Source organism: Mytilus galloprovincialis, chromosome 13 (assembly GCF_965363235.1).
Source record: "Mytilus galloprovincialis chromosome 13, xbMytGall1.hap1.1, whole genome shotgun sequence".
Classification (NCBI taxonomy): Eukaryota; Metazoa; Mollusca; class Bivalvia; order Mytilida; family Mytilidae; genus Mytilus; species Mytilus galloprovincialis.
The window spans coordinates 4,257,652-4,501,444 of record NC_134850.1 but is presented as its reverse complement, the minus strand read 5'-3'; the positions used below and the strand labels follow the sequence as shown (position 1 = coordinate 4,501,444).

At 32.0% G+C, this 243,793-nt stretch overlaps 1 protein-coding gene and 1 long non-coding RNA gene across 4 annotated transcripts; one reads left to right on the top strand and one right to left on the bottom strand.

The window, feature by feature from the left end:
• Positions 1 to 1,570: 1,570 nt before the first annotated feature.
• LOC143056899 (uncharacterized) lies at positions 1,571 to 220,438 on the top strand. 3 transcript variants are annotated; one of them, XM_076230074.1, is made up of 12 exons: positions 1,571 to 1,696; positions 42,580 to 42,644; positions 53,782 to 53,953; positions 201,469 to 201,774; positions 202,964 to 203,018; positions 203,413 to 203,486; positions 206,112 to 206,165; positions 207,793 to 207,849; positions 210,323 to 210,544; positions 212,839 to 213,418; positions 216,514 to 216,635; positions 220,258 to 220,438. In XM_076230074.1, the coding sequence occupies exons 2-11, from the start codon at positions 42,612 to 42,614 to the stop codon at positions 216,521 to 216,523; spliced, it is 1,563 nt and encodes a 520-aa protein (XP_076086189.1). In that variant the 5' UTR covers positions 1,571 to 1,696; positions 42,580 to 42,611; the 3' UTR covers positions 216,524 to 216,635; positions 220,258 to 220,438. The 3 variants fall into 3 exon arrangements, with proteins under 3 accessions (XP_076086189.1, XP_076086190.1, XP_076086191.1); XM_076230075.1 differs by lacking the exons at positions 201,469 to 201,774; positions 202,964 to 203,018; positions 203,413 to 203,486 and adding exons at positions 55,579 to 55,884; positions 56,699 to 56,753; positions 57,156 to 57,226; XM_076230076.1 differs by lacking the exons at positions 1,571 to 1,696; positions 42,580 to 42,644; positions 53,782 to 53,953 and adding exons at positions 199,386 to 199,454; positions 200,991 to 201,162.
• Positions 154,835 to 159,866, bottom strand: LOC143056269 (uncharacterized). The gene is made up of 3 exons (XR_012972276.1): positions 159,817 to 159,866; positions 156,820 to 156,913; positions 154,835 to 155,437 (listed from the first exon to the last, which is right to left on the bottom strand). It is a non-coding gene; the product is annotated as an uncharacterized LOC143056269 (long non-coding RNA).
• Positions 220,439 to 243,793: the final 23,355 nt, after the last annotated feature.

The window sequence follows — 243,793 nt, the reverse complement described above, 5'->3', positions numbered from 1 at the left end:
ATTGGTGTGGTGATAGTTCGTGTTGTTCCACAAATTTTTGTACCGAAGCTCTTTTTAGCTTACTGTAAACTATTGGTTATGCTCAAACGGTGAACTATGAAACCTCAAGTGTTTGCGCTATAGTTGTTTAATTGGCAATCTCCTTATTTTTATATCGACGTAATATGATTGTTTAGCTTAAATGAATAAAAAAACCTACTCTGAAACCTGTCTCACGTAAAACGTTTATATGTTCAAATAATTTATCAGGTATCAAAGGGAAAAAAGCGACTTTGGATAGTAACACTTGATTACCTGGAAATTAGTGTATACACAATGGCGCGAGGTCTGTAATGATAATTCAGTAACGTTGTGTTTTTATTTCCTTAAAATGAAGTTATATTTTAGATTGTCACTCGATACGTAGTTTTTGTTCTCTATGTGTTAAAACAGACAACAAGAGACATGCTCTAAACAAGTACTCTATCATTCAATTACAAGGAAGGTTTTTTTTCTCATTGCTTCAGCTTCCCCGTCGACTGCTTTCTGCAATTAAATTTATAGTCGGGTAGTAAGTAACGCATTTGAATGTAGAATTTACAAAATATATCATATTGTCATTTTACAAGTTCATATTCACCAAATCGGTTGTTTTGAAATGTTAGCAATGACACAGAAATTAACAACTATAGATCACCGTACTGCGTTAAGGTCTATTCCCTCATCTCCTCTTCGTCCCGTTTCTATATGTACCAGTTTCTTTATGGCATCCCTAAATGTCCTAACTAACGAAACATATTTATTTTGATTTTTTTCTTTCCTAAAAATCAATATCATGTCTTTGTTGTTTAAAGGTATTTAAAAAAAAAATACGATGGAAAGATAATTATCAGATAACACTTACCTATAATTGTTTACTTTTATAAATTGTGACTTGGATGCAGAGTGGTCTCATTGGCACTCATACCAAATATTCCTATATCTACTTATGTTGCTTGTTTTGTTTTTAAAAGTGGTAAGGATTATGATGAAAAACATTTTATTTGGCTCTGACCGTTATTGGTGAGGATTTATCCAGAAAAAGTATGCAATTCATAACGTGTTGATTTCCTTCTTTTAAACAAACAACACATCTACAAAGTACATGTACACATGACTATAATTTTGGTTAGGACTTTACCGCACAATGTCAAGATAACTAGGATCATAAACAGAACCATAAATATGTTCTTTAATGTAAACATGTTTAGAACTGAGACATGTTTAAACCTTAACCTTTGATTATAAATTATTTAGATAAACCTTGTCATCTCTTTTATTTTTAAAGATTAAGTTTATTTTTAACAAACAGAAAAGAACATGTATGTAGTATGTTTGATTATTAATAGTTTTTTTGAATGCGTCAACACATTTGACTCAGCTTTGCATTAGGTTAGTGTTCCTTAGATTTTAAAATATTTTAATGATCATTGTTATCTCTTTATATTTACAAAAGGATATTTAATACTGAATATATTTGTCACTACCCTCGTTCAGGGCTGAAGAAAATATTGATTATCGATATCTCAAGCGAAATGTCTACTATATGTATTCAACGTACGTTTAAACATTATAGAATAAAAGTATGTGAGGAAGGATGATATCTTGTTTTACCTTTTGATATAAAGAAACAAGGATAATTAGCAATGTTATATCTGATATGTGTAAATCGTTTTTGGTATGTATTTTTAAATATTTTATCTTTTAGTTTTCGGTTACACCTTTGTCTATGAATAATCGTAATACAATAATAACTCATTAATAATACCAATAGACACACTTACAGTCATATGATACTTTAAATATAAAAAAAAATTGAATATGTTTAAATGCTTACTTGAATGGCAAAGTTTTACAACACCCCTGATTATTCTTTTAAATTAAATTGGTGTTGAATTGAGCAACTTGTTTCGGCTTTAATAATTACAATTTCTGATATAACATTTCGAAATACAATTACTGTTTTACTATCTTCTAGCTGAAATTGCAAACATTTTGATGATGCTATAAATTTGAATTCGTAAAGATCTTCTTAAGGGAAGATAATGAAACGACTGCTTTTACGAACCACATCGTGACCTTTGAGACAGTCTTTATATCTCCACATATGGCTTACTCAGAATAGGAAAGAAGGCTATAGTTGAAAAGATATTTTGTATTTTGTATTTTTTTAGCTGCGAACATTATTATTTGTCGAAATGCATATATGATGCAGTACAATGTATATCGTCTATGTTGTAAATAGAATACAGAGTAGTCTACCAATTATAATCAACTGAATGAACACACTATACTCATTAACATGTTGGTTTTTTTAGCTCACCTAACCCAAATGTCCAAATGAGCTTTTCTCATCACTTGGAGTCCGTCATCCGTCGTCGTCGTCTGTTAACTTTTACAAAAATCTCCTCCTCTAAAAATACTACGCCAAATTTAACCAAACTTTGCAACAATCATTATTGGGATATCTGGTTTTAAAAATGTGCCCGATGACCCTTTCTGCTAACCAATATGGTCAACAAGGCTTAAACAAAAAACAGGGGTAAAATACAATGTTTGTCTAATTTTTTTTAACTTTATAAATAGATAACAAAATATAACAAGAGCATAAATGTTCAGAATGTTGAGCTCTACCAACTGCCCCATATACTTTAAAACTGTCATACGACTTTCAGAAAACGACATCTGTGACAAACACAAACTTTTAGCTACTTGTTTCAAACAGAGCCAAATACAATGAAAGTCCCAACGATGTACTGGCTTCCAAAACTACACAGAACACCTTCCAAATATAGATTTATTTCATCTTCAAGCCATTGTTCCACTACTAAATTGTCTATTATATTTACTAAAACACTTGGTACAATCAAAAACCTGATAATAAATTATTCAAATAAGGCTTTTGAAAATAGTGGAATTTAATTACTTTCATAATTTGAGTGTCAAAAATTTATTGGAAGTACTTGATAAATTGCATGCATATATTGGTGCTTTTAAATCTGTTCAAAGTTTTGATTTTTCTACCCAATATACCAGTTTGCCTCATATTTTTATTATGAAAAAAAAATGTATTCCTAATTAATTGGCCATTTAAAAAGTGAATGCGAGTATATATGTTCAAACTCTTTTAGGTCATTTGTAGTAGCGACAAACAAAAGAACTATGTCAATTGGACATCTGCGCTTGCATTTTTACTTGATAACATTTTTGTTCGCTTTGAAGATATCGTATAGCGTCAAGTTATTGGAATTCCAATGGGGACTTATTGTGCATCATTTATTGAGGACCTGTTTCTGTATTGTTATGAGTTTTGATACAAATATTTAACAATACTTTAAAATATTTGGATGTTATATTGACTCTCAATAATGACGACTTCAGTATGTATACTAAAGAAATTTATTATGTTGAACTTACTTTAAATAAAGGTAATACCAACAATGACCACTGCCCTTTCCTCGATCTTGATATCTTTATCATTAACGGGAAGCTAAGTACACAAATTCAGGATAAAATATTCTGATGTTGTACTGTTATACCACTGTCCCAGGTTAGGGGGAGGGTTGGGATCCCGCTAACATGTTTAACCCCTCCACATTATGTATGTATGTACCTGTCCCAAGTCAGGAGCCTGTATATTCAGTGGTTGTCGTTTGTGTATGTGTTACATATTTGTTTTTCGTTCATTTTTTTACATAAATCAAGCCGTTAGTTTTCTCATTTGAATTGTTTTACATTGGCTTATTGGGGCCTTTTATAGCTGACTATGCGGTATGGGCTTTGCTCATTGTTGAAGCCGTACGGTGACATATAGTTGTTAATGTCTGTGTCATTTTGGTCTTTTGTCGATAGTTGTCTCATTGGCAATCATACCACATCTTCTTTTTTATATGATTTAATTTCCTATCGTTAATTAAAATTGAGAATGAAAATAAGGAATGAGTCAAAGAGACAGCAACCTGACCATAGAAAAAACAACAGCAGAAGGTCACCAACAGGTCTTCAATGTAGCGAGATTTTCCTGCACCCGAATGCGTCCTTCAGCTGGCCCCTAAACAAATATATACTAGTACAGTGATAATGAACGATTTTTAGATGGTGACGTTCCCCTGTCACCGTCATATGGTGTTTATACATCTCAACTTGCACTATTCGCTCGTGTATTATAGTTTAGCGAGAGAAATTTATGTATTACTGAAAAGTTATTACACCAGGGTTTTCTATATCACAAACTAGTCAAAACATTTACAAAATTTTATCATTGGTACAGATGGGTGCACTCCTAACCTGTACAGCAAGTTAACTTGATAACCAGTCATTTGGACTGGTCAAAGTTAACCTGTGACCGATTATAGGACTGCTCTGACCAGTCCTAGGACCAAAATCTAGTTAACTTGAAAAGCGGACTTGGTCCTAGGACTGTTTTTTGTCTGCCAAAAAGTTAACTTGGAAACAGGTCCGCTATTGATATAAGTTAACTTCGAACCAGTCCTGTCATAAAGTTAACATAAGTTAACTTCGGAACCAGTCCTGTCATAAAGTTAACATAAGTTAACTTGTAAACCGGTCCTGCCACAAAGTTAACTTCTGCTTGGAAAAATCCGATCAAAACCAGACCTGTTCCCAAGTTAACTTTTGACTGGTCTGCTCAACACTAAGTTAACTTGTAACCAGGACCGCTCTTCGTTGATTTAACAAAAAATATTTTTAATATCTTTGTTTCGTAGTATAAACATCGAAAATAAAGTAATTTGAAAATTAATACTTCCGTTTTATGAACAGGATTAAATACAATTTTTTGAAAATAAGTACGCACAGAACGTAACACAAATTTATCTGTGATCTGACAATCTATCTATTATAAAAACGATCTCGGTTACAATGATAACAGGCACTGAATATATATATATATTCCGAGATCAAATCCAATCATATTATGTATATTTTTGAAAAGAAGTATATTTGATGTGAGGTGTATACGTCCTTGTTAGTTATACATCCTTGAACTATGCAGCCACAATCAGCAATAGTTTAATTCATTTAAATAATGACTATAAATTTTTGTTCGCCTAAATTAAGGGTGCAAGCATGTCTTCTTTTTACTCAAAATACTGATAGGTTACAAAATTTCAGTAGTTTTGATGCCTCCAGTTGACTTGTATAACAAAATTATTTGACCGCATCCACCAAAACTGACCATATATGCACTTTAATTTGTAAATCTATATACCCGCATAGTAAATCACCCATATTTTTTATGTCAGGATTCAATGTATAATACAATCATGACAATGGACAGCAAAATTGCAATATAATAACAAAAAATTTTGGTTCGCATAAATGTAAGATACCAGCATGTCCTCATTTTATTCAAAATATTGATACGTAACAAAATTTCAGTAGTTTTGATACCTCCAGCTGACTTGTACAACAAAATTATTTGACCGCATTACCAAAACTGACCATATGTGCACTTTAATTTGTAAATCTATATACCCGCATTGTAAAACAGCCATATTTTTTATGTCAGGATTCAATGTATAATACAATAATGACAATGGACAGCAAAATTGCAATATAATAACAAAAAATTTTGGTTCGCATAAATTTAAGATACCAGCATGTCCTCATTTTATTCAAAATATTGATACGTAACAAAATTTCAGTAGTTTTGATACCTCCAGCTGACTTGTACAACAAAATTATTTGACCGCATTACCAAAACTGACCATATATGCACTTTAATTTGTAAATCTATATACCCGCATAGTAAATCAGCCATATTTTTTATATCAGGATTCAATGTATAATACAATCATGACAATGGACAGCAATATTGCAATACAATAACAACAAATTTTTGTTCACATCAATTTAGGACACCAGCATGTCCTCATTTTATTCAAAATATTGATACGTAACAAAATTTCAGTAGTTTTGATACCTCCAGCTGACTTGTACAACAAAATTATTTGACCGCATCCACCAAAACTGACCATATATGCACTTTAATTTGTAAATTTATATACCCGCATAGTAAATCAGCCATATTTTTTATGTCAGGATTCAATGTATAATACAATCATGACAATGGACAGCAAAATTGCAATATAATAACAAAAAATTTTGGTTCGCATAAATTTAAGATACCAGCATGTCCTCATTTTATTCAAAATATTGATACGTAACAAAATTTCAGTAGTTTTGATACCTCCAGCTGACTTGTACAACAAAATTATTTGACCGCATTACCAAAACTGACCATATATGCACTTTAATTTGTAAATCTATATACCCGCATAGTAAATCAGCCATAATTTTATGTCAGGATTCAATGTATAATACAATCATGACAATGGACAGCAAAATTGCAATATAATAACAAAAAATTTTGGTTCGCATAAATTTAAGATACCAGCATGTCCTCATTTTATTCAAAATATTGATACGTAACAAAATTTCAGTAGTTTTGATACCTCCAGCTGACTTGTACAACAAAACTATTTGACCGCATCCACCAAAACTGACCATATATGCACTTTAATTTGTAAATCTATATACCCGCATAGTAAATCAGCCATATTTTTTATGTCAGGATTCAATGTATAATACAATCATGACAATGGACAGCAAAATTGCAATATAATAACAAAAAATTTTGGTTCGCATAAATTTAAGATACCAGCATGTCCTCATTTTATTCAAAATATTGATACGTAACAAAATTTCAGTAGTTTTGATACCTCCAGCTGACTTGTACAACAAAATTATTTGACCGCATTACCAAAACTGACCATATATGCACTTTAATTTGTAAATCTATATACCCGCATAGTAAATCAGCCATATTTTTTATGTCAGGATTCAATGTATAATACAATCATGACAATGGACAGCAAAATTGAAATATAATAACAAAAAATTTTGGTTCGCATAAATTTAAGATACCAGCATGTCCTCATTTTATTCAAAATATTGATACGTAACAAAATTTCAGTAGTTTTGATACCTCCAGCTGACTTGTACAACAAAATTATTTGACCGCATTACCAAAACTGACCATATATGCACTTTAATTTGTAAATCTATATACCCGCATAGTAAATCAGCCATATTTTTTATGTCAGGATTCAATGTATAATACAATCATGACAATGGACAGCAATATTGCAATATAATAACAACAAATTTTTGTTCACATCAATTAAAGATACCAGCATGTCCTCATTTTATTCAAAATATTGATACGTAACAAAATTTCAGTAGATTTGATACCTCCAGTTGACTTGTACAACAAAATTATTTGACCGCATTACCAAAACTGACCATATATGCACTTTAATTTGTAAATCTATATACCCGCATAGTAAATCAGCCATATTTTTTATGTCAGGATTCAATGTATAATACAATCATGACAATGGACAGCAAAATTGCAATATAATAACAAAAAATTTTGGTTCGCATAAATTTAAGATACCAGCATGTCCTCATTTTATTCAAAATATTGATACGTAACAAAATTTCAGTAGTTTTGATACCTCCAGCTGACTTGTACAACAAAACTATTTGACCGCATTACCAAAACTGACCATATGTGCACTTTAATTTGTAAATCTATATACCCGCATTGTAAAACAGCCATATTTTTTATGTCAGGATTCAATGTATAATACAATAATGACAATGGACAGCAAAATTGCAATATAATAACAAAAAATTTTGGTTCGCATAAATTTAAGATACCAGCATGTCCTCATTTTATTTAAAATATTGATACGTAACAAAATTTCAGTAGTTTTGATACCTCCAGCTGACTTGTACAACAAAATTATTTGACCGCATTACCAAAACTGACCATATATGCACTTTAATTTGTAAATCTATATACCCGCATAGTAAATCAGCCATATTTTTTATATCAGGATTCAATGTATAATACAATCATGACAATGGACAGCAATATTGCAATACAATAACAACAAATTTTTGTTCACATCAATTTAGGACACCAGCATGTCCTCATTTTATTCAAAATATTGATACGTAACAAAATTTCAGTAGTTTTGATACCTCCAGTTGACTTGTACAACAAAATTATTTGACCGCATCCACCAAAACTGACCATATATGCACTTTAATTTGTAAATCTATATACCCACATAGTTAATCAGCCATATTTTTTTATGCCAGAATCAATGTATAAAACAATCATGACAATGGACAGCAAAATTGCAATATAATAACAACAAATTTTTGTTCACATAAATTTAGGATACCAGCATGTCCTCATTTTATTCAAAATATTGATACGTAACAAAATTTCAGTAGTTTTAATACCTCATGCTGACTTGGAAAACAAAACTAGATCATATGTGCACTTTTATTTACAAATCTATATACCCGCATACCATTGTACCGAGCGCCTTCATGTCTTCTCCTGGCGCTCCTGTTCACATTTTAGTAGGACTGTAAATGTACACGCAATCAATAATATTGGAAAACTATTAATGCAAAAAATATTCTGATTAAATTGAGAATGTCAGAATTTCATCTATTTATTCATTATAACAGTCAGATCATATATAGGAGTTCATGATGGTGTACGTGTAAAACAAAACTATTATGCCACATCATCAAAGTACCAACACTGACATGTTTGAATTCATTTTTACTATTTACAATGATTTAATAAAAAAAAGTATACGAGGTTCTCTTCTTGGAATCTATTATGTCGGTTGATTGATTTTGTTTATAGTTAAACGTCAAGTGGAAACTATTTCATTAGAGTGCGCATTGAGTATAATTTTAGGATGTCCCATATAAATATCGGCAATGACAAATCTCTCGATAAATCTGACAAATTTGACGAGATTGTTGATAGTTTTACCACACCGTATGCTTACGGACACTGTACAATTTCTGTTAGAATATTTTGCGGGAAATAGAATAGTAAATCCAATGCAAACAAGTTGAATATCAATGAAATATCCATGCAAGTATAAATTTATGCATAAAGTAAAATTTAGGAAGGGACAGGTAAACAACGGGGAACGAAGTAACGTAGACAATGTTGCCGATATCCCGTGATATAAGAATATTGTTCCAATGCGTTGGATAACCTTTCTATCCGCCTTCTAATAAAACAAACTCTGTGTGATCATGGTGATCGTATAGCCATTTTTATTTATATAAGAATACAAGTATATCAAATAAAAGAGAGCATTTGTATAATATCTAGTAGAGTCTAGCGAGTAAATAATAAATAATATCTGTGGAAAAACAATGCGAACGTTGTTTACATATTTTAATCATGCGGAAAGCTCAAGGCTGATATGAAAACTCTTATAACGATAATCTGTCATAAGCAGACCTGTCCTCAGGTCTGGTCAATAGCAGACTTGTCCACAGGTCTGGTCAAAAGCAGACCTGTCCTCAGGTCTGGTCAGGAGCAGACCTGTCCACAGGTCTGGTCTGAGGCAGACCTGTCCTCAGGACTGGTCAAAAGCAGACTTGTCCACAGGTCTGGTCTGGGGCAGACCTGTCATCAGGACTGGTCAAAAGCAGACTTGTCCACAGGTCTGGTCTGGAGCAGACTTGTCGATAGGTCTGCAGCAGTCCTAAAAAAGCAGACCGTAGGTCTGGTCCACCAACGACGAAGTTAACGTGCTTGACTGCTTAAAAATTCTCAAGTTAACTTAGAAAGCAGTCAACAAGTTAACTCTAAGTTAACTTTTGTCAAGGTTAGGACCGCACCCATCTGTATAAGGAAATAATTCGTAAATATAACTCAATATGCAGACATCTTATACGTTCAGGTATTTCACATTCAATCTGTAATGATAATATTCTTTACAACGCACAAAAATGTCAGTATTCACCTCAAAAGCTAACAATAAATTTAAACAGACTTATTAAAAACGGAGATAGTTACGATGCTGTTGTCGGGTCATTAAAGATTGCATATGTTGGCTTTAATATTGATTCAATTATATGATCTTTGCATCGGAATTAAACTAATTTATTACAAAACCAGTTGTAGGCATGACACGGGTTATGTTCTGCTCATATATTTCATGATGATATAATACTAAACCCCTAACCGGTGGATTGTGCCTGATATTGAGATGATGTATACATGATCATTCAATCAGTGTAATTGAGGTGGGGAAATGGCATGTCAGTAACTGCTAGGAGTCTGTTGTGATTTATATATTATTGTCATTTTGTTTATTTTCTTTTGTTTCATATTCTGACATCGGACTCGAGCTTCTCTTAAATTGAGTTTTACTGAGCGAATTAGTGCGTTTGTTTTTATACATTGGCTAGAGGTATAGGCAGATGTTTACCATTTTTTTGCGTTTTGCCTTCAATGATGATAATTATAATAGATAATTACACCTTTTAATCACAAAAATGACCAGCAAAAAAAAATCTACTGACAAGTCAAATTTTGCCGATATAGGTATGAGAATGTCACTCTTTATAGGAGTGATTGCCTTTAAATGAGGATTCGTTGACACTCTATTGTGTTATGAGCAAAAACAAAAGAAGATAGAGAGAAACTTATCAAACTAAATGACCAACAAAACTTGGATTCTCGTCTGCAATGAGCCTTATTATTGTATGAATCTTAATTTTAGTTCATTCAATGTTTTGTAGTTTAGTATGACGTTCATTTTCACTGAACTAGTGCACATTTTTGTTTAAGGGCCTCTGGGTACGGGATTATCTCGCTTTTTTGAAGACCCACTGGTTGCCTTCGGCTGTTTTTATTCTACATTTTATTATAATATAAAAAAAAATAAACTTAAGTTGAATCATTTTGAGAATGAGTCATAAAAAGATGGTCAAGAAACACAAGCAGAGAGAATATATGTTGATAAAATATGATTTAAAATTAGTGTGAAATGAATTTGTATGTGCATCTCGAACTGATATATTCGAGATTTAACTTCGAAACACTTCGGCTACGTCTTATTCATTTCAGAAGCTTAATTATGTATTCTTCAAACGGCAGTTTCATAAAAGAGTTCATGTATGAACAGTTTTAACATTAGAAAAAAAAACATGACTATATTATGAAGGTAAAGGTCGATCAATAACATCATTTCAAATGCAATTACCCATGTACTACGACAAGGGTTTTTAAATTATTCTATTTTTGCGAGACACATTTTTGGGGGCTTTATTATGCCGTCTGTTGGCACACTAATGATAAATAGTAAAACACAATAGTTGGCCAAGTGACGTGTATAAAATATTATTAATCCTTTCGGTACGTGACTTGATGAAACTCATTTCATGTTAACTTAGAAAATAAGATAAACATTTAAACTAAGTAGACACTATGTTATGGTCTGTATTTATCTTTTATGGATTATATGTTAGACAAATCAATATATAAAATATCTTGGTCGGCCTTCAAATATTCAAAATGGAGGATTGACTAGATGTAACAAATGTTTAAAGATGATAAACATGTTCATTTACAATTTTCTTATGGTTTGTACATACGCATATACAAGAGTCTTATATTAAGTACTCGTTTTTATTAATTCAATACAGTTAAAACATTTTACTTTTAAACACAAATAAACGTATATAGTCAATAGAATCAACTGACATTTCAAAAATAAGTACAGACATACAGGGCATACGATGCAGTTACAGGGGGAGGTAATGACGTTGCTAACGTAAAATGTTATTTTTGCGACGTCAAACTATGACATATCGGGAAAAGATGCATTTTTCAACAGATTTTTATCATTCAAACTGATTTAATTTGAAAACGAGTGCATGAACCCCCATTTTTTAAAACGACATTTTGTTTCATTTTGCAGGGAGAATATATGGACCAAATTTTATAAAACTGTAAATAGTGCAATTTTTTTAATTTTGATAAATAGACAGCAAAATATTCCGTTTTTTTCTCAATTCATGACCATTTAATAAAAATGAGTTATTTCTGAACAAAAAATGCACAATTTTTTAGAATCTAATAAAATACAGAAATTACAAATTATTTAACAAAAAACAATTTGTGTTTATCTTTTATAACAAAAACAATTATGTCTTTCTTTCAAAAGGATAAATACGGCCGCAAATCCGAATTTTGAGCAAATATACAAAATTTCGACCTTATTTAACTCAAAAAGTAGCACATGAAGATACATTTTTTATTACATATTTGATTTAATCAGGTAAAAACTAGCCTATATGCAAATTTTCATCAACTTGTAAATACGGGATCAAAACTGTATCGTATGCCCTTAACAGTACAATTGACTTAAGATAACAATTTTATATTGTACGCAGTTGTGTTACAATTTCAAAAACCAAAGACAAAACGCCAGATTCAATTAGATATCAGTTTATAAAGATTGTACTGATATACGGACAATTTAATGATAAGAGTCGTGAATGTTTATAAAAAGGAAAAGATATAGACAACCGTGTAGTTTATAGCTAATCGGGGAAATTGTTATGGAGTATTGACATCAACTTCAGACGTTTTAATTATTGAATTTTCCGCACATGTGGGTTTGTTAGTGTACACATCCATGTCAATACAGTAACTTCGTTGGAATGTTGATTGTAAGAAGATCGGCCCTGTTTTAAATAACCTCGACCACTACTGAGATTCAAGAATATTCTATTGTCAAAGCATAATTTTTAAATTAGAAAAAAAACCTGATCATTCAGGATAATTTTATCAATAAGTGTCAACAATATTTTATTGATGTTCAATTCTCGTAATGCAATATACAATATACAAAAAGGTAAGATTAACCTAAACGGATTGCATGTATTAAAATGGAAGAAGACTAGTTGTATCGACACGGTAAGCCATTAAAATGATCACAATCAGAAAAGATATGTACACATTTGCCAATCCGTTTACATTTACTTCAGTACATACAAATGTAGCCACCCGCAAGGGTAACTGGGAAAAGAAATACGGTCAATCTCTATTGGTCTTTTCCGGTCTTGCCCGTAGATGGCTCATTGATTTTGAAGAACATGTATATATAAATGAGCTATACTTTATACAATTGGTTAATTGTCACTTAAAAGATTACAAGGTGAGAAGATTTTAGTTGATTTGCATGACATTATAGGACCAAATATTTACCTGTAGCTAAGGCTTGTATAGGTTTTGGACTTAGCCCTTAATATTTAATTTAACTGAACATATTTATAATGCTAATGTTAATCCTTCATAAGTTTGGCCCATCTTGTCTTTTTTTACTACTGTATACCCCTTTTTTAATAGTCAATTGGAGAAGTTTTTTTGCATTTTTATATTTGTAATTGTATACCATGCTGAAATTGGGACTCTTTTGATATATATAGATATAATTTCAAAATCTGCATTAGGAGAGAGTTGGTTTGATAACAAAGACATAGAAATAATGTCAAATATAAGGACCATTTATTGCTAAAAGTAAAGAAAAATTAAATTCAAGTTTTGAATGAAATACATTTGTAGTTTACTATCATAGAAAAACAAATGCCACCTGTTAAAATGGTTAAACTATTGATAAACATTTCCACTGAAACAGAGGATAACTTCATATATAGAATGATGTATGCGTCCTACCTCATTAATAATAAATAATTTCCTACACGTTTGTGTTAATTACTTAATCATTGTAGTACATGAATCACATTGCGTTTTATTCCCCATTCACATTGATGGTGTCTTCTGGCTATTCCTACATTATACTTTTTTACAGTATTTTACTATATTATGGCTTTAACGACATGGAAGATTATGGGAAGAACGTTTAATAGTAGATGTTGTTAGTGCAAAATATATTGTTTAAGTCATAAGTCTAATTAGGTTAAAGGTAACTTCATCTGCGGAATTTAAAGAAAAATCATTATTTAAATGAAATGTATCAACACAAGGTTGCTGGATTTATACGGGTTGATATGTTAGTCTTAATTGCATGATTTTTTCAAATAGTTGTTGTTGGCTTTGAAATTGCTGACAGTAACTGCGAGTACTCTCAGATCTGTAACCCCGCCACATTCTGCATGTGCTTGTCCAAATTCAATTGTTGCCGTTTTGTTGCTCTGTAATATTTTTGTTTTTATTCATTACTATTTGCATAAGTTAGGCCGTTAGTTTTCTCATTTGAATTGTTTTCATTTGTCATTTCTGGACCTTTTTAAGCTGATACATGAATGTTGCTCATTGTTGAAAGATGTACGATGACATAAAGTTATTTATGTCTGTGTCAATTTGTCTCTTTCGGGGAGTTGTCTTGTCTTCAATAATACCACATCTTCCTATTATTATATTCAAACAATGAAAACAAGGTTACAAAATAATTAACTTGCGACAATCTAATATGGAGATGCTGATTTTTTATTAAGACTTTATACTGTCCTGTGAATTTAATTTAGTGCAATTAATTACTGTGTTAATGATCTGTTTTAATGTCAATTTAGCGTACCTGTTGGTGCTTTGTTCAATGAATATGTAGTTTAACTCTAAATTTAGTATATGCAAGTAAATGATATCAATTAAAATATATAAATATATACAAATTGTAGCAATTGTTCTTGGAAACGAAGCACTAAATTTAGAGACAATATATATCAATGTTTTCACCTAAGTAATTTCAATTGCTTGTGAATAATATTTACACAAATTGTACAATGGAATTATTAAATAAAGTATAGTAATAGAAACTATTATGTTTCTTTAATTTTCACAAGATTTACCTGCATGGATTTACCTTAGTTCATTAGTTAAGTGTTGATAGAGATTTCCAATAAACTGACATACGTACCTAACTCGACGTACGCACGTAACGGGACCGGTTATTGCTAACCAATTAATTTTGTTAAATGCGTTACTCAGGTTTTAATTAAGTATTCCTAAACTATGATACCCATCCGTAATACATTTTATCAATATCAAATATTTCTAAGATGATGAAAAACGAAAGAAATCATTTTATGTATCACGTGATTATTGAGTTTCCCGCCTCAACTTCACTGTCATAACACCACGTATATATACGCATCTTTACCTATCATACGATTCATTTGAGTTGTCTTTCATGGTTTTGAACATGACTTTGTTTTTCCGTTATACTTTTGCAAAATTTAATGAACCTTTGATATTTGTATTGCTTTTGTTTGTCGTTATCAGATTAATGTCTCTTCTTCTTTTCGTTTTTTAATGTTTTATAATATTTAACTTCCGTGAGTATTTATTATAAGATCGATTTTTTCTAGCAATTTCAGAAAAAAATGAACTCTAAGTGTTAATCAGAATGCGTCTCTGTTAAAGTTGATAATTGGGATGGCATCATACTTTATTAAGCATCATTTTAAACGCTCGCTTCTTCTGCAGTTAATCTCCTTAATTTACGATCTCTGATTTTTTTTTTCGATAGGGAAAACATACGTCAACGGGAAGTGTATATTTAAAAAAATAATACAGGTCTTGTACTTTTTTAAATTTTAATAGTTGACATACACTTTTCTTTCAAATGAAAGTCAACGAACATTAAAAACAAAGAATATTGTAATTGAAAATAATGTATGTAAATACATGTACATATGTACATCAATTCGTTATATAGATTGTAATTTGGAAGGTGTACTTGATTCGCAACTGATAACTAACGATCCGCATTTAAACATTGACCACTGTGGATAGTAAACTATCAATTTATAGTACATAGTAATTGGCTAAAAAATATCCTGTCCCCAAGTATCTCTGATTAAAAATAAATAAAAATGCCAATTTACATAGTTGTTACATTTTTCAGTCTTTACGGGACTTTTCTTATACTCTAACTTGTCCAAATAGAAGTAGATTTTAAAGCTATTACGTATATTGATTAATTTTGCGGAAATTTTTAGTTTCCATTTTTGTTTCGGTTTTGGGGCAAGTGTGGGGTATATATATAAAAAAAAGTGACAACTATGCCACAGTTCCATGGACAGGATCACCAGTGAAGGTGTTACACGACTAAACAAAACATGGTAGCAGGCTGGCTGGTTTACTCGTAGAAAGACAAGTATGTCTTTATAGTGGTTACGCTCTCTTGTTACCTCAGCATATGAAAATGCGGCTCTAAGTGTTGGGCATGTTTAAAAAGGAATATGCATTTATCATTATCTTTTCATCATCCTTAATATATACTAGTATGTAATATTTGTCGCTGGATAAAAGACATACATAAATATGATCATCCTTATAAGTACTATAGCTTGAGGCTAAATCTCCGTCGTAAGTGCATGTAATATATATATATATATATATATAGCTTGAGGCTTCTTCGTCGTAAGTATTTTAACTTGAGGCTTAATTCCAATCTGAAATTTAAGCCAATTAATGTCGAGAAGTTATTTTACGCATGCATTTATATGCTACATAGCATTATAAATATCAAAGTTAAAGCCAATAGAGATCATACAAGTATGTTTAGCAAATGGTCATGTTACAATTAAAACAGTAAGAAAGGGCCGACTCGTGAGACTGAAACGAAGCATAAAACAGCAATTTCTGGTATTTCCAAATAAACTATGTATTGATCTGATAGTATCCAGAGCTGCTGAACACTATTTTAAAAACAACTACAACTTATAAATACAGAATAATTATCAAGTTTATAATACTGATCAATTATGTCGTACTGTTACAACATTGACCTAGTATGGATGTGCATGTCCCAAGTCAGGAGCCTGTAATTCAGTGCTTATCGTTTGTTGTTGTGTTTTCGTTAAAAAATTTTAACATTAATTTGGCAGTTAGTTTTCTCGTTTTAGGTGTTTTAAATTTGTCATTTTGAGGCTTCTTATAGCTGACGTTGTTGTATGGGCTTTGCTCATTGTTGAAAGCCGTACAGTGGTCTATAGTTGTTAAAAGTTCTGTGTCATTTGGACTCTTGTGAAGAGTTGAATCATTGGCAATCATACTACACCTTGGTTTTTGTACATATCACAGATTAAGTATACAAAATTCATAGACAGTCTAGAAAAGCGAGATCTTTCGTCATGTCAAAAAGCATAGTGTCTGTAGGGCCATTAGTGGTCATATCGTATAGCAGATCATATGTAGTTTCCATGTGTCCAATAGATTACACTTGAGTGTAAGAAGTATTTATCAAAGTCGAACGACAATCGTTTAAGTTTTTTCTTGCAATACAATTTGGGATTATGGCCGGATCCAAGACATTTGAAAGATGTTGTAGTTGTCGATAATTGAATTCATACTGACAAGCGGAGCGATGCGAAAAATAATGTGGACGATTATACGCTAAACATTTGTATATATATTGTGGAAACATGATTTTCCGCGATCGAAAAGGGGGGGGGGGGTACGCTCTCTATCCTGTATCTCAAATGCACGTTAAGGTATACATGGACATAGTACATTTGTATAGGTAAAGACGAAAAAGTACTATTGGTTAAATATATCAATGATATTAATTGCTGTCCACATCAAATTATCTTCAAGTAAATAATAAATAGTTGAGTACACCTTTTACATTCGGGTGTGTTGGAATCTTCTTTAAATGTTAAAACTTGTAAAAACAATCGCTTCGGAATTGATTATTTTAATATTTTCAAGCTAAATTTTGTCTTGGAAAATTTTAAAATTCATAATTGGTGAAGAATTAAAATATGGGTCAAGTGAAATGACAAGAAATGATGGGTGTATTTGATTACAAGTTTCTATCTTACTTATTCCATTATAACATTTGTGTCAATAAAATCGTTCAAAGTTTAATGACAAAATATTTAAAATAAAAAAAATAGTTAGGGTTGTTTTTTCTTAAAATATATTCCAGCAAACAATGCGTGTTCAAAGAGCAAAAAATGCATGCAGTGTATGCTCCCCTCCGTCGTGCTTCAATGCAATAGGACGAAATACGTTGAGTTAGGTCGGTTATGTGGAGTAAAGTCATTTTATTGGAAATCTCTATTACAACATAATCCTACATAAACCTCTAGTTTGCATAAAAATTCGGGGAACTCTATCATAAAATTTTACTATTTTACCCATAAAATTCAAAATGTAGGAATAGTTATCAAATGTACCAGGATTATAATTTAATACGCCAGACGCGCGTTTCGTCTACATAAGACTCATCAGTGACGCTCAGATCAAAACAGTTAAAATGCCAAACAAATACAAAGTTGAAGAGCATTGACGACCCAAAAATTCCTAAAAGTTGTGTCAAATACGGCTACGGTAATCTACTCCTGGGCGTAAGAAAATCCTTAGTTTTTCGAAAAATTAAAAGTTTTGTAAACAGAAAATTTATAGAAATGACCATATAATTGATATTCATGTCAACACCGAAGTGCTGACTACTGGGCTGGTGATACCCTCGGGGACGAAACGTCCACCAGCAGTGGCATCGACCCAGTGGTTTAAATAGTTATCAAATGTACCAGGATTATAATTTAATACGCCAGACGCGCGTTTCGTCTACATAAGACTCATCAGTGACGCTCAGATCAAAACAGTTAAAATGCCAAACAAATACAAAGTTGAAGAGCATTGACGACCCAAAAATTCCTAAAAGTTGTGTCAAATACGGCTACGGTAATCTACTCCTGGGCGTAAGAAAATCCTTAGTTTTTCGAAAAATTAAAAGTTTTGTAAACAGAAAATTTATAGAAATGACCATATAATTGATATTCATGTCAATAGCCAGAATAAACCCACATTGATATATTCTCCCAAGGCAATTCGAAATTATAAATAACACATGTGTGATGAACATTTATAAAATCAATCCTCTCTTTTCATGGTTTTCTCAAGTTGGCATGATACTATCTATGTTCTAGTTTTAGTGTAAATATATAGGTTACTTTCTCATTTGTTTCTCACAGTTTGGATATATGCATTTTACCTGAAATATTATAATAATGAGAAGTAACACCTTGGTCATACTGCATGTAATTTAAAAAAAAACCACACAACTTTATATATACATGTTGATGTATGAATAAATTGAAAATTTTCAACTTTACACATACATAAATATATCCTTATCATTTAAATCAGTAATCAACATGTATATGTAAAGCTGTGTGTTAAATAATATTTGTTTTTTAAATTAATTAATGATCATTATAATATTTCAAAAGATTGTGATCACGTGTATCGTCAATGATGGATGAAAATTCACTATCACTAAATCATCCTGTCAAAAAGACTTGTGAAATCAGGACCCAAGAAAATATCTGTATGATGAAACTGTTTGTAAAAAAATTAATGATTTACAGCTCGAAATTATTTTAAATCTCGATTGTTTTGAACAAAACTTAACTAATCATCTTTAAAAAGTGATATTCTTGTCATGTGTATAAAATCATAGCTTGAGTTTGAACTTATATACATAATTAATTTTGTTAAGTTGTAACGCCTTTAAATAACAAGTATTCAACCTAATTTAAATTACAATCATTAATGCAAACAGTTTATTTAATGAATTTATGTATATTTCAAATTTAGATTGATTTGACAAAACATGGAGTTTTGGCTAAACTACTGATTAAATTTATAAACCTAAGTGCTATCATTGGCTAATCATTGACAATGATACCACATCTTCTTATTTTTATACTGAAATTAATTATCTGTCTTGTTAATCCAATGTATGGCAAATTAATATCTTATTACATCATAAAGTCTGGTCAGATCCTGTAAGAAAACAGAGAACACATGAATAATTGAAAGGCTTTTTTGGCAAAATTTAATTAGGACAATTTATTCAAAAAATCATGATCAAGCAACTAAAATATACAATTTTAATTACAATGATATCTATATTTTATACAGTATAAACCTTTTATATATAAATACATTCTTATTGTTACTATATGATGAAGGTAGAAAAATCCCTTTCTCAAAACTTAAATACTTACTTAGCTAGCTTGCTACATTTATATAATGTGCAAACACCTCATAAATCTAAAATAAACTGACAAAGCCATGGCTAAAAATGAAAAGACAAACAATAGTACACATGACACAACATAGAAAACCAAATAATAAGCAATACGAACCCAACAAAAAACTAGGGGTGATCTCAGGTGCTAGGGTTAGCAGATCTTGCCCTACATGTGGCACCCGTAGTGTTACTCATGTTATAACAAACCCAGTAAATAGTCTAATTCGGTAGGTTACATTCATCATGTTCATGAAAGGGAAGGGTATTGTAGTTACGACGTAAGGAACATATCCGATATCATTTGTGAAACGGTTTATTCCATAACGGTCAACCAACTCGTGATGGCGTCCATAAAATTTACGAAGAGATGATTTCACCTTCACCATTTGGAACTCTTGATTTTATAGCTTCCTTGTGCATGTTGTGAGCAACAACTCCCTCTATCAAGAAAATCATGATAGGAAATGCAAGCACGGGAAAATCGTATCAATTGGGAGATATATACCCCGTATGTAGGTGCTGCTGGGATTATTTATATTCATTTTGACAAACATTTCCACGCCATGAAATTTTTTATACAATATGTTATATTTTTACATCAATAAATTGTTCATTCATACCTTTTATGTCTATACAAGTTTCCATGAAATAAAGTATCAATAAAGTAAATACCGTTAAAGGTTTGTCTCATATACATGTCTGATAAGACAAATCAGTAAATATTTTATGTACATATTGCATTTACTTTTTCTGACATCAAATGGCAACTTATTGTATGTGAATTGAATTCAAAGACTTTACAAGTAGTGTAATATAACTGAATCCAATATTATTCGACTTAAAAAAGAACGAACACTTAGAGATCAGTCAGATTATAAAATAAATAGGGTCAAGTTGGATTTCAACAACCTCCCCCTTCTTATCGAAAAAGAAAATATAGCACCTAACATTAACATATTTTAAGAGATCGTATGAAGACAAACATAAGTTAAGTGATATTGTACTTACATTTGAATGCTCATGATTGTGTATGAGTCTTGTTTCCTGTCAGAAAAATCATAGAATCGTGTCAAGACCTGGGAAAAAGTTGACTCGCAATTGTTTGTTTTGATGCCTTTTCGAGCTTTGAGTGTAAGAATAAATGTGACGCCAACCAATTGAATCGACATCAATGACATCGCACTTAGATTACTGTTAAAAATTGAGGAGGACAGCATCAACATTACTGCGTTGTAGACTCGGATTGCAAGCATGGTTCAAGCTCTGGAACTATGGCTCCCTCAAGCAATGGAAACTGGTTTCCAAGTTGTTATGGTCACAGATTCTAAATGTGGCGTCAAACATGGCATATTTTTCAATTATTCTTCCATAACATTCTCAGTCTACAAAACATTCCTTAAATGCCTACTTCCAAGAAACTGCTATATTGATTTAATATGCGAACTCTGACGTTATTATTATGCAATATAGTTATGAACATCTATTATGATTGGTTGATATTAGCTGATATCTAATGAATAAATGGTTTCCTGCCCACTGTTTTGTGAGCAGATGTTTTTTTGTTTATAAACAGCAGCCATTGTTTTCACTCAATCTAGAATACATAAGAACATTTATAATATGTTACATGTATGCCCATTAAACGTTTATACACAATATGCAAGTTTTTGCATGTGTAAAACTGAAAATAATCAGTAATATTCAAAATTGACATCTGTGGATTGTTTTTTTATATTAAACTCAGTTATTTACTTAGAGCTATTCTAAAATTATTGGAGATAAGGTTGGATGGTTTGGGAAGTTGCATTACCTTATATTTTGTAATAATTAAACGTAAAATTGAAATTTATATTATGGGTTGCTGGTGGTCTAAACAAGTGTCACCGATGCCCTCAAATGTGGAACAGCTCTTAATTAATAACGAAATGTATATGTCTACATTCTTTTAAAAACAAATAAAGAAATAGTTACCATTGCAAACGTTAGAATGCCTCCATACTCGTATGATGTCTTTCTCAAATTCAAGATAGTTGAAGCTTGATAAAGATGGGATGTTCATGTCTGCTCTTTTAACTTTGAAATCTACAACCGATACTCTAAAAACATACTTTACAAATTTGGCAGTTGTTTATATCAGTGACAAGTCCGTGCCTACCTTTATCAATTCAGTAAGGGTCTTTCGTCCCTCTTTTTTTTTACCGATGTTCAATCTCAAAAGTCAGTCATTCTTTCGTAACACGGTTGTGTTTGCTTTAATTGTCTGTATATAAAATGTGAACATTTTCGAATCACTAAGATTTTTTTACCCTTGAATTTTCAATTAGTGGTTTGTAGGGAAACGTTTATCTTATAATTTAAGCATTATTTATCAAACTTTCAACAAAGTATGAGTCAATTGATTGATAACTTAGAAGGCAAAATATTCAGATTATTCGGAAATTGTAAGTACTAGTTGTTCTAACAAAAAAAAAAAACAGCTTTTGAACTAAAGACAAATCAAATTTAAGTTTACTTCTAGTTATAGAAGGTTTCATCAACTTTACTGCAAATTGTTTGGAATAACTGATAATAGTTCAATTTCCACCAATAATTAAGAGATTTTTTAATTGTTATTCTCATTTTTCCACTAATGTGAAAACCTGTCGTTTTATAAAGATTAACATTATAAACAAAGGTAAGCATATGTTTGATGTTTTTGTACACCCCACCCCTACCCCGTCCCAAAAGCAAAGTTTTTTGTGGTACATATACGAAGCAAAATGTTCGTCCGTCCGTCTGTTTGTCTGTAAGTCGATGTGCCTTGGAAGCTTGAATCCTAATCGACTATACGGATATTGATGAATAATACGTGTGTTTGAGAACGTGTAGAATACTATCTGATCAAGCTGATTATGTGCACCGTTCTACTTTTTCAGCTGGTGATGTGCACCGTTTTACCTTTTAGGGTGATGATGTGCACCGTTCTACTTTTTGGGCTGATGATGTGCACCGTTCTACCTTTTAAGCTGATGACGTGCACCGTTCTTCCTTTTAAGCTTGTGATGTGCACCGTTCTTCCTTTTAAGCTGGTGATGTGCACCGTTCTACCTTTTAAGCTGATGATGTGCACCGTTCTACTTTTTAAGCTTATGATGCGCATTAGGTATCATCATTCATAAGTTATCTTACCGTTCTAGTTTGAAGACTGATAATTTGCATTAGGGAACTTCCATTGTGACTTACCTCACCGTTTCAGTTTGAAGGGTGATGGTGGGCATTAGGGAATCTCCTACGTGAGTAGTCTCACCGTCGTAGTTTGAAGGCTGATGGTGTGCATTAGGGAATATCGTTCGCGTGTTCTCTCACCGTTCTACTTTGAAGGCTGATTGTGTGCATTAGGGCATATCATTCGCGTGTTCTCTCACTGTTCGTCTTTGAAGGCTGATTGTGTGCATTAGGGAATATTATTCGTGAGTTCTCTCACCGTTATGGTTTGAAGGCTGATGATGTGCATTAAGGAATATTCTTCGTGAGTTTTCTCACCGTTCTAGATTGAAGGCTGATGGTGTGCATTATGGAATATCATTATCGAGTTCTCTCACCGTTCTTCTTTGAAGGCCGATGGTGTGCATTAGGGAATATCATTTGAGAGTTGTCTCACCGTTCTAGATTTTAGTCTGATTATGTGCATTAGGGACTGTCCTTCGTGTTTTCTCTCACCGTTCTTATTTGAAGGCCGATGGTGTGCGTTAGCAAAAATCATTCGCGTGTTCTTTAAAAAACAAAAAAAATACTGTTTTCAAAAGTATAAATTATTCTTAATAATAAGGATGTTCTTATCTTAGGCAGAACACCCTAATCGTATTGGACATAACTGTTTTGGACTGTTGGTCCTCAGTGCTCTTCATCTTTGTACTTTTTTGGGGCTTTCGAATTTTTATTCATCAGAGCGTTTCTGATTGGTGATTATAATGATTATGGAAAAATAGAAAATTTAAATAAATAGAAGCTACATTTGAATTCATTCTTTTTTTCTCTCAATAACAACCTATTAAAAAAAAACTCTACATCGTTTGTATTTATCTGTCTCCTTTATCATGCCCTTGTAGGACTGCTATTGTTTTTCATAACCCCGTTTATAATGAGCTACAAACGTAAGAATCCTATGGGTCGTCTGGGTAATGGAAATCTTTTTTTTTAATTGAAAATATTTCAAATAAAATAACACAGTATCTTTAAATTATAACTTCCACTCTCCTCCTCTGATTTTAGGCCTAATTTTGGGGGTTTTGTTTTGGTTGTTCACGTGGTTAACACAACGCTTATCACTCTAATATCTACCTGTATGCCATAGACTCAAAATATCGAGCTTTACTGGTCATAGTGGACTCAATAATTTCATTCCCGATTACCAGCAGGGTGTCACGTGAACAGGGAGCTCCATGTTGATGCTCAATTGAAAAGAACGGGGTTCTCACGGGTTGTGTAAAATCAATTTTATCAGGTCTCCTGACTGTGACATTACACTCACTGGAATCTAAGTACCCTCTCTAAGTTGTCAATCTGGAGAGCTGCTTTGTGTATGTGTTCATCGCTCTGTTTTCCTGTTCTTACATGTATATATCAAATGATATTTAATAATAATGATCCAATTTAAACCCGATATTTTAATTTAATCCTACTGCATTATTAATCATTGTTAAATATGGCAGAACATTTGTATATACTGTTAGACAAAAATGTGTGAAGGAATTGCTTCCCTTAGTCAGTGGTAAGAGGTTGAGCTTAGGAAGATCTCCTTTAGCCTGATTAGTTTACATTCTGCCTTATAGAACAGAGGTCCAAGGTTCAAGTTCTGGCGATGACAATTAATTGTGTAATGAAAATCTGTCTCTTCGGTAAACTTGGTAAACTATAGTAGCTGTGTGTACTACTGTCTGTTTGGTAATATGGCTCTCGGGTAAACTACTGTGTGTATTGCTGTGTGTTTGTTTATATCACATTGGCTAGGCTTGAGATCTCACAATACTTGTTTAATCCCAATGCATTCATGCACCTGTCATAAGGCAGGAACCTCTAGCCTTTGTTAGTCGTGTATGTTTATACATGTATCACATTGGCTATGCTTGCGATCTAACAATTCTTATTTAATCCCACTGCATTCATGCACCTGTCCCAAGTCTGGAACCTCTAGCCTTTGTTAGCCGTGTATGTTTTTTTTAAATTTTTATTCATTTATATGTTTATTGCTGCTCTTTTGTTGGGTCTTGTCTCTTTCACGCCAACCCTGTAATCATGGTAACCATTCTTAATTTTATCACAATTTAAATGCTGGAACATGTACATATAGGTCTTCAAATTAAAAACAATCATTTGTGTTCAAATGACAGACAAATAATTGGAAAGAATATTTAAAATTCGATTTTTAATGTTTCAAAATTTACATAAACTATGCCTATTAACATGATTAAAGTGTATGCATCTTAATGATCATGATTATACATACACATTTAAAACTTATTATTTATAGTATAGTATATTAATATACATGATTATCCCATATGTTTCCTTACCTGCTAGTAGGTAGATATCCTTGTTCTTTTTGAGGTGTACACCAAAAGTCTGGTTCTCCCAATATGATTCCTTCTTAAGAGTCCCATTCATTGTGAGAGTTCACATTTTTATCTTTGAATCAGCTAGCTATTAATAGGTTATTAAAGAATATCAACTGAAAAATAATCATTGGTGTTACTTGACTCTTTAAAAAACATTACAGTCCTTCCAGAATTATAGGATGATACATTTTTTACATAATTTAGTATGCATGTAATATAATCACAAACAAAATAGGGTGGATTTTATTTTTCTGCTACAGTGACTTCATTTGTATGTTGCATCTTGTTTGTTTGTTATTGTATATGTTTTTATATTTGTTAAAAAATTCATTAAAGCTTAATGTTTAATATGTTTACCAAATATAATTATAGGCCGAATCAAAAATACAAATGTTTTTACATAATCATCTATAACATCTGTACATGTTTAAAAGTCTAACAATAATATGAGGCAGACATTAACTGCGAATGGGGACGAAGTCTATATGATTTTTTTTTTAAATCAAACATGTTAAAAAGAGAAACGGAAATACTGTCAACGTTTTCGATTTTGATTCTGTTGTTAGGGATTTTAGTTTGACGTTATTGAAGTTATGACGTCATATTCATGTTAACAAAGAAACGCTGTCATCAGGTAACGTTTTTTTTTATAACAAACAATTTTTAAAAATGAATTAGTGTTAATTTCCTTTCTTAGACTGATAAATATACATTTTATTCAAAGTCTCATGCAAACAAGACTGGAAACGGAAGAAGATTTCTGCACAGATCTGGAAATTCAAAAACGCGACAGAAAATTGACAGCTGAAGAATAAGATTGTCATGCATGATTATTTAATCTGTATCTAAATAAAATTAAAAAGCTAGTTTTCAAATAGAGTTATTCCTCTTTGTCCCAATTGTATTTTCTCATTGTGATCAGTTTGTATCGATTAAAAATTAAATGCTTTAAATTAAAAAAAAAAATTTTTCAATTCGTTACAACTTATTTTGATTTGATTAAACATATTAAAGAAATTAATTGAGTTAAAAAGAATATTTTACCATTCGTTAAATTGTACTATTTGGGGGGCTACCGTTTTCTTTTTAGGCAGGTATTTGTAACAATTAATGATTTGCTAACACAATACCCCTTTGCTAATTATTAGGAAAACAAACCTTTGCGTATATATTAACGTGTCAAAAAATATGCTTGAAACTTCTGGAGATCAATCTCTGTAGAAGTACCACATGTTTTTGTTTACAATAGACAATAGACAATAGACAATAGACAATATTTTATTAGCACAAACACATTTACATTAACTGGTTATGGCATACAAAATAAGGACAATAAACTGACAATAGTTAAATTGATAATAATTATATTAGAGTGACAGCGGTATTGACAGCGAAGAAGAAAAAGACTATAAGTATCAACAGTTAAGGGGGTTCGCGGGTCTAAATCATTTATATAGGATTTCTCAATATTTTTTTCTATAAATGAACTTTATCTTATAGTTAATAGAAAAAAAAAATAAAAAAAAATGGGGTCACCGTTCATTTGCGCTCACAATCTGCCTTCGAAAGAAGCATACATCTTTGTAAAAGTGTTTTTTTTCCTGTTGAATTAATAGGAGAAATAAAGGTAATATCGAAATAAAAAAAGATTTTTTTTACAGAAATTGCTCAAATTTTACAATAATTTAGTTTAAGCAAAGCATATATCGAAATTATATTAAGAAATATAGGTCACCGATGAGTTAAAAGAGATATTTCAATTTTAAAGCCAAAACATGGCATTTTTCCACCAAAGGGAGATAATTTGGAACTTTTTAGATGATGTTTACATTTTAAAAGTCATCTGGGGCCAACACGAATTAATTTTTTTGATTTTTTTTTGTACCATATGATAAAGTAACAACTACAAATGGTAATAAATACAATTTGTAATGAAAAATAAATGTATATTTTTTTTCTGAATTTTTTATACCCTCGACCCTCCTTAACACATTATTAATGTTCATGAACAATTAAAAAAAGAACACACACAAAAATTCGGTTGCATATTAAAAGAAATACAAGTAATACAGATGTTCTCAATAGAAAAAATAAATCATTAATATACTTTATGGTGACTTTTATAATGAGTGGTAGACTGCTATTTAAAAGTACAGTCAAATGCTTCAGTGTTATAGTGGACTGCAATTTAATAAAATTAAAATTAAGATTTGTATTAATAGTTTTTATAAAGGTATCCCTCAATGATGTATAGCATGGACAGATTGAGAAGAAATGGTATTCATCCTCTATTTCTTGTCTGTTACAGGATAAGCAAATGCGTTTACTTCTTTCATTGTTGGTATAACGCCCTCTTTCAATTGCTAGGGAACGGGCACTTAGTTTAAATTTACTGAAAACTGATCGGTCAGTTTTGAGTTTACATATATCAATATATGGGGGCCTTTTCTAATTCGTTTAGTATTACAAAAGAAATTTAATTTTTCACATTTATTGATAAAACAATTCATAATTTGATAAGCCTGGTCATAGATTCTTTGTTGGATAGTATTTATGTGATATATTAAATTGATAGTATCACAAGTGAGATGACCAAAACCTAATTTATTTAACCAGTATTTTACAATGTTAACATGGTTAACCCATTGACTTGTTTTTCTCTACATTATTATATATTTTATGGACTAAAGTGTTAGGCGAGTTCACAATGTGGTTTAGAATTTTTATAGCTGAACTCTGAATTTTAAAGAACAAAGGGGTTCTGTGTGACTCAGTTAAACAGGCTACATTTGTTGTTTTGCACTGTACTCCTAAAATTTCTTTAATAACTGAAATATGTAATTGTTCAAATGGATCTGAATCTTTGAACACTTGGCTTACACCCCAAATTTCACTTCCATAAAGAGTTATTGGAACAACTAAAGTATCAAATAATTGTTCAAGCATACTGCAGGAAATATCTAAAGAGACGGGTTTTTTTTCATTTTAAACCAAGCCTTTCTTCCTTTTTCCATAAGATTTTTGTTTAATGACTTAAACTTCCTGAACAATTTATAGTCATTCCAAGGTAACAATAAGATTTAACAGTCTCAAGATATTCGTTTTCTACTTTAAAATAATTATAATGAGATTTTCCATTAGAATTGAATAATATAATTTTTGATTTTTGTTTGTTAACATCAAGTTTCCACAGGGAACACAATTTAGTTAACTCATTAAGTGCATTTTGTAGCCCTTCTTGGGTTTCAGACAATAGAATAATGTCATCTGCATATTATAATGATGTTAGTTTAATATCTCCTATAATAATTGGTTGAGTGTTTGCATGATCAAGGTCATTTACAAGGCCATTTAAATAAATATTAAACTAAGTGGGGCTAAGTACATCCCCTTGATTTACTCCACAATTTGATATAAATTCATGGCTAATACCATTTTGAAATTTAATGCTGCATTTGTTTTCATTATACATTGATTGGATGACATTAACAGGCTTGCCTGGAAGTCTGTTTTGAAGTAGGATGTAGAATAAACCCTCCCTCCAGACAGTATCAAAGGCTTTTCGCAGATCTATAAATGCTGCAAAAACTTTCTTTTTTTTAGTCTTATACAGTTGGTAGCAGACCAAGCATTACATGTAAACGGGCCGAAAAAGTTAATGCGTCGTTTACTAGCGTCAACTTTATGTAAATGCCGCGTTAACTCTGCGTTAACTCCGAAATTTTAGTAGACATAAAAAGTAAACGGGCGTTTACTTTTGCGTTTACCTCCCACGTTAACGCGAAAACGGCGCTTCTTCTAGTTTTGTAAAGAGTAAACGGGCGTTTACTTTCGCGTTTACTTCGCGTTAACGCGAAAAATGCGTGTCTTCTATTTTTGTAAAAAAAGTAAACGCACGTTTACTGTTTGTAGTAAACGCGCGGTAACGCAGATTGTCATCGTATCCTGGATACACTGAACTTACACATAACATGATAAGGTACATCAAAATAACCATCTGTCCATTTTCGATCGACATGTTGACGATTGCAGTTACATGTAATGATAATACACCTCTTTAATTAATTGATCGAAAATTAATCATTGCATATAAAAACAAAATGGATCTTTGTCCTGGAACTGCAAAACCTACAACACTTTCAGTTAACATTCGTGAAAGGAAAGTTGCATGGTATAAACTAGTCCGGCCATCAACAGTCTGCAGCCTTAAATACTAAATAAGAAGATGTGGTATGATTGCAAATAAGACAACTATCAACCAGAGACCAAATAACTTAGAAATTCACCGTACGAACTTCAACAAGAAGAAGAACTTTTAGTTTAGTCTTAGATGCATGATTTTTTTATTAGTTGTTAGTGGCTTTGAACTAGCTGTCAGATAACTGCGAGTACTCTCAGATCTGTTCATTGTGTCTTTTTGTGTCGGGATGTATAAGTACCGAGCCACGTCCACTTGTATTTTTGTCCATCTGATGAGCTAAGCCTTTTTCAACTGATTTTTATAGTTTGATCTTATGTTGTACTGTTATACCACTGTCCCAGGTTAGGGGGAGGGTTGGGATCCCGCTAACATGTTTAACCCCGCCACATTATTTATGTATGTGCCTGTCCAAAGTCAGGAGCCTGTAATTCAGTGCTTGTCGTTTGATTATGTGTTACATATTTGTTTTTCGTTCATTTTTTTTACATAAATAAGGCCGTTAGTTTTCTCGTTTAAATTGTTTTACATTGTCTTATCGGGGCCTATTATAGCTGACTATGCGGTATGGGCTTTGCTCATTGTTGAAGACCGTACGGTGACCTATAGTTGTTAATGTCTGTGTCATTTTGGTCTTTTGTGGATAGTTGTCTCATTGGCAATCATACCACATCTTCTTTTTTATATTAAACTACTACTAGTTATAGTTCAGATGTTAAAGCATAGTAAACGGGGTCGCCCCGATATTTCGACACCCCATTGGTCCGAAATTCCATTAATCCGACACCCCATCGGTCAGACATCCCATTATCCCAAGTATGTCTTTATTCAATCTACTTTTATTGTCCAGTGGCAGTCCAAGTGAATTTGACCTATTTTCAACCCGGATGGTTTATATTACAGGACCTACCTATTGCATTTATTGTTAAATTTCCTCGTCCTGAACATGAATGATATGATATATTCATATAATATTTAAAGAATAACATCATTAAGAATACAATTTTATTATCAAGACTTAAATTACGAAAGCTATTTTAAATCATATAACAACTAAAATATAATCTTTGAGAGTACAATATTATTATAATCATTTATGATATATACATGTAGCTCCTGTATTTTTTTCATATACATATATATACAACAAAAAAGCGGAGAACACTTTGATCAGCTGTATATGCACTCTAAATTAAAATCAGAATATTCTACATTTGTTCTTTGCTCAAAATAGATGTAGGAGATGTGAAAGAGTGCTAATAAAACATTTGATTTGACAATGAAGGAAAAATATTCCTTATCATCTAAAATTTACAAACTTAACACACTCTGTGTTCTCTTTGAATTTTTTTCCTTTACCTAATTCAATTTCCCAGGTATGGTCACTCACACGGAATTTGTACAGTACTAAAGATTTCTTAACTTAGCATTGTTTAGACGCCGATTTTGATTCAGAGACACGGAAACAAAACCTTTCAGTCTTGAGAAGTCTATACAGATGTACGACAGAGGTACACACTCACAGACATTTTAACAGACTTGCTATCGTATTTTCTCATTATATATACAAATCTATATATTAAAATGAGGGTCTGGAGGGGATCCTTCATTACTCTATTGTTTATATTTTTGTCTATTATTCTGTATTGTGTAAACCCAAATCCAAATCCTCATACATGGTTCTCTTGTTTTAATATAAAATATATGAAAAAGAAACATAAATATATAACATTAGTTTATTTTAGCTATGCATGTAAGTATTTTTCGATATCAGTTTGTAGTAGTCAGGCTTTCATGCAAACAAACTTGTCACAAGATGAACATCTGCGTGTTATATTTGTCGCTAAAATATATATGGTAGACCTTCGCAACAAGAAACAGTGTATTTATGTAAACTTTAAATTTTACATGAAATCCAAATGAACCTTCGCTAATGTTCAGGTTTTCTTTTATGGCCTATTTAAATCCTGATTTCATGGTTGTTTTTATTACTGTTTTTCGACTTGCATGTTTGTAGAATGACGGCCATACAAGTGAGAAGTATTCTGTGCATACATAAGTGCATATGACAATACTATTTAACTATATGTGAAAGATAATTGAAAGTAAACTGCTTCAGGTTATGATAGAAAGGAACGGAATGAATAAAATAAAACCGAAAACACAACTTGAATGAGCGTCGTGCATTAATTTGATTACGGGCATTCCACGTATCACGATAATGACCAGTTTTTCAAGAACTATTATGTTTATTTCATTGAAACCATGTTTTTGAAAATTCGCATAATTTCAAAATGCCTAAAGCAAACTCGATTAGTTGTATTATTTCTATGGCAAAGAGTGAAAACCAGTCGTAGTAATACTGCCATTCATTTTAGTGCATTTTTCAGTGTATAAATACTTAATTAAGTTTTCTATAATTTTATAATTAACGAAAACATATAATAAACAATTCAACAACTTAAATAAAACAAAAAATATATTGAAAACAGGAAAATGTTTTATTAAAGGGACATCTCTCTTCTAAACATACACTGTAGAAACCACGCCCCACCGGTCATTAACAGAGAAACCAAGCCCCAACGGTCATTATCAGACGGAAACCACGACCCACCGGTCATTATCGTGTAAAAGTTTGTTAACGACCGGTTTTCTGGTCCGTTTTGTTCTGTTAATGACCGATTGAATTTATTACTGCAGAATAATGACTGCCATGTGGCTCCTTTTTATCCAATAATAGAAGCGTATTCTTAACCAATATGAAATAATTCTACTGAAAAGTTTTTTTTAATGTTGTGGCTTAAAAGACAAAGACGTTAAATATTAAGTCAGTTTAACAAAATAAATAATTGAACAAACACACACGACGATTATTTTATCATAAACACAATTAGTTAACGCGAAAAGTAAACGCGCGTTTACTTTTAAGTGCATGTAAAAATACAATTGAAAAATCTGTAGTAAACGCGCGTTTCTTTTAAGTGCACGTAAAAATAAACTTGTGAAATCTGAAGTAAACGCCCGTTTACTACTGACTAAACCGACATAGAGTAAACGCGCGTTTACTCGAGTAGACATTAGAATTTTCCATTTTGACCGCGTTAACGTGAATGAAGTAAACGGGCGTTTACTAGTAAACGTGCAATTTAAAGTTAACTAACGAAATATGTGCACGCCGCGTTAACTTGCGTTTACTTTGTGTAATGCTTGGTCTGCACCCAACTGTATTTGTCTATAATTGACTTTAATGAGAAGATGTGATCTGCTGTTCTAGCTTTTTCTTTGACGCCAATCTGATTTTCACTTATCAAATTATTGGTGTTAATAAACTTCATAAGTCTAGTGTGTATAATTTTATTGAATAATTTTCCCAAATTAGAAGTCAATGAAATACTTCTATAATTAGAGGGGTCAAATTTATTCCCCTTTTTATGAATTAAAGTAATCAGACTTTTGTTCCATAATTTTGGGAAGCTGCCTTTCATAAATATACTAGGTTGAAAAGTTTTGATAGGAATTCTAATAATACTGGCATACCGCATGTAATCATTTCATTAGAAATTAAGTCCTCAGCTGATGATTTACCATTTTTAAGTGTTTTAACTTCATTTAAGATTTCAACTGGCTGAATTTGTTTATTAAATTCGTTGTCAGAGTTGCATGTATTTAGTGTATTTTTTATGGCTGTTAATTTTTCAATAATTATGTCATGGAATTCATTGTTTTCGATATAAGAAGTACTGTTCATTTTTTTTAAAGTAGTTTATAATAATTCTTGATTAAAATGGTTTTCCTCTTTTATTTCTGATAGAGAACTTAATTGTTAAGTGAATTCCAAAATGTCTTTGGGTCTTTTTTCATATTTAGTGAAATTTGGTCACAAAATTGATTTTTTATAGGATCTATTGTCTGGAAATTGATTTACAAGTAAACAGTATTTTTTAACTGTAGTATAGAGGTCATGATAAGAGTCTGCGAATCATGTTTTTTTATTTTTCTTAATAGGCCTATTCATGATTTTCTTTTGAACAAATTTAGTGGATAAAAGTGCTGTATCACATAAAATAGCGTTACATTTGTTTACAGCTGAATTAGAATCGATCTGCCTATCACTTACAAATTCATCTAGTCTTTGTTTTACATGTGAGTTTTGAATGTTTGTAGTATAGCAATCAATTGCTTTGTTATTCAAAAAAAATGTACCACGGAGAGGATCTAATTTTGTCCCTATATTTTTACATTTTTGAAAGCAAGTAAGTAAAGAACAACTGATGGGACAGTGATCTGATATTGGAGTAAAATCATTAACTTAAAAGTTTCAAATGCATTGTAATATATTAGAAAACACAAGTGTATAGTCTACAAGACTGGAACCAGTACATGTTATACATATGTACATTTGCCCATAGGGTCTCCAATAGTTCTTCCGTTCAGTATTATGAGGCCGGATTCTTTTGCAGATTTTGAATCAGTTTATTTCTTAAAATATGAGAATCAATTGAATACTCATTGTCTTTTGATTTTGGGAATTTTGCTTCATCAGAGATTACAAACTCAGGAAAGGTATTGGTATACATGTATGCATTAAAATAACCTTGAATTAAAATATCTCCGAGTTGACTCTAGTGCTCAATATTCCTTAGCAACTTTGAATAATTTTCATTTATATCTTTTGTACAACCAGAAGAATATTCTGGTGAAAAATATACTGTAGCCATAATAATATCATTCTGAAGATTAAAAAAACGTTTATCTAGTTTAACTCCTACAGCATTATTATGAGTACAAGTTAGTTTGGATATACCTTCATATATAGAACTCCTTAACTTCTTACATTCGACCGGAAGTAAGACAAGAACCTTTAGTGGTTCGCAGTTGGCCAATTAATTTATTTGTTGGTTTTTGGTTTTTGGTTTTTGGTTTTTTTTTGGGGGGAGGGTGCGCGTACCCGCATGTACGCATAGCCAAATATTGACTTCCGTAGCCAACTACGCGTACTGCAACCGATTATATAATTAAATGTCGGTTATTTCCCGACTTTGTGAATTCAGTGAAGATAATGGCAAATAATACTTTTTAATTTGTACATGTTGTATTTAATGTCATGATGAATTAGAAAAATAGAAATTAAATGTAAATGCACATTAACAGAATACAATATACTGAGTTTGAATAAATATATATATGTTAAAAAAAACTAGACGTGAGAAAGTGATTTTCTTATTAAAACCGAAACAGAAACAGAAAATTTAAAATATTTTTAAAAAAAGGACTATAAATAATTTTAAGGGTATATGTATATTTCCATTCATAATTCAAGATTTATTGCTTGCTACTTCAATTTCAGGTCTTCATATTTAGGTTAAAATGAAAATTAAGTGTTATGTATGATGAACTAAAAAGTAAAATCACAAAAATACTGATCTCCGAGGAAAATTCAAAACGGAAAGTCCCTAATCAAGGATTTGTATAGTAATACTATACAAATACTTGCCCTAAACAAATGGCAAAATCAAATGACAAAACACATCAAACGAATGGACAACAACTGTCATATTTCTGACTTGGTAAAGGCATTTTCAAAATCATTGAACCCCGTTTTTTGCCGATCAATGCCTTTGAATGGGGACATATATTTGGACCCCCCCCCCCCCAATTATCCTGGGTTCGGAACCCCCCTTTTTTGAATGGCTTGGTCCGCCCCTGGCACCTGACAACTGCATGGTTTTATAGCGCTAATTTATTTGAATCAATAATGTGTTACATAAATAAATGGACAATATAATTATAATTTATAATTACAGAAAAATATTCAAAAACTAACCAGGATCGTTTCTTCACCATGTATACGAAAGCCTATTTGGGACGTAGTAAAAATAAAATCGTCACATTAAACTTTTTTTGTCAAAGTCGAAATTTTGACATTTCAAATCTTAACTCGCTGTGAATATTTTTTTTTCTCACTTATTGTGAAATTTCAAGATTTTTATCATAAGCTCAGACACATACAATGTACTTGTGTACAAGAGGACATTATATACAAAAATATTAAGATAATACATAGCGAGAAAAGACACACGAAAAACAAATACATAGTATATTATTAAAGACAATTGGCATAATTAGATCAAGTATTTTATGATTTTCTTCACGAACATTAATAATTTCCTTTGAACTTGTACGTTACATATAGACAACGAGCCAGTAAATTTGTTCTTGCTTGGATTCATTACATAGAAATTTGGTATAAACTTTGATCTAAGAGCAGAAACATCAGCATTTACATGGAAACAATATATGAAACTCATCCCCTATTCCCTCATTACATAATGTACATATTCTATTTTCCCTGGCGATCCGCGCCGATCTACCCGTCTCAATAGGTAACTTCAAATTCGAGCATCGAAGTTAAGATATATAATATCTGTGACAGCGTCCTTTGGTAATAATCGCAATAGATACTGTTCAAAACCAAACTCGAGTTTGAATAAAGAAGAGAATTCACCCCTAGATGCATTATGTATCTGCGAGAACCAATGCTGATAGTACTGATCTGTTAATTGCTGTTTAACCATACTATTTAACCAACCAATATTTACAACTAATTGATCGTTTCATATAAAACTAAGACCTGTATCATCAAATATAGATTTAACATATTGAATCCATTTAAATTTGGTAGGATTAGTTACATGTAGTTTAATCATCAGTCTTAGAAGGATATTTGACAGTTTCCTCTCTGTTTTAATAGTTCTGCACCATAATGATGCCATCCTAAGTTTTATAGAGATATCTAACGGAACCCGACCTAATTCCCCGTAAACCATACAATTTGGTGTACTATTCCGAACACCAAGAATATTAGTACAGAATTGCAAATGCATTTTCCCAATACTCTGTTTATTTTTAAACCCCCAAACCTCTGATGAATATAATAATATAGGTGCGATTACAGCATCGAAGAGTTGTAAATAAATATCAATAGGCAATGATATATGTTTTATCTTCCTGTAGAGAGCAAACATTGCTTTTTGTACTTAATCAGACATCCTTTTTCTAGCAGTACAAAAATTACCGTTATAATTAAAAGGTATTCCTAAATAATTGTAAGAATCTACAACTTCTATATATATATATATAGCATTACCATATACAAAGTTGTCTCGTACCTTTTTTTACTAAACACAATATTTTTGGTTTATCTATATTAACTTGGAGTTTCCATATGTTACAGTATTGTTCAAAACATCGAGTGCATGTTGTAGTTCTTCCTTTAAAACTATCAGACATAATAACAGTGTCATATGCGTACAAAATTACAAAGATTTTAACTAATACTTGTAACAACTCTTCACAGTTTTTAGAAATATATTCTAAATCTTTTACATCATTTTCCACAAAAAAGTTCTCTAAATCATTTAAAAACACCTAAAACAAAAACGGTGATAAATTTTCACCCTGTCTAACACCAACACCACAGTTGATGAAAGTTGAACTTCGGTCACCATATCGAGCACATGTCTTTACATTTACCGATAATATATGAATATTAGGCGGGTACACGTAGCCTACAAAGTCCAATTGGCTACGCGTACTCCCATGCGGGTACGCGCAGACATTGCCTTTTTTTTGGCACCTCATCACAAAATGCTAGAAACACAAGATTTTAAAATAATATGAAGATATATGCACGAAACTTTCGATGCTTAACGTGCAGTGGCAAATATAACCATGCTTATGCAGGACGCTAGAGAACAAATCAAGTTAACAACGATATAAAACACATTATATATATAGTTAAACGTAACAGTATTATAACGTAGGATAACGAAACTAGAGATCTCAGGGATATATAGATTGGTAAAGAGGGCTCGCGGGTTTAATTCAATTTTTTTTCCTAATATATATATGATTTCGCTATATTTTTTATAAATGAACTTTATCATATCCTTAATAAAAAAGTGAAATAAAAAAAATGAAATCACCGTTCATTTAAGCTCACAATCTGCCTCCAAAAGAAGCATACTTTTTTGTTTATGTCCTTTTTTTTCTGTTGAACTATATAGGTAACATCGAAATGAAAACAGAACTTAATTACTTTATGTACAGCTTGTTGGAAAACGATAATAAAAAGTATAGGTCATCGATGAGTAAAAAAAGATATTTCAATGTTAAAGGTAAAAAATGGCATTTTTACATCAAAGGGAGATAATTTGGAGCTTTTTCAATAATATAAACATTTTAAAAGTCATCTGGTCCAAACCGAATTGATTCTTCTGGTTGAATATTGTACCATATCATAAAGTAATAACTTATAGTGTAATAAATAAAATTTATCATGAAAACGCAAGAAAAGTTTGTACCCCCGAGACTCCTTAAATTAAAACATAGATTTCGTGATATATACTACGTGATACTACATACATATGTAGTATAACATAGTTCTAAAAGTAAAGCGAAATAAGAGATCTACATTTGTATATCTCAATTAGATTGGTAGAAAAATAAATCCACTATGTTTATCATTTGCTAAATAACGGAAAAGCAAGGACCTAAGATTAATTAATAAGAATGTCCACTGGGGTAGGGGAAACAAATAAAAAACTGTGTTTAATTTTTCTTAATACCCCTCATTACTTTGCTGTCTTGAAAAGGTTCCCACAATTACTACAATTCACTTATAACTTGCACAAAAATTTATAGTATGGATTACTAGTATGTTATGAAACTATTGATACACATATTATATGATAACTTCTACACAACAGATAACTGAACTTGTACACACCATATACACAATACCAATAGTTTCTAACCTTTGGTCTCTGATGAAAACTCGTCTCATTGACAAGCATACATCTTATTTTTTGTATATTAATTAGCGAAGAATGAGAGGACACACCTTAGCTTCCACCTGCATGGGTTTTTTGATGATTACTCTGTCGTTTTTATTGTGATCATTTGATTACCAGTCCAATAATTTCATGATTACTTGATAATCTACGACTGTAGTTTTGATTTTTTTTTATATACAAATAATTAATGATTATGTGATTAAATTTTGCAATCCCGCTGCAATTGTTTGAACCTGTCAGGAATCTGATGTTCAGTGGTTGTCGTCTGTTTATGTGGTTCATAACTATATATATGTGTTTCTCGTTTTTCTTTTTATATATATGTATTAGACCGTTGGTTTTCTTGTTTGAATGCATGGTTTTTACATTAGTAATTTATGGGGCCCTTTATAGCTTGCTTTTTCGGTGTGAGCCAAAGCTCCGTGTTATACCTTGACCTATAATGGTTTACTTTTATAAATTGTGACTTGGATGGAGAGTTGTCTCATTGGCACTCATACCACATCTTCTTACATGTATATCTGTATACAATTTGTGATTACTTAGACATACCCACGAGTAGCTGCCGGAGTAGACAACAATCCTCGAGGTCAACATTTGGCTGTCAAAATGATTTCTGTGCAAAGAATCAACTTTCATTCTATGTAAAACTACGGATCAAAGCCTTAATATTAAAAACTACAAGTGTGAACACAGATCAATGTGGATAGTAATTATTGTCGAGCTTGCGAATTCTGTCACAAAAAGCTCGACATAGTAATAGCGATCTGGAAGCGGCGTTTACAAACTTCTTAAAAGATTAATATTTCAGAAGGTAAAGAACTGAATCTTCCATACTTTGTATACAGCTGCCTTCTATTACAAAGTTTCTGTCTGTCACACGTCTAAACCAAATGTTCATGATTCATTGACTACTAGAAAAAAAAATGTTTTGCATTCTTAATTTCTCTCTTATGAGTAACAGGGTAACATTATTTGGTATATGCAAAAAAAAAAGTTTTGACGTCAGACACACAAATCAATGAATGTGTATGTAGATAGATGTTTTTGTGTTCTGTTAAATTGTTACTTTTATAATTGTTATACGATGATGACTGATGTACCCATATTTTGACTATTTTATCTATTGTGTCTGTTTAGTTAACGTATCAATGTAAATATAACGGAATTTGATGAGACTGTCATCAACGTGAGAGGGTTAGCGCTATAAAACCAGGTTTAACCCACAATTTTCTACATTTGAAAATGCCTCTACAAAGTCAGAAATATGACAGTTCTTGTCCATTCGTTTTTGATGCGTTTTGTTATTTGATTTTGCTATGTGATTATGGACTTTCCGAATTGATTTTCCTCTAAGTTCAGTATGTTTGTGATTTTACTTTTTGCAAAGTCCATAGTGTCCGTTAAACAGTTTGATCTCGACCTCATTTCAAGTCCATATCTCAGATACTATAGCAACAGTATAGCAACAGGTCTACTATATTTGGGTATGGAATGATTGTAAGGTGTAAATGTCCAACTTAAAGATTTCTTTTGACCTTGACCTCAATGTCCGGGTTCAGTGGTTAAAGTAAAGTTTTTGTGTTTTGGACCGTTTTTCTAAGACTATATGCAATAGGTCAACTATATTTTGTGTATACAAAAATATTTAACGATATAGATGTCATTCCGGCATGTTTTGTTTGACATTGATCTCATTGTCACGGTTCATTGCCCAATGGTAATTTTCGGTTTTCAACGGTTCTGTTTTCTAATACTTTAAACAAGAGATCAGCCACATTGGGTGTATGGAATAATGTTTGGTGTATATATAAAAGAGAAGATGTGGTATGATTGCCAATGAGACAACTATCCACAAAAGACCAAAATGACACAGACATTAACAACTATAGGTCATCGTACGGCCTTCAACAATGAGCAAAGCCCACACCGCATACTCAGCTATAATAGGCCCCGATAAGACAATGTAAAACAATTCAAATAAGAAAACTAACGGCCTTATTTATGTAAAAAACAATGAACGAAAAACAAATATGTAACACATAAACAAACGTTAAACACTAAATTACAGGCTCCTGACTTGGGACAGGCAAATACATAAATAATGTGGAGGGGTTAAACATGTTAGCGGGATCCAAACCCTCCCCTAACCTGGGACAGTGGTATAACAGTACAACATAAGAACGAACTATACAAATCAGTTGAATGTCTGTCTGTTAATTATCATCTGACCATGACCAAATTTTCATTGTTCATTGATCAATCTTCAGTTTTCCTGGTTAAGTTATTTCTAAGATACATGCACTATATGCAATAAGTCAACTATATTTAAAGCATGTTATGATTATAAGGTGGACATGTCTGTCTGTATTTTTTTGTAATAATTTGATGTTAGCAAACCTTACACTATACACCAGGTAAGCCAACATGTTTGAAAATAATTTATTAAGAAGTCTTCCTACGATCTCAAGGACAAAAGTAATATAAATATTTAGGTTGTGAAAGTCTAAATAGCATTATGAATTATGATTTTCCATTGCCATTTCCTTTCTGTCTTATTTCTTTTAGTTTCATTCTTGCATTTCCATTATATATCTGGATTTCTGTCTTAAAATGAAAGACAACTCAAATGTATAACATGATTTTTTTTTTTTCATTTATTTACAAATTATTTGTTCTGTACCAAGAAATAAAAATACAGATACACAATTACTATATAGTCAAGTCATATTCCATCATGTATGCATTATGCAATATGCAACATGACTTTATGTGCTATTTTAACCTGTAATATATTACGATTATGAACAGATAAATTCATAACTGTCTGAACATTATTCAAAATATTTGCCGCTTGAAATTAAAAAAAAAACAATTCACCAATTATATTATTGTGTGTTGTTTAAGAAAAATAAGTCCTTTAATAAGTAATAATGGTTGTGTGATAGCCAATTTCATCAATGTCTGTTTAAAGTGTAAAAAAGCATTAAAATATTTTGTGTTAACACAGAAGCTTGTGGGGCCTTTATAACTACAAGATAACAAACCTCTCTTTTCAAATGATAATTTGAAGAAGCACTTACAAGTCAGAAAAATCAAATACCAAACAAGAGTTAATGTGAAAATTATCAAAATATACAAATTTACTATTTATCAAAATGTGTAATAAGATGAGCTATTCTACAACTCTCCAGACAGGTAGGTTAGTGTAGAACGAATAGTAGACAACGAATTGGGAAAAGAAAACCTATCTAAACGATCCGGTTATGTGCCGGTCTTTATGATTATAATCTTTTGATAAGTTTTGGTATCCAGTATGAAGAAACAAGATTATCATCTCACTTTTTATACACAACAGAAAAACAAGAAAGGGGAAAAAAACATTGTTAGTGCTGATGATAACATAATTTAGTGAATTTCAGGATCAGCTGTTTATTTTTATTTTATTAGAATAGTGAGCACTTGAAGCGTTATATCTCAAGTGTTGTATATCAAATTGTTTTAAAATGTCATTTGATATTCCTAGCCTTAATCTACAAGTTATTGTCCTTATTCAATCAAGTGAATTCATTCACACTCTTTGTCACCTTGTATGTATTGACACAAATGTTGGCGCGTTTTATTGTTTCCATTGATCACCTGCAAAATCAAGGTTTAGAAAGTTGAAATTTCAAACATAATTCAGAAGCTTTATATGTAGTGTGTCCTTTGTGTGCAACACGACGGTTGCCACGTGTGGAGCAGGATCTGCTTACACTTCCGGAGCACCTTAGATCACCCCAGGTTTTGGTGGGGTTCGTGTTGCTTAGTCTTTAGCTATCTATGTTGTGTCTTCTGTACTTTTATTTCTCTGTTTGTCCTTTTATTTTTAGCCATGGCGATGTCAGTTAATTTTCTATCTATGAGTTTGACTCTCCCTCTGGTATATTTTTCTCTTATTTATTAATCTTAGATTTGTTTAATGTTTTTCTTTTTAGGTGGCATATATTATAAATGAAGAACAAACATCATGAACATGTTGATCCTACTGACTCTCCTTCAGGTATGTATAATTTATATCTGACACATATGTTTAATTTTCTGTATCTCCGTCTTGTTTCGGGTTAATGAGTATGGTTAAAGAAGTGGACCACACGGTTGTGACATTAATATTTAACTTTGTAGAAATCGAAATTTTAATGTAGTAGAAAAAGAATGGATATGGAAAACCCACGATTCTCTGAAGACAACCAATCCGTACAACACAGTAAAAAAAAATAAAAAAAGCAACCGAACACCGCCTTTATTGTTGTTCGTCTCCAGGTCACAGTGAGGTCTTCAAATGGAGCAAAAGCAAAAACACTATCACTTCAATGCCCATTTAAGACACCGCTAGCAACGGTAAGCAGTTTTTTTTTGCTAGCTAACGATCACCAGATGCGTATTTGGACAGGAACCCGTCTGTTTCGTGAAAACGGGTTCTTTTCTAGAGGTGTCATGAATCATAGGAGAATGTCGCTGTTCTGCTTGCAGATAATTCTTGAGTTGTTTATTATTTATGCTGCTTTAGGTTGCTCTGGTCGAGTATGTTTTTACTTCATTTGAAATTGTTTATACTGTTCACACTTTATACAACTGTTCCCCATTACAAACTAACAGAACTATTGAAAGGGTTGGTCCTACCTTTCTCATAAAAAAAAACAGTAGCCAAAGAAGTTGGAATTATTTTTAACCTTACTTTCTGCTATAAAGGTGATGTTCTATCACTAAATAATTCAAAGTTTAATGACTATGTAAAACGTATCTATACCATCATCGAATTTGAGATAAAGGATACAACAGATACAGTTAGGTATACCTCAAATCTTTACTTACATAAAGACATTAAAAATCAAGTTCAGTTTTAAAAAAACCGACAACATAGATGATTCAGTTCCCAATTGCAAACTTTCATTTCTATGTAGCAGCATTCTAACAGCGTCTACATGCGGAGTATTTATTCCCCAGTTGATATAATGATTTAGGGCTTGTATTACCTATCATGATTTCCTTGATAAAAGGTTGCTACTCAGAATGAAGCCCTACAAAAAAGAGTTTCAAGTTAGGAAATTTAATTCATCCCTTTGTCAATTTTACCAGTTGGTTGACCGTATTAAATTATCCGTTTCACAAATGATCTGCTTATCCTTCCGCAGCCCATGCGATCATCCGAATTGTTTGCGGGGTTCCTGTTGCTCAGTCTTTTGTTTTATATGTTGTGTTTTGTGTACTATTGTTTAGCTGTTGGTATTTTTCTAGCAATGGTGTTGTCAGATTTTTTTATTACTGATGAGTTTGAATGTCCCTCTGGTATCTTCAACCTCTCTTTCAAAGTATGATCGAAAGCTGAGCCAGGAATCATATCTTGCATAGGAGAGATATAAACCTGAATGTAAAATACTTTCCACAATGTTGTTACAGCAAAGTTTTAAAACACACTATCGTTCAATTTTGTATTTGATTTGGCCAACCAACATTATTGTCGAGTGATATCTAGACTCAGCGTGCGTCTTAATGTACAGTTTGATTTGGCCAAACAAATCTGATGAGTTGTTGACCAAACAAAGACCCATCGAAACAACATTTGATACAAACATTAAATACTTTTAGATATTAGGATGATTTATTGGCTCTCAATAATGACGACTTCAGTATGTATACTATAATTATGTTGTTGAACTTACTTTAGATAAAGCTTATACTAACAATGACCACTGCCCTTTTCTCGATCTTGATATCTATATCATATATCATTAACGGGAAGCTTAATACAAAAATTTATTATAAAAGAGATGATTTTTCATTTCCTATCGTTAATTATCCATTTTTAGATGGTGACGTACCCTTGTCACCATCTTATGGTGTTTATATATCTCAACTTGTACGATTCGCTCGTGTATGTAACAACGTATTAGATTTTAGCGAGAGAAATTTATGTATTACTGAAAAATTATTACACAAGGGTTTTTGATATCACAAACTGGTCAAAACATTTACTTAATTTTATCACCGGTATAAGGAAATAATTCGTTAATATAACTCAACATGCAGACATCTTATACGTTCAGGCATTTCAACACCAATATTTTATGGTAATATTCTTTACAAAGCACAAAAATGTCAGTATTCATCTCAAAAGCTTAAAAAACCTTTAAACAGACTTATTAAGAAGGGATATAGTTACGATACTGTTGTCAGGTCTTTAAAGATTGCTTATTTTGGCTTTAATATTGATTCACTTATAGGGTCTTTGCATCGGAACTGAACACATTTATTTAAAAAAAACACAGTTATTGGCATGACACGGGTTATGTACTTCTCATATATTTTATGATAGTATGATACTAAACCCCTAACGAAGCAATTGTGCCTGATATTCATATGATGAGGACATAATCTTTCAATCAGTTTAATTGAGGTCTGGAGCTGGCATGTCAGTTAACTGCTAGTAGTCTGCTGTTATTTATGTATTATTGTCATTTTGTTTATTTTATTTTGTTACATCTTTTGACATCGAACTCGGACTTCTCTTGAACTGAATTTTAATGTACGTATTGTTATGCGTTTACTTTCTACATTGGCTAGAGGTATAGGGAGAGGGTTGAGATCTTATAAACATGTTTAACCCAGCCGCAATTTTGCGCCTGTCCCAGGTCAGGAGCCTCTGGCCTTTGTTAGTCTTGTATGCTTTTTAATTTTTGTTTCTTGTGTATAATTCGGAGTTTAGTATGACGTCCATTATCACTGTACTAGTATACATATTTTTAGGGGCCAGCTGAAGGACACCTACGGGTGCGGGAATTCTCGCTACATTGAAGACCCATTGGTGGCCTTCGGCTATTGTCTGCTCTATGGTCGGGTTGTTGTCGCTTTGACACATTCCCCATTTCATTTCTCAATTTTAACATTATTGTCGAGTGCTGTCTTAACTCAGCGTGTGTCTTAATATACTGTTTGATTTGTCTACCAACATGATTGTCGAGTGTTATCTAGACTCATCGTGTGTCTAAATATACAGTTTGATTTGGCCTACCAACATTATTCTCGGGTGCTGTCTAAACTCAGCGTGCGTCTTAATAGAGATTTCCAATAAAATGACTTTACTCCACATAACCGACCTAACTCAACGTATTTCGTCCTATTGCATTGAAGCACGACGGAGGGGAGCATACACTGCATGCATATTTTGCTCTTTGAACACGCATTGTTTGCTGGAATATATTTTAAGAAAAAACAACCCTAATTATTTTTTTTATTTTAAATATTTTGTCATTAAACTTTGAACGATTTTATTGACACACATGTTATAATGGAATAAGTAAGTTAGAAACTTGTAATCAAATACACCCATCATTTCTTGTCATTTCACTTGACCCATATTGTAATTCTTCACCAATTATGAATTTTAAAAATTTCTAAGACAAAATTTAGCATGAAAATATTAAAATAATCAATTCCGAAGCGAGAAGGTTGCCTTTTAATTGTTTTTACAAGTTTTAACATTTAAAGAAGATTCCAACACACCCGAATGTAAAAGGTGTACTCAACTATTTATAATTTACTTGAAGATAATTTGATGTGGACAGCAATTAGTATCATTGATATATTTAACCAATAGTACTTTTTCGTCTTTACCTATACAAATGTACTATGTCCATGTATACCTTAACGTGCATTTGAGATACAGGATAGAGAGCGCTGAAAATCATGTTTCAACAATATCTATACAAATTTTTAGCGTATAATCGTCCACATTATTTTTCGAATCGCTCCGCTTGTCAGTATGACTTCAATTATCGACAACTACAACATCTTTCAAATGTCTTGGATCCGGCCATAATCCCAAATTGTATTGCAAGAAAGAACTTAAACGATTGTCGTTCGACTTTGATAAATACTTCTTAAAACAACAATGTCTGAACATTAGGTATATCGCATGAGATTTAAGAGTTAAGACTACATACTGAATTAGATTTTTTCCGTGATTTATTAGCTCGCTGAACACAAAAATGTGACACTCACGTGTAATCTATTGGACACATGGAAACTACATATGATCTGCTATACGATATGATTACTAATGGCCCTACAGACACTATGCTTTTGACATGACGAAAGATCTCACTTTTCTTGACTGTCTATGAATTTTGTATACTTAATCTGTGATATGTACAAAAACCAAGGTGTTGTATGATTGCCAATGAGTCAACTCTTCACAAGAGTCCAAATGACACAGAACTTTTAACAACTATAGACCACTGTACGGCTTTCAACAATGAGCAAAGCCTATACAACAAAGTCAGCTATGAGAAGCCTCAAAATGACAAATTTAAAACACCTAAAATGAGAAAACTAACTGCCAAATTAATGAAATTTTTTTAACGAAAACACAACAACAAACGATAAGCACTGAATTACAGGCTCCTGACTTGGGACATGCACATCAATACTAGGTCAATGTTGTAACAGTACGACATAATTGAGCAGTATTATAAACTTGATAATTATTCTGTATTTATAAGTTGTAGTTGTTTTTAAAATAGTGTTCAGCAGCTCTGGATACTATCAGATCAATACATAGTTTATTTGGAAATACTAGAAATTGCTGTTTTTATGCTTCGTTTCAGTCTCACGAGTCAGCCCTGTCTTACTGTATTAATTGTAACATGACCATTTGCTAAACATACTTGTATGATCTCTATTTGCTTTAACTTTGATATTTATAATGCTATGTAGCATAGAAATGCATGCGTAAAATAACTTCTCGACATTAATTGGCTGAAATTTCAGATTGGAATTAAGCCTCAAGATAAAATACTTAAGACGAAAAAGCCTCAAGCTATATATATATATTACATGCACTTACGACAGAGATTTAGCCTCAAGCTATCACTACAAACTCCTCAGAGTCTGAATTGACCAGTTTTTGTGCTCGACCAGTAAAATCGAGCACACATTTTACTCGACTAGTCTCGACATTGTCTCGACTGTACTTAACTGTACTTAAGTGTACTCGACTAGGTCTCGACTTTACTTAATTAGTCTGATTCAGTACTTGATGATCTTTGTGTAGTCTGAAATGGTCTTGACCAAGGCTCGACCTGTCTCGACCTGTCTTGACTAGTCTCGACCTGTCTCGACTAGTCTCGACTCAGTCTCAACCAGTCTCGACCTGTCTCGACTAGTCTTGACCTTCACATTTAGTTTTGACTGGTGTAAATCAGCCCATCTAACTAAATTAAATATTGATCTTACAAAATTCAAGCTTATTAGGTAGTTTGATTTATTGCTGTGAAATGAAAGAATTTAATTTTACAATATGTAAAAATAAAAATTATTATATAAAAATTCAGATAGACATCTTTAATTTTTTTAATAACTTTTTCAAATCAACTTGGATTTTCATCAAACTATACAGCTATCTTACATATATATCAAGCTTACTGAATCCCATTTCATTTAGTTTTTTGTTGTATTGCTGTAAAATTTAAGAATTAAAGTAATCTTGGTATAAAAAGCTAGGATTTGCAATTCGGACAAAATAGAGATAGTACACTTTAATTTTTTTAATAACTTTTTCAAATCAACTTGGATTTTCATCAAACTATACAGCTATCTTACATATATATATATATATATATATATATATATATATCAAGCTTACTGAATCCCATTTCATTTAGTTTTTTGTTGTATTGCTGTAAAATTTAAGAATTAAAGTAATCTTGGTAAAAAACGCTAGGATTTGCAATTCGGACAAAATAGAGATAGTACACTTTAATTTTTTTAATAACTTTTTCAAATCAACGTGGATTTGCATAAAACTATGCAGATATCTTACATATATATCAAGCTTACTAGATTCCCATTTCATTAATTTTTTTGTTATATTGCTGTAAAATTTAAAAATAAAGTAATCTTGGTAAAAAAAAGCTGGGATTTGCAATTCGGACAAAATAGAGATAGTACACTTTAATTTGTTTAATAACTTTTTCAAATCAACTTGGATTTGCATCAAACTATGCAGCTATCTTACATATATATCAAGCTTACTGAACCCTATTTCATTTAGTTTTTTGTTGTATTGCTGTAAAATTTAAGAATTTAAGTAATCTTGGTAAAAAAAGCTAGGATTTTCAATTCGAACAAAATAGAGATAGTACACTTTAATTTTTTTAGTAACTTTTCCAAACCAACTTGGATTTTCATCAAACTATGCAGCTATCTTAAATGTATACTAAGCTTACTAAATCCCATGTCATTTTGTTTTTTGTTGTATTGCTGTCAAATTCAAGAATTAAATTAATCTAGGTCAAAAAAGCTAGAATTTGCAGTTCGAACAAAATAGAGATAGTACACTTTAATTTTTTTTTTTCTTTTTAAATTCAACTTGGATTTTATTGAAACTATATAGCTATCTTGGTGATGTATTCATCTTACTGAATCCCAGGTTGTTATAAAGTTTGTTGTATTGCTGTCAAATTTAAGAATTAATTTAATCTAGGTAAAAAAAGCTAGGATTTGCAGTTTTGACAAAATAGAGATGGTACACTTTAATTTTTTTCATAACTTTTTCAAATCAACTTAGATTTTCATCAAACTCTACAAATATCTTTGCAATATATTGATCTTACTGAATCATAGGTTGTTATTTTGTTTGGTGTATTTCTGTCAAATTTAAGAATTTAATTAACCTAGGTCAAAAAGCTACGATATTAGAAATATATCTTTTCTCATAATTTGGGAAAAAGTATATATAAAATAGTTATATAATTCCTTTAATGTTTTATTCCTTTTGATATACACTATATAAATATATCAAAAAGGGATGAAACATTAGAAATTATTAAAATAGTTCTTCTGATTGTGGTGATTTATAAAGCAATACCTTCTGCTTGGGGCAAACTTATTAAAAAGATCACATCTACCAGAGAGTTTTAAATTCTAAATAACATTCATTCAAAGTTGCAACATCCTGTTAAATCTAAATCGCAGGGCTTTTAATTCACTAGATAAGTAATACACGAGTTTAAGAAAAGTAGGGCTTTCTTTTTACCTGTAAAACTTACGTGTACTGATGTAATTAAATCATGTATAGTGCCATGTCATTAAATTTGACAAAAAAATATTTTAAAACTTCATAACAACCTGGGATTTAGTAAAATCACCAAGGTAGCTATATAGTTTTAATAAAATCCAAGTTGATATGAAAAACTTATTAAAAAACTTAAATTTAAGTGTACTATCTCTATTGTGTTCGAACTGCAAATTCTAGCTTTTTTGACCTAGATTAATTTAATTCTTAAATTTGACAGCAATACAACAAAAAACAAAATAACCTGGGAATCAGTAAGCTTAATATATATGTAAGATAGCTGCATAGTTTGATGCAAATCCAAGTTGATTTGAAAAAGTTATTAAAAAAATTAAAGTGTACTATCTCTATTTTGTCCGAATTGCAAATCCTAGCTTTTTATACCAAGATTACTTTAATTCTTAAATTTTACAGCAATACAACAAAAAACTAAATGAAATGGGATTCAGTAAGCTTGATACATATGTAAGATATCTGCATAGTTTGATGAAAATCCAAGTTGATTTGAAAAAGTTATTAAAAAAATTAAAGTGTACTATCTCTATTTTGTCCGAATTGCAAATCCTAGCTTTTTATACCAAGATTACTTTAATTTTTAAATTTTACAGCAATACAACAAAAAACTAAATGAAATGGAATTCAATAAGCTTGATATATTTGTAAGATAGCTGCATAGTTTGATGCAAATCCAAGTTGATTTAAAAAAGCTATTAAAAAAATTAAAGTGTACTATCTCTATTTTGTCCGAATTGCAAATCCTAGCTTTTATACCAAGATTACTTTAATTCTTAAATTTTACAGCAATACAACAAAAAACTAAATGAAATGGGATTCAGTAAGCTTGATATATATGTAAGATAGCTGCATAGTTTGATGCAAATCCAAGTTGATTTAAAAAAGCTATTAAAAAAATTAAAGTGTACTTTCTCTATTTTGTCCGAATTGCAAATCCTAGCTTTTTATACCAAGATTACTTTAATTCTTAAATTTTACAATGCAAATCCAAGTTGATTTGAAAAAGTTATTATAAAAATTAAAGTGTACTATCTCTATTTTGTCCGAAATGCAAATCCTAGCTTTTTTTACCAAGATTACTTTAATTCTTAAATTTTACAGCAATATAACAAAAAAACTAAATGAAATGGGATTCAATAAGCTTGATATATATGTAAGATAGCTGTATAGTTTGATGAAAATCCAAGTTGATTTGAAAAAGTTATTAAAAAAATTAAAGATGCCTATCTGAATTTTTATATATAATAATTTTTATTTTTACATATTGTAAAATTAAATTCTTTCATTTCACAGCAATAAATCAAACTACCTAATAAGCTTGAATTTTGTAAGATCAATATTTAAATTAGTTAGATGGGCTGATTTACACCAGTCAAAACTAAATTTGAAGGTCAAGACTAGTCGAGACCGGTCGAGACTAGTCAAGACAGGTCGAGACAGGTCGAGCCTTGGTCAAGACAATTTCAGACTACACAAAGATCATCAAGTACTGAATCAGACTAATTAAGTAAAGTCGAGACCTAGTCGAGTACACTTAAGTACAGTTAAGTACAGTCGAGACAATGTCGAGACTAGTCGAGTAAAATGTGTGCTCGATTTTACTGGTCGAGCACAAAAACTGGTCAATTCAGACTCTGAGGAGTTTGTAGTGTATAGTACTTATAAGGATGATCATATTTATGTATGTCTTTTATCCAGCGACAAATATTACATACTAGTATATATTAAGGATGAGGAAAAGATAATGATAAATGCATATCCCTTTTTAAACATGCCCAACACTAAGATCCACATTTCCATATGCTGAGCTAACAAGAGAGCGTAACCACTATAAATACACACTTGTCTTTCTACGAGTAAACCAGCCAGCCTGCTACTAGTCAATCCCATGTACAAATATATAATTATGAATATAAAATGTTTTGTTTAGTCGTGTAACACCTTCACTGGTGATCCTGTCCATGGAACTGTGGCATAGTTGTCACTTTTTTTATATATATATACCCCACACTTGCCCTAAAAGCGAAACAAAAATGGAAACTAAAAATTTCCGCAAAATTTATCAATATACGTAATAGCTTTAAAATCTACTTCTATTTGGACAAGTAAGAGTACAAGAAAAGTCTCGTAAAAACTTAGAATGTAACAACTATGTAAATTTGCATTTTCATTCATTTTTAATCAGAGATACTTGGGGACAGGATATTTTTAGCCAATTACTATGTACTATAAATTGATAGTTTACTATCCACAGTGGTCAATGTTTAAATGCGGATTGTTAGTTATCAGTTGCGAACCAAGTACACCTTCCAAATTACAATCTATATAACGAATTGATGTATATATGTACATGTATTTACATACATTATTTTCAATTACAATAGTCTTTGTTTTTAATGTTCGTTGACTTTCATTTTAAAGAAAAGTGTATGTCAATTATTAAAATTTAAAAAAGTACAAGACCTGTATAATTTTTTCAAATATACACTTCCCGTTGACGTATGTTTTTCCTATCGAAAAAAAAATCGGAGATGGTAAATTAAGGAGATTAACTGCAGAAGAAGCGAGCGTTTGAAATGATGCTTAATAAAGTATTATGCCATCCCAATTATCAACTTTAACAGAGATGCATTATGATTAACACTTTGAGTTCATTTTTTTTCAGAAATTGCTAAAAAAAATCGATCTTATAATAAATACTCACGGAAGTTAAATATTATAAAACATTAAAAAATGAAAAGAAGAAGAGACATTAATCTGATAACGACAAACAAAAGCAATACAAATATCAAATAATAAAAGGTTCATTAAATTTTGCAAAAGTATAACGGAAAAACAAAGTCATGGTCAAAAACATGAAAGACAACTCAAATGAATCGTATGATAGGTAAAGATGCGTATATATACGTGGTGTTATGACAGTGAAGTTGAGGCGGGAAACTCAATAATCACGTGATACATAAAAATCATGATTTCTTTCGTTTTTCATCATCTTAGAAATATTTGATATTGATAAAATGTATTACGGATGGGTATCATAGTTTAGGAATACTAAATTAAAACCTGAGTAACGCATTTAACAAAATTAATTGGTTAGCAATAACCGGTCCCGTTACGTGCGTACGTCGAGTCAGGTACGTATGTCAGTTTATTGGAAATCTCTATCATACAGTTTGTTTTGGCCTATCAACATTATTGTCAAGTGCCATCTAGACTCAGCGTGCGTCTTAGTATACAGTTTGATTTGCCTACCAAAATCATTATCGGGTGCTGTCTAAACTCAGCATGTGTCCTAATATACAGTTTATTTTGGCTTATCAACATTATTGGCGTGTGCTATCTAGACTCAGCGTGCGTCGTAATATACAGTTTGTTATGGCCTACCAACATTATTATCGGGTGCTATCTAGACTCAGCGTGCGTCTTAATGTACAGTTTGATTTAGCCTATCAATGTTATTTTCGAGTGCTATTTAGACTCAGCGTGCGTCTTAATATACAATTTTTTTTTTGGCCTACCAACATTATTGTCGAGTGCTATCTGGACTCAGCGTGCGTCTTAATATACTGTTTTATTTAGCCTAACTACATTATTGTCGAGTGCTGTATAAACTCAGCGGGCGTCTTACTATAGTTTGATTTAGCCTACCAACATCATTGTCGAGTGATATGTAGACTCAGTTTGCGTCTAAATATACAGTTTGATTTGGCCTACCAACAGTATTGTCGAGTGCTATCTAGACTCAGCATGCGTCTTAATATACAATTCGATTTGGCCTACAAACATTATTGTCGAGTGCTATCTATCTCAGCACGCGTCTAAATATACAGTTTTTTTCGGCCTATCAATATTATTTTCGAGTGTTATTTAGAATCAGCGTGCGTCTTAATATACAATTTGATTTGGCCAACCAACATTATTGTCGAGTGCTGATATTGTTGATGGGTTTTACGTGCGCACACACTATCGCCTATGTGCGTTTGTGTTGACAAAATACAATTTTAATAGAATAGTTGCTTGAATCATTGATGGATATACTTTTTTGTTGTAGATTGTATCCTCAAATGTAGCATACAACTTCACCTGTCCATCATCGGCACACTGGAAAATTCGGGCAAAATCCCTGTGTGAGCCAACAAGAAATTATACTTGCTTATTTGACGTAACTTTTAGAGTAAATGTATACAGAGAAAGATGTAGCAGACCTAGAATTTTAGCTGAAGGTATGCCTTTTTAATTATCTAAATATTTGTCTGTTAATAACAGTATGTAATTTAATTTAATTTTGAGCTTTATCAGAGTAAAAAATTCAAATATTATTTCAAATAATAACTGTATTTCCTAAATGTTAATACAAAAATTTGATAACCAATTGAAAAGAAAGTATCCTCAATTAAAAGTAGTCGTTCTTATTAAGTCTCCCAAACAAAGTTTGGAGACTTATCGTTTTTGCTCAGTTCTTATTATTTTTATTATTCTTCTTCTTCCTCTTCTTCCTCTTCTTCCGCCACTTTAAAAATGAACTTGTCCGCAACGTTTCTCCAAAACCGCTTGTCAGATTGACTTAGGATTTCATAAAATGGTAGACTAATATGTCTAGGTGAGCCATCAATCTTTCGTTTGTGAATTGGGGTCTATTAAGGGGTATTTTGGAGGGTAGAAAGGGGGAGGGGTTTACTATAGAACCCTATGGGATTTTATTTTCTAAAATTTTTAAATGAATATAACTTGAAAACTGTAAGTGATAGATGCATGCAGTCTTCAGAAATGATTATAGGACAATAAAACAAATCACTTGAAATATAGGGGGAGTCCCTGGGGATTCATCCCCACCCCCTTCAATTTGAGAATATGCTTTTATCTTGTAAACAGTCCAGATCCCCACCCCTAAACCATATATATTCTTGAATGGGACGATAAAACATATCAAATGAAATTAAAGGGTTGTCCCCGGGGGTTATCCCCACCCCGTTCAATTTGAGAATGTGTGCTATTATCTTGTAAACGGTCTAGATCCCCACCCCTAAACCATATATATTCTTGTAGGGGATAATAAAACAAATGAAATGAAATAAAAGGGAAGTCCCTAGGGGGTTACCCCACCCCCTCTAGTTTGAAAACTTGTAAACGGTCCAGATCCCCACCCCTAAACCATATATATTCTTGTATGGGACAATAAAGCTAATCAAATAAAATTAAAGGGAAGTTCCTTGGGGTCATATATATTCTTGTAGGGGACAATAAAACAAATCAAATGAAATAAAAAGGGAAGTCCCTAGGGGGTTACCCCAACCCCTCTCGTTTGAAAACTTGTAAACGGTCCAGATCCCCACCCCTAAACCATATATATTCTTGTATAGGACAATAAAGCTAATCAAATGAAATTAAAGGGAAGTTCCTTGGGGTCGCCCCACCCCGTTCAATTTGAGAATGTGCTATTATCTTGTAAACGGTCCAGATCCCCACCCCTAAACCATATATATTCTTGTAGGGGACAATAAAACAAATTAAATGAAATGTAGGTAAAGTCCCTGGGGGTCACTACTACCCCTCCTGTTTGAATACTTGTAAATGGTGGAGATCCCTACTCGTAAGCCATATATATTTTTGTATGGGACAAAAAATCAAATCAAATGAACATGGGACCATATAAATGGCGAGTTATGGGAGCTTTGTTTGGGAGACTTCGTAACAGCATCCTGTTACAATCACTTCTTGTTTATAACTGTATTGCATTATTGATAACAATAACTATGCTTTGTACCTGAAATAGGATGTGACAAATGCAGCGAAATATAACTTATGATTTATTATTAAGTATTAGGCACGTTTTATATTTAATTTGCAGGTTATAAATACGTCTTTCAGCCAAACTTGAACAGAGCAACTTGCAGTGCAATTAGATATCAGCCTTTCATTTTTGACACAAATGGGTACAGTGACTGCACCTATCAAAAATCATTTTGCAGCAGCTTAGGTCAGGAGACGTATGAAATTGGCAACACTTCGGTCGACAGATTATGTACTTGTAATACTAATAAAGGATATTCGTTTTTGAGCAGCTCAAAACAATTATGTAATTGTAATCCTTTAACTGAAGATTGTTCCTGCTATCTCGGAATAAATCAATCCAACAAAACAGATAGGATGAAAGGTAACATGGTTTTTTGTACGTAATAAGTTCTATCAAAACTGTATTCACCTTGTTTGTCAAGATGCACATTGTTTAATGGAATTAAGTTATTGATATTTTTGTTACTTTACATCTAACGGGTCTGTTCTATTGATGGAACTGATGGATGTTTAGTCCCATTTCATATATATTTAGCCTTAAAGTCATCACTTTTGTGTACTATCAATAAGCATTGATACGTTACTTGTAGGTTATTTAATATTTATTACATATTTATCATTTTTAGAGAAACATTCGTCAGATTTAAAGTAAAGTATCTTTCTCGACCCAATTTGTTATGTATCATGGTCAGTTTTATGGAATTTATGCAAAACCCCTACTGGCTTGGGACTCATTAAAGCTTGACATAATGTACAGACTCCTGTTTATTGTTGGAGTCATCATGTTGCCTTCTTTCTGACATGTCTGTGTCTGGTTTAAGTGTGTTGGGACGCTCTAAAGCTTGACATAATGTACAGACTCCTGTTTATTGTTGGAGTCATCATGTTGCCTTCTTTCTGACATGTCTGTGTCTGGTTTAAGCCTGATTAACATTTACACAATTATTTGTTAAGAAACGTTCATGTTGCACACACATTTAAAAAATAATAAAATCTTAAACTAAAGTAAATCTTGTATATGTTTATAACCAACACACTGTTATAGTGTAATGAAAACATTGAATAACTTTGATAACACGCTGGTTATCAAGATTCCGGCCATTAAAACTGACGAAGGCGATTTATAGGGATTTTTTTTTTATAAGATAACCAAACGTGTCAATTATATTTTTCAGATATCAAATGTTATGATGACGTGAACTTGACAAGAAGTCCTTACTTAGGAGATATGTAAGTTTTTTGTTAATTTCTCAAATTAAATTCATTTGTGTTGTCAATCTTTTTGTTCTGTAAATTAATTTGAATATACCTACACGTATTGTGTCTCTTTAAATTCATTTATAAAAACAACATACATCTAAGTTTTGCAGATTCTCGACTGAATGTGTATTCAAAAGTTTATGTGCTATATAACAATACCAAATAGATGAAGGTGAATCACTATGCTAACGACAAACAGATCATGAAGTAAACAAAAAATACTTCTGTATAATGCATTTAAATAATGACAGATTCTGCTAGCAGTTACTTTGATTTAGATAGTTGAACACTCCGTTATTATTTAAATCGCAATTTGTTTTTATGTTTTTTATTTAATATGTATAAAATAATGTATATGTTGTTTTTTTTCAGGTTCAATAATTCACGGACAATAAAGATCATCGAGTTTGACAACTTCAAATACAACCTTAACTATCCTACAAGTATGTTTAAACCTGATATATGAATGATTAATACACAATAATGAAGTACATTGTATTTTGAAGACAATATATTTGTTATCGTTTTGTGTTGCATTTTGTAGGAAAATCAACATAGCAATTGAACAAATATCTGTAAGCCTTATTAGGGCAATTGATGCAAAACTTTAAATACACAATGATGAATAGCCCTTGGATGAGGTCTAAAATGGTAATAATACACACGGATCAGTCGTTCAAAGTTTTCAAAATGTATAAATGGTAAATACGAATTTTGCCAAAATTTAGTGAATTTCTGAATAATGAATTATGATTCTGTCTAAATGATTTAGTAATAACCAATTGAATAAAATATTGCAAATAGTTGATACCCAACTGATACATTGGAGATAAAAGTAAATCAATCAGCATTACATAAGATTCAAGGAAAAATAACCATCAAAATACTTTCGATAAATAAGTTATGGTTTGTTCAAGTTTGTTCAAATTTGTTTTTCATAATTAAAAACATGTCAAAATAAAAATAAAACACTTCTTGTTTTCATTTCTTAGCATAAAAACATTTTTGTTTGATTTAAAATGGAGACAGGATTTCGAAATTGAATGACTGTTACATTCTCTTCATTTATGAAATCAGTTTAATCACCATTAATTGCAGGCAGCTAAAACAGTTGATGTATAACAACTCCTTTTATGCTTTTGAATCAATTGATCAGATCATAAGTTTAAATGTCAACCGTTATTTAAAAAAAAATACACTGATTCGTGCTACCCTTACATGTACGTACAAAAGTTAAACCTCAGCAGACATATTGACTGATTTATTATTGACTGGCTGCTTTTTAAATTAACTTAAAAAAAATTAGAGGAGATAAGCAAGTTAACTTGATGTATCTCTGTCATTTTTAGAAATTCTCAGACATTTTGGCTTTCCAATGGTTTATAAGTTCTGTTGACAAAAGTGATCTACACCTCCACAGATCGTCGTTTAATGCGTTTCTTATATCAAAGCTGACCTTTCATTATATACATGGAACCGTTTGTTTTATTTCCAAGTACAGCAAATTATACATAATAATGATTATCAATTTTCGATGAAAAAAACCATTAAAACGTTCATTTATTAAATACTATGTTTAAATTGACCTTAGATTCTAAAATCTGCATGATTAATATGATTTTACAAAATTAAGTCAATTTATCTTTTTCATAAAAGAGGGACGAAAGATACCAGAGGGACAGTCAAACTCTCAAATCCAAAATAAACTGACACCGCCATGGCTAAAAATGAAAAGGACAAACAGACAAACAATAGTACACATGACACAACATGGAAAACTAAAGAACAAACAACACGAACCAATTATGTTTTTCATAATTATTCCTAAATATTTTCTGTATACAATTACCTTAGTCGTCCAGGTAACAGACTTAGTGTCCCTGTTTACAAAATTAACCATCTATCCAGAGGCAATAGAATGCTTAACATTTTGTTCACTTTACACCTTGGATTTACAATATGTTTAAAAAAATATCCACGTTATGCTAGAACCATCTAACAATTCTATCTCTTAATTTCAATATATTAGATAAATTTTTAGGATACCCACACAAAGATGCACATTCATTAAAATACACAGTATAAAATATTATTAATGACATATTTTCGAAGGTATGCATACATTGAATATTCCTGTGTAATTACCTAACAGTATGTCCTGTTCAAAAAAAGGATTTATTATTCCTATGTTAGATTTCTAGGAGCTGGTTTAAGATTATAAGTGATGTACTACAACTAAAAAAAGTGTTGAGGGTTTCTATGTTGTTGTTATTTTGAAATTATTGCATTTTCCATTTGATATATTGTATCCACATACTTCTTCCCACTGTTATACCTATATGGAGTTATTTTCTTTCAAAACCATAGGTCATTATTTCTCAGAAACTATCCGGACGATACCATGTTTTAATGGAATATGCTTCAAGGCATACAATAATGACATGTGTGAGGTCTTTATATTCCTTGATAAAAATGCAATCTATAATTTACTTCAAAATTATATTCGTTTGATAGTTTTCTGTTGTCGATTTGGGAATTTATTTTTTAAAGTTTAATCGATGATAGGTTAAAGAAAATCGTCACTGCTCACATTTTAATTTTAGAAAACGTGAAGTTTTGTTAATTTATCGCTACAATACAGACACTTTCATGAAATAAAGCTAGATTTAACATTTTCGTGTGTATGATTTTTAAAATCTTATTGAGTCATACTGACTAGGTTGATTGGTTGTTGGTTGCTTAACATCCAGTGGCAGATATTTCATGCATATTAAGGGCGATACACACTAAAAAGGAAATCATCACCTATGTGTATTTATATTTGTCTTCATGTCAGTTCTTAACTTTTTTAAATTTATGTATACCATTTACTCTATCAAATACGCAACTATTTAAATAATAACATTCACGAAACTCACAAAAGGGGAGGGTGGGGAGGGTATATAATTATATACTGAATTTCTGTTTCAAAAATGTATTGCTATTCAAAACAAAATATTTCTGAATATTTCATTCGATTCAATTAAGATTGATAAAAAAATAACCATTTTTCCGCAGAAGAAATGTCATAACAAATGGAGAAAAAAAAACAAAGCCCCCTTTCCATAAACTAAGTAGGTACAATGAATTACTTACAATATGTCTTGTATTTGTCATCGACCGTTAACGAATGGTAACAATTCATTTGTGCCTTTCTTCATGCAGTTACAGTTATATGTTTGTTATGTTTTGATAATAATTTATAAGGTCTGTGTCTAGATTCACTAGTGAGTTTAATTCTACATTCTAAATGAGGGCGTATTAAAACCTGAACGATTAGAAAGGGATATCCCACTTTAGTATAGTCGGTAAAATTGGATGCTATATTTTAAAATATTTATGATTTTTTTGTTACGTTATATATAAGTCAAATAATGCATATTTAAGGTTTTTCTCGGGTTATCAGATTGCCCAAAGAAAGACCTTCCTACGGTCGGTCTTTCATTTGATCAATCCTGACACCTTAAACTGTGCTAAATATCTATAACTTAATTTGAGCTTTTGGAGATATATCTTTATTTGATAGCGTACTAATATATTTGAGTTTAAACTTGAGATTTTATTGGTTGGTTGCTTAAGTTCATAATCTAAAGGTCATTTGATATATTTGCCCATCCACTTTTCATTTTATGCCATCTTTCGACATCTTCTATCTTCCTGATTCACTTGTTTGTCCCATATACAATTCCAAATTATATTTTTTAGCTCTTTAGTATATTAATCCGGAATTCCTCGTTTTTCGATCTCGCAAGAACAGAAAAAAAGTATCATATTTTTAACTGTAAGTGTTTCACCTGTAAATATAAATTTCCTACTTCTCCAAACGTGAATACGATTTTTAACTTTATCTATTATTTTCTCCAAACACATCGTTATTTATTTGATAACCATGGCACACCCCTAATGTTTTAACATTACATGTAATCCATTTGATTTTATCAAATTTGAATCATTTTATTTTAGAAGCCCCTAAACGTAAGCCTTTTTATGTGTCTTAGCTTATTCTAGAACCAGAAGCTTTTTCGTTCAAAGACAAACTCTGTAAATTATAATTTCTAAAGATTTTTATTTTTATTGAATATCTGGGTGTCATCTGCAAACATACACAATTAAGTTTCAATAAAGTTCCCTCCCTCTCCTTATAATTTTAATCTTTCTATTTCGCACATGTAATAGGTTAAGCTTGTATCATATTTAGAAGAGGCGCTATTAGACACCCTTGCCTATCGGTACGAGTAATCGAAAAGTATTTGGATACAAATCCATCGGTTTTAATACACGAAGTAGCATTGTACAAAAGCATGTTTATTCTTTCTCTACATGCCCCTCTAATTTCAAATTTCTCCAGTACAAAATTTATCCATTCCCATTTAACACTGTCAAACGCTTTTTGTTGCTCCAAAAATAACATGTTTTGTTCTTCATCTTCGTTGTCAATATATTCTATAATGTCCTGAATCATTTGGTTAGACTCGCTTATATTTCTACCTTTAACAAACCATTTCTGATCTGTATGAATAATTTTAGGCAATACTATCGTAAGTCTTGCAGATAGAATATTTGCAATAGTTTTGTAATCACAATTTAGTAGAGGTGGTGGTCGCAATTTTTTTATATTTTCCCTTTCTCATCCTTTATATAGTATGGTTAAGTTAACTTATGTTGATAATTACTCAATATGGTATCATTGAAAATGTCTTGTAGTAAACTAAAGAAATTCGTCTTTTAGTATGTCTAGTATGAAATATAAAATTCTGATATTATACCATCTTTACCAGGTGATTTGTTCTGTTTAAGTAATATAAGTATCTTTTTTTCTCCTTCACATATATCTATATTTATATTTAACATTCCTATGTCTTCCTTACTTACCTTATCTATTATGAACTGACAAAGTTTTCGCCCGTTCTTTGTCCCAACCCTTCGTGGCAAAAATGTTAGTATACAATTGTATGTGTACATTCAATATAGAATCAATGTCGTAATTATACTCACCGTTTTTTTTTTATTTTACACGTTGTTATAATGTGTTCTGTTCATTTTTCTTTTCTAAATTGAACAAGTATTTGGTCGACTTCTCGGTCCATTTAGTCCTTGATATTATTTTTTTCAGAAACCGTTTTATTTGTATAATATTCCTTAATTTTATTTTCTATATCTAAAGATTTGTCGCTTGATTTATTTGATTCGTTCGATTGAAGTTTTAATTTTCCAAGATGTTTTTCTAAAGCAGTGACATAGTTTTGCTTTGATAATCATGATAATAAATAAACTCATCATAGATACCAGAACTAAATTTTATATATACGCCAGACGCGCGTTTCGTCTACAAAAGACTCATCAGTGACGCTCGAAACCAAAAAAGTTTAGAACAAAAAGCCAAATAAAGTACAAAGTTGAAGAGCATTGAGATCCAAAATTCCTAAAAGTGTTGCCAAATACGGCTAAGGTAAACGCTTTAGTGTTTGACTAATTTCCATGGTCAAAAATTTAATCTTTGATTTTGTTACATTCCACCACTCTTAAATGCTATTAAATCTTTACATGTAACTTAATGTTCCCAAAAAGTTTTAAATACATTTTAAAATTCATCTGTATTAATTGTATTTAGATTGATGATCAACATGCCCGGTCCTCTTTCGATATCATCTAATTTTAATTTTGAAGTCACCATGCCATGGTCACCAAAAAGGAAATGTGAATATACGCGTTTTAGAAATTTTGCAACTAAGAGATTTGGTACACACAAATATAATCTATTCGTGATTTTGAATTACCTCTTTGAAAACTATACCGTCTATTTGTTGTAAATTTAGATCTAAATATATCATCTTAACTTATATTAACCATACGTTTAATACGTCTGTTTGACCAGCTTTAATAAGTTTTCGATACGGACCAGCTGTATATACTTTCTGTCATACGGACTGACCATACAGACCAGCCATACGGTTTTAATTATTTAGTAAAAGTGTTACGAACTTACTTATTCTGAATTGAGCCTGTATTGATTCTCAGTTGACTGTATCGGTCCTCAGGAACTTATATACGGACCAATACAGAATTAGTAAGTTATTAACACTATTATAGTAATACAAGTTTTCCTATCAAAGTACGACTAATGATCAATTAAGTATTTTCAATAAAAAGAAGAAATGTTTGCACTCTGAATTAAATAGCGCCAAACATATAAAATAATGTATATAAATATTGTTGTCATTATTATTATTCGATCTATCCTGATATACTAAATCACATCATTTATGCTACAAGGGTATTTTCCAATATACAGAATAATATGGCCAGTGTTGATTGATTTTTGCAAACTTTTTTTTATATACACCATCCTAATTACAAAAATAAAGAACTACAAGGTATGCATTAATATCACGACTACAATTTTAACAGATTTTTTTGAGAAGAAAAGAAAATTTTGGCACTTAAATAAATAAAGTCGATAAGACTTTGCAGTCATAATATATCCTAAATTACTAAATATGCGTATTTATGAAACTGACATTTAATGATCATACAAAGAACAAATATGGTCAGTGTTGATTGAAGCAGACAAACATCAAAACCACATATTGTTTTTTTTTAATAATTAGAGGAACAGCTGGCACTTTAAATTAAAACTGAAATACTTTGAAAATAATTGTGTACCAATACTGCTTAAAGTACAAAATTGAATGACAAGACTTCATCGATATATGTAGTTGTGAAAATAAAAAAAGAATTTTTGAAATACTAAGGCTTTTCTACCTCAGGCATAGATTACCTTAGCTGGATTTGGCAAAACTTTTAGGAATTTTGGTCCTAAATGCTCTTCAATTTCGTACTTTATTTGGCCTTTTTAACTTTTTTGGATTCGAGCGTGACTGATGAGTCTTTTGTAGACGAAAAGCGCGTCTGGCGTATATACAAAATTTAGTCCTGGTTTCTATGGTGAGTTTATTTACTACCAATGTGTCGATGCCACTGCTGGTGGAGATTTATTACCCCGAGGGTATCATCAGCTCAGTAGTCAACACTTTTTGTGCTGACATGAATTATCATTGATATGGTTATATTTATAAATTATATGTTTACAAAATTTAGAATTTTTGAAATACTAATGCTTTTCTACCTCAGGCATAAATTACCTTAGCTGGATTTGGCAAAAACTTTAGGAATTTTGGTCCTCAATGCTCTTCAATTTCGTACTTTATTTGGCCTTTTTAACTTTTTTGGATTCGAGCGTCACTGATGAGTCTTTTGTAGACGAATCGCGTGTCTGGCGTATATACAAAATTTAGTCCTGATATTTATATATGATGAGTTTATTTACAACCACTGGGTCGATGCCACTGCTGGTGGAGATTTATTTTCCCCGAGAGTATCACCAGCCCAGTAGTCAGCACTTTTTGTGCTGACATGAATTACTATTGATACAGTGGAGATCACTTCTAACCTCTCATTAAATCTGTCAGGAAAACTGTTCTAGGACAGTACGTAGAACTGTCAGCCTAACACCTTTTAGTCAGTTCTAGCTAGAACAGTTTTAACCTAGAACTGATCCTGACAGTTCTTCCCTAGAACAGTTTTAGACAGTTCTAGCTAGAACTGACCAAATCTTTAGTCAATTCTACTTCTAGAACAGTTCTACGGTTATAATTGATTTCTAATTCTACGGCTAGAATTGATTTTTATAAATTCTACGGCCAGAATTGATTTATAAATTCTACGGCTAAAATTGATTTATAAATTCTACGGCTAGAGTTGATAAATAAGTTTTAAGAACTCTTTGCCTTAATACAAAGGCTTGGGTAAAATAGCGATTTAAATTATATAGAGTTTTGCTAGTTTGCCGGTTTTATTTCAGATTTATAATCGGCAAAAGAACATGTATGTGCCTGTTCCAAGTCAGGAGCATGTAATTCATTGATTTTATTTTGTTGATGTGTAACATAAATTATTTGTTTTTCTTTCATTTTTTGTATATAAATTAGGCCGTTAGTATTATGGGGAGGGGGGGCATTATTAATTGAATTATTTTACATTTGTTATTCTGGGAGTCAGGATGGCTCATTATCACATAACAAAATTATCGGACCTCATTAACCAAATGTAATATCTGTTTACGAGTACTTTTTATACCTCGGACGGACCAGTTTAACAAAAATGTTTTGACCGCATCAATCTAAACTGACATTATTTGCTCTTTCTTTCTGCAAATCTATACAGCTGCACAGTACTTCGGTTTTAATTTTAAGTCTAAAGGGACTGTAGTATACAAGTTACAGCAATATTGGAAAACAATTTTGTTCGCATCAATTTATAGTGCCAGCATGCAGGGGTAGATCCAGCCATTTTAAAAAGGCGGGGTGGGTGGTGTGTGTGTGGGGGGGGGGGGGGCGGGGGGGGGGGCAACCTATTCAAATGCATTGATCGTAAAAAAAAGTGGGATTCCAACGCCTTGGACCTCCTCCCCTTGATCCTCCAATGAGAATGTTCTCTTTTTATTCAAAATATTGAATCATAAACAAATATTTGTAGTTTTATACTTCAGACTGAGTCGTGTAATAAAACTTTTGACTGCATCAACCAAAACTTACCATATTTGCTTTTTTTTATGTAAATCTTTCTAGCTGCATAGTAATTCAGTTATAATTTGAGGTCAAGAGAGACTGTAGTATATAAATACCTGCAATATTGGAAATCAATGACCACAATTTTTTTTCCGCATCAATTGAGAGTGCCAGCATTTCCTATTTTTTATTCAAAGTATCGCATCAGAAACAAATATCAGTAGTTTTCATACCTCAGACTGACTAATGTAACAAAATTATTTGTCTGCATCAATCAATACTGCCCATATTTGACAGCATCAACCAAAACTGCCCATATTTGACCGCATCAACCAAAACTGACCATATTTTCTCTTTTTTATGTAACTCTTATAGTCACATAGTAAATCTGTAATATTTTTATGTAAGGATGGATTGTATAATCATGATAATACAAATGATAGAAATATTGGAACACAATGCTTAGTGCTACCTAATTTCGTTTGCATCAATTTAGAGTGCCAGTATGTCCTCTTTTAATTCAAAATATTGCATCATAAACAAATATCAGTAGTTTTCATACCTCAAACTGACTGGTATAACAAAATTATTTGTCTGCATCAACCAAAACTGACCATATTTGCACTTTATTATGTACATAATGTCAATCTTAATAGCCGCAATGTGAATCACTTATATTCTTATATCAGGATGGATTGTTTAACATGTTTAATATAAAAGAAAGCAATATTCATGATATTGGAAAAAAAAATATGCTCGCATCAGTTTATAGTGCCAGCATGTCCTCTTTTTAATCAAATTTTGAATCATAAACTTTTTTCAGTAGTTTTGATATCTCAGACTTATGAATATAACTAAATTAGTTGTCCGCATCAACCAAAACCATGAAAACTGACCATATTTGACAGCATCAACCAAAACTGACCCTATGTGACAGCATCAACCAAAACTGACCATATTTACACTTTATTATGTGAATCTTAATATATATATAGCCGCATAGTAAATCACTTATAGTTACATATCATGATGGATTGTATAGTTCCAATGACAGCAATATTGGAACACATTGGCTGAAAAAAAATTTCCACATCAATTTAAAGTATATGCAGACAAAATGCAGGTCAAGTTCAATAATGACGATTTTGAGTTTTACTGTTCAGGAGTTATGGTTCTTGAAAGATTGAAAAATGGTGTTTCCAGTGGTGTTCGTGCATTTTCTCATGAACCATTCAACCAAAGCTTTTGAAATTTTTATATGTTGTTACTGATGACAAAATAGAGGTCAAGTTCAATAATGACGATTTTGACTTTTACCGTTCAGGAGTTATGGTTCTTGAAATATCGTAAAATGGCGTTTCCATTCACGTTGTTGCATTTACTCATGAACCATTCAATCTAAGCTTTTCAAATTTTAATATGTTGATACTGTGACAATACTGTTTGATTGCCGATCGCCCGCCCGACGTACATCCCCAAATCAATAACCGACATTTTTGTCACAAAAATCCGGTTAAAAATGACACCAACTTTGGAACACAATACACCTTATTGCTAATCCTGGCTGACCCGGCCTCTCGAACTTTTGAAGCATACAACAATCACTTTTCCATTGTGGCGTCAAGATATTTAGTTTGATGACGTAAACATTTTACGTGAACCTGTGTGATATCCAGTAATGGCAGACAAATTGCGATAAGGTGTATTTATACCATATCTAAAAATCTAGCGCGCCGTTATTTCCTCTCTGTATCCATAATAAAGAACCGTCACTAAAGTGACTTTTTAAGTCAGTAGTTTGTGATGGGTTTTTTTTAAACAAAACTATTTTATGGCATCATCCAACACTCAGATGACTGATTCATATACTTTATTTTAAAATAAAAAGTACATGTATGGGAAGTTCTCTTCTTGGAATATTATACTCCGAAGGCAAAGAAAAATGCATGATTTTGTTTGTAGCCGAACGTCCAGGGGCAAATGTTTAACTCATGTTCAGATCGAGTATATTTTTCTGAGTTTCAGACTCCCAGATATCATTTATAATCGTTATGGATAAGTCTTTCTAAATTGACGAGATGGTGCAAATGTATGTAGTTTTTTTACGTTATGCAACACTTTTTTCATCAATATCCCATAATTCATCCACTGTACAATTTTCGTTTAAACATTTGTCAAAACAGAATCTTAAATTAATGTAAATTCAAGGCAAACAAGGTAAATATACGATTAAAATTCCATGAATTAAATGCACAGTTATATTTAGGAAGAGACCGTTAAAAACCGGTAACGAAGAAACGTAAACAATGATGTGTCCGTAAGCAATCTTACAAAATATTTCTCCGATGAGTTGGATAACCTTGTATTCACTTCGATATTTGTACATGTAACGTTTGATCAGTAAAAAATATAGAAAATCTGATTTTATATAGCAAAGTAATTGGAAGTGATTTATTTCTTCTAAATTCTAAAGTGCCCTAGCTTACTGCAGAGACGTCATTTAGAACTGTTCTTCAGTCCTGACTGAATTAGTCAGTTCTGCTAACAGTTCTACGGTTAGAACTGATTTGGACAGTTCTACCTAGAACTGATTTGACAGTTCTACCCTAGAACTGAACCTGACAGTTCTACCTAGAACTGATTTAGCTGGGTTTGGCAAAACTTTTAGGAATTTTGGTCCTCAATGCTCTTCAATTACGTACTTTATTTGGTCTTTTTAACTTTTTTGGATTCGAGCGTCACTGATGAGTCTTTTGTAGACGAAACGCGCGTCTGGCGTATATACAAAATTTAGTCCTGGTATCTATGATGAGTTTATTTACTACCACTGGGTCGATGCCACTGCTGGTGGGCATTTAATTCCCCGAGGGTATCAGCAGCCCAGTAGTCAGCACTTTTTGTGCTGACATGAATTATAATTGATATGGTTATATTTATAAATTATATGTTTACAAAATTTAGAATTTTTGAAATACTAAGGCTTTTCCACCTTAGGCATAGATTACCTTAGCTGGATTTTGCAAAACTTTTAGGAATTTTGGTCCTCAATGCTCTTCAATTTCGTACTTTATTTGGCCTTTTTAACTTTGTTGGATTCGAGCGTCACTGATGAGTCTTTTGTAGACGAAACGCGCGTCTGGCGTATATACAAAATTTAGTCCTGGTATCTATGATGAGTTTATTTGCATTACACTTTTGTTTGTTTTGAGAAGGATCTTAATGAATTTATTTTCATCTGAGTACAAAAAACAAAACAGAAAGTAGTTGTGAGTGCACATTTAGAATTTATTGACTGTCTGCTGAAATATCAGTAAAAAGAGTCGACAAGTATGTTATACACTATTAAGTCCAGCATAACGATCCTATCATCATCTGTGTATCTTTAACGGGAATATATGTGTTTTTTCGCAAAGTAAGATTGTTCATGACCCAAAAACACGGAAGACCAGAAAATAATCAGAAATATTTAATGGCTAATTAACCAAGGTTGTTAAATGTTGTTTTTTCGCAATTTTTGTCTTCATTACTCTTCCTATATATGCTAGAGAACTCGATTACCTGTTAGTTAAAGAGGGTGTCCATGGAAAAACCAGGAAGTGGATGGCACATGACATATTTTGATTTCAAAATTTTTTCATCTATTTCATATCACAAATTCATTCTTTCTCAAAGTTAAATTTGTTTTTTTTTTATTAACTGCAACAAATAAAGAGAAAAAAAGATACATAGAAAGCACTGATAATTCATTGAAAAAGGGAGAATAACTCTTAATTTTTTACACAATTTTGTTGCATTGTTAGTGAACTTTTAAAATCATTTTCTGAGCCATCCACTGTTGATTCAAAAATATATTTGACATATATATCCAATATATGTATGGTATAAACATTGCATTGGAACCAAAAATTCAGTGGGAAAAAAATATGTCGGGCAACCCATATCATAGGATTTGCCTGATATTTACTTGGACAGCCTCTAAAATAGTAAAACAATTTTATCACTAGGCTGTCAACACTCAGGATGTGAGTTCGAATCCGCACGTGGTAGTTGCGATCGTCTCTATTCTGTTTACTTTCCATACCGAAGCTCGGAGGTTTTCCTCGGGCACCCTTCCTCCAGTAATAAAAAGTAAGCGCCACGAAATAGCACAGTAGTGCAAAAAGTGGCATTAAACATGAATTGATCTTGATATGCTACATGCTTCTTTGTGAATTATCTTTAATTATACCTTCATTGCTGTTAACAGACAGTTTTAGGGCAAAATGCAATAAACACTACAGAATATAAAAAAACAAAAACACATGAAAGGTTACATTAAACAATGAGTATTTTAAACGTTTATGTTGCCCGTCAAAATTTTGTTCAATGATCGATATGCATGTGTAATTTGAATCCAACGTAGAACACAGATACATAATTAAAGTTTCAATTGAAAAATAGGTAATTATCAGAACTGTCAGTGTAAGTACCAAATCGTACTAATAAAACTACATCAATTCAAAATAAAGAGTAAAACTGTTGTCAGATATAACACACTTTCATAACAATTTTTTTATCTCGTATTATTGTAGATAAATATCGCATCAAAGCAGCCGCATCTATAGGGATATTGTTATTATCATACTGTAAGTATTTCACATTATATGAACAGATAAATTTAAGAATTCCGAACTTCATTTGTCTATTTTTCCATTCATGTTTTAGAACGGGTTCGGAAGGTGACTGTAAGAACTCTTTTTAAACGAAAAATTCTATATAGCACACATTTGGTTCTCAATTTTTTTACAATCTGTAGATTGAGAAAAAGCTTTGTGACTCATACTTTTCAAAGCTTAAACTAAACTTTATTTAACAAAGTCCTAAACAATAGTTAGTGTTTGTATCGTACTTTTATGTTACAATTTGATTCAATTATTAAAACTATGGTAAAATGGATAACTAGGATTCACCGGGAACTCAAGAATAACAAAAAAATACATCTCTGCGATGAAGAAGCTGTGCTAATTTATATGTATGCTGTTAATATACTCCTTTAAAAATATGAAAAGTCGAGCATTGCGTTTGAAGCGTTATTAACTGTGTAATGCCTTGCAATAATTCCAATTTAAAAAAACACGTATCAATTGTTTGATTCATGGGAAAACCTTACTTTACATGCATTTACAAAATTAATTTGAGCAAGTTCAAACATGGGACCCATTATTCTAAAAGATGTTTGGTCTTTGCTGCATAGTAATATAAACAATCGTGATAATCCATATAAAATTAAAAAAAGTATCGCGCACATCGATACTATATAAACAATCGTGATAATCCATATAAAATTAAAAAAGTATCGCGCACATCGATAGTCTATAAACAATCGTGATAATCCATATAAAATTAAAAAAGTATCGCGCACATCGATACTATATAAACAATCGTGATAATCCATATAAAATTAAAAAAGCATCGCGCACATCGATACTAAATAAACAATCGTGATATTCCATATACAATTAAAAAAGCATCGCGCACATCGATACTATATAAACAATCGTGATAATCCATATACAATTAAAAAAGCATCGCGCACATCGATACTATATAAACAATCGTGATAATCAATATACAATTAAAAAAGCATCGCGCACATCGATACTATATAAACAATCATCATAATACATATAAAATTAAAAAAGCATCGCGCACATCGATACTATATAAATATAGGAAGATGTGGTATTAATGTCAATGAGACAACTCTCCACTAGTTTCCGAACACTTAGAAGTCAAAAACTATAATTTACCGTACTGACTTCAACAATGAGCAAAACATGTACTGCGAATAAATAACAGTGTTAAATTTGCAAAGTGTTGGAATAGTTTATTTGAATGATCTATAAGTATTCCCAGATTATGTATATTTTTACGAATCCGGTAAACAACATCATCTAACAAATTGGACGTTTGTAATAAATTGTATGACTAAATTTTTAAACCAAATCTTTGAAAGAATTTGGTTAATGTTTATCGTAATTTTTTATAATGAAATCCTTGACTTAATTATTAACCAGTCAAACATAGCTTACGTTAATTGAAACCCACAACGTCATTACAGACACGGCCATACCAAACGAGTGTTGACACACTAGGACCGTAAGATGGTTCCAAAGTAACATCATCTTCCTAATCTTAATATTTAAACCTAGGAAAGAATATATAAAAAGGTTTAATAAGATAACTCTTGATTATTTAACTTACAAAAACAAAACCAGTGTGTGTTGTTGAATTAATCAATAGTAATGGGATTTACTGAGTTTGGCCATACACTGTGATTTATAACAACACAGGAACATGTCTGATATTAAAGAGAGACCTAATTGGTACCAAAAGAAATACATAAAACCTGTCAATAAACTTAGTTTTCGAAACGTACATAAATGTTGTATAGTAGATATGTTATAGCTATAGGTTGCACTTCTGTAAATATAGACAATGTAATTTCCCATAGGAACTCTCTTTGCGGCTAAAACTGTGCCACTGTTGCTATAAAGTTTCGTAAAAAATTATATCCTAGAATTGAAAGCTGATATGCACTACTGTTTTGTTCAAAGGTTTGAGAGAGCTGCATTTACAAAGTGCAACCTATAATCATATGATGACACCTCAAGTCAGTATATCTAGCATTCTTATCTTTTTCGTTTGAGTGGTAGTAAATACATTAACGAAAAGATCCAAACTACGATTGAATTCAATAGGAAGACTGTTGTGTAATAAGATTGTGTTGAAGTGTATTGTGCAGCGTTTTTGTTTAGTAGATCATTTCAAGCACTGTAATATTTCTTCTTTTTTTAACATTTGTTGGTTTTACACTATAATCTATTTGAATTTTAATATTTTGGCGTAAACGTATTCGTGTACATTGTGAATATATAATGCACATTCTCGTGATGTTTCAACGGAATAGCTTCCTCTTCTGCAAAATCGTATTGTATAAAAATAATTATTAACAATGTTTTCGTTAATTGCAAATCGTTTGACTGTAAAATATCGACCTCCGGTTTTAAAAGTTTTTTGTGGTGTCAGAATATAGCTTATCTGTCACTTATTTCACAGATATACACATGTTTTTCATTCCACTGATTAAAAAAACATATGGTTTTTATTCACTTCTACTTGCAAAAAATCGATAAATCAATATTTCCAGTTAACAAATTCTACTTCCGGTTTCAAATGACTCGTTACTCTTAATTATTCCAGAAATATATAGTTTTAGTTACATATACAACTCGTTAATACAATGCTACTTTTCGTTTGGCTTTTGTCGTGGTCACTTGTATCCCATCGTAATGCAAACAAATGCATCAGTAGTATACCGCTGATCGAAATGCATAAATCGATTGAGAAAAAAACAAATCTGGGATACAAACTAAAATTGAGAGAAACACATCATATATAAGACGAGAACAACGACAAAACAGAAACAATAAAATGCAACACACACAGAAACGAACTATAATATAGCAATGGCCATTTTCCTGACTTGGTACAGGACATATCAAGGAAAAAATGGTGGATTGAACATGGTTTTGTGGCTAGCCAAACATTCCGCTTTTATGGCAATGTTAAATATATAAAATGACAAGGACTACAATACAAATAGATGGGAGAATATACAGTACAGAGAAACACACAAACAAACATTACAATAGAACATTACGACACGTAATAGTTATTAAAGATACCTGGCTTATAATTTAATACGTCAGACGCGTGTTTCGTCTACATAAGACTCATCAGTGACGATCAGGTCAAAATAGCAAAAAAAAAAAACCAAACAAACAAAGATGAAAGCATTGATGTCTAAAAGACATTAAGACTATACTATATTCAAGTTCGAAGTTATACCAAGGTCATAATCGTCGTCAAAATCGTATTTGACCTTGGACTTGAAATATATTTTAACATTCCATGCGAAAAACTATCAAATTGAACATTACCCTATGACAAAATTGTTACAGGGGGAATGTTGATGAAAAATACATGCATATTTTAGGGGCCAGCTGAAGGACACCTACGGGTGCGGGAATTCTCGCTACATTGAAGACCCATTGGTTGCCTTCGGCTGTTGTTTGCTCTATGGTCGGGTGGTTGTCGCTTTGACATATTCACCATTTCCTTTCTCAATTTTATGCATCTATTACTGTTTCTGAAAAAGCTAAAGTCAGGACATTGACCTCTATTGTCTTGCCTAAAAGTAAAAATCTTTAAGTCACCATTATTTGGGGTGTATAAGTATCTCATACAATCCAGAGGTTGTAAGTTTTGGAAATGGATTTGTCGGTTTCTTTTACGGTTGCGAAGATGTACTAATACCAATAAAACAGTGTAATAAAGATACCTCTGATCAACATGATCAAACACAAGTTCGGGAAAACGTTGTCATTTTTTATTGCGCATTTACTGTTAGATTTCATTTACCAAATATCTAAGGAACAACTTGCGAAATAACCAATACCCAACAAGAAATTTGGATGGAAGAAAATAAATAATCACATATTTATGCTTGGATACAATTGTTATAAATTCAAGTACAAACACTGTATTATTAAATCAGCATTGCATATTATATTATGTAAGATATAACAATTATGACAAACATATATTGGTCATTACATCAGACTTTACTAACCAGCAATAAACGACTTCTCTAATGAGTTAACGTACACACAACAGCATATAGTCACAAGAAATCTCAAATCCCAAAATTTTAAATAAAAAAATGGTTGACTTCTTGAATACGTAAGGAACTTTTAAAATGATGGTCAAATTCAACGACATGTGATGAGTATCTAAGCATCTTTTCGAACGCACTATCCGCTCAATTTGCCTACCTTCACCATATGTATGTAAACTTATGTTTCAGAAAGTGTATATACAATTTTAAGTATTAATTGGTGAACTACTTTCTGAAATACAATCACATTTACGAACTTCTATTCTAAACATGAAATTTTATCATTTTTACAGTCGCTGTGTGTATTATTTTTCATAAACTTATGACACGATGGATCCAATTTCGTAATAGTAAGTTAGTAATAAAGGCAACAGCAGTATACCAATGTTCAAAAGTCATAAATCGATTGAGAGAAAACAAATCCGGATTACAAACTAAAACCGAGCAAACCACATCAACTATAGGAGGAAAACAACATAACAACATAAACACTAAAGTGCAACAAAAACAAACGCCCACATACATATTCTCGAACTATTTGATAATAACTGCCATTTTTCTGACTTGGAACAGATCTTTTTAAGAAAACATGGTGGGTTGACCTTGGTTTTATGTCTAGTCAAACTTTCCGTTTATATGGCATTGTTAAAAAATATCGCTAAAATGAAAACAATACGTTTAAGAAATACATGTACAGTACAAAGAAAAGCAAGGACACTAAGCACAAAGAAACGCATACATAGATAATATAATTATAGTTTATTAGTAACAAGTTAACCGCAGAATAACAACACACATCTTCAATTAACGACAGCACAGGACTTCACAAACAGTGACGTATTGTTGTGATGTAAATATTATCTTGAAATTCATACAATTAAATGGAAAGAGATTGAACAATTACGCGTTGCAGTGAATATGAAAATACCAGGCGTCCGTCCGTCCGTCTGTGTGTACGTCAGTATGTCCGTTCTTGTTAACGCCCTCACAGGTATAATATCTTGCCACATTTACATAAAACTTATACTGTAGGTTAATATTAGCAATATCTCGGTCAAATTAGACATTGGTTTCCGATATACCTTCTTTTTTAAATAGTTTTGCCCCTTGCAAATATTATAGGTGGACATTGGAACTCTGTTCTTTTATTCTCTTGTATTTGTAGTCATATATTTGTTTCTAACCACAAAACCGAAAATGTAATCTTTAATAACTGATCATTTTGATAGTAAATATCAAATTATCCTTTTATTATTTGTTTTTTCGATTTAATGAAAACATTATGACAATTTTTTTTAATAATTTAATCGATTTGTCAAGGTCTAATATTTTTTTTGAGAGGGTACTTTGGGTATAACATGTTCTCATATCTCAAAAGATTTTTGTAAAAGATTACAAATATTTACGAAACATTAACTATAAAGCGCATTGACTTTTATGTCCGGTCTTGCTAACGCCCTACCGGGTACACTTTTATTTAGTAAGGAAAAAGTTCAAGCAAGGATCTATCGCGCCATAAAAAAAATCCATGATTGAGACATGTCAGTGGTTTTCTTAGACAATTAAGAAATTCGATATAACTTGTGTTTTCGTTAATGGCTACTTTATTATTAATAACTGATTTTTATTGTATTTAATTGTTAGAAATGTTAACAATGGACGATAATATAAACCTTGACAACTTTATTGTTGTTTCCGTTAATCTCTATTCTATAATAATTTGTTCAAGATAATATCAAAAACTGCAAAATGTCCTTAAAATTACCATTTCAAGGGAAGCAATCCAACAACGGGTTGTCTGATTCGTCTTAACATTTAAGGGCAGATAGATCTTCACCTGATGAACCTTCTTGTCGTGGTACACCAGTTTTGTGCTAAGAAAATATAATATGCTGTATTTTTTATGTTTTGTTTCACACAACACATTACATATGATATATATGGAATCTATTTCAGTTTTGCCAGACGCAATCAATCAACTATCAGAGAAAGATAAAATAAGATATATTACGCTAATGCAAAGTTCGGAAATCGAAAAAAGGTATAACGTAAGAATTATGATAGTTGGTAAGGAATCTGCTGGTAAAACATGCCTCTTGAGAAGATTATTGAAGGAAGACATAACCGATGTTACTAGTACAGATGGTGTTGATATTGTTGTTCGTAGATGTAAAATCAACATAGCAGATGGAAAATGGACAATCGGCAAAGGTATTTAATACCCAATAGTGATAAAAAATGATTTATAAATTCACAGAAAAAGTTATTAATGAATCTAAAAAATCTTGTTATTATTACTTTAATTTAACAAATATATGTTGCACTTACACATAAATTGTAATTGTTGTCACTGTTAGAATATTTTCTACCAATTAGCCTTATATAATTGATCTAAAGAAAATTATGAAAAATTTACTAATTCTAACATTCATTAGGACATATAAACATTGAGTCATATCGTATAGAACATTGGTTGTTATTCACCACTTTCGCAAATACAGCCATATGCAATTATGGAATGTGCGATAGAATTTTCAAAAATATACTTTTCAAATGACAATGTCAATGGCCTCCTAAGTGTAGGGCCACGTATATTATATGATTTTTATAGATTTGCACTTGCCAATATTCATACAATACTGACTTCTTTAAAAAATTATATGTTCTTTATACAAACACTGTTCCAACAGAGTTATGACAAAGCAAGTCTAAAATCCTCACTCCATCAACAGTTCTAGCTGTGTTTATACTCATAAGCGTCTCAAATCCATATGCTACTTCAAAATACAAAAAAAAATATTGAATATGTTTTAAATACATGAATGGCCAAGTTTAACTTACAAATACGTGAAACAGGGAACTAATATTAATGGAAAATCCATTTTCTTTTAAAAATTTCAGAAAGGTCCTGTTATTGTCTTGCTGTTCTCGAATTCACCTATAGCGTAATGACCTTGACCAAGAATCCTCTCATTAGTACTTACTTATGCAACATCAAAGCTCTTGCGATGAAAAATCCCAAAATAAGAAAAGGTTAACAAATAAGGAAATTAGATAGTGTTGATTTTGAAAAAAATAAAGTTTTGATACACCAAAATATTTAACATCTGCTTAGACAAAATGTAATAATCAAATAGAAACGTATGGATTTAGAAAAAAAATGTTTGAGTCAAAATTGCTCTATCTCAACTAATTTAATATCACGTGCTCCCCAATTCCTAGTTGTTTGTTGATAAAGGAAGTTCAGGTTTATAAGTTTGAGCCGTAAAGGTTGCGCATTGATTTTGTAAGTCATGCTGATATAAAAATAACATAAAAGTTGATTAATGAAACAATCTATATTATTTAAATACATTGAGGAAGAGTTATATAATTCAAAACTGCAATTGCATAACTTTATAATGTTTATTGTTGCAATTTCCATTGTTGCAAATGAACCTCCATTCGGGAAATACAAATCATGGTATTGAAGTTAGAAAAAGAAGATTTATAATAATCGAACATCCTAACTGTTTTTAATGAATACTGAGCGGAGATCGGCAATTAGTGATAACGATATTCATTTTGGGAGCTTATGAGGCATTTGCACCTTTTTCTTACACTTGAAAAAGTCCTGCAAATATGGGAAAGATGGATATTAACATTTGTCCTTGCATGGTTTTATGAGAATAAACTATATATCTATCATATAACAAAACATGTCCATAAGGAGAGGACTATTTGGGTTCCTTGGAGAAAAGGTCATGAAAGTAGAAGGCTTTATTGCAAATGGAATTCCATTGTTTTTTCTTGCAAACCTCGAATATTCGAATGCTAAAAATACAAGTTTTTGTTTTTTATCTGACTGAAGCAAAAATGTTCAGAATGTTGTACTCTATCAATTGTCCATATACGTCAAATTTGTCAGACGACTTCTTACAGGAGTTGTTACCCTAAAATGACAATTTTGCTATTTTTTTTCATGTTGGTTATCATCTTGAGAACTATACTAGATACAAAGAAACATTGAATTGCAAACATGATCCCTTTTAGTGTTATTGCCATTTTTATGTTGATTTTTCTTTTTTTGGCGATTTTGCCTTTTATCTTAAAAATTAAACTGATAAACTTCAGGTAGCACAAAACAAATATTTTTTAATTCAAATCTCCAATCTTTAAAATGCTGTACTTTCTTAAGACTGCATATACATTAATAAAATAGGTATATATAGATAGCTGAAATATTAATCTTTTAAATGAATGCAATATAGTGTAAATTCAGATTACGATAAGACGTGTCACGGTACTTGTCTATCCCAAATTCATGTATTTTGTTTTGACGTTATATTGGTTACTCTCGTGGGATTTTGTCTGATGCTAGGTCCGTTTCTGTGTGTGTTACATTGTAGTGTTGTGTCGTTGTTTTCCTCTTATATTTTAAGCGTTTCCCTCAGTTTTAGTTTGTTACCCCGATTTTGTTTTTTTGTCCATGGATTTATGAGTTTGAACAGCGGTATACTATTGTTGCCTTTATTTAGTTATGCAATTGTTTATGTGATCAATTATTATACAATCAATGGCAAAACCTTGGTCAGTTCACTTGAATGAATTTAACTCTTATCATCTCTTATAATGTTTGATAAGGTTTAAAATTTGATCTATACATTCTATCCAAAATCTGAGACACCCTTGTGTAGATAATGGCTTTAGGAACAACATATAATAAAATTAACCCTCTCGGGGTATCCATAAAGAAGCTAATATCAATTGAAAGTGAGAATTTCACGGTTAACATTATGATTGATCACATAACTGTTGTATACTACTAAAATTGCATTAATTTTAAAGAGTAATCTGTAAGCTATCCATTAATACTACTTTTATAAATTTTCAAGCATAATAAAGAAAGTTATAGCATTTTAATACTAGGGAATTGGAGGCAGAGATGGGTCCTATTACTTTCAATGTAATTGATTAAATTACAATTACTTTGACATTTGTATGATTAAATTACATTAATGATTACAATGTACATCATTTCTGAAAGTGTCTGATTAAATTAATGATTACATTGGGAAAGTAATCATGATTACATCTGATTACAATGAATTAAAAAAAAAACACTGAGAACGAATAAACGTTTAATATAAGTATAGCATTTTTGTTGATATATATTATAAAATGATAACTTCAAACTTCATCTATTTAATTAACTACAAAAGTTTACTAAATACAAACATGAACATTGTGTCACTGGTTATGACCCATTACACTTTATCATCATTGATCTCTGAATTATTTTGACTTCAATTGAATATAGCTTTATAAAAAGTTTGCTGTTTGTCTTCTAACCTCTTAATGCTTTACATGTATTTCAAGATGCAGTTCATGGAATTTTAAATATGGATGAAATAAAGTTACCAGTTAAAAATATGTAAAATTTTAATAGAATTGTTTAATCAAATTGTAAACAAAATTCAAGTGCTAAAAATCATTGCATTTTACCTTTCCAGTCCAAACACATACAAAAATTTGCTTATTTTAAACCAGATATTTGTCCAACTTTTAATTTAGTTTGTGCTAATTAGATAAATTTTCACATGTCTGATTAATCTTTTATCAAATATATTGTCCAACAACTATACCAATTGCAATAAAAACAAACCTTGATTGGTTTCCTACCTGTCAATGCAATATTAACAAAAGATTATAATTCAGGGTTTAAGAAAAGTATTACTTGAATTTAACAGTTGTTATCTTTAAGTTGTGAAAAAATGTATAATATCTTTTAATAAGGCCAGAGTACTTCTTTGACTATTCTTGGGTTACCAGTGACTTTTCAATACTGTAAGAGTTTATTTTTTACTGAAGTATACAAATCAATTAACATGCTAATATAAAGTAAACCAATCTTAAATTGTTGAATATTTATCATATAAGAATAACAAAAAGGTTCATTTATTGACCATATCACAGTCTAAGATTTTTTCATTGTAATCAGAATGTAATCAAAAAGTAGTTTTGAAAAGTAATTGATTAAAATAAATTACATGTAATCAGATTTTTGGCTGATTAATGATTACAATGATTACTTGAAAAATTGTAATCAATTACAGCTGATTAATGATTACAATTGCAATTACCCCAAGTATGATTGGAGGTATAAAATGTTTGTATTGTGTTACCGTTATTAATAGGCAAACATGATCAGCAAGACAAGATCTTCAATTAGGACAATTTAGAGGATATCGTCCGACTTCACCATGGAATTATTGCCCTTAAATGACGATCTGTTTTTTTTTTAAAGGAAAAGGAGGGGAGGGGTTGCCTTTCATGAGAAATTTTTTGATAGATAACAAAAATAATCAATTGACCAAAACTTGTAACACGTCACCTTTCGACGTTATAGGTAGTAGACTGTTCAGCAATAAGCAATGTCCATAATGTAAAGTCAACTAAATAATGCATGTGTATGATACAATGTCAGGCGTTTAGAATATGTAGACAAATGCCCAGAAATCTTATTGGAAAAGCTTTACTCTTTGGATTTTTTGGAAAAACCAGACTGTAGTGTTTTTGTTGTAATAAAATATTATATAAAATATAGAAATTCTGCGAGCTATATGAATTCTGAGTACTATTCTTTCTACAGTAAAAGATGGCCTTCAAAGATGAGATATATTCTACCACTGGTGTTAACCAGATGTCTCAAAAATTATAAAGATCACCTGCTAAATCTAAGTTAACAATCTGTGCAATTTGAAGCAACATTAAGACTTTTAATTTTTTTCATACGCTTTACACTACTATCATGACTATTACCCATGCTCATTTGAGAGATCTACTTTACCATCTAATTTGACAGTGCTTTTTCTAAAAAAAATATGTTTCTTATGAGTTTTACGGAGGAGTCAGTGGAATTTTTAAATTGATAATATGTATAAAAAAACTGGTAAAAAAAAAAGATAAAATATTTGCTCATGTTTTTTTTTTTATATCAAAAGTATCAACAACTAATCAGGTTTGGAATTTTATCAATTGTTACTGTTAGTAAATAGAGGAAGATGTGGTATGAGTGTCAATGAGACAACTCTCCATCCAAAGAAGAAAATTAATTAGTAGATTTTCATCCAAATTTTTGAAAATAATGGGGCGGGTGGGAGGATTTTATTTTAAATTTATTTCATATGAAACCCTTTTGTGACGAGTTCTTCATATATGCAAAAAAAAAGTAAAATCACAAAAATACTGAACTTAGAGGACGATTAATTGGGAAAGTCCATAATCTTATGACAAAATCAAATAACAAAACGCATCAAAAACGAATGGACAAAAACTGTCATATTCCTGACTTGGTACAGGCATTTTCAAATGTAGAAAATGGTGGATTAAACCTGGTTCTATAGCGCTAATCCTCTCACTTTAATGACAGTCTCATCAATTTTCAAGTGTAATAATAAGCTTATATCATGTATACACAAGTATGAGGAATCTTACATAATATTTCAAATCCTTAAATACATGTAAATATATCTAATTGTGGCTTTAAAAACTTAACAACAAAAACGTGTGAGAAATACTCTCTTCAGTTAGACCACCTACACAAAATGTTTTTGGGTTTTTAAACAATGGTTTGTATTACCATAAAATGAAGCAAATTCATTGGTATGCAACACAATTATTATGACTCAGAGAGTGTTGAAAATAATATGGTTGGTACTTTGTACGCAAGATAAAAATATAATCATCATGTAAAACATGAATTTAATAATAAAAAAAAAGTTGTTGTTTAATGAGTCTTTTTGGGTGTATTGGGACATTTGCTGTTTGTCAACACATGCAACATAAAAAGAAAGCCATGGGTAAAATCAAAGGGCTTGCATAAATAAAATGCGTATGTTAGTCGACTTTTTAAATTCAATAAACGGTCATAAATCTGACAAGTTCGTGCTTGTGTTTCAATATCTATAATTCAGTCATGTTTTCTGTATCAATGGTTTTCACAAATCTTGTGCTTTGGGTATCATTTACAGTTTAAATTTCCTGAGACAAAGTCATTGCATCAATAAAAACGTCCGCAGTTTTCTAATTACAGAAATTTGTGACATACCGCGTTTTACTGTCTTAGAAACAGCGTTTTTCTCGTAACACCAATATTTCATGTCATATTCGTTATCAATTTTTACTCTCGGAAGATGATGTTGTCATCATAGAGCAGCGGAAAGGTCGACTTAATCATTTTGGTTAGATTTACTCGAGGTTCAAAACCGAAATTTGAAACAGGAAGCATTGAATGTAACGAAATTTTAACGGTTACCGGTAACGGGAATGAACAAAATCCGGAAATCGTAAATTTTATAAAATAAAAAAATTCGGGGCGGGGCGATTTCAGAGGGGCGGGCGGGGATGAAAATCTATCAATTAATTTTAATTGGCCTAACAATTTATAAAAGTAAGCCATTATAGGTCAATGTACGACCTTCAACATGGAGCCTCGGCTCACACCGAAAAGAAGCTATAGAGGGCCCTAAAAGTACTAGTCTAGAACCATTCAAACGGGAAAATCAACGGTCTAATCTATAAAAAAAAACGAGAAACGAGAATCACGTATAAATTACATAATCAAACGACAACTACTGTACATCAGATTCCTGACTTAGGACAGCTGCAAACATTTGCAGCGGTATTAAATGATTTGATGGTACCAAATCTTATCCCTTTTTCTGAAACAATAGTATAACATCACAACATAGAAAAAATACACGTTAGTCTGTTTCCGTAGTAAGCCTGTTATATAAAAAAAATATCATAGCTGGACACCCCCAATTTTACGAAAAAAGACTTCAAGCTTGTCCGTATGAAAACATGAACAACTTGATCAATTTCTGTCATGGAGAAATTAGCCTTTTTGCACTCTTTTCCAGTGTTTAACACATCAAGTTGATCTCCAACTTTTGTAGGTTTCTTTTTCAATAACTAAGTTAGCTACACACATCGGTATCATAATGTCCTTACAATAATAAGTTCAAGAAACTCATGCCATTTGCCTTTGGATCTCCTTCATATTAGGGAATAGGAACATTAACGATTACTACTATAAGGAAGTTATGCATGACCTAATGACAGGACTACTGGGATAACGGGCGGGAATACTGGACTACAGTTAAAAACAATTCTGAGTTGGAAGGTAACAGCAATATCATGTTATATAGTTGAAGAAACGTTTACTTTACATGCAGTGAACATCGAACTCTCTCTACTCGAGACATTGGAATTAATGTTCCCTTTTTGTCGGACATGGCTACGAATGCATTCATACTGCCTGAACAAATAAACGGAATCCCATCATGTGTAAGTTTTCTTTTAAGATGAGCATGCTTCTATAACCCAGACATCCTTAGTATATTTCAAACTGTTAAGTAAGGAGTTGTACTTGCTTTCAAAGAATGCAGGTATTTGCTTACAAGGAAACTTGATCTACTTAGTACCATAATGTACTTTAATGAACTAATATAATACCGGTGCTCTAAATGTATGATACTGTTAATGATCACTACTACCAATTTATATCATTTACACTTCTGGACTTGTATTATTGTTTCGACACTTGAACAAATCATCTATTTTTTTTTTCTGCCAGAAATGTATGATGATAAGGTGGGCCGGATTAAGAGAGCACTTAATCCAAATGCAGAGGACGATAGAAACACTCAAAATATGCAGGTAGAAGCGACAAATAATATGAATATACGACAGGGTGATGAAAAATCTACTTATAACAAAGGTATTACAACAAATATAAAGATACATCAGGAAAACAGTGATGATTCAAATGAGTCGTCATCATTGTTTATGCCTGAGGATTCCACAAACACGGCAATAGTTAATCTGGATAATAAAGAAGTTACGAATGAATCTTCATCACTGGTAACGCCTGAGGACTTCACCACCGACGACAAGGTTAATCTGGATAACAAACAGAATGAGTCTTCATTATTAGTAATGCCTGAAGATTTGATGTCTCATGTGTTTTCTAAGTCAACTGTAAATGCTCCTTTCAACATTTATGCCTTATGTGAATTATGGGACTTTGCAGGACAAAAAGAATTTTATGCTACACATCAAGCATTTTTGACAAGTAGTGCAGTTTACCTTGTAGTTGCGGATATGAAGGACGACATAAGTACACAAGGCTTAGGGCAGTGTTTTGCTGATTTTCAGAACATTGGAGGTATGTTTTTTTTATCCGAAAATCTAATGAAATAACATTATTTAATATTTGGATTTTAGATTCTGTAAAAAATAAGCTATTTACATAAATATTCATCGAGCCAACAAAATATTGATCGGTTGATTGCACTAGTGTGCTAATTCGTGGTAGTCAGTTTGTATTGATGGAGGAAACTGGAGTGCCCGGATAGAACCACTGACCTTCGGTCAGAAAACTCATCAATTCAAATTGTAGTCGAGCGCATTTGCCACGTGTGGGATTTGATATGGACTGACAAAGACCCTTCCCACAAACGAAGATACAAGTTAGGTGTAATTTACATCTTAATCAATTGAGAGTAGTTAAACTGATACATACTCCGTTTGAAAACATTTTTTCGAAATTTAAAATTGTAAGTATATACATGGTATAGTTATTCGTAAATATTATTACAAATGTATTTGGGCTATTTCGTTGAAATAAGGAAAATAAACAGTTTAAATACATCAATTTCTTTTACTTTAACGTATTCAAATAAATTGCAAACTGATGCGAAACAGTTCCATCATTTACTTGTTTGGTTTTTTTGAATGCATGTTATGTCAAATTCTTTTATAACTCTACCACTCTGATCAATATTTTATAACCAAACACAAGCTCAGTAAAAATAAAGTCAAAGCACATTTTTTTATTACATTTATATAAAACAAAAGAAATCAGATGCCATAGTATACCATAGTACAACCACAACAAAAAACACAATCTTTAGTAAAAATGAAGAGCTACATTGGTATGCATACACAAATTAGGATACAAATATTTTTTTATGAAAATTGACAAATTCGTTCCTTTAGCATTCTATATACATGATATAGTTGCAAGTTATGTTATAGATGAAACGTGGTTTTATTTTGTTTTCTGCTAAGGTAAATAAATCAAAAGTATTGTAGGTGGACATGAATACTTATTGTTTAAACATTGCTGATACATTTCAGAGTATGTAGATTTTTGGTTTGATTCTATCCATTGCCATCGAACAGCCGACATACGAGCTAGGAATGGACACTTCGATCCGCCGATTGTATTAGTTTTTACTGGAAAGGATATATATGAAAAAGAGGTAATACAATTATGTAACGTTGTTCCTCACCTCTATCCGAGCTATCTTCAAAGTTATCAGTATCCGTTCTTGACCGGCACGCCACTTAGCTCCATCAAAACTTTTTTTAAAGAACATAGTCATCCCACATCAATAAAAAAAACAGCAAGTAAAGTAAGCTATACAAAGGCGCAGGATAACAACTAAAAAAAGAAAGACCATCTCATTATTTATAATACAACAATAACGTAAAACAATCATTGAATATAGCTACCGCTGACAACTGTAACACATGGCCCTTCTTTTGGATATACGTAAAATTGAGAATGGAAATGGGGAATGTGTCAAAGAGACAACAACCCGACCAAATAAAAAACAACAGCAGAGGGTCACCAACAGGTCTTCAATGTAGCGAGAAATTCCCGCACCCGGAGGCGTCCTTCAGCTGGCCCCTAAACAAATATATACCAGTCCAGTGACAATGAACGCCATACTAATTTCCAAATTGTACACAAGAAACTAAAATTAATATAATACAAGACTAACAAAGGCCAGAGGCTCCTGACTTGGGACAGGCGCAAAAATGCGGCGGGGTTAAACGTGTTTGTGAGATCTCAACCCTCCCCCTATACCTCTAACCAATGTAGAAAAGTAAACGCATAACTATACGCACATTAAAATTCAGTTCAAGAGAAGTCCGAGTCTGATGTCAGAAGATGTAACAAAAAAAAAAAAATTTTTTAAAAATAAATAAACAAAATGACAAGAATACATAAATAACAACAGACTACTAGCAGTTAACTGACATGCCAGCTCCAGACTTCAATTAAACTGACTGAAAGATTATGATTTCATCATATGAACATCAGGCACAATCCTTCCCGTTAGGGGTTCAGTATCATACCATCATAACATATATGAGAAGAACATAACCCGTGTCATGCCAACAACTGTTTTTAGAATAAATGTGTTTAGTTCCGATGCAAAGACCTTATCAGTGACTCAATATTAACGCCAAAATATGCAATCTTTAATGACTTGACAACAGTATCGTAATTATATCCCTTCTTAATAAGTCTATTCAAAGGTTTTGTAAGTTTCTGAGGTGAATACTGACACCTTTGTGCTTTATAAAGAATATTTCCATAAAAAATTGGATGTGAAATACCTGAACGTATTAGAAGTCTGCATGTTGAGCTATATTTACGAATGATGTCTTTATACCGACGATAAAATTTAGTAAATGTTTTGACTAGTTTGTGATATCGAAAACCCTGGTGTAATGATTTTTCAGTAATACATAAATTTCTCTCGTTAAAATCTAAAACATTGTTACATACACGAGCGAATCGTACAAGTTGAGATATATAAACACCGTAAGATGGTGTTTATAAGGTTCATAAGCGCTTAACCAATCAATACCTTGTACAATAGCTTAACAAAACAACTGATGTACAAACATATCATCCCGTGCATATATTGATTGATAGGTGCTTGCTTAAAATACAGTTAACAATTATTGTATGGATATTTAACAAAATCAATTAATGCAGTATTATGTTCTTCTAAATGGGACGACAAAGATTCATGCCGGGACTTGGGATTAAAAAGTATTAGTGTGCTAGACTACAGACCATATAAAGACCCCTTGAAAAGTTAATAATCAAATAATTTAAGTGTTGTTGATTTTTTGTCTACCGCATATCCTGGTACCTTTGATACCTATTTTCACCACTGGGTCGATGCCACTGCTGGTGGACTTTTCGTCCCCGAGGGTATCACCAGCCCAGTAGTCAATATTTCGGTGTTGACATGAATATCAATTATGCGGTCGTTTTTATAAATTTCCTGTTTACAAAACTTTAAATTTTACGAAAAAACAAGGCTTTTCTTATCCTAGGCACATATTACCTTAGCCGTATTTGGCACAACTTTTTGGAATTTGGATCCTCAATGCTCTTCAACTTTGTACTTGTTTAGCTTTATAAATATTTTGATATGAGCGTAACTGATGAGTCTGATGTAGACGAAACGCGCGTCTATCGTACTAAACCATAATCCTGGTACCTTTGATAACTATATATCCCAAGTAATAATATTTTACTCCCCAAAAGAGAAAAAAGAAATCCCTTACGATTGCATACCACATTTGAATGTTGATGTGTTTGGAGTTAATACGTTTTACAGCAAAGTTAATCTCAAATAATATATATATACGTGCATTGCACGAGGAATTGGTATTCAATGTCCATTGCAAAAGTCATATTCACATGCTTATCAACACTTGGATAAAGGCTCAGCAAGGTGTGATTTGTTTCATGTTCGTTTAAATCAGAATTGAATTTTATATTCCAATACCTAAACCAAAGGTTCGTAGATGAGATTGCTGTTACGATATTGTTTACAACAGAGGAGAGAAAGATATCAAAGAGATATTCAAACTCATAAATCGAACAAACTGACAACGCCATGGCTAAAAAAGAGAAAAAGACAGACAAAATTTTTTATACAAAACACAACATAGAAAACTAAAGACTAAGCAACACGAACCCCACCAAAAACTTGAGGTGATCTCAGGTACTCCGAAAGGATAACCAGATCCGGCTCCACATTTGGGACAACATTGAGGGTTATAGATAGCGTTAGTTCAAGTATATGATAGTTGATAAACGGCACGCCATCAATGCCTCATAACAAGAAACTAATATGACATGATGGAATACTTCATAACCTGATGTGAAAACTTCATTACGTGATGCTGTTTATTCTTTATATGATGTGACAATTTCATTCGTAATGTGATTAGTTCTTTAAAGTATGTGAAAACTTTATTACGTGATGTTGTTATTTCTTTATATGATGTGAATACATTATGACTTGATGTGGTTAGTTCCTTACAGTCAATTTGCATTACGTGATGTGGTTAGCTCTTTACATGATGTGAAAACGTCATAACATGATGTGGTTAGTTGTTTTTATGATGTGAAAACTTCATTACGTGGTATGGTTAGCTCTTTATAGGATGTCAAAACTTCGTAACGTGATGTTAATATTTCTTCATATGATGTGAAAACTTCATCACGTGATGTTGTTTTTTGTTTATATGATGTGAAAATTTCATTCCGTGATGTGGTTAGCTCTTTATAGGATGTGAAAACTTCATTACGTTATGTGGATAGTTCTTCATATAATGTGAAAGCTTCATTACGTGATGTTGTTTATTGCTTATCTGATCTGAAAACTTCGTTACGTGATGTTGTTAGTTATTTTTATGAAGTGAACACTTCATAAGTTGATGTGGTTAATTCTTGATATGATGTGAAAACTTCATTACGTGATGTGGTTAGTTCTTATATGATGTGACAGCTTCATTACATATGGTTAGTTCTTATATGTTTGATAACTTCATAACGCGATGTGGTTACTTCTTTGCATGATTTTACCGTTTCATCACATGATGCGAAATTTTTCTCACGTGATGTTAAACAGTCATTATGTCGAATTTCTATAGCATTGTAATGTCAAGTTGGTGTTACGTGTTAATATTAGAGATTTCCAATAAAATGACTTTACTCGACATAACCGAACTAACTCAACGTATTTCGTTCTACTGCATTGAAGCATGACGGAGGGGAGCATACACTGCATGCATGTTTTGCTCTTTTTACACGCATTGTTGCTGGAATATGCCTTCAGTAAAAATCAACCCCAACTATTTTTTTACTCTTTAAATATTTTGTCATTAATAACTTTGAATGATTTTATTGACGTAAATACTATAATGGAACAAGTAAATTAGCAACTTGTAATCAAACACACCCATCATTTCTTGTCATTTCACTTGACCCATATTTTAGCTCTTCTCACATTATGAATTTTAAAAACTACCAAGACGACATTTAGCATACACATATTAAAATAACGAATTCCGAAGCGAGAAGGTTGCCTTTTTATTGTTTTAAAAAGATTTAACGTTTAAAGTAAATTCCAACACACCCGAATGTAAAAGGTGTACTCGACTTTTAAAACAAAATAATATTTTTCTATAATTTAATTGAAGATAATTTGATGTGGGCAGAAATTCATATCAATGATATATTTTTCAAAAGTTCTTTCTCGTCTTTACCTATACCAAATTATGGGGCGAGGTTTTTGTTTAAGTATACCTAAACTTGCATCCGAGGATACATGGGAGAGGGCGTACTCCCCCTTTTCGATCGCTAAATACGTTTTAAAATCTCATGTTTTCCACAATATCATTTTTAGCGTATAATTGTCCAAATTGCGTTTTGCATCGCTTGGCTCGTCAGTATAAATTCAATTATCGAAAACTACACCCTCTTTCAAATATCTTGTATCCGGCCATAATCACGAACTGTATTGCACGAAAAAAACCATTAAATGATTGTCGTTTGACTTTGATAAATACTTTTTAAAAACAACAATTTCTGAACATTAGGCATCTCGCATGTGATTTAAAAGTTTAAGACTACAAACTGAATTAGATTTTTTCCCGTGATTTAGTAGCTCACTGAATACAGAAATGTGATACTGACGTGTAATCTAATGGACACATGGGCACTACATAAAATCTGCTATACAATTATGACCACTAATGATCCTAGATACTCTGTACTTTTGACATGACAAAGGGTCTCGCTTTTCTAGACTGTCTATGATTTTTTTATTCTTAATTTGTGATGTATACAAAAATCAAGGTGTAGTATGATTTTCAATGAAACAACTCTTCACAAGAGAACAAATGACATAGAAATTTTAACAACTATAGTCCAACGAAGGGGTTTCAACAATGAGCAAATCCCATACAGCATAGTCAGCTATAAGAGGCTCCAAAATGACAAATGTAAAACAACAAAAACTAACAGCCAAATTAATTTTAAAAAAATCAACGAAAACACAACAACAAACGATAAGCACTGAATTAAAAGCTTCTGACTTGGGACAGTCACATCCGTACTAGGACAATGGTGTAACAGTACGAAATCAATAGTATAAACGGGATAATTATTCTTTATTTATCAGTTGTAGTTGTTTTAAAGATAGTGTTCAGCAGCTGTGGATACTATCATTTCGGTACATGGAGCTTATTTGGAAATACTAGAAATGGCTAGCTGTTTTTATGCTTCGTTTCAGTCTCACGAGTCAATCCCTTTCTATCTGTTTTAATTGTGATCATGATCATTTGATAAACATACTTCTATGGTCTCCATTGGCTATAACTTGGATATTTATAAAAACTATGTATCATAGATATTCATGCGTAAAATAAGTTCTCGACATAAACTGGCTTAAATATAAAATAAGAATTAAACCTCACGTTCTACTTACGACGAAGAAGCCTCAAGCTATATATAATACATGTACTTACGACGAAGGTTATGCTTCAAGCTATAGCACTTATGATGATGATGATACGGATGTATGTCTTATATCCAGCGACAAATATTACATATATATTGAGGATGATGAAAATTAATTATAATGATAAATACATATACCTTTTTAAACATGCCCGACAATTAAGAATCGCATTTTCATATGCTAGCTAACAAGAGAGCGTAACCACTATAAAGAAACACTTGTCTTTCGACGAGTAAACCAATACCTGCTCTTGCTCGTGAATGCATCATGCTTGGTGCAGAAGCCGAAAAATACGGTCTTTAAGTCATTCGATCAGGGGTTCCAACAGAATAATTGAATTTTTATTCGAGGCTAGCCTGCTACCAGTCAATCCCATAGACAAGTATATAATTATGAATATAACATGTTTTTTTTCAGTCGTGTAACACCTTCACTGGTGATCCTGTCATTGGATCTGTCGCATAGTTGTCACGTTTATATATATATATATATATATACCTCCAAAGCGAGACAAAAGTTGAAACTTAAAATTTTCGCTAACTCAATCAATATATACGATAGCTTTAGAATCTACTTCTAATTGAATAAATACGAGTAAAAGAAACTTCCCGTAAAGACTGAAGTGAAATTATAGTTGTCTAAATTGACATTCTCGTCCACTTTTAATTAGAAAAACTTGGGGACAGGATATTTCTGGCCAATTACTATAATAAGTTGATAGTTTACTATCCACAGTGGTCAATGCAGGCTATTAGTCATCAATTGATAATCAAGTACACCTTCTAAATTAAAATCTATATAACGAATTGGTGTACACATTTATTTACACACATTACTATCAGCTACAATTTTCTTTTTTTAATGTTCGTTGACTTTCATTTGAAAGAAAAGTATATGCCAACTACTAAAATTTAAAGAAGTACATGACCTGTAATGGTTTTTTTTTTAATATTCACTTCCCGTTGACGTACGTATTCCCTGTTGAATTTGTTTTTAGAAGATTGTAAATTGAGGAGATTAAGTGCAGAAGAAGAGAACGTTTGAAATGATACTTAATAAAGTATGATGCAATCCCAGTTTTCAACTTTAACTGAGACACGTTCTGATTAACATTTTGAGTTCATTTTTTTCTGAAATTACGACAAAATCTATATAAATTAATACCCACGGAAATTAAATATTATAAAACATTAAAAATCGAAAAGAAGAATCTATCTGATAACGACAAACAAAATCAATACTAATATCAAATAATAGGTTCATTAAATTTTGCAATTATATCTGAAAATCAAAGTCATTGTCAAAACCATGAAAGACAACTCCAATGAATCGTATGATAGGTAAAGATACGTATATATACGTGGTCTTATGACAGTGAAGTTTAGGCGGGAATCTCAATTATCACGTGATATATAAAAATCATGATTTCTTTCGTTTTTCATCATCTTAGAAATATTTGATATTGATAACATTTATTATGAATGGGTTTCATAGTTTAGGAATACTTAGTTAAAACTTGAGTAACGCATTTAACAAAATTAATTGGTTAGCAATAACCAGTCCCGTTACGTGCGTACGTCGAGTTAGGTACGTATGTCATTTTATTGGAAATCTCTAATATGTCTTTTGATTGAGTAAGCCATTTCAATTGATATTTTAGAGTGTGTCTGTCTGTGTTGTGATGCTACACTTTTAGTTTCAGATAAGGGTGAAGTTATTATTTAAACGTTTACATCCGCTTTTTATGCGTCCGTCAAAATTTTGACGGGACGTGTTATGGTATACAAATGTCCGGTGTCCGTCCGTCCATCTGTCTGTCCGTCTGTCTGTCCGGCGTAAACATGTCCCACCGTAACTTGAGAACGACTTATCCAAAATTCATGAAACTAAACATAGTTGTTTCTTATGGTGGTCAAATGATCTGTATACTTTTTGGTGAAAATAAGATTAAAACTTTTTGAGTTACGGCACTCTGTAACTAAAACAGGGGTGTTTTTTTTTTCACATGTCGCACCGTATCTCAAAAACGATTCTTGATTATGGCTGAAAACTTTAAACAATTCTTAGTTATATTAATCTTAATATCTGTATACTTTTTGGTGATGATTCAAAATTTCATTTTTTAGTTATTGAGTATTTTGTAAAAAGGGGGAGTTTTTTTTTTTTTACATGTCTCACCATATCTCAAAAACTATTTATGATTATTGCCTAAAACTGTACACATGTCTTTCTTATATTAATCTAAAGATCTGTATACTTTTTGGTGATGATTCAAAACTTTGGAATTATTGAGTATTTTGTTAAACAGGGGAGGGTTTTTTATACATCATGTCGCGCCGTATCTCAAAAATAATTTATGATTATTGCTTAAAACTTTACACTCTTTTTTGTTATACTGTTATACTAATCTAAAGATCTGTATACTTTTTGGTTTTGATTCAAAATTGTATTTTAGTGATATTTAGTTTTGTAAAAAAAAAACAGGGTTGGGGGTTTCACATGTCCCGCTGTGTCTCAAAAACAATAAATGGTTATTGCTTAAAACTGTCTCAGAAACTATTTATGATTATTGCATAAAACTTCCACACAAGACGTCGGGCGTATCATGCGCTCATGGCGCAGCTGTTTATTTAGTTTTGTTAGGGATGACTAAAAATACTGTATAAATACACTGCCATGTGTTTTTGTTAGATATTTTACCGTTTTGTATCGATCTGGTGAGTTATGCCCTTTTTAACTGATTATTATAGCTTGTTCTTATGTTGTACTATTACATCGTTGTCCAAAGGCGGGATGGCCGCTCACAAACATTTTTACCTCCACCATATTTTAAATTCACAACAGTTCATGTCTGTCATGTTTGTTTTTTCGTAAATTGTTTTGTTACAAATCATGCCATTAGTTTTCCTTAATTTGATAATTTCAAAATTTCATTTTTGGACCTAAAATAGCCATTATACGGCATGGATTTCTTTTCATTATTATAGACAATGCTTAAATTGCTTACAGTCACTTCATCTGAACTTTGTGGATCGTTGTCTCATTGGCATTTATACTAAATCTCCTTGTTTTCATATAACTGCAAACGTATCGTTTTTGAATAACATAAACGAAATGGAAGATATATATGTGATCCGGAAACTTCCCGGTTGTTTCGGTTGTTACAACGATAATCCCGTTTACAAAATAAAAGGAAAAAAGGATTATTTTTTCACAAAAGTGGGAACATAACTCACCGATTCCTTGTTAGATACATTCACTAAAATCAAGTAGTTACTTAAAAATATTGACGTTGTCAACGATTTATCAGGTGTGGTTTCTAGATTTTGCATAAAAGGGCTTCATGATTTTCAGCTTTTTGCTTTTGAAATCTTTGTAAAACGTCATCAGTGTCTGAGTAGAAAGTTGATGAACCAGAGGTATGTCAAAGAACGTCTCGTCCTTTTTCTAAAAAAGTTAATGGGAAGGTACCAAGACCTTGTTGATAAATATTTCGTATCAACTTCACAAATGATATATGATGGTCTTGATGTATGGATTCTGCGTACTGATGTTGTTTATCATCTTAACAATGTGTGTTATTGTTCTTTCATTTGTCTATGTTCAATTATTAATATTACTTTTACTGTTGGATTGTTTTATGTGATACCCATTTAACGTGGCTCGGTACTTAAACATCCCGTCAATGTGTTTGTATTGTCTTTCATGTTTTGCTGGTGTGTTTTGTTTTCGAAAAACTAAGGATTTTCTTATCCCAGGCATAGATTACCTTAGCCGTATTTTTATTAACTATAATAACTATTGTAAGTGCGACTTTTTGTATTTCTTTGGTTCTTATAACGTGACTCTGTACTTTAAAAGATCCCGTCACCGTACGGCCTTCAACAATGAGCAAAGCCCATACCGCATAATCAGCTATAAAAGGCCCCGATAAGGCAAGGTAAAACAATTCAAACGAGAAAACTAACGACCTTATTTGTATACAAAATTGAATTATGTATGTTTAGTTCACGCATCATTGCAAATATAACGGAATTTGATGAGACTGTCATCAAAGTGAGAGGCTTGACGCTATAAAACCAGGTTTAATCCACCATTTTCTACATTTGAAAATGCCTGTACCAAGTCAGGAATATGACAGTCCTTGTCCATTCGTTTTTTATGTGTTTCGTTATTTGATTTTGCCATGTGATTATTGACTTTCCGATTAGATGTTCCTCTAAGTTCAGTACTTTTATGATTTATGAAGAAACTTTCAAAATCACGTTTTGATTTTTTCTTGAAGTTCGGAATTTTTTTTAATTTTTTGTTCGTTGTTAGTTTGGCAAATATTTCATGGATGTTCAGGACGATAACACATAAACAATGATTTAAAAAGTAAAATCACAAAAATACTGACTTTATCGATATGATTGTTGAAAATGTGGAAATCCACTAGAAAGAGGGTATGTAGATGAGGTGTAGCCATGTAAAAGCTCACTGTACGTGCCTTGTGCAGAGTTGATGTAAATGTTTTCATTGTGCAGAGTTGTTCACTCTCTCTATATAGTTATCAGGATCTCTATACAAGGCAAATCAGTCAATCTGAATCAACCAATATGCAAAGGGGTTTACTGTCGATCGGAAGACGAGCAAGCCATGACCATAAATGTATGCCTTCTTATGGTTTTCATTACGAGACGTGGTTTATTCCAATTAAGACAACAATCAATAAAGACAAAGCAACAAAAATAATGTAAAGCAAAATAGAATAGATATAAGAAGATGTGATACAACTATCCATCCAAGTCAATATTTAGAACTAAGAAGCCTTCAACAACGAATAATACATAGAAAGTCATAGAACGATCATATTTTTTTCATAACTTTCATGAGATAGTGATAAGTTTGAATACATATAATAAATATTGGACTTTCCTCATTGATAATCATCGTAAAATATCAAACATAAAGGTTTTTTATTCCTTTGTTTATTTCCGTAGGCAGATTTGAAGAAGAGAAAAAAGGAACTTAATGATCAACTAGACCAAGTTCTTGGATTGAAAAGCAAATACCATCACTTGCACAAGAAATGTTATTTGTCAAATTTGACAGATACTGACGAAGAATTTGTAAAGTTGCGACACGCAATTTCCGAGACTGCACGGAAAATGGATAATTGGGGTAATGCATTTCCTTTAAAATGGATTCTTTTAGAACATTTGATCGAAATCAATAAAAACGAGGGAAAAATATTATTAATTTAAATGACATGTTCAAACTTGCTGAACATCACGATATTAATATACTGGAAAAAGATGAACTGCTGTTGTTTCTTCGATTTCAGCATAATGTAGGGAACATTATTTTCTTCGAAAATATACCGGATTTGATCATTTTAAAACCTCAGTGGTTAGCAGATGCTTTCCGATGTTTAGTCTCAGATAGAATTGATGACAGCGGCTTGCATCACCTTGAGGACTGGACACTGTTTACACGACAAGGCAAATTAAGTGAATCGTTAATAACAGAACTTTTCAAATCAAAAGATGGAAGTCAGTTTTCAGGACAGAAAAACAATCTACATAAAGTTATGGAAATGCTTGACATATTAGTCAAAATTGAGAACTCAAGTTATTATATAATGCCAAGCCAAATGCCTTCTTCCAAATTTGAAGATGTTATTAGAAATGTTGGCATTCTAACAAAAAACTGTAAAAGAACTTCATGGCTTTGTTTCAAATTTAAATTTCTTCCACCTTCATTCTTTAACCATATCTCTGCATGGTTTATCAAACAGTACATTCCTAGCAAAGTGGATAGTGATGCTACATCAGTCGCTTTATATCGTGGAATCTGTGTGTTTGACATTGATATATCTGGTTGTGAAAAAATACTGGTTACCATGTCGACTGATACCATTGCTCTTCAGGTTGTGTCCTTTTCCAAACAGGAGGGATTCGGAAGTATATGTAGCGGTATATACAGTGAAGTAACACAACTTATTGAAGATATGAAAGAGAGATATAAAGTGAAAATATCATTTAAACTCCATTTCAAATGCAGTGACGGCTATCATTTTAAAGACACCTTTGAATATGAGAATTTGATAATTAAGAAGAAGTGTTTCTGCACTCAGCATAAACAAATGCATCGATCTGAACAGATACTTTCGCCTTGGATGAATAATGAGGTATGTTTATAAGTTGGTTATATTATCATTTGGAATCCTTAACAGTCTTTTCAGAGTTCGATATAATCTGGACCCATTGTATATAGTCTTAACTCTGTCTCGGTACCTTTATTCTCAACTGTCTAAATGTTTTCTGGAGTACGCAAAATCCAAAACTTTCAAAAGTTCATTTTCAGATGTCAAGTCCAACTAGCAAAACTTTTAACTAGCATAATCTGTTATAATGGTATTTGCAATGATAATGAAAATGATTATGATAATATTAATATCTATTTTTGGTAATAATCTTTTGACGTGGCTCGGTTTTTATACATCCCGCCGTTGTGTCATTGTGCTACGGTAATTTGTTTTGTATCCTTGTCTTTCATTTTTGCTTATGTAGTTACTAGTTTGGCTTTCTAACCATTTTGATCTGAGCGACACTGATGAGTCTTATGTAGACGAAACGCGCGTCTGGCGTATGAAATTATAAGCCTGGTACCTTAGATAACTATAACGACATATGAAGACAACATCAGAATGAAAATATGTCGAGACAACATTCAGAGTTTTAAGAATAAGTTAACACAAAAGCAGAAATGGTAAGGATATATCAATACAAATTAGATGAGGATTAATTCAGAATGTTAAATATTTGTAGAGACAATATTTATACTTTTAGAATAATAACACAACATTCATAAAAAATACAAAAAATACAAATTGATAATTTTGGATCTGGTGACTTTGCAGTGAATGTATAATCAATTCTCATTCATAGTTTCCTCGACAAGATTTTAAAAAGAGGATAACAATGATAACGTAATGAACTACATGTTACTTAATTTTAAATTGTATTTATCTGTAACGATGAATGTGTAATACTTGTTTCTGGACGTCTAATATAAACTTATCATTCTGCGAACAAAACATTACAATCAATGTATTTCCATCTATCATTTTAATTTTGCAATAACATGATACAAATACCGTTTATTTACCAACAATTTTTCAACATCCTTAATTTACGCATATATTTTATAAACCCTTTTCAAGTATGAAGCTTTCAATATATGCACAAATGAAAGTTTTAATCAAACAGAAAGATTCACAAACTTACATGTCACTGATATATTGACAAATCCATGGCAAAAAACTAAAAACAACCAAAAAAATAAATAGTGAAAATACTAAATCACAGAAAACTAAAAACAACACAAAACCAACCCATATCCATGGGTGATCGCAGATGCTCCGGATAATAATTATCTATATGTATATGTCGTTTCTGTGCTCATCGTCACAAATTCTCACATTTGACGTATTTTCCAAACTACTGTGCAGATTTTAGAAACCGCTAATTGCGTTAAATGCATTCGTCATATACAAACATTTTTAGGGCAAATTTAAAAATTCACTGTTTGTTTAAGAAAATCTTGCTAATATACAGTGTATTCCTTAAGATGATTCCCAAAAAGACTATGGTTACCGATACAACGTTAACAATCTATCTGAACATCTTGCATATATTCTTACATTTGTCGTTAGGGGCAGCAGTTTCTCATGTTTTTGCCTTGAAAGCATGTATGATCTATTGATCGGAGGTTCCCATGACTAGGAGAGGCGGCGAAACATACCACATCAAACTCATCAATCGAAACTAAACTGACAACGCCATGGCTAATAATAAAAAAAGACAAACAGACAAATAATAGTATACAAGAAACAACATAGAAAACTAAATACTGAGCAACACGAACCCCATTAAAAACTGGGGGTGATCTCAGCTGGTCCGGAAGGGTAAGCAGATCTTGCTCCACATATAGCACTCGGTGTGTTGCTTATGTTAATACAAACTTGGTAAATGGTCTAACTCGGTAGGTCCAATCATGAAAAGGGAAGGGGATTGAAGTTATGACGTTAGAAACATATCCACTTTCATCTGTGAAACGGGTATTACATAACGGTCAACCAACTCGTGTTGGAGTCTGTAAAATGTACGAAGGGATGATTTCAACTTCATCATTTGGAACTCTTAGTTTAATGGCTTCCTTGAAAGCAGCAACACTCTATAGAGGAAACCATAATAGGAAATACAAGCGCGGGAATATCGTTTCAATTGGGAGATATATACTCCGTATGCAGGCTCTGCTGGGATGTTGCTTCATAGAAATGGAAAGTTAACAATTGGGAAGCTGAAATAATCTCGTTTATCGTAAAGTTTTGTTTTCAACCGACCCTCATTGTCAATGTCTTGATTTAAGTCAAGATATGAGGCAGACTAAACTTAGGAGCTTATATATTCAAGTTATTGGTATGCTGATAAGAGGTCAATGATTTGGAAAATGGGTTATAACAAGCGGTTGTCTAAATCGGATTTGTTTGTACTTTCCGAGTTTTTCAGTTTGTTTCGCGTTACAACGTCCAAAAAATTCATGTTTTGTGTTGTGTTCTGTAGTTTGTCTTTTTGCCGTCTTTTACCATTGCAAGAGTTTGAATATGACTTTGAATATCACTTTGGTATTTTTCGTTTTGACATTAGTTAAGATTTGTTTTATATTGAGTTAAGAAAATACATAGAAGCATAAACTATAGTAATCTCGTTAAGGAATGATGGGTATGAGTCAACACGCTTCACTTTCTTCTTACCTATTTCGGGCAACATATATGTGAGTTATAATTTGCAAAAAGTTTAACTATGACGTATTAAGAACGGTCACATTAAACGTACCAATTTTTCAACACAAGATGTTAATCTCGACAATCAACCTCTTGGTAATGCTCAAGGTAAAAAATTCAAAACATAATACAAAAGTTGAACAAATGATAACACTAAAAAGAACAAAAAATGGAAGCCAAATCCGGTAATAGAATAGAACTATGCACGAGGAAGATACATTCCTTGTACAATGAATCAGAACTATGCACGAGGAAGATACATTCCTTGTACAATGAATCAGAATTATGCACGAGGACGATACATTCCTTGTACAATAAATCAGAAGTATGCACGAGGAAGATACATTCCTTGTACAATGAATCAGAACTATGCACGAGGAAGATACATTCCTTGTACAATGAATCAGAACTATGCACGAGGAAGATACATTCCTTGTACAATGAATCAGAACTATGCACGAGGATGATACATTCCTTGTACAATGAATCAGAACTATGCATAGTGAGATACATGAGTGCTTAATTTCAAATGAATTTTTAACAATAACCGTCACTTCATGCAAGTATCAAAGTATTGGCTAAAGGACGAATGATACTAAAAACCCACCAGGAGATGTATCGATCGTGATCAAAAAGTCACACAGCATATGTATCGAGCCGGTGGAAATAATACATAGAGTGAAATCTGTTACGACCGATCAATTAATCTGAAGTACTGGCGAGTGGACTCATGATATGTATCAATCCAGTGGTAGTAATCCAGTGAACATTAACAGCACCAATTTAACTATACCAGATCTGCAATCAATGATGCTCGAAACCAATTTATATTTGAGAATTAAAAACCGAATACAAAAGTGTAACACCTGATAAAACAAAAATGGTCCAAATGCACAGTTAAATTCGGACAAGGAGCTATGCATGAGGATAATACATTCCTTAAAATAATTTCAAAATTGTTTATCAGCAACTTCAATGAGACAATGTCAGTTAATATCAGGTTTTCTATGCCTGAACTAGACAAATGATACCAGCTTAAGTGTAGATCCAGTGGTTACTAATAACATAAACATTAACGGTACTCATTTTACTGCAATTTTTCAAAATCCTATACAAACGCAAAGAGGGGACTATTTGTGCTGACATTAATTGTCATTGATATGGTTATATTTATAAATTTACTGTTTACAATTTTAGTTTTTTTTTTTAAATACTAAGGCTTTTCTACCTCAGGAATAGATTACCTTAGCTGTACTTGGCAAAACTTTTAGGAATTTTGGTCCTCAATGCTCTTCAACTTCGTATTTATTTGGCCTTTTTAACTTTTTTGGATTCAAGCGTCACTGATGAGTCTTGTGTAGACGAAATGCGCGTCTGGCGTATATACTAAATTTAGTCCTGGTATCTATGATGAGTTTATATACTAAAAAAAAAAAAAATAATAGTGAAGCAAAAACTGGACATAGCTAAGCACTAGGGAATTACATTCCTTTATTTAAAATTATTCCGAAATGTTATAACAGCAATTTAAATCAAAACAATATTCGTATTTTCATGCAAGTATCAAAATACTGGCTACTAGGGTAATGCTAGGCTAATGATATAATCGTGCTCAAAAAGTCCCCCAGCAGACGTATCAATCCAGAGGCAGTAATAAGTAAAGTTCAATCACCGATCAGTCAGTCTTCACATTATAAGTTTGAGGGATTGCTGATATGAACTTGAACTATCAGTGACGGATAGATGACTACTGACTGATCACTAAAACAATAGAGCATACGGATGCAGGAACTATATTGGCAACTAGTTTACATGTAGTTCTATAAGATACCTTACAGTTTTAATTTTGCATAACCTCCCCAATTATCATACTTGTTATATGTTCAGTAATACATTATGAAAAGTAAAGCTACATTGTAATTATGTCGTTTTAGTATCCAATTGAACTTCTTTCTGTTCTTTTCAGGTTAAAGATATTCCCGAAAGAACAAAAGTTAACACTACACAGGATGACCAAAATCCAGGTAGTATGAATATTTACATATTCTCCTTTTGAACCTTTATCTTCTAATCGGTTTTTTTTGTCACTACAACATGTATAAATGGTGTTATAACTCATTAGTCTTGTCTTTTAACCATTCTACTCTTTATCCAGGGAACAACATGGAAGGGGGGCGTTCCTTTATTCAGATTTACAAGAATTAGTTTGATAGATGACTTTAAAACTTTTTCAAGTTAATGTGTGTTCCACAAATATATCTCTCCTTGATTATTGTTTACACATAGGTTACTTTTTCTGTCAGATTTTTTCATGATGTGGTCACTTTTTCTGTCAGATTTTTTCATGATGTGGTCACTTTTTCTGTCAGATTTTTCATGATGTGAAGTAAGAAGTCAATTAACACAGGAATAATAATGGCATACATTTAAATGAAATTTGATGGATGGCGTTATTTGGTCCCAGCAATAACAATACGTGTAAACGTATAACAATAATGTCTTTGTATATGCAAGTGCCACAGCCTTACCAAATGTGAATGTTTATATTAAGTAGCAACATATCTTTCTTCTATACTATATTTTAACATGATTAATAACAAAATCTAAAATAGACTATTTTTTGACAGTCTGTGCTGTTTCGCATTAAATGTAAAATGTTTAAAGCTATGATGCGAATATAAACAAGAGGCTCTCAAGAGCCTGAATCGCTCACCTGAATTATTTTGGTTAAATCTCTCATCAATGATTATTTTGGCTTTTCAATTTATTTAAATGTTTTTTGGATCGTCCTATTTTTTTCAAAAGCCAAAAAAAAAAATAATCATTTTCTCCTATGTTCTATTTTAGCCATAGGAGCTATGTTTCTTGACATACAAGGAAATAAAATATAAAATTTATACTAGATACTCTGAAACTCATTTAGCCTAAGTTTGGCTGAAATTGATACAGCAGTTTCAAAGGAGAAGATTTTTTAAAGTAAGTCAACATGATGAACAAATTGTGAAAAAAGTCTTTAAAGGGCAATAACTCCTTAAGGGGTCAATTGACAATTTTGGTCAAATTGACTTAATTGAAGATCTTACTTTGCTGAACATTATTGCTGTTTACAGTTTATTTCTATCTATAATTATATTCAAGATAATAAACCTAAACAGCAAAATTTCCTTAAAATTATCAATTCAGGGGCAGCAACCCAACAACAGGTTGTCTGATTCATCTGAAAATTTCAGGGCAGATAGATCTTGACCTGATAAACAATATTACTCAACGTCAGATTTGCTCTAAATGCTTTGGTTTTTGAGTTATAAGCCAAAAACTGCATTTGACCCCTATGTTCTATTTTTAGCAATGGCGACCATGTTTGTTGATAGATCATAACTTCTGATACAATTTACAAACTAGATACCATAAGGAACATTCAGTTAAAGTTTGGAAGTATTTGGCCCAGTAGTTTCAGAGAAGATTTTTGTAAAAGATTACTAAGATTTACGAAAAATGGTTAAAAATTGAATATAAAGGGCAATAACTCCTAAAGGGGTCAACTGACCATTTCCGTCATGTTGACTTATTTGTAAATCTTACTTTGCTGAACATTATTGCTGTTTACAGTTTATCTCTATCTATAATAATATTCAAGATAATAACCAAAAACAGCAAAATTTCCTTAAAATTACCAATTCAGGGGCAGCAACCCAACAACAGGTTGTCTGATTCATCTGAAAATTTCAGGGCAGATAGATCTTGACCTGATAAACAATATTACCCCCATGTCAGATTTGCTCTAAATGCTTTGGCTTTTGAGTTATAAGCCAAAAACTCCATTTGACCCCTATGTTCTATTTTTAGCAATGGCGACCATGTTTGTTGATAGATCAAAACTTCGGATACAATTTATAAATTAGATACCCTAAGGAACATTCAGTTACAGTTTGAAAGTATTTGGCCCAGTAGTTTCAGAGGAGAACGTTCTTGAAATAGTTTACGACGACAGACGACGGCCGACGACGGACGCCAAGTGATGGCATAAGCTCACTTGTCCCTTCGGGACAGGTGAGCTAAAAATAAATTTTAAAGTTATTAAAAAAATGAAGTCTTTAATACTTTTAATCGGCTTTAGAAATAAAGATTGAAATTTAAGGATATTATAAACATTCTCATTTCATGATTTTTGATAAATTAGGAAATCAATAACAAAATTAAGATTCCAACTGAATCAGGCCAAAGACAGAATTTGTCCTATACAATAATAAAGCTTACGGTACAACATAGTATTAAATCCCCTGATAAAAACGCCAACAGCTTTAACGGTATGGTTTTATTGCACCACATGCATTTCGGCAATAAACATTTGTTTTCAGTGATGCTCCTTGCCGTCAGTCCACAATCTACTAAGCATTAAAGAGCTAATTAAAGGATTAGGAAAGAATAGTAAAGCCAAAAGTGTTATTTTTCATTTTACTTGCACTGGGCTGACACCAGTACTCCATGTTATGCCCAAACTCAGTATGCGGTGCTTCGGAACTGTCATGATTTAAAAGTAAATATGTTTTAAATTCGACGTTGGTCAATGGTGCAACAACTAATAAACTAAGGTTCCCATTCCGTCGTGGTCACTATTGGTCCTTTTCCGACCGCGACTGCCAATAAAACCTTGGCAAAATGCGGGATATCCTCTTGGTTGAGAGTGATGTATAAGTACACAGCCACGTAAGTTTAGATTTGGAATGTTGAATCCGATGTCTCATGGAGAGAATGCCATATTTTCTTTACGTTGGAACCTTTGCAATACCTCTGAACCGGGGTGAGAAAATTGCCTATTGCACATCAATATATTCTGTCACTTTCCAATTCACAATAAATTGCAGTCAAAATTTAACAGACATCTATCCCGGAATTACCCATATTTACTGTTAACTGATTTCGTCAAGAACATGCAGAAATCATTTGCAACTGGACGGTAAGCAACAAACAACCAATTTAAGGAAATATGATTGATTACTCAATTAGTACTAGCTTAACATTTAGTGGCAATTATTTCATGAAATAAAAATTTGTTGGATAGGCAGAAATTTGGACTCAAAGGGGTTTCCGATGTTTCTTTATCGATAACTTGATACTCTCCTTTACAGAAATGCGTAATTAAACATTTCATTTAGCCGAAAATTGGCATAGATGGTTTTAATTAGGTATTACTGCATAACATAAGATTTAATGACAAAGATTAATTGATGCCATAAACACACGAAGGGCACAATTTTGGAATTAATCCAATAGTTTTCGACAAGTATGAAAGGCGGTTTATTCCGTGAGTTTGAAAGCCATTAAACAATGACATGTTACAGAGTCAAAAGAAGTGATTCAAATTAGATATATTGATCCCCGAAACCGTTTTAATATTAAACTGCAGAAAGTGTGTCATTTTCATCAGGGGTCAATATATTCTGCGTCCAAAATCTGGTTGGACGTGGATGCGTATTTATACATCCTACAAAACCGAACATACCATTAAAGCCAAATATAAGCGCTTCAACGTGTTAAACGGAGAGATTTGAACCGATTCTACCTTGGTTAGAAAGGGTGCTCTCTTGCAAAACCTGCTTCATTCAGTAACCAAAAGACATCCTGTGCTTAGCTATAACTTGACATTATATTCATGTTCCCTCTACTTCATAAAAATAAAGCTGTGTTCATGATAAATCTTTAATTAAACAAGATCACTACAATAGGCAGAGAAACCGTTGTCTGAAGTGTAAGCTCATAAATGATCGATTGTTTCATTATTGTTTGCTTTACGTTCAGTGGCAAATATTTTATTCATTTTCAAGACGAGAAATTACTGAGAATGCATTTAGATTGTAAGTACTGAAGAACGAGAAAATTCAAATTCATATTGTAAAACAACATCGCTGATGTGTTTCTACTTTAGGAATTTTGACAAGTTTCCTCCAACTACCTCTACCATATTAGAGCTGTGGGTAAACACAAGATCTGAACAGGAAACATTTAATTCGTATCTTCTCTGTACAAAAAAAAAAACCAAATGCTTTATAAAGTTTATTGCAATTAGGACCAGGGGTGTTTAAACATTTGGATAACTGCAGCTGGGATTTCGAAAACGCCTCTATTCATATATTGAAGTTATTTATTTAAAAGCAAACACAGCATATTCAAAAATATCTAATCGAAAGATCAAAATTGTTGACCAGTTTACTTACACCGTGTTAAAACTACAATCCATTGATATATGAGACATACGAAACAGGGATCCAGCGACACGTCTGTGTAAACCTTATAAAGGAGGAGCCCAAAAATCCGTGATTAGTGTAATGTAGCCTATGAATAGATTTGTCTTTTGTCTTGCGCATGATTTAAAGGTAGCATGAAACATACATATCTTCCCACTGTTAGACTATATAATAGATGATGGAACTGTATTTTTATATTTTACCTTCATATATCAATTTATATTGTGTGGTCTGATATTTCGAATCTTGATATAAAAGTTAAATGAGTTTTCAATCTTGTAAGTGAAAAAAAACCAAACATAAATCAATAACATCTGAGAGAAATTTTGAGGTCGTGAAAAGTTTCTTAAATTATTTAGTTTGCCAAACATAAGAAATGTTACAACATTCAGTCACTCTTAGTGGTAAACTGCATTATAAATTAAGCAATCGATTGTTGAAATAACCAATTTGATACTTGCTTATGTATTTCAGAAAATAAACCAAGCAAAGAAGACGTTCAGGATCAGACTTCTGTTAAAACCAACCTTCCGGTTTCTGTCAATTTGCGTAAACAGTTGAATATAGAACATTCAACGAATGAATATCTGGTCATTACTAGCTGCATCAAAACAGGCAATACATTAGTGTTTACTGACTATTACAATGTCCGACTTATTATTTGTAATTCAGACGGTACTGATATCGATCACATTCCTCTGTACTATAAACCACGTTTTATAACAGAGATAGATAGTAACACTGTAGCAGTATCCTGTTTATATGACAGTACCATACAGATAATAAATATATCTACACGTTCTGTCACCAGTACAATCAACACCAGTGGTTATTACTGCCGCGGAATGTCATATAATGATAATAACCTGTACGTTGTTATTAATATGGATATAATACATGTGATGGACCTGACAGGTAAAGTAATACGTACTATACCGGCACCTTCAGACCGTATCTACGACATCACAGTAGACAGAGACAGGTTGGTCTGTATAGACACTACATCAATATACTGCTGCTCGTTAGATGGAAAACTAATGTGGAAGTTTAAAATGGATGGATTTCAAGATTTAACTCATGTAACAACAGATAATGAGGGGAATGTTTATATTACTGATTCGAGGAAGAGTACTGTATTAGTTGTATCTGATGATGGTCAACATCATAGAGAACTTCTTACTGAATCAGATGGATGGAACAAGCCACGCGGAATTTATTATGACAAAAAAGAAAATAGTCTGCTTGTTTGTAATGACAGAAACGGAAAAGCTTTTCTTTTTGACGTGAAAAAGAACAAAAATAAACATGAATAATTCTATCAGACAATGAGTTTATTTGGACTTGGATCTATTTGTGTATTTTGTCAATCAAAATGATTTCTATTAATTTTTGTTTTCTATACCAGTCGGGGCACTTAGCGAACTCCATAATATTATGGAATTGGCTAAATTTGACTGCTTTATGAAAATCCATAATATTATGAGATTAAATAATATTTCCAGTTATATTATGCGTATCAATAATTTTGAATATTATTGAATTTCATAATTATGCATGAAAAAATTAAATTTGATGTGTCCGAAAAACAATGTTTTGGGTACTGCTAACAAGTTCCGTAATTTATTAATCTTAAAATGCTATTTTTATGATCATCTATTGATTATATTCATCCGACAATCGTCGCCTTTCTCGCGTCATATTTAAAATGCTTTCGTCTTCAATGTCTTTTATCTAGGACAGTATTTTGTACAAGGGAGACAAATCGTGTCGTCTTATTAGCCATATTTTTCTTAAATGTATTATCGTTCCTTAAACAATGAATAAATCGTGTTTTAGAAAATAAATGTAGAAAATAAGTGTGTCAGTTGACCTCGTTTTCAATGCATTAGTTTTATCAAGGGGAAATGTTACAAAAAAATAGTACACATCCTTCAGACGTCTTTATAAATTATAAATGACTATGTACACAATAGGTATAGAAACACATTACTTTCACGTGTTTATATGTCTTGATTTGACGAAATTTAATTAATGGTCAGATCCACAAAAACTCATTACATGCAATTGTTATTGTTTCAAATTCAGTTTATGTTGCAGACCGTTTTAATGTTGCTTATGTGTATTTGTGTATATTGGGTAAGGTGGGTACATTAATTCGAATACACATGCATACAACGTATTTTTTCTGTCACCATCAAATTTGAAATGTTTCTTTTCAAATCCTTTAAAATTAAAATTGTGTCTGTAAAAGAAAAGTCTCTTGTGTTGTCTTACATGTAAATAAAAATTACATCTTAGAATAAAAATCGAGACATCAAGACAGACTTTAAAAAAAAATCATAATCTATAAACATAGGCAGGTAGAAATTAGATATTCATTTTGATGTATTACCAATACATATTTATTTCGACGTCGGTCAATATTTGATGATAGATACACCTGAGTATTTAAAACAGCACTATGACATGTATGATTGTTATTTTCCTACATAACACGTTGCATATCAAAATTCAGTTATTGTCCATTTGACTTCTATATATCTGCAGAAAAAAAATCTTAAAAAATTAAGATAACATATTGGTTATTGAGAACCACAAAATTAATTTATATACAAGTATAAAAACAGCAGAAGAAATAAATTGTAAATATTAAACTATTTCAAAGCGAAGCAAGGTCATGTAATACAATATTATTTAGTTCAGCAGTATGATTAATTGGTAAGAAACAGATGACATAATTTACGTTTGATATGAAAATTTATACACATTGCAGAATGAACTCATAATAGTAATGCCTAGTTGAAATTATATCACAACATACTAATGGGAGTGCAACCTGTCAAAATAATCTTTTGGAAATAAATATATAAGTACTGTATGAAATGTGGATGATGACTTATGCATGACGACATTTATAATAGACTTTTATTTTTGTTTGTTAATATATAATATTAAAATCGAAAAAAAAAATTCTATTTCTATTTATCCAAATTTATTCGTTGACTTCTTTGCACATTATACTAGTCAAAACACGAAGTTTGTTAGTCAAAATATAATATAGAATAATATAAATAAATATATTAAATATTTATAATATAGAGATTTGAACACTCCAAACAAATATCAATCACTACGTGTTAATCGCAATTCATTGAATGGTAAATCAGTTGATTCAAACAATAAAATATAATATAAAAGCTACGAGAAATGTTGTATAAAGGTTTAAAAATTGTTCTATTATCTCGGCTAATATTCTAAAACTATAACACCTGTATTCCTTAATTTCCGAATTAAGTAGTATTTTTTTATTGAGAGTAATGGCTTATTGCTCCGGATTCACAATAATATGTCCGAGTAGGACGTCATGTCTAATTACATAAAATTGAGATCGAAATAGGGAATATATGTAAAAGAGACAACACTCCAGCCAGAGAGCAGACAACAGACTGACACTTTGTGAACTAGCAAGACTTGAATCCTGGTCAACATTTAAGACTAGTAAAAAGCCGGGTTGATATGGTATTATCGTGATTTGTCGTAAGGAAGCTGTTTTCTCCAATTTAAGTTTAGACGAGTAAATTCATATAAGATATATGACGTCCCATTGAATTGCTTTAAACTAATACAATAATATATTACATATATGAATGTTACTTCCTATTAAGTTTACAAAAATGTCGCGCTTACAAAATACTAAAACAATATAACCACTCTCTGTGAAAGATGGGCGACAGATTCCAGAGGGACAGTCAAACTTATAGATCGAAAATAAACTGACAAGGCTATGGCTAAAAAAGAAAATACAAACATTCAAATAATAGAACCCAATACACAACACAGAAAGGTAAAAACTGAGCAACACGAACCCCAACGAAAACTGTGGATGATATCAGGTGCTCCGGAAGGGTATGCTGATCCTGATCCACATGTGGCACCCGTCGTGTTGCTCATGTTATTACAAACCCGGTAAATACTTTAATTCGATATGTCATATACGTGAAAAGGAAAGGGGATTTTAGTTATGAAATAAGGAAAATATCCGATATCATCTGTAAAACGGTTAATCCATAACTATCATTTATCATCTACAAAATACCACATTTAATAAACATACTCTATCGACACCATTCAAACTCTCGTCATCTTTGAAAAACTAAAGCTAATGATTGAAGAGTTTTGAAGAAGGCTTATTTTCTTTGGTAAAGTGCTAGTTACATTACACCATAACGAATATTATGGTACACCATAATTTAAGATATATTATAAAAATCAATAATATTATAAGATAGCATAATGTGTGGATTAATATTATGAAATCAAATAATTTTGGAAATGCTTATAATGCATCAAGATATTAAAAAATCGATCATATTGTGATAACGATTTTATTGGAATATGTTTTTGTTTCGGTAGACATGTCCAACATTTGGTGCTTTCATAAGATAAACACTGGCAATGTTTTGAATTTGACATAGGTAACAATTTATTTAAAAATAAACCATTTATCCGCTATTTCATTTACTTTAAAAAAAAATCATAACTAAAAAACAGGCAAAGGATACCCAGAGGACATAAAAACCCACAAGTCGAAAATAAACTGACTAAGCCATGGCTAAAAAAGAAAACAAAAAAACACTCTGAAAACAGCAAACATTACAGAAGAATGAAAAAACGTAGACAATTTCATCTAACCTTTACAACATACCCAATTTAATAACCATACTCTATCGATGTACTCTTCGATTCTATTATATAAGTGCATTAATTTTAAAGCAATGTACGGATTCGTTCATTCAAATAAAGCAGTCAATATAAAAGTTTCGACACCATTCAAACTCTGGTTCATGGACATTTTTATAAAACTTAAGCTTATGATCGAAGAGATTTGCAGAAGGCTTATTCTCTTTGGTAAAGTGCTACCCAAAGTATTTTTTCGTGAAAGCAGCATACCATCCGTATATACATTGGACATCCGTTCTGTCCGGACATCTTTTTTTTCATCCGTTAGGCGTCCGTTCGTGCTATCCGGTAAGGTGAGACCGAAGCACGAACGGACGTCTAACGAATGAAAATAAAAGTTGTCCGTTGACAGAATTGTTATCCGTTGGGAGTCCGTTGATGCACTGACCGAATACAGCGGACGTGTAACAGATGCCTTACGGACACATACCGGATATGCAAAGTACGAGAAACGGAAACGTACCGGACAGAACGGATGTCGAACGTACATCCAACGGAAGAGTACCGCATAAAACGCACACCTAACGGAAGCGTACCGGATAAAACGGATGGACAATATATACGGAAAAATAAAAGGCAACAATAATATTACATGTACATCGCATAAATATTCAAAATGTTTAGGTGTAACTGTTTTTGGTTTATTCTTCAAAATACCGCATAAGGTCAGCGTCTGAAATAGGAGCTGCTTGATTGTGAAGAATCGCCCTTACTTTAAGGTTGATTATGAATAATAAGAATTCATGAACCTTAAGAAATCTGACATACCAATAATTGGCATTTCTGACGAAAATTTCAATTGGCATATATCCGTTTCAGATCCGTTGATCATCCGTTTTATCCGTTATACGTCCGGTAGAAGTCCGATCTCATTCGTTCAACATCCATTTTATCCGTTATACGTCCGGTAGAAGTCCGTTGGTGAGTTTATCATCCAGACCACCAACAGATGTATAACGGACACGTAACGTGTACACAATGGAAACGAAACGGACGAGTACCGTACAAAATGGACGCCTAACGGACGTTCAACGGACATTTTATCCGTTGGACGTCCGTTCAACGTTTTGAATATGCTAAAAATTTTCGACCGGACAGAACGGACGTCGACGGATAAAACGTACGCTTAACGGACATGCAACGGATATGGACGGACGTCTTACGAATAAGAACGGACGTCTAACGGACATGAACGGATGGAAAAAAGGTTTTCCGTTAGGCGTGCGTTCGAGATATCCGGTAAGATGTGACCGAGGCTTTTCTTGCATCCTTATTTGCAACACACTATAAAACACGATTTTACATTTCTAGCGATAGACTTTACATCTACAGCGCTTGAATTTACATCTTCAGTGCTACACTTTATACGGATTTGGCTATACTTTTTGGACCTTTTGTATTATAGCTCTTCATCTTTTTTTTTTATAAGCTTTGGATTTCAAATATTTTGGCCACGAGCATCACTGAAGAGATATGTATTGTCGAATTGCGCATCTGGTGCAAGAAAATTGATACCGTTAATTTTATTACTACCACTGGGTCGATGCCTCTGGTGATGGACTATTAGTCCCCGAGGGTATCACTAGCCCAATAGCCAGTACTTCGGTACTGGCATGAAAATACGGATTTTTTATGTGTTATTAAAATTTGCTATTACAAAATGATAGAAATTGTTATAAATTAAGGAATGTATCTCCCTCATGCAAAGCTCTGATTCCTTTCACAGATTTGGCTATAATTTTTGGACCTTTTGGGTTATAGCTCTTCATCTTTTTTATAAGCTTTGGATTTCAAATATTTTGGCCACGAGCATCACTGAAGAGACATGTATTGTCGAAATGCGCATCTGGTGCAAGAAAATTGATACCGTTAATTTTATTATATCTTCAGCGTTGGACTTTACATTTCCAGCGCTTGACTTTACATCTCAAGCGCTAGACTTTATATCTCCAGCGCTTGACTTTACATCTAGATCTCCAGCGCTTGATTTTACATCTCCAGCGCTTAACTTTACATCTTGAGCGCTAGACTTTGCATATCTCTAGCGCTAGATATTACACATCTCCAGCGCTAGACTTTACATCCCCAACGCTAGACTTTACATCTACAGCGCTTCACTTTACATATCCAGCTCTAGACGCTCTAGACTTTAGATCTCCAGCGCTGGACTTTACATCTCCAGCGCTGGAGTCTACATTTCCAGCGCTTGACTTTACATCTCCAGCGCTATACTTTATATCTCCAGCGCTTGACTTTACATCTAAATCTCCAGCGCTTAACTTTACATCTCAAGCGCTTGATAGTACATCTTCAGCGCTAGACTTTACATCTCCAACGCTTGGTTTTACATCTGCAGCGCTTGACTTTACATCTCCAGCGCTAGACTTTGCATATCTCCAGCGCTAGATTTTACACATCTCCAGTGCTAGACTTTACATCCCCAGCGCTAGACTTTACATCTTCAGCGCTTGACTTTACATATTCAGCGCTAGACTTTAGATCTCCAGCGCTGGACTTTACATCTCCAGCGCTATACATTACATCTTCAGCGCTGAACTTTACATATCCAGCGCTAGACTTTACATCTCTATCGCTAGACTCTATATCTCCAGCGCTAGACTTTACACATCATCAGCGCAGGACTTTAAAAGACACTTTATAATCTGTGTGAGACCAACAGGGCTTCGTACTTTAGAGCCTCTAGTTATTTATTATAAAGAAATCGCATGTATAGGCGCACCTGTATTCTGGTTGATATTCGCATGTGTTACGGAGAATATATCTCCCAATTGAAACTATATTCCGCGCTTGTATGACAGTTATGAATATTTTTATATTTTTCTCATAGTATTTGTTATATGATATATTTTATAACAATTGCATTAGGATTTTTTGTAATTTCACATTTAAATTTGCAAAAGTATCATCTCCTCTAAAGCAGTGACATCGAATGTTTTCTTATAACTAATTTTTTTTTATCCAATATTTACAACATTTATTATAATTTCACAACATTGTTTTCGCTGTAATAAAAGCGAACTGTTTACGTCTGCAAAATTAGACAGAAAATTTCACACTAAGTTAACCTGATTCCCAGAGATGATAAAAACAATGTAATTAAATATCCACCAGCTGCATTTGCAGACGACTATTATTTGAACTCTTAATGACTAGACTGACCTACTGAAGGTGTCATAACATTTAGGAATCCCGTAAAGATTAACGTTCAACTTTCTACACTGTAATAAACTATTTAAAAAATACTGTTATTTTTAAAAGAAATTGTAACTTTGTTTCAACATAATTCATATTGTACTGAAAAATAACGATTAGATTAATTTAACTTGCAAAATTATAAGTAAAACTATAAAAACGAGTTCTACTCTACCTAAATTCAATCATACTCCTTAAAACTATTTAAAACTATTAACTATTGTTTTTCAATAATTTAAAACTATTTAAGTTAAGATATCTAATCGGGTCCTACTAAAAAGCGTCGGGAGCGCCCGGATGAAGAAAAAGCGCCCGTGGAAAAAAAATTAGCGCCCGGGGAAAATATATAGAGATGAATGTTTCAATTTCAACAATAATATATGAATACTATTTCGAAAAGCTAATAATGGATCACAGTTTATGCTGAAGATTTATAAATCGTTAAACACCGACAGATACGTTTCTCAAATTTCCCAGATAAATATTAATTTTATAAAATTAAAAGAGTTGCACATTATTTAAGAACGGTAAAAGTAATTGAACAAGTGTTCACCATGCAGTTGCGAATATTAGACCTCGGGAACTGAATTTTTTTAAACTAACTAAATATACGTTTTGATCGAGGACAATATCGTTCATGATTCTTCTATATACTTATATTTACCAACTTATATACAATTTTTAAATCTAAAATGTAAAAGTGCAACAACACTATCTAAACACTTTAGATTTAGCATCGTTAATATCCCCATTTATACGGGTGAAACACGCAATGTTTTTTTTCATTCAGGAAATCACTTATTCTCCCGGCCCTTTTTTTCTTCCTCGGGCGCTTTTTCTTTTCTCGGGCGCTCTCGGGCGTTCCCAAGCGCTTTTTAGTAGGACAGATCTTATCGTATTATTTATTTATCGTAGGACATGTAGAAAAAAATCCGTCCTTTCGTATAAGTAGTTTTATACATATCACCCCAAGGTTATCCTAGTAACGTGTCGAGTAACGAGTAGCAGCATGAAAACAAATAAATGGTGGTGTCAAACTGTCAAATCCAATGTATCTGTGTTTTCCCCCCAAAATGTTTTTATACGGAGCACTCAGGGGAGGACAAGATAACTTCTTTAACACCGAAAAATATATTAGAAAAAAAAATGAATAAATGATATGTTTTAGAAATTGTAATCACAATGACTGACATGCTTGAAATCCTAAATTGGATGCGCAGTTGCTTATTATTTTCTTTTCTTCAATTTTACCCCACCCCCCTTTTTTTTTAAAATGAATATATTTCATAGATTAGACTACATCCATTTTTTGGGAGTAAAATATGGTTCTTTAACTCCCAACATTGGTAGAGCCTTCAAACACCAAACCCTGGATCAGTGCATTTAGTCTGTTATGATTATGGCAGAAGACATGCAGAGAAATGACTAATGACCAGTGCATTATAGGATTTACATTTTTCCTTTTGGTCAATCATCTTGCAGGGTCCAAACGAGTTCACCTGTATGTGTGCCATTTGTTTTCTTAATTTCTATTGACTTGGTATCTTCTTATCAAATAATGTGTGTGAAATTTAAATCTCATTTAGATATACATGTTAGTTTCTTACCCTTTTTACTTAAAAAAAAAAGCCATTTGCCAATGTAATAAAAAGAATAACGAATCAAAGAATTCAAATAGGCTGCGCGCATTAGCAAATTCATGTGTTGTTCGGTCACTCGTTGAATATTTTTCTTTTTGGATTCTTCGATAATTTATTCTATAAATCTCATTTTAATTTCAATTGTACGTACACGTACTTATGTATATATGTTTGTTAACTGGAAAATATTTCTCGGTCTTAAAATCAATTATACGTCGTATACTTTTCTATGTTAAACTTATATAGTTAGGCACTTTTGTTGTATGTTTATATCATTCGGTTTTTTTAGACATTTATTTCTTCCATTAGTTCACTGTTGTAGCCTAAACATATATTCAAAAGGCTAAGTCTACGAAATCAAGTTGAACCCCATTATGAGTTGAAACATCAATATATATATAGTCTTAGGTCTCTACTTTTTATATTTTGTTGTAAGAGATGTATAAATACTCTGTCACGTCCGGTCTATGTTTTAGTTAGTTTTTTTTCTGTTTGTATCGATCTGATGAGACAAGCCATTTTCAACTGGCTTCTATAGTTTGTTCATATGTTAGAAGGTTGAGCGCTCACAAACATGTTTAAACCCGCCACATTATGTATGCGCCTGTCTTTTGTATAGAACCTGCAATTTAGTGGTTGTAATGGTTCATGTCATTAATTTTTGTTTTTCCCAATTGATTTGTGAATTATGCCGTTATTTTTCTCAATTTATTTGTTTCACTTTTTATTTATGTCTTGGCCTTTCATAATCGACTTTAAGGTATCGGCTTTTGTCATTGTTGAAAGTCGTACCGTTACCTCTTATTGCTAACATCTACTAAATATGAACTTTGGTGGAAAGTTGTCTCATTGGCAATCATACAACATCGCCTTATATTTATAATCTTAGGAAAGGTATAGGAAATAGTAAGGAAATTGGAAATATATATGCACGCCATTTAATAAAATTCATGCTAGTGCTTTATTACAGAAAATAACATGCAAAACATTAAACGTTTGAAGTTGTAAATTGTGTTAAAGCTTGCGGAAGAATATCTCAAAAACGTTTTACGACACTCCCGATAAGGACCGGTAACTCTGTATTTTTTTGCGGGAAAATATGAATGGCTTCTCATATCTAATCTTTCAGAAAAATCGATTTCTTACAAAAGAGTGTCCACCATGCACTTACACTGCACTATTAAAAGCATAGTAGAATATATTGATATACAAATGGATGAAATATAAAAAAGAAGATGTGCATGGTATGATTGCCAATGAGACAACTATCCACAAAAGACCAAAATGACACAAACATTAACAACTATAGGTCACTGTAAGGCCTTCAACAATGAGCAAAGCCCATACCGCGTAGTCAGCTATAAAAGGCCCCGATAAGACAATGTAAAACAATTCAAACGAGAAAACTAACGGCCTTATTTATGTTTAAAAAATGAACGAAAAACAAATTTGTAACACTTCAAAAAATTTCTTACAAAAGAGTGTCCACCATGCACTTACACTGCACTATTAAAAGCATAGTAGAATATATTGATATACAAATGGATGAAATATAAAAAAAAAGAAGATGTGCATGGTATGATTGCCAATGAGACAACTATCCACAAAAGACCAAAATGACACAAACATTAACAACTATAGGTCACCGTAAGGCCTTCAACAACGAGCAAAGCCCATACCGCGTAGTCAGCTATAAAAGGCCCCGATAAGACAATGTAAAACAATTCAAACGAGAAAACTAACGGCCTTATTTATGTTTAAAAAATGAACGAAAAACAAATTTGTAACACTTGAACAAACGACAACCACTGAATTACAGGCTCCTGACTTGGGACAATAATGTGGAAATTATATATACAGCCCTTGGATGGTGTTAACTTTCCAAAAAATTGTATAGTGTACTGGTGTAATGGTGTAATGGTGCTGTGGTGTATGGTGCTGTGGTGTATGGTGCTGTGGTGTATGGTGCTGTGGTGTATGGTGTATGGTGTAAGGGGAATGGTGTAATGGTGTTTGAGGAATGGTGTGATTGTGTAACTAGCGATCGGGAATGGTGTGAATGATAGTGTACGACATCTCATTGGTTGAAACGAATTTTTTTTTTTTTTTTTTTTCGAGTTGCGAGTTGTAAACATACTCAATAATAATAATCTTAATATTTGAAATATAATTGCATTATGGGTAATTTCGGATCGTGTAGATAGAATGGGGAATGGTGCATGGTGTAATGTGTAAGGTGTATGGTGCAAAGGTGTAACGTGTATGGTGTAATGGTACAAGATGTATGGTGTAATGCTGTAAGGTGTATGGTGTAATGGTGTATGGTGTTAGTGGGAAGTTTACACCATCCAAGGACTGTACATGTAACTGTTATATTAATAATAAAATAACAACAAACCAGTACATACTCTGTGACGTTTATTATGATATGAGGCAGGCATTACCTGTAAATGGGGACGAAGTCTGTATGAATTATTATTTTGTAACTTAAATATTTGTTCAAAAAAAAAAGAAACGGAAATACCGTAACGTTTCCGATTTTGGTTCTGTTGTTAGGGATTTTAGTTATGACGTTATTTAGATTATGACGTCATATACAATGTAAACAAAGAAACGCTATCATCAGGTAACGTTTTTTCATATCAAAGAATTATGTAAAATGAAATTGGTATTGCGCGTTCCTTCCTATTTTTATACTAGACTGATAAATATATATTTTACTCAAAGATTCATGCAAACGAGACCGGAAAAAGGAAGTACATAGTACATTTCTGCGCAGGTCCGGGATTTCAAAACACGACAAAAAAAAATTTGAACGATTTTGAGTTCATTAGTACAATGAAAAATTCGGGAAATTTTCCCGTATTTTTTTTTTATTGAATTTTCTACTGTTATTGGGGACTACGTCCCCATAATATGAGGCAGGCATTACCTGTGAATGGGGACGAAGTTTGTTTAAATTATTTTTTTTGTATTTTAAATTTTTGTTAAAAAAAAAGATACGGAAATACCGTAACGTTTCCGATTTTGGTTCTGTTGTTCGGGATTTTAGTTGTGACGTTATTTAAATTATGACGTCATATGCAATGTAAGCAAAGAAACGCTATCATCAGGTAACGTTTTTTCATATCAAGGAATTATTAAAAATGAAATTGGTATTGCGCGTTCCTTCCTATTTAATACTAGACTGATAAATATATATTTTACTCAAAGTTTCATACAAACGAGACCGGAAAAAGGAAGTACATTGTACATTTCTGCGCCGGTCCGGGATTTCAAAACACGACAAAAAAAATTTGAACCATTTTGAGTTCATTAGTATACAATGAAAAATTCGGGAAATTTTCCCGAATTTTTTTTTTTATTGAATTTTCTACTGTTATTGGGGACTTCGTCCCCATAATATGAGGAAGGCGCTACCTTAGATGCCAGCTATAATTACCATACCAATAATTAAAAAAGTGAATAATTCTATGTCCCTAAATATTTTTTTGTTTAAAATTTAAAAAAAGGCTGATATTTTTAAGTGACTCTATACTATAAATCTGTAATTGAATTTCTGCAAATCAAGACCCAATGAAGTCGCACCTCAATTCAAATATCAAGGAAGTACCTACAGAATAAGCATGCAAATTGTAAATTTGAAAGCTTTTGTGAAGTTGGAAACTTTTCAGATGGGTCATTTAGAAAGACTTATCTATGTTTCTAACCACTCCAATTTGATATCTAAAACAAGTGAAATAAATGATGATATTGCAACAAACCACTACCACAGGCCAAGTAATTGTGCAGGGGTCTGTTGACAATCCTAGGGCCTATTGGTATTGTAGTCTCATCGGGATTAAACTGCACATTAGATTTTGCAAAGACAAAAAGATGCCAGGCAATGCCCTCATTGTAATCTATAGTTGATTTGTAAAATACAAGTTCTTTGTCATATTGTATTTATTAATGTAACAGGGTCGGTTCTTGGATAAAGATATAACAAACTCTGTTTAGGGTTCGAATGATTTATTATACCAGTAGTATAAAATAAACTCTGAAATAACAATATCACAATTATAAATAACAGATCTATTAAATGCCAGCTTTGTACTAAGACAATGTCCTAAATATAGATTAGGTTGTTGGTTGTTTAACGTCCAGTGGCAAATATTTCATGCATGTTCAGAACGAATGTCCTAGGCTACATTAATATATTGTTTATGTCTAAAATAAAATTATAAGTTCAGATGGAAAATGTGTAGGGAACGAACATTGAACTTGAAAAGGCATGAGGGGTAATGGTATTTTTCCTGAAAAAAATATTCTGATTCCCAAATTGATGAATAAAAAATCTATTCAAGCATACGACAAAAAAAAAATATTTTGATATTGACCAAAAATGATTTTATCTTTCAGAAATGCAAAATAAATTGAACTTTTATATATCTAAAAACATAAAACTTCCCAAACCGCACATGTAACTCCGTACACAGTAGTTTTTTAAGGTGATAATAAGGCTGTATTTGCCAATTTGTTATGATATACCTTTAAACTAGTGTTAAATTTTGACTAAATAAGTTTAATTGATAGCGCTGAAGGGCTTTCGTAAAAAAAAAATCAGACTAATAAACAAACATTTGTAATTCTGATCATCGTCAGTTTGTGAGTTCTACATCAATTTTTATACGACCGCAAAATTTGAAAAAAATGTCGTCGTATATTGCTATCACGTTGGCGTCGTCGTCGTCGTCGTCCGAATACTTTTAGTTTTCGCACTCTAACTTTAGTAAAAGTGAAATTTTAACACAAGGTTTATGACCACAAAAGGAAGGTTGGTATTGATTTTGGGAGTTTTGGTCCCAACATTTTAGGAATTAGGGGCCAAAAAGGGCCCAAATAAGCATTTTCTTGGTTTTCGCACTATAACTTTAGTTTAAGTTAATAGAAATCTATGAAATTTTGACACAAGGTTTATGACCACAAAAGAACGGTTGGGATTGATTTTGGGAGTTTTGGTTCCAACAGTTTAGGAATTAGGGGACAAAAAAGGGCCCAAAAAAGCATTATTCTTGGTTTTCGCACAATAACTTTAGTTTAAGTAAATAGAAATCAATGAAATTTAAACACAATGTTTATGACCACAAAAGGAAGGTTGGTATTGATTTTGGGAGTTTAGGTCCCAACAGTTTAGGAATTAGGGGCCAAAAAGGGACCCAAATAAGCATTTTTTTTTGGTTTTCGCACCATAACTTTAGTATAAGTAAATAGAAATCTATGAAATTTAAACACAAGGTTTATGACCATAAAAAGAAGGTTGGTATTGATTTTGGGAGTTTTGGTCCCAACAGTTTAGGAATAAAGGGCCCATAGGGTCCAGATTTAAACTTTGTTTGATTTTATCAAAAATTGAATAATTGGGGTTCTTTGATATGCCGAATCTAACTTTGTATGTAGATTCTTAATTTTTGGTCCCGTTTTCAAATTGGTCTACATTAAGGTCCAAAGGGTCCAAAATTAAACTTAGTTTGATTTTAACAAAAATTGAATCCTTGGGGTTCTTTGATATGCTGAATCTAAAAATGTACTTATATTTTTTATTATTGGCCCAGTTTTCAAGTTGGTCCAAATCGGGGTCCAAAATTAAACTTTGTTTGATTTCATCAAAAATTGAATAATTGGGGTTCTTTGATATGCCAAATCTAACTGTGTATGTAGATTCTTAATTTTTGGTCTCGTTTTCAAATTGGTTTACATTAACGTCCAAAGGGTCCAAAATTAAACTAAGTTTGATTTTAACAAAAATTAAATTCTTTGGCTTATTTGATATGCTTTATCTAAATATGTACTTTGATTTTTGCTTATGGGCTAGTTTTCAAGTTGGTCCAAATCAGGATTCCATATCAAGTATTGTGCAATAGCAAGAAATTTTCAATTGCACAGTATTGCACAATAGCAAGAAATATCTAATTGCACAATATTGTGCAATAGCAATTAATTTTCAATTGGAGTTATCTTTCTTTGTATAGAATAGTAGTTGATAATATATGTTGGAAATTTACCAGACATGACTATGATGTCATTTTCTATTTTTATTTGCCAATAACTTTATGTAAATAACTTCATTGGAAATTTGCCAATATAAAATGTTGCTGATGAAGCTTTTTTTCCTTATCTTATCTAAAATGTTTTTAGATAATGTATGTTGGACATTTGCCAGACATGACTATGATGTCATTTTCTATTTTTATTTGCCAATAACTTTATGTAAATAACTTCATTGGAAATTTGCCAATATAAAATGTTGCTGATGAAGTTTTTTTATTGTTTTATACAATAAACAATGTATATTCACTTTTACTACCAACCAATCTTTACCATTCAGTGATAACAAGCACTTTATTTTACATTTTAATATCTTATGATGTATTTAAAAGAGTAGTTATTGTTGCAAACTCCATTAGAAATTTGAATTGATATCAGTTTTGGAAAAAGGGAAACGGGGATGTGAAAAAAGGGGGGGGGTAAATTTTTCTCATTTCAGATTTCATAAATAAAAAGAAAATTTCTTCAAACATTTTTTTGAGAGGATTAATATTCAACAGCATAGTGAATTGCTCAAAGGCAAAAAAAAAACTTTTAAGTTCATTAGACCACATTCATTCTGTGTCAGAAACCTATGCTGTGTCAACTATTTAAATTTAGATTTAAAAAGTTTGAAGAAATCTTTAATTGATTTGTAAAATCTTGACATTTGTTTTGTGTAAAAAAAACAACATGTAATGTCAAAAATTTGATCACAATCCAAATTCAGAGCTGTATCACGCTTGAATGTTTTGTCCATACTTGCCCCAACTGTTCAGGGTTCGACCTCTGCGGTCGTATAAGCTGCGCCCTGCGGAGCACCTGGTTTGTACTAATTAAGAGTCGGTTTTATGTTATTTTTTGCATATATATTTTTTTTGTTACATGTACAGGATGTAGCTTACTTTTCAAGTTTTTAAATGGCAGCCAAATAAAATTGAGAATGGAAATGGGAAATACAATTATTTTTGTATGTGCCTGATCCAAGTCAGGAGCCTGTAATTCAGTGGTTGTCGTTTGTTTATGTGTTACATATTTGTTTTTCTTTCATTTTTTTACATAAATAAGGCCGTTAGTTTTCTTGTTAAACATACATCTGAGGTTGTATCAGGCTGTGCATGGCGAAGCATTTTATTGCCTTTATGTTTGTACTTTTTTTTGTTTTGGTCATGAAAACAAATTTGTAGTTCTGTTGTGAAGTTGCTAACATGAGAATACCCAAATTGCACCTAAATTGTCAATTTTTTACCAACTTTTTTTATGTACCAGACAAAAGTTTATTCTATGCTAATTTTGTAGACTATCCTTGTTTACAATATAGATACACCATTTTAATTTTGAGTCCATGTAGAGTCATTGAAAAATGGGTTTGAAATTACATCTAAACAATCCATGATACTGTAATGAGGTGAGTACCCAAATTCCATTCATCATTACATGTATGGTTACTTTCAAATCCTTAAAACTGGGATATAAACATCAATTTTGTTTTATTTCTTCAAATGTTTCAAACAATTTGACATTATTTAATACTTTAAACTAATTTTTTTTAAGAAAAGGATGCTGGTTACAAATTTAATTTGCTCATTTTAAAAAGATGATAATAAGATAACTTCACATGGTGAAAGCAAACTTAGTAAAATTTTTGAAGGGTTTTTTTGCTGAATAGGTGCAATTTGGTTACTGAGTATAATTTTGGTACTGTGAGGTTATATAACCATAAGTGTGTATTGCTAAATAGGTTGAAATGTGAACCTGATAGTGATATAGCGATAAAGTACTTGGTAGAGTGAAAATGTTTTGATCAGGTTTAAACTGATGCATAAAATATGCAGGCCACTGCTGCAGCTTGAATTTTAAAGGATGTAGCCCACATACTTCCAAGTAACATGTCCTGTATATACCTATCAAAGTTCTCATTCTCATGGGTTAAAATAAATCCATCTTCCAATAAAATCCAATTTTGGACAATATGGGAGCATACAATATATACAGTAGTCAGTTCTAAATGTACTACTCAGACTCAAGTCTCCTTTTATGAATAAACTAAGAGGGAGAAAACAAAACAGTTTCAATCTCCTGGGACTATACATGCTGTATAAGGTGTGACATAATCATAGAAAAGATTTGTTGAGATTTTGCCAAAGAAGTACAGAATTAGAAGATTGTGAATTATTTGAATATTAGTTTGTGTTCTAAACTTTTGTTAAGTTTTGAATTAGTCTGTGGGCTACCATAGGATCCAGAGGGGGCGGTCCGTGGGAAAAAATGTTGATTATATAGGTAATCACTGAAGCCTGAAGCATGACTGGAGCACCCTGTCAGCGCCCGCCCCCCCCCCCTTTTATGAAAAATGCTGGATTCGCCATTGACTCCATGAATAACCGTGACAACCAGTCAACAGTATAATTATCACTGTTCCTTGATTTGGGGAATAATGTGGCAGATGAACATAAGTAGTCGTGGTCAACCAGTGCACCGTAGTTTACCCCGCATGCCGCATGGCCATTATAAAAAAAAATCCGAAATGTATTGCTTGCGGAGTTCTTTTCAGTGTTCCCATGCCTGGACGGAACTTTTACACTAAATATGTTATCGTTAACTGAGATTGTGTGACTTTTAAATGAAGTACCTGTGATTTTTAGGTAATTTGTTTTTACTTCACTGATAATGGAATGTTGAAGCAGACGAAACATGGCGTCAGATGTTGTTGTCCTCACTTCGGTAATTTCCGTGGTACAATTAAATTTAAATAAGCTTCACTAGTTACAAAAATTTCTGAATTCTTGTTTTTGCAAACAAATAGAAATTCATGTCGTATTAAACATTGAAATTTTTCCAATCTGCCCCGTTTTTACAAGATCGCGTTGAAACGTTAAATTTGGCCGCCATTAAAAAAAAAATTCGTACGAGATTTAACGAGAGTGACGAAACTTTTCAGATGGGTCGTCTAGAAAGAGTTATCGTTCTTTGTCCCAAATATCATAGTTATTACGGTGCGGTTGAATTTCCTGTAATTTATCCATCATCCACGCAAGAACTTGTCTCAGAAAAAAAATACTCTGTACATTAAACTCAGTTTCAGGTATAGCAAACGTACAGAGGTGTGATCTTTTTCTGTGACATCTGCTTTTGACCATCCACAAGAACTTGAGTCATCCGATGTTTAGTACTTCAGTACTTTGATTAAGTTGGAAGTTTTCAGTTCAAAATCGATTCATGAATTTTTTTGGTGAAAATAAGATTTTTGAAATATCAATTATTGCAACAACAGAAATCGCGTATTTGTCTTCAATAGTTTTAATAAGAACATACATGTAACACTTTGTAAATATAGGACCAATTGGCCTATTTAATTTCCTTATTACAGTGTATTCAATTTAATGATATACATTGCCTTGTATTGTTTCTTGTGTTCGTCCGGAACCATTCATGAACTATTTGCCACTGGAGTCCAATCAAATCGTTTCCTTTGTTGACTAGTATATATAAATCGATTGAAGCTTGTTTATATCAAGTGACTAATTACATGTAATATTTTTTTTATAAACTGTAGTATCAAAGCTCCTCTATGCACACAAGACGTAATTTATTATTAATTATGGACTTCTTCCAGTAGTTATTTTATATCTATGTTAATCTTTGGTACACCATTCTTACATGTCAGTCCTCTCCCACCATAACATCACTCGATTTTGGTTAATAAGTTGAAAAGTTAAATTTCGTTTATTGTAAGTGTAATGTATCAAGAAAACAAAGACGGGTTCAAACAGAAAGGTTTTGAAATCAAAGATAACTGTGCACCTTAAGATCAGCATGGGTTTATTAGTCGTCAATACGTGTACTTAAAGTCCAGTCTAAAAATAAGCATACTAGGTACTTTGATTCAAGGACGAAACCACGATGTCTAGTCTTACTAAAAAATATAATCAATATTCAAACTCTACTTATGAAGATTAGAACAGATTATACCCATGTCATATCTTTTACCAATTCAATTCAAATATTTATTGTCATATAAACTCTGAACAATAAGTTTGTGACAAATAATATAAACATACACAAAATACATTTAACAAACAAAACCATGAAAACAAAAAAAGCAAAAAAGCAAAACAATCTATCTAGTATTATATATAAATATATATTTTATAAATAAATCAAGTGTCCCCTGTCCTCAGTTCTAATGCCTGTTTAAAATAGGACCCTAAGCTTTCTACTTCTTTTGAGGTTGATGGACAAAGAAGATATGTATTTTTTTCATTTTCTTGCCAGGACATAAAATCTGGCATATGTTTAATTACATTTCCTATAAAGTTCTCTCTTAGTTTAGCAATTTTTTTGCAGTATAAAATAAAATGGGCTTCATCCTCCATTGTATTACAGGATGTGCATAGTCTTTTTTCTCTAGGTATTTTTAAATGTCTGCCTTTTTCTATCATTAAATTATGATCGCTAATTCTCATTTTTGTTATGTTACTTCTCTTTTCAAAAGATTTACAGTTTAAGTAGTTTTCCATTTCTAAATTTTGCTTTAAACTTTTATATAAATACAATTTACTTTTTTTATTTATTTTTTCAAATTTTTGTTCAAATATATTTGTGTAGAAATTTAAGAATTGATGTTTTAAGGGTTTTTTTAACAACTTTACCACTTAACCATAAAAGAATCGCGTCTTGTCATTGCCAGTGGCGATCTATGATAGGGCTTGTGCAAGATGTTCACCCCCTCCTTTCATCGAAATAGACAGAAAATAGTATGGTTCTCACAGTTATATGTATCTAAAGGATAAAGTAGTCCTTCACCTAGCTCCTCTCGCCAGTATGAATTGCCTTTTTGGGATTTACACTCCCTTTTCACATTTCATGGATTCTCCCTGATTGTACTAACTATTGTACAGAAATGAGTTAAATCAGTCTAGAAAATACTTAAGGTGGTATGGGAGTCTAAATAAAAATGATAGAATTTGTTCGTTACTTTGCCAAAACGTAGTATCTACTGATACATGTCGAAAAATATAATAAAAATGATAAGTCAACGCGCATTTTCTCAAGCTACAGGACGGGACAAAATGACACATTTTGTATGGATTATACAGGAAAAAACACCATTTTGTGATTAGAAACTAAACAAAATGATAGAATTATTAAATACTTCAGGAACATATAGATTTCAGACACTGCTTTGAGAATATCAAACGAAAAGATAGGGTCACCGTACTTTTTTCCGTCTAAAATACAAAATAGGAAACTTCCATGAATCCTTCAGAAAATGCACTGTTTTAGAGATACCTCCCCCTAAAATGCCAATTAAAAAAACCTAAAAACAAGCCAAAATAGTTAACATTTGCAATTATATTAATATTTATAAGTTCTATTCTTATAAATTGGCTCTTATAAATGAAAATTCACATTAAATATCTGCATTCCTGCATCAAATTTTGCTATCTTGATGGAAAATCTAGATCTTTTGTTCTCTGTTTTTTACAATCCAAGATGGAGGAAGACACTAATACCACCTTAAGACTAGATCATCTTTTATTTAAATTTTCTCAACTTGTAATTTTTTTAAGAAAAATATGTATTAGGTTTTCAATCAAATTAGTATTATCACAACTGCATGTGACCATGATGACTTTGTGTACTTTTGAAAATATTACAATTACTGTTACACAGTAGCATATCAGATTCCTAACCATATATATAATTATCTATAGATGAAGGCTATTCATTGGGGAACCGTCGTGTAATGCATTAAATTTTTGCTCGCGTAATTAACATAATTTAAAGAAAGATGTGATATTGTAATCAATGAGTCAATTTTTCACAACAGACCAAGTGACACAAAAATTACCAACTTAAGGTCACCGTACGACCTTCACTAATAAAAAAAAATACCAAACTGCAAAATCAGTTACAAAGACTCGAAATGATAGGTAAAACAATACAAACAAGTTAACAAACAGCCTGACTTATGGTTTAATTGGTGAACGACAAAAAATGAATTATACTTCATATGAAAATGCAATATTTTGATGGCTGATACGAGGGTGTTAATTTACTCTATCACATGGCCGAGAGAGTGACAATTTTTTTTTAATGTTACCTTTTCGTCTAGAAAATCGATAGTTTAAAGGACAATGGGTTGACTATACATCAAGTAAATAAAAACACGGCTAAAGTTCCGCTACGTTTTGACTCAGATTTTATCATTTGACTGTCAATCCCCCCCACCCACCCCCAAAAAAAAACAAGACCGTTCCTGTTTGTATATGGTTTAACACTAGTAATTTTTAAGACACTTTATAGCTTGTTGTCCGGTGTTAGCTAAGGCTCCGTGTTGAAGGTCGTACCTTGACCTATAATGTTTTACTTTTATAAATTGATACTTGGATAGAGAGTTGTCTCATTGGCACTAGCACATGCCACATCTTCCTATATATATGTATACTATATAAATAGAAAAACTGATTACCAAAAACAAGATGAATAAAAAATATCAAACAAGAATTACAAATACATCATTTAGTGAAATATTCCATGTGGAACACCTAATAAAATTATTATTTAGCGAAACAATATTGGGAGGAACATATATAAATTTGCATATAGGAAAACACATCAACTTAACATTGAATACAATGTTTCTTTGAGGATTTTATATTAAATGGTCTTCAAGTGAAATATGCCAATTTTCACCATTGAAGTGTTCTGTTAGGGGAACATAGAAATATTACACTAAGAACACATTTACATTGTACAAGTTACAGTTTGGTAAATAATTATCTAGGGAACCCACACACCTTTTAAAAGACACATATTTATGGTAAACACATACATGTATCACTTAAAAATGAAGCGATCCCACATAACCCGTTATTTCCTGAGAGACGGACAGAGATAAAGGAACATGGGAAGGGAAGCGGGGGTTAGCGGGCGGGCAGTTGGGGTCAAGGGATTAGGAACTGGATGAAGAGAAGAGGTAAAAGATGTGATATTCTGGTGAAAATGATTTGACGGATTTTCGTATAGGGGTTAAGAAAATTGAAAGTAGGAATCATCCCTCTTTTCTGTAACGCCAAACGTATTTTTTATAAATAATTTAACTACCGAAAATAGCAGATTTTATATAAACATGTACATACATGTATGTTATAAACATAAACATGTTTACCCCCGCCACATTTTTGCGCCTGTCCCAAGTCAGCTGCCTCTGGCCTTTGTTAGTCTTGTATTATTTTTAATTTTAGTTTCTTGTGTACAATTTGGAGTTTAGTATGGTGTTCATTATCACTGAACTAGTATATATTTATTTAATAGGGACCAGGACCAGGACCAGGTGCGGGAATTTCTCGCTACGTTGAAGACATGTTGGTGACCTTCTGCTGTTGTTTTTTCTATGGTCGGGTAGTTGTCTCTTTGACAAATTCCCCATTTCCTTTCTCAATTTTATGACTTCCTCAAGTTTTATAAACAAAATGGAAAACAATTTTCATGCAAGTAACTTTTGTAGATTTGTAAATTAAAATTTTACTACAGTTTGGGGATTCCGGAGTGGAGGTGGGTGAGGTTCTAGGGGTTGAACCCCCCTTTTTTTTTCTTAACTATTATTGCATTTGAATTGGGACATATGTTGGACCCCCCTTTTTTAAATGGCTGGATCCGCCTCTCAAGTATACGTTATGTTAGGTTTCATTGCAAATTTATTGTGTAGCATTTTAAAACAACATATTTTATGCAACCTTGAAAATATATATCAAAGTTCACCAATATTTACCGCAGATAGAAAAAGGCGCGTTGTTGAAACAATCAAATGTGATTATCAAACAAGATAGGAATGTTAAAGTTAGGCTTGTTGCTAATTAGAATAAACAGGCTGGGAGTTCCGATAATAAATCTCAGACAAACGCTCCAACTAAACTGTCAACAATTGAGATTTCCTGTCGAAATAATTATCCGCTATATAAAGAAGAAATGCATGTGTTGGACGTTATAAAATGCGAGTTTCATTTTAGTATTATAATACTAGTGTAGCCAGGTGTAGGGTGAGGCTGTATAAAGAACTAGCTTTATACATTTTTTTCTAAAACATTATTATATTACTACATATTACTTTTAACTGATTCGCTGTAATTGATTGTTATTTTCTTTACGTCCAGTCACAAATATTTCGAACATGTTCAAGACAAGAACAGATAAATCATAAGTACAACATGTAGGTCCTTTATGCAACTGTATGGAGTTTAAACATCACGATTTTAATTGTTGTGAAATAATTCTGACTCTGACCATTTAGATATTGACAAATATAATGTCTATCAATATTAGAATAGTATAAAGCATGACATTATTCTCATTGGAAACTTTAGAACTTAAAATTGGGAATGAAAATTGGGAATGTGTCAAAGAGACAGTAACCCGTCCAAAGAGCAGAAAACAGCACAGGGCCACGAATTGTTCGACACAGTGAGGAAATCCCACAAGTGAGGTTTTGCTTGCATCTAAACAGTATGTTTGTATCCAAGTTCAGCAAATATGAAATTTAATAAAAAAAAAAAATCTCCGAAACATATAAAGGAACCAACATAAGTAGTAAAAAAAACCCATACTAAACTAACATAGGCCAGAGAATCCCGACTTAGAATAGCCGCACAAATGCGGCATGTATATATATAATGGCAGTCAGCAGGGTTAAAGAACATCAGTTGTTCGACCTGTTAGTCAAATGCGTTTTGTTTAAATATACTTTTTCACTATTTTGGTCTTTTGGAAAATGTTGTGTGTGCTGTTTTAGACCCTTCTACAACGAAATTTGGTTTACATGCACGAGTATAATAATTGCGGTTTTTATCCAACGCAATCATAGGTTTGAACGTAGTTTTCAATTTAGACTCGTATAAATATATATAATTATATATATAAAACTCGTCTTAACATCAACCCAACAATGTTAGATCTGTAAACTTGCTTTCGCAAATTTTTTGTTCTTCCCTCGCCGGGACACCCAATCGCCTGCACTGTTGCCGTCCTGCTAGACCTCAATTTATATATAACTTGTTTAGTGAAATCTTACCCCCCCCCCCCCCATGTATACATCTATCCTATGTGGAATCAACAAACACACAGCAATATGCAAAGTAAAAAGAAGTCCGGAACCGATCTTAGAATAGGTAACACAATAATAAATATTTTAAGACACGTTCGAAAGGCGGCTATTGTGATTGTGTCAGCTCGACAGGGACACATTCAAATGTCTGAATGTTGCAAAACTGCACGAAAAACGTATCGCATGTAACACACCCACGAAGAGGCTGCCCAACGGAAATAAACCCTAGTACTGAAATGTTGCAAAACTACAAAAAGACAAAGAGTACACAAAACAACATTAAATACTGAGTAACAAAACACCTACAAAACAAACAACAGAAAAGTAAACAGATGAATGCATCTCTCACAAAAAATTAATTGTTTAGCTCTACCATGATTTATTCTGAAAGTTATAGATTTTTTTGGGGGAAAAAGATCGTGGATTAAGACTTGTGCCTGATCAAACATATAAATTTAAAATCAGTATTTGCTGCTTGACAGGTGTAAAAGAAAATCTTGTCTGCCAGGAGTCAGAATAATGTATTCGAGTAGAAACTCTGCAATTTCGAACTTTATTCGATCGTCACTGATGAGCCTTTTGTAGACGAAACGCGCGTCTGGCTCAAATACAAAATTTAAATTCTTGTATCTACGATGAGTTTATTAGGCTTACTGTGAGTACTCTCATATTTGTACTTAGTGTCTATTTGGTTTTGTTTGGGATGTACAAGTACCCGGACACGTCCACGTGTAATTTCATGTAGTATTTGTATCTTAAATCATCTGTCGAGTTAAGACTTTCAACTGATTTTTATAGATCGTTCTTATGTTGTACTATTACACCACTGTTTCATGTAAGGGAGTGGGTTGCGATCACGCAAACATGTTTGACCCCGCCAAATCCAGTATGTATGTGTCTCTCCCAAATCTGGAGCCTGTAATTCAGTGGCTGTCGTTTGTTTCTGTTACATATTTATTTTTCGTTCATTTTTTGGTACATAAATTAGGCCGTTATTTTTCTCGTTTAAATTGTTTTATATTATCATTTTGGGGTCTTTTATAGCTGACTTTGCGGTATGTTGACCTATAGTTATTAATTTCTGTGCCATTTTTGGTCGTTTGTGAAGAGTTGATGCATTGGCAATCATACCATTTCTTCTTTTTTCTATATTTGCCTTGTGAACTAGCACGCTTAATAAACTGACCCAGTGCGTCATTGTAGTACAAAGTTTTGAAAATTTTCAAACCTCATATATCAATTGCCGTCATAAGACGGCATGCTGGACTCAGTCGTATCTTGAACTGTTCGCATTCGGGATGCAATCTGGACTCAATCGGCAAAAAAACAGCAATCATGGTAAATCTTTCTAGATCATGCCCGTTCCACATGACACTGTCCAGAAAATAGTTATCAAAGACACAAGGATTATAGTTTTTTAAGGCAGACGCGCGTTTCGTCTACATAAGACTGATCAGTGACGTTAAGTTCCAAAATAGTTATTAAGCCAAACAAGTACAAAGAAGAAGAGCACTGAGGACCAACAATTCCAAAAAGTTGTGCCAAATACGGCTAAGGTGATCAATTCCTGGGATAATGAAATTCTTAGTCACAGATCAATGTTACGATTTTGATCATCGCGATACTAGAGAATTTGTCACGACATAATAACGATTGTAATTCGACTAGACAAAATTGATTGAGACTTCCCGAATGTTAAGGGACGCACCTTACTGTCGGGGTGCTTGTCCAAACTCTCCGATCCGTAGGAGTCCGAGTGTTACGAACGTATACTACATCGGTCAGGCAATAACAGGACATTCCATATCATTGAGGATAGTAATCCGACTTTTTAACTTTTCGAGTATAAGCGCAGTCTGATCTCAAACGGGAGCAATAATCGTCCTGTGTAAACCCCGCTTTAAAGATCATAGAACGATTCTAGCACGCTCATGCCGTCCTAATCACGCACGTCTTACGACCTTACTACGTTCATATTACCACCATTTTTAATTATAGCCATGCTCGGGCTCATTCTCATTGTCAAATAAAGCATGTAAAAGCTCTCCAGGTTTTATTCGTCTGTATATAATTTGGACCTAATGTCGCTAGTCTCCAACAGCTCAGCCATGCTTGACACATTTGTATCATCCCACTATTAATTGTTCAATAAAATATCTTCATTTGATCTTGATAGATCAGCAATATACGTTGTGATAGGTTAATCCGACATCTCATCTGGATCAGGATTCGTATCAGAGGCCCCCCTGACTCTACCTCTATCCATAGCATGCACAAATACAAAACATTGTAGATTTTGGTGGCCTGTCTGTGTTGTTATCGAGAATTTTACGTATAAATGAAAATAAGGAGGAATGGAACAGTATTTATATTGACTCCGACAACATGATATTGACGTTATTATATTACCGAGAGCGTAGTAAAATCGCCATATGAACATGGTAAGATCGTAGAATGATCGTGATAAAATCGTTCTTTAATCGCAGAAGAAACGTGCTAAGATCGTTTTTTAATCGGATAAAGTGTAATATAATCGTAGTAAGAACGTGATGAGCGTAGCAAGATCGTGATTATCGTAGTGAGGTCGCAGAACAAGCGTGGTGAAAACGGGGTATATTCTTGGCGGAATCGTTGTAGAAAAGTAATGAGGTCGTAGTAGCATCGTGAACTAATCCAAAATTTACATTTTCATGCCGCCCATACCGCGACCTCAACACGATCTGAATACTTTTTAGATCGTGCTGAGCGTGGTGCGATCGTGGTCTAGTGTGACTTGTTCATAAAATAACAGCGGGCAAGCTGAAGAGATGCCGTGCATTTACATTGATACATGTATACATTGTATATTTAGTATTGACCATTTACTGAAATAACTATCTATTCTGTCTTTTTGGAACATTACCATTGAACTTTCATTGTAATTCTTTTGCACTATTGAGGAAGTTATATAATATAAAACATCGTAAAGCTTAACTTATAGCTGTTTTGATTTTAGTCAGTGGCTTTATCTCCGAAATCTAAAAATAACAGGAAAGACGAAAACACCTGTTATATTTACCTGAATGTGTGATCTTGGATTGGGTTTTAAATAAAAAGACAATTTTCTATTATTACTGTTACTATTACAAAATAGAAAAGAAATGAATTTCATCTTCAAATTGGTTGCAGTTAATCTTTCTTCTATATATATTGGCATTCTACATTTCTAAGATATCTTCCTTTTTCTATTAATGAATTATGATCTCTTATTCTAGTTTTGTTATTAGTTTTCTAAATTAAAATTTTGAGTAAGTTAAATATTTTTCATTTGTATTATTTAGTCTTACAAGATTATAAATAGTGAGTTTGCTGTTATCCTTCATATCTTATCATTTACTCTCTTTTCATAAAAATCCTTCAATTTTAATTTTATTTGTTCTCTAATAGTTTTATTTATCTTATGAGAGGAATATTTCTTGAAAGTGTCTAAATCCATACCAGTTTCTTCTGATACATTTTTTACAAATGAGAACCAACTGAAGAATAAATTCGCACAGAGTCTAAGCTTTGAGACAAAAAAAAATGATTCCTTTACAAGAGGATAAATGGCATGAGAATATAAACGTATACCATACAATATAGATTGAAATTTAATATGTAGTTCCAGGGGAAGTCTCTCAAGACCAGCTCTTAGATATAGGAAGATGTGGTGTGCAGTGCCAATGAGACAACTCTCCATCCAAATAACAATTTAAAAAAAAGTAAACCATTATAGGTCAATGTACGGCCTTCAACACGGAGCCTTTGCTCACACCGATCAACAAGCTATAAAGGGCTCAAAATTACTAGTGTAAAACCATTCAAACGGGAAAACCAACGGTATAAATTTGATGAAACTATGCTTAAGCCACGTGTATATTTACAAAATTGTAAGTGTGACTTTTTAAAAGATGGTTTGACATGAAGTGAATCAAATTATCAAAGGGTATCAAATAGTTGCAGGGGCGGATCCATGCAGCCATTTTAAAAAAGGGGGAGGGGTCCTAACCCAGGACAAAGAGGGGGGGGGGGGTCCAATTACATGTCCCCATTCAAATGCATTGTTCGTCCAACAAACCCCCGGACCCCCTCCCCCCTCTGGATCCGCACCTGAGTTGCCACTGACACATTGAGTCTTTTTAGTTTCATGCTCTCTTAATCAACTCAAGATCCAGAAAACAAGTAAATGGTACATATAAGACTGTACTTTGACCTTCAATGGTTTATCTTTAAAAATTATGACTTTAATGGAGAGTTGTCTCATTGGCAATCATATGTTATCTCCTTATATCTATAAAGGTCATGATACGACTTTCAACTATGAGTAAAATTCGTGCAGCATAGTCTGCTATATGAAAGGCCCCGAAATTACAAATGATTAAACAATAGACCACTTTCGAGTTCATCCGTCACCGGCAAAAACTCGTCAATTATGCACGCCTTTATGACGTCACTTACCAGATAGAGGGGCTCGCCTGTATCCCTGCACTATTTACGTTCATCAAGCGTCTTAGTGATCGTCTTTGTGCAGGATAACCTAGAAATAACGGTTGCTCTGTAGGTTCTTACTGACAATTCCCTAATGACAGCAGTGTTGATTGTCAATTTTGAGAATTCAATTTGCCGAATAATTCGTACAATATAGAATTATAGTTTTCAAACCACTCGCTCAACATTGGAAGGAAGTGACGACGCCCCTAAACGCAAAAATGACGGTGATAAAGGCGCGTATAATTGACGAGTTTTTTCCGGTGACGGATGAACTCGAAAGTGGTCTATTCAAACGAGATGCATCATGATTAGTTTGGTTTTTTTTTCAATCCAAGAAAATATGTATAACTGTGTATATAAAATGTACAAATTGCCAATATCTCCTTTTAAGCTCACCAGGCCAAAAGTGACAAAGTGTGATTATTTATTAAACTTTTCTCATCAATTGTCGACCTTCGTCCGTCGTTGTCGTCTGATAGCTTTTACAAAGATATTCCACTCTGAATCTGCTGGGCCAAATAAAACCAATTTCGGCCTAAATCATTATTAGGGTATGTAGATAAAAAATTCATTCCGATGCATATGACCACGCTTGTGCACCGAGATGGCAGTCGTCGCTAAAAACAGAACATCGGGGTAAAATGCAGTTTTTGGCGTATAAATCTCTGAAACTAAAGCATTTATAGCAAATCTTATGTTCGTTCAGTCAAAAGTTATCTGCCAATGCAGTAGACAACCCGTTGTTGTGTTGTTTTCCCTTGAACTGATAGTTGAAAGAAAATTTTGCAGTTTTTGGCTATCATCCTGAATATTACCATGCATGAAGAAAAACTGTTGACAGCAAACTTTTTCAGCAAAACAAGGTCTACAAAAAGTAGTTATTGCCTTTTACAGTTAATTTCCCACAATTTGTCTTACATTTCGGTAATCCTTTGCCAAAAAATTCTCCTCTGAAACTACTTGTCCAAATTAAAACAAACTTTGCATAAACAATCCCTAGGGTATCTAGTTCAAAAAAATGTACCCATTGACCAAACATGATGGCAGAATGGCTAAATAGTAAATAAGCGGGGATGCAGTGTTTGATTTATATCTCTAAAACTTAAGCATTTAGTCCTAAATAAGATATAAATGAGAGAAACTGAACAGACTTAAATGACCGCCAATATAAGATAAAAAAAAAAAAAAAACATATCTGTTTTTGTCATTTAATAATACTTTTCTCGTCTACAATGTTGAAGTGTGTCTTTGTCTAATATGAAATAGACCAAGATGAGCAACACAGGGTATTTTGAGCCTCCTGTTATTATTAAACTGGCGTTTTTTTTGTGTTGTTTTAACTCGCACAATATTCCGGGACAGTAGTGAAAATAGAGGTAATTCGAATCTTTCATTACAGTGCAGACAATGAATGAATAAATAAAATTGAAAGACTTTGTCTAGCTGCAATTGAAAGACTTTGTCTAGCTGCAATTGAAAGACTTTGTCTAGCTGCAATATTCCTGTTTTCCTCTTTCAGTATGCAATGCTAAAAACTCGACATGAAATATTAGTTAGGACTTCGATATGGGGAAAATATCACTCACCTCAAGTTCAAGAAAAACAATTTTCACTGTGTAAGTGATTCTTGATGTTAAAAGATTTCAGAAATCATGAACTAAACTTTATCTTATAAAAAATATGTTGTATGATTACCAATGAGACAACTCTCCACAAGAGACCAAATGACATAGAAACTAACAATTATAGGTCACCGTACGGTCTTCAACAATGAGCAAAACCCATACCACATAGTCAGCTATAATAGGTTCCGAAATGACAAATATAAAACAATGCAAACCTAAATTACGTACAAAAATGAACGAAAAACAAATATGTAATACATCAACAAACGACAACCACTGAATTACATGATCCCTACTTGGGACAGCTTGTTTGTAGTTCTTTTGTGTGATGAATGCAATAATATTGAAGGTCGACTTGTTACTCATTTTTTTCCTGCAGGAAATATTAATTCTCTACCGTATTATTAGAATGAAATTAAGCAAAAACTCCTAGAAAAGTTTAATAAATAAATTGAACATATGAACAATACTGCTTATGTTAAAAGAAAGATTACAATACATGTATTGCAATATAATTAAATGTGTCATGTCATGTTCAAACCGACCTGTCAGTTTCGTGCTGGCATAGACATCTTTCGTATGAGTGATATTTTTCGAGGCAATTAATAAGAACTATTTCATTAGCGGATCCAGGGGGAGGGGGTCCGAGTGTTTGAACCCTCCTCTTTTTGGCCGATCAATGCATTTGAATGGGAACATATAGTTGGACCCCCCCCTTTTGTCCTGATTTGGGACCCCCTCCCCCCCCCTTAAAGCTTTTAATATGGCTAGATCCGCCCCTGTATTATAAGTCAGAGGAAAGACTGTGGTGCTCGCGGAGTCATATTAAGTTTTGTTGACTATTTAAATCTACATGTACATTAGCACGTAAACAAAATACAGCGCTGCTTCCCAGTTTAGTTGAATATGCCATAACATTAGTCATATAATTCAAACAAACGCGAGAAGAAAAGAGTTCTAGTATTTCACAAGCTTTTAGCATTATAAATTTAATTTAAATTCCAGCAACCTTTCACGTTGAAGTCCGTGAAAGTTAGAACATACGAAAAAAAAAATCAAACGAATTTAACATTCAAACAAACTCATAAATTTGTTGCGAGTGTTTTTCTATTATATAGACTTTTTCAAATGATTAATTTAGTTTTATTTTATTTTTTGTCGTCGATTAGTTTGTTTTTCTTCAGAAGCATATTAACAATTAAAGTTAAAACAAAAATAATAATTTATAACTAATATCTACGCTTGTGTATTATGATGCGTTGTCTGTTTTCAAAGTTGGCGATTATAAATCTCTAAACTTTTATCACAAAATATTATATATTAAAGTGGCAAGTGCAATTTGAGGGATCAGCGTACCAATGTGACCTCTAGCTTAAGAGAAATGTCTAATCGTTGAACTATCATTAGTTATAATGAGGTGTCCTGATGCACTTGAGCCATTAAAAATCAAATACCTTGTTACTGTAGCTTACAGTACACAGATGTATTAGTATCGTATTTCACTTCATTGATAAAACACAATATTTTGTAGCTTAGACGATTTATAATTACACAGTTTATATATCTCTGCAGATTATAATGTATTTATAGCACACATATGGAAACAGATACGCATACGTCAATGTGATTGCATCAACAATTTGTCAATAGTTGTATTTATGTCCTGCAATTATACTATCTAATATTTTTCGATAATTAAAATACGAATCGAATATTTCCGCTTAGCTCTCATTTAAAATTCTCCCAAACAGAGGTATGCCATGAACAAGATCAGTTTTCAAAATCTTACACTTTAAGCTAATCTAAGTCATTCCCTCTCCATTTATACCGTCAGAGCATATATTTTCATCAGCAGGACTGTTAGTTACAAATAAAGTTGAGAATTAGCCTCATCCCAGGCACAGGTGTCAAGATACTACTTTTAGATCAGACAAATTCAATGCACCTTATGTCGATCCTCAGAAAATTATTGAAGTCATCAGTGATCATCAGTTAGTTCAAACATCACCCCTTTGTTGATTATTTTAAAAATGTGTTTTTTACGGTCCCTTAATACTGTTGTTTGAGTAATAATTTTTTTATAGATATCACTTTATTACTGGATTAGATAATTGTCAGTTTACATAATAAAATAAGAACATGTATGTCATGTATTAAATAAGCTTTTAATTATGATTTATATGGTATATAATTCATATTATCTAGTCCATTGTTATAATGTTGAGGGTTTTACGTTTATAAGTCCTTAAATTCTTTATTGAAAAGCACTTTACGCCCATATGAGCCCTCAGTATGAGCCAATGGCTTAAAACATTATACATAATATACAGTTTACATATATATAAAACAATGAAAAGACAACGACCCACAATACATAAAATGGATATAATTTTGTGTTTCCATTTTGTAAATGTTTTACCGAGCGAGTACTCTTCACCGAGGTAACTTCCCTTCATGTTATTATATATTTGTTTCCATTGTAGTTAAGAAAACAATAAATAGATTTCATTTGTCTCCCTTGTTTTTTTTAGAGAATCAGTTTCAAAATATAGTTATCTCCCATCTTAAATTTAGCCTGTTAGTCAAAGGGAGACAACTTTAATTTTCCACAAAAATTACGGAATTCCATAATATTATGGAGTTCGCTAAGTGCCCCGACTGTATACTATCAATCCTAATTACATTTTGTATATTTTTTGTCTTTACTATTAGTTTAACTTATTTGCTTGTCATGATCTGCACAGTTGTATTCTGACAAAACATCAATATACTGCTGCTCGTTAGATGGAAAGTCAATGTGGAATGTTTATAAAAATGATGAAATTCAAGATTTACGTCGTGTAACAACAGATAATGAGGGGAATGTGTATGTGACTAATGCGAGAACACACACTGTAATAGTTATATCAGATGATGGTAAACATCATAGAGAACTTCTTACTGAATCAAATGGATTGAATGAGCCGTATGGAATTTATTATGACAAAAAAGAAAATATTCTTCTTGTTTGTAATCACAGAAACGGAAATGCATTTCTTTTTGACGTGACAAAGAAATTAACATAAATAAACATAAATAATTCTTTCAGACAATGAGTTGATTCAAACTCGAATCTATTTGTGCATTTAGTTATTCAAAACAACTTGTATCATTTTTTTGTTTTCTTTACTATCAATCTAACTTAAATGAATTTCATTTTATGTTCAGAAAAACAAAATTAACACATTTGTTATGTACATGTTTAGGGGGAAATTAACACTTTTATTTCATTTGTGACAAAAGAGTAACTTGATATGGAAAGTTAATGAAATATTACAGAGACGTGTTGTTTAATTGATTAACACCACTTGATGTTTGATAGTTGAAGACAGAAACAAAATTAAAAATATATTTCATGATATCTTTTTAAACCATATATCACTAGTTTAAGAGGAAATTTTAATATTAGTCATATGTATGTCCTCAATAATTTTTTTATTCGAAACATATACGGATGTAATGCATGGTTGTAAACAAATTCAAAATAAATTACACATCGTAGTATGTCGTTGGGTTGCTGTATATTGGGCGATAAACGCTTTAATTTCATCTGTGACAACAAATCAATTTAAATTTATAATAAATTTAGAGAAATGTTACAAAGACATATTGTTCTTTGATTTACATCCACTTTCTGTTTCAGAGAAAAACATGACTCAAGATAGACTTCATCATATCTTTGAAAACTTTTTAATTTTTAATTTGTCGGATGTGTAGTTTGCAAATTAAAATCAGAGCAAATTCTCAATTTTTTGGTGTCGTCGGGTTGCTTGTCTTATGGACTGATACTTCTTTTTTCTTACATTTGTGTGGTATGAGGGTGTGGATGGGGTTCTTCGGTTTTTTTTTTATTCGTTATACTGTTTGTTCATTATTTTCTATTCTCTATCATGGTTTATCTTGTAGCACCTCATTATTCCCTATTTGTTTGTAAAAAATGGCGTGGATCTGTACTTAAACATCCTGTCATTGTGTTATTGTTCTATAATACATTTTGTATTTTTGTTTTTTATTATTGCTAATATGCTTTGTCTATATATGCCTTATTGTGTTCCTCTGTTACATGTTACGTGGCTTTGTACTTATACACCTCGTCATTGTGTTATTGTCCATGGTATTTAAAAAATATAATCACAAAAAGAGGGTTGTGTTTTTTTTTTTTTTTTCTTGTTCTTTTAGTTTGCACTCATGTTTATTTGTCTCAAGATAATTAGTAAGACTTACGTAGAACTTGTAAGGACGTCTGCGTTATTTTCACAAAATTATGTGCGCGTTAATTCTTTTGTTTTTCGCTTGACACCTAAAACACCTTTGAAGCAAGTGCGTGTTTGCGTTTCCGGACAATTGGTTCTTTCATCACTCAGAAAACACCACAGCAAAGTATCAAAGTAGTCACATATGTCATATCGTTTCTGAAACAATGTGTTTAATATCTAAGAAGTATTTGCCACTGAAAGTTAAGGAGAAAAAAATATCAATCCGTTATGTTTGATTCAAAGCATTCAAAGCAAAACTGGTACTGCTATCAGATTTATATAATAAAAGGTACCAGGATTATAATTTAGTACGCCAGACGCGTGTTTCGTCTACATAAGACTCATCAGTGACGCGCAGATCAAAATAGTTATGAAGCCAAACAAGTACAAAGTTAAAGAGCATTGAGGACCAAAAATTCCAAAAAGTTGTGCAAAATACGGCTAAGGTAATATATTCCTGGGATAATAAAATTCAAAGTTTTGTAACAGGATATTTATAATACTTTTTTCAGCCAGCTTGTGCACTAGGAAAATTAAGTGCTGCTTTAATAAATGAGATATGAGGTACATGTCAATGAGACAGCAAGTCAACTACAAAAATAACAATGTCAATGAGACAGAAATCTAGCTACAAAAATAACAGAAAGACATCTAGAGGTAGACGTGTTTATTCGTCACCAATACTGAGACAGGTGTCATAAAAATTATGTCATGTAAGTGCTATCAGATTTATATATATATTTTTTTTCTTCAGCCAGTAGTGTACACGGAAAATTAGGTGTCAACGTAAATTTATTCCGCCTAACAGAAGTTCCACTGGAAACTTTGTTATAAACAATGTCATAATATCTGTTCCCGTTGGAGCAAATATTCTATACCATTTATTCCGTTAGGAACATATACTGTAATATTTATTCCAGTGGAAATAATATTCCAGAATAGTTTTTCCATTTGAAACTTATATTATGTAGGAACTTCCATTTTGTGACAATAGAAGGAGATTTAGATGTGGGACATACGTCAATGGAACAGCAGCCCAACGACAAAAATAACAAAACAAATTTGTGATGCATACATATAGTCTTCGCGGTCAAATAGACTAGTGACCAAACATATGTCTCACTCTTAATTGTCTCGATTCCATGAAAGACAAAAATAAATACAATAGAAGCAATCAAAGATCTACTGTTAACACTTAATTCTCTGAATAATGGAGGGGGACATTACGTCGATATAATATACATGTGTACGACAACGTTCCTGACATGGGATACTCACAAAAAGTAACAGGAATTAGACGAAAGATTTGTTTCCCCACCCCCTCTTAACTTACTAGAAATATGAGACTAGTTGCATACGTATATAATACGTACACAAACTAACCAGAGTTTTGCCAATACCTTCTCTGAGGAAATTTTACAAATTGTGTACTATGTAAGGCTTTCAAATCTTTTACATCGTATTCTAACCTCTGAAAGATGTGGCTTGTTTTGTCTCGTATTGCGTGTAGAGATTTTGTTCTTTTACCTTTTACATTGTGTTGTGTATTGACATTCTCTTTTTAGAAAAAGGGGGAGGGGAAGGTGCCGTGAAATATATTTTTCTAATAATAAACATCAGCTATAGAATGTGATAATGTTTCAATGTTAAATAGGTAAACAGAGTAGTTGACTACATTTTATATCACAGTGGTATATAGGTAAACAGAGTAGATGACTGTACATTTTTACGAAAGCCGAGAAGGATCATTCAAAATTCATAATTGAAAAATCAAAATTCTCACATCAAAAATTCCGATTTCGATTCCCGCCGTTTCTTTGTCACGTAGTCTCTGTGCCTCAAATTACCTCTGTGAAGATTGACTGCTGGTTTAGATGCTATATAGCTTATTATAATATTAAGACATGTATACTAATTTATTAATTGAAGTAATGAATAATAATTAGAAAAAGGCTAAACAAAATTAGCCAACAATTACCAAAAAAAAATTGGATGAATAGGACTCTTTGAAAAACGGTTTCCACTCAACACTACTTTGATAAGTTTAAATAAAAGAAACAGGAGCATTTTTTTGCAAAATATAAATAACCAATACTTTTTTAATATAGAAATATTTTAGTTTATTTGTGTACATAGAAAATTAATGACGCAAGGCTTATTTGACAAATGGCTAGTTTTATTATCGACTCCTAGGAGTCGATATTAAGAATTGAACGATGAACACGTAGGGCGTGAATTTTTCTTGCTACCTGATTGGAAGATATTACGAGACGTGAATAATCAAAATTTATTGATTGGTTAGAACAATCCAAACCTAGTAAATGTCCTTCAATCCCGTAGAGTATCGGATTTGTCGTCTCTTTTTTAGCAATTAGATTTTACACAGGTAACTTTTATCTATAAATAGACGAATCTTCTGGAGTAAACAACAACGTTAAACGATACTAATTCATAACCTGTGACCTCACGTGTGTGGTAAAATTTGTTGATTGATGCACGTGGCTATTCTAGTAAATGGATTAATCTACAAAGCGAGAGCACTATCCATTTTCATCAGCTAAGAGTCAAATATAGCACTTTTTGAAAGGCTATCGCTTGTTATCTGCAGTTAAAGTTGAACTGTCAAAATAATTAAGACAAGTTACGATGTCTTTGGGTGTAGGGTAATAGAAATTAGCTATGTTTTGTCTAAAGAGAAAGTAATTAAACTCTATGATAAAGGTCAGTTGGTCAAGATACTAGAAGCTGTGGTACTTTCACGACTGTAAGGATTTTCCTTGATTGTTTTAATCAGTAAAGATACAGAAGGACTTGGTTTTTAAAGTTTATATGTTTAAACTTTGAAGCTAACGTTGTCAATGCATCTGAAGTAATGTAAATTTGTGAATAAACTAAAAAAAAAATTCGTGTAAATAGATAACGTATTATAAATTCAGTTCATGGGAATTACCATAAAATTGAGAATGGAAATGAATAATGTGTCAAAGCGACAACAACCCGACTATAGAGCAGGCGTTTCTAGCTACATTTGTAATAGGATACATTGTCGTATCATAGTATGCTTATGTTGGTCCGTCTGTGTCGGTGTTGCTCCTCCCCTCGGTCACGTTACAATATTTGAATTTATTTCTGCTATGTAATTATCTTGGTTTCAATAGGTTATTGCAAGGTCATTTTTCATGATATCTTCTTTCTGTTTCAGCATTTCTTTCCTATAAATGTGTGCTTGCAGTGGCGGATCCAGGGGGGGGGGGGCGTAGAGGGCGTACACCCCCTTTTTTGTTTGCACTTTTTTGGGGGTGTAAAATGATTAATCAAACTAGACTGTGAACTTTGCAATGCCCCGTGTATTTAATTTTTATGCGACAATTCTTTACTTATAAAGATATTTTCGCTCGTATTTACTGTAATATATTATTGATAATGTCAAAATCATGTGATTCGTCACGATGCAGTTGACCCGTGCGTCGAAAAAGCGTTCCTCAAGTCATTTTGAAATTCAAATTACTGTAAGTAACACATTGCTAAGGCTGAGTTGAAAAGCATGAGACAATCAAAGCGACAAAGGATTTATTAAGAACATAGTGACTTCTATTTCACAATTTCACTAAACAGAAAGAAATACTATATTAGTACACTCTCGTGAAAAAAAAGTTCCACATCAAAATTATTTACCTACGAAAGCAATGTTTAACCCCACACGCCTCAGTCTATTAATAACATAGCTGAATAATGATCCTCAGTCAGTAAGCTCTAGATAGATTTTGATTCTAAGGTAAGAACCATTTGATATAAAGAGGCAGTCTGAGTTTTGCCTTAAACAACAATTCTGGCTGTATATATCTGCAATGAAAACAATAATCTTGTCCGTTTTTTTTATATTTTTTTTTTGGTTATTAGAAACAAACATTTCTAGCATTAAATGAACATGATGAATACAAAACGGGCGTATTTTTTGGGAGCCTGGGTTAACGGGTTGAATGAAAATTCCATATCTGACCAGAGTGTCCGTTTTGCTATTTGAACACTTTTTTTTCAAGGCACGACTGCAACCTGCTAGCTGCTGGATGTGGCCTTTATGTCTCCATTTGTTGATCGTCATTCATAAATTCGTTGTCATTTCAGACTCATTCGTAGCCTTTGGTTGATTTGGAACCCCTCACTTCTCTTGATTGGTGTCAAACATTTGGATAAACATTGCTTGTTTGTCTTTCCTAACTCGAGTCGGATACATATTGCTTGTTTGTCTTTTTTTTTTAACTCGAGTTGGATAAACATTGCTTGTTTGTCTTCCTTATCTCGTGTGCGGGAGATTCAGGCTACATTGAAGAACCTTTGGTGGGCTACGGCTGTTGTCTCCACTATGGTCGATTTGTTTTCACTTTGACACATTCCCAATTTTCATTCTCAATTTTATTATAGTAAATTTAAGTGAATAGCCCGGCTTATATCTCTGTGAGGTTATGCTACCTAAACATACAACAAATGAAAATCTTCGATGTACATTTTTACTGGTAAGTCCCAAATCAAATACATGTACAAATGTATATAGCTTTCATCCATAGGATTCATCCAATCATTTCATAATAGACAATTAATTTGGAGAATACGACATAAAAAATGTCCAACCCATACACTTTAACTGTAAAATAAACATGTCCCGCGTCAGGCACCGTTGTAAAAGTGTATTTTACACTTATTTTATGTTGTTTTAGCCAAAAAAGGTTAACAAATAGTTTTTATACTTTGCCCCCTTCCAAAATTCTAGATCCCCTAGCTAGTTTGTCATGCCGGCAATAGGGGACGACCATTTGATATTCTAGGGGGGGATTTTGAAAATAAATAACTCAGCCTTTATAATCATAAAAATATTCATCTTTTTTTCCCAAATCTGTTATGAAAGTATATTAAATATTATTTAAATATACTTGAAATGACTGAAAATTGAATTTATTTAACATGAGGTATCATTTAACATAAGTTATATTGTCTCAGTAACCCTTACCTTACTTTTATATTACAGGGCCATTACTTCATTGAGGCAAATGCCTCATGTGAACATTTCAAAATCAAACGCTTGTCTCCATATAAAATTGTGTTCACGTCGAGTGCCTTGCAAGAAGCAAGTTATGTTGTCCCTCAGACGTAGCCCCTGATTTTTCGGGATCAATGTTTCTTATTTATTCGTCTTTTGTTCATTGATGCCCTTCTGTATTCTGTTAGTGTGTCATTCCTTTTGTAATTTAGTAATTTTGTAATTAACTTAATCATAAGTTTAAATAAGAATAAGAATGTGTCTATATAGTACACGGATGCCCCACTCGCACTATAATTTTTTATGTTTATTGGACTGTCAAATTGGGGTAAAAACTCTAATATGGCATTTAAATGAGAAGGATCATATCATAGGGAACATGTATACGAAGTTTCAAGTTGATTGGACTTCCAACTTCATCAAAAACTACCTTGACCAAAAACGTTAACCTAAAATTTGCACTATCATTTTCTATGTTCAGTGACCTGTAAAATTGGGGTCAAAACTCTAATTTGGCATCAACTTCATCAAAAACAACCTTGACCAAAAACTTTAACCTGAAGCGGGACAGACGGGCGAACGGACGGACGACCGGGCACACAGACCAGAAAACATTATGCCCCTCTACTAAAAACAGAAGCCACAGACTAAACTATGTGAATTATATTTTTGCTTATATATATATATATATATATATAACTCGTCTAAACATCAACCCAACAATGTATATATATATATATATATACATAAGTACGTCTGAGTCAGTGACAACCCTACAACAGATGTATCCATCGGATCGCCATCAATGATGGTGATACATGGCTGTATATATATGTGTGAGGTAAAGATCTACTGCATTTGGGCAAATTAAAAATATGTTAAACATCTAACTATTTTATTTTTAACAGAATCACAAGTTTTGCATTTTTTAAACCGTGCATCAATATTTTATTGTTTTTATTTAAATTCCTTATATGTTACGTGTATTGATCATTCATTTGTTTAAATTGTGAAGTATATGACTTTAATAAGAATACACGCATTTATATATATAAGTCGATAAAGTTTGAAACAAATAAACGAAAGATACATCGATGTTGTTTTGCTTGAGTGATTCAGCTGTTAAAAGCTCGGGTCTCAACACGGTTTAAAACGAATTAATACCAGTTTGAAATAGTTTAACGGGGGCGTGGCCTATTTGTTTGACGTAACTTACCGCCAACTTGATTTAAATTGAACGACTGCAAGCGAATCTATTTGACTGGCATTAAAATGATTTGATATGCATTGAAATAAATTAAAAATGATTTTTAATTTTTGTCAATCTTTATCAAATGACGATTAATCTCATTTAAACAGCGTTAATGCGTTTTTGTCCGATCAGGTTAAATTCGGGTTACTAGTGAAATTTATTACTTTGGGATTTGATAAGGCATATTTCGTAAATAGTGACAAACAAAAAGGTAAAATATGCTACACAGAAGAACAAGTGGTCAGTATGCTGGAGTTTCTTATCGACAACATATTTGTTGAGTTTGGAGGTAGACTTTTCCAACAAATTGTCGGCATTCCTATGGGAACAAACTGTGCGCCTCTTCTTGCCGACCTCTTCTTATTTTCATATGAATCGGAGTTCCTCCAGACACTTGTAAAAAACAAGAGAATCAAAGAAGCCAGATTATTTAATTTCACTTTCAGATATATTGATGATGTTCTTCCCATAAACAATCCGAACTTTTCTGATTGGGTTCCATTAATATGTCCCCCAGAACTAGAGATTAAAGAAACAACAGACACGGCTTTCTCCGCCTCATTTTTAGACTTATATCTCGAATTTGACTTATACAGTCATCTCAGTACCAGAATCTATGACAAACGAGACGATTTTAATTTTGAAATTATAAATTTCCCCCACCTTAGTAGCAATATACCAACTTCACCTGCATATGGGATATATATTTCCCAACTTATTCGATATTCAAGAGCTTGCAGCTCCTACTCAGACTTTGTAAAACGTCATCAGTGTCTGAGTAGAAAGTTGATGAAACAGGGGTATGTCAAAGAACGTCTCGTTCTTTTTCTAAAAAAGTTCATCGGAAGGTACCAAGACCTTGTTGATAAATATTCCGTATCAACTTCTCAAATAATACACGATGGTCTTGATGTATAGATTCTGCGTACTGATGTTGTTTATCATCTTAACAACGTGTTTTATAGTTCTTTTATTTGTCTTTGTTCTATTATTAATATTACTTTTACTGTTGAATGGTTTCATGTGATATCCGTTTCACGGGGCTCGGTACTTATACATCTCGTCAATGTGTTTGTATTGGCTTGCATTTTTTTGTGGTTTGTTTTGTATTTGCGACTTTTTGTATTTCTTTTGTTCTTATAACGTGACTCTGTACTTTAAAAGATCCCGTCAATATGATATTGTTCTATTATATGTCATTATGATATATTTCTATTATGAATTACAATATACGTTGAACCACAAACGTCAAAATAATTCAATCGCGTAGTGGAATTAACTATTTTTGGATTCTTATAAATTCTATATATAACTTTTGGACTAGTTTAAATCTCGGTCTATTTCTTAAATCTATTCTTACATACTTTTGATTTTTTAACCCTGTATGCTAACATTCCCATGAAAATTTTAAAATTGTTTGTACGCACATTGAACGACAAATTTATGTGACGTATAAAATTTTCTGACGTCAGACACTCAAATCAATAAATGTGTTCGTAGATAGTAGATGTTTTTGTGTTCTGTTAAATTGTTCCTTTTAAAATTGTTAAACGATGATGACTGGTGTACCCATATTTTAACTATTTTATTTATTGTGTCTGTTTATTTAACGCATCAATGTAAAAATATCGGAAATTGATGAGACTGTCATTAAAGTGAGAGGGTTAGCGCTATAGAACCAGGTTTAATCCACCATTTTCTACATTTGAAAATGCCTGTACCAAGTCAGGAATATGACAGTTCTTGTCCATTCGTTTTTTATGCGTTTTGTTATTTGATTTTGCCATGTGATTATGGACTTTCCCAATTGATCTTCCTCTAACTTCAGTATTTTTGTGATTTTACTTTTTACACAAAATGTTAAGGAAAAATCACTGGAAGAACAGAATAGTCTGTTTGGTCTTTAACTCTTGCTCATTTGTCTGTCTGTCCGTATATGTTATCAACAACATGTTTTCTTTCATTACACACACTCTTTTATTATGAATACCTGTAACTTATGTCCTTCAAGATTATTAGGTCTTTCCACTTTTCTGTGGAAAGACCTATTGTTTTTCTTCTGATTATTTTTTTTTTTTTTTCTTCCGCCTAATTTTGTTCTTGCGATAAACATTTGTTTCGCAATATGTCGCTTAGATATTTGGTATATGATATCGAACAGTTTATGCGCTTTTGAAATTTACCCTGCGTAAACGAATACTTTTCTTTGTAGGAGTTATCTCCCCAAACACTGTTTTCCTTGTTAGCGCATCTCCTTCGCAACCGTAAAAGATTATGACAAATTTGTTTTACAAAATTGCTCGTTATATCCTTCGCATGATTTGTCCTATTTTGACCGAAGCGATATGACCGCTCCATATGAGAGTTATTTCCCCTTATGCATCTGATATAAGTGATATGAATTTCTATCTTATAAAGCATAAGTGATAGAGACCTAGGATCTTTTGATTTGAGGTCCTTGGTCCCAAAAAATGAAAATTAGGTCAAGGTCAAAGGTCAAGGTCATATTCTAATATTTGAATTTGGCTTATTTTCGCTTATATCCAAAGACTGTATAAGATATCAACAAATTATTTTTACTAAATTGTTAGTTGCGACATGTCGTAAGATGTAAATTTTGATTGCAAGCGTACGTTGAATTTTAAAGGGAGTTTTCTCCCCTCTTGTATTTAAAAATACGCGTTTGGTGATATAACTCATTAACTAAATATAATAAAGACCTATGGTCTTTTGATTTGAGGTCCTTGGTTTATGACCTTGAAATTGATCTCAAGGTCATAGCTTAATTTGACGTTCTAGATTTTGACCTTTGCTTTTATTCTATATGTATACATGATAAAGATATACAACTTTTAGAAAAAGGTATCAAACCTTTTAACCTTGTAAAAAACAACCGGAAGTGACCTTTTGTAAACCGGAAATAGCTATTTTTTTTGTACTTTATTAATATAAAAGTATATAGAACCAGATATTTTTGGAATCAGTGTCAAGTAAATATTCAAATATAATCGGAAGTAACATTTTTCAAACCGGAAGTAACAAATTATCTCCCTTATTTAAAAAAAATGTATGGAAACAATATATTTTTGGAATCAGCTTACTAGGAGCTATCATTTGACGATTGAAATGACATTTTAAACTTAGTTTCACAACTTTTCATATCAAAATACATTGTTTTGATGGAAAGACCTTCAATTGTTCTCTGAACAATTGGTTTTTAATTTTAATTGAAATGCTTCCTCTAAACGTAGTAATAAAAAGGAGGAATTTGATATATCTGCAAAATATTAATTATGTTTTACTTATACATTTATTTAGTTGTATTTATCTGAAAGTTATTAGAGTTCAATAGTTATGTGGTCTATACTTTTATACCTTTTAAAATCAGACCTTTGTTGTATTTTGACTTGTCACTGATTGTTTTCATTGTTTAACGGATTTATTCCATCATTAATTTGCCTTTGTTTCCTGTCGCGTCTTCTATTGTTTTTATTAAATCTTTCACAAAAGAAATATCAAATATCGAAATGTTTAACAAACCGATTAATATTAATATCGTATTTCATGTTTCTTTATAAAACGTAGAGCATATATTTCTATTGGTCTTCAATGTATATTTTTCGATACACTTTTTAAAAAAAATAAAGTGGGAACAATTAAAATGAAGTAAATCAGATTAAATTATAAACAGCAACATTTTGACTTAAAATATATTTCACAAAAATGCATAAAATTGTGAAAGAAGACTTTAGTAAGGCAAGTATTTAGTATTAGGTGGAAAACAATATATATATACAGTATTTGGTGCATGACAAACACAATGATGAATCCTTTGTAAACCTTGTTTAGTAAAATGGAAACAAAGTAGTACAACAGAAACATAATTGTCCGCAGATTTAATCTAGTAAGAAAACAAGGTTCAACATACCATTTTTCTTTCTAAAAATGTCATTATCATGTCAGGAATATGACAGTTGTTATCTATTAATTCTTTTCTTTGTATGTTATTGTTTGTTTTTACTTGCACTTTGGTGGTTTTGTTTCGTTCTTTTCCTCTTTTATTCGATATGTCTCACTTGGTTTTAGTTTGTAACCTTAATTTGTTTTCTTTCTATCGATTTATGACTTCTGAACAGTGGTATACTACTGGTACGTTTATTTATATTTAGCAGTATTTTGTTATCATTTTCTTGAGTCTATTTTTTTTTGTTTTTGTCTTTTTTTCTTTGATGTATGATTTTTTTTACATGCTGTCTTTCCGTAAATATTATTAACCATGCATTTTCCGACCTGATATTTGTAAAGTACAGACAATTTAAATGTAGTTACAGAACGTTATGTTTCTGTTACATGTAACAATCAAGATTTGCCTTTGTGTTGTCTGAGATATATTATGCTTCTTAACTGAAAGATTGTAAATCGCTCTGACCTTATTTCTGACAAATAACATAAATAAGTGGTCTTTGTTTCATTCCTTTTAAAATTAGTCATGTGTTGTCTTTCGAAACTATACTTTTATTTTTTTAAATGCTTTGTTTCTTTATAATTTCCTTTTGATTCGCTTGCGTTTTTGTTTAGTTTTGTTAAATCAAAAAACATATAAACGTATTAAATGTCCTTCTAAAACAAAAGAAATACAAATTTTATAATAACAATACGTTAAGTACACCGATTAATACATCCCACTTGATAATTATCTATATGAAACACACCTAATACTTTCTATTGGTCTTTATACAGTAGAATTGCAACAATTGGAATGAGATTTACCAGTTGAAGATACAAAACATAAAAACCTCGACTGAAAACAAAATTGTTGACTATATGCAATGTTTTGAGAGGAACAGATGAATTTGCCATACATGCCTGAAAGACAAGAATCAGCATTCAGTTAGGTGAGTATCTATTGTAACAGTAACACTGAATATTGACTATATCTCAAATAAATTCCCTTTTAATTTTGTTTAGCACTGCAGAAATAAACATAGTGTTTAGATTAATTATCCATTGCCATCGAAAATAACTCTTACGGTCCATTACGCAGGAGTATTCTCGACAAAAATATGGCATTTTGGGTATATTTAAACACTGTGCGGGACAAATTTGCCATTCCGGTATCGGCAAATCTGACTTTGTCGGTTTACAAGATATCAAAAAAAAAATTTGCCCAGTGATAGATTATTGAAAAATTAAAAAAATGCCATATGTCCCAACTTGTCACTGTTGTCACTCTTGTCACTGCAGCTGATTAAAAGTACATTTCCCATGGGAAATTTGATAATTCCCATGGGAATATTAGAATTTCCCATGGGAACATTGAAAGTTCCCATGGGAAAAATTACTTTTCCCATGGGAAGTTTAGAGTTCCCATAGGAACTTTATAGTTCCCATGGGAACATAAGTAAATTGTTTGTTCCCATGGGAAGTTCTAAATTTCCCAAGGGAAACTTTAAATTTCCCAAGGGAACTTTTCTTCCCAAGGGAACTCCTTTTCTTCCCATGGGAAAATACTTTTCCCATGGGAACAATATTTTTTCCCATGGGAACAATATTTTTTCCCATGGGAACAATATTTTTTCCCATGGGAACAATAATTTTTCCCATGGGAACAATAATTTTTCCCTTGGGAACAATAATGTTTCCCTTGGGAACAATATGTTTTCCCATGGGAACAATAATTGTTCACGTGGGAAGTGATATAACTAAAAAGAAAACATAAAAATATTCCTCTAATTGCATGAGTGAAGCAATTTCACAAAACGGACTAAGTTATTATGGGTACAAGTATTTCTTTGAATCTTAATTGTAGAAATATATAATTGTGTGTTCTACGATTTTTGTCTAGGCATGCTTAATTGAAAGTAAATCACTATGTGTCAAAAATTTAACTACTATAAATTCAGAAATTATTGCTGTTTTTATTATTGTGAAAATAGTGACAGGGTTATAATCACAATAATATACACTTGCATATTGAAATTTTTTATGAACTAAACAGGATTATTCTAAATTTTGCACACAAAAAAATGATGAAATTGAGAAAAATCGCACTTACAATTGCTAGCAATAATTTCTGAATTTTCAGTATATAGTTTTGCATATATAGCTTTCACACCATTGCACACAGTGTCTTATGTCTATCCATTTGAATGTTTTTGTGTTTTTTTCATGCAGACATTTAAATGTTGATAGGTCTTGCTCATTGTTGACGGCTGTTCAGTCACTGGCTGAAATACCTTTATCTCTGGTTTTTAGTTGTCTCATTGGCAATCACATACCATATCCTTACTTAATTTCAACACTTCTTAATTTAAGTTATGTACATTTGAGAATATCATTTTCAAAAAGACAAAACATTACAATTGGTATAACAAATAAGGCACTTGTGTTTTAATATTTCATCTTTCACTGAGATAATACCATCAAGTAAAATGTGTGAAACAAAAACAGAAAATTAAACAAACAGCAATAAAATAACTTAAGCAAGTGTCAATAAACCTGCACAAATAACATGAATAATATATCTAAGGTCATAAGCAAGTGACAATAAACATACAGCAATAATATATCTAAGGTCATAAGCATAAACATGCAGCAATATTATACATTGTATATCTAAGGTCATAAGCAAAAGACAATCAACATACAGCAATAGTATATCTAACATGTCTAAGGTCATAAGCAAAAGACAATCAACATACAGCAATAGTATATCTAAGGTCATAAGCATAAACATGCAGCAATAATATATCTAAGGTCATAAGCAAGTGACAATCAACATACAGCAATAATGTATCTAAGGTCATAAGCATTTTAAAAAAAACATGCAGCAATAATATATCTAAGGTCATAAGCAAGTGACATTCAACATACAGCAATAATGTATCTAAGGTCAAAAGTATAAACATGCAGCAATAATATATCTAATTTCATAAGCATTAACATACAGCAATAATATATCTAAGGTCATCATGGTCATAAGCATAAACATACAGCATTAATAATATATCTAAGTTCATAAGCAAGAGAAAATAAACAGGTCTTGTATAAGAATATTAACAGTATCCGGGACAAGTTTGCAATTCCGCTGAGTGCAAAAGTTGTCACCTTAATTTTTGGAGTTAAGTCAAAATGAAGTTGATAACTTGATTGGTATTGGTTCTCTGATATTTGTCCTAAACATGCTAAATATGTTTGGCTCTAGCACCACTGTTAAAAAAGTAATGCCCCTTTTTTCAACAATTTCCTCAGAGGAAAAAGAGTTTTCCTCAAGGGAAAAAGATTTCCCTTAAGGAATTTGCTGCATAATTATTTCCTTTGAGGAAATTCTTTTTCTTTTGAGGAAATTTGCCGCTTCAAATTTTCCTTTGAGGAAATTTCCTCTAAGGAAATCATTGTTCTTCAAATTTCCTCTAAAGAAATTTCTGAACATCAAATTTCCCTTAAGGAAATGTTTTTCCTCTATAAAAATTTCATAACAGTACAAACATTGAAAAACAGTATAAATATATTTTCTCCTAGACTGAATTATTGATCATGTTGATACAAAAGATTATATAAAATAAACACTTTTCATGTCAAATTAACTTGTCTTCTGTTTCAGCTGCTGTGTATAATTATTCTACCCCCTACATAACAGTTCAGTGCATAAATAATTCCATTCACAAGACATCTTCCTTCAATTGGTTGAATAAATTTTGGCAACTTGTTCTTCAAACATCTTCTCTGTATATTTGATATGATGGAGAGCCATGTACATAATATTATGTACAAGAATGGATAATGCATGTGTTTATTTCGACAACAAACATGACAAAGATACTATTTTTTTTCTTAATTTCTCCATAATCCATCAGTGAATATGTAGGTTGTTACATTTTACACCATTGTGTCCTTGTGCATCTTTGATAGTACTCCATTTTGTTTATAGCAATTTTGTAGAATTTTTTCTATTTCTTTTTCCAGAAAAAACACACAATTGAGTTCATTTCACATTAATTAATCCAATTAGCACATTATGTAGAAAAGTATTAACAAATAAGTTTCCTCTTCAGTATAGACTTGCAGGACCTGACGATGATCATAAAAACCAAGATATCTGACCTATAAATACACAAAATAAAAAAAGAAGTTATAAACATGATAAATGGAGAAAAAAACAGCAATATAAATAGGCTTATTTTATCATGTTTTAATTAAAGTCATAAGAAACCTCAAATTAAAAAAAAATATGTATAATAATTATGTTTTTTATAACTAAATGGATAGTTTTCATTATGCAACTTAAGTACATATACTTTTTTCTGAGGAAAATTCTTTAATTTGTCCACATTTAGAAGAAGTTTACTTATTTTTAATTGCTTGCTTCCAGGAAGCAATTCGCCGATACATATTTTCCATATACATAGTGACCCGAGCATAACCCTCCTCGTAAAAATCCGGTGACCACAATATGCAAGGATCTGTCATTGAAATAAACAAATAGCTGATTATACATGTTAAACACGTGCTCAATACCCATGCTTTTTGTGATTTGATTACTATAAGGTGGCAATCGGTAAAACTCAGCTTCAAAACACGGCATTTAATGAGCAGCATTATTTGTTAAATCATAACAAACAGAGAGAAAAAAAAATTGACGATTTATATGATATACTTGTGAAAATAATGATAAAATCGTGCACAGAGGACTAAGTTTATGATGTATACATGCATTGGTTCAAAAGTTGGACAAACTTTATTTTTCATCACTCACTCGTTTCATATGACTTTAACATTTGAGAAACTTTCATTTGATATTCTTACTTGTCATGCTTTATATGAGTTCTCTTATTTCAGTGCTTTGTGTCCAAGATTAAATATTCGTTGTTTAGTGCCTTGCAGTGATATTTAAAGTTTAGCCACTTGCAAAAGTTGTTATAGAATGTTCATATGCTGTGTTATTTGAACCACTGTCCTATATTATGGTCAGGTAAGAGGTTGAGTGCTCACAGACATGATATCTTTTTATTAATTGTTATTGTTTTTGAACATGTTGAACTAAATTGGATTGTTTAAATCTTTTCATGTTGGGATCTTTATTGGCTGACCTATAAAGGAAGTGTTGTCTCATTATTGAAGGCCAGCCCATCATTGGCCTTTAATTTCTTGCATCCACTTCTTTGAACTCTGGTGGATAAGTCACTCATTTACCATACCACATCTTCTTATTTTTATAAGAGTCATCATTCAAAGGCAATTACTTTTATCATGTTTATTACTGTAATTCAGAAATTATCCAGAGGTTTTTAGTAATGCGATTAATGTGACTGGGTGAGTATCGCAAAAATAAGAATTCATATTTTGATAACAGAAACATATATATATATCATGTATATATAATTGATGCAGATTTTTTTTGTAATCACAATAAGTTGTCCATTCCCTGAAAAATAATAAATGCAAGCAATAATTTCTGAATTTACAGTATATAGAAGTGGTCTTACCATTTAGGCCTTGTTGTATTCTGTTTATCTTGTTTTGTCGCTCATTTCTATTGAAACTGTTTATATTTTTCATTATTTTTCTATATTTCTTGTCCTATAAAACATAAAAAGGGTAAAAACTATTATTAAACATCATTATTTTCTTTATATGCAATAATATTTAATAAGAATGGAATATTTGTGCTATTTCATTTCACAAACTTTTGGTCAGTCATGACTTTCAAAGACTTTCACCCTGGTCAATAGTTTAAAAAACAAACATTCCCATACTTTTTCTTGGTGTTCGTACTAATTTTTCATTGGACAACAAAAACATGATTCAACTATTCTTCTATGATTTGTTTTGCTTGACTACGTTAAACTCTGAAAAATTGTTTACAGTATAATCTGTATGTGTCTAACTCATCAAAATTTCAAATTAATATATAAATAACCAATAAGAATGCTATGCATGGCTCAGCTTGATACAAACGTACACTTTAAACCCTGAACAGTTGGAGCAAGTATGGACACAACATTCAATTCAAACTTTTCTACATTGGTTAGAGGTATAGGGGGAGGTTGAGATCTCACAAACATGTTTAACCCCGCCGCATTTTGCGCCTGTCCCAAGTCAGGAGCCTCTGGCCTTTGTAAGTCTTGTTTTATTTTAATTTTAGTTTCTTGTGTACACTTTGGAAATTAGTATGGCGTTCATTATCACTGAACTAGTATATATTTGTTTAGGGGCCAGCTGAAGGACGCTTCCGGGTGCTGGAATTTCTCGCTACATTGAAGACCTGTTGGTGACCTTCTGCTGTTGTTTTTTTATTTGGTCGGGTTGTTGTCTCTTTGACAAATTCCCCATTTCCATTCTCAATTTTATGGATACAACTCTGAATTGTAAATTTGGATTGTGATTCAATAGTTGATGCAGCATAGGTTTCTGACATTGAATGAATGTGGTCCAAGTACTTAAAAATTTTAAATTGACAATTAACCTCTAAAATGGTCCAAATACATGGTTAGATGCAGCATATCAACATGATCAAAGAACCCACATAATTCATTATTTGATGAAATCAAATAAAGTTCAATTTTGGACCCTTTAGATCTCAATGTGGACCAATTTGTTAACGGGCCAAAATATCAAAAATCTAAATGAATGGTTAGATTCAGCATATCAAAGAACCCCATATATATATATTCAATTTTTTTGAAATCAAACAAAGTAAAATATTGGACCCCAATTTGGACCAACTTGAAATTTGGGCCCATACTAAAAATCTAAGTAAATATTCAGATTCAGCATATTAACATGATTAAAGAACACCAAGAATTTAAGTATTATCAAAATCAAAATAAGTTTAATTTTGGACCCTTTGAACCTTAAGATAGACCAATTTAAACAGTACCAAAAAACTAGGAATCTAAATACACAGTTAGATTTGGAATATATATATATCAAAGAACCCCAATAATTAAATTTTCTATAAAATCAAACAAAGTTTAATATTGGCCCCTTTTGGCCCCTAATTCATGTAATTTCTAAACTCTGGACAAAAACTCTGGTCACAAACCCTGTGTTTGAGTTTCATAGATTTCTGTTAACTTATACTAAAAGTAATTATGCGAAAACTAAGTGTCTTCGGACTACGACGACTACATGATAAAATTGAGAATGGGAATGGGGAATGTGTCAAAGACCCCCCTTTTTTGGACTATCAATGCATTTGAAATGGGACATGTAATTACCCCCCCCCCTTTTTGTCCTGGGTTAGGAAATCCTTTTTAAAATGACTGGATCCGCCCCTGAAGGGTCTATCATTAAGTTTGACAACTTCAGACATACTACTTTACCAAAAAAATTGACACATTTCATCCAATTTAATTTCATTCTTTACTTGCTATTTCATCCATAATATTTTAAAGAAAGAAATTTGGAAGGAGTATGATTTTAATTTGCAAGTTATACACTATCCAAACTAGAGACCTAATAGAGTAGATATATACTTGACTAAGGGAGCTACCATTTGAATTTTATGGGGGGGGGGGGGGGGCTAGGATGAAAAATTTTATCCTGCCTTTTTTTTTAGCTGTAATCTCTGTCCTGCCTTTTTATTTTTCACTCTGTTCGTTCCTGCCTTTCTTTTTTTAGTTTATCCTCACTTTTTTTACCAAAATTGTCGTCCTGACTTTTTTTTTTGCTAGTGTCTCATCCTGCCTTTTTTTTCTTCTCAAAACTCCTGTTCTGCCTATTTTTTTCAAATTTCATTCTAGCCCCCCATAAAAATCAAATGGAAGCTCCCTAATTTAAATCAAACTTGGGGTGACTGGGGACAAAGATTTAAGGGAATAGATGACAGTTTACCTACAATGATCTAGCTTCATATGGCAATGGCATACATTACAGACTACATGTACATCATGTACATGGTCATTCTTAATTGTGTTTAAACTTTGGGAGTTCATTTTTTTAATGTTTAAAGCTAACAATTTCAACTACATACATTTATCAAGATTTGATTCTACATTTATATATAATTGTGTATGTCACATGTATGTACATGATGTATTTTAATGTAAAGCATCTGAAAACTCATTAGCCGTTTCATATTTATTTCAGTTATTCAAAAGGCAAATTTATATGAGCCTATGCCTGAAAACAGAGATTTCTTATTAAGGAGAAAGCCCCGCCCCCCTTTTTGGTGTGAAATATTTTGCTGATCATATAGGGAATCACTGAAGCATGACTGGAGCAAGCATCCCCCTCTGCCTCCCCCCCCCCAAAAAAAAACAACAAAAAATTAAAAAAAATGGAAATTTCTGGATCTGCCCATGTCAACCTTTCACTCAGGTCATTGGTGAAGAGTTGTCACACAAAATAAATGATATCAAATGTTCATATGTATATGTTTTAGCTCGTGTAGGTGTAAGGAGGTAACCATTTGATTTGTAGGGCGAACAGGGTGAATAATCTTGCCTTGTAAAACTTGTGCTATAAATAAAAATTAATACATTTCCATTTAAAAATCCGTCAGCCCAATCTCATCCAGTGAAATAGATTACTATCTGTTTTCGAAATTATATGGAAGTACTTAGTAGTTCAGACGCATTGCAAGGCATTTTTTCTAAGGAGACGTGTAGACTCATTTAATTGGGGGAATGGAACCAATAAATTGATTGGATCCGATATGATCTTCCCAGTACGGAGCACCTATTTTTTTAAGGTAATTATTATTAGTGTCGGTGATCTCACAAGTAAATCAGAGAAAATATTGCATGCAAATTAATGAGCAGAGAAGAGACAATTATCAACTTGTGTATTATTCATTTTCTCGCAGTTATTTACGGTAAATTAACTATATGTATATATATCCCAAAACAGGTGTTCGGTTCTAGTACTATACATTTTAGTAAAACTGCTATATTTTGGGGCCGAAAAGGGGTCTTATTGAACCTTCTCCTTTATAAATCTGAAGTAGGAATGCGTGGGTTCCATTTCATGAGACCTACACGGATTTTTTATAAAATCAATTTAAAAATTATAAATACAGTTTTCAATTCTTTCCCGGCATAGATAAAAAAAATATGAAAATAAATAATCTTTTGAAAATAATACGATATGGTTTAATTATTTCACTTCATTATAATGATAAATCCTTTAGATCTGAAAGTTTAATTAAAACGAATTTATCATTTTGATCTACCGATAAACTTTAAATTGAAGTGACATGGTCAGTTAAGTAACCTGATTAGTTGCATGGCTGATTACCATCTTACAGGTGACCCAGTAATTTTCCATATGACACTAGCGTGTACCCTTGGGGTGTGTATAACTTATTTTTTGGGGAACATCCTGTCCACGTGTAATACTTAGCATATATTGCAACATTTGACATTAAACAAATTTTCTTTGTCAGCATCGGAGGCAATTTCATGTTCAACCATACAGAAAATTTCACAAAAAAAATATGATAAAATCATAAGAAAAAGAATAAGAAATACTAACAAATAAATTTGGCATTAATAAAACGGGGATTCGTGTATTCAAGAGCTTATTTTCAGTGGACAACAACAAATGGAAGTTTTTAACGAATGTAGGACAGAAAGTCACAGGACAAAAAGTCACAGACAAAAAGTCACGGACAAAAAGTCACAGGACAAAAAGTCACAATTCATTTTTTCTGATTATTTTCTTTGAATAAAAAACGCTAATTTCTACAAAAATATTTTTGTATTTTCTTAAACTATTGTATATAAACCAACTTTTTAAACAAAATATATCAAAAAAATATCAAAGATTATCAAATAATTGTTAAAAAAACAAAATGTCAAAGTGACTTGGCACTTAAATGGCTTCATGGTGCCAAGAAAAACATCTTTTGCATGATTGAAATTAAATAAATCTTAATTTTTCAAGTATAATGACACATTTCCTAAACTTTGAAATGAATATATGTATTGAAAAGTAAATATTTCAAGATATATTCTTATATATTAAAACAATTGTCAATAAATTATTTGTGACTTTTTGTCCTGTGACTTTTTGTCCTACCAAATTTGTGACTTTATGTCCTGTGACTTTTTGTCCTGTGACTTTCTGTCCGTTTACCACCTTTTTAACGACCTTGACTGGCTATAATATATATATATAGCACTTGCACGGTCGTTCCAGTGGACATATTTCATACCAGATTACCTATTCTTTTTATATATATGACAATTATTGTTCAATCTGATACACGTACCTATAATGTACAGTATTTTGAACAGCTTCAAATATATGGGGTCCGTAGTAATACCGCAAAGGATCCCCTTAGTGCACTAAGAACAAAAATGTGCACTAAGGACCTGATGGAATGATACAACTGTTACAAAGGACATGGCATATAAAAATAGACTTTTTAAAAATTCATAATTTTAAATTTTACAATTATACCTTTTTTTAATTAGAAAGTTATCGAATGTGTATTCGACACGTGCCTAAAAAAATTGATTGTCACCTTTTTAGTGTAATAGGTAGAAATTCACGTTCGCCCAACCTTGACCCGTTCATAATCTGCTAGTATACTGATTAAACATGTATATATGGTATTTTAAATTGTTCTCTATTTTTTTCCCATTTGTTTGTTTCTGCCGTATTTATTCTGTCTGTTATAATTTTTACTTCTAAAGTAATAAAGTATTTTCAACTCTTTTCAGTTTGGGAATTTTTAATCCTTTTAATTTTAAAAAGACAAATAATTGTGAACACTTCACGGAAAAGTGAGGATTTATATTTGGTTGCTTAACGTCCAGTTGCCAATACTTCATTCATTTTTCTGATGTCAGGGTCCATGCCTCACAGCCGTGAAGGTTTTATAAGGATAGAACATAGGCAAATGCAAATAGATTCTATTGACTATATCTTTGCTGCTTTGGTCTCTGCATGTATACATAATGATTCATTATGTTTTATGGGATACTTAACTTCTGTTCTACAAATTTTATATTAAAATATATTCTGATTTTTCATTTTTAATGAGATTTGAGACACCCAACCACACCGCTTGAAAATCTTAAAATATTTTGTAATGTTATCTTTACTATATGTTGAATAGGGTGACACGTTGTCGCTACATAATAACCAGATAAAATGGATCTTGTTTATACAAAAATATTTCAAGATTGTGGTTTCTCAAACATATGGGAGCCACAAAATTTTGTTAATAAAGAATGGTTAAAAACTGTCATAAAGCAGAGATTGCTAGATCAATATATTCAGAACTGGAATTCCCTCATTCAAAATTCGTCAAAAGGTATAAACTACAAAAATTTTAAGAAAAACTTGAAATTGAAGAATATTTTAATATTTTGGACTTCAAAGACGCTATTGTTTTTTGTCGGTTTCAAACGACTAATACTAAGTTGCCGATTGAAACAGGAAGATGGCAAAACGTAATCAGAGAAAACCGCTTTTGCAGTCTATGTAACAATCGACAAATAGGTGACGAATATCATTTTATATTTGAATGCAAATTTTTCAATCAAAAACGAAAAGAGTTTTTAACTGCATATTTTACAAAACGGCAAAATACAGTTAAATTCTCTGAAGTTATGTCAAGTACAAGAAAACCAGTTCTGAAGAAGCTTTTTTTTTTTTTTTATAGAAAATATAAATACTTGTGTTTGTCGGCCCGTGCTTGTAGTTTAAACATATTTTATTTGCTCAAAGCGAAAAAGGATCAGACACAAGTAAAACATACTTATAAAGTCTTCTCCACAATACAATATATATAACAATACAAATTGAACGTGAGCATACATCATATAATATAAACAACATAAATATAACTTATCTATACTGAAAAAAGTAGAGGGAATGAGGAAAGAACGACAGAGATTAGGTTGATGATGATAATGATGATGATGTGTGTTTTACCTATGTTGATACTATACTACGAGGAATCGTTTTGATCTCTTTATAAAATTGAATACGTGTTTAACAATTTGCACATTTTGATCATAGGAAAGAGTGTCTCTTCCAAAAACCAGTAGTGTTAAGTCCAAATCGCAGCCTTCGGGAAGCCAGCTGAGACCATTAAACAGAATAGCCCTTTCATTTAGATAGAAAGGACAATCAAAGAAAAAATGGTGCATGTCCTCAATATCTAAACCACATTTACATGTTGGATCAGATATAATGTTAGCTCTAAACAAGTCACAATTCAAGAACGATGCCGAACATCTAAATTGGGTTAATATTATGTTCAATTTTCTTAGACCATATAAATAATGTTTTAAGTTAGATTGATTCTCATTTCGAATGTCGTAGTTTTTTAGTTCTACTTTGAATTTTGATAACGAGTCTACATTTCGAACTGCTATGTTCAAATTATTCCAAAGTTTAATTGTTGATGGGATAAAGGATTGGGAAGTTAGAGTCAGCCTGCAAAATGGTAAAATGATATCTTGTCCATTTCGCAAGGGATATTGTGTTGTACTTTGAATTTTAGGGGGCACAAGGTTACATAAATATTCAGGGGCATTATTATTCTGAATTTTATAAAATAATTGTAGTTTTCTTCTTTTTCTTCGTTCCTCTAAAGTTTCCCAACCAACCTCTTTTAAGACAGTCTCAGAGTGTGTGTAAACAGGCAAACCTGTTACAATTCGTGCAGCTTCAAGTTGTAGCTGTTCTAGTTTAATTGAATAACCTTTTCCACAATTGTCCCATACTTCAGTTGCATATTCAAAAATTGGTCTAATAAATACTAGATATAATTTTTCCAAATTTTGTCGGCTAAGTTGATATTTGAGTTTTCGCAGTATATTCAGATGTTTTTTAACACTATTTAATATATTTTCAACATGGTTGTTCCATTTTGCGTCACTTCTAAATGTAACCCCTAGATGCTTATGAGATCGCACAATTGGTATTTCTTTGTTGTTCATAGTAAAATTAAGGTTTTGTATCTCATTATTTGAAAACATCATAATTTCTGTTTTTTCAGGATTGAAAGACATAAGCCACTTTCTTGACCATTCATCCAGCTGTCTCAGCCCGTGCTTGTACTCCTGGCTTGTAACTTTTGTAACATCTCTCGCTTGTTTTGTACATATTGTAAATATTTATTGTTGTATTTGTTATCTCTGTACCGATGTAATGCATTTGCTTTATGAGAATAAAGATATAATAATAAATAATAATAATAATTTATTTTATTAAAGTGTCACATACTTGTCTACAGATATATATAGTAACTTCTTTAAATATACACAAGTCATAATTACATTGGCCAGAGGGTAACTTGATAATAAGAGGATCAAAGGATTTAATTAAGACAATCCAAGACTGCTACCTCTATATTTTATTATACATATCTTTATTAGCCTCATTTTGGGTGATACAGCAATTGCAAAACAGGTAGATACGATCTGTAATCAAATAATTAAACTAATCAAAAGTTTATTTAGAGTAACCATATGCCGGATGAACAAAAAGTTTGCCATTTATTGAAAAACATATGGTTTTATATAACAAGAAAACTTCTCTAGTATTCTAAATATTTATCACGTACCCCCTCCCCCAAACCTCCGCTTCAAGCTCTAGATTCGCGCCTACACATTGTGAATTATATTTCTTACATCACGATGCTTATTACATTATAAAATAAAATGGTATTCATCTTCAATTGTTGAAATAAAGATGAATTGTTAAAAAAAAGCATTGACATCAGTTTTAAAGTTATTGTTCATAGGAGACAGTTATGATTTATAGTCTCTTTTTAAAACGTAATATAATTTTACCTCTTGGAGTTTTTCTATATATTACTTCTGTAATCGGATTTTGAAGAACCCCACGGACACCACATACTCTCATGCATATGTCACTCATTCAAGGTGAAATGATAATATATGTAAACTCTTGTGTTGTTAACAAGGAAACGAAATCTCAAAAGCATTTTTGTCTCAATTTGTATCTCAAAATAGGGTTCTTTAATTTAAAAAAAAAAGCTTGCATAGCAATTTCCTTAAAAACAAAATATAACAAAGGCAAAGTTTTTAAACACAAAATTCTTTTTTTTTTATTTTTCTTTCATTAACTTGAAATTTTACCACGCTAAACCGTTAGGTTTATTCAACAACAACCATTAATTAATCAATAAGTAACGATAAAAAGACAATTGTGTATTGGATTAGGTTGATTGAACATGATGATTAGTGAATTTGCAATAAGCCGTTGGTCACGTGCCGAGTGGCACGCGTTGATTAAAAAGTCATTTAACTTCAAAATTACAATATCTATTGATACCTAACTTTACAGATATGAGGTATTTAATCATATCCTCCTATATATCCATATTCTCTGTGATCTTAAAACATCGTTTTAGTGTCCTCAGAGACATATATACACATGTGTATATATGTCTCTGGTGTCCTTAATGCAAACACTTTCTTCTTAGTCAGCACCATTAAGAATTCCTTTGCGGTATTTCTACACACCGAAATATATGGCCTTATTGGTAAAATCAGTGGGTAAAATACCCACTGAAAATACCACAGTACTTAGTGTCACTAATAGTCAAATTATTGTGCCGTGAAAACTGTAAATGAAGTTTAGCGGGACATAGGAAATTACAAAAATATTAGAATTGTTTACTTACATAGTGTAAGCGGGATGCGGGAATCTAAAAAAAATAAATAGTAACTATAAAGCGAGAGCCGTGAACAGAACCCCCAATGAGACCCCATTAGTTGTGGCTTATTTTTTGGTCTTTTTAGCTAGTTTCCTTTCCCTATATTACTTGTAGGTTGATCGTTTTTGTAAAGCAGCACTCGAGGTCTGACAGGATATTACCAAGAAATGCACAAAATATTGAAAAAGAAGGTTTAGAAAATTTAAATAATGATATGCACACACACTCCCCTGATTATATTTTTGTAAACGCGCCAAACTCATTTCTTCCACAGTGAGACAAGCTTTACAATGTTGATGGTGGTGAAAATCTAGTCCAAATAATTATGACGTCTTGCAAGGCTATTTTATTTCTGGAACGCTTTCCTCTGACGAAGCCGAAATGTGAAACCAAATCAACAAGAAATCTAACATTTATAATAGAACTGAATATAAAATCGAAATGTAAATGGGGAATGTATCAAAAGACCAAAGAGCAGATAGCAGCCAAAGGGCACCAATGGGTCTTCAATGCAACGGAAAATCCCACAACCCGAGGAGGGGTTCCTAACCAAAGACAAATGGGGGGGGGGGGGTCCAACTACATGTCCCCATTCAATACAATACAATACAATATGCTTTATTTGAAAAACACTCCGTCACATTGACATGTGAAACAAGAGGTAAATTACAAAATACAATCACATACAATTAAAAAAAAATAAAACAACTTAGAAATAAAATATATGGAAAATTACTTTATATTATAATATTTTAACATTATAATATTTTAGTTAACTTTGAAATGAATATAGACACATTTTTAAATAATAAGTTAATATTTGTCAATGATCGACAGTTAGTCCTTTCATTTTTGCTTAATTCTGATATTTCACATAGTACTCTGGAATATGCTGATTTCTGATATTTTTTAACTAATAAAGAATAGCATTCAAATAAATAATGGAATTCATTGCCAATTGCAGTTAAACACAGATTGCATGTCCTTTCTCAGGCGTGTAGCTCCCTATACGCTAACACGCAGTTGCGTGCACATCAATTCGGCATGCAAAAAAAAATGGTTAAAAAAAAATTTAAAGATTAAATGTTAAAAGAAACACCTATGTTGTCACTTTTTTAATTGATGAAATATCATTAAATAACGGCATTTCGTTTCAAAATAAAAGTTTTATTGGAGATTATGACAAAATCGGACAGTTACTTGTATCTTTTACAAGATTTGAATTTGTAATACTCAGTCTAAGACATGTAGTTTTTGGAGCACATTTTACAGTGTACGGATCATCAGTTTGGAATGAGATGTACCAATCGGCATTAGAATTATCAGAACCCTTCGATATCGTTGAAAATATGCCGAGGCGATGTGGTCGACAGACTACCAGAGCCAATCACCCTGCAAACACGAAAACAGTATAGGAAAGTCTTATTATGTTTTGCGTTCATAGACCATATGATAAGGGAACTGGAGAGTGGAGTCGCGTCTAGTATTATCAGAAAATAGCTTCTTTGCGCTGTATCTGCTTCATCGTGTTGTAAGAAATATAAAAAACGAACAAATCTCAACATTGTCTGAGACATACGAAACTGACATGGCATGTAATTTTGACGATATCAATTGGGAGGTCGCTATATGCCGAACACGTACGCTGGTTTATAACATCTCGCGAGTGCTATCATGGAGATATATCAGTGTACTACGTATGTTGAAAACAAATGTACAATCAACAATGTACAACGACAGTTACTAGCATTACTGCATATTCATCGGGATTTAAGTCTGAATATTGACAATTAAAGTAATAGAGAAGGTTGTTTCTGTCTAGACCCGAAGAGCAGATTTTGGTCAATTTTGAATTAATTTGGTATCACAAATATGTGATGTTTATGTATTACTTTATTCAGAAGATTTATTAATAGTTTTACATTCATAAATTTTTTATAAGTCCTATCTACATATAGCTCCTTTTTAAACTGTCCTATGACCGAAAACCGCAAAAAACACATTTTTCTGCATAAAAGGGTCCCAAAAAAATTTTTCCTCGCTGCGCTCGGCCGTCGTTGCTTGCACATCGTTTCTTTCTAGCTACGCCCCTGTTTCTTCTTTTGGAATGACTTATACCATCTTCCCAGCTCTACTGGGATTGTACATTGCAGCATCTTAACTTTGAAATATATTTACGTTCGAATGGTGTTAATTTTAAAATTCAAATGCATTGATCGTCCAATAAAGAACAATGTAAAAAGGGGGGTTCCAACATGTCCAACCCTCAGACCCTCCTGGATCCCTGACTGTGAGGCATGCTTTAGCTTGCCATTAAACAAAAATGTATACTAGTTGAGTGATAATGGACGTCATATTAAACTCTTTGATATTAAAAAGAAACTAAAATAAAAATCATACAAAGGTCACAAAGGCCATAACTTCTGGCTCCTGACGTGGGAAAAGTGCAAAATGCAGTGGGGATGAAAGCCTTTACTGTAAATTCCTGAAATTACAATTATATAAATCATCTCACATCTTTGCGGATTTCTTGAAATTGGTCATATTAATAAATGCATGCAATATTTTCAGAAAATTTCAATATATAGGCTTTTTAAAAAAAGTCAATCTTGTGCATGATTTATCAATGATTATACTTGCACAATTAACGCATGTTGTTCTCAAAACTAAGAGGTGTCTATGCTATTTATGATAATTTTCATGGTTCAGTGGTTATAGTTAAGTTTTTGTGTTTTGGTCTGTTTTTCTCATACTTTATGCAATAGGTCTACTATATTTGTTGTATGAAATGATTGTAAGGTGTACATGTCTAGTGGGATGATGTCATCTGACCTTGACCTCATTTTCATGGTTCAGTGGTCAAAATTAAGTTTTTGAGTTTTGGTCTTTATCTATTAAATACTATAAGCCATAGGTCTACCGTCAACTGTATTTGGTGTATAGAAATATTTTTTGATCTATATGTCAGTGGCACAGGTTTTATTTGACCTAGATCTCATTTTCACGGTTCATTGATCAGTGTTTTTGTGATTTGGTCTATTTTTCTTAAACTATAAGTAATAGGTCAACTATAATTGTTGCATTGAAGCCTTGTTAGCTGTATATGTCTGCCTGGCATGGTTCATCTGACATTGACCTCATTCTCATGGTTCATTAGTCTTTATTTATTTATCTTGGTAAATGTTAAGTTTATGTGACAGTTGTGATAAACATGATAAAGCTTTATACTTAGGACTATCAACATATTATCAATGATTAGTAAAAGAAGGCGAGACATTTCAGCGTGTGCACTCTTCTTATTAAACACACATTAATATACATCATGTACATTAAACAGCAAAAAAAAATATTGATGCAAGATGCCATTCAATAATAACTTTTACTCTTTTATGTATAGGACAAGAACTATAGAAGATACAGAGAAATTATAAACAGCAGAAATGATAGGCAATTTAAAATTTGCAGAAGCAAACTAAACCTAAATGGTAAGGCCACTTTTATTTATTTTTAGCTCACCTGGCCCGAAGGGCCAAGTGAGCTTTTCTCATCACTTGGCGTCCGGCGTCCGGCGTCCGTCGTCCGGCGTCGTCCGTCGTCCGTCGTCGTTAACTTTTACAAAAATCTTCTCCTCTGAAACTACTGGGCCAAATTTAACCAAACTTGGCCACAATCATCATTGGGGTATCTAGTTTAAAAAATGTGTTCGGTTACCCGGCCAACCAACCAAGATGGCCGCCATGGCTAAAAATAGAACATAGGGGTAAAATGCAGTTTTTGGCTTATAACTCTGAAACCGAAGCATTTAGAGCAAATCTGACATGGGGGTTAAATTGTTTATTAAGTCAAGATCTATCTGCCCTGAAATTTTCAGACGAATCAGACAACCGGTTGTTGGGTTGCTGCCCCTGAATTGGCAATTTTAAGGAAATTTTGCCGTTATATGGTTATTATCTTGAATATTATTATAGATAGAGATAAACTGTAAACAGCAATAATGTTCAGCAAAGTAAGATCTACAAATAAGTTAACATGACCGAAATGGTCAGTTGACCAATATAGGAGTTATTGCCCTTTATAGTCAATTTTTAACCATTTTTCGTAAATCTTAGTAATCTTTTACAAAAATCTTCTCCTCTGAAACTACTGGGCCAAATTAATCCAAACTTATCCACAATCATCTTTTGGGTATATAGTTTAAAAAATGTGTCCGATGACCTGGCCATCCAACCAAGATGGCCGCCATGGCTAAAAATAGAACATAGGGGTAAAATGCAGTTTTTGGCTTATAACTCAAAAACCAAAGCCTTTAGAGCAAATCTGACACGGGGGTCAATTTGTTTATCAGGTCAAGATCTATCTGCCCTGAAATTTTCAGATAAATCGGACAACCCGTTGTTGGGTTCCTGCCCCTGAATTGGTAATTTTAAGGAAATTTTACTGTTTTTGGTTATTATCTTGAAAATTATTATAGATAGAAATAAACTGTAAACAGCAATAATGTTCAGCAAAGTAAGATTTACAAATAAGTCAACATGACCGAAATGGTCAGTTGACCCATATAGGAGTTATTGCCCTTTATAGTCAATTTTTAACCATTTTTCGTAAATCTTAGTAATCTTTTACAAAAATCTTCTCCTCTGAAACTACTGGGCCAAATTTAACCAAACTTGGCCACAATCATCATTGGGGTATCTAGTTTAAAAAATGTGTTCGGTTACCCGGCCAACCAACCAAGATGGCCGCCATGGCTAAAAATAGAACATAGGGGTAAAATGCAGTTTTTGGCTTATAACTCTGAAACCGAAGCATTTAGAGCAAATCTGACATGGGGGTTAAATTGTTTATTAAGTCAAGATCTATCTGCCCTGAAATTTTCAGACGAATCAGACAACCGGTTGTTGGGTTGCTGCCCCTGAATTGGCAATTTTAAGGAAATTTTGCCGTTATATGGTTATTATCTTGAATATTATTATAGATAGAGATAAACTGTAAACAGCAATAATGTTCAGCAAAGTAAGATCTACAAATAAGTTAACATGACCGAAATGGTCAGTTGACCAATATAGGAGTTATTGCCCTTTATAGTCAATTTTTAACCATTTTTCGTAAATCTTAGTAATCTTTTACAAAAATCTTCTCCTCTGAAACTACTGGGCCAAATTAATCCAAACTTATCCACAATCATCTTTTGGGTATATAGTTTAAAAAATGTGTCCGATGACCTGGCCATCCAACCAAGATGGCCGCCATGGCTAAAAATAGAACATAGGGGTAAAATGCAGTTTTTGGCTTATAACTCAAAAACCAAAGCCTTTAGAGCAAATCTGACACGGGGGTCAATTTGTTTATCAGGTCAAGATCTATCTGCCCTGAAATTTTCAGATAAATCGGACAACCCGTTGTTGGGTTCCTGCCCCTGAATTGGTAATTTTAAGGAAATTTTACTGTTTTTGGTTATTATCTTGAAAATTATTATAGATAGAAATAAACTGTAAACAGCAATAATGTTCAGCAAAGTAAGATTTACAAATAAGTCAACATGACCGAAATGGTCAGTTGACCCATATAGGAGTTATTGCCCTTTATAGTCAATTTTTAACCATTTTTCGTAAATCTTAGTAATCTTTTACAAAAATCTTCTCCTCTGAAACTGATGGGCCAAATTAATCCAAACTTATCCACAATCATCTTTGGGGTATCTAGTTTAAAAAATGTGTCCGATGACCCGGCCATCCAACCAAGATGGCCGCCATGGCTAAAAATAGAACATAGGGGTAAAATGCAGTTTTTGGCTTATAACTCAAAAACCAAAGCGTTTAGAGCAAATCTGACATGGAGTTAAATTGTTTATCAGGTCAAGATCTATCTGCCCCGAAATTTTCAAATGAATCGGACAACCCGTTGTTGGGTTGCTGCCCCTGAATTGGTAATTTTAAGGAAATTTTGCTGTTTTTATACGACCGCAAAATTTGAAAAAATTTTCGTCGTATATTGCTATCACGTTGGCGTCGTCGTCGTCGTTGTCGTCGTCGTCGTCCTGCGTCCGAATACTTTTAGTTTTCGCACTCTAACTTTAGTAAAAGTGAATGGAAATCTATGAAATTTTAACACAAGGTTTATGACCACAAAAGGAAGGTTGGTATTGATTTTGGGAGTTTTGGTCCCAACATTTTAGGAATTAGGGGCCAAAAAGGGCCCAAATAAGCATTTTCTTGGTTTTCGCACTATAACTTTAGTTTAAGTTAATAGAAATCTATGAAATTTTGACACAAGGTTTATGACCACAAAAGAACGGTTGGGATTGATTTTGGGAGTTTTGGTTTCAGCAGTTTAGGAATTAGGGGCCAAAAAAGGGCCCAAATAAGCATTTTTCTTGGTTTTCGCACAATAACTTTAGTTTAAGTAAATAGAAATCAATGAAATTTAAACACAATGTTAATGACTACAAAAGGAAGGTTGGTATTGATTTTGGGAGTTTAGGTCCCAACAGTTTAGGAATTAGGGGCCAAAAAGGGACCCAAATAAGCATTTTTCTTGGTTTTCGCACCATAACGTTAGTATAAGTAAATAGAAATCTATGATATTTAAACACAAGGTTTATGACCATAAAAGGAAGGTTGGTATTGATTTTGGGAGTTTTGGTCCCAACAGAATAAGGGGCCCAAAGGGTCCAAAATTAAACTTTGTTTGATTTCATCAAAATTGAATAATTGGGGTTCTTTGATATGCCGAATCTAACTGTGTATGTAGATTCTTAACTTTTGGTCCCGTTTTCAAATTGGTCTACATTAAGGTCCAAAGGGTCCAAAATTAAACTTAGTTTGATTTTGACAAAAAATGAATCAGTTAGGTTTTTTGATATGCTGAATCTAAAAATGTACTTAGATTCTTGATTATTGGCCCAGTTTTCAAGTTGGTCCAAATCGGGGTCCAAAATTAAACTTTAATCATCAGAAATTGAATAAATGGGGTTCTTTGATATACCAAATTTAACTGTGTATGTAGATTCTTCATTTTTGGTCCTGTTTTCAAATTGGTCTACACTAAAGTCCAAAGGGTCCAAAATTAAACTTAGTCTGATTTTAACAAAAATTGAAATCTTGGGGTTCATTGATATGCTGAATCCAAAAATGTACTTAGATTTTTTATTATGGGCCCAGTTTTCAAGTTGGTCCAAATCAGGATCTAAAATTATTATATTAAGTATTGTGCAATAGCAAGTCTTTTCAATTGCACAGTATTGCGCAATGGCAAGAAATATCTAATTGCACAATATTGTGAAATAGCAAATTTTTTTTTAATTAGAGTTATCTTTCTTTGTCCAGAATAGTAAGCAAGAAATATCTAATTGCAAAATATTGTGCAATAGCAAGATTTTTTTTTAATTGGAGTTATCTTTCTTTGTCCAGAATCAACTTAAATCTTTGTTATATACAATATACAATGTATATTCACTTTTTACTACCAACTGATAAATTAAAATAATCTTTACCATTCAGTGATAACAAGCAGTTTTTTTACATCTTAATATTTTATGATGTATTTAAATGAGAAGTTATTGTTGCAAACTCCATTAGAAATTTTAATTGAGATTAGTTTTGGAATAAGGGAAAGGGGGATGTGATTAAAAAAATTGGGTTCAATTTTTCTCATTTGAAATTTCATAAATAAAAAAGAAAATTTCTTCAAACATTTTTTTGAGAGGATTAATATTCAACAGCATAGTGAATTGCTCTAAGAGAAAACAAAAATTTTAAGTTCATTAGAACACATTCATTCTGTGTCAGAAACCTATGCTGTGTCAACTATTTAATTTTAGATTTAAATAAGTTTGAAGAAGAAATCTTTAATTGATTTGTAAAATCTTGACATTTGTTTTGTGTAAAAAAAACCATGTAATGTCAAAAATTTGATCACAATCCAAATTCAGAGCTGTATCACGCTTGAATGTTTTGTCCATACTTGCCCCAACTGTTCAGGGTTCGACCTCTGCGGTCGTATAAAGCTGCGCCCTGCGGAGCACCTGGTTGGTTATTGTCTTGAATATTATTATAGATAGAGATAAACTGTAAACAGCAATAATGTTCAGCAAAGTAAGATTTACAAATAAGTCAACATGACCGAAATGGTCAATTGACCCCCTAAGGAGTTATTGTCCTTTATAGTCAATTTTCAACAATTTTTATAAAATTTGTAAATTTTTACTAAAATTTTCCACTGAAACTACTGGGCCAAGTTCATTATAGATAGAGATAATTGTAAGCTGCAAGGATGTTCATTAAAGTAAGATGTACAAACACATCACCATCACCAAAATACAATTTTGTCATGAATCCATCTGCTTCCTTTGTTTAATAGTCACATAGACCAAGGTGAGCGACACAGGCTCTTTAGAGCCTCTAGTTTAAAGTTGTTGAACTTGAAACATGATAATCATGATTACTATGAAAATTAAAAGATGTGGTATATTAAATATGAAAACTATCATGGCTTTAAGAAAGCAATTGTAGGCCTGTGACGACCTTCAATAATGAGAAAATCCGTACCCTATAGTCAAAGAAGGCAGCTATAAAAGACCCAAAGATGAAAAATTGAAACAATCCAACATGTCCAAACTGTAAAACTAATTGCCTAGTTTATTACAAAATAAATTACAAAAAATAAATATAACCGGTATGAAACAACAACAACAACAACCACTAAATTTTAGTGTCAGACTAAACTTACAAAACTACAGGCTCTGAACTTTGGACAGGCACAATAGGAATATGGCAACCTATGATGTAAATTTCCTGCAAACACAGACTGGACTAATGTAAATCAACTAATTTTTCGCGCCTACTTTATTTTGCGTTTTATACTTTCTAGTCTTACATCACAGCTAATTATTTTTCGCAAGGTTCAAGTTTACTTAATGAATTTTAATAAAGAAAGATACATATGAAAAACATTTATTGCTGTTTCTCTCTCCATTTATAACATTTTATTTGTTTATTTTGTGTATTTATAGGTGATCAGACATCTTGGTTTTCATGATCAATAGGTCATTACTGAAGAGGAAACTTAAAATTGAAATTTATTTACAAAGTGCATAATTGGATTAATGTGAACTGGAATGTGTGCTTTCCTGCAAAAAAGAAACAGAAAATTTCATCATTATCACATGATAATGCCAATAAACAAAATGGAGTTCTATCATAGATACACAAAAACACCATTGCATAAAAGCAACAACATATTATATATATTATTCGAAAGAAAGGAGAATGCAGAACAAAGGAACACCAGTTTTATCCACTCATTTATATCGCTCCCTCATATCAAATATACGGAAGAAGATCATTGAAGAACAATTTGCAAAAATGATTTCTCTTAGAATTGAAGGAAAATGTTATAAAGTGAATGGAATAATGTATTCACTGAATTCTTACGTAGTGGATTGAAAACTGTACACAAGCTGAGACAGAAGAAAATTTTAATTTAAAATAACACGAAAAGTGTAAATTTTATTATTTAATCTGCAAATATCAGTGAATATATAAACAAATTCTTTAGAACACCACAAATGGTATGACATTCAAATTGGTTGCTTATTAATGTATTGCATTGAAACAATTACAAAGAAAACCGAATCATTTGCTACAAATTTTTTTTATAAATCATAGTTAAATTTTATAAAAAGTATGAATAATACCTAGATCTAAACAGTCAGACTTTATCAATTTTCAATGTCATTAAAATGTTGAGTCAAACATTTATGAAAGTTTTGAATATCATTTGCATCAATTTAATACAGTCTTGTAATAATTATATTCATACTGTTTGTATACATGGTATAGCGAAGAAATGTTTAACAAGAACAAATAAGGGAAATTTGATGTTCAGAAATTTCTTTAGAGGAAATTTGAAGAACAATGATTTCATTAGACATGTTAGAGGACATTTGTTGTCTTGAAGGAAATCTTTTTCCCTTGAAAAAAACAATTTCCCTTGAGGAAAAAACAATTTCCCTTTGAGGAAAAATCATTTTCCTTTAGGGAAATTTGATTTCCCTTGAGGAAAACAACTATTCCTCTAAGGAAATTGTTGAAAAAAGGGGCATAACTTTTTTAACAGTGGTGCTAGAGCCAAACAATTTTAGGACAAATATCAGGGAACCAATACCAACCAAGTTATCAACTTCATTTTGACTTAACTCCAAAAATTAAGGTGAACAACTTTTGCACTCAGCGGAATTGCAAACTTGTCCCAGAGACAAATCTGCTTTTCTGAGATGTTTTACAAGGTTCCAAAAATGTGTTATGCCCTACAGCTTTCCATCCAGCTAAGGCAGAAGTATATTCTCTTTTATTCTCATATATATCCAGTATTTGCAACAAATTGTAATTTTTCTGAAGAAAAAAATTCAAATGGAAAATAATGTTTGTATTGTAATATAGTATGTTCCCATGGGAAGAAAAATTGTTCCTATGTGAAAAAAAATTGTTCCCATGGGAAGAAAAAATGTTCCCATGGGAAGAAGATTTGTTCCCATGGGAAGAAATATTGTTCCCATGGGAAGAAAAATTGTTCCCATGGGAAGAAAATTTGTTCCCATGGGAAGAATTAATTCCCATGGGAACTTTTTGTATTCATCTTTTCCCATGGGAACTTTAAAGTTCCTATGGGAACTCTAAACTTCCCATGGGAAAAGTAATTTTTCCCATGGGAACTTCCAATGTTCCCATGGGAAATTTTAATATTCCCATGGGAATTATCAAATTTCCCATGGGAAATGTACTTTTAATCAGCTGCAGTGACTAGAGTGACAACAGTGACAAGTTGGGACATATGGCATTTTTTTAATTTTTTAATAATCTATCACTGGGCAAATTTTTTTTTTGATATCTTGTAAACCGACAAAGTCAGATTTGCCGATACCGGAATGGCAAATTTGTCCCGCACAGTGTTTTTAAATACCACCACGATATACAGAAAATAGACTTTCTTGAAGTCATCATAAGTTTATTCCTTATAAACCAAAGTTATGTACTAAAAGAAAACTTTCAATATTTCAAATAGGATGAATTAATCGAGTTATAGTTGTTTAATAATATTCGAATCTTATGAAACTCGTTTTCTCAGATTTGTTAACATCATGGATTAATTTTGTTATCACATATACATATGATAAAGGGTTCAATCCTTCGTAACACATATTATGATATGTGATAAAGAAATTTACTCTATTATCGCAAATTACAACAATCTTTAATAAAAGATTAAACATACCCATTATTGGTGATGATAACAAATTATACAACTATTTATAAGAATTCGTTATAACGGTTATTTTGAATATTTTTTAATTCGTATTCTCGAACTAAAATTATTTGAATTCAGACATTACATTGACATCCGTACACACATGCGTTCATCTGTCTTTGATAAATTATAGTGACCTGTTTATCTTTAAAAAAAAGCTCATTTTTACTTTAATTAATATAATTAATGAGATTTACCTTTTTGGTACTACGCTTGAAATTCGTATAGTTATACATATTAATTAATTGGCTTTGTTGATCACTGTTTGCATCGCGTTACGTGCCAGCAAATAATGTGGAATGCATTATATGTTACACAAAACAAAGAATTTGTTGTATAGTGTGTAATGGTAAAACGACATACAACACATTGAGTGATTCAAACACCAGGAACAAACGTGTCTGTAGAACCTGTGTTTTAGAAATGTTTTGTTGTATAGTGTGTAATGGTAAAACGACATACAACACATTGAGTGATTCAAACACCAGGAACACACGTGTCTGTAGAACCTGTGTTTTAGAAATGTTTTGTTGTATAGTGTGTAATGGTAAAACGACATACAACACATTGAGTGATTCAAACACCAGGAACACACGTGTCTGTAGAACCTGTGTTTTAGAAATATTTTGTTATTCATTATATTCTGTCTCTTCTTTGTCATAATTTTGTTTGTCGTTCTTTGACGTATGATTTCTCTTTACCTTGGTATCTTTCTTTTTTTTTTATTTTCTATTGCTTCACTTGAACATACAAAATGAAATCACAATAATACTGAACTCAGAGGAAAATCCATCGGAAAGTCCATAATCACATGAAAAAATAAAATGACAAAACACATCAAAAACGAATGGACAAGAACTGTCATATTTCTGACTTTGTACAGGTACTTCAAATGTAGAAAATGGTGGATTAAACCTGTTTGTAAAGCGCTTAAACTCTCACTTTGATGACAGTCTCATCAAATTCCGTTATAATGACAATGATGCGTGAACTAAACTGACATACTAGTCAAAACATGGGTACAGTCATCATCGTGTAACAAATTTAAAAAGAACAATTTAACAGAACACTTAAACCACGACACATTTACTAACATACACTGTACTTAATAGCATAACAAAGATTACACACATAGGAATTTGGAAGTTTTATCATCTATATGTCTCTTTTGCTAATGTTTTCTACCATTTTTACTACCTTTCCAGTTGATACCGCTTAACATGTTTCCTCTATACTACAACAACTAATATAATGCTTATAGATTATCTGGAAATTATAAGAGTTCTGCCCTGAACCATTATGACTTTCGAAAAGCAGTATACTATTGTTGCTTTTATTGAAATCGCCCTGTATATATTTCTGAAGAATAACATTGATGTGTGGTCTTTGTGTAATTCTTCATTTAGTCATTATTGTCTGTTGACCTCTTACTCGTGTGGTGTTAAAAAAAACATAAATACAACAAAATGAAATAACAATGAAATAAGCAAGTCGATCATTATATCAACCTTCATATTTATGTATAAATAATCAACTGTATGATTCTCTCGATGTTAAACTCTGTCTGTTTTTTTATACAAATTGTACAAGAATAATTCAAATTAGAATAATTGAACTAAGATTATTCAGTTTATTTAAAATAAAATAGCAACACTTTGACGGGATTTTTTTCTTATAATATACGCTTATTGCACGGAAAATATGAATTTCCTATATGTGCTTAATTCCTTAAGACAATCATACTTCGATTATGTGCGATATATTATTTCTTTTTTAAACACAATATCTAAAAAAATTCTCACTACAATCGATTTAAATTGCTTCCTTTACCGATGACAAAATTAATGGAAATCAAAGAGTTGGAAGAACTATCGTTTGGTGTCCTCGAACTCTTACGGTCCAGTTCACTAAAGCATTATTGGAATGGAAGGAGATACAGTTAAGTGATACCTTCATTTAAACAAAAATGTCTTAACGTTAGATGGACTCTGTCAAAAACTATGTTAGATCGTTAATATTGATTTTTTTTAACTTCAAAACATGTCTTTAATGATATTTTTATAAATCAGATCAAAGAGTGATGTTGAATTTTGAGTAACAATTAATGTTATACTTTTGCTTTATCTGAACGATATAATACTTTTTCAAAAAACTATTTTGAAATTGCTACGACCTTATATTTGATGAATAACATATTAAATCATTGGTTAATTCTTTTTTTTTATCAATCACTATTTCAGTTAAACTTCTGACTTTTCTGATTTCGTTGTTTACATGATTGTTTCCTTCATTGATTATTCTTTGGTTCCTTTCATGTTTTAATTGGTTTTGTTAAAACAAAAGACGCACTCGCATATGCTAAATGAAAAATTAAAATTAAAATCACAATAAAACTGAACTCCTAGGAAAATTCAAAAAAGTCCCTAATGAAATAACAAAATCGAAAGCTGAAACGAATGGATAACAACTGTCATATTACTTTCATGGTACAGGCATTTTTTTTTATTTAGAAAATGGTGTATTAGGCCTAATTGTAAAGGGAGCTAAACCTCTCACTTGTATGACAGTCTTATCAGAAACTATTTTATTGACAACTATACCTTTAATCAGCAGAAATGAAACATTTAAAACAACACACCGATTAATATATCATATTTCATATTTCTGGATATAATAATAATGAAAAAATGACAACCGTGACTGGAAACATACTGCTCACAAAATGCATGTTTTTAAAGGAAAAGACTACATTAGCACGTGTGCATAAAAAAGTGACAGCAGACAATCAGATTTCAGTGAGCTGAGTATTATTGTTGTTTTTTAAAAATTATTTGTTAAAATATCTGTACAACATTGTATATTTCATTTAAAATGTTTGTTTTAGAAACGCAGAAATAAATGAAAACATAAGTTTTATGAGTTATCGTGTGATGACCTCGAACATAAGTCCCCCGGTCCATAACGCTTGAACAATAGAACGATAGAAGGTTTGGGTATGGGTCAATGATGCCGCCACGAAATAGAAAAGAAAAGTCATTCTTTAGGTTTCTGATGTTCTTCAATTTTAAACCAAAGAAATGAAAAAATCGAAAACTTTCATTACTGCAAATAAGTTAGATTGATGGATTTTAGTTTTATCTTAACGAATTAGGAGCAAATTGTCACAATAAATCTCACCTATTCATTTCGTGTCACGTGAAGCAAATATATTGAATAAATTTTCTCTCCAAATTGTGAATATAGATTTAATTTAATAGTACAGATTTTGGAATGCAATCCGTTGTAATAAATTCAACAATTTGGGATAAAGAATAACATCCGTGATCACAAGTTACAAAAATCTGTTATAACTAATTCAATATATTCTTCTCACGAAATCAATTTCATTTGCAATGGTTATGATGATTTAAATCCGTTTTTACGATTTTTTAATATTTCTAGATTCATAATCTTAATTTCAATTTCTATAAATTCCAGGTTCCAATTGAACTTCCCTTCAAGGTGCTTTTAAACTTCTTCTTAAATACATATCGGGACCTTTTTCAGTAAGAAAACATATTTTTAACTTGATTACTACAAAAAAATTAAAATCTGATTCATCTTTTAAAATAGTTAGACATGTGTATGGTACTGATTACCAATTGAGTGAGTTGTTTGTGCACTGCTTTTGCATGCAATTTCGTAAATGGCAGCTGCATTTTATGTCTTAGATAAGTTGTTAAAATAATATAAAACCTTTCAGCTGGAATACCAGAATGTTATGTCCCTCAATATGTTTTCAATTGAAATGTTTCCTTTTATAAAAAAAACAATCGTTCTCATGTGGAAGATATTATACTTTTTCACTGAACGATTGTGAACTCGGTCCGACCTTAATTCTGAATAGTAAATTATATATATGATCTTTGTTGTATCCTTTTGTAATAAAATTGAGAAAGGAAATGGTGAATATGTCAAAGCGACAACCACCCGACCATAGAGCAAACAACAGCCGAAGGCAACCAATGGGTCTTCAATGTAGCGAGAATTCCCGCACCCGTAGGTGTCCTTCAGCTGGCCCCTAAAATATGCATAATAGTACAGTGATAATGGACGTCATACTAAACTCCGAATTATACACAAGAAACTAAAATTTAAAATCATACAAGACTAACAAAGGCCAGAGGCTCCTGACTTGGGACAGGCGCAAAATTGCGGCGGGGTTAAACATGTTTATGAGATCTCAACCCTCCCCCTATACCTCTAGCCAATGTAGAAAAGTAAAAGAATAACAATACGCACATTAAAATTCAGTTCAAGAGAAGTCCGAGTCTGATGTCAAAAGATGTAACAAAAGAAAATAAATAAAATGACAATAATACATAAATAACAACAGACTACTAGCAGTTAACTGACATGCCAGCTCCAGACCTCAATTAAACTGATTGAAAGATTATGTCTTCATCATATGAATATCAGGTACAATCCCTCCCGTTAGGGGTTTAGTATCATACTATCATAAAATATATGAGAAGAACATAACCCGTGTCATGCCAACAACTGTTTTTTTAGAAATAAATGTGTTTAGTTCCGATGCAAAGACCCTATCAGTGAATCAATGTTAAAACCAAAATATGCAATCTTTAATGACCTGACCACAGTATCGTAACTATATCCCCTTTTAATAAGTCTATTTAAAGGTTTTGTTAGTTTCTGAGGAGAATACTGACATTTTTGTGTAAATCTGTTATCGATTGTCTTTAAACTTCTAACTCGTGTGATTTCATCGTTTAAACGAATTGTTAATTTTCTTTAGGTTCGTTTCAAGTTTTATAATTGGATTTGTTGAATAAAAAGAGACATTAGCTTTTTAAATTTCCCTGTTAAACAAAAGAAATAAAAGATTTACAATAATGATATGTTAATTGGCTTTGGCTTCTCACTCGTGTGATTTCATTAGTCGGAATATTAGTCAGTTATGCCCGTTGATATGTTTTTTTATTGAAATGAAACAGTTAAAAGAATGCTATTGTTTTATCTGATTGATATAAACTTCTTCACTTGACGATTTTCAAATCGCTCCCACCTATTTTCTGAAGAATAACATTTCATATAGAAATGGGGTCTTTGTTTTATTCTTTTTGAATTAGTTTATTGTCTTCCTATTCGTGTGAATTCAATGTTTAATTGACTTGTTTCTTCATCATGTTAATTAATTTTCCTTTAGTTGCTTTGATTTTTTTCCATTTACTTTGTAAATCATCCGTTTTGTCTTTAGACCTCTTTCTCGCGTGACTTCATATTGTTCAAATGAAGTGTTGCTTCATTAATGTATACAAAAATAAATTAACTTCCTTTCATATTTTGATTTTGTTAAAAAAAAAAAAAAAGACGCTAACTTATAATTTTTCATCTGAAACAAGGGAAACAAAACAATCAAAATAACCTTTGTTTTTAAACAATCCAATTAATATTAGTATGTCTTCGATAATCTGTTTATAATGCAAAGTTACAATTAAATGGAATTAATCTTGAAATATAAACAGTACAGCCATGACTGCAAAAAATGTTCCTAATATAAATATACTAATAAAATGGATTGAAAAGATGTAATTTCCCGTAAGTGCATAAAAAGTTGAGTATTTGTTGTATTTTTTTTTTAATAAATTTCTAAAATATCTTAAAATAAAATTTAGAATAGAAATGGGGAATGCGTCAAAGCGACAACAATCCGACCATAGAGCAGACCACATAAAAAGAAGATGTGGTATGATTGCCAATGAGACAACTGTTCACAAGAGACAAAAATGACACAGACATTTACAACTGTAGGTCACCACACGGCATTCAACAATGTGCAAAGCCCATACCGCATAGTCAGATATAAAAGGCCCCGATAAGACACTTTAAAACATTTCAAGGGAGAAAACTAACGGCCTTATTTATATAAGGAAATGTACGAAAAACATGTAAAAAATATGTAACTCATAAACAAACGACAACCACTGAATAACAGTCTCCTGACTTGGGACAGGCACATACATACATAATGTGGGGGTTTAAAACATGTTAGCGGGATCCAAACCCTTCCCCTAACCTGGGACAGTGGTATAACAGTCATCCGATGGACAAAAATATAAGTAACAGCTGTTTGTTTTCCCTTTTATTGTAGCAATGGAGATATAAACGCAAGCAAACGTTTTTTAATAATTATCCTGTGTTGTCCTCCAAAATTACTTTTTCAGTCCATTGGAATGAGAGTATTATCCATGTCGCCACGAAGTTAAAAATCTATAGTTGTCTTTACCAACCATAGTAACGTATAAAACGAAAACTTTCAATATTGATCAATTGATTGTTATTTGATAAACGCTACATAAATCATCATGCATTATAACCAAGTGGTCACAAAATGTTATAACTCTTTCTAAGTGATTTATTTCTTGCAATAACTTATAAAAATTCACAGTTACGTGAACACGGATTTCATTCAGTATCATATATTTTTCGATGAAATTAACCGTAATGAATACAAAAATGTGTGAAAACGATTTACATTCGTGATCACAAATTACAAAAACTAATTTGATATTTTTTTGTGACAAATTTCATCTGTGATGGTTGTGACGATTTTAATCGGTTATTACGTTTTTTAAATATTTCTAGGTTCGAAATACATTTTGGTTTTTCGCTTACAATTTATAGAACAATCCTTGCATAATAAAATTCAGAATAGAAAATTACGGCCTGTTTGATATATTGTCAAGGTGTTATTTAAAATGTAAAAAACATCTAATGAGTCAAGGGTTGCGTTAAACATAAAACCAGTAGTTTACTCATCAGGCGACTATTATGGTAGAAATAGACAATGACTGTGTAGTGTCTTCAAATATCAGCTGTATTTGTAAGAGGCTGGGGAACAGGTGTAATGCGAACTTTAGAGAGCTATGTCTCCTGTTTCGAGCTGAGTACACTTACAGCAGATATTTAAAGACAGTTATTGTGTTTATCCTGCAATTAATTTTGTATATTGTTGCTGCTTTGAAAGTCAGAAAAACTCACATTTATTGCATTTATTTTCGATTTAAAGTCTTTTGAGACCCGCGTAGTAATGTTAAAATCACACATTCAGCTGAAGACCGTGGGTACGCAAAAAAATATCTTGAATGGTCAAAAATAATACATCGCTCAGAGTAAATATCAATATCTGAAAACTTACCATTAAGTTTTTCTTTATTCCTCTTTATTTCTTGTCCCTGAAATGATGTCAAAGATCAAAAGCTTAGGTAAAAACATCTCTGCACGTGTGTAATATATATATATCAAGGACAGGAGATAATCCCAAATGAGCAATCATGTTTATTCCGCTGTACAGTCTTCAGCAATATTTTGAACTAAAATTCTAGTTTTTTAGCAATATTCTCTAAAATATCTACTCCTGATATAAAATATTAAAATTATATGTATATTATTCAGCCAGTAGAGTATGCAAAAACTAAAGTGTGAAATAGAAGGAGATTCAGATGTGAGTCATACGTCAATGACACAGCAGCCCAACGAGAGAAATAACAAAACAAAATCGTGATGCATGCATATAGTCTACGACAAATTGATTGATGATAAAACATTGTCCATATGTCTTGCTCTTAATGGTCTCGATTCCACGAAAGACATACATGATAAACTGCTTCGCAGAGCGCAGCTGGATACGCCCGTAGAGGTCCAACCCTGAACAGTTGGGGCGAAAATGGACACACTATTCAGGTCTGAATTTGGATTGTTATTAAATATTTGACATATTATAGGTTTCTGAATAAATGTAGTCAGAGAACTTGAAATTGGTTATATGAATTGAATTTGTATTTAATCAAAGATTTCTTGCTGTTGTTCAATTCACTGTGCTGTTTTGTAATACTTAGAAAATCTGTTGTCAGGCTATAAACAAATAAATTTCAATTTCTTCTCAATGTCATATTTGAAATTGATGAAAATCAATAGGGAGATTACATCAATAGCTATAAATAATTCACCAAAGTTTCATGAGAACTGCTGAAAATAGTTTTTGAGTTATTGTCCAAAAACTGGAAAATCCTCCCTTTTTTATTTAATAAAACCCCATAACTCAGAAATGTCAAATATAAAATTAAAAAAATTCTAAAGGGAGCTTACATCAAAAGATATAAACAATTCACAAAAGTTTCATGAGAACTGCTGAAAGCATTTTTTAGTTACTGTCCGAAAACTGGAAAACCCCCCTTTTTTATGAATAAAACCCTCTAACTCGGAAACGTAAAATCTAAAATTTATAAAAATCGAAAGGGAGCTCGTGTTAATAGATATGAACAATTCACCACAATTTCTTGCAAGTTGGTGAAAGCGTTCTTGATTTTTTTGTCGGAAAAGTAGAAAATCTTCCTTTTTTTTATTGAAGAAAACCCCAAAAACGTATAAAAACAATAGAAGCAATCAACGATCTGCTGTTAACACAATATTATATAAATATTTGGGGAAACATTACGATATGACGTACGACCACTAGTTCTTAATGTGGGATACTCAAATGTAACAGGATTTAAAGAAAGAATAGTTTGCAATATATCTCCAACAGCTCCCTCTTATATTACAACATCACTAGAAGAGATATAGGAATAGCTGCAGCTAAGATGTAATTCCGTTGCCCCAACGTACGTATGTCCCGTAGAGGGCTAAGTTCTCAACCAACTTTTATAACTAGACTGCGGTTAGTATATACAACAACAAATGGAAGTTTTTAACGACCTTGACTGGCTATACAGCCCTTGCACGGTCGGAACTATATGTTATATAGTGTGCATTGGCAATCTTATATGTAAACAAATATTTGATGAAAAAAGTATAATAAAACGGAGTTATTTCAAAATTTTGCAAAATCTTTGGGTTTTTTCTTGAAAAAACCGTGATAAAGACTCATTCTATAATTGAGTCGTTGTTTAAATTTTTAAATAATCTTTATTTTTTATCTGTGCAGATTACAACTCAAATAAATATGAAAAATGCAAAAAACTCTACAAAGGTATATATTACGTACATAAACGATCCAGATTTTTGCCAATACCTTTTCTGAGAAAATTTTACAAATTGTGTACTATATAAGGCTTTCAAACCCTATACATCGTATGCTTACCTCTGAAAGAAATTGTTCGTTTTGTCTCGTATCGCGTATGGAGACATTTTTTCACTTTTGCATTTTACATTGTTTTGTGTATTGACATTTGTTTTTAAAAGGGGGAGGGGTGATGCCCTGAAATAGATTTTTCTAATGATAAACATCAGCTATAAAATGAGATAATATTTCAATGGTAAATAGGTAAACAGAGTAGATCACTGTACATTTTATATCATAGTGGTAAATAGGTAAACAGAGTAGATCACTGTACATTTTATATCACAGTGGTAAATAGGTCAACAGAGTAGATCACTGTACATTTTATATCATAGTGGTAAATAGGTAAACAGAGTAGATGACTGTACATTTTATATCATAGTGGTAAATAGGTTAACAGAGTAGATGACTGTACATTTTATATCATAGTGGTAAATAGGTAAACAGAGAAGATGAATGTACATTTTAAATCACAGTGGTAAATAGGTAAACAGAGTAGATGACTGTACATTTTATATCACAGTGGTAAATAGGTAAACAGAGTATATAAACTATATTATCTTAGATCAAAACAATGCGAGTTTAAAACTCTTGAATCTGTAATTTAAAGACCCAAATCTACTGTAATTTAAATGTAGATTTTTAAGATTTAGATTACAAGCAAACACCATGCTAATATTCGGGAAGTTACGAAACTGAGGTTGCTATAGTGACAAAACTAAGTTATTGACCCCAGATTTTTTTCATCACATTTTGTTCCTCAAATCATGAAATACCTTTACACAAAATGATAAGGACAAATCACTGGAAGAAAAGAATAGTCTGTTTGGTCTTTAACTCTTGATCATTTGTCTGTCTGTCCGTATATGGTATCAACAACGTGTTTTCTTTCATTACACACACTCTTTCATTATGAATACCAGTAAATTATGTCCTTCAAGATTATTAGGTCTTTCCACTTTTCCGTGAAAAGACCTATTGTTTTTCTTCTGATTATTAGGTCTTTCCACCTTTCCTGGTGGAAAGACCTATTGAATTTGTTCTGATTATTTTTTTTTTCTTCCGCCTAATTTTTTTCTTGCGGTGTAAAAAAGTTTCAAAAGATGTCGCTTAGTTTTTTTGTATATGATATCATACAGTCTATAGGCTTTTGAAACTAACCCTGCTTAACCGAACACTTTTCTTTGTAAGAGTTATCTCCCCAAACACTGTTTTTCTTGTTATCAGATCTCCTCCGCAACCGTAAAAGAAAGCGACAAATTTATTTTTCCAAATTGCTCGTTATATCCTCAGAATGTTAGTTTTTATTTTGACCGAAGCTTTACGAAGACTCCATATGAGAGTTATTTCCCCTTTTATATTGAAATAAATGAAATATATTTGTAACTGGAAAACCATAAGTGATAGAGGCCTAGGGTCTTTTGATTTGAGGCCCTTGGTCAAAAAGTATGAAAATGAGGTCAAGGTCATAGGTCAAGGTCATGTTCAAATTTTTGATTTTGGCTTGTTATCTCTTATTTTCAGAAATCATACAAGATATCGACAAAATAGTTTCAGACAATTGTTAGTTGCGACATGTCGTAACATGTAAATTTTACTTAAAAGGGTACGTAACATTTAATGCGAGTTTTGCCCCCTTTTATATCTAATATTAGTTGTATGGTAATATAACTCATTAACAATATAAAGTAGAGGCCTAGAATCTTTTCATTTGAGGTCCTTGGTTGATGACCTTGAAATTGAGCTCAAGGTCAAAGGTAAATTTAACGTTCTAGATTTTGACCTTTGCTTTTTCCTCTTATATATACATGATAAAGCCATGGGACTTTTGTCAAAAAGTTGCAAGCAATGTGACCTTGAAAAATCCAACCGGAAGTGACCTTTTGTAAACCGGAAGTAGACATTTTTTGTACTAATTTAATGTAAAAGTATATAGAACCATCTATTTTTAGAATCAGTGTCAAGTAAACTATCAAAACATACCGAAAGTAACATCTTTTAAACTGGAAGTAAAAAATGATCTCCTTATTTATATCTTTTTGTATAGAAACCATACATTTTTGGAATCAGCGTTCAATAAGCTGTCATTTGACGCTAAAATTGACATTTAAAACCGAATTTTAATATTTTCATATAAAAAAGATCCTTACTGGTGGAAAGACCATCAATGGTTCTCTGAACAATTGGTTTTTAATTATTATTTTTTTTTTTCTTCCGCCTAATTTTTTTCCTTCGCTGTTTTTTTGTTTCGCAAGATGTCGCTTAGATATTTGATATATGATATCGAACAGTTTATACACTTTTGAAACTGACCCTGCTTAACCGAACACTTTCTCATATAAGAGTTATCTTCCCGAACACTGTTTTCCTTGTTATCGCTTAATATTCGCAACCGTATAAGAAACCGCAAATTTATTTTACCAAATTGCTCGTTATATCCTTAGGATGATTTGATCAATTTTGACCGAAGCTAGCCGGAGACTCCATATGAAAGTTATTTCCCCTTTTTTATTTGATATAAGTGAAATGTATTTCTAACTGGAAAACCATAAGTGATAGAGGCCTAGGGTCTTTTGATTTGAGGTCCTTGGTTGAAAAAAATGAAAATGAGGTCAAGGTCAAAAGTCAAGGTCATGTTCAAAATTTTGATTTTGGCTTGTTATCTCTCATTTTCAGAAATCTAATAAGAAATCGACAAAAAAATTTCGCACAATTGTTAGTTGCGACATCTCGTAACACGTAAATTTTAGTCGTAAGGGTACGTAAACATTTGATGCCAGTTTTCCCCTTTTATATCTAATATCAGTCGTATGGTAATATAACTCATTAACAATATAAAGTAGAGACCAAGAGTCTTTTGATTTGAGGTCCTTGGTTTATGACATTGAAATTGAGCTCAAGGTCATATGTTAATTTAACGTTCTAGATTTTGACCTTTGCTTTTACCTCATATATACACATGATTAAGCCATTGGACTTTTTGCATTAGGTTGTAAGCAATGTGACCTTAAAAATACAACCGGAAGTGACCTTTTGTAAACCGGAAGTAGCTATTCTTTGTACTAAATCAATGTAAAAGTATATAGAACCATATATTTTTGGAATCAGTGTCAAGTAAACTATCAAACAATACCGGAAGTAACAACTTTTAAACCGGAAGTAAAAGATAAACTCCCTTATTTATATCTTTATATAAAGAAACCATATATTTTTGGAATAAGCTTTCAATAAGCTGTCATTTGACGCTAACATTGACATTTAAAATCAAATTTTAACATTTTCAAATGAAAACAGATCCTTACTGGTGGAAAGACCATCAATGGTTCTCTGAACAATTGGTTTTTAATTTTAATTGAAATGCTTCGTTTCAACGTAGTAATAAAAAGGAGGAATTTGATATATCTTTTTTTTTTACTTATACATTTATTTAGTCGTATTTATCTGAAAGTTATTAGAGTACAATAGTTATTTGGTCTATAGTTTTATACCTTTTAAAATCAGACCTTTGTTGTATTTTGACTTGTCACTGATTGTTTTTATTGTTTAACGGATTTATTCGATCATTAATTTGCCTTTGTTTCCTGTCGCGTCTTCTATTGTTTTTATCAAATCTTTCACAAAAGAAATATCAAATATCGAAATGTTTAACAAACCGATTAATATTAATATCGTATTTCATGTTTCTGTATAAACGTAGAGCGTATATTTCTATTGGTCTTCAATGTATATTTTTCGATACACCTTTTAAAAAATAGAGTGGGAACAATTAAAATGAAATAAATCAGATTAAATTATAAACAGCAACATTTTGACTTAAAATATATTTTACAAAAATGCATAAAACTGTGAAAGAAGACTTTATTCAGGCAAGTATTTATTATTAGGTGGAAAACAATATATATAGTATTCGTAGGATGACAAGCACAATGATGGATCCTTTGTACATCGTGTTAAGTAAAATTGAAACAAAGTAGTACAACATAAACATAGTTGTCCGCAGTTAATCGAGTAAGAAAACAAGGTTCAACCTACCAATTGTCTTTCTAAAAATGTCATGTATCATGTCAGGAATATAACTGTTGTTTTCAATAATTTCGTTTCTTAGTATGTTGTTGTTTGGTTTTTTTGCACTTCGATGGTTTTTTTTTCTGTTCCTCTTATATTTGATGTGTCTCCCTTGGTTTTAGTTTGTAACCTTGATTTGTTTTCTTTCTATCGATTTATGACTTCTGTACAGTGGTATACTACTGGTACGTTTATTTATATTTAGCAGTATTTTGTTATCATTTTCTTGTGTCTATTTTTCCTTGTTTTTGTCTTTTTTCCTTGATGTATGAATTTTTTTTGCATGCTGTTTTTCCGTAAATGTTATTAACCATGCATTTTCCGTCCTGATATTTGTAAAGAACAGACAATTTGAATGTAGTAACAGAACGTTATGTTTCTGTTACATGTAACAATCAAGATTTGCCTTTGTGTTGTCTGAGATATATTATGCTTCTTAACTGAAAGATTGTAAATCGCTTTGACCTTATTTCTGACAAATAACATAAATAAGTGGTCTTTGTTTCATTCCTTTTGAAATTAGTCATGTGTTGTCTTTCGAAGCTATACTTTTATTATTTAAATGCTTTGTTTCTTTATTAATTTCATTTTGATTCTCTTGCGTTTTTGTTTAGTTTTGTTTAATCAAAAAACATATAAACGTGTTAAATGTCCTTCTAAAACAAAAGAAATACAAATTTTCTGATAACAATACGTTAAGTAAACCGATTGATATATCCCACTTGATAATTATCTATATGAAACACACATAATACTTTCTATTGGTCTTGATACAGTAGAATTGGAACAATTGAAATGAGATTTACCAGTTGAAAACAGAAAAACCTCGACTGAAAACAAAATTGTTGACTATATACAATGTTTTGAGAGGAACAGATGAAATTCCCATACATGCCTGAAAGACAAGAATCAGCATTCAGTTAGGTGAGTATCTATTGTAACAGTAATACTGAATGTTGACTATATCTCAAATAAATTCCCTTTTAATTTTGTTTAGCACTGCAGAAATAAATTTAATACATACTGTTTAGATTAATCGTCCATTGCCATCGAAAATAACTCTTACGGTCCATTACGCAGGAGTATTCTCGACAAAAATATGGCGTTTTGGGTAAATTTAAATACCACCACGATATACAAAAAATAGACTTTCTTAAAGTCATAATAAGTTCGTTCCTTATAAACCAAAGTTATGTACTAAAAGAAAACTTTCAATATTTCAAATAGGATGAATTAATCGAGTTATAGTTGTTTAATAATATTCAGTTGGAATTTTAAAATATATTATCAAGAATTTAAAGCAAGTCGTCACAACAAATTTGATTTGTTCTCACTGCTTTTTTCGAATCTTATGAAATTCGTTTTCTCAGATTTGTTACCATCATGGATTAATGTTGTTATCACATATAAACATGATAAAGGGTTCAATCCTTCGTAACACATATAATGATATGTGATAACGAAATTAACTCTATAATCGCAAATTACAACCATCTATAATAAATGATTAAACATATCCGTTATCGGTGATGATAACAAATTATACAACTATTTATGAGAATTCGGTATAACGGCTATTTTGAATATTTTTAATTCGTATTCTCGAACTAAAATCATTTGAATTCAGACATTACATTGACATCCGTACACACATGCGTTCATCTGTCTTTGATAAATTATAGTGACCTGTTTATCTTTAAAAAAAGCTCATGTTTAACTTTAATTAATATAATTAATGAGATTTACCTTTTTGGTTCTACGCTTGAAATTCGTATAGTAATACTTATTAATTAATTGGCTTTGTTGATCACTGTTTGCATCGTATTACGTGCCAGCAAACAATGTGGAATGCATTATATGTTACACAAAACAAAGACTACAATAATACTGAACTCAGAGGAAAATCCAATCGGAAAGTCTATAATCACATGGCAAAATAAAATGACAAAACACATCAAAAACAAAGGGACAAGAGCTGTCATATTCCTGACTTTGTACATGCATTTTTAAATGTAAAAAAGGTGGATTAAACCACTTTTTAAAACGCTTAACATATCACTTTGATGACAGTCTTATCAAATTCCGTTATAATTACAATGATGCATGAACTAAACAGACATAATAGTCAAAACATGGGTACAGCAGGCATCATTGTGTAACAATTTTAAAAGGAACAATTTAACAGAACACTTCACAACGACACATTAACTAACATACACTGTACATTATAGTACAGCTGTGTTCATCATTACAAAGATTACACACATAGGAATTTGGTAGTTTTATCGTTTATATGTCTTAACATTGTTTCTTTCGCGAATGTTTTCTACTATTTTTACTTCAAGTTGATACCGCTTAACATGTTTCCTCTATACTACAACAACTAATATAATGCTTATATTTTATCTGGCATTTATAAAAGTTCTACCCTGAACCATTATGACTTTCGAAAAGCAGTATACTATTGTTGCTTTTATTGAAATCGTCCTATACATATTTCTGACGAATAACATTGATATGTGGTCTTTGTGTAATTCTTCATTTAGTCATTACTGTCTGTTGACCTCTTACTCGTGTGGTGTTAAAAAAAACATGAATAAAACAAAATGAAATAACAATGAAATAAACAAGTCGATCAATATATCACACTTCTTATTTATGTATGCTTCTCTCGATGTTAAGCTTTGTTTGTTTTTTAATACAATATATACAAGAATAATTCAAATTTGAATAATTGAACTAAGATTATTAAGCTAATTTAAAATAAAATTACAACACTTTGACGGGATTTTTTTCTCATAATATACGTTTAAAGCACGGAAAATATAAATTTCCTATATGTGCTTAATTAATCAAGATAATCATACTTCGATTATGTGAGATATATTATTTATTTTTAAACAAAATATCTAAAAAAATCTCACTACAATCGATTTAAATTGCTTCCTTTACCGATGAGAAAAAAAATAAATGGAAATCAAAGAGTTGGAAGAACTATCGTTTGGTGTCCTCGAACTCTTACGGTCCAGTTCACTAAAGTATTATGTGAATGGTAGGAGATACAGTTTAGTGATACCGTCATTTAAACAAAATTGTCCTAAAGTTAGATGGACTCTGTCAAAAACTATGTTAGATCGTAAATATGGAGTTTTTAACTTCAAAACATGCCTTTAACAATGTTTAATGATATTTTTATAAATCAGATCAAAGAGCGATGTTCCTAATCATTTTTTGACTTTTGAGTAACAATTCATGTTATACTTTTGTTTTATCTGAACGATATAATACTTGTTCAAAAAACTATTTTGAAATCGCTACGACCTTATTTTTGATGAATAACATAAATCTGTGTTTAATTCTTTATTTTTTTATCAATCACTATTTCAGTTGAACTTCTCACTTGTCTCATTTCATTGTTTACATGATTTTTTCCTTCAATGATTATTTTTTGGTTCCTTCCACGTTTTTATTGGTTTTGTTAGAACAAAAGACGCACTCGCATATGCTAAATGAAAATTTTAAATTAAAATCACAAGAATACTGAACTCCGAGGAAAATTCAAAACAGAAAGTTCCTAATGAAATAACAAAATCGAAAGCTCAAACGAATGGATAGCAACTGTCATATTTCTTTCATGGTACAGGCATTTTCTTATTTAGAAAATGGTGTATTAGGCCTAGTTTTAAAAGTAGCTAAACCTGTCACTTGTATGACAGTCGCATCAGAAACTATTTTATTGACAACTATACCTTTAATCAGCAGATATGAAACATTTAAAACAACACACCGATTAATATATCAAATTTCATATTTCTGGATATAATATTAATGAAAAAATGACAACCGTGACTGGAAACATACTGCTTACAAAATACATGTTTGAAAGGAAAAGACGACATTAGAACGTGTGCATCAAAAAAGTGACAGCAGACAATCAGATTTCAATGAGCTGAGTATTATTGTAGTTTTTTAAAACTTATTTGTTAAAATATCTTTACAACATTGTATATTTCATTTAAAATGTTTGTTTTAGAAACGCAGAAATAAATGAAAACATAAGTTTTATGATTTATCGTCTGATGACCTCGAAAATAAGTCCTCCGGTCCATAACGCTGGAACAATAGAACAATAGAAGGTATGAGTACAGGTCAATGATACCGCCACGAAATAGAAAAGACAAGTCATTCTTTGGGTTTTCTGATGTACTTCCATTTTAAACCAAAGAAATGAAAAAATCGAAAACTTTCATTACTGCAAATAAGTTAGATTGATTGATTTTAGTTTTATCAATTGAAGCAAATTGTCACAATAAATCTTATCTTTTTAATTCGTGTTACGTGTAGCAAATATATTGAATAAATTCTCTCTCCGAATCACGAATATAGATTAAATTTGATAGTACAATTTTGGAATACAATCCGTTGTAATAAATACAACATATTGGGATAAAGAATAACATCCGTGATCACAAGTTACAAAAATCTGTTATAACTAGTTCAATATATTCTTATCACGAATTTCATTTGCAATGGTTATGACGATTTTAATCCGTTTTTACGATTTTTTAATATTTCTAGGTTCGTTATCTCAATTTGATATTCTATAAATGCCAGGTTCCTATTGAACTTCCCTTCAAGATGTTTTTAAACCTCTTCTTAAATACATATCGGGACCTTTTTAAGTAAGAAAACATATTTCTAACTTGATCACTACAAAAATTTAAAATCAGATTCCTATTTTAAAATAGTTAGACATGTGTATGGTACTGATTACGAATTGAGTGTGTTGTTTGTGCACTGCTTGTGCATGCAATTTCGTAAATGGCAGCTGCATTTTATGTCTTAGATAAGTTGTTAAAATAACATAAAACCTTTCAGCTGGAATACTAGAATGTTATGTCCCTCAATATATTTTCAATTGAAATGTTTCCTTTTATAAACAAAAATCGTTCTCATGTGGAAGATATTAAAATAAATTATTATACTTCTTCACTGAACGATTGTGAAATCGGTCCGACCTTATTTCTGAGTAGTACATTAGATATAATATGATCGTTGTTGTATCCTTTTTGAAATCTGTTTCTTGTTGTCTTTAAACTTCTAACTCGTGTGATTTCATTGTTTAAACGAATTGTTAATTTTCTTTAGGCTCGTTTCAAGTTTTATAATAGGATTTGTTGAATAAAAAGAGACATTAGCTTTTTATATTTCCCTGTTAAACAAAAGAAATAAAAGATTTAAAATAATAATATGTTAGTGGCTTTTGGCTTCTCACTCGTGTGATTTCATTAGTCGAAATATTAGTCAGTTATGCCCGGTGATATGTTTTTTTTTATTGAAATGAAACAGTTTAAAGAATGCTATTGTTTTATCTGAGTGATATAAACTTTTTCACTTGACGATTTTCAAATCGCTCCAACCTATTTTCTGAAGAATAGCATTTTATATAGATATGTGGTCTTTGTTTTATTCTTTTTAGATTAGTTTATGGTCTTCCTATTCGTGTGAATTCAATGTTTAATTGACTTTTTTCTTCATCATGTTCATTAGTTTTCCTTTGGTTCCTTTTATTTTTTTCCATTTACTTTGTAAATCATTCGTTTTGTATTTTAACCTCTTTCCCGTGTGGCTTCATATTGTTCAAATGAATTGTTGCTTCATTAATGTATAGAAAAATAAATCAACTTCCTTTCATATTTTGATTTTGTTAAAAAAAAAGACGCTAACTTATAATTTTTCTGAAACAAGAGAAACAAAACAATCAAAATAACATTTGTTTTTAAACAATCCAATTCATATATCGCACTTCTTTAATATGTCTATATTTGTTTTCGATAATCTGTTTATAATGTAAAGTTACAATTAAATGGAATTAATCTTGAAATAAAAACAGTACAGCCATGACTGCAAAAATGGTTCCTAATATAAATATACTAATAAAATGGATTGAAAAGATGTAATTTCCAGTAAGTGCATAACAAGTTGAGTATTTTTTTTTTTAAATAAATTTCTCAAATATCTTAAAATTAAATTGAGAATAGAAATGGGGAATGTGTCAAAGCGACAACAACCCGACCATAGAGCAGACAACATAAAAAAGAAGATGTGGTATGATTGCCAATGAGACAACTGTTCACAAGAGACCGGAATGACACAGACATTAACAACTATTGGTCACCGCATGGCCTTCAACAATGAGCAAAGCCCATACCACATAGTCAGCTATGAAAGGCCCCGATAAGACAATGTAAAACAATTCAAAGGAGAAACCTAACAGTCTTATTTATATAAGAAAATGAACGAAAATCATGTAAAAAATATGTTACACATAAACAAATGACTTGGGACAGGCACATACATAAATAATGTGACGGGTTTAAACATGTTAGCGAGATGCAAACCCTTCCCCTACCCTGGGACAGTGGTATAGCAGTACGACATAAGAACGAACTATAACGATCAGTTGAAAAAGGCTTAACTCATCAGATGGACAAAATTACAAGTAACAGCTGAGAAATAAACGCAAGCAAAAGGTTTTTAATAATTATCCTGTGTTGGACTCAAACATTACTTTTCAGTCCATTGGAATGAGAGTATTATCCATGTCGCCACGAAGTTAAAAATCTACAGTTGCCTTAACCCACCACAGTAACGTATAAAACGAAACTTTCAAAATTGATCAATTGTTTGTTGTTTGATAAACGCTACATAAATCATCATGCATTATAACCAAGTGGTCACCAAATGTTATAATTCTTTCTAAGTGATTTATTTCTTGCAATAACTTATAAAGATTCACAGTTTCGTGAACACGGATTTCACGCAGGTTAATACAACAATCGACAACAACGTAGTCTGGCAGTGGGCGGAGCTTTAATGTGATATCTGTGTAGTATTCATAAAGAGCCTAGCGATGTCTGTAGGGCTGTATCTGTATAATACAACACCCAATTGCAGGATAAAAAGAAATAAAGGCCACGAAAAAAGTTGCTTGTGATTTGAGACGTAGATAAATGGAATTGGTCAACAAGTTTGTAACGTTATTCTGTTGAAGCACCTTTGTAAATGCTGTTCGTACAGTGTGAACATGCCCAATCATACCGTTCCTTATCCTACACTAACTATTAATAAATCGTCATATAACATTTCGTTTTAACAACCTTATAGATATAGTTAAATTATAAAACAAGAACTACTTGATCAATATATTTTCTACAGATATAGATATGATATAACAGAGAAACTTTAAAGTAATGGCCGTCATTGTTGATGTCCCATGCCTTGTTATATATATATTAATATTAAATATTAAAAAATATGATTGAAAATGATAAGACAAGTCTTTTTTAAATTAAAATGCAGTTATTGTCTTATTTTAATAGAAATCAGAAACCGCCTTAAGATTTCAGTACTTTTTGTACAGCAGGATCAGTTGTTTTTCAAAAATATGCTTGATCTTAGGGAAAAGATGCTAAAGTTTTGTACGCGTTGCCTAACACGCAAATATTTCTTCTCATATTTGGAAAAATGCAACGTCAATTGCAATCAGTCATTAAAGTCATTTGCATAAGTTATTTTGTATCAAATCTGAATATTTGAAGGATAAATATGCATAAACTTTTGTTTATCAAGAATGTAATTATTTCTTCATTTTAATGGAAATCATTAACTGGCATTGGATTTTTCTACTTTTTATAGTTAAGGATTGGTTGCTTCTCATAGAAATAAAAGATTATCTTAGAAAATATACTAAAATGTTGTTTGCATTGTATAAAATTGTCAAACTTATTCTTCTGTTGGTAAAGAATTATGCTATCTTATTATTTTAAATGCCTCAAGATAAGTCTTTTTTAGAACTAGGATAATTTCATAAGTGATTTTGTATCAAAGGTGAATATTTGAAGGATAAATGCAAACGACATATCCTCACAAGCAACATTAAAAACCTGCGAGAATCGCAAGAACTTCATGTTCGTCGACAGATAAGCGCCATTCTAAAACAAGCAAACATATCCACTATGTTAATAAACAAGCGCTTAAAATGACCACAACCTGTAGATAAACAATCCCTCTGATATCTCAAAAGACCACGCAGCATGTCGCTAGAGTATTGAGACGTATCGTATCGGTCATTATCTAGTGATTGTGACCGTAAAATTTTACAGGCGTCTTTCTCATAATTCTGTAGGAGCAGTTTTTATATCCCATTCGGCAAATTCTACAAAACTAAAATTCTACTATGTTTACATGTGAAATTGTAAATGCACGGCAGATGGAATTCTACATTTGTGAACATACTTCCACAAGTCTTAAATCTATATATATGTAAATCAAGTGTTAACTGTTGAAAACAATTATTGGTCATACATGAATTACGATTATAATCACAGATCTTTGCCATTTATACATCAATAATTGTTATTGTATGATCACATAATCATCTGTGATCATAAACAAGAATAATTTAAAATTGTTAGTGTTTTGTTGATATTAATTACGAAAGAACAAAATATGTTTTCCTAATGCATTAAAACATTCCAGACGTATACATACAGATTTATACAATTCTTTAAACCGACTTAATGAAAAGAGCACCGTTCACTGCTTCTTTTGTTAATATGTTATGAGTTAATAATACTCTCATAGTCAATGGTTTTAACTGTGTATTGTTAAACCCGTAATGTTCGTCATACTCCTGTGCCTGCATGTTAAGAGTTAAGGACATCCATCTTTTTAGCAATAATAACTTAAAGATATGTTTACCAGGAAACAGAAATATAACAAACATCTTGACATTGACAAACGATTCATCAAATATATACAAAAATTTAAAAACCAAAGGTTGAATTATTAAGTATTGTAATGCACAGTTTATGATCAATTAATCAACCTTAGATTTTTTAATTATTTTCTTTTTAGATGGCATATATTATAAATGAAGAACAAACATCCTGGACATGTTGATCCTACTGACTCTCTTTCAGGTATGTTTCATTTATATCTGACACATATGTTTAATTTTCTGTATCTCTGTCTTCTTCCGAGTTAAGGAGTATGGTTAAGGAAGTTGACCACGAAGTTGTGACATTAATATTGAACTTTGTAGGAATAGTCATGTTAATGTAGTAGAAAAGGAAAGGATATGGGGTTACCCACGATTCTTGAAGACACCAACTCCGTTAATACACAGCAAAAGACAAAAACAAACAAAAAAGCACTTGAACATCGCCTGTATTGTTGTTCTTGAGTATGTCACAGCAAGGTCTTTCAATGGAGCAAAAGCAAAAACAGTCTCACATCAATGCCCGTTTAAGACGCCTCTAGCAACGGTAAGAAGGAATTCTTTTTGGCAAACTAACGATATAACCAGATGCGTATTTCGACGGAACCCGTCTGTTTCATGATAAACGAGACCTTTTTATTAACACTGTTTATACTCATCCACACTTTATACTACAGTGCCCCGTTCCAAATTAAAAAAGAATTGAAAGGGTTGGTCTTACTATTTTACATAAAACAGAGTAGCCGAACAAGTTGGAATTATTCTAACTTTACTTTATGCTATATAGGTGAATAATTCACGATTTGATGACTAAGTTAAACGTATCTATTCCATCGAACTTGAGATAAAGGAAACAACGGATACAGTTAGGTATATCTCTAATCTATACTTACATATATACTTTGACAATCAGGGTCGATTGCAAAAAAAACACGACAAAAGAGATGATTTCAGGTTCCCAATTGCGAACTTTCCATTTCTATGTAGCAACATTCCAGCAGCGTCTACATGCGGAGTATATATTTCCAAGTTGATACAATATTTCAGGGTTTGTATTACCTCTCATGATTGCCTTAAAAAAGGATTGCTGCTCACAATAAACCTATAAAAAACAAGAATTGCAAGTGATGAAATTGAATGTATCCCTTTGTCAATTTTACGAAAACAGTCACACGTTGGTTGACCGTAATGAAATATCCGGTTCATAAATGATCTGCCTTCCCGTCTCGAGCATATGAGATCAACCAAAGTTTTTGTTTGGTTCGTGTTGCTCAGTTTTTTGTTTTATATGTTGTGTGTTGTGTACTATTGTTTGTCTGTTGGTCTTTTTATAGCTATGGTGTTGTCATCTTTTTTTTAATAACTTATAAGTTTGAATGTCCCTTTGATATCTTCCGCCTCCCTTTTGAAGTATGACAAAAAGCCAAGCCAGGAACCAGAGCTTGCACGGGAGAGACATATATCTTACTTTAAAATACTTTCCATAATGTTGTAACAGCATAGTATTATAACATTATATCCGTACACTGTCGTACTTGTTTGGCCAACCAACATTATTGTCGAGTACTATCTAGACTCAGCGCGCGTCTAAATACTAGTATACAGTTTTAAGTCTGATGTATTTATGACTTGTATGTGCTCACACACCATCGTCTTTATGCGTTTGTGTCGACAAAATACATTTTGAATAGAATAATTGCTTGAATTATTGATGGATACGCATTTATTTATTTTGTAGATGATATCCTTAAATGAGGCATACGACTTCACATGTCCATTGCAGGCCCACTGGAATTTTCGGGCAAAATCCATGTGTAAGCCTCAAAGAAATTATACTTGCTTATTCAACGTAACGTTTAGAGTTAATGTATACAGAGATACATGTAACAGACCTAGACTTTTAGGTCATGGTAAGTCTTTTTAAATATCTAAATAGTTGTATTATTAATAATATCATGGTTTTGAGCAAAACGTGTTACCAATATTTCAGATATGTTCAACAATTATTTTTATATAATAAACATGTTTGATAAACAATTTAAAAATACAGTTTCTTCAATAAATAATAGTTGTTTTTATTTATTATTGTATTTAATTGTAAATAAAATAACTTTGTTAAGAACGTATTTGTACCTGGATTCAGATGTGACAAATGCAGCGAAATAATTAATACTGTTTAAAAAGTAGTAAGCATTTTCTTTACTTACCATTTGCAGGATATAAATACGTCTTTCAGCCGAACTTAAACAGGGCACCATGCAGTGAAACTAGATATCAGCCTTTCCTTTTTGACACAATTGGGAACAGTGATTGCACCTTTCAAAAAACTCCTTGTAACAGCTTAGGTCAGGAGACTTATGAAGACGGCAACACTACGGTCAATAGAAAATGTATATGTACTACCGATAGAGGATATATTTTTGTTATGAACTCGGCAAACCAGTGTTACTGTGATCCTACAACTGAAGATTGTTCCTGCTATCTCGGAATAAATCCATACAATAAAACGATTGGAATGAAAGGTAAATTACTAGTTTCTTTTTATCAAGTATGAATAATATCAATATGTAATAAACAAATGGAGCTGTCTCTCTAGTTATGATGACGCAAACATTGTATTTGATTTATATTTAAGGTAATGTTTAGCATTTCATTGACCAATAGTTATCAAAAGTACCAGGATTATAATTGTATACGCCAGACGCGCGTTTCGTCTACATAAGACTCATCAGTGACGCTCAGATCAAAATAGTAATCTAACATCGTAATTATCTATCAACTACAGACAATAACTTTTTCATCTTTAGATTGTTAATAAATTAATATTTGGTATCGTAAATTAGTATATTAGCTGATTAAATTTGTGTCGGTAAATGTTCAGCCTCATCATAATCAAACATTCTACAATGGGGTCAATTTCAGTGCAGGTTACACATTTAGAATCTAGGATATTTTTAGCCGAGTAGTAAATACTTTCGTGTTGCTATCAAGAATTATTGCAACGTTTTATTTTACGTAAATTGACTGTTTAGGAAATATTTGAAACAATAATGATGTTCTCCCTCCAGGCATACACCCGTATTCGTATTTGGCATACCTTTGTGGAATTGTGGCATTCAACTATGTTTTTTTAGTTTAAATTTGATGGGACCTTTTAACAGTACCAATGACGAGTCCATTTTAAGACACTTTATCGTTCAGGTATACTTCTTAAGTCATTATCTCCGTCACTAAATGTCGTACATTTTAAGTTATTTCATTGAGAACTAGGTGGAAACTGTGGAACATTGATTGCTATTGTTGATCAGTTATTTTTTTTGAGAACTTAGCTAGATGGAAACGGTTGGACATTGATTGTTACTTTTGATGAGGTATTTTATTGAGAATTAGATGGATACGTTGTGTAATTGATTATTACTGTTAAATTTATTCAATCGATCCCTTGTTTACAATATCTCTTAAGGAATGTACATTTTGCAAACAAAAATGATTTATCAGTACCATTTTAGAAATAAAAAAAACGATGCCTCGTGTATATTTATAACCTACAAGTGCAATGGAGAACAGTTGAGTGAATGTGCATGCATGATGTTAATCGAGATTGTGTAAGCAAAAATGTTACCGACATTACAACTGACGATAAAAATTCCGGATATCCATTTGTATAGCACGTGCAGAAGGGAAACAAACTGATCAATTATCTTTTTTCAGATATTGAATGCCAGGATGGTATGCAAATGACAAGAAGCCGTTACTTAGAAGATAGGTAAGTGTTTTTGTCTCTAAAATGATTTCTTTATTCTGTTCATGTATCACTACACATGAATCTACATATAGCTAATATCTTTGAAAATTCAAAATGGTTTAGCTCTGTATCAATTAAATTGGACTAGTTAAGAAATATATACATGTGAGTCTATATAGTGTTACGCAGCGAAAATAATTTTTAATTCCAAAACTAGTATCAATACCAAACGTGCCTGAAATTTCAAAAATTACATACGTTTTACTTTGTAATTCACAAAAGAAACGTTAACGAAAAAAAAAACAGAATTGTTTATTTCATGAAAATTGAAATTATTAAATGTTTTTATGATTATATCTATGATTTGATCTGTACAGAACTCTGTAATAGTCATGTGTAAGTGTTATCTTGACAGGGTTAATCTATCACGGACAATACAGATCTTTGAGTTTGACAACTACAGATACAACATCAACTATGCTCCTACAAGTAAGTTGGTACAGCGAAATCAAATAAAAATAACAAAGTAATTCATCAATATATTAAAATTGAGTTCTTTTTGATTTGTATTGTGATAGTTGTGCAAGTCTTCGTTATTAGGTAGTAGGTATTCCTATGGGCACCAACTGTGCCCCTTTAATAGCAGATTCATTTCTAAGTTGCTATGAATCTCAGTTTATGACCAAACTCAGTAAAGACCCATCATCGTTATATTTGGTTGATACCTTCAAAAAGACCTAAGGTTATCTGGATGATATGTTTTCTTTGAATAATCCAGAGTTTTCTAAATATACTTCCGAAATTTACCAAAAACAACTTACTTTAACTAAAACTAACATAAACAGCAACTGTTCTTTCTAGATTTAGACATTTCAATTTCAAACGGGAAACTTCATACTAAAAATTACGACAAAAGAGACGATTTTTATTTTCCTATTGTTAATTTTCCTTTTTTAGACGGCGATGTGCCTTTGGCTCCATCATACGGTGTTCATATATCCCAACTCGTTCGGTTTGCCTGTGTGTGTTCTGATGTCATAGATTTTATCGAAAGCCAGTTGATATTTTATCGTGTGTACCATTAAAACGTTTAATTCCGCTGCAAATGTTTGCACCTGTTCTAAGTCAGGAATCAGATGTACAGTAGTTGTGTTTGTTTATGTAATTTATACGTTTTTCTCGTTTCTCGTTTTTTGTATATAGATTAGTCCGTTGGTTTTCCCGTTTGAATGGTTTCACACTAGTAATTTTGGGGCCCTTTATAGCTTGTTGTTCGGTGTGAGCCAAGACTCCGTGTTGAAGGCCGTACATTGGCCTATAATGGTTTAATTTTTTAAATCCCTATTTGGATTGAGAGTTGTCTCATTGGCACTCACACCACATCTGCCTATATCTATTTAACAGATTCACAGATGACCCAAACTGCGGACGAATTGAAAAGTTTCAATTTTTTTAAATTAATAAAAGGAAAGAAATGATGAAAAGTATGGTTAGCATTATATTAAATAAGGATTCTTCCTTTTAAATCCTGTTAACTTACGTGCATTTGGTGTGTGTTTTTTATAAATGGCATCATCGTAACTTTTGCGACATGCTTCCTTGTTGATGTCTTTTCATATTTATGGTTATATATACACCTAGAAATAGGAACAGTTAACATCCTTGACAGTAGTGAATTCAGCCATTTCGAATTGTTGTTTTTGTGCAATCAACCATCAATTGCACAAAACAACAATTCGAAATGGCTGAATGCACTGCTGTCAAGGATGTTAACTGCTCCTATTTCTATGTGTTTCTGTCAGAAATTTAGAATCGCCTACTAGTTTTATTTTCTTTTTTTCTTTTTTAACTTTATTTAAATTCAAATTTATATATTCAAAATTGTATTACCATCTTAAGTTTGTGACATACACAAAATGAATAGATAATATAGCTTAATATTCCAGTATCCCTATGTCATATCGTCTAATGGCGTGTTGGTGTAGGACCCACATTTATTGACTTGTGATGGTGTTGATAGATTGAGTATAAACCTCATTTCTTTTTTATCAGACAAATCTTTAAAAGAAAACTGTAATTCTCAATTGTCATAAAATTTATTTCTTAGTTTCCTAATTAATTTACAATCTAATACAAATGTTTTTCGTCTTCTTTTATGTTACGTTTAAATGAATTAATTATTCAATATCTAAATTCAGTTCACTAAAAATATTTTGTACATAGATAAACTAGGAGTATATTCCGGGTGCGGGAATTTCTCGCTGCATTGAAGACCTGTTGCTGACCTTCTGCTGTTGTCTGCTCTATGGTTGGGTTGTTGTTTCTGTGGCACATTCCCCATTTCCATTCTCAATTTTACTCATATTAAGTCCTATTTACAACTTATCTTTGAATCATGTTCACGTTTTCTTGAAAGAGAAGACTAGACCAAAGTTAACTTGGGATTAAGTTAACTTTGTTTTAGAGGAGCAAACAAGACCAAAGTTAACTTTTATAAGAACAGGTCTGGTCATGTGTTAACTTGTGTATGTGACTGCTCGAAGCATAGTTAACTTTAACACTGGCCATGGACCTATCCTGAATTGATCTTTTCGAGCCAACATTAAACAGTAAAAGGACTGCTTTTTAAGTTAACGCAAGTTTTGTCCTTGGACCGGATACTGCAGTCATAAAACCTATCCCAAATTAACTTTAACCAGTCATAAGGTCTGCTAGTTAAGTTAACTAGCTGTACAGGTTAGGACCGCCCTCATCTGTATTTGTCAATTGATTATTTATAGGACTTGTCATTTTGTCATCTTTTTACGGTCCGTTATCTATGTACATGTATAATCCATTTATTACAGTCTTTTGGAAAGATTGCAATTGTTATTAGAGAGGCAAAATCGATTAAAAAACAAAAATCTATAAAGTTATTTTTTAAAAAGGTAAAAGATACATGCAACAAATCGTTCGATATTTGAAATAATAATAAAAATGTTGCTGTTGCTCGTCAGAATGGTGTTGAAATGACTATCTTTGTTAATAGAATTATAAATTTTTAAACAATCGAAGATGAAAATGCCGTACAATACAAAGTACTCGATTAACAAAGACTTAATTTTGAAATTGTAGATGAATATCGCACCAGAGCAGCTACATGGGTTATGATATTGTTATTCGTTTATTGTAAGTACATCTAAATATATGAACAGTTTAATTTAAGAGATTTTTGTTTTCTTTCTATTTCTACAATCCTTTTTAAAACGAGTTTTGGAGGAGGCAATACTACATATTTTGCACAAAGAACAATACATTTTTCAACGCTCCTTCTAACATGGGTCATTTTCATAAAAGTAGAAATTTTGAAATAACAAAATTGATTTAAAGTTACTACTTCAAACAAACCTGATCATAAGCAAATAAAAATAAACAGTACTGAAGGAACAATTAACATATCAAAAGATGAAATCTTGTCAATATCAAACAAGAATATGAAACATTGTTTGATAAGTGGTGCAATATTTTGTTTCTCCTGTAATCATGTTTAAAAGAATTTTCAGGTTGTCTAGAAAATATTTCGATAACACATTTCATGAATATGACCTACCAAATTAAAATATTTACCGGATTTGTTATAACATGAGCAACACGACGGATGCTCCATGTGAAGCCGAATCTGTTTACCTTTCCTTGGCACCTGCGATCACCATGATCATCCATAGGTTTTGCTGGGGTTTGTGATGCTTATTTTTCAGTTTTCTATGTTGTGTCATGTGTACTATTGCTAAGATATATGAAGATGTGGTGTGAGTACCAAAGCGACAACTCTCCATCCAAATCACAATTCATAAAGGTAAACCATTATAGGTCAATGAACGCCTTCAACACGGAGCATTGGCTCACACAAAACACAAAGCTATAAAGGGCCCCAAAATTACTAGTGTAAAACCATTTAAACGGGAATTCGAACTCATTGAATCCGTTTTCATGTGAACTTCAAATTAACCCCTTAGCTAAAAATGAACATTGCACAATTACAGGAAAAGAAAGTCAACATTGAAAGTGAAAGAAAGGAAAATCATTTGATTAACCCACTCGATTAACAAAAAAACATTTTTATTCAAGTAAAATCGAAACATAACTTATTTTTATTTTACCTTAATATTGAAATAAACCTGACATAGATAAATCCATCTACACGAGGTCCTTTTATCTATTCATATTTATGTTTATGTTTATATGGTGTTATGCCACCACCGATTGTTTTCGTGGTGATCTCGATGGTTAATTGGATGGCTTCTAGACTGAAATACACTCTTAACAAAGCTACATATTATCGTGTCTATGCTTTGTATTATTTACATTATCATAAATCTTAGAAATATGTTCTTCCTTCAAATACTAGACACAAGTTGTTTTTCGAAGTTAGACAACCGTTTTGCAGTTCCTGGTGACAAAATTGAAGACAGGTCCATCATATTGCAAATGGGAGTTAAGAAAAAAACCGATAAACATACAATCATAACAAAGTATATATGCAAGTTACCAACTAGATGCAGATGTCCGCATATTTTGTCTGTATAAACCTTGACTAGGAACGATTCAACCCAAATTAGGAGCAACATATCTTTAACTTATTTACTAGTGAATACGTGAAGAACTTCAAAATAACATATGTATGTGTAATTGTTTTTTTTATTTTTCATCATTTTTGCATATATTTAACAGTTAGATATGTTGGTACAGAGCTATCTGACATACCATTACATTGAAACACTTCTATTCTTAACATGACTTGTATTATCATTTTCAGTTGTTGTTTTGATTATAATAGTAGGAATTGAGCGACGATGGATAAAAAATCGTAGCAGTAAGTTATTACCACATGTAGGCAACACCGGTGACTGGGGTTTATAAATTCATTCAATTAAATAAATGTATTGTTTAAATAAAAAAAATCAATACAAATTTGTCCTTCATACCATAACTTAGATACTGGCAACTGGGCTGAGATTAACATCAAACTGTCTTGCTTTAGAACAGATAAAGAACAAATTTCAATTAACCACCGACGACAAATACATTTTGCTTACATTGTTTTTAATGTCAATCATATCATTTGTAATGAAATATGCCTACTTTGTCAAATGAGGAGGTTTTTTTTTTAGCTTTATTTGCTGTTGCGTCTCGCAAAATACTCATGATTGTCTGTAGTGTTCGAAAACAAACACTGCTCTACATTAAATATTGCTTGATACAAGTGCGTGTTAGTGAACTTGAAAAAAAACAAGATCATTCAATGTTTTATTGGACGTTCAGTTAAAATGATGATGCTTTTTTAGCTCACCTGACCCAAAGGACTGAGTGAGCTTTTTTCATCACTTGGCGTCCGTCGTCCGTCTTCATCGTTAACTTTTACAAAAGTCTTCTCCTCTAAAACAACTAGGCCAATTTTAACTAAACTTGGCCACAATCATCATTGGGGTATCTAGTTAAAAAAAATGTGTCCGGTGACACGGGCAACCAACCAAGAAGGCCGCCATGGCTAAAAATAGAACATAGGGGTAAAATGTAGATTTTGGCTTATAACTCTGAAACCAAAACACTAAGAGCAAATCTGACATGGAGTAAAATTATATATCAGGTCAAGATCTACCTGCCCTGACATGTTCAGATAAATCAGATTACCTGTTGTTGGGTTGCTGCCTCTGAATTGGTAATTTCAAGGACATTTTGTCGTTTTTGGTAATCATCTTGCATATTATTATAGATGATAGAGATAAAATGTAAACAGCATTAATGTTTAGCAAAGTAATATCTACAAGTAAGTCAACATGACCAAAATGATCAGTTGGCCTCTTAAGGAGTTATTGCCCTTTATAGTCATTGTTTACGAATTTTTCTTATATTGTTGTAATCTTTAACACAAATTTCCCTCTCTGAAACTACTGGGTCAAATTTAACCAAATTTATCCACAATCAATATTAGGGTATCTAGTTTATATGCACTGAAAATTTCAGATAAAATGGGCAACTGGCTGTTTGGTTGCTGTCCCCAATTAGTAATTTTTAAAGAAATGTTGTTTTTTGGTTATTATCTTGAATAATATTATAGATAGAGGCAAACTGCAATAATGTTCAGCAAAGTAAGATCTAATAATAAGTCAACATGACCACAATGATCAGTTGACCCCTTAAGGAGTTATTGCTCTTTAAAGATACAAAGGAAAATATTTAATAAAATTTACAAAAATTTACCAAATTAATAAAAATTGTTAAAAATTTACTATAAATTTATAGTCAATTTTTAACAATTTTCATTAATTTGGTAATTTTTGTAAATTTTATTAAATATTTTTTCCTCTATATCTAAAGGTCGGTCCGAACTAATAAAGATAGAGAAAATTGTAAGTAGCAAGAATGTTAAGTAAAACTAAGATTTGCAAACACATCACCATCACCAAAACCCAATTTTGTCATTACTCCATATGTGTCCTTGTTTAATATGCACATAGACCAATGTAAGCGACACGGGCTCTTTAGATCCTTTAGTTTCATAAACAATTCCAAATTTTCTGATTGATTCTATGTGTATCCTCCTAAACTATGAATTAGAAAAAAACACACACACAGATAGCGCTTTCACCGCCTTATTTCAAAAACATTCCACGATTTTGACTACATTGGTCATCTCAGTACCGAAATCTATGACAAAGGGGACAATCTTTAAATCATAAATTGTCCTTACCTTAACAGCAATAAATTAACTTCACCCGCGATTGCATATGATATCAAAACCTTCTTACATGTGCTACTTAGACTTTGAACGGTGCGTGAACAAAACATTGAAAGATCCTTTTCTCGGAAAGTACAATAGATATTTATTAAGTGTTTACGTCAACAACAAAAAACAAGATTGACCTTTGTAGATTATATTATACTCAAGTTATGTATTAGAAGGTCTTTGCACTTTTCTGTGGAAATACATTTGAATTTGATTATTAAGTATATGATGTTAAACATTTTATGCTCTTTGACCGAAAACTTTTTCCTGAAAGAGATAGTTCTCAATACAAGCACGTTTTTTTTTTCTTTTGATATCTACTGAATTCGAAACCGTAAAAGAATCCGAAACATTTATAATCTCAATTGCTAACTATATTGTGAAGATTTTTGTCGACTTTGATACATGACAGTTTGCTTCCCTCTTTTATATTTTAATGTAAAAATGTTTCGTGTTTATTTTTGTTTTGTTTGTAATTTCCGTTGCACTCTTTTTCGTTTATGCAAAGAAAATAATTCCATTTTTGATTTGCTTAAATGAAAATTTCTCAATTTTGCAGAAAATATACTCACATTCAAAAAACTTATGCAAAAGTCAGAAACTGAAAAAAGGTATTTTGTAAGAATTATGATAGTTGGAAAGGAATCAGCTGGAAAAAAGTGCCTCTTGAGAAGATTATTGAAGGAAGACATAGACGATGTTACCAGTACAGATGGTGTTGATATTGTTGTTCGTAGATGTAAAATCAACATAGAAGATGGAAAATGGACAATCGGCAAAGGTAAATAAATACTAAGTGGTGATAAATAATGATCATGCATTTTACATTGAGTCCAGAAATATATTGTTCTAGGTACTTTGAGTAATATAAATGCATGATATTGTTATTTTTGATTTATTTAATATCACTTCAGACTGAACCTGTCAATGTTATATGTCAGTCAACCTTAAGAAACTAAGGTTTCAACTCCCACAGACAAAGTTGACCTTAAATGGATTTGGCTTAGGTTTATTTTTGCCATCAAAGTCTTTAACTATTTCGGTTCTTATACAGTCTTGGCTTTGAAATATTCGGCTATTAACGTTCCTGATGAAGGTAAGTCAAGAAAAGCGCTTCGAACGCATGACATTATTTAATGTTTTGTTTTCTATTTTTACATAAATGGATCGATACTTCTTCGGCTTGACTATCAGTTGCCGAGGTTGTCATCAGCTTAGTAGTCAGTACTTCGATACTGACATGATTTATATCAAATCTTTCTATAATTGTCCTTTTCAAAGGAGTAGGTTCAGTAAGACCCCTTTTTGGCCTCAAAATATAGCAGTTTTAGCAAATTGTGAAAATGTAATCGTTTAGATATTTATTACAAAGTAGAATGCCTCCGCTACATAAATATAGGCTGTTTTTGACAACACAATGCACATATATCGGGTACTAGCATCATTAAGTCATGCTAAATTACTGAAATCTTCACAATTGTAGCATTTTAGTTAAATTTTAGACGGTTTCCGTCTAAAATGAAAGTGGCCGCATTCGTGTTCATTCATAATATTGAAATGTAAGTTGTATTTGATAATAATACATAATATATATAAAGGTTGAGGATGAACACGGATGCGGCCACTTTCATTTTTAACAAAAACCATCTGAAAAGTGGCGACTTTTAACATTTTTGATAGATATTTCATATTTAAGCTTGAATCGGGGCGTTTTAAATGACTTATTTAGTTAAAATCTTCCACATTAACGAATTGAATCAATTGAAATAGACACTTAAGTGTTTAGAAAGTGTCTAAAATCTTTCGTTAGATGAACTTGAAAATTGAGGCCGAAATCGGCCCTTACCGGACCTACTCCTTTTGAAATCATAAAGAAACTAAGGTTTCAACTTCTTCAGGCAAAGTTGACCTTAGATAGATTTAGCTATTTTTGGGGTATTGTTTTGTCATAAAACTGTTACAATTCTTATACGTTCACAGCTTTTAAATAGTGAAATTATTGAACGTGTTGTTTTCATTTTTTATCATGCATAAAAACGAATGTATACAGGGATCAAAATCTATAACGTCAAATTGACATTTGACCTTGCCATAAATGTTAAAGTCAACAAGAAAGGATTTCAAATTACATGACTGTATTAGTTAGTGAGGTATTCACCTACAGCTAATGTTAAAATAAAACTCCAACTTATTGGCAATTCTCTCTTTTAACCAAAATATATACAATTTTTTTTCATATTTTGCGACATGTACTAACTAACTGATCAATAACAAATGCATGTGTTGGTATTTAAAAGGTTTCTGAGCAGAAACGATAAGTCAAATACAAAAGCTACATCTTTTGAAATAATACAGCGTTAGAAAGAAAAAAAGACAGAACCCAAAAAAAATGATCAGAACAAAATAAAAAGTTCTTACTGGGGACAAATATAATGATATAAGACATACGAAAGGTTTGTTCTCCATAGGGGTATGGCCGGGATAAAAGGCGGGACATTGTTACTGTCAATGGAAAAGGTCCTTAGGTGTACAGTGACCTCAATTCACTGCCTTAAAGATTCGAAGCAAGGGTTCTTAACATTGCACTTTATCTAAACTAGATTTCAGATTTAACGTCGGCTGTCAATTTATAAATCCTAAGGTGTACAGTGGCAGCAATTCACTGCCTTAAAGATTCGAAGCAAGGGTTCTTAAACGTTGCACTTTATCTAAACAATACTTCAGATTTAACGTTGACTGCCAATTTATAAATCATACAAAGCGAATCGGACGCCAAAATAGGGCAATATTTTATTGCCAAGTTGACCATATGTCTGTTCCCCAGTTGGATATTCCATCTGCTAAAGTTGAGTTGTACTTTGAACATGCATGGAAACACAAACATTTCATTTCAAGTAAAGTTGATATTAGCTTAATAAACGTAATAATCTGAGTTTTTATAATGGATAAACAAAAATAAAGATCCAACCCCGTAATATTGGTATGAAAAATGTTCTATAATGACATTGGATTGCCCAGAAACTTGTAACAAAATGGTATTATGGTTAAAAAATACAAGTTTACTTTTTCTATCAGAAATTGATGACAAGAAAGAACGGATGGATAGAGCACTTAGTCCAAATGGGAAAACACAAATAGATGATATAGAAAGTACTAAAAGAACAACAGTATCAACTAAATTAACACAATCAGAAAAACGAGAAAATAATGTACTAGTTATTAAGTCAATTGACGTTAACAATGGCTATCCGATTGATATAAAAGCTGATCACCTAGCTGACAACAGAGACGACCCAAATATGCATGTAGATCAGATAAACTATAGTACTGTAAATCATCCTGATAATACGGCTTCTTATAAAAAAGACAGAAAAAATGACAAGAAGATAAATATGGATAAAAATCAGTCTTCTTTATTGGTAATGCCTCAGGATTTGATGGCTAAAGTATTTACTAAGTCAACTGCAAAAACTCCACGAAACCTATTTGCATTATGTGAATTATGGGACTTTGCAGGGCAAAAAGAATTTTATGCTACACATCAAGCATTTTTGACAAGTAGTGCAGTATACCTTGTAGTTGCAGATATGAAGGACGACATATTAAGAGAAGAAGATGAACCGAAGTTTTTCTGCAGATTTTCAGCATATTGGAGGTATGTTTTCATATCAGGAAAAAAATTCATAGCAGAATGATAATATAAAAACTTTAGATACATAAATAAGGATGTATAGTATAGCTTTTCTGGATTATTTTTTATATGTTTTAGTTGCCTCCTGTCAAGATATAGACCACATACACACTTTTATAAAGGTTAATCAATGTTAAGTAAAAATCAATAAGACTTCGTGATTCAGCATTGATCGTACAAACATACCCAATTCAATACGTTCAATGCAAACACTATGAACATATGTAGTTTTATATTGATGGCCTATGTCTGTAAAGTTATTCACCACAGATCAGAAACGAAAGAGAGCTACAATATATGTTTGTATGCCCCATATATGGGCATTATGTTTTTGTGTCCGTTCATTCGTCCGTTCGTCTGTCCCGCTTCAGGTTAAAGTTTTTGGTCGAGGTAGTTTTTGATGAACCTGAAGTCCAATCAAGTTGAAACTTAGTACACATGTTACCTAAGATATGACCTTTCTAATCTAAATGCCCCCATTTTTACGGTTTACTATACATAGAAAATGACAGTGCGGATGGGACATCCGTGTACAAGGGACACATTCTTGTTCAACACAGTATTACAACACAAGTTGTCCAAGTGCAGGATTGTTCGTCGGTGAAAAGGAAATGCCAATATTTAGTGAAAAAGGACGTGAGGACTGACATTGGCACCCTACAATAACTGTCCAGATACTATACACCGATATTCCCGCCTACGAAACCCAAGTTAAACCTCTGGGGGTACTCCAATCTTTAAATATAAGGCACATAGATCCTTACATATATTAAAGAAAAGTCTTTCAATTTCTAAATATCTATTTCCAATCAAAAGAACTTCTACACCTACATGACCTATTAGACACACCCTTTTCGCTGAAATATCAAAATCACCAAAGGCAGATTTACAAAACGTATTAATCATGAGCATTAAAAAAACATGATAATCTCCTGATATTTAACAAACCATTAAAAGTATGATGTTATTGAATCAATGAGTTATCAGTTTTATATCTATTTAAGCATATATAAATTATTCGACTTTTAATTAGCATTTATCACAGTTATTGTGTCGAGAAAAGTCACAAGGTAAAATATAAATAAAATAACACTTCCTCTCAAGCATTCGTGTAGCCCGTTTCTATTTTAGATTTTAATGAACGTAATCTATGGATTACTGGTAAATTATAAAGTCAGGGATTTTGTTACCACAAATCACTTAAAACCTTTACTAAATTCTTCCATAGATTTAAAGAAAAGGTTTTGAAGTTTGGTTGTTCCTGTATTTTTTTTTATTTCAAACGGGATAGCACATCCTCATTTTTACGGAGATGTTGATGTTTACCTTGCCAGGAAATTTAGAAATGATCCTGGCAGACTTATCGATCCTTTAAATAAACTTATTATAAAGTTTACTAATTCAACACTGTCATTACTGTAATAATTTTTTTGACTACTGTTTTAAATGGTATTAATATTGATTTTGTTATCAGTAAATCAAAAGCAAACTTATTATTACTGTTAAGTACTTTCATAGATCTACAATATATCGATACCTGTATTTTGGCATTGCACAAGGTCATGTTTTTTCTGACTGTTTATGACGTCTTTACACTAAGTAGATTGAATGTTGTATGTGTACTTAATGATAATTTAGCCTTTGATGCACGCTTTCTTTCCTTATTTGTTAGTGGATATGAAATACTGTAACTGCGAGTACTCTCAGATCTGTAATTAGTGTATTTGTGTTGTTCCAATATACAAGTACCCGGCCTCGTCCAAGGTAAGGGACGGATTGAAAAAACACTGACATGTTTAACCCCGCCACATTCTGAATACATGTGTTTTTCCAAAATCAGGAGCCTGTAATTCAGTAGTTGTCATTTGTTGCTGTGTAACATATTTGCTTTTCTATATTTTTTGTACATTTAGTAGGCCGTTAGTTTTCTTGTTTGAATTGTTTTTGGGGCCTTCTATAGCTGAATATGCAGTATCGGATTTGCCAATTGTTTTTGACCGTACAGTGACCGATAGTTGTAAATGTCAGCTTCATTTGGTCTCTTGTTAAGAGTTGTCTCATTAGCAATCATACGATAACTTTCTTATATGACTTTCTAAATCAGAACCGATTCCCTAACACAGAAAATAGTAAAGACTGACAGTTGTTAGATTTATTCAGTCGTCTATCACTTTCGGACAGCGTGAACATGGTGAAAGCCGCCATAAACGATATTCAGTCCCGAGGACAGAAAAAAAATTAATTTGAATTCGCAGGTCTGTTAAAATAAATATCTCAAATGTTTATTGTAACTTTATTCAACAATTTCTCGTGAGACGACTGATGTTGCAGGAGTTGAACACCGTGAACACCAGTACACAATACGTTCGTCTATTCATTAAAGCAATTGCCACAGCATAACATAATGATCAGTTGAATAAGGAAATTGCGATTTTTAGAATTATACATACATTGAGAGGTGGCGAGAATGACTCAACTCAAGCATTACCGGAAAACTATTGTTTTTCATTGCAGAACCGATTTTGTGTAGATTACCAGCCGTGAAAGTTTACATAGATTTATCAGTAAAGATTAAAACGACCAAAGTAGGATAATGAATAAGTTCAAAGAGATACGGGGTATACTGGAACAAACCAGCAACACAACCTCATTTCAAAATATTGTAGCTTTTTATTGATATATAAAATAGATCTTATTCCATGAAGTTTGTATAGCTTGTGCCTATAATACCTCCATTATCAAAACGTTTGAATACACGAGACATATCTTTGTCTCATATATAATTTATAAAAGTGTTTAATTATCTTAGACATGTTAAATGCCGCACCTTTCCTGGTATTAAGGAAGTAAAAGTATCGATTAACACGTCATGCCCGAAAATAATTAGAAATGTGTTTGCATTTTCTTACACTCTAATGTCGTATTACACAGTATACTTGTATAATTATTCAAGGGATGCTTATTTCAATTTAATTGGAATTAAATATAGTTATATTTCTTTCTCAAAGGATATAAGCGATAATAATTATTACTTATTTAATAGTAACGGTATGTTTCAGAGTATATTGATGTTTGGTTTGATTCTATCCATTGTCATCGTGCAGCTGACGAACGAGCTAGCTATGCGCACTGGGAGCCTCCGATTGTATTAGTTTTCACTGGAAAGGATAAATATAACAAGGTAATACAATTGTAGAACGTTGTTTATCATTTTTTCTCTGAAGAACAGAAATGTGGCATGATTGTCAATCAGATATACATCCATAAACAGCCATAGTCACTCTAACATACAAGTGAAGAATCACATGTCCTTTTACGACCTACCGAAACACATGCACTATTGAAATATTTTCAAAAGCGAAGATAAACAATATACAATATCATTCAAAAGAGAAAGCCGAAAGCATAGTTTATAAATAAACGCATCATAGATACCAGGAATAAATTTTATATATACGCCAGACGCACGTTTCGTCTACAAATGATTCATCAGTGACGCTCGAATCCAAAAAAGTTATTAAAAAATATAATAGAACAATAATTAAAGACAATCATGATAGACAGCAACCACTGACAAAAAATGAATTACATGCTACCTACTGAGGACAAACTCATTCAGAAGGTGCGATCTTGATAAAATGGAGAATGGAAACGGGGATGTGTCAAAGAGACCACAACCCGTCAATAGAGCAGAAAACAGCTCAAGGCCACCGATGTGTGTTCAACACCGCGATTAAATCCCGCACACGGAGACATCCTTTTGCTGGCCTCTAAAGAAAAATGTTTGCTAGTTTAGAGAAAATGGCCAAACATTGACTTCACGCTTAACCCCGAAACATAGATGAACAATAATAATAATAAATCCTCCCCCTATACCTCTAGCCAATGTAAAAAACAAACACATAGCAATACGAACAGTTAAACTCAGCTTAAAAAAGGTATGAGTCCGATATATATAAGAAGAACAAAACACGTATCATGCCAACAATTGGTTTTTAGAAAAAAAATGTGTTTATTTCCGATGCAAAGACCTTGAGTGAATCCATATTAATTAAGAAAAAATGTCATCTGTAATGAACTGAGAACAGTATCGTTACACTATCCTTTCTGAATAAGTTTGTTTTAAGTGTTTGGTTAGCTTTTGAAGTTAATGCCGATATTTCTGTGATTTGTATAGAATGTTACTATAAAAGATTGTATGTTAAATACCTCAGCATATAAGATGTCTACAAGATGATTTATATTTAAAAAGAAATGTCCTTGTATTGATGATAAAATTCAGTAAATGATTTGACAAGTATGTGATTTCAAAAAGTCCGTTGTGTAATAACTTTATCTTAAAATCAAATACTTTGTTACACACATTTTGAACACGAGCGAACCGAACAAATTGATATATATTAACACCATAAGATGGTGACAAAGGAACGTAGTCATCTCAAAAAAAAATTAACAATAGGAAATAAAAAAAATCATCTCTTTTATCTTACATTTTGGTATTAAAAAGTAAAATCACAAAAATACTGAACTTAGAGGAAGATCAATTGGGAAAGTCCATAATCACATGGCAAAATCAAATAACAAAACGCATCAAAAACGAATGGACAAAAACTGTCATATTCCTGACTTGGTACAGGCATTTTCAAATGTAGAAAATGGTGGATTAAACCTGGTTCTATAGCGCTAACCCTCTCACTTTAATGACAGTCTCATCAATTTCCGGTATTTTTACATTGATGCGTTAAATAAACAGACATAATAAATATAATAGTCAAAATATGGGTACATCAGTCATCATCGTTTAACAATTTTAAAAGGAACAATTTAACAGAACACAAAAACATATTAAGCATCCCATTAAAGTTATCAATATCAAGATCAAGGAAATGGCAGTGTTAGTACTAGCTTTATTTAAAGTCAGTTTAGCAGGACGAATCTCTTTAGTGTACATACTGAAGTTGTCATTATTTAGAGCCAATATATCATCCAAATATCTAAAAGTGTTATTATTTTTTTTGTATCAGATATATTTAAATATGTTATGAGCACTTTACCCTGCAACAACCTTGGACATGTGCGTTACAACACAACTTAAGAAGAACCGTACAATCTAATTGATGTATTTACTGTTACCTGTACGGGTTTGCCCCCAACATAGCAATTGAAAAAACAGTCCAGTATTGGGTTTTCCCAGGACCCTTTTAAAATGATCCACTTACACCTTTTAGTGTCACGGACATATTTTATGAAAAGAATCACTAATCAATGAGTCATGGGCACTTTACACATCATTTAGATTTGAACTTTTTATTTCATGTACATATTTTTTGTCTTTTTTTATTAAAATATTAACGTTGGCTTCAACAACTTTATTTTTTTTCTTCAAACAATGCTAGGATATTACTATTTACATAACAATGCATAAGTACACTAAAGAATTAGACTTTAAACTTCAAGGGTGTTTTTTGGTTTATTTCCCCCAAAAAATCTTCTGATCCCTATTTTTATGAGAAAAAAAAATATTTGTGATCAAGCAGATGACAAAACATATAATATTCTTATTCCTGATTTACCGAATACTGTATATAATACTGCTAATTTCGAAAAAATAATTGGATGACAGCGTTGAAAAACTTAATAATTTTCTTACTCAGAAAAAAAAAACCATACCCCTTTCAGAAGCTAAATGGTTGGTCCGTAATTTTTTTTTTTAAATTATATTAACATGTAAAGTATTTGGACAATGCTGAAAGTGAAGAAATGCTGGTAACAATGTTTATATTTCAATAAACAAGACTGGAAATATATAACATGTTTAATATAAAAAATCTGATCAATTGATTTAGTCCCTCTCAACTCACCAATGCACGATTGATTCTATAAATAAAAAGTGTCCGTGGTCAAACAGTCAGCAAATCTTGAAGAAAATCATTGTGTAAACAATTTTGGACGATAAGCAGCTATTTGGATCATATTGTGACACGTGTTTATTTTGTATCACGTGTTTAATTGTATTCACTAATGAAATACAAAATTATTATTTTACTATATTTATCATGTTTATATTGTTATTGAATTCATATATTTTGGAGCAAACGTACAATTTGTATTACTTTTGTTAGGGGCAATGGAGGATGGAGTGGCACATCTTGCATTTGTTCAACAAAAAAAGGATGAAGGCTGTATTTTTAATGTATTACCCACGCCTCCACTCCAACCTGTTTTCCATTTTTTTACCCCAAAAAATAAAATGTAAGCTTAAAATTGAGAATGGAAATGGGGAATGTGTCAAAGAGACAACAACCCGACCAAATAAAAAACAACAGCAGAGGGTCACCACAGAAGCTTGCCTACATCTCAAATCTTTTTCAAAAATAACTTACTAGCGAAGTTGCATTTAAAAAAAATCTCAAGCATTCATCTTTTACTTGACATGGAATGTGTTTATAAAATTATTAGATAACTGAATTTCTTGAGGAAAAAAAATATCGGCTGAAGGGAAGTGTTTTTTTTTCTCGACTAAATTCCAGTCAAATCTGTTTATTTCTGAATCCCAGTCAACTCTGCATAAAGACCAAGCAACAACAATGTAAAAACGTTCATCGTACAGTCTAGATTACAGACAATAACCAACTCCATATATTATAGTGGGCAACATACATTTTCTTAAATGAGTCATGACAGGTAGTGAAACATTGAAATGCAGGTAATGTATATAGAAAAATCATTATCTTTTGAAGTCCTTTCACTAATTAGCGTTATCAAACATGATAATTGTTGATTCCCTTGTTTATTTTCTGTAGGCAGATTTTAAGAAGAGAAAAAAGGAATTACATGATCAAATAGACAGAATTTTGGGATATCAAAGCAAATATCATCACTTGCACGACGAGTTTTATCTGTCAAATAAGGAAGATACTGACAAAGAATTTGAAAAGTTGCGATTCGCAATTTTTGAGACTACAGGGAAAATGAAAAACTGGGGTGAAGACGGAAGTCAGTTTTCAGGACAAAAAGAACATTTGCATAAAGTTATGGAAAAGCTTGATATATTGGTTAAAATAGAAAACTCAAATTATATAATGCCAAGCATGATGCCGTCTGCCAAATTCGAGGATTTATGTAACAAATTTGGAATTCTTAAGGAAAAATGCAAAAGAACTTCCTGGCTTTGTTTTAAATTTGAATTCCTTCCACCTTCATTCTTTAACCATCTCTCTGCATGGTTTATTAGACATTACAATCCTAGCAAGGTAGATGGTGGTATTGCGTTATACCGTGGCATTTGTATGTTTGACACTGATCGATCTGGTGGTACAAAGATTCTAGTTACCATGTCAACTGATACAATTGCTCTTCAGATTGTGACGTTTTCCGAACGACAGGCCGTATTAGAAGGTTTATGTAGCAGTATATACAATGAAGTAACACAACTATTTATAAATATTACAGAGAGGTATAAGGTGAAAATATCTTTTAAGCTCCATTTCAAATGCAGTGATGGCTATTATTTTCAAGACATATTTGAATATGAGAAATTAACAGTTGAGAAGGAGTTTTTCTGTATTCAGCATAAACAAATGCATCGATCTGACCAAATGTTTTCACCTTGGATGAATAATGAGTTATGTTTTTAAAACGGCATCATTATAAATTGGTTATATTATCATATGGAATCCTCAACAGTCTTTTCATAGTTCGATATAATCTGGACCCATTGTATATAGTCTTAACTCTGTCTCGGTACCTTTATTCTCAACTGTCTAAATGTTTTCTGAAGAACACAACTCAAAATCTCAGACTTTCAAAAGTTCATTTTCAGATGTCAAGTCCAACTAACTAAACTTAACAAGCATAATCTGTTTTAAATGGTATTTGTAATGATAATGAAAATGATTATGGTTTTGGTAATAACAATTTTAATATCCATTTTTTTTAATATTCTTTTGACGGTGCTCGGCTTTTATACATCCCGCCGTTGTGTCATTGTGTTACAGTCAATTTTTGTATCCTTGTCTTTCATTTTTGCTTATGAAGTTACTAGTTTGGCTTTCTAACTATTTTGATCTGAGCGTCACTGACGAGTCTTATGTAGACGAAACGCAGGTCTGGCGTATGAAATTATAAGCCTGGTACCTTAGTTAAATATTAAGATATACGAAGACAAAATCAGAATGGAAAGAATATGTCGAGACAAATTAAAAATGGTATAATTTGTTATGAAAATTCCAGGTTTTAAGAAAAAATTAACACAAAAGCAGAAATGGTAAGGATATACCAAAACAAATTATATGAGGATTGATTCAGAATGTATTCAGTATTTGTAGAGACAGAATTCATACTTTTAGAATAGTAACACACAATTCATAAAAACTCAGATACAAATTGGTAATGTTGGATCTGGATCAGTGAATGTATAATCAATTCTCATTCATAGTCTCCTCGACAAGATTAAAAAGAAGATAACAATAATAATGTAATGAACTACATGTTACTTAATTTTAGATTTTATTTCTCTGTTACCATGAGTGTGTAATACTTGTTTCTTGACGTTTAATATAAACTTATCATTCTGCGAATAAAACATTACAATCAATGTATTTTCATATATGATTTAAGGTGGTACCTAATACTACAGGGAGATAACTCTGTAAAGTCAGCTAAACGTTTTAATTACGTTGTGTTGTAAAAGGAATATTAAGCTTCTCAATGATTAAAATTGGTGTTTGTCAAATTGCTATACAACCAGTGTAATTTTTCTGACAAAACGGTTGGTTCAAACAATTTTAAATTTTGATATTTATATCAAAGTCTCAAAGTAAAAACTTTGACAAAATTTTATGAAAATTAAACGAGCCAAATTAATTTTAGTGAAAGTGTTGGGTACCACCGTAAATGTGTTTTGCAATAACATGATACAAATACCGTTAATTTACCCACAATGTAACAACATTCTTAATTTACGGAAATATTTTGTAAACTTTTTTCAAGTATGAAGCTTTCAATGTGCACAAATAAAATTTTTAATCAAACAGAATGATTCGCAAAATTACATGTCAATAATATATTGACAAGGCCATGGCATAAAACTAAAAACAACCAAAAAAAAATAAACAGTAAGAAACTAAACATAGAAAACTAAAAACTGAGCAACAAAAACCCAACTCATATCCATGGGTGATCGCAAATGCTCTGGAAGTAATACTTATTTACATGTATATAAAAAAAAGAAGATGTGGTATGATTGACAATGAGACAACTGTCCACAAGAGACCAAAATGACACAGACATTTAAAACAACTATAGGTCACCGTACAGTCTTCAACAATGAGCCAAGCCCACACCGCATAGTCAGCCAAAAAAGGCCCCGATATGACAATGTAAAACAATTCAAACGAGAAAACTAACGGCCTTATTTATATAAAAAAAAAATAACGAAAAACAAATTTGTAACATATAAACAAACGACAACCACTGAATTACAGGCTCCTGACTTTGGACAGGCAGATACATATATAATATGGCGGGGTTAAATATGTTAGCGGTATACTAACCCTCCCCTAACCTGAGACAGTGGTATAACAGTACCACATAGGTCGTTTCTGTGCTCATCGTCAATTCTCACATTTGATGTATTTTCCAAACTACTGTGCAGATCTTAAAGACCGATCAATAAATCTGAAGTACTACTGGCGAGTGGACTCATGATATTTTGGGGGACTACAAGTCCATTAGATATATCAATCCAGTGGTAGTAACCCAGTGAACATTAACAGAACCTATTTAACTACACCAGATCTGCATTTCGACAATCAATTATGCTCGAGACCAATTTATATATGAAAATCAAAAATCGAATACAAAAGTGTACCAGCTGATAAAACCAAAAAGGCCCGAATGTAGTTTAACTCGGACAAGAAGCTATGCATGAAGATACTACATTCCTTTAAATGAATTCAAAATTGTTAAACGCAACCTCAATGAGACAATATCAGTTAATATCAGAATTTCTATGCCTGAACTAGGTAAATGATACCAGGAAAAGTATAGATTCAGTGGTTACTAATAGCATAAACAATAACGGTACTCATTTTACTGCACCAGTGAAGCAAAAACTGGACATGGCTAGGCACTAGGGACATACATTCCTTTAATTAAAAATTCATCCGCAATTTTAAAACAGCAATTTAAATCATAACAATATTCGTATTTTCATGCAAGTATCAAAATACTGGCTACTAGGGTAATGCTAGGCTAATGATATAATCGTGGTCAAAAAGTCCCCCATTAGACGTATCAATCCAGAGGTAGTAATAAGTAAAGTTCAATCCAAAAACACCGATCAGCCAGTCTTCACATTATAAGTTTGACCGATTGGTGATATGAACTTGACTTATCAGTGACGGATTGATGACTACTGACTGATCAACAAAACAGTAAAGCATACAGATGCAGGAACTATATTGGCAACTAGTTTACATGTAGTTCTATAAGATACCTTACAGTTTTAATTTTGCATAACGAAATTATCATACTTGTTAGATGTTCAGTAATACATTATGAACAGTAAAGCTACATTGTAATAATGTCGTTTTAGTATCCAATTAAACTCTTTTTTTTTCAGGTTAAAGAGATTCTCGACAGAACGAAAATTAACACTACACAGGATGACAAAAATCCAGGTAGTAAGAATATTTTCTCCTTTTGAACCTTTATCGTCTAATCGTTTTTTTGTTTGTTACTACATCATGTATAAATGGTGTTATAACTCAATAGTCTTGCCTTTCGAATATTCTACTTGATATCCAGGGAACAACAGGGAGGGTGGGGGGGTGGGGGGGTCGTTCCTTTAATTCAGACTTACAAGAATTAGTTTGATAGATGACTTTCAAAGTTTTTCAAGTTAATGTGTTTTCCACAAATATATCTCTCCTTGATTATTGTTTACACATATTAGGTTACTTTTTCTGACATATTTTCCGTGTTGTTAAGTAAGAAGACAATAAACACAGGAATAATCAAGGCATACATTTAAATGAGGTTTGACGGATGGCGTTATTTGGTCCCAGCAATAGCAAAACGTGTAAACTGATAACAATAATGTCTTTGTATATGCAAATGCCACAGCCTTACCAAATGTGAATGTTTATATTAAGTAGCAACATATCTTTCTTCTATACTATATTTTAACATGATTAAATAACAAAATCTAAAATAGACTATTTTTTGACAGTCTGTGCTGTTTCGCATTAAATGTAAAATGTTTAAAGCTATGATCATGATGATGCGAATATAAAAAATAAATGTTAAAGTTATTAAAAAAATGAAGTCTTTAATACTTTTAATCGGCTTTAGAAATAAAGATGGAAATTTAAGGATATTATAAACATTCTCATTTCATGATTTTTGATAAATTAGGAAATCAATAACAAAACTGAATCAGGCCAAAGACGGAATATGTCCTATACAATAATAAAGCTGCCGGTCCAACATTGTATTAAATCCCCTGATAACAACGTCAACAGCTTTAACGGTATTGTTTTATTGCACCACATGCATTTCGGCAATAAACATTTGTTTTCAGTGATGCTCCTTGCCGTCAGTCCACAATCTACTAAGCATTAAAGAGCTAATTAAAGGATTAGGAAATAATAGTAAAGCCAAAAGTGTTATTTTTCATTTTACTTGCACTGGGCTGACACCAGTACTCCATGTTATGCCCAAGCTCAGTATGCGGTGCTTCGGAACTGTCATGACTAAAAAGTAAATATGTTTTAAATTCGACGTTCGTCAATGGTGCAACAACTAATAAACTAAGGTTCCCATTCCGTCAAGGTCACTATTGGTCCTTTACCGACCGCGACTGCCAATAAAACCTTGGCAAAATGCGGGATATCCCCTTGGTTGAGAGTGATGTACAAGTACACAGCCACGTAAGTTCAGATTTGGAATGTTGAATCCGATGTCTCATGGAGAGAATGCCATGTTTTCTTTACGTTGGAACCTTTGCAATACCTCTTAACCGGGGTGAGAAAATTGCCTATTGCACATCAATATATTCTGTCACTTTCCAATTCACAATATATTGCAGTCAAAATTTAACAGACATCTATCCCGGAATTACCCATATTTACTGTTACATGTGTTAAGTGATTTCGTCAAGAACATGCAGAAATCATTTGCAACTGGACGGTAAGCAACAAACAATCAATTAAAGGAAATATGATTGATTACTCAATTAGTACTAGTTTAACGTTAAGTGGCAATTATTTCATGAAATAAAGATTTGTTGGATAGGCAGAAATTTGGACTCAAAGAGGTTTCCGATGTTTCTTAATCGATAACTTGATACTCTCCTTTACAGAATTGCGTAATTAAACATTCAATTTAGCCGAAAATTGGCATAGATGATATCAATTAGGTATTACTACATAACACAAGATTTAATGACAAAGATTAATTGATGCCATAAACACACGAAGGGCACAATTTTGGAACTAATCCAATAGTTTTCGACAAGTATGAAAGGCGGTGTATTCGGTGAGTTTGAAAGCCATTAAACAATGACATGTTACAGAGTCAAAAGAAGTGATTCAAATTAGATATATTGATCCCCGAAACCGTTTTAATATTAAACTGCAGAAAGGGTGTCATTTTCCTTCAGGGGTCAATATATTCTGCGTCCAAAATTTGGTTGGACGTGGATGCGTATTTATACATCCTACAAAACCGAATATACCATTAAAGCCAAATATAAGCGCTTCAACATGTTAAACGGAGAGATTTGAACCGATTCTACCTTGGTTAGAAAGGGTGCTCCCTTGCAAAACCTGCTCCATTCAGTAACCAAAAGACATCCTGTGCTTAGCTATAACTTGACATTATATTCATGTTCCCTCTAGTTCATAAAAATAAAGCTGTGTTCATGATAAATCTTTAATTAAAAAAGATCACTTCAAAAGGCAGAGAAACCGTTGTCTGAAGTGTAAGCTCGATTGTTTCATTATTGTTTGCTTTACGTTCAGTGGCAAATATTTTATTCATTTTCAAGACGCGAAATTACTGAGAATGCTTTTAGATTGTAAGTACTGAAGAACGAGAAAATTCAAATTCATATTGTAAAACAACATCGCTGATGTGTTTCTACTTTAGGAATTTTGACCAGTTTTCTCCAACTACCTCTACCATTTTAGAGCTGTGGGTAAACAAAAGATCTGAACAGGAAACATTTAATTCGTATCTTTTCTGTACAAAAAAAAACCCAAATGCTTTATAAAGTTTATGGCAATTATGACCAGGGGTGTTTAAACATTTGGATAACTGCAGCTGGGATTTCGAAAACGCCTCTATTCATATATTGAAGTTATTTATTTAAAAGCAAACACAGCATATTCAAAAATATCTAATCGAAAGATCAAAATTGTTGACCAGTTTACTTTTACCGTGTTAAAACTACAACCCATTGATATATGAGACATATGAAACAGGGATCCAGCGACACGTCTGTGTAAACCTTATGAAGAAGGAGCCCAAAAACCCGTGATTAGTGTAATGTAGCATATGAATAGATTTGTCTTTTGTCTTGCGCATGATTTAAAGGTAGCATGAAACAGATATATCTTCCCACTGTTAGACTATATAGATAATAGATGATGGAACTGTATTTTAATATTTTACCTTCATATAACAATTTTTATCATATACTTAGACTAAATAACATATGATTTTTACTGTATGATAATAGCATTAAATCAACTTAAATTCCATATTTTTCGAATTGGTGCTTAGCGGGCTGATATGAAAAGTTTATCACATGCTTCGAGTGTTATTACATGCCTTTCCGTAACGTTATCGCATGGCATTCCGGTGATACTCGGCAAATTCCGGAAAATATACCTCAATGCTACATTTTCATTAAAAAAAACTTACAAAGTAGTGTACAATCTCAATTTTATTAACAAAACAATTATTTGGATACTGGAAAGTATATTTTGTAAAATAATAATAATAAAAAAAAAATCAAATTATTAAATAAATGCGTTTTTTTTTTTAAAGTTTCAAACATAAATTAGAAAGTTACGTTAAAAAAGTTTACTTTTTCAAACAGTGTTCATTATGTATATTTTTGAATCATTTCTTTTGTCGTTTCGTCCATATTAAAATGTTGAGGCATCTGATAGTAAGATTTCATATCGAATGTACTAAATTTGGGATCCGACGTCCGTGAACTTTTCACTCTTTGAACTTCTATTTGGGAACCACGTAAAAGGATCAATATATGAATCTGTTATTTTTCTCCATTGTTGAAGCATATGATAAAAAGATCATAACATGTCATTTTTCATATCGCATGTATTATCAGCCTTCGGTCAACATCAGCCCTCGAGCCATGCGGCTCTTGGGCTGATATTAAACCTAGGGCTGATAATACATGCGATATGAAAAATGCCATGTGATAATCTGATAATATTGTGTGGTCTGATATTTCGAAGCTTGATATAAAAGTTAAATGAGTTTTCAATCTTGTAAGTGAAAAAAAAAACATAAATCAATAACATCTGAGATGAGGTCGTGAAAAGTTACTTAAATTATTTAGTTTGCAAAACATAAGAAAGGTTACAACATTCAGTCACTCTTAGTGGTAAACTGTATTATAAATTAAGCAATCTATTGTTGAAATAACCAATTTGATACTTGCTTTATTTCAGAAAATAAACCAAGCAAAGAAGACGTTCAGGATCAGACTTCTGTTAAAACCAACCTTCCGGTTTCTGTCAATTTGCGTAAACAGTTGAAAATAAAACAGTCAACGAATGAAAATCTGGTCATTACTAGCTGTATCAAAACAGGCAATACATTAGTGTTTACTGACAGTCATAAAAACCGACTTATTATTTGTCATTCAGACGGTACTGATATCCATCACATTCCTCTGTCCTATAGACCATATTATATAACAGACGTAGATAGTAACACAGTAGCAGTATCCCGTAGTATTGACAGTACCATACTGATAATAGATATATCTACACGTTCTATCACCAGTACAATCGACACCAGTGGTTACTGCTTGGGAATATCATATAATGATAATAACCTATACGTTGTTATTGATGGGAGTATAATACGTGTGATGGACCTGACCGGTAAAGTAAGACGTACTATACCGGTACCTTCTGACGATATCCGCGACATTACAGTAGACAGAGACAGGTTGGTCTGTATAGACGAGACATCAATATACTGCTGCTCGTTAGATGGAAAGTTAATTTGGAAGTTTGAAATGGATACAAATCAAAATTTACGTTTTGTAACAACAGATAATGAGGGGAATGTGTATGTTACTGATTGTAAGACGAACTCTGCACTAGTTATATCAGAGGATGGTAAACATCATAGAGAACTTCTTACTGAATCAGATGGATTGAATGGACCAAATGGAATTTATTATGACAAAAAAGAAAATATTCTGCTTGTTTGTAATAACAGTAACGGAAAAGCTTTTCTTTTTGACGTGAAAAAAAAAAACAAATAAGCATGAATAATTCTTTCAGACAATGAGTTTATTCGGAGTCGGATCTGTTCATTCTAGTCATTCAAAATATCTTCTGTTTATTTGTGTTTTCTTTACTATCAATCTAACTTAATTGATTGTGACGATCTGTATTCCGTATTCAGATTTAATATTTACAATATTGTGTTATGTACATTATGTGTGTGATCAACACGTTAATTTCAAGTGTGTCAACAAAATCAGCTGCAAAAACTTTCCTATATATATGTATATAGAAATTCAGAATGTCCATTGATTCACATCCACTAACTGTATGATAGTTTGATAAAAATAAATTCATTTCATCATATCGGTTTTAACCATATTTAAATTGCTGAAGAGGAAATTTTTAATTTGAGTCATATGTATGTCCCCAATATTTTTTTAATTTAAAATAAATATTCTATAAGGATGTTTAGGTTGTAAATGAGATCAGAACACATTGATAATTGTATTGTGTCGATTGGTTGCTGTCTCATTGACTGGTTTCCGGTTTTCCTTCATTTGACGAACACATTTCTGTCTTTTATCCTGGATGACTTGCATGTACATTCAATATATACTGTCCATTCGTCACACTGAATATGTATGATATATTTGCCTCTTGACAACAAACAACAGATAAAACCATTTGAAATTATATGTATATTAAACTATATGACATGTTTTAAGTGTATTCGTTTGTTCATATCCTAATAATTTTTATGATGAATGTTTTTGTTGTTAATCAAGAACAAATAACACATTGTCCAACACCCTACAGACTCATATGTTCTAATAACTGTGTGTCCTACATCGAGATAAAACTTCGTTGAAACAAATTTACGGAAAGATTCTGATTGATTTAGAAAATGTAACTTGAATCTTCCTCGGCTGTTGTATTTGTTGATCGAATATGAATTTTTCGGCATTTTTTTTTTTAAACATTGAAAATTCATTTGTCCTTTAACATGTATATTCGATATTGAACATCAAAAAAATTGTCCCGAGTAAAAAAAAAAACTTTTATCTGTTATGTCTAATTAATACTCCAATGAGAAGATATTATCCATGAATATGTTAGGCATTTTCTTTTAATAAAAGATTTTATTTTTACAAATCAAATGGATTGAACAGGCTTTTTTTAATTACGTTCATTTGTTAGGATACATTAAGATTCTCAATGATCAGAATTAGTGTAAAACTGCTTTATTTCCAATGGAACGTTAACGATAAAGTGTCCAAATGTTTGAAATTTTGATATTTTTGTCAAAGTATTTACAATTTTTTGAAAAATAAACGACCGAAATTAGTCAGAGTCAATTTGAAGGTATTTGATACCACCTTAATATAAAAAAAAACATTGGTATTTAACTGATTACATAATCTAATCAAAGTGCTTTTAGTACTTTCTTTATTTCATGTATTCTAATCGATCACCCGCATCGTTTTCCTTTTAGACAAAAATATTGAATAGTTATACTATTATTCATAATATGATTATCAAAGTCAGGTGTCAAATAGTTTAATAAAACAACACTTGAACTGGGTACGTGTTTGTTTCAGCAATTGGATTTTAAAGTGTTACCTCTAAGTAAAGTGACATGAGATTTCATTTTCAGATGACATATTTAGAGAACGAAAATGACTTTGGTTAATTTCTTTTGTTTTTGTCAATAGTAATTTAAGCATCGCAAAATACAAATCACGATTTAAAAAAAGACGAAAAATACATACCAATTGCAAGGGGACATTTCTAAAAAGAAATATGTCGACAGACCTGACAACGTTCGCTATGTGTATGTATAGACAAACACTATAAAAAAAAGATGTGGCATGATTGCCAATGAGACAACTCTCCGGTGAATACCATATGTCACAGAAATTAACAGCTCTTTTTAGGTCATCTTACGGTTTTCACCATAGGACAAAACCCTTGTCGCATAGTCAGCTATTTTAAAAAGGCCCGAAAGAAAAATGTAAAATGATTCAAACGAGAGAACCAACGGCCTAATTTATGTACAAAATAATGAACTAATTTTGATCAAATATGTACAATGTATCAAAGCTACAAACTACACAGGTCCACCGAATGTTTCCAGTGACTCAGTATCTTTTAAACGTCGAATCTGCTAAAGACAAGACTTAAACGCCTAAGATAAGTTATTTATTTTTTAAAAAGGTGTCAAATGTTGATCTTTTTAGCTAGTAAAGTTAAATATGAGGAGGAACTGTGTTAAATTCGTGTCTTTACTGTTACATGTGGACTATATTTGTGCAATCATTGATTAAACATTGGAAAACTGTCATTTTAAGTATTCTTAAAAATATACAAAGGGATTATGTATTATGCAAAAACTTTATTATGAAGTTCTTAGGCATACTGACTCTGAATTCAGTCTGATAAACGAATTAATTGTCGCCTCTGTGTACATGTCAGCACACATGCAATTTTTCTTCAAGATTTTTTTATCTATTGTGGTATGTGTTTCTGTGAACCTTGTAAAACATTTCTAGATCAGCCATTTCCAAAAAAGAGGGAAAAAATTAAGTTTGGTATTTGAAATGACCGATTATTTATTTACAACAGTTAAAGAATATTCTTTATTTTCCTATTTGTTCTCTTTTATTTTCAGTTCGTTATGTACAACAATAAAATAGAATAAAATACATGTGGCTGGGTATCGAAAGAATGGGTTAAAAATCCATGCTCAGTATTTAGATTGCCGATTTTTTAATTACAAAAATAAAGAAATATTCTTTATTTCCCAATTGTTTCTCTTTTATTTTCTGATAGTTATGTACAATATATTAGAATAACTTAATGGGAAATACATGTGACCGGTAGAAAAAGAATGAAACTCGCTACGGTTTTAAAAGTATTTCTTCAGATCGTTGAAAAAATCATACAATTTTACTATACATGTTGATAAGGTGCCGTTAATACTCCCAAACTTCACACATGTATAATTTGTCGTCCTGTACATGAATGAAATATATGCCACTGGACGTTTTGTTTGAGTGTCATTCATGATGTTCTTGTAGTCTAAATACACATTTAGCGTACACAATTGTCAACCTGGTATCTTTAATGAGTTTTTTTCTTTCTTTTTTTTCTGATTTTGTAAAATAAAATTGAGAAATGACATGGGGAATATGTCAAAGAGACAACAACCCGATCGAAGAGCAGATAACAGCCGAAGACATCAATGGGTCTGCAACGCAGCGGGAAAAAAAAAATCCGCACCCAGTGGTAGGCATCAGCTGGACCATAAATAAAAATGTGAACTAGTTCATTTTCAATGAACGTAATACCAAATTCCAAAACATATTGATGAAATGAAATTAAAAAACACACAAGACTAACAAAGGCCAGAGGGTCCTAACTTTGGACAGGCGCAAAACTGACCATTTTAATTCCTGATTCATAAAACAAACAGTTTTACCCATGTACAGGGCTAGACTTCAAAAGTAAAATTAGTGATTAAACCCTTAAGAAAGCACATTACAGCCTGTATCACCAAGTACGAACTCTCTTTTACGCAGAAAAGATTAGCAAGTTAAAGTTTCTAAGATCAAAACGAACCTCTTAAAATATTTGTCAAAACATTGCATAAACATGTGTACTTAATGGTTTTGTTTTAACCTGTACTTGGGCGTGTTTACCATACACGATGATATCTTGCTTTGTTTTAACCTGTACTTGGGCGTGTTTACCATACACGATGATATCTTGCTTTGTTTTAACCTGTACTTGGGCGTGTTTTCCATACACAATGATATCTTGCTTTGTTTTAACCTGTACTTGGGCGTGTTTACCATACACGATGATATCTTGCTTTGTTTTAACCTTTACTTGGGCGTGTTTTCCATACACAATGATATCTTGTTTTGTTTTAACCTGTACTTGGGCGTGTTTACCATACACGATGACATCTTACTTTGTTTTAACCTTTACTTGAGCGTGTTTACCATACACGATGACATCTTGCTTTGTTTTAACCTGTACTTGAGCGTGTTTACCATACACGATGACATCTTGCTTTGTGTTAACCTGTACTTGGGCGTGTTTACCATACACGATGATATCTTGTTTTGTTTTAACCTGTACTTGGGCGTGTTTACCATACGGGATAATCTCGATATGCAGTAAACAACAAAAATACTTCAAACAATTCTGTAAAAGGCTTAAAGGGGTTGCGTTGCGTAATTCTATTGAAAGTGTATTTACTCAAGTAATGTTAATTCCCATGTATTTGTTCATTAGACTTATAGCTGAATTGATTACATGTTTTTATTTGCATTTATTTGTTCATTTTGATGTTTCGGAGTTAGTGTGGCACTTATTTCTCTTAACTAGAATACATTATTCTAGCAGTCCATTCCATTATTCAAAATATCCATTTCATTATTCAAAATTGGCTATTTCTCAATGTTCACGCGTGTTTCGATATTTTAGTTTTTCGTTACTCCTTTAATGTCCGTTGCGGAACATATTGACTATATACCTTTTGTTCCTCTCTTGATAAGATTTCGATTGAGGTTTAATATATATCTGTAACTAGGAGCTGAAGGGTCCTAGCAGTCCATTCCATTATTCAAATTATGCATTTCATTATTCAAAATGAGCTATTTCTTCATTTGTACGCGTTTGGTTTTTTTTGGCATTTAGGTCCTCCGTAAACCCTCTAATGGTCATGGCGGCTCAGGATATATCCATAGTGTCACAGTCAATTTTTTTTATATTTATTTCACTATTCACCGCTCCAAGTTGAATAATGAAACATAACCTATTTCATTATTCATTATTCATTTTTTAAATACTGAATTGTGAATAGTGAACTATTTCAATATTCATTTTTTAATTTTTAATAATGAACTATGAATAATGGACGTACATCAGCGCGGTCAAATTTTTATTAAAAACCTAGGTCAAACACTTCAGGTAACTTAAGCAATTAATCTGCTCTCTATACGATGTTCTTCAACAGTGAGCACAATTCATATCGTACATCTTGCTATCAAGCGAGCAATTTTCCCGTGCCAGTGGTGTAACAATACACGTTCAACCAATATTATAACGTTAAAAAGAAGACGTACAGGTGTGCTTGCAAAACAAACAACTATCCACATGAGAACAAATGCATGAGATTCAAATAAACTTTAGATAGGTCATCATACGGCCTTTAACAATGAGTAAAACCAATGCCGTATAGCCAGTTATAAATTATGTCAAATGTATTGTTAAATAATTCAAACTTGACAACCAACGGCATGAATTTTGTAAAAAAATACCCAATAAACAAATAATATATTATGAACATAAAACGAAGACAACTACTGAACTACAGGTCACTGACCTGGACATACACATAACCGAATGTGAGTGTTGGAACATATTTTGGAGCACCAAACTCTTCCTTTATATAAGACAGGGTTGCACAAGCGCACCCAACAATCATTACTGAAACACACAATTTGCCATAAATGAGCGTTTGATGCAGGCCTGCAGCAAACATTAATATCCAAATCTGGGTTTGCCACATACCTGCAGCAAATATTTATATGCAAATAAGTGTTTGCTATTCTTGCAATGAACCAAATTTACTCAATTAGTACACAAGGTCATTAATTTGAAAGGAAATGACTAACAAATTTCAGTCACTGTGAAGGAAATTTTCATTTCGGATTTGAGTTGGAAAATTTCAACATTTTCTTCGTTGCATATACTCTTGAGAACATGCTATACAAAAAAGTGTCAATAAAAACTAAATCACAAAAATACTGAACTTCGAGGAAAATTGGAAATGAAAAGTCACTAATAACATGGCAAAATAAAAAGATAAAACACATCAAATGGATAAACAACAACTGTCATATTTCTTACTTTGTACATACATTTTCCAATGTAGATAATAGTGGATTGAACCTAATTTTAAAGCTAGCTAAACCTCTGACTTGTATGACAGTTGCATTAAATTCGATTATATTGACAACGATGTGTAAACAAAACAAATAGACACAATACTGATAAGTAAAATTGTCACATATTGGGGTAAATAGTCTAATTTTTTAGGTCACATTCGTAAAAAGAGAATAGGACTGTTGTGACGACAGAAGGAACATACCGATAACGTGCTTGTATATTAACAACAAATAAGCAAACTACAAAATGTATAAAATAATGGTCATGTCATCACATCCGTATAAATCCGCTAGATCCAATATATCGACACGAGTTTTGCTCGAGGAAATGTATTGGTTGAGGGTTGATATAGTGTGTGATATTGAAACATTCAAATCATATTAAGTCCTCAGTGCTCTTTGATAAAAATGAGAATCAAAATGGGGAACGTGTCAAACAGACAACAACCCGACCATAGAACAGACAACAACAGGAGGTCACCAACAGGTCGTCAATGCAGCGAGAAATTACCGCACCCGGAGGCGTCCTTCAGATGGCCCCTAACCAAATATATATACTAGTTAAGTGATAATTAACGCCATACTTAACTCCAAATTGAACACAAGAAACTAAAATTAAAAATAATACAAGACTTACAAAGGCCTTAGGCTCCTCCTGACTTGGGATTGGCGCAAACATGCGGCGGGGTTAAGCATGTTTATGAGATCTCAACCCTCCCCCTATACGTCTAGCCAATGTAGAAAAGTAAACGCATAACAATACGCACATAAAAAAATCATTTCAAGAGAAGTCCGAGTCGGATATCAGAAGATGTAACCAGAGAAAATAAACAAAATGACAATACTACATAAATAACAACAGACTACCAGTTAACTGACATGCCAGCTCGCAACTTCAATTAAACTGATTGAAAGATTGTGTTTTCATTATATGAATATCAGGCACAAACCTTGCCGTTAAGGGGTTAGGGTTATTGTGTCTGTTTAGTTAACGCATCATTGTAAATATAACGGAATTTGATGAGACTGTCATCAAAGTGAGAGGGTTAGCGCTATAAAACCAGGTTTAATCCACCATTTTCTACATTTGAAAATGCCTGTACCAAGTCAGGAATATGACAGTTCTTGTCCATTCGTTTTTGATGCGTTTTGTTATTTGATTCTGCCATGTGATTATGGATTTTTCGAATTGATTTTCCCCTAAGTTCAGTATTTTTGTGATTTTGCTTTTTAGTATCATACCCTCATAACATATAAGAGAAGAACACAACCCGCGTCATGCAACAACTGGCTTTGTAAATGAATGTGTTTAGTTTCGATGCAAAGACCCTATAAGTAAATTAATATTAACGCCAAAATATGCAATTTTAATATTACTTGTTACACTTACCTGATATCCTTACATTATGGATTATCTTTCCGGTATTTGGTCACTTCTCGCTCAAAACGCTTGACTGATCAATAATTCAAACCTCTCGGTGAATCAGTCCAAGCGTGAGAACCCCTTCAGTATTCTTTCCGGCGAAATCCAATGCGGTCACGTTTCTTTATTCGTCAGAATTAACGTGTCTTTGACACAATTTTTGCATTTTAAGTTTTTGTATGCGTGCAAGGATGACGGAAGCTACCGTTCACCACACGCTCAGTGAAGACGAGGTATTTTCTACTGCCAGCAGTCCAAAGTCGTCAGTGGCAGGTGATACTCGGGATAAAATGGCGGAGCCCAAAGCCTCGAGAAAGACCAGTTCCCGTAGGTCCAAGAAAAAGGACGAGGTCGAGGAACTGAATAAGAAATGGGAAAGCCGTTTCACACAGATAGAAACCAGGTTTGATAATTTTTTTGATTTATTTAGTTCAAACGATGGTATAAATATAATCAAGGATAGTGTCACATCAGGTGAGCAGAGACCTTGTCAGAATCAATCTAAACAAGATAGTGGCTCTTCAGGAGCGCACAGACTTGTTGAGGATTCTAACCATGAACATTTTCAAACAGATTCAGTTCGTGAAAGGGAAAATGATGATTTTGTATCTTTGGCACCAGGTCATAGAGAAAGACATGACATAGGTTTACTTTCAGAAGATGAGTCTTCTTTAAAAAGTGAAACTGAAAATCCTCAAAAATCTTAATCAAGATTTAGTAAATATGTGAAGGGTAATGAAAGTGATTTAGATGAGAACAATAATGATCACTTGAAATCTTTATTTGGGGATGATGTTAAGACTAAAAAAGAGACAAGCTCTGGAGGTCTTATTCTTGACAAAAGTCAAATTGATATTTTATCTGGTTCTTGGAGGTGTAAAAATCCAGAAAGGTTGACAGCCTATAATGATGAGTATAGACACAGTTTTCCTGTTCACGAGAAAACTAGTGACATTTTAGAAGTACCTAGTCTAGATAATATGGTACCGGATTTATTAGTGAAAAAACATGGTGCGAAAGCTTATGCAGTAAGCCAGAAAAGCAATTTATACAATCCTTGTTTAAAATCCCTTGAAAAGTTGGCATATCAAGGCCAGGTAGCTGCACGCATGGGGGTAATTACTACAGCATACACCCAACAAGCTTTGGGCAATTTGTTAAATACTTTGTCAGAAAATGAAGTTAATTTGGATAAATCTATCCAACTAGTAAGAGACATATTTGCAATGTCTACAAAATCTTTGGACCAAGTAGCACAGGCTGGTGCATTTCACCACTTAATTCGTAGAAAAGCTACTTTAGAGGACACAGGTCTTAATGATATTAAAGAGCTTAATCATCCACTTGTGTCGTTACCTTTGACAAAGTCAGGTGTCATTGGTGACAATATGGAACAAACTCTTAAAGACAGGGTTGACAAAAATAAACAATTAAAAGAGTTACTGCCTCAATTACATGTGAATAAAACTTTTTCAGTGAAAAGGAAAGCTACAGGCAATCAATTTTCTAATGATTGGTATAAGAAACCAAAATTTGACAATGCACAAGGTTCTACATTCACAGGTGCAAAATCTGGTACACAGCGTACAGTGCAAAGAACTATAGTACAGTAACAAGACCAGATAAAGACGACAAGAGTTCTGGTACAACAAACAATTTTCGTCGCTTTAACAACTCATTTCATGCAAAAGGGCAACAAAAGAAATGACTATCAGAACAAGGTAAGCAACTTTTATGTGAAAATGTTGCTTCCAGAGATACCTGTAGGGGGTCGTTTAAGCCTATTTCTATAGGAATGGACAAACATAACAAACGATCAGTGGGTTTTATCAATTATAAAAGAGGGCTACAAACTGGAATTTCAACAGTTTCCTCCAAAAACAGGAGTAAAAATAACTTCTGTTCCTGCAAAAGATTTAGAAATTTTACATTTAGAAGTAAAAGAACTTATGGAAAAAAGCGCTGTAGAATATGTTCCGCAAGCGGACATTCTAAACGGTTTCTACAGCACATTTTTCCTAGTTCCGAAAAAAACAGGGGACATGAGACCCGTAATAAATTTAAAGCCCCTCATCAGGTATCTCCGAAAACAACACTTCAAAATGGACTCTCTATCAACAGCCTTGAATGTAGTAAAACAAGGGGGTTGGGCAATATCTCTCGATCTAAAGGACGCATATATGCATATCCCTGTATTTCTAAAACACAGACAGTATCTGAGGTTTTGTGTAAAAAACAGCCCTTGCTTACAATTTTCAGCTCTACCGTTTGGTCCAACATCAGCTCCTCGAGTTTTTACCATATGAAAGTAGTATCGATAGTAGCTGCATATTTACGAGCACAAGGCATCAGACTGGTTGTATACATGGACGACTGGTTTCTAGTAAATCAATCATCTCTCATGTTAGTGCAGGATCGAGAGATAGTGTTGAATCTTCTGGTAAAGTTGGGTTTCATAATAAATCTAAAAAAATCCTCTTTAACTCCAACACAGAAAATAACATATATAGGTGCATTATTCCATCTGGATTTAGGAATAGTAATGCCAACACAAGAAAGAGTGTTGAAATTACAAAAAAACAGTCAAAGAAATGAAACTGAAAAAACATGCAACAGCCAGATAATTTTTACATCTACTCGGAATTATGGCTTCTTGCATAGAGATGATTCCCTATGCAAGACTTCATATGAGACCAATTCAAATTTATTTGTTGAGTCATTGGCGCCCCACTTCTCAAAATCTGGAACTGAATGTTCCAATTACACAATATCTAAAATCTCATCTGATTTGGTGGTCAGCTACAGCCAACATTACAAAGGGCAGATCTTTACAACACTGGGAAACTCATGTGACCATAACAACAGATGCTTCTACATCGAACGGTCGGGGCGGTCACATGGATTCACAGATAGTCCAAGGGACTTGGTCAGAAATACAGAAAACTCAACATATCAATTGTCTAGAGTTAGAAGCTGTACTGAAAACAATACAACATTTTCTTCCTCAGTTGAAAGGGAAAAATGTACTTCTGCGATGCGACAACTCGACAGTTGTACAATACATAAACAAACAGGGGGGCACCAAATCAATTCAGCTTTGTCAAAATACTTGGGATTTGTTGAAACTCCTAATAGAACACAAAATTCAGATAAAAGCAGCACATATAGCAGGCAAAGCGAATGTGTTAGCAGATCTTCTATCACGGACAAAAATAAGACACACAGAGTGGTCTCTTCAGGAGACTGTAGCTCAATAAAATTTTTGTCAGGTTAGGCAGACCAATGATAGATTTGTTTGCGTCAGCGGAAAATCGCAAAGTGAAAATATTTTGTTCATGGTTTCCACACCCAAAACCATATGCAATAGATGCTATATCCATACCATGGGACAATGTAGTCGGGTATGCATTTCCTCCGATCTGTCTAGTACCGAAAGTGCTTCAACACATGAATCGATACAATTGCCAGATAATTCTGGTAGCTCCTCATTGGCCAAGGAGACTCTGGTACCCAGGCCACCGTTTCACAAAGCCTTTTTAACTTACGATGATCGTATCAGTTTACGATCGGTTTACGTGTGGTTCTACGTTCCCGTTACGTGTGTTTCACAAAGGCATCGTAAAGAACTACTAAGTTGATCGCAAGTTACGTCGTGTGTATCATCGTAAGTGTATCGTAAACCGAGAAGAGTGCTTTCTTTCACGTCCGCACTTTTATCGAGTATGGCATGCCAAATAAACATTTTTAAAAATAATTATTATGGATGGCGAATTATGGAGATATTTTTATATCAATATTAATACAACTAAAGAACTTTAGTCCGTTTTCAATATTAATTCAAGATATATGACGCTTACAGTCATAGGACAAAAGTGAGTTCCCACTCAAAAAATGTCCGATCATTTCAACTAAAATCGGTACTTTTCAAAAAAAATTTACCAAGTAAGTCTATGAGTGATTTTTATAAAATAGATACCATAAGATGCAGAAATGTCCGAAGTTTAATTGTTTATTTGGCCATATTTTTAGTGAGGTTCTTTTTCATTATTGAATGGGTTAAACACAAATGATTTTTTTTTACGATTTTAATTTGGTTAGAATACATAGCAAACTTTACCGTGAGTCAAGCAATATTTTTCTTTGTATTCACCTCGTCAGTAATTTAAAATACATATATTAACAACACTTTGTACCAATATTCTTTTTGGAGGCAAACACAGTCAAATATATTCAACGAAACTATCCGACACAGTGAGGGTTTAGATTAGGGGCAACGTGGGTTGGGGGGGGGGGGTTGCATTTCTTTGTTCTGTAATTCTTTTAGCCATTCTTATCTTTTCAGAATTATAAAATATGCTTATACTTTAAATTATGTGCCCCTTTAGAATTTGCACTACACAAATGAAATCATTTATCAATTTTGTTAAATTTCTGATTGAAACGAAACACAGAAAAATATAAATATTGTAACTTAGCTTATTTGTAATAATTTGGATATATGGGATAACAATAAAAATTATTTAAGCAGTAGATTAGATGAAATTAGTTATATTTGATCTTATCTAGTTTGTAATATATGAGGAAATAGTAATGAGAAGCTAGCGCTGAGCATAAAGTTTTATAACATATACAGCAGTATTAGTTATCCGACATAAAGAGTTATCTGGAATCTGACAAAGTAAAAAATTTATCACCAGAACAGGTTAGATTTATTATTGATAGCCCAATATAGAAAAAAATGCTTATCAATATAATCGTTTTGAAGGATTTAATTTTTTTTTTAACTTTAATTCGTAGTGAGAGAAAAATAGGTTTTCCCCAACCCCCAAAAAAATCAAAAACAATGTCATCCGTCTCCGAGCATTCGTCTTCCATATCTATATATAAAATATATTGGTTTTTTTTTTTTTTTTTTTTTTTTAAATTGGAATGTATTATGGATCTCTCAAATATGAAACTGAGGACGTAGGAATCATTCCGGTGAAAGAGACGTTTGTATTCTGCGACTCCCTTAAAATTATCCATAAATTTTGAAATTATAAAGAAACTAAGGTTTCAACTCCATTAGACAAAGTTGATCTTCGTCTGCATGATTTGGCTATTTATTCGGTTCTATTTGGTCTGATAGCTCTTCAACTGTTTCTGTTTTTTGTGCATGCTTCGTTCCAAAAATCGAGAATTTTGTCGGAACTCTTTCACGAAATTTCATTGTTGTAATTATTATTGACACAATGTAGGAGAAGGATGTAAGGTTAACTAAGTCTGCAATAGTGGACGAAAATACCGATGCTTATTAATGAACATAATTTGCATGGCTAAATCATTGAACCAGTTTTGATAAGGACCAGTTCAACATTTCATTCCACATGATATACGTATATCAATATTTAATTTGGTATGCAGAAAACGCAGAGTTTAGTTATTTTGTCAACTTTACATTATATTCTCTCTCTTTTTTTCTCTTTTTTTTGGGGGGGAGGGGGAGGGGCATTATTCTCTATATCTGTAAACCTCATTCACAACCTCATATATCTTGGGTTATTCCAAATAAATATCTGGTATTCAAGCGCCTATTAATTGGATAGGATGCTTAATACTATAAGAGTATCCACAAGTAGAGTTTTGAAAAGTCGGTGCATGAGAATATTATGCTACAACCAACCAACAAAAAGGGTTGCCTACTAAGTATATAAAAGCTAAAGAATATGCAAAGCATGTAATTTTTACAACGCAGGAGTTCGGGTTAAAGGGGTTCCCAACCGTGAATATTAAATAATATATACCGATTTGATTGGCCAATAAATGTTTTAACACACGACGCCATCAATTTACGTAAATATTTAGGAAATATACAGACGATATTTCGCAATCCACGGCTCCTAGGAAAGTTTCTTGTAGTGTTACGTAAAGCGGGAAATACGCGTTTATGTAGTTAAAAATTGGTAGTTTTTAATTATTAACTTTTTTTACATTTAGGCTTCTTCCTTTTTTTTCTAAATTCAACGGTTACATTATTTGGAGAATTGCGATTTAATGTTATTTTTTGTATCGTTTCTATCAAATTTTATTTTTATATTAAAACTAGAAATTGATCTGTTGTCTCACAAGGAAACAGCTGTTTTGACGGGGTTTTTTTCTAGAAAAAAATCCTAAATTTTCTAAAAACTTTTCACCCACATTTTGTCGGCTTCAATTCAGCGAGCAATATTGAATTTCATGCTAAATACAGGAGCTTACCAGATTAAATTAACGTGACCTATTAAAATAGTCAAAATAATAAGTTTTTATTCCAATTACAATTGAACTTTTTATATCAATTCGAAATTTATGTCATGTTGATCTGTAATATATTTATTTGTATTAAAACTTGACCAACTTCTTAAAATCTGACAGACCGTACGCAAACAGTCCGACGTATGCCGTGTATTTTGAAAAAGTACGCGTACGGTACAAATACTCATATGGTCTGGAACATAGACATCTATCTATATTGTTGAAAACTATACTATACTATGTTGCCTTCTGGATGTCCTTAGTTTGTCTTTGTCATTTGGTTGCTGTCTTATTAACGTATAACCTACATTTCCAACAGTTTTGTATAGCTAAAACGGCTAATGTGTATAGAATAATTGTCTTCCTTTTCTAAATAATATGCTTAAAAGAAGAAGGACCGAGGAGAGATGTGCACAGGCACTTGTTTCGATCTATCAATGGGAAGGTCGACTATCCATATATATTACATATTGATAGTCGACCTTCCAATTGATAGAAACAGGTGCATGTGGCGATGTCCCTTAATAAAAAAAAATAAAGTAAACAGAAAAAAATGCTTCACTTTTCAATCTTTAACTTCTCCTCCCGCTTCCAAATTTTTTTTCTACTGTATTAATTTTTGAAGACATGTCGCATCTACACAGTCTTATTGATCTGCAGCTTACCCCTAATAGTTTTGATATATATGATCTACATTAAATTCGATTCAAAAATAGTCACTCGAAAGGCATATATATCTAAATAGTTGCAATAAGTTCCATTAACCACGAAACTAATTACAGTCAGATATTTATTTCGATATTCTTATTAAAATACATTTCTTTTTTGGCCGAAATTACAAAAAAATAATTATTATCTGGTTTGACTGTAAAACACTGATTTCAGATTTATATTGTACACATAACTTTAAAAATGGGAATAAAACATCCTTCTTTAAACGTTTTATCGATTAACACTGTGCCTGTAGTGATATAATTATAAATAGATTTCAGAACGCGGACGTGATAGAAAGCCTATTTATTTAATTGTGAAGACGTACGCCGGTGGGAAATAAGATGAGTAAACAATGAGTAATACCTTAGATTTGCATTAAGTTAGTTGCTTGAATATACAAATAAACAAACGAAGAAAGACTTGAAGTGTAGTTCTATAATATTGAAGATTCTTCTTCGTCTTCTAACATTTG

Excerpts from the sequence above, each read along its gene's own strand:
- LOC143056899 (XM_076230074.1), top strand. The coding sequence starts at position 42,612 with ATGAACATGTTGATCCTACTGACTCTCCTTCAG. Across the intron at positions 203,019-203,412 it reads AGCCGTTACTTAGAAGATAG|GGTTAATCTATCACGGACAA; the intron begins GTAAGTGTTTTT and ends TTATCTTGACAG. Across the intron at positions 206,166-207,792 it reads GATATTGTTATTCGTTTATT|TTGTTGTTTTGATTATAATA; the intron begins GTAAGTACATCT and ends TATCATTTTCAG.